Source organism: Oncorhynchus masou, chromosome 24, assembly GCF_036934945.1.
Source record: "Oncorhynchus masou masou isolate Uvic2021 chromosome 24, UVic_Omas_1.1, whole genome shotgun sequence".
Classification (NCBI taxonomy): Eukaryota; Metazoa; Chordata; class Actinopteri; order Salmoniformes; family Salmonidae; genus Oncorhynchus; species Oncorhynchus masou.
Window position 1 is genome coordinate 102,684,401 of NC_088235.1, and position 213,392 is coordinate 102,897,792.

At 46.1% G+C, this 213,392-nt stretch overlaps 2 protein-coding genes across 2 annotated transcripts in view; both read right to left on the reverse strand.

Annotated features, from left to right (window-relative positions):
• Positions 1-8,601: 8,601 nt before the first annotated feature.
• On the reverse strand, positions 8,602-162,737 carry raver2 (ribonucleoprotein, PTB-binding 2). Its single transcript, XM_064932990.1, has 15 exons — positions 162,435-162,737; positions 132,185-132,251; positions 104,196-104,665; positions 84,377-84,568; positions 57,128-57,248; positions 56,318-56,403; positions 53,234-53,332; positions 52,286-52,397; positions 47,924-48,216; positions 45,247-45,355; positions 44,895-45,052; positions 41,471-41,569; positions 35,126-35,257; positions 30,675-30,815; positions 8,602-17,184 (listed from the first exon to the last, which is right to left on the reverse strand). The coding sequence occupies exons 1-15, from the start codon at positions 162,681-162,683 to the stop codon at positions 17,044-17,046; spliced, it is 2,469 nt and encodes an 822-aa protein (XP_064789062.1). The 5' UTR covers positions 162,684-162,737; the 3' UTR covers positions 8,602-17,043.
• A 9,680-nt stretch (positions 162,738-172,417) lies between these two features.
• cachd1 (cache domain containing 1) overlaps positions 172,418-213,392 on the reverse strand; it is a 75,941-nt gene continuing 34,966 nt past the window's right edge. The window contains 23 exon segments of the mRNA XM_064935936.1: positions 172,418-172,589; positions 172,591-172,753; positions 174,231-174,332; positions 174,438-174,506; positions 174,987-175,148; positions 179,105-179,256; positions 180,851-180,967; positions 181,590-181,676; positions 181,912-182,072; positions 183,310-183,526; positions 184,515-184,637; positions 185,481-185,591; positions 185,948-186,129; positions 189,101-189,243; positions 189,360-189,528; positions 190,105-190,222; positions 191,986-192,109; positions 194,794-194,943; positions 195,336-195,569; positions 201,568-201,717; positions 202,019-202,235; positions 202,474-202,618; positions 210,876-211,002. Coding sequence (XP_064792008.1) covers positions 172,517-172,589; positions 172,591-172,753; positions 174,231-174,332; positions 174,438-174,506; positions 174,987-175,148; positions 179,105-179,256; positions 180,851-180,967; positions 181,590-181,676; positions 181,912-182,072; positions 183,310-183,526; positions 184,515-184,637; positions 185,481-185,591; positions 185,948-186,129; positions 189,101-189,243; positions 189,360-189,528; positions 190,105-190,222; positions 191,986-192,109; positions 194,794-194,943; positions 195,336-195,569; positions 201,568-201,717; positions 202,019-202,235; positions 202,474-202,618; positions 210,876-211,002 — 3,296 coding nt within the window. The 3' untranslated portion in view covers positions 172,418-172,516.

Below are 213,392 nucleotides of genomic sequence, written 5' to 3' on the forward strand. Positions count from 1 at the left end.
TTCTCATGCATGTAAACATGGTAGCTGTTCAATGGACAACTTTCCAAGTGAAATTTGCTCTCATTCAGTGCTGTATTGTCACGCCTTAGAAAAATGTATACAGTTACAAGTTTTTTGATGTTGTGACTATAATCGGCTCTAAGGCAAGTGGGCTCAGACACCAAAAACTGTCATTTTTTTTGTATCAAAGGTTTGTCTGTAGATTTTATATGTTTAGCCCCTACTCTTGCAATTACATTACCCCCCCAGATTTGACTCCAAATCCAATATGGCTGCCAAATTACAATTAAACGGTGGTTTAATCAGCTATATAAGTACACTACCGGTCAAAAGTTTTAGAACACCTACTCATTCAAGGGTTTTTCTTTAGTTGTACTATTTTCTACATTGTAGAATGATAGTGAAGACATCAAAGCTATGAAATAACACATATGGAATCATGTAGTAACCAAAAAAGCTTTGACTGCTTTGCACACTCTTGGCATTCTCTCAACCAGCTTCATGAGGTAGTCACCTGGGATGCATTTCAATTAACAGGTGTGCCTTGTTCATTTGTGGAATTTCTTTCCTTCTTAATGTGTTTGAGCCAATCAGTTGTGTTGTGACAAGGTAGTGGTGGTATACAGAAAATAGCCCTATTTGGTAAAAGACCAAGTCCATATTATGGCAAGAACAGCTCAATTAAGCAAAGAGAAACAACAGTCCATCATTACTTTAAGACAATTCCGAAAATGTCAAGAACTTTGAAAGTTTCTTCAAATGCAGTCGGAAAAACCATCAAGCGCTATGATGAAACTGGCTCTCATGAGGACCGCCACAGGAAAGGAAGACCCAGAGTTACATCTGCTGCAGAGGATAAGTTCAGGTAACAGACACATTTCAACATCAACTTGTCAGAGGGGACTGCGTGAAATCAGGCCTTCGTGGTCGAATTGTTGCAAAGAAACCACTACTAAAGGACACCAATAAGAAGAAGAGACTTGCTTGGGCCAAGAAACATGAGCGATGGGCTTTAGACTGGTGGAAATTTGTCCTTTGGTCTGGAGTCTAAATAGGAGATTTTTGGTTCCAACCGCCGTGTCTTTGTGAGATGCGATGTGGGTGAACATGTGTATTCCCCACCGTAAAGCATGGAGGAGGAGGTGTTATTGTGTTGGGGTGCTTTGCTGGTGACACTGTCTGATTTATTTAGAATTCAAGGCGCACTTAACCAGCATGGCTACTGCAGCGTTATGCCATCCCATCTGGTTTGGATTTAGTGGGACTATGATTTGTTTTTCAACAGGACATTGACCCAACACACCTCTAGGCTGTGTAAGGGCTATTTTACCAAGAAGGAGAGTGATGGAGTGCTGCATCAGATGACCTAGCCTCCACAATCCCCCGACCTTAACCAAATTGAGATGGTTTGGGATGAGTCGGACCACAGAGTGTAGGAAAAGCAGCAAACAAGTGCTCAGCATATGTGGGAACTCCTTCAAGACTGTTGGAAAAGCATTCCAGGTGAAGCTGGTTGAGAGCATGCCAAGAGTGTGCAAAGCTGTTCTCAAGGCAAAGGCTGGCTATTTTGAAGAATGTCAAATTATAAAATATATTGTGTAACACTTTTTGGTTACTACATGATTCCATGTGTTATTTCATAGTTTTGATGTCTTCACTGTTATTCTACAACTTTTTACCGGTAGTGTACATTTTTTAAATAAAACATTTCTGATACCCACCATATACACTCAAACACCTTTGTCTGGATATAGAAAAGGCAGCAGACTGCGTTTACACCGGCAGCCCAATTCTGATCTTTTTTTTCACTATATGGTGTTTTGACTAATCAGATCAGCTCTAAAAAAAATCTGATATGATTGGTCAAAAGACCAATTAGTGAAAAAAATATACGTTTTGGGCGGCCTGTGTAAACGCAGCCTTAGAGGATCAATGAGTCAACTGGTACGCTCCAACGAAAGGAAAACTAATTCAACCATGGACTTTGACACCCTCTTACTAGCTTTATAACTTTCCCCCACTGTGCTATAACTTGCACCTCCAGGATTGGGCTCTTAAGTCACCTCCTAATCATCTAGATGTGAGCTTTGATTCATTGCTAGTCCAATATGTCTGCCTGAATCCAACAAGACCTGGTGCTTCACTACATTGGTGATGCACATTGGGATGTTCTGGTGCACATTTATCTTGTTTGGGTTGAGATGGCACATTGCTTCTTCCAGACAATAATGTCCACCTTCCTGGCTGTCTGCCCTGGAGTTGCTGTACATGTTAACTTGGGGACATTATGGTGCATGGGGTGGATGCAACCACACATGATGACAAGCTAAAATAAACCAACTCAACCTGACACTCATTGACAAGAAATTCCATCAACTTCACATCATAGGAGGAATTGCATCTCTCCAATGTCAATGCCATCTTTAATGTGGAGGCTGCTGAGGGGTGGATGGCTCATAATAATGGCTGGAACGGAGCGAAATCAAACACATGGGAACCGCTTCCAGCCATTATTATGAGCCTGTTCTCCCCAATTAAGGTACCAACCTCCTGTACTTGAATCTCCCAGAACTGTTTTTGATAGGCCCACTCCACCATCAGTCCTCCCCTCAGGCAGATACTAGAGACAGAGACACCATGGAACTGGACTGCCACATATCAGGAGGCCATTCAACAGCCAAAATGCCGTCTGGAAATTGATGGCTTGCATTTTCCTCATTATGTACCTATTTGGCTACCAACCATGCCTGGCCAGCCCATGTGACACCTGAACTGGACTTATGTGAAGAATGTGCTTTTGTGATGTGGTGACTAATGCATTGGCCTGGGAAACTGCAGTAACACCAACATGGCTGTATATAATAATTTATGGCTGTATATGATCATTTATGGTGGCTGGGAATTGACATGGTGATCTTTGTTCACCATGCTTGATCAGCTCTACCTCCTAAACCCTTTTACTGTCCATCAAACCCCACAACCAACTCTTCTTAGTCATAGTCTATGACCTAGCTACACTCTAACCAACCTCTGAGAAACCGGAGGTCCCCCTCGCAGGTTCTGTCACTCTCCACATATCCTGCTGGGCGGGCCCCAATCCGGAATCAATGCCAACCACCCAAAGTTAATATCGTCCAAATTATAATCCTACCTGACCTGTGGAATATAAAGAAATATGACTTTGACACATTCAACCCACAGGCCAATTAGGCGTTGGAAGGAACTCAAGACTGTTTGTGATAGCCCTTTCTTCACAAGCAGACAACCAACCATTCCACTACTGGTGTATCCCCAGCATCATTCAGCCTGGGATAACATTACAGTTTGGTATACAAGCTGCATCTTTTGACTGCCTATAGCAAACTGTAGAAATGGAAACTGATCCCCACAGCCCCAATACCCCGCCAGTCATACAGGAAGGATACTACCATTATCACTGCAGCTTGCCCAGAATGACCAGTTAGCTGTGCCACAGAACTACAACCACTACTGGCTACTGGTCAGGCAACAGAACTACAACCGCTACTGGCTACTGGTCAGGCCACAGAACTACAACCGCTACTGGTCAGGCCCCAGAACTACAACCGCTACTGGCTACTGGTCAGGCCCCAGAACTACAACCGCTACTGGCTACTGGTCAGGCCCCAGAACTACAACCGCTACTGGCTACTGGTCAGGCCCCAGAACTACAACTGCTACTGGTCAGGCCACAGAACTACAACTGCTACTGGTCAGGCCACAGAACTACAACCGCTACTGGTCAGGCCACAGAACTACAATCGCTACTGGTCAGGCCACAGAACTACAACCGCTACTGGTCAGGCACCAGAACTACAGCCGCTACTGGTCAGGCACCAGAACTACAGCCGCTACTGGTCAGGCCACAGAACTACAACCGCTACTGGTCAGGCCACAGAACTACAGCCGCTACTGGTCAGGCCACAGAACTACAACCGCTACTGGTCAGGCCACAGAACTACAGCCGCTACTGGTCAGGCCACAGAACTACAACCGCTACTGGTCAGGCCACAGAACTACAACTGCTACTGGTCAGGCACCAGAACTACAACCGCTACTGGTCAGGCACCAGAACTACAACGCTACTGGCTACTTTGTCTCCTCACCCTGTTAGGACACAATGATGTCCTGGTCACCTTCAAAAGACTTTGAATCAACCTTCAACACTTAGTTTTAGTGGGGAAAAGAGGGCTGTACATATACACTACTAGAGTAGCTGACTGTTGTATTATGGTTGCTCTCCTATAACTTGGTTACGCTACTGTGTGCTTGTGTCGTGAAAACCTCATTATATTTAGTGGAATTGCCCATTATTGATATGCTGTCAGTGTGTGAATGAGATTTGAACACAATTTGAAAAACTAGTTGGCTTCGACTATTCAAACACAACAGAGGCATGGCAATGCCACTCATAGTGCTAGAAATATGAAACAATTTTAAAGACAGAATAACACAATCAAAATGAACTAGGGTTACTTATATGCAGGCTAAGGTGTTTGAGTGTAATCATGTTGGCCATATTGGATTCAGAACACAGGAGGTTGGTGGCACCTTAATTGGGGAGGACGGGCTCAGGGTATTGGCTGGAACGGAATAAGTGGAAAGGTATCAAACACATGGTTTCCATGTGTTTGATGCAATTCCATTTGCGCCGTTCCGGACATTATTATGAGCCCGTCCTCCCATCAGCAGCCTCCACTGATTCCGAATAAAATGTATACACACCAACATTCTTTAGGCATGACTATTGTACACAATAAAAATATATACTAAAATACTAAATTCATATTTACAGGTGATTTTAACCTCCATCAAATGTTATTATGGCAGCCATATTTGATTTTGGATGCCATATTGGATTTGAGACTAAATATAATAAGTGTTGAGACTAATAAGTGATTGCCCCTTTGACTTAATTGCAAGACTTGGGGCTAAAGATACAAAATCTTTTAAGTTATCTTGGACCCCAATTTTTTTTCGATGTCTGAGCCCACTTGTTTTCCTTCGAGCCAATTACAATAGCCACAACATTTAAAAAGGCAGGACCATACAGCCCTGAATGAGAGCAATATTTTAAACAGTTACCAAAAAGTGAAGTTTACATTATATTCATAGTTGATATTTCCACCTATTGTATCTGTGTGTTTCCAGGTATAGATTTCCAAGACTAATACATATTGTAATGCTGATTGTTTATGAACAGTACATTCGGAAAGTATTCAGACCTCTTCATTTTTTCCACATTTTCTTACATTACATCCTTAATCTAAAATGGATTCAATAACATTTCAAGGGTACCAAAAAATGTCTGCAGCATTGAAGGTCCCCAAGAACACAGTTGGCTCCATCATTCTTAAATGGAAGAAGTTTGGAACCACCAAGACTCTTCATTGAGCTGTCCGCCTAGCCAAACTGAGCAATCGGGGGGAAAAGGGCCTTGGTCAAGGAGGTGACCAAAACCCAATGGTGACTCTGACAGATCTCTCGAGTTCCTCTGTGGAGATGGGAGAACCTTCCAGAAGGACAGCCATCTCTGCAGCACTTCACCAATCAGGCCTTTATGGTAGAGTGGCTAGACGGAAGCTACTCCTCAGTAAAAGGCACGTGACAGGCCGCTTGGAGTTTACAAAAAGGCACCAAAAGACTCTCAGACCATGAGTAACAAGATTCTCTGGTCTGATGAAACCAAGATTGTACTCTTTGGCCTGAATGCCGAGTGATGTTGTTTATTGGCAGGGAGTGGGAGACTAGTCAGGATCGAGGCAAAGATGAACAGAGAAAAGTACAGAGAGATCCTTGATGAAAACCTGCTCCAGAGCGCTCAGGACCTCAGACTGGACAGCGACCCTAAGCACACAGCCTAGACAACGCAGGAATGGTTTCGGGACAAGTCCTTGAGTGGCCCAGCCAGAGCCCGGGCTTGAATCCGATTGAACATCCATGGAGAGACGTGAAATTAGCTGTCCAACCTGACAGCACTTTAGAGGATCTGCAGAGAAGAATGGGAGAAATTCCCCAAATACAGGTGTGCCAAGCTTTTAGCGTCATACCCAAGAAGACTTGCGGCTGTAATTGCTGCTTAAGGTGCATAAACATAGTATTGAGTAATGCTTACAGTTAAAGTCGGAAGTTTACATGCACTTAGGTTGGAGTCATTAAAACTTGTTTTTCAACAAACTATAGTTTTGGCAAGTCGGTTAGGACATCTACTTTGTGCATGACACAAGTATTTTCTCCAACAATTGTTTACAGGCAGATTATTTGACTTATAATTCACTGTATCGCAATTCCAGTGGGTCAGAAGTAAGTTGACTTGTGCCTTTAAACAGCTTGGAAAATTCCAGAAAGTGATGTCATGGATTTGGAAGCTTCTGATAGGCTAATTGACATATTTTGAGTCAATTGGAGGTGAACCTGTGGATGTATTTCAAGGCCTACCTTCAAACTCAGTGCCTCTTTGCTTGACATGGGAAAATCAAAAGAAATCAGTCAAGACTTCAGAAAAAAAATTGTAGACCTCCACAAGTCTGGTTCATCCTTGGGAGCAATTTCCAAATGCCAGAAGGTACCACGTTCATCTGTACAAACAATAGTATGCGAGTATAAACACCATGGGACCACACAGCCGTCATACCGCTCAGAAAGGAGATGCATTTTGTCTCCTAGAGATGAACATACTTTGGTGCGAAAAGTACAAATCAATCCCAGAACAACAGCAAGGACTTGTGAAGATGCTGGATGAAACGGGTACAAAAGTATCTACGGTTGAAGTCGGAAGTTTACATACACCTTATCCAAATACATTTAAACTCAGTTTTTCAGAATTCCTGACATTTATTCCTAGGAAAAATGAAAACAAGTCCTATATCGACATAACCTGAAAGGCCGCTCAGCAAGAAAGAAGCCACTGCTCCAAAACCGCCATAAAAAAGCCAGACTACGTTTTCCAACTGCACATGGGGACAAAGATCGTACTTTTTGGAGAAATGTCCTCTGGTCTGATGAAACAAAAATCTAACTATTTGGCCATAATGATCATCGTTATGTTTGGAGGGAAAAGGGGGAGGCTTGCAAGTCGAAGAACACCGTCCCAACCGTGAAGCACAGGGGTGGCAGCATCATGTTGTGGGGGTGGCAGCATCATGTTGTGGGGGTGCATTGCTGCAGGAGGGACTGGTGCACATCAAAATATAGGTAATTCCCCCCTCATGATTCTATGTGGATATATTGAGGCAACATCTCAAGACATCAGTCAGGAAGCTAAAGCTTGGTCGCAAATGGGTCTTCCAAATGGACAATGACCTCAAGCATACTTCCAAAGTTGTGGCAAAATGGCTTCAGGAAAACAAAGTCAAGGTATTGGAGTGGCCATCACAAAGCCATAACCTCAATCTCATAGAAAATGTGTTGGCAGAACTGAAAAAGCATGTGCGAGCAAGGAGGCCTACAAACCTGACTCAGTTACACCAGCTCTGTCAGGTGGAATGTGCCAAAATTCACCCAACTTATTATGGGAAGCTTGTAGAAGGCTACCTGAAACGTTTTACCCAAGTTAACAATTTAAAGGCAATGCTACCAAATACTAATTGAGTGTATGTAAACTTCTGACCCACTGGGAATGTGATGAAAGAAATAAAAGCTTAAATAAATCATTCTCTCTACTATTATTCTGACATTTCACATTCTTAAAATAAAGTGGTGATCCTAACTGACCTAAGACAGGGAATTGTTACTCGGATGAAATGTCAGGAATTGTGAAAAACTCAGTTTAAATGCATTTGGCGAAGGTGTATGTAAACTTCCCACTTCAACTGTATGTAAATGTTATAGTTCAGTTTTACATTTTTTATAAATGTGAAACAAATTCTAAAAACGTGTTTTTGCTTTGTGATTATGGAGTATTGTGTGTAGTTTGAAGAGGCTGTCAAGTAACAAAATGTGGAAAGAGTGAAGGGGTCAGAATACTTTCTAAATGCACTGACTACTTGTATTCTGAATTTGAGCAATACCAAAGCTTGCAATATTGGGTTACATGAGCTTAGGTGCTCCTGTCCCCCAGGCATTCTTCTGCACTGTTCAAGTTAAGGGTGTGTGTCACAATATCTACCAATTTAACCACTTTTGCATAAAAACATTTTCACACAACCATCCATTTCATATATGGAAGACATGTTTGTGTTTTGTTATACCTCGGGTAGGGGTTTCTAGCCTAGTTTTCTAGCAGGTGTTAAAATAGTTTCTGTAACTCACGTTAGTTATGATCATGTTGTCTTGCAGGTGTATGAGCTGATGAGGAAGTGTTGGGAGAGCACCCCCGACAGAAGGATCACCTTCAAGAGCCTCATCGACGAGTTCACCCGCATGCTTGCCAACAACAGCTTGTAACCACAGCAACCACCCTCTACGCAAAGCCTTACCTACCACTGATACAATCCCAGGGGTCAAGGGTGAAAGGTTAAGGGTCACAGACTATGGTGACCTGGACCAAAAAAAACAACAAAATCAGTGCTGCTGCAAGACACTTTCTTTCACGCAGTTTTTGACATCCTCTATATTTACACTTCTGTTTTTTTCCCTGAGAGATATTATACTAGAGATAAACTATAAGGATGAATATCATCAAATGAAATGTATTTATACAGCCCTTCTTACATCAGCTGATATCTCAAAGTGCTGTACAGAAACCCAGCCTAAAACCCCAAACAGCAAGCAATGCAGATGTAGAAGCATGAATACATACATAGCATATGGAATGAAACATGTGCTAACACGGAGCTTTGACCCCTTGCTGAATGTGACACTGAGCTGTGTACACCTCTGTCACCTGGGGCCCACCACTCAGTCTGACCTTTTCAACTTTTATCAAAATGGATCAGCTCTGCCTTGTATGTGTGGACCTGTATCCTTATAATCAGTTCTAAAATGGAGAAAAGGGTCGAAGAAAAAGCGGGAGAGAGGCCCTTGATTGGACCTGTGCAAGATGGACTCTGGAAAAGGATTGCTACGGCCACTGTGAAGATGTCACAGTGACAAAGCCAACGACATGTTAGTGAACAGGATTCTAACCATGGATTGACTGCATGAGGCCACCTCCCTGTGAGTGGTGACAGATGTGTAGGATATAGGATACTGGTGAAATATCAAATCACATTTTATTCTACACATTGTTCATAAACAACAGGTGTGGACTAACAGTGAAATGCTTTCATTTGGGCCCTTCCCAACAATGCAGCGAGTAAAATAATAGAAGGTAAAACAAGTAAAATAAATACACAATGAGCAACGATGTATGGGATATAGTATACTGTTGGATTGGGATGAGTAGTACCTGTGATGGACAATGGAGGGCAGTATAGCTTTACATAAACTTTACTGTAAACCGCTTGTATTTCAAATCAGCTTCTTAAGTACAGCCATAATGTGTATGTCCAATATTTCATGTCTTTATTTGAATATACAATATTGGGGGTGTGAGGACAGAAGGAAGGAGATGAAGAACAGAGCCTTAAAAAGGTGTTGAGACCATCTAAAAGGGTAAACCACAGAAAAATAATTAGCAGAACAGACATTGTTGTATAGCTCATGAAATGCATATGCCAGTAAGGTCTACAGCAGTGGAGGCTGGTGGGAGGAGCTATAGGAGGACGGGCTGGAATGGAGTAAATGGAACGGTATCAAACACAAAGATATGGAAACCACGTTTGACTCCGTTCCATTAATTCCATTGCGGCCATTACAATGAGCCCATCCTCCTATAGCTCCTCCCACCAGCCTCCACTGACTTACAGGTATCTTTACCGTAGGCAAACACAGTTGAAAAGGGAAAATGTGATATTGAGAACATATGTAAAGAAGGTGCTGGACAGACAATGTGTGGATGAGATAGTCAATGCAAGAAGAAGACAACACAGAATAGTTTTTCAGTTTACAGTCCATGTTTATTCTGGAATGTAAAAGACCATTCTTTCTGCTCATAAAGAAGAGAAAACAAATACATTTTTCAGAGGAATAAGACAAAGAAATAATGACTCTCGGAAACATTTACATAAATACACAATTAAAATAAATAAAATCTAAAATGTATTTTTTTGCCTTCTGTGTCAAATTCCAAAGTGTCAAACGCAATATTAATTGTTGAAAACATATTTGTATATTACAGCAGTAAATATGCATGCTAAAATTTGATTGCATCTAGAAATAGCTTATTCACAGTAAAGCAATATCAACGTAGTTGTATTATAAAATATTGCAAAATCTACGGTAGAGATTTCATGTCAGAAATAGTCCACATACTTTAAAAAACAAACAGTAGAAAGCAAATAGCACACCCAATCTGGGTCTACAGTCGTGGCCAAAAGTTTTGAATGACACATTAATTTTCACAAAGTCTGCTGCCTCAGTTTGTATGATGGAAATTTGCATATACTCCTGAATGTTATGAAGAGTGATCAGATGAATTGCAAAGTCCCTCTTTGCCATGCAAATGAACTGAATCCCCCAAAAACATTTCCACTGCATTTCAACCCTGCCACAAAAGGACCAGCTGACATCATGTCAGTGATTCTCTTGTTAACACAGGTGTGAGTGTTGACGACGACAAGGCTGAAGATCACTCTGTCATGCTGATCGAGTTCGAATAACAGCCTGGAAGCTTCAAAAGGAGGGTGGTGATTGGAATCATTGTTCTTCCTCTGTCGACCATGGTTACCTGCAAGGAAACACCTGCCGTCATCATTGCTTTGCACAAAAAGGGCTTCACAGGCAAGGATATTGCTGCCAGTAAGATTGCACCTAAATCAACCATTTATCGGATCATCAAGAACTTCAAGGAGAGTGGTTCAATTGTTGTGAAGAAGGCTTCAGGGCGCCCAAGAAAGTCCAGCAAGCGCCAGGACCATATCCTAAAGTTGATTCAGCTGCGGGATCGGGGCACCACCAGTACAGAGCTTGCTCAGGAAGGGCAGCAGGCAGGTGTGAGTGCATTTGCACGCACAGTGAGGCGAAGACTTTTGGAGGATGCCCTGGTGTCAAGAAGGGCAGCAAAGAAGCCACTTCTCTCCAGGAAAAACATCAGGGACAGACTGATATTCTGCAAAAGGTACAGGGATTGGACCGCTGAGGACTGGGGTAAAGTCATTTTCTCTGAATCCCCTTTCTAATTGTTTGGGGCATCCGGAAAAAAGCTTGTCCGGAGAAGACAAGGTGAGCGCTTACCATCAGTTCTGTGTCATGCCAACAGTAAAGCATCCTGAGACCATTCATGTTTGGGGTTGCTGCTCAGCCAAGGGAGTGGGATCACTCACAGTTTTGCTTAAGAACACAGCCAGAATGGAACACATCCTCCGAGAGCAACTTCTCCCAACCATCCAGGAACAATTTGGTGACGAACAATGCCTTTTCCAGCATGATGGAGCACCTTGCCATAAGGCAAAAGCGATAACTAAGTGGCTCGGGGAACAAAACATCGATATTTTGGGTCCATGGCCAGGAAACTCCCCAGAACTTAATCCCATTGAGAACTTGTGGTCAATCCTCAAGAGGTGGGTGGACAAACAAAACCCCACAAATTCTGACAAACTCCAAGCATTGATTATGCAAGAATGGGCTGCCACCAGTCAGGATGTGGCCCAGAAGTTAATTGACAGCATGCCAGGGCGGAATGCAGAGGTCTTGAAAAAGAAGGGTCAACACTGCAAATATTGACTCTTTGCGTCAACTTAATGTAATTGTCAAGAAAAGGCTTTGACACACTGTAATTATACTTCAGTATTCCATAGTAACATCTGACACATATCTAAAGACACTGAAGCAGCAAACTTTGTGGAAATTAATTTGTGTCATTCTCAAAACTTTTGGCCATGACTGTAAAGCCTTTAAAATATTCTGTTCAGTCGTAAACACTTCAGTATTGCAAAGCTCTCACACACACACACACACACACACACACACGGTTCAGTACCCTAGGCACAGGCTCACTCTTTGTGCTCACCCAGTGTAGTACCAACATTGTTGTGTCAACGCAGCCTACAGACACATCAAACTAGCTGATTCTCCTACAACACTGACCGTGTACCTTGTTTCCAATGAATATAACAATACACCTAGATGTCAACATGCAAAGATGGGCACAACCGATATACAGTACCAGTCGAAAGTTTGGACACACCTACTCAGTTTAATTATTTTTTTTATACTGTTTTCTACATTGTAGAATAATTATCAAATAACGCATAAGGAATCATGTAGTAATCAAAATACAGTGGGGCAAAAAAGTATTTAGTCAGCCACCAATTGTGCAAGTTCTTCCACTTAAAAAGATGAGAGGCCTGTAATTTTCATCATAGGTACACTTCAACTATGACAGACAAAATTAGAAATCTATATATGTATATATTTAGATTCTTCAAAGTAGCCACCTTTTGCCTTGATAACAGTTTTGCACACTCTTGGCATTCTCTCAACCAGCTTCACCTGGAATGATTTTCCAACAGTCTTGAAGGAGTTCCCACATATACTGAGCACTTGTTGGCTGCTTTTCCTTCACTCTGCGGTCCAACTCATCCCAAACCATCCCAATTGGATTGAGGTCAGGTGATTGTGGAGGCCAGGTCAACTGATGCAGCACTCCATCACTCTCCTTCTTGGTCAAATATCCTGTACACAGCCTGGAGGTGTGTTGGCTTATTGTCCTGTTGAAAAACAAATGATAGTCCCACTAAGAGCAAACCAGATGGGATGGCATATCGCTGCAGAATGCTGTGGTTGCCATGCTGGTTAAGTGTGCCTTGAATTTTAAATAAATCAGTGACACCAGCAAAGCAACACCCACACCATCACATCTCCTCCATGCTTCACTGTGGGAACCACACTTGCGGAGATCATCCGTTCACCTATTCTGCGCCTCACAAAGACACAGCGGTTGAAAATAAAATTCTCAAATTTGGACTAATGAACTTATCTGCTGCAGCAGATGTAACTCTGGGTCTTCCTTTCCTGTGGTGGTCCTCATGAGAGCCAGTTTACTCATAGCGCTTGATGGTTTTTGCGACTGCACTTGAAGACACTTTCAAAGTTCTTGTAATTTTCTGGATTGACTGACCTTCATGTCTTTAATGTAATGATGGACTATCGTTTCTCTTTGCTTATTTGAGCTATTCTTACCATAATATGGACTTGGTATTTTACCAAATAGGGCTATCCTCTGTATACCACCTCTACCTTGTCACAGCACAACTGATTGTCTCAAATGCATTAATTTGTGGAATTTATTTCCTTCTTAACTTTTAACAAGGCACACCTGTTAATTGAAATGCATTCCAGGTGACTACCTCATGAAGCTAGTTGAGAGTGCCAATAATGTGCAAAGCTGTTATTAAAGGCAAAGGGTGGCTACAGTATAGAATCTCAAATATAAATATTGATTTGTTTAACACTTTTTTTGGTTACTACATGATACCATATGTGTTATTTCAAAGTTGTGATGTCGTCACTATTATAAAAAATAAAGAAAAACCCTTGAATGAGTAGGTGTGTCTAAACTTTTGATTGTTACTGTAGATGGGAAATCCCTTAACCCTTCAATCTCTGGTCAGGTCACTGGTTCTAGCAAAACTAAAAGCACTCTGGCCCTTGAGGCTGATTCTCATTCTCCCCTTTAACCAGGGCTTGCTTTAAAACCTGTAACATCATCAACGCTATACACCGAGTGTACAAAACACTGCTCTTTCAATCAGTGTAGATGAAGGGGAGGAGACAGGAGTTTTAAGCTTTGCTACAGTGTATGTGTGCCATTCAGAGGGTGAATGGGCAAAACATTTAAGTGTCTTTGAACTGATTATGGTTGTAGGTGCCAGGCACACAAGTTTTATTGTGTCAAAAAAACATGTGTATCAAGAATGGTCCACTACCCAAAACATCCAGCCAATTTGACACAACTGTGGGAAGCATTGGAGTCAACATGGGCCATTATCCCTGTGGAACGCTTTCAACACCGTGTAGAGTCCTGTTCTGAGGGGGGGTGCAAGTCATTATTAGGAAGGTGTTCCTAATGTCTGGTATACTCAGTGTACATGCAATACTAAAGGGAACACTTCTAAGAGGAGTCAGAGAGATGTCATGCAGAGGTAATGAGGTATCTGTGCTGACTATCATCACAATATTATATGGTAACAGACCTGGAGCATACCATAAGAGACCTCCGCTAAATGCACGCACGCACATGTGCACACAGACAGGGAAAAAAAGACTCATCAAAATGGAACGCCAAATGAATAAACACAGACTGTGCTAGCAGCTGGAGCTGTTTTTCTCTGTCCCTCTCTTTCTCGCTCTCCCACTCTCCTCTCTTTCTCTCTCCCACTCCTCTCTCTCCCACTCTCCTCTCTCCCACTCTCCTCTCTTTCTCTCCCACTCTCCTCTCTCTCTCTCCCACTCTCCTCTTTCTCTACTCTCTCTCCTCTTTCTCTCTCACTCTCCTCTTTCTCTACTCTCTCTCCTCTTTCTCTCCCACTCTCCTCTCTTTCTCTCTCCCACTCCTTTTCTTTCTCTCTCTCTCCCACTCTCCTTTCTTTCTCTCTCTCTCTCCCACTCTCCTCTCTCTCTCCCACTCCTCTCTTTCTCTACTCTCTCTCCTCTTTCTCTCCCACTCTCCTCTCTCTCTCTCTCTCCCACTCTCCTTTCTTTCTCTCTCTCCCACTCTCCTCTTTCTTTCCTTTCTCTCTCCCACTCCTCTCTTTCTCCCTCTCTGCTGTCTGTTCCCCTCATACCTGCCAAAAGCAGGTTATTAAACGCACACAACTTATTCACACACAAACTCAGACTACATACAGTACACTGAAATCCTATAAAAGCATATGGACCTGCTATTAGGCAAAGAAGGAATATGAGCAGGTCAGAAAACACACAGGCACAGCTCTGCATAGCACTATGGCACACCCGGTAATGGCTTAGAGAAAAAAGGCTAATTAAATCACCGGAGGGCCATTAAAACAACACAGACTGGCTTAAAGTGCCTGACTACAGACAGACATTATGACCTGCCTTTTACAGACACTGACTGAGACAGCTTCCTACAGTCTCTCTCACACACACACACACACACACACTTCTAAGCATTGCCTTTTAAAGATGTGGTTGAAGCTAGCAATCAACTGGCTGGAAAAGCCAAGTCCAACATACACACACAGTACAAGTAAAAGTATGGCTCTAAGCCAGTGTAACACAGCACTGAAAGGGTTTAAAATATGTTACAGCTTTGCCCGTTAAGAGCATGATATAGGACACCACTAAAAACATCAGTACTTCAAGTCACGTGACACAGGAGAATGCCGCTTTTTCAACTCAGAGTGAAGGATGAAAACAGATAGATTAGAGAGAGATTAGGGATCAGATAGAGAGAAAAGGAGAGGAAGAAAGATGAAGAGAGAAAGAAACTGACAGTTTGATTGTAGCACACTACACATTGAGCGGCAATGCCCTTGTATGCCCTCATGTTGGCATTGTGATATTAATTGGTACAGTAGCTGTTGTTATTGCCTGGGTCTAAGGCTGAAGACCTGTGCCAGTACTTAACATGGTACTAAGTCCCTCATCCCATGCCCTTCGTACCTCTAAAACCCCCCGTCAGTCCACAAGGGTTGGGTTTCAGTGCTTTGTCACTGTACCACAGGGGTAGTAGGCAAGCCTGGTCCTGAAGTGCCGCAAGCACGTTTTTGATGTAAACGACCTGCAAGACCAGGTGTGTTTAATTTAGTCAATCACTGAACTGATCAATTAGCCCAGCTGGTCAGGTGTGGTGCCGGAATAAAATCCTACACTGCCTTTAGCACTCCAGGAACAGGGTTGCCTACCCCTGCTGTACCACGTGAATCTCAAGGTGATTCATTTCAATTCGATTCATGGCTTGATGAAAGTTGACGGTCATCTTTTACTTTCTGAATTGACGGAATCAAAATGGAAATTACTCTGAGATAATTCAACATGGCTACTCTCCTGAATTTTTCTGTTTCCTGTTTCATTTCTAATGGCAGTTTATGAAGCAGTATTAAAGTTGGTTGGTTTGTGTCTCCACAGCGCTTCCCGTCCAGAAAGGTCATTTAAAAGAACAGCAGAAAAAGAAGAGGGGAGCCTGGGAACCTCTTCTGTTCCTCGACTGAGCCACTGTTCAATGGCCCCTACAGAAAACGACAGCCATTATAAACAGTAAAAAGGTTTCCACCCTGTAGCTATCATACACAGAGCCATAAGAAGAAGGCCTAGGTCTTGGAAATGTCCATCCACTAGCTAGTTATAATACATGGCTATATCGACCCAAAGAGGTGTCCACTCAGTGACTATTGTCATGTCTATAAGGTACCAAGTTATGTGTCCATTCATTTCCTAGTACACCACACCAATAGGAGTCTATAAGTGTCCATTGTTCAAGGTTAAAAGCAGTGATGAGACATCCCTCTCCCTGTGTCTCTGAGTTTCCAGGGTAGCCCTGCCTTCTTCTACCCTGCAAATGGCTGCTCACTCCTACACTTACGACACAACACACACACACTACATCAAGGTCTCCACAAAGAGAGATAAAAGGAGAGCTTAGGCAATCAGAAAAAGAGAAAGACACTGAAGAGAAAAACATGTCAGTTAAAGTGAGCCATCAAATCAACTCTGTCTGCAACACTGGCCAGTTTCCCCCGTTTGTAGAAAAGCGATTAGAAACAGAGTGATAGAAACAGAGAGAGGGAAACCTGACTACACACTGACTGGCCTTCAACAAGGCAGACTGACTGACCCTAAAATACAGAAGCAGCTCACATACATTAGAAACAATGTACATTATTAGTCAAGAAACATTTACACCAACTGAGTTAAGAGTTAAGGCTTGCACAGGACAAAAGCAACATAGTGTGTGTGTGTGTGTGTGTGTCAGTCTGCCTTGTGTGTGTCTGTGTGTATACCAACATCATACAACACTAAAGCTGAGACTGTGTATGTACTGTATGGTTTAGGAGATAGGGTGCAGAGGTTCAGAGGTCATCTCTAGATTCTCTTCTTCTTGAAGTAGTCAGCGTACTGACCCCCCAGCCCCTGGGAGTGCTGACCCACGTACGCCCCCTCTGATGTCATATTGTGCACGGCCAAGTGAGGGTACTCCCGCTTCTGCCCCCGAGTCGTCTGATTCTGAGAGAGAGAGAAAGAGAGAGAGAGAGATCAAAGATTTCATTCACCCGAGCCACAGCCTTTTCACCCCGCTACCATCAAGAAGGCGGAGAAAGTACAGGTGCATCAAAGCTGGGACTGAGAGACTGAAAAACAGCTTAATCACTACCGGCTACCACCCGGTACTCTGGCCTGCACCTCAGAGACTGCTTCCCTATGTACATAGTCATTGAGCACTGGTCACTTTAATAATGTTAACTGTTTTATCCACTTGATATGTATATACTGTATTCTAGTCATGGCTCATCTTAAAAAGCTACTGCTGTACATAACTTTTCTATTCATATACTGTCTATACACACCATTTATACATGTTTACTTCCATTCCAGACTCTGACATTGCTCGTTCTGATATTTCTTCTTTATATAAATGTTTGGAAGGGGTATTGCTAGATATTACATGTTTGGAAGGGCTATTGCTAGATATTACATGTTTGGAAGGGCTATTGCTTGATATTAAATGTTTGGAAGGGGTATTGCTAGATATTAAATGTTTGGAAGGGGTATTACTAGATATTAAATGTTTGGAAGGGGTATTACTTGATATTAAATGTTTGGAAGGGGTATTGCTAGATATTACATGTTTGGAAGGGGTATTGCTAGATATTACTGCACTGTTGGAGCTGGAAACACAAGCATTTCACTGCACCTGAGATAACATCTGCAAATCTGTGTACAGGACCAATACACTTTGGTTGTTTTGATTTGAGAGAGAGGGTAATGGAGAGAGAAAGAAAGAGAGATATGAGAGAGAGGAAAAAGATGATGAGAGTGAAGGAGGAAGAGAGATTGAGTATAGTGTCGCAGAAGTTCAACGCTATAGCACTATTTATATTTACTTAAAGCAATGTTCCCCCCAATTGATTCACAGATAATGCCACCCCAATATATTCAGACGATACCGCCCCAATATATGCAGACCATACCGCCCCAATAGATCCACAGATGATACCGCCCCAATATATCCAGACCATACCGCCCCAATAGATCCACAGATGATACCGCCCCAATATATCCAGACCATACCGCCCCAATAGATCCACAGATGATACCGCCCCAATATATCCAGACCATACCGCCCAATAGATCCACAGATGATACCAATAGATCCAGACCATACCGCCCCAATATATCCAGACCATACCGCCCTAATAGATCCACATATGACACCGCCCTAATAGATCCACATATGATACCGCCCCAATATATCCAGACCATACCGCCCCAATAGATCCACAGATGATACCGCCCCAATATATCCAGACGATACCGCCCCAGTAGATCCACAGACGATACTGCCCCAATATATCCAGACGATACCACCCCAGTAGATCCACTGACGATACCGCACCAAATTATTCAGACCATACCTCCTCAATATATCAAGACGATACCGCCCCAGTAGATCCACAGACGATACCGCCCAATATATCCAGACGATACCGCCCCAGTAGATCCACAGACGATACCGCCCCAATATATCCAGACGATACCGTCCCAGTAGATCCACAGACGATACCGCCCCAAAATATCCAGACGATAACCGCCCAAAATATCCAGACGATACCGCCCAAAATATCCAGTCCATACCGCCCAATATATCCAGACGATACCTTCCCAGTAGATCCACAGACCATACCGCCCAAAATATCCAGACGATACCGCCCCAAAATATCCAGACCATACCGCCCCAATATGTCCAGACGATACCATCCCAGAAGATCCACAGACGATACCGTCCCAGTAAATCCACAGACCATACCGCCCCAATATATCCAGACGATACCTTCCCAGTAGATCCACAGACCATACCGCCCCAATATATCCAGACGATACCTTCCCAGTAGATCCACAGACCATACCGCCCCAAAATATCCAGACCATACCGTCCCAATATATCCAGACCATACCGTCCCAAAATATCCAGACCATACCGTCCCAAAATATCCAGACCATACCGACCATACCCAAAATATCCAGACCATACCAGACCCCAAAATATCCAGACCATACCGTCCCAAAATATCCAGACCATACCGCCCCAATATATCCAGACCATACCGTCCCAAAATATCCAGACCATACCGCCCCAAAATATCCAGACCATACCGCCCCAAAATATCCAGACCATACCACCCCAATATATCCAGATGATACCGCCCCCAGACGATACCGCCCCAATATATCCAGACGATACCGCCCCAAAATATCCAGACGATAACACCCCAATATATCCAGACCATACCGTCCCAAAATATCCAGACGATACCGCCCCAATATATCCAGACGATACCAATATATCCAGACGATATCCAGACGATACCGCCCCAATATATCCAGACCATACCGCCCCAAAATATCCAGACGATACCGCCCCAATATATCCAGACGATACCGCCCCAATATATCCAGACCATACCGCCCCAATATATCCAGACCATACCGCCCCAAAATATCCAGACCATATCCAGACGATACCGCCCCAAAATATCCAGACCATACCGCCCCAAAATATCCAGACGATACCGCCCCAATATATCCAGACGATACCGCCCAATATATCCAGACCATACCGCCCCAATATATCCAGACGATATCCAATATATCCAGACGATACCGCCCCAATATATCCAGACGATACCGCCCCAATATATCCAGACCATACCGCCCCAATAGATCCACAGATGATACCGCCCCAATATATCCAGACCATACCGCCCCAATAGATCCACAGATGATACCGCCCCAATAGATCCAGACCATACCGCCCCAATATATCCAGACCATACCGCCCTAATAGATCCACAGACCAATAGATCCACATATGATACCCCAATATATCCAGACCATACCGCCCCAATAGATCCACAGATGATACCGCCCCAATATATCCAGACGAGCCCCAGTAGATCCACAGACGATACTGCCCCAATATATCCAGACGATACCACCCCAGTAGATCCATCCCGCAGACCATACCTCCTCAATATATCAAGACGATACCGCCCCAGTAGATCCACAGACGATACCGCCCCAATATATCCAGACGATACCGCCCCAGTAGATCCACAGACGATACCGCCCCAATATATCCAGACGATACCGTCCCAGTAGATCCACAGACGATACCGCCCCAAAATATCCAGACGATAACCGCCCCAAAATATCCAGACGATACCGCCCCAAAATATCCAGTCCATACCGCCCCAATATATCCAGACGATACCTTCCCAGTAGATCCACAGACCATACCGCCCCAAAATATCCAGACGATACCGCCCCAAAATATCCAGACCATACCGCCCCAATATGTCCAGACGATACCATCCCAGAAGATCCACAGACGATACCGTCCCAAAATATCCAGACCATACCGTCCCAATATATCCAGACCATACCGTCCCAAAATATCCAGACCATACCGTCCCAAAATATCCAGACCATACCGCCCCAATATATCCAGACCATACCGTCCCAAAATATCCAGACCATACCGTCCCAAAATATCCAGACCATACCGCCCCAATATATCCAGACCATACCGTCCCAAAATATCCAGACCATACCGCCCCAATATATCCAGACCATACCGCCCCAAAATATCCAGACCATACCGCCCCAAAATATCCAGACCATACCACCCCAATATATCCAGATGATACCGCCCCAAAATATCCAGACGATACCGCCCCAATATATCCAGACGATACCGCCCCAAAATATCCAGACGATAACACCCCAATATATCCAGACCATACCGTCCCAAAATATCCAGACCATACCGCCCCAATATATCCAGACGATACCGCCCCAATATATCCAGACGATACCGCCCCAAAATATCCAGACGATACCGCCCCAATATATCCAGACCATACCGTCCCAAAATATCCAGACGATACCGCCCCAATATATCCAGACGATACCGCCCCAATATATCCAGACGATACCGCCCCAAAATATCCAGACCATACCGCCCCAAAATATCCAGACCATACCGCCCCAATATATCCAGACGATACCGCCCAAAATATCCAGACCATACCGCCCAAAATATCCAGACGATACCGCCCAATATATCCAGACGATACCGCCCCAATATATCCAGACCATACCGCCCCAATATATCCAGACGATACCGCCTAATATATCCAGACGATACAATATATCCAGACGATACCGCCCAATATATCCAGACCATACCGCCCCAATATATCCAGACGATACCGCCCCAATATATCCAGACGATACCGCCCCAAAATATCCAGACCATACCGCCCCAATATATCCAGTATATATATCCAATATATTCTAAAGACCAATCCATTCTGAATAATAGCGGGGCGATGTCATTGGAAGACACTGTCTTGCCTAAATAGCCCTCTGGAATAACGTATTGGGAATGGAGTCGTATTCAAAATGCTGAATCACAGAAGAGAAAGTTACCTAAATCTAATGGATTCTAAATAATAACCAAGAGATAATTACGATAGAGTTGTGCCCATCGAAATGTTTTTATTCTTATGGATTGACTGACATACACTATACATTTAGTGAAGTACATGGTACTTTAAATTTTGGAGTAGAGTTTGATTTTACTTTTACGGTAGAATTCAAGTAGAACTCAATCCGAGTAAGGGGTATATCTTTGCCGAGAGGCAGGTTGAATTGTTGCGAGATAACGTAAAACTGTGTCATTACGTTGAATACACAGTAAAGTTACTCAGATTGATTTGACCGTTGTTCAGGTACACTCTTTTCTGTACTTCTGGAAGTAAAATTTTGATTAAGAGATGTTGAAAGTTCTATTCAACATCCAACATTTGTGATAAATTGGATTTGGCTTATCGAACCCATACTACTGTTGCTGCTATCAGCCAACAATGATTTGCAATTGGCTGAAGTTACTGCTGCCTAGGCACGGGCTGAGCGCCTGTTGCTGACCTCACACACAATGCACGTTTGCAGCCAGGCAATGAGGTTGTGACTGAGGGTGACAGAGAAAATTGTTTGTGTCATTTAGATGGAAAATGCATGCATTATAGCTTTGAGTCACTTTTCAAAAGTTTCTAAAAGTTCCCAAAACATTTTTAAAAGTAGCTGAATATTGTCAGGGTAGTCTGAATAGATGCTAAAACTAGCAACACAATTGCTAGGTGGCCATCACTGATTGGTGGCGTTCACTGGGCTATATTTGGCTATAAGAAAGGGAGATCTGAATAGTTGTATCGTAAAAGTTTTGTAATAGTTCCCGGTTATTGATTTTTGGTTTGATTGTTTAGGTAACAGTGAATTTGGACGAGAAGTTAACGTATTCTAAACATTATCCGTTTCCATTACGGGGAACCATGTCCGGCTGGTAAAGGGGATTGCAGGTTAGTTCATTTTATTTTAAAGGGACAGTGCATGCTAATCACAGTTGTGGGTATCTAATGACAGGATATTCCTATAAAGAATTTTGGGGGACTGACCGCAGACGGACTGTAATCTTGAAGGGAGCGATTGAGTGAGATAGAGGCATTCAGACAAATTATAGGGAGCAAGGAAATAGACTAGTGAGGAAGATGAAGAGGTTCAGGATTCTGTTTTAAAACACTGACTGTGCGGGTTTCGAATTGGCTATTATTGATTTGGTAGATACAACAGGAACAAAAATCCTATTTATCATCAATAGTAAATAGGGGAAGATATGGTACATTGAGGTTTGGACAGGAAATATTTTAAGCAAATAGGGCAGGAAAATACATTGAGATAGATAAATAGTGATTAGTAGTGATTCAGGATTATTGATAGGTTGATTAAGGTTATTGCCACCATAAACATGTTTTTCTCTCTATAATACATGAGTTCAGATAAGGCCAAACAGTGAGACACTTAGGTAATATTTGGAAACAACACCTATTTGTTACTGACTGTTATGAGAAAGAGCTACAGACAGATAGGGAAAAAGGGCAGACAGAGGAGCCCTCCCCGCACTGCTGAGACCTTGAAGGTTTGAGAGCAGAGAGGAGAAGGGGCCAGGAAATAAGCAAGATAGGGGTGACACCGAAATAGTAGCATTGACTAGTGTCTGTGAAATAAGAAAGGAGAGAAAAGGGTTACTGTTTAAATAGATACATATATTTACACTGCTCAAAAAAATAAAGGGAACACTTAAACAACACAATGTCAATCCATGTCAATCACACTTCTGTGAAATCAAACTGTCCACTTCGGGAAGCAACACTGATTGACAATAAATTTCACATGCTGTTGTGCAAATGGAATAGACAATAGGTGGAAATTATAGGCAATTAGCAAGACACCCCCAATAAAGGAGTGGTTCTGCAGGTGGTGACCACAGACCACTTCTCAGTTCCTATGCTTCCTGGCTGATGTTTTGGTCACTTTTGAATGCTAGCAGTGCTTTCACTCTAGTGGTAGCATGAGACAGAGTCTACAACCCACACAAGTGGCTCAGGTAGTGCAGCTCATCCAGGATGGCACATCAATGCATGCTGTGGCAAGAAGGTTTGCTGTGTCTGTCAGCGTAGTGTCCAGAGCATGGAGGCGCTACCAGGAGACAAGCCAGTACATCAGGAGATGTGGAGGAGGCCGTAGGAGGGCAACAACCCAGCAGCAGGACCGCTACATCCACCTGTGTGCAAGGAGGAGCAGGAGGAGCACTGCCAGAGCCCTGCAAAATGACCTCCAGCAGGCCACAAATGTGCATGTGTCTGCTCAAACGGTCAGAAACAGACTCCATGAGGGTGGTATGAGGGCCCGACATCCACAGGTGGGGGTTGTGCTTACAGCCCAACACCGTGCAGGACGTTTGGCATTTGCCAGAGAACACCAAGATTGGCAAATTCGCCACAGGCGCCCTGTGCTCTTCACAGATGAAAGCAGGTTCACACTGAGCACATGTGACAGACGTGACAGTCTGGAGATGCCGTGGAAAACATTCTGTTGCCTGCAACATCCTCCAGCATGACCGGTTTGGCGGTGGGTCAGTCATGGTGTGGGGTGGCATTTCTTTGGGTGGCTGCACAGCCCTCCATGTGCTCGCCAGAGTTAGCCTGACTGCCATTAGGTACCGAGATGAGACCCTCAGACCCCCTGTGAGACCATATGTTGGTGCGTTTGGCCCTGGGTTCCTCCTAATGCAAGACAATGGTAGACCTCATGTGGCTGGAGTGTGTCAGCAGTTCCTGCAAGAGGAAGGCATTGATGCTATGGACTGGCCCGCCCGTTCCCCAGACCTGAATCCAATTGAGCACATCTGGGACATCATGTCTCGCTCCATCCACCAACGCCACGTTGCACCACAGACTGTCCAGGAGTTGGCGGATGCTTTAGTCCAGGTCTGGGAGGAGATCCCTCAGGAGACCATCCGCCACCTCACCAGTAGCATGCCCAGGCGTTGTAGGGAGGTCATACAGGCATGTGGAGGCCACACACACTACTGAGCCTCATTTGGACTTGTTTTAAGGACTTTACATCAAAGTTGGATCAGCCTGTAGTGTGGTTTTCCACTTTAATTTTGAGTGTGACTCCAAATCATGACCTCCATGGGTTGATAAATTTGATTTCCATTGATCATTTTTGTGTGATTTTGTTGTCAGCACATTCAACTATGTAAAGAAAAAAGTATTCAATAAGGATATTCCATTAATTCAGATCTAGGATGTGTTATTTTAGCTTTCCCTTTATTTTTTTGAGCAGTGTATATTTAAGAACATACAAAGCAGCACAGATAACTCTTAAAGTAGATAAGACACTTGACAGTGAATTGATACAGGATAGACATGAATGGACGCCCAAGGGAGAATTGGACATGTGGAGAATGAAAGGGGCACTCCTACATGATAATGACAGAACATAAGGATAATTTACTAATCTTACCTAAGTCATTGTTTAGAATAGGCAAGGTTGTTACCTGGGCAGAGCCAGCAATCAAAGGGGGGATGGGTAAGTTGTGGTCTAGGATAGGACGGGGCCTAGGGGGGCCTAGGATAGGACACTTTGTGGCCTATTGGATAATAAACTAATAAAACCAATTTCGCTAACAAGTAGGCATAGAAGTTAAAGATAGAACAAATGAGAAACTGTTTGTTAACCAAACCTGTATGTCCAAGATTTTATGCACTACAGGTGAATTACAGGAGAAGGTGATTCACTGAATCCAGTCCCTGAGGAGAATAGACGGTATTTCAGCCCCGTTGGGAAGGGCCATGTCCAAGTACTCCTGGTGACAGCTTATTTAAGAATAGCTGAAAGAGCTATTGGGTTTATATCACACACTGCAAAAGGGTAAAACACACTGACACTGTCGAACAATCACAGTGTTAGAGGGAGAACCGTAACCAACAGGGTTCGGGGTCATCTCTCTAATGAAGATTCCCTGATCCAGTCTTGTCATCCCTGTGGGTGTTCATAGAGGATATGTTCTCCGGGAAAGGGTGGGGCTTTACATGAGTGCTGATTGGTCTTAGCGGTCTTATTGTGGGAGCAATATTTCTAAATACACCATGACCAATCTGAGAATTCAGAAGGTGGTAACTTGACACATAGTTAGACGATGAGGATTTTGTATTAACCAAGCATAAGAGATCAAGCATTAACCAAGCATACGTGATCACTTGATCTGGATAAACAGGAAGTGAGAGTGAGATTGGGAAGGATGTCTCAGTGGAGTTCTATGTAGACCAAATGGGGTCTCTGACTCCTTGGCAGTCTAGGACTATGAGCCATTATGGTAGATATCTGTGCAAGTCCCTGTGTAGTTCATGGAAACAGGTTATAGCTCACACAGAGAGAGAGGGCAACATAAATCCACATACCCTGTATGGAAGGAGATGGAGTATAGTGAAAGTAAGGGTATCAGTTGATAACCTAGTGCCATTCCGGATAGAAGAAGTTAGGACAGATGATAGCTCTATAGTCAGCCAGAAAACAAGCAGATCCCCTGACAAAGCAGATACTGACCGTGGAGATGTCCAGAGCCAAGGGCCGGTGTGGATAGTTCAGATGAAAGATCTTAAGGAAGTGATTGAGGTAGAAACAGGTTATGGGGATTCTAACTTATGGTTAGAATGGATTCGGTATGAAGCCAGATCAGTTGTGAAAGAAGAATTTTAGGCCTGCGCCACAGCAAAACATCAGTTGATAACCATTCCCTTTCCATTTGATGGAATTGATTCAAAATCGTGGTCAGATGCTAATCTACAAGACTGTTTTGCTATCACAGACTGGAACATGTTCTGGGATTCTTCCGATGGCATTGAGGAGTACACCACATCAGTTACGGGCTTCATAAAGAAGTGCAATGGAGGATGTTGTCCCCACAGTGGTTGTACGTACATACCCCAACCAGAAGCCATGGATTACAGGCAACATTCACACTGAGCTAAAGGGTAGAGCTGCCGCTTTCAAGGTGCAGGACTCTAACCCGGAAGCTTACAAGAAATCCTGCTATGCCCTGCGACTAACCATCAAACAGGCAAAGCGGCAATATAGGCTAAGATTGAATCATACTACACTGGCTCCGATGCTCGTCTTATGTGGCAGGGCTTGCAAACTCTAGCAGACTACAAAGGGAAGCACAGCCGCGAGCTGCGCAGTGACACAAGCCTACCAGACGACTAAATCACTTCTATGCTCGCTGAGGCAAGCAAAACTGAGGCATGCATGAGAGCATCAGCTGTTCTGGATGACTGTGTGATCATCTACACGTGATTAAGACCTTTAGACAGGTCAACATACACAAGGCTGCGGGGCCAGATGGATTACCAGGCGTGTACTCTGGGCATGTGCTGACCAACTGGCAGGTGTCTTCACTGACATTTTCAACATGTCCCTGATTGACTGTAATACCAACATGTTTCAAGCAGACCACCATAGTCCCTGTGCCCAAGAACACAAAGGCAACCTGCCTAAATGACTACAGACAAGTATCACTCACGTCCGTATGCATGAAGTGCTTTGAAAGGCTGGTAATGGCTCACATCAACACCATTATCCCAGAAACACTAGACCCACTCTGATTTGCATACCGCCCAAACAGATCCACAGATGATGCAATCTCTATTGCACTCCACACTGCCCTTTCCCACCTGGACAAAAGGAACACTTATGTGAGAATGCTATTCATTGACTACAGCTCAGAGTTCAACACCATAGTACCCTCAAAGCTCATCACTAAACTAAGGATCCTGGGACTCCCTCTGCAACTGGATTTTGAACATCTGACGGACCACCCCAGGTGGTGAGGGTAGGTAGCAACACATATCTGCCATGCTGATCCTCAACACTGGAGCTCCCCAGGGGTGTGTGCTCAGCCCCTCCTGTACTCCCTGTTCTGCACCAGGCACGACTCCAATACCATCATTAAGTTTGAAGATGACACAGTGGTAGGCTTGATCACCGACAACAACAAGACAGCCTATAGGGAGGAGGTCAGAGACCTGGCCGGGTGGTGTTAGAATAACACTATCCCTCAACGTAACCAAGACTAAGGAGATGATTGTGGACTACAGGAAAAGTAGGACTGGCACGCCCCCATTCTCATCGACAGGGCTGTAGTGGAGCAGGTGAGAGCTCTAGCTCCTTGGTGTCCACATCAACAATGAACTAGAATGGTCCAAACACACCAAGAGAGTCTGGGGGCACGACAAAGCCTATTCCCCCTCAGGAAACTAAAAAGTTGGCATGGGTCCTGAGATCCTCAAAAGGTTCTACAGCTGCAACATCGGAGCATCACTGCCTGGTACGGCAATGGCTCGGCCTCCGACACACTACAGAGGGTAGTGTGTATGGCCCAGTACATCACTGGGGCTCTACCTGCCATCCAGGACCTCTACACCAGGCGGTGTCAGAGGAAGGCCCTAAAAATTGTCAAAGACCCCAGCCACCCCAGTCATAGACTGTTCTCTCTACTACCGCATGGCAAGCTACCGGAGTGCCAAGTCTAGGACAAAAGGCTTCTCAACAGTTTTTACCCCCAAGCCATAAGATTCCTGAACAGGTAATCAGATGGCTACCCGGACTATTTGCTTTGTGTGCCCCCAACGCCTCTTTTACACTAGCTGCTTATCATGTATGCATAGTCACTTTAACTATACATTCATGTACATACTATCTCAATTGGGCCGACTAGTGCTCCCAAACATTGGCTAACCGGGCTATCTGCATTGTGTCCCGCCACCCACCAACCCTTCTTTTACCCTACTGATACTCTCTGTTCATCATATATGTATAGTCACTTTAACCATATCTTCATGTACATACTACCTCAATCAGCATGACTAACCGGTGTCTGTATGTTACCTCACTACTTTTATAGCCTCGCTACTGTATATAGCCTGTCTTTTTACTGTTTTATTTCTTTACCTACCTGTTGTTCACCTAATACCTTTTTTGCACTATTGGTTAGAGCCTGTAAGTAAGCATTTCACTGTAAGGTCTACACCTGTTGTATTGGCTCTAAACTTTGATTTGATTTGCCTGCCTTGACCTGTCATTTACCTGCCCCGGTGGTTATAATAAACAGTGTTACTTCACACAGTCTGCACCTGCGTCTTACCTTGATTCCTGACAATTAAGAAGAAAATTCCACAAAATAACTTTTAACAAGGCACACCTGTTAATTGTAATGCATTCCAGGACTATTTCATGAAGCTGGTTGAGAGAATGGCAAAAGTGTGCAAAGCTGTCAAGGCAAAGGGTTCCTACATGATATATTTTAATTTGTTTAAAATGTTTTTGGGCTACTACATGATTCTATGTGTTATTTCATCGTGTTGATGTCTTCACAATTATTTAACAATGAAGAAAATAGTAAAAAATAAAGAAAAACCCTTGAATGAGTAGGTGACTAAACTCTTGACTGGTACTGTAGATGTAAATCTTTAAGAGACATGAGTTCAACTCAAGTCTCTGAGCTCCTCCCACTAGGCTGTCTGCTCATCTCAGCTCATTCTCCTACTCTCCCTCGCTCAAACGACACACTGCTCTACAGCCGTCAGGATAATGCATCTAGTAACACTACAAATCTCTTGTCGACAAATGCAGGTAACATAAATGGTAGTAGCATCTGTCGACACTGTGGGATGGACAACTTATGTCACTGATTATTTGGACAAATCACAATTTCACAGGTGCTTGCATCTTTCTAGTAGGGGACATTTGGCCTCTAGACTTTCCAGATCCTGGGAGAGTCTATATTTAGAGGGATGGAGACTTTGCTAGTCTCATTAGTATATTTTCTGGGACGTAGAACTTAATCGAGCATCTGGCTTACTATTTTAGTTCTGGGTGTCCGAGATTAAGAAACTACTAATAGTACTAATAATATGATAGTAGTGGCTCTACACTGGGACTACTCCTAGTAGTGGCTCTACACTGGGACTACTCCTAGTAGTGGCTCTACACTGGGACTACTCCTAGTAGTGGCTCTACACTGGGACTACTCCTAGTAGTGGCTCTACACTGGGACTACTCCTAGTAGTGGCTCTACACTGGGACTACTCCTAGTAGTGGCTCTACACTGGGACTACTCCTAGTAGTGGCTCTACACTGGGACTACTCCTAGTACTGGCTCTACACTGGGACTACTCCTAGTAGTGGCTCTACACTGGGACTACTCCTAGTACTGGCTCTACACTGGGAACACTGGGACTACTCCTAGTAGTGGCTCTACACTGTGACTACTCCTAGTAGTGGCTCTACACTGGGACTACTCCTAGTAGTGGCTCTACACTGTGACTACTCCTAGTAGTGGCTCTACACTGGGACTACTCCTAGTAGTGGCTCTACACTGGGACTACTCCTAGTAGTGGCTCTACACTGGGACTACTCCTAGTAGTGGCTCTACACTGGGACTACTCCTAGTAGTGGCTCTACACTGGGACTACTCCTAGTAGTGGCTCTACACTGGGACTACTCCTAGTAGTGGCTCTACACTGGGACTACTCCTAGTAGTGGCTCTACACTGGGACTACTCCTAGTAGTGGCTCTACACTGGGACTACTCCTAGTAGTGGCTCTACACTGGGACTACTCCTAGTAGTGGCTCTACACTGGGACTACTCTAGTAGTGGCTCTACACTGGGACTACTCCTAGTACTGGCTCTACACTGGGACTACTCCTAGTAGTGGCTCTACACTGGGACTACTCCTAGTACTGGCTCTATACTGGGACTACTCCTAGTAGTGGCTCTACACTGGGACTACTCCTAGTAGTGGCTCTACACTGGACTACTCCTAGTAGTGGCTCTACACTGGGACTACTCCTAGTAGTGGCTCTAGACTGGGACTACTCCTCTGTATCTACACTGGGACTACTCCTGCAGGCATGTCACTGTAGAACGTTTAAATATAGCAGTTGCATTGGTTCTCAACTTCCATGGTGTTCCTGGGTTTGGCCATAAACTGGTGTCTCTAATTCATCACCATCAACATCATGTGACTTACGTCTAGTCTGGTTCCATTCATTGGTGCCGTGATCCTGGATTTGGAGCTGGGTGGGTGTGCGTTGTTGTTGAAGCCTGACATCATAGGCATGGTGCTGTAGGCTGGCAGGACCATATTCACACCACTGATTCCACATCCTGACTGCATGGAGAGACACACCCATTATGACTTTCACACACATCAGCCTCCTTGCAGACAGAGAGAAAGAAAGTTAATGTATGCATGGAGAAGCTCACTGGCTTACTCACCTCCAACTCCTATTATTACAACCACACACCCTCAGCTTCCTTAGTCTTATGACCTATCACCTGCTCTGGTGTGGACAGACAATCTCTCCCAGCAGGATATCTGTGTCCTGGGTTGGGGTGAGGAGGTCATGCTCCCCAAATAAACACACCAGAATCTAAATACCACAGGCCTTCCACACCGGGGGCCACTGACATACTACTACGATAGATTACACCCCAGGAGGGAGCATAAGGGACAGGGAGGGGTTATAGGAAGGGGCTTGGGTAGACTGGGACTAAAGTCAACCAGAGAGTGATGTGACAAGAATGGGATATAGTGTGAGCTGGGGTATGAGGTTACAGCCAGGGATTAGACAGTGTTGGATGACTGGGACATGGGAATCTCCTAAGTGATGATGTTAATGCATCTAGAGAAAGAAGGGGGACTAGGGAGTGTTTCACATTGTTGTACCCTTATGTGTGGCTCTAGACTGGTGACTAATAGTGTACCTAATAGTGGCCCTAATAGTGTACCCTTATGGTGTACCCTTACTCCATAGAGAAGATAGATTGGCTCTAGTCTGGGACATTGGGTTGGAGGTGTTGACAAACTAGGGTTTGGACATCTGGGGTGTGGCTTTTGAGGCTTGGATTCTCTCAAGACCCGGTTCCGATATTAGTGGCTTGATATGTGACTGTGTGTCTTAACAGTGACATTGTGGCTCTTAATTAACAGTGACATTGTGCGCTGTCTTAATTAACAGTGACATTGTGCGCTGTGTCTTAAATAACAGTGACATTGTAGCTGAGTCTTAAATAACAGTGACATTGTGGACTACTCTTAGTAGTGGCTCATTGTACACTGTCTTAATTAACAGTGACCTTGTAGTGTCTTAATAACACATTGTGGCTACTCTTAGTGACATTGTGCGCTCGTCTTAACAGTGACATTGTGTGACTGCGTCTTAACAGTGACATTGTGCTCTGGGACTTAACAGTGACACTGTAGTGGCTCTAACAGTGACATTGTGCACTACTTAATTAACAGTGACATTGTGGCTGTCTTAATTACAGTGACATTGTCCTGTGTCTTAAATAACAGTGACATTGGGAGTCTTAAATAACAGTGACATTGTGGCTCGTCTTAACAGTGACATTGGCTGTCTTAATTAACAGTGACATTGTCGCTGTAGTCTTAAATAACAGTGACATTGTGACTGCGTCTTAACAGTGACATTGTAGCTGTTTAATTAACAGTGTTCTCCAATTAACAGTGACATTGTTCCTGAGTCTTAACAGTGACATTGGCCTGTCTTAATTAACAGTGACATTGTGTGTCTTAATTAACAGTGACATTGTGCGCTCATCAACAGTGACATTGTGACTGCGTCTTAACAGTGACATTGTGCTGGTTTAACAGTGACATTGGTGCTTAACGTGACATTGGCTCTCTGTGACATTGTGTGCGCGTCTTAACAGTGACATTGTGCTGGGTCTTAACAGTGACATTGTGCGCTGCGTCTTAACAGTGACATTGTGCGCTGCGTCTTAACAGTGACATTGTGCGCTGCGTCTTAACAGTGACATTGTGTGCTGCGTCTTAACAGTGACATTGTGCTGGCTTAACAGTGACATTGTGCTCTGGCTTAACAGTGACACTGTGTGCACCGCCTTAACAGTGACATTGTGCACTGTCTTAATTAACACACATTGTGCGCTGTCTTAATTAACAGTGACATTGTGCCTCGTCTTAACAGTGACATTGTGCACTGTCTTAATTAACAGTGACATTGTGCGCTGTCTTAATTAACAGTGACATTGTGCACTGAGTCTTAACAGTGACATTATGCATGGAACAGTGACACTGTGTGGCGTCTTAACAGTGACATTGTGTGCTGCGTCTTAACAGTGACATTGTGCACTGTCTTAATTAACAGTGACATTGTGCGCTGTCTTAATTAACAGTGACATTGTGCACTGTGTCTTAAATAACAGTGACATTGTGCCTGAGTCTTAAATAACAGTGACATTGTGCGCTGCGTCTTAACAGTGACATTGTACGCTGTCTTAATTAACAGTGACATTGTGCGCTGTGTCTTAAATAACAGTGACATTGTCTGTCTTAACAGTGACATTGTACGTGTCTTAATTAACAGTGACATTGTACGCTGTCTTAATTAACAGTGACATTGTGCGCTGAGTCTTAACAGTGACATTGTGAATCTTAATTAACAGTGACATTGGCCTTCTTAATTAACAGTGACATTGGGGGCCTTAACAGTGACATTGTGTGCTACTTAACAGTGACATTGTGCTCTGCGTCTTAACAGTGACATTGTGCGCTGAGTCTTAACAGTGACATTGTGCTCTGCGTCTTAACAGTGACATTGTGTGGCGTCTACATTGTGCTCTGCGTCTTAACAGTGACATTGTGCTCTGACAAGAACAGTGACATTGTGCGCTGAGTCTTAACAGTGACATTGTGCGCTGCGTCTTAACAGTGACATTGTGTGCTGCGTCTTAACAGTGACATTGTGCTCTGCGTCTTAACAGTGACATTGTGCTCTGCGTCTTAACAGTGACACTGTGTGCTTCTTAACAGTGACATTGTGCACTGTCTTAATTAACAGTGACATTGTGGCTGTCTTAATTAACAGTGACATTGTGCGCTTCGTGGTGACATTGTGCACTGTCTTAATTAACAGTGACATTGTGCGCTGAGTCTTAACAGTGACATTGTGCGCTGCGTTTAACAGTGACATTGTGCCTGCGTCTTAACAGTGACATTGTGGTGTCTTAACAGTGACATTGTGTAGTCTTAACAGTGATATTGTGCGCTGTCTTAATTAACAGTGACATTGTACCTGTCTTAATTAACAGTGACATTGTGCGCTGTCTTAATTAACAGTGACATTGTACCTGTCTTAATTAACAGTGACATTGTGCCTGTCTTAATTAACAGTGACATTGTGCGCTGAGTCTTAAATAACAGTGACACTGTGTGCTGCGTCTTAACAGTGACATTGTGCGCTGCGTCTTAACAGTGACATTGTGTGCTGGTTAACAGTGACACTGTTGACAAACTAGTGACATTTGGTGACATTGTGCGCTGAGTCTGGTGACATTGTGGAGGTCTTAACAGTGACATTGTGCGCTCTTAACAGTGACATTGTTCCGATATTAACAGTGACATTGATAGTCTTAACAGTGATATTGTGCGCTGTCTTAATTAACAGTGACATTGTGCGCTGTCTTAATTAACAGTGACATTGTGCGCTGTCTTAATTAACAGTGACATTGTGCGCTGTCTTAATTAACAGTGACATTGTGCGCTGTCTTAATTAACAGTGATATTGTGCGCTGTGTCTTAACAGTGATATTGTGCGCTTCTTAACAGTGACATTGTGCGCTGTCTTAATTAACAGTGACATTGTGCGCTGTCTTAACAGTGACATTGTGCGCTGTGTCTTAACAGTGACATTGTGCGCTGTCTTAATTGACATTGTGAACAGTGACATTGTGCGCTGAGTCTTAACAGTGACATTGTGCACTGTAACAGTGACATTGTGCGCTGTCTTAACAGTGACATTGTGACTGAGTCTTAACAGTGACATTGTGCGCTGAGTCTAACAGTGACATTGTGCGCTGTCTTAATGACATTGTGCGCTGTGTCTTAACAGTGACATTGTGCGCTGTCTTAATGACATTGTGCGCTGCGTCTTAACAGTGACATTGTGCGCTGTCTTAACAGTGACATTGTGCGCGCTTAATTAACAGTGACATTGTGCGCTGTCTTAATGACATTGTGCGCTGCGTCTTAACAGTGACATTGTGCGCTGTGTCTTAACAGTGACATAACAGTGACATTGTGCGCTGCGTCTTAACAGTGACATTGTGCGCTGCGTCTTAACAGTGACATTGTGCGCTGTGTCTTAACAGTGACATTGTGCGCTGAGTCTTAATGACATTGTGCGCTGAGTCTTAACAGTGACATTGTGCGCTGAGTCTTAACAGTGACATTGTGCGCTGCGTCTTAACAGTGACATTGTGCGCTGCGTCTTAACAGTGACATTGTGCGCTGTGTCTTAACAGTGACATTGTGCGCTGCGTCTTAACAGTGACATTGTGCGCTGCGTCTTAACAGTGACATTGTGCGCTGTGTCTTAACAGTGACATTGTGCGCTGAGTCTTAACAGTGACATTGTGTACTGTGCTGTAGTGTACCTTGGTAGGGTCTCTGTGCTGGTAGACCTGGGGAGGTGGCTGGGTCATCGGAGGCTGACAATAGTATTGACTGACAGCATGCATGTAGGAGCTGTAATCCCCATAGGATGGCACCGCCGCTGCCACAGCCTGCTGGAACACAACATGGATATGTTGCTGTTACGTTCCCCAGTTTCTGTGTTGTAGATTGTGTATTTGAGTGTGTTTCAGGTGATGGCTTCCTGAAATCCCCCAGCAGCTGATTGGTCGACTCCACGATTAATTGGAGAGCTGACCCGGCCCCCTCGTCAGGACGCAGCTGTCTCCAATTTCCAATGCCTTCTGAAGATACAGTATATAAAAGCCAGTGTTCTGTTCAGAAGAGAGATCATTGCTGGGAGGTCCTTGCAGAGAGATTGATTGTGATATAGATCATTGCTGAGAGAGGAGGTTGATGGCTGAGGGGTATAGCATGTTGGTCATTGGTATCTACTATGTTAGTTGTTGTTGGTAGCAGCTTTGGTATGTTCTGTGTTTGTTGCTTTGTCAGAGCTTCTTTAATGACCTGAGTTAGTTTTTTCAGTTTTGTTGTGAAGTGGATTGTTTAATATTCTGTTTCATTTGTTCCCAGGGGGAAGGGGAAGGCACCTAGGGAGTGCTTAGGCAAGAGGCCCGCGGGCATACATATACCCGTAGTATATTAAATGTCTAGGCACACTAGGTAAGACCTGGGCGGACCACCCCCTGTATTTTGGTTAGGGCACCGGGTGGTGCTAAATTAGTTAAGCAGGGGTTAGGCAGGTTAGATAGGAGAGGGGGGGCTTTGATATTTACTTTCTCTGCTTTGGTTCCGTCCAGCCCCTTTTCCCCATATTACCGTGTGAAGGAATAAATTCCTAGTAAACGGTAAATTCTCTGCCTTTTGTCATCCTTACTCGCACCTACAGTCCCATACCTCTTTCACTTCACGGAGAGTTGAGTTGTAGCAGGGTGTTGCGTTCCCTCTTCCTAGAGGCGTAACATAATGGGATCCTTCCATTAAACCCACCAGACCCTGCTGCTCTCTGTGGTTAGAGATTGAGGTGTGACGGTAGGTTGTGAGTTTGGGTGACTTGTTTAGTTTGTGTGTTCAGTAGACTGCTGTGTACAAGATGGCTGCCTCAGCCACACACATTTCCCTACGCAGGCAGGTGGATAATTGGGAGTCAGTGGGCATGAGGCAGTCATATGCAGACACACACATTTCCCTACGCAGGCAGGTGGATAATTGGGAGTCAGTGGGCATGAGGCAGTCATATGCAGACACACACATTTCCCTAAGCAGGCAGGTGATAATTGGGAGTCAGTGGGCATGAGGCAGTCATATGCAGACACACACATTTCCCTACGCAGGCAGGTGATAATTGGGAGTCAGTGGGCATGAGGCAGTCATATGCAGACACACACATTTCCCTACGCAGGCAGGTGGATAATTGGGAGTCAGTGGGCATGAGGCAGTCATATGCAGACACACACATTTCCCTACGCAGGCAGGTGATAATTGGGAGTCAGTGGGCATGAGGCAGTCATATGCAGACACACACATTTCCCTACGCAGGCAGGTGGATAATTGGGAGTCAGTGGGCATGAGGCAGTCATATGCAGACACACACATTTCCCTACGCAGGCAGGTGGATAATTGGGAGTCAGTGGGCATGAGGCAGTCATATGCAGACACACACATTTCCCTACGCAGGCAGGTGGATAATTGGGAGTCAGTGGGCATGAGGCAGTCATATGCAGACACACACATTTCCCTACGCAGGCAGGTGATAATTGGGAGTCAGTGGGCATGAGGCAGTCATATGCAGACACACACATTTCCCTATGCAGGCAGGTGATAATTGGGAGTCAGTGGGCATGAGGCAGTCATATGCAGACACACACATTTCCCTACGCAGGCAGGTGATAATTGGGAGTCAGTGGGCATGAGGCAGTCATATGCAGACACACACAAGCTTCTAAGACTGAACTCCGTGAAGGTGATAGTTCTGCTTCAGGGTAACGTTTTATGTCGGATGACAGCATATGTGAGATGTGCATGCAGTTATTGTATCACCTGTGTGTCAGTCCCTACGTGCCAGGGACCAGTGTCGCGACCCTGACGTGCCAGGTACCGCGTGTGTCGCGACCCTGACGTGCCAGGTACCGCGTGTGTCGCGACCCTGACGTGCCAGGTAAGGCGTGTGTCGTGACCCTGACGTGCCAGGTAACTGAGAACACTACACTGACCTGTGTTATGATTCTGATCAGTGTTCCCCTGGGGGATAAAACAGTAACTGAGAACACTACACTGACCTGTGTTATGATTCTGATCAGTGTTCCCCTGGGGGATAAAACAGTAACTGAGAACACACTACACTGACCTGTGTTATGATTCTGATCAGTGTTCCTCTGGGGGATAATACAGTAACTGAGAACACACTACACTGACCTGTGTTATGATTCTGATCAGTGTTCCCCTGGGGGATAATACAGTAACTGAGAACACACTACACTGACCTGTGTTATGATTCTGATCAGTGTTCCTCTGGGGGATAATACAGTAACTGAGAACACGACACTGACCTGTGTTATGATTCTGATCAGTGTTCCTCTGGGGGATAATACAGTAACTGAGAACACACTACACTGACCTGTGTTATGATTCTGATCAGTGTTCCCCTGGGGGATAATACAGTAACTGAGAACACACTACACTGACCTGTGTTATGATTCTGATCAGTGTTCCCCTGGGGGATAATACAGTAACTGAGAACACACTACACTGACCTGTGTTATGATTCTGATCAGTGTTCCTCTGGGGGATAAAACAGTAACTGAGAACACTACACTGACCTGTGTTATGATTCTGATCAGTGTTCCCCTGGGGGATAATACAGTAACTGAGAACACACTACACTGACCTGTGTTATGATTCTGATCAGTGTTCCTCTGGGGGATAATACAGTAACTGAGAACACTACACTGACCTGTGTTATGATTCTGATCAGTGTTCCTCTGGGGGATAATACAGTAACTGAGAACACACTACACTGACCTGTGTTATGATTCTGATCAGTGTTCCCCTGGGGGATAATACAGTAACTGAGAACACACTACACTGACCTGTGTTATGATTCTGATCAGTGTTCCTCTGGGGGATAATACAGTAAATGAGAACACTACACTGACCTGTGTTATGATTCTGATCAGTGTTCCCCTGGGGGATAATACAGTAACTGAGAACACACTACACTGACCTGTGTTATGATTCTGATCAGTGTTCCTCTGGGGGATAATACAGTAACTGAGAACACACTACACTGACCTGTGTTATGATTCTGATCAGTGTTCCCCTGGGGGATAATACAGTAACTGAGAACACTACACTGACCTGTGTTATGATTCTGATCAGTGTTCCCCTGGGGGATAATACAGTAACTGAGAACACACTACACTGACCTGTGTTATGATTCTGATCAGTGTTCCTCTGGGGGATAATACAGTAACTGAGAACACTACACTGACCTGTGTTATGATTCTGATCAGTGTTCCCCTGGGGGATAATACAGTAACTGAGAACACTACACTGACCTGTGTTATGATTCTGATCAGTGTTCCTCTGGGGGATAATACAGTAACTGAGAACACACTACACTGACCTGTGTTATGATTCTGATCAGTGTTCCCCTGGGGGATAATACAGTAACTGAGAACACACTACACTGACCTGTGTTATGATTCTGATCAGTGTTCCCCTGGGGGATAATACAGTAACTGAGAACACACTACACTGACCTGTGTTATGATTCTGATCAGTGTTCCCCTGGGGGATAATACAGTAACTGAGAACACACTACACTGACCTGTGTTATGATTCTGATCAGTGTTCCCCTGGGGGATAATACAGTAACTGAGAACACTACACTGACCTGTGTTATGATTCTGATCAGTGTTCCTCTGGGGGATAATACAGTAACTGAGAACACTACACTGACCTGTGTTATGATTCTGATCAGTGTTCCCCTGGGGGATAATACAGTAACTGAGAACACTACACTGACCTGTGTTATGATTCTGATCAGTGTTCCTCTGGGGGATAATACAGTAACTGAGAACACACTACACTGACCTGTGTTATGATTCTGAACAGTGTTCCTCTGGGGGATAATACAGTAACTGAGAACACTACACTGACCTGTGTTATGATTCTGATCAGTGTTCCTCTGGGGGATAATACAGTAACTGAGAACACACTACACTGACCTGTGTTGTGATTCTGATCAGTGTTCCCTGGGGGATAATACAGTAACTGAGAACACTACACTGACCTGTGTTATGATTCTGATCAGTGTTCCCCTGGGGGATAATACAGTAACTGAGAACACTACACTGACCTGTGTTATGATTCTGATCAGTGTTCCCCTGGGGGATAAAACAGTAACTGAGAACACACTACACTGACCTGTGTTATGATTCTGATCAGTGTTCCCCTGGGGGATAATACAGTAACTGAGAACACTACACTGACCTGTGTTATGATTCTGATCAGTGTTCCTCTGGGGGATAATACAGTAACTGAGAACACACTACACTGACCTGTGTTATGATTCTGATCAGTGTTCCCCTGGGGGATAATACAGTAACTGAGAACACACTACACTGACCTGTGTTATGATTCTGATCAGTGTTCCCCTGGGGGATAATACAGTAACTGAGAACACACTACACTGACCTGTGTTATGATTCTGATCAGTGTTCCTCTGGGGGATAATACAGTAAATGAGAACACTACACTGACCTGTGTTATGATTCTGATCAGTGTTCCCCTGGGGGATAATACAGTAACTGAGAACACTACACTGACCTGTGTTATGATTCTGATCAGTGTTCCCCTGGGGGATAATACAGTAACTGAGAACACACTACACTGACCTGTGTTATGATTCTGATCAGTGTTCCTCTGGGGGATAATACAGTAAATGAGAACACTACACTGACCTGTGTTATGATTCTGATCAGTGTTCCCCTGGGGGATAATACAGTAACTGAGAACACTACACTGACCTGTGTTATGATTCTGATCAGTGTTCCCCTGGGGGATAATACAGTAACTGAGAACACTACACTGACCTGTGTTATGATTCTGATCAGTGTTCCCCTGGGGGATAATACAGTAACTGAGAACACACTACACTGACCTGTGTTATGATTCTGATCAGTGTTCCCCTGGGGGATAATACAGTAACTGAGAACACACTACACTGACCTGTGTTATGATTCTGATCAGTGTTCCTCTGGGGGATAATACAGTAACTGAGAACACTACACTGACCTGTGTTATGATTCTGATCAGTGTTCCTCTGGGGGATAATACAGTAACTGAGAACACACTACACTGACCTGTGTTATGATTCTGATCAGTGTTCCTCTGGGGGATAATACAGTAACTGAGAACACTACACTGACCTGTGTTATGATTCTGATCAGTGTTCCCCTGGGGGATAATACAGTAACTGAGAACACTACACTGACCTGTGTTATGATTCTGATCAGTGTTCCCCTGGGGGATAAAACAGTAACTGAGAACACAACACTGACCTGTGTTATGATTCTGATCAGTGTTCCCCTGGGGGATAATACAGTAACTGAGAACACACTACACTGACCTGTGTTATGATTCTGATCAGTGTTCCTCTGGGGGATAATACAGTAACTGAGAACACACTACACTGACCTGTGTTATGATTCTGATCAGTGTTCCCCTGGGGGATAATACAGTAACTGAGAACACTACACTGACCTGTGTTATGATTCTGATCAGTGTTCCCCTGGGGGATAATACAGTAACTGAGAACACACTACACTGACCTGTGTTATGATTCTGATCAGTGTTCCTCTGGGGGATAATACAGTAACTGAGAACACACTACACTGACCTGTGTTATGATTCTGATCAGTGTTCCCCTGGGGGATAATACAGTAACTGAGAACACACTACACTGACCTGTGTTATGATTCTGATCAGTGTTCCCCTGGGGGATAATACAGTAACTGAGAACACACTACACTGACCTGTGTTATGATTCTGATCAGTGTTCCCCTGGGGGATAATACAGTAACTGAGAACACACTACACTGACCTGTGTTATGATTCTGATCAGTGTTCCCCTGGGGGATAATACAGTAACTGAGAACACTACACTGACCTGTGTTATGATTCTGATCAGTGTTCCCCTGGGGGATAATACAGTAACTGAGAACACACTACACTGACCTGTGTTATGATTCTGATCAGTGTTCCCCTGGGGGATAATACAGTAACTGAGAACACACGACACTGACCTGTGTGTGCTCCTTGCTATAGTCCTTAGCTTGGCTCTCCTGTGGGGCGGTGCTGTAGCTCTGGGCTTGGTAGTGCTGGTACCACTGCTGCATAGCCTCCTACAATACAATCACGCCCACATTACATTACAATCATTACAATCATATTACGTTAATCACATTATGTTACAATCACATTATGTTACAATGACATTACAATCGCATTACGCTACAATCACATTATGTTACAATGACATTACAATCACATTACAATACCATTACAATCACATTAAGTTACAATCACATCACTTTACACTACAATCACATGACGTTATAATCACATTACGCTACAATAACATTTCATTACAATCACAGTTCGTTACAATGACATGACTTTACAACGACGTTACAACGACATTACTTTACAGAAAGATGGAAACTGATGGTACTGTAGAAGTAGTTGTGTAGTATGGTGGTTTGGAGAGAGAGAGAGTGAGATACTGTTCTATTGTTTTATATGGTCTAGCAGTGTGTGGGAGTGAAGCACCAGATGGAACAAAATACACACTCTCTCTCCTCTAACCCATCTCTCTCTCTCCTTTAACCCATCTCTCTCTCTCTCCTTTAACCCATCTCTCTCTCATTTAACCCATCTCTCTCTCTCTCCTCTCTACCCATCTCTCTCTCTCTCCTCTCTACCCATCTCTCTCTCCTCATCTCTCTCTCCTCTCTACCATCTCTCTCCTCTCTACCCATCTCTCTCTCCTCTCTACCCATCTCTCTCTCCTCTCTACCCATCTCTCTCTCCTCTCTACCCATCACTCTCTCCTCTCTACCCAATCTCTCTCTCTCCTTTAACCCATCTCTCTCTCTCCTTTAACCCATCTCTCTCTCTCCTTTAACCCATCTCTCTCTCTCTCCTTTAACCCATCTCTCTCTCTCTCTCCTTTAACCCATCTATCTCTCTCTCTCTCCTTAACCCATCTCTCTCTCTCTCTCCGTTAACCCATCTCTCTCTCTTTAACCCATCTCTCTCTCTCTCTCTTAACCCATCTCTCTCTCTCTCCTTTAACCCATCTCTCTCTCTCTCTCTCTCTCCTTTAACCCATCTCTCTCTCTCTCTCTCTCTCTCCTTTAACCCATCTCTCTCTCTCCTTTAACCCATCTCTCTCTCTCTCTCCTTTAACCCATCTCTCTCTCTCCTTTAACCCATCTCTCTCTCTCTCCTTTAACCCATCTCTCTCTCTCTCTCCTTTAACCCATATCTCACTCTCTCTAACCCATCTCTCTCTCTCTCTTCCCTTACCCATCTCTCTTCCTCTCCCCCTCTTCCCTAACCCATCTCTTCCTCTCCCTCTTCCCTTACCCATCTCTTCTCTCTCTCCTCTTCCTTTAACCCATCTCTCCTCTCCCCCTCTTCCTCTCCCATCTCGTTCCTCTCCCCCTCTTCCCTTACCCATCTCGCTCTCTCCTCTCCTCTCTCCCTCCCCTCTTCCCTTACCCATCTCGTTCCTCGCCCCTCTCTCCCTTACCCATCTCGTTCCTTCCCTTACCCATCTCGTCTCATCTCCCCCTCTTCCCTTACCCATCTCGTTCATCTCCCCCTCTTCCCTTACCCATCTCGTTCCTCGCTCTCTCTTCCCTTACCCATCTCGTTCCTCTCCCCCTCTTCCCTTACCCATCTCGTTCTCGCCCTCTTCCCCCCATCTTCCATCTTACCCATCTCGTTCATCTCCCCCTCTTCCCTTACCCATTACCCATCTTCCCTTCATCTCCCCCTCTTCCCCCCTTTCCCTTACCCATCTCGTTCATCTCCCCCTTCCCTTACCCATCTCGTTCCTCTCCCTTCCCCCTTACCCATCTCGCTCATCTCCCTCTTCCTTACCCATCTCGTTCATCTCCCCCTCTTCCCTTACCCATCTTCCCATCTCCCCCTCTTCCCTTACCCATCTCTTCATCTCCCCCTCTTCCCTTACCCATCTCGTTCATCTCCCCCTCTTCCCTTACCCATCTCGTTCCTCTTCCCTTACCCATCTCGCTCTCTCCCCCCCCTTTCCCATCTTGTTCCCTTATCCATCTCTTCATCTCCCCCTCTTCCCTTACCCATCTCGTTCATCTCCCCCTCCTCTCTTCCCTTACCCATCTCGTTCCTCGCTCCTCTCTTCCCTTACCCATCTCGTTCATCTCCCTCTCTTCCCTTACCCATCTCGTTCCTCTCCCCCTCTTCCCTTACCCATCTCGTTCATCTCCCCCTCTTCCCTTACCCATCTCGTTCCTCTCCCCCTCTTCCCTTACCCATCTCATTCATCTCCCCCTCTTCCCTTACCCATCTCGTTCATCTCCCCCTCTTCCTCTTCCCGTTCACTCCATCTTCCCTTCCCATCTCGCTCATCTCCCCCTCTTCCCTTACCCATCTCGTTCCTCTCCCCCTCTTCCCTTACCCATCTCGTTCATCTCCCCTCCCTTACTTCCCTCTCCCCCTTCCCTTACCCATCTCGTTCATTCCCCCCTCTTCCCTTACCCATCTTCCCTTCCCCCATCTTCCCTTACCCATCTCGCTCATCTCCCCTCTTCCCTTACCCATCTCGTTCATCTCCCCCTCTTCCCTTACCCATCTCGTTCATCTCCCCCTCTTCCCTTACCCATCTCGTTCATCTCTCTCTCTTCCCTTACCCATCTCGTTCATCTCCCCCTCTTCCCTTACCCATCTCGTTCATCTCCCCCTCTTCCCTTACCCATCTCGTTCATCTCCCTCTTCTCTCTCGTTCCCCCCTTACCCATCTCGTTCCCCTCTCCCCCTCTTCCCTTACCCATCTCGTTCCTCTCCCCCTCTTCCCTTACCCATCTCGTTCATCTCCCCCTCTTCCCTTACCCATCTCTTTCATCTCCCTCTCTTCCCTTACCCATCTCGTTCATCTCCCCCTCTTCCCCCATCTACCCATCTCGTTCATCTCCCCTCCCCTCTTCCCTTACCCATCTCGTTCATCTCCCCTCTTCCCTTACCCATCTCGTTCATCTCCCTCTCTTCCCTTACCCATCTCGTTCATCTCCCCCTCTTCCCTTACCCATCTTTCTCTTACTCAATTCAATTCAAGGGGCTTTATTGGCATGGGAAACGTGTTAACATTGCCGAAGCAAGTGAGGTAGATAATTTACAAAAGTGAAAAACAATCAAAATGACCAATAAACATTACACATACATACTCTCTCACTCATACATCTCCTATTGTTCCTTTCTCTCGTTAACTCTCCCCACTCACTCTTTTCACTACCCTATCTAGCTCAACACACTCTTTCTCCAACACATGACACCATTGTGAGTAATTGCAAGAACAACCTGTGTCTATAAGGAAGCACGGAAGACATAATGACTTACTGTGCAGAGCTCAACAGTTTGGGTGTGTGCTCACTCCTGTGTAAACACACTTGTCTGTGTGTGTGTTACCTGTGAGTATGCCTGGCTGTAGTGACTGTAGTCTGCAGAGGTATCGGTGCTGTAGGGTGCTGGGGTTTGGGAAGTGGAGGGTTGGGAGACAGGGGGCATAGCACTGCTGTACACCCCAACTAGAGGCTGCCCTGTCTGCATTTTACAGGCCGTCGGGGCTGCATGACAGACCAAACAACCACACAGAGAATACAGTCAAATCCACACAGAAAAAGAGGACATCATCTGTAATAGTTAATGTGAGTCATTTTTTAATAACAAGCCCCAACAAGTTATAAGACACATCTTAAAACGAGCAACATGTCCTTTATACTGGGTTATAACAATGAATGTGTGTGTGTGTGTGCTTTACCTTGCAGCACCATGCCAGGTAACACACTAGCTAGATTCAGGTATGGATTGGAAGGTAGCTTCATCTCTTTAGGGGGTTCACCAAGGAGAGAGAACTGACTGATGGGAGCCTGGAGACAGACAGAGATAACATTGGACTTTACCACACTGTTCCCTAAGTAAATAACCAAGTCATGAACAACCCATCGTACTAACGTATCATTAATGCATTCAACAATGCTGTAAATGTTCAAGTCAAAATGCTGTACACCCTTTAAGACTGTGTTGCCACCAGCCCTCTAGCTTGCCTCACAATCAGCCCTCTATATAACTACCTAGCCACCCCATGCAGCCGTGTGTATCCCTATATCCCGGCTTGCCTCACAATCAGCCCTCTATATAACTACCTAGCCACCCCATACAGCCGTGTGTATCCCGGCTTGCCTCACAATCAGCCCTCTATATAACTACCTAGCCACCCCATGCAGCCGTGTGTATCCCGGCTTGCCTCACAATCAGCCCTCTATATAACTAATGCAGCCGTGTGTATCCCGGCTCTCAGCCCTCTATATAACTACCTAGCCACCCCATGTAGCCGTGTGTATCCCGGCTTGCCTCACAATCAGCCCTCTACATAACTACCTAGCCACCCCATACAGCCGTATCCCGGCTTGCCTCACAATCCCCTCTATGCACCCCATGCAGCCGTGTGTATCCCGGCTTGCCTCACAATCAGCCCTCTATATAACTACCTAGCCACCCCATACAGCCGTGTTGCCTCATCAGCCCTCTATATAACTACCTAGGCAGCCGTTGTATCCCGGCTTGCCTCACAATCAGCCCTCTATAACTACCTAGCCACCAGCCGTGTGTATCCCGGCTTGCCTCACAATCCCATATATAACTAGCCACCCCATGCAGCCGTGTGTATCCCGGCTTGCCTCACAATCAGCCCTCTATATAACTACCTAGCCACCCCATGCAGCCGTGTGTATCCCGGCTTGCCTCACAATCAGCCCTCTATATAACTACCTAGCCACCCCATGCAGCCGTGTGTATCCCGTTGCCTCACAATCAGCCCTCTATATAACTACCTAGGCCCCATTGCCCGGCTTGCCTCACAATCAGCCCCCTCTATATAACTACCTAGCCACCCCATACAGCCGTGTGTATCCCGGCTTGCCTCACAATCAGCCCTCTATATAACTACCTAGCCACCCCATGCAGCCCTCTATATAACTACCTAGCCACCCCATGCAGCCGTGTGTATCCCGGCTTGCCTCACAATCAGCCCTCTATATAACTACCTAGCCACCCCATGCAGCCGTGTGTATCCCGGCTGTGCAGCCGTATCCCGGCTTGCCTCACAATCAGCCCTCTATATAACTACCTGCAGCCACCCCATATAACAGCCGTGTGTATCCCGGCTTGCCTCACAATCAGCCCTCTATATAACTACCTAGCCACCCCATACAGCCGTGTGTATCCCAGCTTGTTATTCTATCATGTGACTTAAGGTCCGTTCTATCCTCCCCATAAACTCCACTCAGGTCAGATGTCAGTGCCTGGTTGCATGGTGGACACACACATGGTGTTATGTGGGCTCTTTTAAGGTGACCCTGTGGCTTCTGTAAGAGTCTCTCCAGAGTGGGAGAAAACTAATGATGAAACACAGGTCATGTTATCACACACAGAGACAGACAGAGAGAGACAGAGAGAAAGAGACAGACAGAGAGAAAGAGACAGACAGAGAGAAAGAGACAGACAGAGAGAAATAGACAGAGAGAACGAGACAGACAGAGAGAAAGAGACACAGAGAGAAAGAGACAGACAGAGAGAAAGAGACAGACAGAGAGAGAGACAGACAAAGAGACAGACAGAGAGAACGAGACAGACAGAGAGAAAGAGACACAGAGAGAAAGAGACAGACAGAGAGAGAACGAAGAGACAGACAGAGAGAGAGAGAGCGAAGAGACAGACAGAGAGAGAGAGTGAAGAGAAAGAGAGCGACAGACAGAGAGGGATAAAGAGAGAGAGAGAGCGAAGAGCCAGAGAGAAAGAGAGCAACCGACAGATGAAGAGAGAGGGAGCGAAGAGCCAGAGAGAGAATTAACGAGTGAGTGTGTGGGGGGTGCATTTAAGTTCAATACTGAGGCAACAGACCCTTCAGTGTGTGTGTGTGTGTGTGTGTGAAAGAAGCCAGAGTTTCTGAGGGCTCAGTCCAGCGAATAGGCCCTAGGCCACAGAACACCGACTCATAAACAAATCAGATCTGTCAGAGACAGAGAGGAGGAGGAGGACATAGACAGAAAGGAAAAGAGAGAGGGAGAGACTGACTGACTGACAGACAGACAGACAGACAGACAGACAGACGACAGTCTAAAACCAGCGAACCCTAGGGCCATCTCTCTCTCTAGAGTGCTCCCTCAAAGTGAAGGGGTGAAGGAAAGACAGGAGGAGATGAGGTGGACAGACAAAAAGACAGATACAGTAGATGGGTAGAGACAGACTGGTGAAAGAGAGAGAGACAGGAACCAACAGCCAAGGAAACGAAAGGCAGGGCAGGAGAGCTAGTGCAGGCTGGCAGGAAAGAGAGCTACCGGTGTCTCAGTCAATGCCATTGTGTTGTTGTTGTTGTATTGTTGTGCTCTTGTGTTGTTGTGCTGTTACATTGTGTTGTGTCTGTGCTCTATACTCACTCCACTAGCTGGGCTACTCTCAGTGCTGCTGTAGCTGTGTCGGCCGGGCTGGTGGCCCCCTGGAGCTTTGGGTGGTGGTGGACCCAGGTAGTAGCTCTGTCCCTGGGGCTGAGCATTCGCCATGGTCCCAGGAGGGGCTGGTTGCCTGTCAGAGGCTGTGGTGTAGATACAGGCCCCGTTCTGTTCCCCTCCCACGGCTGTTCCCAGGTGTGACTGCGCCTGCAGGTAGGGCATCATGCCCGCTGCCGACACTGAGGCCTGACTGGACATTGGCAGGGACTCCTGACCTAACTCTGTGGAGGGGGAGAGAGGCAAGAGATAGGGGGGCAAGAATGGATAGAGGAAAGACACAAGACCTAGTATCATTCAGACTGGTCCCCCACTTACTGCTAGCCTACAGTGAACTACAGTCACAGACTGGTCCCCTCACTTACTGCTAGCTACAGTAAACTACAGTCAGACTGGTCCCCTCACTTACTGCTAGCCTCACAGTAAACTACAGTCAGACTGGTCCCCCCACTTACTGCTAGCCTACAGTAAACTACAGTCACAGACTGGTCCCCTCACTTACTGCTAGCCTACAGTAAACTACAGTCAGACTGGTCCCCCCACTTACTGCTAGCCTACAGTAAACTTACAGTCACTGGTCCCCTCACTTACTGCTAGACTACAGTACAGTAAACTACAGTCAGACTGGTCCCCTCACTTACTGCTAGCCTACAGTAAACTGGTCCCCTCACAGTCACAGACTGGTCCCCCACTTACTGCTAGACTACAGTCAAGACTGGTCCCCTCACAGTCACAGACAGACTGGTCCCCTCACTTACTGCTAGACTACAGTCACAGACTGGTCCCCTCACTTACTGCTAGCCTACAGTAAACTACAGTCACAGACTGGTCCCCTCACTTACTGCTAGCCTACAGTAAACTACAGTCAGACTGGTCCCCCACTTACTGCTAGCCTACAGTAAACTACAGTCACAGACTGGTCCCCTCACTTACTGCTAGTCTACAGTCACAGACTGGTCCCCTCACTTACTGCTAGACTACAGTCACAGACTGGTCCCCCCACTTACTGCTAGACTACAGTAAACTACAGTCAGACTGGTCCCCACTTACTGCTAGACTACTCACAGACTGGCCCCTACAGTAAACTACAGTCACAGACTGGTCCCCTCACTTACTGCTAGTCTACAGTCACAGACTGGTCCCCTCACTTACTGCTAGGCTACAGTCACAGACTGGTCCCCTCACTTACTGCTAGACTACAGTCACAGACTGGTCCCCTCACTTACTGCTAGTCTACAGTCACAGACTGGTCCCCTCACTTACTGCTAGGCTACAGTCACAGACTGGTCCCCTCACTTACTGCTAGACTACAGTCACAGACTGGTCCCCTCACTTACTGCTAGACTTCAGTAAACTACAGTCAGACTGGTCCCCTCACTTACTGCTAGCCTACAGTAAACTACAGTCAGACTGGTCCCCTACTTACTGCTAGTCTACAGTCACAGACTGGTCCCCTCACTTACTGCTAGACTACAGTAAACTAGTCAGACTGGTCCCCTACTTACTGCTAGTCTACAGTAAACTACAGTCACAGACTGGTCCCTTCACTTAGTGCTAACCTACAGTAAACTATTGTCACAGACTGGTCCCCTCACTTACTGCTAGTCTACAGTCACAGACTGGTCCCCTCACTTACTGCTAGACTACAGTAAACTACAGTCAGACTGGTCCCCTCACTTACTGCTAGACTACAGTCACAGACTGGTCCCCTTACTTACTGCTAGAGTACAGTAAACTACAGTCACAGACTGGTCCCCTCACTTACTGCTAGACTTCAGTAAACTACAGTCAGACTGGTCCCCTACTTACTGCTAGTCTACAGTCACAGACTGGTCCCCTCACTTACTGCTAGACTTCAGTAAACTACAGTCAGACTGGTCCCCTCACTTACTGCTAGACTACAGTCACAGACTGGTCCCCTCACTTACTGCTAGACTTCAGTAAACTACAGTCAGACTGGTCCCCTACGTACTGCTAGTCTACAGTCACAGACTGGTCCCCTCACTTACTGCTAGACTTCAGTAAACTACAGTCAGACTGGTCCCCTACTTACTGCTAGTCTACAGTCACAGACTGGTCCCCTCACTTACTGCTAGACTTCAGTAAACTACAGTCAGACTGGTCCCCTCACTTACTGCTAGACTACAGTCACAGACTGGTCCCCTCACTTACTGCTAGACTTCAGTAAACTACAGTCACAGACTGGTCCCTTCACTTAGTGCTAACCTACAGTAAACTATTGTCACAGACTGGTCCCCTCACTTACTGCTAGTCTACAGTCACAGACTGGTCCCCTCACTTACTGCTAGACTACAGTAAACTACAGTCAGACTGGTCCCCTCACTTACTGCTAGACTACAGTCACAGACTGGTCCCCTTACTTACTGCTAGAGTACAGTAAACTACAGTCACAGACTGGTCCCCTCACTTACTGCTAGACTTCAGTAAACTACAGTCAGACTGGTCCCCTCACTTACTGCTAGACTACAGTCACAGACTGGTCCCCTCACTTACTGCTAGACTTCAGTAAACTACAGTCAGACTGGTCCCCTACTTACTGCTAGTCTACAGTCACAGACTGGTCCCCTCACTTACTGCTAGACTTCAGTAAACTATTGTCAGACTGGTCCCCACTTACTGCTAGTCTACAGTCACAGACTGGTCCCCTCACTTACTGCTAGACTTCAGTAAACTACAGTCAGACTGGTCCCCTCACTTACTGCTAGACTACAGTCACAGACTGGTCCCCTCACTTACTGCTAGACTTCAGTAAACTACAGTCAGACTGGTCCCCTACTTACTGCTAGTCTACAGTCACAGACTGGTCCCCTCACTTACTGCTAGACTTCAGTAAACTACAGTCAGACTGGTCCCACAGACTGGTCCCCTTACTTACTGCTAGAGTACAGTAAACTACAGTCACAGACTGGTCCCCTCACTTACTGCTAGACTTCAGTAAACTACAGTCAGACTGGTCCCCTCACTTACTGCTAGACTGATTTGCAAGGAGGAATGGGAGAAAATTTCAGTCTCTCGATGTGCAAAACTGATAGAGACATACCCCAAGCGACTTACAGCTGTAATCGCAGCAAAACGTGGCGCTACAAAGTATTAACTTAAGGGGGCTGAATAATTTTGCACGCCCAATTTTTCAGTTTTTGATTTGTTAAAAAGTTTGAAATATCCAATAAATGTCATCCTCTTCATGATTGTGTCCCACTTGTTGTTGATTCTTCACAAAAAAATACAGTTTTATATCTTTATGTTTGAAGCCTGAAATGTGGCAAAAGGTCGCAAAGTTCAAGGGGGCCGAATACTTTCGCAAAGCACTGTATATGGCCAATATACCATGGGTAAGGGCTGTTCTGGATACAGTACTATATTGACCATATACCACAAACTCCCGAGGTGCCTCACTGCTGTTATAAACTGGTTACCAACGTAATTAGAAGAGTTTGCGGTCATACACACATCCTTTAAAACTTAGGTGCTGGGCTAATAAAGAATACTAGTCAAGATCTATTGGGAGTTTTAACAGTGTGACGGCCTCCTTTTTCTTTACTACCAACGTAATTAGAAGAGTTTGCGGTCATACACACATCCTTTAAAACTTAGGTGCTGGGCTAATAAAGAATACTAGTCAAGAACTATTGGGAGTTTTAACAGTGTGACGGCCTCCTTTTTCTTTACTACCAACGGAATTAGAAGAGTAAAAAGTAACTTTTTGTCAAACCCGTGGTCTTTCATACCATGTCTTTCAGCCAATCATCATTCAGGGCTCAAACCACCTGGTTTATAATACAGTATACAGCGCCATATACGCAAAACTAAAATACCATTATCTATCCAGGAGAAAGATTACATTAACTCAGGTTATGACATTCCTGAACGGAACACCTCATACGTCATCTATTTACCAGCAGCACTGCAGCACAGCACAGAACACTACTCTGTTTTTTGTTTTCATCCAGGAAAACCCAGATTACATTCATTCTAACTGTTAATATCCCTGTGATGAATGACCTGCATCGCCCAGAGCAGCCTCAGCCCTTACGGGCCCGCAGCAAACAAAACAATGCTAACAAACAAACACTAGCAAACATAGATAAATGGATCACAACCACAGAGATTTCAATACATTTGCATAAATAGTGATATTCTCATTTGGAAGATTTGAATTGCAAACATGGTTGGTCTCTTTTAGAAGAACAGTTACAGAGAGAGGCCGAACGTCCAGGCTAGGTGGTGCTAAGGGGGCTGTAGGGCTATGCGTAGCGAGCCCAGGGCACTCACCAGTGGGGGAGTCACCCAGCAGACCCTTTCCCAGGGCCATGGGGGCTGGAGGCCTGAGACCAAGGACTTTCTGGAGAAGTAGACGAGAGGGGTCACCCAACAGACTAGATACCTATGGGGGGGAAGAAAGAGAGGAGGAAGAGGAGAGGAAATACAAAGAGAGAGGAAGAGGGGAGGAGAATGGAGGTGAAAAACAGGTGAATGATAGTGAGAGGAGAGGCAAAAGGTGATATATTGAGAGTGAAGAGAGCATGAGAGAAAGGGATTGTGGGAGGAGAGAAGTAGAGCAAAAGCTAAGAAAAGGGTTGTCAGACTAATGCAGAAATGGAAAATGATCTCACAACTCAACTTAGCGTGTCTCCACTCCACATACACTGAGAGCAGTACTACATGTACAGCAGGATAGATGGAGCTAACAGAGCACGCACACACACGCAAACACACACACTATCTCTCTTCTCTCTCTCAAGTCTGTCCTTTTAAAATGACATATAATACACAGACACCCAGAGTAATGTAATACATTTGTATATTGCTATACCTCACATGACCATTCGGGAACAGAAGTTTCAATATTGTGAGAATCATTTTTTACCCCTATAATTTCTGCACAGAACCCATTAGCTGTGCAGAGTAGAGCTTTCCTAATGTTGTTACACTTCATTAGGAATGAGTGACAGAAACAGCCAACCGAAAACCCAACACACACAGGCTCAAGCACACACACATTACTATCCTTGTGGGGATCAAACAATTGACTCCCATTCAAAATCCTATTTTCCCGAACGCCTAACCCAAATCTTAACTCTTATTAATCCTAACCCTAACTGAAATTCTAACCCCAACTCTAAACCTAGCCCCTAAGCCTAAAAAAAGCATCTTTCCTTGTGGGACGCACGCGCACACACACACACACACACACACACACACACAGTTGGCATGCCTCACATTGCTCATGTGCTTGTCTTTGATGTGCAGGAGCTGCTGCTGGGCCAGCTGCATGTGCAATAGATTCTGAAGCACCAGACCGTTCCCCAACATGGAACTCTGGGAAAGACACAGTACACACATATTTAGAAGACGCTGTAACAGTACACAGACATTTAGAAGACGCTGTAACAGTACACAGACATTTAGAACACGCTGTAAAAGGACACACAGATTTAGAACACGCTATAACAGTACACACATTTAGAACACACAGTAACAGTACACACATATTTAGAAGACGCTGTAACAGTACACACATTTAGAACACGCTGTAACAGTACACACATTTAGAACACGCTGTAACAGTACACACATTTAGAACACGCTGTAACAGTACACACATTTAGAACACGCTGTAACAGTACACACATTTAGAACACGCTGTAACAGTACACACATTTAGAACACGATGTAACAGTACACACATTTAGAACACGATGTAACAGTACACACATTTAGAACACGATGTAACACTACACACATTTAGAACACGATGTAACATTTAGAACACGCTGTAACAGTACACACATTTAGAACACGCTGTAACAGTACACACATTTAGAACACGCTGTAGCAGTACACACATTTAGAACACAATGTAACAGTACACACATTTAGAACAGGATGTAACAGTACACACATTTAGAACACGCTGTAACAGTACACACATTTAGAACACGATGTAACAGTACACACATTTAGAACACGATGTAACAGTACACACATTTAGAACACGCTGTAACAGTACACACATGTAGAACACGATGTAACAGTACACACACATTTAGAACACACAGTAACAGTACACACATATTTAGAAGACACTGTAATAGTACACACATTTAGAACACGCTGTAACAGTACACACATTTAGAACACGCTGTAACAGTACACACATTTAGAACACGCTGTAACAGTACACACATTTAGAACACGATGTAACAGTACACACATTTAGAACACGATGTAACAGTACACACATTTAGAACACGCTGTAGCAGTACACACATTTAGAACACGCTGTAGCAGTACACACATTTAGAACACAATGTAACAGTACACACATTTAGAACACGATGTAACAGTACACACATTTAAAACATGATGTAACAGTACACACATTTAGAACACAATGTAACAGTACACACATTTAGAACACGATGTAACAGTACACACATTTAGAACACGCTGTAACAGTACACACATTTAGAACACGCTGTAACAGTACACACATTTAGAACACGATGTAACAGTACACACATTTAGAACACGATGTAACAGTACACACATTTAGAACACGATGTAACAGTACACACATTTAGAACACGATGTAACAGTACACACATTTAGAACACGATGTAACATTTAGAACACGCTGTAACAGTACACACATTTAGAACACGCTGTAATAGTACACACATTTAGAACATGCTGTAACAGTACACACATTTAGAACACGCTGTAACAGTACACACATTTAGAACACGCTGTAACAGTACACACATTTAGAACACGCTGTAGCAGTACACACATTTAGAACACAATGTAACAGTACACACATTTAGAACACGATGTAACAGTACACACATTTAGAACATGATGTAACAGTACACACATTTAGAACACAATGTAACAGTACACACATTTAGAACACGATGTAACAGTACACACATTTAGAACACACTGTAACAGTACACACATTTAGAACACGCTGTAGCAGTACACACATTTAGAACACGATGTAACAGTACACACATTTAGAACACGATGTAACAGTACACACATTTAGAACACGATGTAACAGTACACACATTTAGAACACGATGTAACACTACACACATTTAGAACACGATGTAACATTTAGAACACGCTGTAACAGTACACACATTTAGAACACGCTGTAACAGTACACACATTTAGAACATGCTGTAACAGTACACACATTTAGAACACGCTGTAACAGTACACACATTTAGAACACGCTGTAACAGTACACACATTTAGAACACGATGTAACAGTACACACATTTAGAACAGGATGTAACAGTACACACATTTAGAACACGCTGTAACAGTACACACATTTAGAACATGATGTAACAGTACACACATTTAGAACACGATGTAACAGTACACACATTTAGAACACGATGTAACAGTACACACATTTAGAACAATTTAGAACACTGTAATAGTACACGCTGTAAAAGTACACACATTTAGAACATGATGTAACAGTACACACATTTAGAACACGATGTAACAGTACACACATTTAGAACACGATGTAACAGTACACACATTTAGAACACGATGTAACAGTACACACATTTAGAACACGATGTAACAGTACACACACATTTAGAACACACAGTAACAGTACACACATATTTAGAAGACGCTGTAACAGTACACAGACATTTAGAACACGCTGTAACAGTACACACATTTAGAACACGCTGTAACAGTACACACATTTAGAACACGATGTAACAGTACACACATTTAGAACACGATGTAACACTACACACATTTAGAACACGCTGTAACAGAACACACATTTAGAACAGGCTGTAGCAGTACACACATTTAGAACACAATGTAACAGTACACACATTTAGAACAGGATGTAACAGTACACACATTTAGAACACGCTGTAACAGTACACACATTTAGAACACGCTGTAACAGTACACACATTTAGAACATGATGTAACAGTACACACATTTAGAACACGCTGTAACAGTACACACATTTACAACACGCTATAACAGTACACACATTTAGAACACGATGTAACAGTACACACATTTAGAACATGCTATAACAGTACACACATTTAGAAGATGATGTAACAGTACACACATTTAGAACACGCTATAACAGTACACACATTTAGAACATGCTGTAATAGTATACACATTTAGAACATGCTGCAACACACGTCATCAAACAGATACACACACACACTCATCTCTCCATTCCCTGTGAACCAGTCATGTACACACACCCACTCCCACACACTGCACAGTATTCTTACCTGCTGTACCTTCCCCAGTTGGAACAGGGCTGCTGTGAGGGGGGGTCTGAGGAATGGAGACAGGCTGAGAGGCCGCCCAAACTTCCCTGGAGACAGAGAGAGAAAGCAGGCATGGTCAGTGTATTGTATAACAGGGGTATCAAACTGTGGTGTCCTCACAGACCAACCAACCAAGGTGCATGAATGAATGAACAAACGGAATGTGGGAAAAATATTCAGCCATTCTTAGGAGACAATGGAAGTAAGTTAGATAGATTGAAAATATCTCTTTACTTTGTGTTGGCATTTCGACTTCCCCAGGCTGTATGCGACCGAGCATAGCACACAGCAGCCAGATAATAATCTCAGTCATAGCTCCAGACATCCACAACCTACTCATAATAAATGTATGCGTCAAGGCTAATGGTAGCTTCCTCCAGAATAGGTAGAAAGTTTAACATTTAATCAGGGGCTAATTTTAGACTTTGTCTAATTGTGTGTGCTCCTCTTTTAAGAGCCAGCCCTCAGCCTTCACTCCTTCCTGCCTGCCTGCCTGCCTGTTCTCCTCTGTTCTGATGTAGACTGAGAACAAGTTCATTATAATAAATGATTAAGCATTCATCAAAAAGCAACGTGCTTCGAATTGATAAGACAGGATACGCTAATCGAAAGCCATTTCTATCATTCTAGGGGCACAGAGAGGATGAGACGGATAAAAATGAAACAATCTAATCTGTACAACCCAATAAACTTTAGAAAGTAAGTTGTTTCTCTATTTAATTTACAATAGTCCTGTAAATAGGGAGTCCAGTCTGTGTGTGTGTGTCTGACCTCCTCGTTTGCCAGTGTGGTAAGGCCTCATGAGGACCTGTAGGGCTGCTGGGTTGGTCATGCTGTTCAGCAGCTGGGCCAAGTTGGGCTCCGGCAGTAAGCCCTTCTTGTTACTCAATATCTGCAATACACACACACACACACAAACAAAAGGGAAAGATTAGCATAGCTTGCTATATACAGTATATACATTACCAGTCAAAAATTTTAGAACAAATCAAATCAAATTGTATTAGTCATATGCCCAGGTGTAGTAGACGTTACAGTGAAATATTTATGATGACCTATTTTATATTTGAGATTCTTCAAGTAGCCACCATTTGCCTTAATGACAGCTTTGCACACTCTTGGCATTCTCTCAACAAGCTTCATGAGGTGGTCACCTGGAATACATTTCAATTAACAAGTGTGCCTTCTTAAAAGTACATTTGTGGAATTTCTTTAATAATGTGTTTACTGAGCCAATCAGTTGTGTTGTGACAAGGGAGGGTATACAGAAGATAGCCCTATTTGGTAAAAGACCTAGTCCATTTTATGGCAAAAAGAGCTCAAATAAGCAGAGAAACGACAATCCATCATTACTTTAAGACATGAAGGTCAGTCAATCAAGTGCAGTCACAAAAACCATCAAGCGCTATGATGAAACTGACTCTCATGAGGACTGCCACAGGAAAGGAAGACCCAGAGTTACCTCTGCCGCAGAGGATAAGTTCATTAGAGTTACCAGCCTCAGAAAATGCAGCCAAATAAATGCTTCACAGAGTTCAAGTAACAGATGCATCTCAACATCAACTGTTCAGAGTAGACTGTGTGAATCAGGCCTTCATGGTCAAATTTCTGCAAAGAAACCACAACAAAAGTACACCAATCAGAATAAGAGACTTGCTTGGGTCAAGAAACACGAGCAATGGACATTAGACCAGTGGAAATCTGTCCAAATGTTTTATTTATTTTATTTATTTATTTTTATTTTTGGTTCCAACAGCCTTGTCTTTGTTAGACGCTGTGTGGGTGAACGGATGATCTCCGCATGTGTATTTCCCACCGTAAAGCATGGAGGAGGAGCTATTATTGTCACGTTGGTATAAATGGATCGGGAGATAGGCGCAGGAATGCGTAATAGGGATTTTTATTTACTCAAATTACAGCGTGCCATGTAAAGGCACGGAGACGAAGACCAAACAAACACGTATATAAAACACAGGGTTGAGACCCAAACAAAAGAGCGAGGAGTACATCGAATAAATACACAAGAGCACAATAATACCACACGGGACGAGACCCGTAGTCATCTGCGCAATACAAGCGGCACATTTATATAATTACAATCACTGAAATGGGGACCAGGTGTGCGTAATGGCACAGCTCCAGTGAGATCCATAACAATTATGGTGTGGGGGTGCTTTGCTGGTTACACTGTCTGTGATTTATTTAGAATTCAAGGCACACTTAACCAGCATGGCTACCACGGCAACCTCCAGGCTGTGTAAGGGCTATTTGACCAAGAAGGAGAGTGATGGAGTGCTGCATCAGATGACCTGGCATCCACAATCCCCAAACCTCAACAAAATTGAGATAGTTTGGGATGAATTGGACTGCAGAGTGAAGGAAAAGCAGCCAACAAGTGCTCAGCATATGTGGGAACTCCTTCAAGACTGTTGGAAAACGATTCCTCATGAAGCTGTTTGAGAGAATGACAAGAGTGTGCAAAGCTGTCATGAAGGCAAAAAGTGGCTACTTTGAAGATCTTAAAATATATTTTGATTTGTTCAACATGGTTTTGGTTACTACATGATTCCTATTTTGATTTGTTCAACATGGTTTTGGTTACTACATGATTACATGTGTGTTATTTCATAGTTTTGATGTCGTCACTATTATTCTACAATGTAAATAGTAAAAAATTAAATAAAAACCTTGAATGATTAGGTGTTCTACAACTTTTGACCGGTAGTGTATATACAGTGCCTTGCGAAAGTATTCGGCCCCCTTGAACTTTGCGACCTTTTGCCACATTTCAGGCTTCAAACATAAAGATATAAAACTGTATTTTTTTGTGAAGAATCAACAACAAGTGGGACTCAATCATGAAGTGGAACGACATTTATTGGATATTTCAAACTTTTTAACAAATCAAAAACTGAAAAATTGCGCGTGCAAAATTATTCAGCCCCCTTAAGTTAATACTTTGTAGCGCCACCTTAAAGCTGCAATTACAGCTGTAAGTCGCTTGGGGTATGTCTCTATCAGTTTTGCACATCGAGAGACTGAAATTTTTTCCCATTCCTCCTTGCAAAACAGCTCGAGCTCAGTGAGGTTGGATGGAGAGCATTTGTGAACAGCAGTTTTCAGTTCTTTCCACAGATTCTCGATTGGATTCAGGTCTGGACTTTGACTTGGCCATTCTAACACCTGGATATGTTTATTTTTGAACCATTCCATTGTATGATTTTGCTTTATGTTTTGGATCATTGTCTTGTTGGAAGACAAATCTCCGTCCCAGTCACAGGTCTTTTGCAGACTCCATCAGGTTTTCTTCCAGAATGGTCCTGTATTTGGCTCCATCCATCTTCCCATCAATTTTAACCATCTTCCCTGTCCCTGCTGGAGAAAAGCAGGCCCAAACCATGATGCTGCCACCACCATGTTTGACAGTGGGGATGGTGTGTTCAGGTTGATGAGCTGTGTTGCTTTTACGCCAAACATAACGTTTTGCATTGTTGCCAAAAAGTTCAATTTTGGTTTCATCTGACCAGAGCACCTTCTTCCACATGTTTGGTGTGTCTCCCAGGTGGCTTGTGGCAAACTTTAAACGACACTTTTTATGGATATCTTTAAGAAATGCGCTCCTCCTCCACTGGCTTTCTTCCTTGCCACTCTTCCATAAAGGCCAGATTTGTGCAATATACGACTGATTGTTGTCCTATGGACAGAGTCTCCCACCTCAGCTGTAGATCTCTGCAGTTCATCCAGAGTGATCATGGGCCTCTTGGCTGCATCTCTGATCAGTCTTCTCCTTGTATGAGCTGAAAGTTTAGAGGGACGGCCAGGTCTTGGTAGATTTGCAGTGGTCTGATACTCCTTCCATTTCAATATTATCGCTTGCACAGTGCTCCTTGGGATGTTTAAAGCTTGGGAAATCTTTTTAAATATCCAAATCCGGCTTTAAACCTCTTCACAACAGTATCTTGGACCTACCTGGTGTGTTCCTTGTTCTTCATGATGCTCTCTGCGCTTTTAACGGACCTCTGAGACTATCACAGTGCAGGTGCATTTATACGGAGACTTGATTACACACAGGTGGATTGTATTTATCATCATTAGTCATTTAGGTCAACATTGGATCATTCAGAGATCCTCACTGAACTTCTGGAGAGAGTTTGCTGCACTGAAAGTAAAGGGGCTGAATAATTTTGCACGCCCAATTTTTCAGTTTTTTTTCATGATTGTGTCCCACTTGTTGTTGATTCTTCACAAATAAATACAGTTTTATATCTTTATGTTTGAAGCCTGAAAAGTTCGAGGGGGCCGAATACTTTTGCAAGGCACTGTACACTGAGTGTAGAAAACATTAAGGACACCTGCTCTTTCCATAACATAGACTGACCAGGTGATTCCAGGTGAAAGCTATGATCCCTTATTGATGTCACTTGTTAATTGCACTTCAATCAGTGTAGATGAAGGGAGGAGACATGTTAAAGAAGGATTTTTAAGCCCTGAGACAATTGAGACATGGATTGTGTATGTGTGCCTTTCAGAGGGTGAATGGGAAAGACACAAGATTTAAGTGCCTTTGAATGGGGCATGGTAGTTGGTGGCAGGCACACCAGTTTGTGTCAAGAACTGTAAAGTTGCTGGGATTTTCATGCTCAACAGTTTCCCATGTGTACCATTAATGGTCCACCACCCAAAGGATATCCAGCGAACTTGACACAACTGTGGGAAGCATTGGAGTCAACATGGCCCAGCATCCCAGTGGAACGCTTTCAACACCTTGTGGAGTCCATGCCTCGATGGGCACACATTTGTTTACATCCCTGTTAGTGAGCATTTCTCCTTTGCCGTGATAATCCATCCACCTGAGAGGTGTGGCATATCAAGATGCTGATTAAACAGCACAATCATTACACAGGTGTCCCTTGTGCTGGGGACCATAAATGGCCAATCTAAAATGTGTAGTTTTGTCACAATAAACAAAGCCACAGATGTCTCAAGTTTTGAGGGAGCATGCAACTGGCATGCTGACTACAGGAATGTCCACAGAGCTGTTGCCTTTCTCTACCATAAGCCCCCTCCAACATCATTTTAGAGAATTTGGCAGTACGTCCAACCAGCCTCACAACTGCAGACCATGTGTAACCACGCAAGCCCAGGACCTTCTCGTCCGGCTTCTTCACCTGCTCGATCGTCTGAGACCAGCCACTCGGACAGCTGATGAAACTGTGGGCTTGCACATCTGAAGAATTTCTGCACAAACTGTCAGAAAGCTTCTCAGTAAGCTCATCTGCATGCTCGTCGTCCTCACCAAGGTCTTGACCTGATTGCAGTTTGGTGTCGTAACCGACTTCAGTGGGCAAATTGTCACCTTCGATGAACACTGGCACACTGGAGAAGTGTGCTCTTCATGGATGAATCCCGGTTTTAACAGTAACGTCCGTGTATGGCGTTGTGTGGGCGTGCAGTTTGCTGATGTTAACATTGTGAACAGAGTGCCCTATGGTGGCGGTGGATATGGTATGGGCAGGCATAAACTACGGACAACGAACACAATTACATTTTATCGATTGCAATTTCAATGCACACAGATACCGTGACGAGATCCTGAGGCCCATTGTCGTGCCATTCATCTGCCGTCATCACTTCATATTTCATCATAATAATGCACGACCCCATGCTGCAAGGATCTGTACACAATTCCTGGAAGCTATATACTCCATGGCCTGCATACTCACCAGACATATCACCCATTGAGCATGTTTGGGATGCTCTGGATCGACGTGTATGACAGCGTGTTCCAGTTCCCGCCAATATCCAGAAAATGTGTATAGCCATTGAATAGGAGTGGGTCAACATTCCACAGGCCACAATCAACAGCCTGATCAACTCTATACGAAAGAGATGTGTCACACTGCATGAGGCAAATTGTGGTCACACCTGATACTGACTGGTTTTCTGATCCACACCCCAACTTTTTAAAGGCATTTGTGACCAACAGATGCATATCTGTATTCCCAGTCATGTGAAATACATAGATTAGGGACTAATGAAATTATTTCAATTGACTGATTTTCTTATATGAACTGTAACTCCGTAAAATCTTTGAAGTTGATGCATGTTTAATTTCTATTTTTGCTCAGTGTGTAAGTGCTATCACCAGCAAGGTTGAGCTTCTCATCACAGAGCCACATACACAGGCTCACAGAGTAGACATTCACAATAGCAATAAACAGATGATATTTCCCCTAGCCTTGAGCCATGTTCAGCTGAGTAGGGTGTATTACTGCCCCTGATTGAGAGTGTGTGTGTGTGTGTGTGTTTTAGCCTGTCAGTGAGAGTGTATATTATAGAGTCTGTTAGTTGGGTATTGAGTGAGGTACAGTGTTATCTGTCACTGATCGCATCTTTCATAGAGAGGAGTGGAATTCTCTCTCTCTTTCTATATATAAATTATATATTTCTCGCTCTCTCATTCTCACTCTATATTTCTCTCTCTCCCTCTCTCTTTATATTTTTCTCTCTCCCTCTCTCCCTCTCTATTTCTCTCTGTCTCATTCTCTCTCTATATTTATCTTTCTGTCTCCCTCTCTCCCCCCTCTATATTTCTCGCTCTCTTTTCCTCCTCTCTATATGCAGACATGCTCAAAATTGTTGGTACCGTTACAGCTCATTGAAATAATGCTTCATTCCTCCTGAAAAGTGATGAAATTAAAAGCTATTTTTAGAATGTATACTTGCATGCATTTGGTACAGTGGGGCAAAAAAGTATTTAGTCAGCCACCGATTGTGCACGTTCTCACGTTACCTGTAATTTTCATCATAGGTACACTTCAACTATGACAAAATGACTATGACAAAATGAGGGAAAAAATCCAGAAAATCACATTGTAGGATTTTTTATTAATTTATTTGCAAATTATGGTGGAAAATAAGAATTTGGTCACCTACAAACAAGCAAGATTTCTGGCCTGTAACTTCTTCTTTAAGAGGCTCCTCTGTCCTCCACTCGTTACCGGTATTAATGGCACCTGTTTGAACTTGTTATCAGTATAAAAGACACCTGTCCACAACCTCAGTCACACTCCAAACTCCACTATGGCCAAGAGCAAAGAGCTGTCAAAGGACACCAGAAACAAAATTGTAGACCTGCACCAGGCTGGGAAGACTGAATCTGCAATAGGTAAGCAGCTTGGTTTGAAGAAATCAACTGGGGGGGCAATTATGAGATAAACTTTTGTTATTGACCAAATACTTATTTTCCACCATAATTTGCAAATAAATTCATAAAAAATTGTACAATGTGATTTTCTGGATTTTTTTCTTCTTCTAATGTTGTCTGTCATAGTTGAAGTGTACCTATTATGAAAATTACAGGCCTCTATCATCTTTTTAAATGGGAGAACTTGCACAATTGGTGGCTGACTAAATACTTTTTTGCCCCACTGTATGTCATAGAATAAAGCAAAGAAGCTGTGAAAAGAGAGGAATTATTGCTTTTCTACAAAGATATTCTAAAATTTGCCTGGACTGTTGGTACCCCTTAGAAAATATAATAAATACTTGGATAATAGTGATATTTCAAACTAATTTGTGTGTTTAATTAGTATCACACGTCTACAATCTTGTAATCAGTCATTCCGCCTATTTAAATGGAGTAAAGTAGTCACTGTGCTGTTTGGTATCATTGTGTTCACCACACTGAACATGGACCAGAGTAAAGTAGTCACTGTGCTGTTTGGTATCATTGTGTGCACCACACTGAACATGGACCAGAGTAAAGTAGTCACTGTGCTGTTTGGTATCATTGTGGTCACCACACTGAACATGGACCAGAGTAAAGTAGTCACTGAGCTGTTTGGTATCATTGTGGTCACCATACTGAACATGGACCAGAGTAAAGTAGTCACTGTGCTGTTTGGTATCATTGTGGTCACCACACTGAACATGGACCAGAGTAAAGTAGTCACTGAGCTGTTTGGTATCATTGTGTTCACCACACTGACCATGGACCAGAGTAAAGTAGTCACTGTGCTGTTTGGTATCATTGTGTTGCACCATACTGAACATGGACCAGAGTAAAGTAGTCACTGTGCTGTTTGGTATCATTGTGTGCACCACACTGAACATGGACCAGAGTAAAGTAGTCACTGTGCTGTTTGGTATCATTGTGTTCACCACACTGAACATGGACCAGAGTAAAGTAGTCACTGTGCTGTTTGGTATCATTGTGTGCACCACACTGACCATGGACCAGAGTAAAGTAGTCACTGTGCTGTTTGGTATCATTGTGTTCACCATACTGAACATGGACCAGAGTAAAGTAGTCACTGTGCTGTTTGGTATCATTGTGTGCACCACACTGACCATGGACCAGAGTAAAGTAGTCACTGTGCTGTTTGGTATCATTGTGTGCACCACACTGACCATGGACCAGAGTAAAGTAGTCACTGAGCTGTTTGGTATCATTGTGTTCACCACACTGAACATGGACCAGAGTAAAGTAGTCACTGAGCTGTTTGGTATCATTGTGGTCACCATACTGACCATGGACCAGAGTAAAGTAGTCACTGTGCTGTTTGGTATCATTGTGTGCACCACACTGACCATGGACCAGAGTAAAGTAGTCACTGTGCTGTTTGGTATCATTGTGTTCACCATACTGAACATGGACCAGAGTAAAGTAGTCACTGTGCTGTTTGGTATCATTGTGTTCACCATACTGAACATGGACCAGAGTAAAGTAGTCACTGTGCTGTTTGGTATCATTGTGTGCACCACACTGAACATGGACCAGAGTAAAGTAGTCACTGTGCTGTTTGGTATCATTGTGGTCACCACACTGAACATGGACCAGAGTAAAGTAGTCACTGAGCTGTTTGGTATCATTGTGGTCACCACACTGAACATGGACCAGAGTAAAGTAGTCACTGAGCTGTTTGGTATCATTGTGTGCACCACACTGAACATGGACCAGAGTAAAGTAGTCACTGAGCTGTTTGGTATCATTGTGTGCACCACACTGACCATGGACCAGAGTAAAGTAGTCACTGTGCTGTTTGGTATCATTGTGGTCACCACACTGAACATGGACCAGAGTAAAGTAGTCACTGAGCTGTTTGGTATCATTGTGGTCACCACACTGAACATGGACCAGAGTAAAGTAGTCACTGAGCTGTTTGGTATCATTGTGTGCACCACACTGAACATGGACCAGAGTAAAGTAGTCACTGAGCTGTTTGGTATCATTGTGTGCACCACACTGACCATGGACCAGAGTAAAGTAGTCACTGTGCTGTTTGGTATCATTGTGTTCACCACACTGAACATGGACCAGAGTAAAGTAGTCACTGAGCTGTTTGGTATCATTGTGTTCACCACACTGACCATGGACCAGAGTAAAGTAGTCACTGTGCTGTTTGGTATCATTGTGGTCACCACACTGAACATGGACCAGAGTAAAGTAGTCACTGAGCTGTTTGGTATCATTGTGTTCACCACACTGACCATGGACCAGAGTAAAGTAGTCACTGTGCTGTTTGGTATCATGGTGTGCACCACACTGAACATGGACCAGAGTAAAGTAGTCACTGTGCTGTTTGGTATCATTGTGTGCACCACACTGAACATGGACCAGAGAAAGCTGAGGAGAGATTTGTCTGAGGAGATCAGAAAGAAAATAATAGACAAGCATGGTAAAGGTCAAGGCTACAAGACCACCTCCAAGCAGCTTGATGTTCCTGTGACAACAGTTGCAAATATTATTAAGAAGTTTAAGGTCCATGGATCTGTAGCCAACCTCCATGGGCGCAGCAACAAGAGGAAAATCGACCCCAGCTTGAACAGAAGGATAGTGTGAATGGTAGAAAAAGAACCAAGGATAACTGCCAAAGAGATACAAGTTGAACTCCAAGCTGATCGCACCATCCAATGCTGTCTGAGCGACAGTGGTCTCCATGGAAGAAGACCCAGGAGGACACCACTTTTGAAAGAAAGCGACAGTGGGCTCCATGGAAGAAGACTCAGGAGGACGTAGTCACTGAGCTGTTTGGTATTATTGTGGTCACACTTTTGAAAGAAAGCGACAGTGGGCTCCATGGAAGACCCAGGAGGACTTTACTTTTGAAAGAAAGCTGTTTGGTACAGTGGGCTCCATGGAAGAAGACCCAGGGGGACGCCACTTTTGAAAGAAAGTACAGTGGGCTCCATGGAAGAAGACCCAGGAGGACGCCACTTTTGAAAGAAAGTGACAGTGGGCTCCATGGAAGAAGACCAGGGGGACGTAGTCACTTTGAAAGAAAGCGACAGTGGGCTCCATGGAAGAAGACCAGGGGGACGCCACTTTGAAAGAAAGCGACAGTGGGCTCCATGGAAGAAGACCCAGGAGGACTTTACTTTTGAAAGAAAGCTGTTTGGTACAGTGGGCTCCATGGAAGAAGACCCAGGGGGACGCCACTTTTGAAAGAAAGCTGACAGTGGGCTCCATGGAAGAAGACCCAGGAGGACGCCACTTTTGAAAGAAAGCGACAGTGGGCTCCATGGAAGAAGACCCAGGGGGACTCCACTTTTGAAAGAAAGCGACAGTGGTCTCCATGGAAGACCCAGGAGGACTTTACTTTTGAAAGAAAGCGACAGTGGTCTCCATGGAAGAAGACCCAGGGGGACGCCACTTTTGAAAGAAAGCGACAGTGGGCTCCATGGAAGAAGACCCAGGAGGACTCCACTTTTGAAAGAAAGCGACAGTGGGCTCCATGGAAGAAGACCCAGGGGAGACGCCACTTTTGAAAGAAAGCGACAGTGGGCTCCATGGAAGACCCAGGAGGACTTTACTTTGAAAGAAAGCACAGTGGGCTCCATGGAAGAAGACCCAGGGGGACGCCACTTTTGAAAGAAAGCCATGACAGTGGGCTCCATGGAAGAAGACCCAGGGGGACTTTACTTTTGAAAGAAAGCGACAGTGGGCTCCATGGAAGAAGACCCAGGAGGACTTTTGAAAGAAAGCGACAGTGGGCTCCATGGAAGAAGACCCAGGAGGACTCCACTTTTGAAAGAAAGCGACAGTGGGCTCCATGGAAGAAGACCCAGGAGGACTCCACTTTTGAAAGAAAGCGACAGTGGTCTCCATGGAAGACCCAGGAGGACTTTACTTTTGAAAGAAAGCGACAGTGGTCTCCATGGAAGAAGACCCAGGAGGACGCCACTTTTGAAAGAAAGCGACAGTGGGCTCCATGGAAGAAGACCCAGGGGGACGCCACTTTTGAAAGAAAGCGACAGTGGTCTCCATGGAAGACCCAGGAGGACTTTACTTTTGAAAGAAAGCGACAGTGGTCTCCATGGAAGAAGACCCAGGAGGACACCACTTTTGAAAGAAAGCGACAGTGGGCTCCATGGAAGAAGACCCAGGAGGACTTTACTTTTGAAAGAAAGCGACAGTGGTCTCCATGGAAGACCCAGGAGGACTTTACTTTTGAAAGAAAGCAACAGTGGGCTCCATGGAAGAAGACCCAGGGGACGCCACATTTGAAAGAAAGCGACAGTGGGCTCCATGGAAGAAGACTCAGGGGGACGCCACTTTTGAAAGAAAGCGACAGTGGTCTCCATGGAAGAAGACCCAGGAGGACTCCACTTTTGAAAGAAAGCGACAGTGGGCTCCATGGAAGAAGACCCAGGGGGACGCCACTTTTGAAAGAAAGCGACAGTGGGCTCCATGGAAGAAGACCCAGGAGGACTCCACTTTTGAAAGAAAGCGACAGTGGTCTCCATGGAAGACCCAGGAGGACTTTACTTTGAAAGAAAGCGACAGTGGTCTCCATGGAAGAAGACCCAGGAGGACGCCACTTTTGAAAGAAAGCGACAGTGGGCTCCATGGAAGAAGACCCAGGAGGACTCCACTTTTGAAAGAAAGCGACAGTGGGCTCCATGGAAGAAGACCCAGGAGGACTCCACTTTTGAAAGAAAGCGACAGTGGGCTCCATGGAAGAAGACCCAGGAGGACGCCACTTTTGAAAGAAAAACATAAAAAAGCCAGACTGGAATTTGCTAAAAGGCACATTGTCAAGCCACAATCCTCTGGGAGAATGTCATTTGGACAGATGAGTCAAAACTGGAGCTTTTTGGCAAGTCACATCGGCTCTATGTTCAGAGGTAAAAATTAAGCTTTCAAATAAAAGAACACCGTACCTACAGTGAAATATGGAGGTTTGGTTGTGTTTTGGGGCTGCTCTGCTGTGCCAAATACATTTTAAACTCAGTTTTTTACAAATCCTGACATTTAATCCTAGTAAAAATTCCCTGTCTTAGGTCAGTTAGGATCACCACTTTATTTTAAGAATGTGAAATGTCAGAATAATAGTAGAGTGATTTATTTAAGCTTTTATTGTTACGTGTAGAGAACACAGGGAACCCAAGAGCGGACTCAGGTGCGGAAGAGGGGATGAATGAACCAAAATGTTTATTGTACACAGAAAGATATGGAGTGCAGAACTGGGGTAGCTCAGATGAGTTGCAGAAAACGGCGAAGTTGTAGAGTGAGGTTGAAGTTGACTGAGTGAACATGGTAAACAGGTCCTGAGGGGAATCCAAGGTGGTGGTGGTGAGTGAAGTCCAGAGCAAGGTGGTTAGGTGGTGAGATGTGGTACAGGAGCCATAGACAGAGCGGTAACTGCAACGAGAGGACAAAGAGGTGTAAGGCAGGGAAACAAGCACAGCAGGGCAATAAGATCTTGAGAACTGACATAAGGCTAGGATAACGACTGACTGAGCAGAGTTTACGATCTGGCAGAGTGGAGGTGGCAGGGATGAGTATATGTAGAGGTCTTGATTGTGGGACGATTTGCAGCTGGTAGGGATCTGCTCTGACTCCAGTACACCTGTCTCCAACCACACAATCACACCAAGAGAGAGAGAGAGACTGTATACAGGCGGAGAACTGCAGGTCAGGACAACACCGGATGAACACCAGGGGGCGTAGTGGGAGCAGATGTGACTACGGACGCCACCTGGCGCACGATCCAGCTTGTCTGTGTGAGAGGTGTAAAAATACTGTAAGAGGGAGGGATCCAGAATGTGATGATGGGGCACCCAGCTACACTCCTCAGGCCCGTATCCTTCCCAGTCCACCAGATACTGCCAACCATGGCCCCAATGGCGCACTTCCAAAAGCCGCCCGACCGTATAGGCAGGATGGTCGTCGATGAGATGAGGGGGGGGAGCTTCAGGAGGGGACAAGGAACTGGAGCAGACTGGTTTGATCAATGATACATGGAAGGTGGGTTGAATTTTGAGCGAGTCAGGGAGGTTTAGATGAACAGCAGAGGGGTTTATGAAACGATCAATCTCGAAGGAACCAATGAATCGGGGACCGAGTTTTTCGAAACCACTTTCAGAGGCAAGTCCTTCGAAGAAAGCCATGGAGTGTAAACTGGAGCTGCAGCACGATGACGGTTAGCCTTGGATTGGGTCCTGGCGGAGGCACGAAGAAGGGCAGCCCGGGCTCTTCTCCAGGTGCGATGACAACGGCGCATGTGGTCCTGGAGTGAGGGCACCGCTACTTCAACCTCTTGGGCAGGGAACAAGGGAAGTTGGCAACCCAGAGCACACTCAAAGGGAGACATACCTAATAAGGCGTTGATGAGGGTGTTGTGGGTGCATTCCACCCTTGGATAGCTGGGCACTCCAGGAGGAAGGGTGAGCTGAAGTAACACAGAGTATAGCAGTTTCCAACTCAAAAAAGCTCACATTTGAGTTCCTTGCTCAGAACATGAGAACATATGAAAGTTGGTGGTTCCTTTTAACATGAGACTTCAATATTCCAAGGTAATAGGTTTTAGGTTGTAGTTAATATAGTATTTATAGGACTATTTCTCTCTATACCATTTGTATTTCATGTAACTTTGACTATTGGATGTTCTTATAGGCACTATAGTATTGCCAGTGTAACAGTATAGCTTCCGTCCCTCTCCTTGCCCCTACCTGGGCTCGAACCAGGAACACATCGACAACAGCCACACTTGAAGCAGCGTTACCCATTGCTCCACAAAAGCTTCGGCCCTTCAGAGCAAGGGGAATATCTACTCCAAGTCTCAGAGCGAGTGACGTTTGAAACGCTATTAGCGCACACCCAGCTAACTAGCTAGCCATTTCACATCGGTTACACCAGCCATTAGGTTGATAGTCTTGAAGTCATAAACAGCGCTGTGCTTGCTGCTGGCAAAACGCACGAAAGTGCTGTTTGAATGAATGCTTACGAGCCTGCTGCTGCCTACCATCGCTCAGTCAGACTGCTCTATCAAATCATAGACTTAATTATAACATAACACACAGAAATACGAGCCTTTGGTCATTAATATGGTCGAATCCGGAAACTATCCTTTCGTAAACTAAGCGTTTATTATTTCAGTGAAATACGGAACCGTTTGGTATTTTATCTAACGTGTGGCATCCCTAAGTCTAAATATACTTGTTACATTGCACAACCTTCAATATTATGTCATAATTACGTAAAATTCTGGCAAATTAGTACGCAATGAGCCAGGCTGCCCAAACTGTTGCATATTCCCTGACTCTGTGTGCAATGAACGCAAGAGAAATGACACAATTTCACCTGGTTAATATTTCCTGCTAACCTGGATTTCTTTTAGCTAAATTTGCACATTGAAAAATATATACTTCTGTGTATTGATTTTAAGAAAGGCATTGGTGTGTATGGTTAGGTACAGTCGTCCAACGATTGTGCTTTTTTTCGCAAATGCGCTTTTGTTAAATCATCCCCCAGCGTTGCATCGATTATATGCAACGCAGGACACGCTAGATAAATGAGTAATATCATCAACCATGTGTAGTTAACTAGTGATTATGATTGATTGATTGTTTTTTATAAGTTAAGTTTAAAGCTAGCTAGCAACTTACCTTGGATTCTACTGCATTCGCGTAACAGGCAGTCTCCTCGTGGAGTGCAATGAGAGGCAGGTGGTTAGAGCGTTGGACTAGTTAACTGTAAGGTTGCAAGATTGGATCCCCCGAAATGACAAGGTGAAAATCTGTCGTTCTGCCCCTGAACAAGGCAGTTAACCCACCGTTCCTAAGCTGTCATTGAAAATAAGAATGTGTTCTTAACTAACTTGCCTAGTTAAATAAAGGTATAAAAAAAAATATATATAAAAAAAATCGGCGCCCAAAATTTCCGATTGTCATGAAAACTAGAAATCGTCCCTAATTAAATCGGCCATTCGGATTAATCGGTCGACCTCTAGACCAGAGGCGACTAGGTATGGGAAGAGGACAAAGCAGACCAGGTGTAGTTTTGGTGGAGGTTTTATTCCAGGCACAGACTGAGCAGGCTGATATGAATTCCTGAGTGTCTCTCTCCATGGTGGGCCACCAAAATCGCTGACGCAGGAAGTTCATGCCAGGGTGACAGGTGAGGTGAGTAGAATGGGCCCATTGAAGAACATCAGAACGAACTGAACGAGAGAGGGCATCAGGCTTGGTATTCTTAGATCCGGGGCAATAAGTGAGTGTGAAGTTGAATCTTCCAAAAAACAATGCCCACCTGGCCTGCCGAGAGTTGAGACATTGGCGGTCTGGATGTAGGCTAGATTTTTATGATCCGTCCACACAATGAAGGGAAGTACTGAACCCTCTAACCAGTGACGCCACTCCTCAAGAGCCAGCTTAACAGGCAAGAGCTCCCGGTTGCCTACTTCAAAATGTCTCTCTGCAGGTGAGAGCTTGCGGGACAAGAAGGCACAAGGATGGAGCTTCTGATCCGTGGGAGAACGTTGAGACCAGCAGTGTCGGAAGCATCCACCAGTGTCGGAAGCATCCACCTCCAGGATGAACTGGAGTTCTGGGTCTGGCTGGGTAAGGATAAGAGCAGAAGTGTGGTGGTGCGTGAGTTCTGCCTCTGCCTCAGGGGACCAGTGGAATGTTGTGGAGGTTGAGGTGACTGTAGTCAAACGACTGTAGTCACGGATGAATCGCTTATAAAAATTGGCAAACCCCAGAAAATGCTGTAACTGCTTCAGATTCGTGGGCACAGGCCACTCTATGACTGACATTACCTTGACTGGGTCCATTCGTAGCTGTCCTTGAGCAATAATGTAACCCAACAAGGACACAGTGGAAACATGAAACTCACATTTCTCAGCCTTGACAAATAGCTTATTCTCCAATAGCCTTTGGAGAACTTGGTGGACGTGATGCTTGTGAGCCTCAATGTCCTTTGGAAAAAAAAATTATGTCATCCTCATAGACAAAAACAAAACGCCCAATGACATCCCTCAGGACATCATTCACCAGGCCCTGAAAAACAGCCAGGGCGTTAGTGAGGCCAAAAGGCATAACGAGGTACTCATAATGTCCAAGTGGTGTGTTGAATGCCCTTTTCCACTCGTCTCCCTCTCTGATGCGGACAAGGTGGTAGGCATTCCGGAGGTCCAGTTTAGTAAATACTGTGGCACCATGGAGGGCCAAAAAGCAGAACTGATCAGTGGCAAGGGATACTTATTCCTGACAGTAATACTATTCAACCCACGGAAGTCTATGTATGGCCTCAGTGACCCGTTCTTCTTCTTGACAAAGAAAAATCCAGCTCCCACCAGAAAGAAAGAAGGCCTGACATGTCCGACAGCCAGTGAGTCCTGGATGTATTCCTCCATGGCCTCTTGCTCGGGGTGAGAGAGGTTATACAACCTGCTACTACGGAGAGGAGCTCCAGGCTGAAGCCCGATAGCACAGTCGTAAGGCCAATGAGGCGGCAGAGATGGGGTGTGGTGCTTGCTGAATACAGGAGCTAGACCATGATATTCTGGAGGAACAGAAGACAGGACTGGGGGTTCTGGAATGGACTGGGGTGCAGACAAGGCAGGAGGAAGGGCAGAATGTAGACAATTAGAATGGCAAAATGTACTCCAAGTAACCCTTCCGGTAGACGAGTCAATCTGTGGGTTGTGTAGCTTTAACCATGGATGGCCCAGAACCAGAGGTGAGTGAGAACAGAAACTGATATTTTCCTGGTGATTACCAGAGAGACACAGAATAACAGGAACAGTTCTCTCCGAAACACAGAAGAGTAGTTTTCCATTGAGAGCGTTGGCTTCCAGAGGTGAATGAAGCAAAACAGTGTCCAGGCTCAACTGCTTAACAACCACTCTGTCCAGAAAACTCTCGTTGACGCCTGAATCGATGAGAGCAGACAGAGGAAAAGCCTCACTCTGCCACACAAGGTTGGCCTTGAGTAGGGTTCTGGGAGACGATGGGCAGGCGATTTGGAACCTGCCTGGTGATGTGATGCAGTCTGAGAAATTGAGCAAGGCACAGAAGCAGACGTTATGGGACATGCAACTGTCATGACGTTGCCCTCTTTGGGTACAGCAAGCCCCATCCCCCTCTCCCTGCCTCCTACAACTAGGCTGCTGTGGTCAGAGACGTCGTACATTCCTGGAAGAGATTGTCTCATGGACACAGTATAGAGATAGAGTGAAGTTTCATAGAGAACAAAGGAATTTCTTCCACCTCACACAACTTGAGGTCCGAACAACATTTATGTTCCGGAGAAGGTATAAAAGATCGGTGAAGAATCCAGCTACAACTTGGTCAAACTCATGGGAGACGGTGTGGCCACATTACCATAACACTGTTTATATAATAGCCTCAAATATGAGGTTTACATCTAATTGTTGTATAAGATGAATGAGTAAGGATGATACTGTTTGTAAAATTGTGTAATGAAGGAAACTCCAATTCCCTTTTGAGTTGAACTAAATCAGAGGACCGCCCATGAGCCCAGTTAGGGTCAGGCATCCTGGACCGCCCATGAGCCCAGTTAGGGTCGGGCATCCTGGACCGCCCATGAGCCCAGTTAGGGTCGGGCATCCTGGACCGCCCATGAGCCCAGTTAGGGTCGGGCATCCTGGACCGCCCATGAGCCCAGTTAGGGTCGGGCATCCTGGACCGCCCATGAGCCCAGTTAGGGTCGGGCATCCTGGACCGCCCATGAGCTCAGTTAGGGTCGGGCATCCTGGACCGCCCATGAGCCCAGTTAGGGTCGGGCATCCTGGACCGCCCATGAGCCCAGTTAGGGTCGGGCATCCTGGACCGCCCATGAGCCCAGTTAGGGTCGGGCATCCTGGACCGCCCATGAGCCCAGTTAGGGTCGGGCATCCTGGACCGCCCATGAGCCCAGTTAGGGTCGGGCATCCTGGACCGCCCATGAGCCCAGTTAGGGTCGGGCATCCTGGACCGCCCATGAGCCCAGTTAGGGTCGGGCATCCTGGACCGCCCATGAGCCCAGTTAGGGTCGGGCATCCTGGACCGCCCATGAGCCCAGTTAGGGTCGGGCATCCTGGACCGCCCATGAGCCCAGTTAGGGTCGGGCATCCTGGACCGCCCATGAGCCCAGTTAGGGTCGGGCATCCTGGACCGCCCATGAGCCCAGTTAGGGTCGGGCATCCTGGACCGCCCATGAGCCCAGTTAGGGTCGGGCATCCTGGACCGCCCATGAGCCCAGTTAGGGTCGGGCATCCTGGACCGCCCATGAGGCCAGTTAGGGTCGGGCATCCTGGACCGCCAATGAGCCCAGTTAGGGTCGGGCATCCTGGACCGCCCATGAGCCCAGTTAGGGTCGGGCATCCTGGACCGCCCATGAGCCCAGTTAGGGTCGGGCATCCTGGACCGCCAATGAGCCCAGTTAGGGTCGGGCATCCTGGACCGCCCATGAGGCCAGTTAGGGTCGGGCATCCTGGACCGCCCATGAGCCCAGTTAGGGTCGGGCATCCTGGACCGCCCATGAGCCCAGTTAGGGTTGGGCATCCTGGACCGCCCATGAGCCCAGTTAGGGTTGGGCATCCTGGACCGCCCATGAGCCCAGTTAGGGTTGGGCATCCTGGACCGCCCATGAGCCCAGTTAGGGTCGGGCATCCTGGACCGCCCATGAGCCCAGTTAGGGTTGGGCATCCTGGGACAGGCCCTTTTCTGCAATTCCAAATAAAACCCCAACTTTGAGAAGTTCTCACTAGACCATGTTTTTCTCCATTACGAGAAGACAAAGGTTGCAGACCATTGCTGAATGTTTCAACCATACCATGTGGTTAAACTCTTAGACTATCGATACCGACTGAATAAGATCAAGTCTTTGATATTAATTACTCATCTGCAGCTAGGAATTCGGTATCATTGAACGCGAAGAACGACAACCACAGAAACATCCATTCTACAACAACATGAATGAATGTCGCTCTGAACTACCCGAGAGAGAGAGAGAGAGAGAGAGAGAGAGAGAGAGAGAGAGGACAGAAACTAACTTTTCAACAACGATCAAGATGACACACTGAGCATAAATATAAATATTGATTGCAATTGTTCCCAAATGAGTGAGCGTTCATGTGCAAAGGATTAGCATTTCAATTGTTATAATTATCAAATCTGTAGTGACTTCTCAGTCAACCCCCACTTCCTTTTTTGTCTAGCAAGCCGCCATGCCGGTTTAGCCCACTAGGGCACATTCCCCTATCATTTCTTGGAACCATTTTTACTTTGTTTGTTTCTTTATGCATTTCTGTGAAATACTTAGTTAGTAAATAAATGAATTAAGACAATTGATGTCTGGATGACTCATAGTGAAGACTGGGTTCGTGCAGATAACCAATAATTTACGACGTTTGGAATGAGACTAACGTGAGGTAAAGTGAATAAATGATTAATTCGAAGACAGATAAAATATCTGAAAAGTTATATTAGGAAATTATAACTTTGTAATCTGAATATTTTCCTTGGTGCCCTGACTTTCTAGTTAATTACAGTTGCATGATTAATCAGTTTAATTTGCGTAATACTAATTATAGAACATTTGATAAAAACTAAAAGTCTTCATTTAATGATAGTAAAGACACGACACAACCCTACCTCCCCTCCCCCACCGACGCTCACGGAGACGGTAACCAATCAAAAAATACATTTTTGCGCGATCATTAGCATAAGAGTAGGGCTGTTGCTCAAACACTAGTGAACATTGTACAAGAAAGGTATCTCCAACCACACAATCACACCAAGAGAGAGAGAAAGAGACTGTATACAGGGGGAGAACTGCAGGTCAGGACGACACCGGATGAACACCAGGGGGCGTGGTGGGAGCAGATGTGACATTTATTTATTTCATCACATTCCCAGTGGGTCAGAAGTTTACATACACTCAACTACTATTTGGTAGCATTGACTTTACATTGTTTAACTTGGGTCAAATGTTTCTGGTAGCCTTCCACAAGCTTCCCACAATAACTTGGGTAAATTTGGGTGAATTTAACTTGGGTGAAATTTGGCCCATTCATCCTGACAGAGTGGGTGTAACTGAGTCAGGTTCATAGGCCTCCTTGCTCGCACATGCTTTTTCAGTTCTGCATAAGAGTAAAAATTTCTATCAGATTGAGGTCAGAGCTTTATGATGGCCACTCCAATACCTTGCCTTTGTTATCCTTAACCTCTCTGGGATCGTTTGGGAGGCTAGCGTCCCACCTCGCCAACAGCCAGTGAAATTGCAGGGCGCCAAATTAAACACAACAGAAATCTCATAATTAAAATTCCTAAACTGTACAAGTATTTTACACCATTTTAAAGATACACTTCTCGTTAATCCAAACACAGTGTCCGATTTCAAAAAGGCTTTTTGGCGAAAGCAGAACATATCACTATGTTAGGTCAGCAACTAGTCACAGAAAGCATTCAGCCATTTTCCAACCAAAGAGAGGTGTCACAAAAAGCAGAAATATAGATAAAATTAATCACTAACCTTTGACGATCTTCATCAGATGACACTCCCAGGACTCAATGTTACACAATACATGTATGTTTTGTTCGATCAAGTTCATGTTAATATCCAAAAACCTCAGTTTACATTGGCACCATGTTCAGAAATGCCTCCAAAACATCAGAGAAATTGCAGAGAGCGACATCGAATAACAGAAATACTCATCATAAACTTTGATGAAAGATACATGTTTTACATAGAATTAAAGATAAACTTGTTCTTAATGCAACCGCTGTGTCAGATTTCAAAAAAGTTTTACGGCATAAGCACAATATTCAATCATCTGAGAACAGCGTTCAGCCACAAAAGCAAGCCATAGTGTTACCCGCCAAATTGTGGAGTCAACAAAAGTCATAAATAGCTTCATGAATCTTTACTTACCTTTGCTGATCTTTGTCGGAATGCACTCCCAGGACTCCCACAAGAAATGTTCGTATTGTTCGATTACATCCATATTTATGTCCTCTGTTTTGTTCGCGCGTTTAGTTCACTATTCCAAAGGCATGATGCGTGAGCGCAAAATCCAGACGAAAAGTCAAAAGAGTTCCATTACAGTTTGTATAAACATGTCAAACGATGTTTACAATCAATCCTTAGGGTCTTTTTATAATTCATCTTCAATAATATTCCAACAGGGCAATAGCGTATTCATTACAGAGGAAAAAGAAGGAACGGAGCACCAGTTTACTCTGGGCACCTTAATCATCCAAGCTACTCAATACTGCCCCCCTGTCACCAAGAAGTTAAGCCATTTTGTCACAACTTTGGAAGTATGCTTGGGGTCATTGTCCATTTGGAAGATCCATTTGTGACCAAGCTTTAACTTCCTGACTGATGTCTTGAGAAGTTGCTTCAATATATTCACAGAATTTTTTTTATCACTGCCCATGATGCCATCTATTTTCATGATGCCATCTAAGCACCCCCACAACATGATGCTGCCACCCCGTGCTTCAGGGTTGGGATGGTGTTCTTCGGCTTACCTCCACCTTTTTAATCAAAACATAACGTTGGTCATTATGGCCAAACAGTTCAATTTTTGTTTCATCAGACCAGAGGACATTTCTCCAAAAAGTATGATTTTTGCCCCCATGTGCAGTTGCAAACTGTAGTCTGGCCTTTTTTATGCAGTTTTGGAGCAGTTGTTTCTTCCTTGCTGAGTGGCCTTTCAGGTTATGTCGATATAGGACTCCTTTTACAGTGGATATAGATACTTTTGTACCTGTTTCCTCCAGCAACTTCACAAGGTCCTTCGCTGTTATTCTGGGATTGATTTGCACTTTTCGCCCTAAAGTACGTTCATCTCTAGGATACAGAACACGTCTCCTTCCTAAGCAGTATGACAGCTGTGTGGTCCCATTGTGTTGATACTTGCTTACTATTGTTTGCACAGATGAACTTGGTACCTTCAGGCATTTAGAAATTGCTCCCAAGGATGAACCAGACTTGTGGAGGTCTACAATGTTTTTCTGATGTCTTGGCTGATTTCTGTTGATTTTCCCATAATGTCAAGCAAAAAAGCACTGAGTTTGAAGGTAGGCCTTGAAATACATCCACAGGTACACCTACAATTGACTCAAATTATGTCAATTAGGCTATCAGAAGCTTCTAAAGCCATGACATAATATTCTGGAATTTTCCAAGCTGTTTAAAGGCACAGTCAACTTAGTGTATGTAAACTTCTGACCCACTGGATAAGTGAAATAATCTGTCTGTAAACAATTGTTGGAAAATTTACTTGTGTCATGCACAAAGTAGACTTGCCAAACATATAGTTTGTTAACAAGACATTTGTGGAGTGGTTGAAAAACAACATATATATATTTCTCACTCTCTTCCGCTCTCTCTCTTCCTCCCTCTCTCTATATATATTTCTCTCTCTCTCTCTGTATATATGTATGTATCTCCTTCTCTCTGTCTGTATTATTCTCTCCCTCTCCTTGAGAAAATGTCAGTATGCATCAGTCTGTTTGGTTGGTTGCTGGTTGGTTCCCTCAAGCACGAGAAAACCAGGCTCCCACATCATCACACCAGGGAGAAAGGGAGGGAGGGTGGAGAGAAGAAAATAGGAGGGGGGAGTTCCATCTGCGACTGTGTTCACACTGTTTCACAAACTGAAGAAATGACAGGAGTAGTCCTCTGCTGAGCACAGTGGCTATCCTCCTCATCCTCTCCTCTCCTTCCAGGGTTCTTATGTTGCTTTTGTTTCTGTCTGAATCTCATTTTGTAATGTACTCAACAGAAAGAGCCTGGTGCATGCTCCTCTACAGAATTAAATAGGATCTCCATGTGCTCTTCACTTTCTAGGAAATACTTGCTTTTCTAAGAACTACTCAACCTATTCACTGAGTATTTAAAGTATTCCGTCTCTAAGTGCACTATTAAGACTATCTCTGAGACACAGGGGTCCTCTGATAATATACCTGGGATGTACCAGAGTACTATCTCTGAGACACAGGGGTCGTCTGATAATATACCTGGAATGTACCAGAGTACTATCTCTGAGACACAGGGTCGTCTGATAATATACCTGGGATGTACCAGAGTACTATCTCTGAGACACAGGGGTCGTCTGATAATATACCTGGGATGTACCAGAGTACTATCTCTGAGACACAGGGGTCCTCTGATAATATACCTGGGATGTACCAGAGTACTATCTCTGAGACACAGGGGTCGTCTGATAATATACCTGGAATGTACCAGAGTACTATCTCTGAGACACAGGGGTCGTCTGATAATATACCTGGGATGTACCAGAGTACTATCTCTGAGACACAGGGGTCCTCTGATAATATACCTGGAATGTACCAGAGTACTATCTCTGAGACACAGGGGTCCTCTGATAATATACCTGGAATGTACCAGAGTACTATCTCTGAGACACAGGGGTCCTCTGATAATATACCTGGGATGTACCAGAGTACTATCTCTGAGACACAGGGGTCCTCTGATAATATACCTGGGATGTACCAGAGTACTATCTCTGAGACACAGGGGTCCTCTGATAATATACCTGGGATGTACCAGAGTACTATCTCTGAGACACAGGGGTCCTCTGATAATATACCTGGGATGTACCAGAGTACTATCTCTGAGACACAGGGGTCGTCTGATAATATACCTGGAATGTACCAGAGTACTATCTCTGAGACACAGGGGTCCTCTGATAATATACCTGGGATGTACCAGAGTACTATCTCTGAGACACAGGGGTCGTCTGATAATATACCTGGAATGTACCAGAGTACTATCTCTGAGACACGGGTCGTCTGATAATATACCTGGGATGTACCAGAGTACTATCTCTGAGACACAGGGGTCCTCTGATAATATACCTGGAATGTACCAGAGTAATATCTCTGAGACACAGGGGTCGTCTGATAATATACCTGGGATGTACCAGAGTACTATCTCTGAGACACAGGGGTCGTCTGATAATATACCTGGGATGTACCAGAGTACTATCTCTGAGACACAGGGGTCGTCTGATAATATACCTGGGATGTACCAGAGTACTATCTCTGAGACACAGGGGTTGTCTGATAATATACCTGGGATGTACCAGAGTACTATCTCTGAGACACAGGGGTCCTCTGATAATATACCTGGGATGTACCAGAGTACTATCTCTGAGACACAGGGGTCCTCTGATAATATACCTGGGATGTACCAGAGTACTATCTCTGAGACACAGGGGTTGTCTGATAATATACCTGGGATGTACCAGAGTACTATCTCTGAGACACAGGGGTCCTCTGATAATATACCTGGGATGTACCAGAGTACTATCTCTGAGACACAGGGGTCCTCTGATAATATACCTGGGATGTACCAGAGTACTATCTCTGAGACACAGGGGTCGTCTGATAATATACCTGGGATGTACCAGAGTACTATCTCTGAGACACAGGGGTTGTCTGATAATATACCTGGGATGTACCAGAGTACTATCTCTGAGACACAGGGGTCCTCTGATAATATACCTGGGATGTACCAGAGTACTATCTCTGAGACACAGGGGTCCTCTGATAATATACCTGGAATGTACCAGAGTACTATCTCTGAGACACAGGGGTCGTCTGATAATATACCTGGGATGTACCAGAGTACTATCTCTGAGACACAGGGGTTGTCTGATAATATACCTGGGATGTACCAGAGTACTATCTCTGAGACACAGGGGTCCTCTGATAATATACCTGGGATGTACCAGAGTACTATCTCTGAGACACAGGGGTCCTCTGATAATATACCTGGGATGTACCAGAGTACTATCTCTGAGACACAGGAGTCGTCTGATAATATACCTGGGATGTACCAGAGTACTATCTCTGAGACACAGGGGTCCTCTGATAATATACCTGGAATGTACCAGAGTACTATCTCTGAGACACAGGGGTTGTCTGATAATATACCTGGGATGTACCAGAGTACTATCTCTGAGACACAGGTGTCCTCTGATAATATACCTGGGATGTACCAGAGTACTATCTCTGAGACACAGGGGTCCTCTGATAATATACCTGGAATGTACCAGAGTACTATCTCTGAGACACAGGGGTCGTCTGATAATATACCTGGGATGTACCAGAGTACTATCTCTGAGACACAGGGGTCCTCTGATAATATACCTGGGATGTACCAGAGTACTATCTCTGAGACACAGGGGTCGTCTGATAATATACCTGGGATGTACCAGAGTACTATCTCTGAGACACAGGGGTCCTCTGATAATATACCTAGGATGTACCAGAGTACTATCTCTGAGAGACAGGGGTCGTCTGATAATATACCTGGAATGTACCAGAGTACTATCTCTGAGACACAGGGGTTGTCTGATAATATACCTGGGATGTACCAGAGTACTATCTCTGAGACACAGGGGTCGTCTGATAATATACCTGGGATGTACCAGAGTACTATCTCTGAGACACAGGGGTCCTCTGATAATATACCTGGGATGACCATACATTATACTGTCCACAGTCACCTGGTATGACCAAGTTGATGCTGAGGTGTTGACAGATTGACAGTTCCTTCTACCATCTTTTCGTCTCAAAAGTTAGAAATTAGAGAGTGAGTGGGGTAGAGGTGAGGTGCTCAAAGTACTGTGTGTGCACGTATTTAAGTGTGCGTGTAGACTTCAATGGTTGTATGTGTGTGTGTGGATGACTTTGACTGTGCATGTGTTTGAGTACATTCCAGTAGTGTGTGTGTCTGTTTGTGTGCATGTCAGTTTTTGTATGTGTGTAGGCATGTGTGTGTCAGGGGCAGTGAGCACAGCAGGGTTGATTTCTGTCAGAAGCGAACAGAGGAGTGGGCTCATTGTGAGGCAGGGCTACATTAGGACAACTCTTAAAATAACTTCCACTGTTATTGTTTCTGCCAGACAGCACCACAGTACTAGAGAAAGAAGGAACGGGAGGTGATATGTATGCATGTATACAGTATACAGATTTATGTTTAAATTTTCAGAATACCATGGCATTGTTGAATACTCGTTTCTGATTGGTTTGAAGGGCATTCTAGAGCGTGCATTATTTCCCTTTATAAACTGGGTGGTTCAAGTCCTGAATGCTGATTGGCTGAAAGCCGTGATGTATGAGGCTGTGTACCATGGGTATGACAAAACATTTATTTTTACTGTTCTAATTACATTTGTACCCCGTTTATAACAACAGTAAGTCACCTCGGGGGTTTGTGGTATAGGCCCTATATACCACGACGAAGGGCTGTATACAGGTACTCCGTGTTGCGTCTGGCAAAGAACAGCCCTTAGCCATGGTATATTGGCCATATTCCACACCCCCTTGGGCCTTATTGCTTTAATAATACACTGATTGTACAAAACATTAGGAACACCTGCTCTTTCCATGACATAGACTGACCAGGTGAATCCAGGTGAAAGATATGTCACTTGTTAAATCCACTTCAATCAGTGAAGATGAAGGGTAGGAGGCAGGTTAAAGAAGGATTTTTAAGCCTTGAGGCAACTTAGACATGGATTGTGTATGTGTGCCATTCAGAGGGTGAATGGGCAAGACAAAAGATTTAAGTGCCTTTGAAGGTATGGTAGTAGGTGCCTGGCGCACAGGTTTGAGTGTGTCAAGAACTGCAATGCTGCTGTGTTTTCAAGCTCAACAGTTTCCCGTGTGTATCAAGAATGGTCCACCACCCAAAGGAAATGCAGCCAACTTGACACAACTGTGGTAAGCATTGGAGTCAACATGGGCCAGCATCCCTGTGGAATGCTTTCAACACATTGTGGAGTCCCTGTGGAATGCTTTCAACACATTGTGGAGTCCATGCTACAAACAATTGAAGACATTCTAAGGGAAAAAGGGGTACAACTCAATATCAGGAAGGTGTATATACAGTACATGTATGAATACTGTATAAGCAAAGCAGAGTGACTGATGATTTTTCTATGCATTCATTTGTATATCATTGGACTTTGTAAATCTGTCAGTTTATTAACGCTGAGTGATTAGTGTTTTTTGAGGTTGGTTTGGTTTCAGGTTTGATCATGTAAACATTAAATGCACTATCCATTATGTGGGTTGAATGCTGTAACAACACAGAATAAAACTATTAATACAAGTCCATGATGGTAGTGACTTATTAACCATCATTTATTCACATTACTTTAATGAAATATTGTTGTGTATTTTACATTTGATGACTTTATTTCATATCTCCTCTCTATAGAGACTGTTGATGACTGCTGAATACCAACCATCACTTAGATCATGTATTTTCAGGTAGAGATACCTCGCGAAGCAACTGCTCTCTATCCCTCGATTGTGTCTTCTTCTCTCTCTTTCATGTAGCAGGTGTACAAGAAACACAAACCGGACAAGTAATCGTGCAATGGATTATGGTCATTGTAGTTAATTACCACATTTTCTGCGCTAAACTATGTAGAATATTGTCCTGTTGGAAACTACAACACTCTACTACATTGCACAGTTCAGCCTTGATCTGACATCTCTACAGAAACTGCATAATGTGCACATTGAGTTTGCAGAAAAAAAACGAACAAAACGGAATTAAAATAATTGAAACAACATTGGTCAATGAGTTGTTTAAATAACTTTTGGTTAATCACTCAGCACTATTGTTTATCCAGATTTGCATTAAACATACAGTATTGTGTGTGCACAAGTGGCCATGCTTGTGTATGTGCGTGTGTGTGTATGTATGCGATTTGTCCTTCTAGACAAGTTACTTACCACACCCTGAGCAGCGATGAGCGCTGCCAATGTGCTCCTGCCTGAGGTTCCGGGGGTGCAGAGAGAGAGACGGATCTCCTGTCCTCCCACCAGTGTTCTGTCCATCTCTATCAGTATGGCCTCCGCCTGATCTGCACTCTCATACTCCACCACCCCGAACCCTCGCACTGGGCTGCCCTCATCCTGGGCTAGCTGAAACACAGAAAACACACATACGTTAAACACACACATCTCCCTCTCAACAGCACAGGGCTACAACAGTAAAAACAAGTACATACCAACATATAAACCTTGCATTTCCAATACTCTCCTATTCCCCTCACAATCAGCGCAGTAAAGAAACGACCTTGTCTAGCCTTCACAGTGACTGGCAGTATACAATCACAAGATGAGCTCTAACTCACATCAACTCTGACACATTCCCAATACTATCTCTCAGGTGGAGTAGTAGTACCGTACTGTATTACATCTATCATAGCTCAGGTGGAGTAGTAGTACTGTATTACATCTATCATAGCTCAGGTGGAGTAGCAGTACCGTAATGTATTACATCTATCATAGCTCAGGTGGAGTAGTAGTACTGTATTACATCTATCATAGCTCAGGTGGAGTAGCAGTACCGTACTGTATTACATCTATCATAGCTCAGGTGGAGTAGTAGTACCGTACTGTATTACATCTATCATAGCTCAGGTGGAGTAGCAGTACAGTACTGTATTACATCTATCATAGCTCAGGTGGAGTAGCAGTACAGTACTGTATTACACCTATCATAGCTCAGGTGGAGTAGTAGTACCGTACTGTATTACATCTATCATAGCTCAGGTGGAGTAGCAGTACAGTACTGTATTACATCTATCATAGCTCAGGTGGAGTAGCAGTACCGTACTGTATTACATCTATCATAGCTCAGGTGGAGTAGTAGTACCGTACTGTATTACACCTATCATAGCTCAGGTGGAGTAGTAGTACTGTATTACATCTATCATAGCTCAGGTGGAGTAGCAGTACTGTACTGTATTACATCTATCATAGCTCAGGTGGAGTAGCAGTACAGTACTGTATTACACCTATCATAGCTCAGGTGGAGTAGTAGTACCGTACTGTATTACATCTATCATAGCTCAGGTGGAGTAGCAGTACCGTACTGTATTACATCTATCATAGCTCAGGTGGAGTAGCAGTACCGTACTGTATTACATCTATCATAGCTCAGGTGGAGTAGCAGTACCGTAATGTATTACACCTATCATAGCTCAGGTGGAGTAGTAGTACAGTACTGTATTACATCTATCATAGCTCAGGTGGAGTAGTAGTACTGTATTACATCTATCATAGCTCAGGTGGAGTAGCAGTACTGTACTGTATTACATCTATCATAGCTCAGGTGGAGTAGCAGTACCGTACTGTATTACATCTATCATAGCTCAGGTGGAGTAGCAGTACTGTATTACATCTATCATAGCTCAGGTGGAGTAGCAGTACTGTATTACATCTATCATAGCTCAGGTGGAGTAGCAGTACCGTACTGTATTACACCTATCATAGCTCAGGTGGAGTAGCAGTACTGTATTACATCTATCATAGCTCAGGTGGAGTAGCAGTACCGTACTGTATTACACCTATCATAGCTCAGGTGGAGTAGCAGTACTGTATTACATCTATCATAGCTCAGGTGGAGTAGCAGTACTGTATTACATCTATCATAGCTCAGGTGGAGTAGCAGTACCGTACTGTATTACACCTATCATAGCTCAGGTGGAGTAGCAGTACTGTATTACATCTATCATAGCTCAGGTGGAGTAGCAGTACTGTATTACATCTATCATAGCTCAGGTGGAGTAGCAGTACTGTATTACATCTATCATAGCTCAGGTGGAGTAGCAGTACTGTATTACATCTATCATAGCTCAGGTGGAGTAGCAGTACTGTATTACATCTATTATAGCTCAGGTGGAGTAGCAGTACTGTATTACATCTATCATAGCTCAGGTGGAGTAGCAGTACTGTATTACATCTATCATAGCTCAGGTGGAGTAGCAGTAATGTACTGTATTACATCTATCATAGCTCAGGTGGAGTAGTAGTACCGTACTGTATTACATCTATCATAGCTCAGGTGGAGTAGCAGTACCGTACTGTATTACATCTATCATAGCTCAGGTGGAGTAGCAGTACCGTACTGTATTACATCTATCATAGCTCAGGTGGAGTAGCAGTACCGTACTGTATTACATCTATCATAGCTCAGGTGGAGTAGCAGTACCGTACTGTATTACATCTATCATAGCTCAGGTGGAGTAGTAGTACCATACTGTATTACATCTATCATAGCTCAGGTGGAGTAGCAGTACCATACTGTATTACATCTATCATAGCTCAGGCGGAGTAGTAGTACCGTACTGTGTTACATCTATCATAGCTCAGGTGGAGTAGCAGTACCGTACTGTATTACATCTATCATAGCTCAGGTGGAGTAGCAGTACCGTACTGTATCTGTATTACATCTATCATAGCTCAGGTGGAGTAGTAGTACCGTACTGTATTACACCTATCATAGCTCAGGTGGAGTAGTACAGTACTGTATTACATCTATCATAGCTCAGGTGGAGTAGCAGTACCGTACTGTATTACATCTATCATAGCTCAGGTGGAGTAGTAGTACCGTACTGTATTACATCTATCATAGCTCAGGTGGAGTAGTAGTACCATACTGTATTACATCTATCATAGCTCAGGTGGAGTAGCAGTACCATACTGTATTACATCTATCATAGCTCAGGTGGAGTAGCAGTACCATACTGTATTACATCTATCATAGCTCAGGTGGAGTAGCAGTACAGTATTACATCTATCATAGCTCAGGTGGAGTAGCAGTACAGTATTACATCTATCATAGCTCAGGTGGAGTAGCAGTACCGTACTGTATTACATCTATCATAGCTCAGCTGGTGTTGCAGTATCTCTCTCTCTCTCTCTGAACTCCAAAGACGGAGAGAATATGAGAAAGAGAGAGCGATCAGCAGATTCTGAAAGAGCTCTTTTCAGACCATTATCAAAGTGGCTGGCTTTCACAGAATCCACCTAAGCCATGATAGATGTAATACAGTACAGTACTGCTACTCCTACTCCACCAGGCTCTCTCTCTCAGACTCAGACAAATAAACACACACACAAACAAACAGAAAAAAAGCACTAGTCTTCTCAGTACTGAAGCAGTGACAGAACAGTTTCTTCCTCATGAAGTGCAGGCTGGTTTCCAGTGACAGAACAGTTTCTTCCTCATGAAGTGCAGGCTGGTTTCCAGTGACAGAGCAGTTTCTTCCTCATGAAGTGCAGGCTGGTTTCCAGTGACAGAGCAGTTTCTTCCTCATGAAGTGCAGGCTGGTTTCCAGTGACATAACAGTTTCTTCCTCATGAAGTGCAGGCTGGTTTCCAGTGACATAACAGTTTCTTCCTCATGAAGTGCAGGCTGGTTTCCAGTGACATAACAGTTTCTTCCTCATGAAGTGCAGGCTGGTTTCCAGTGACAGAGCAGTTTCTTCCTCATGAAGGGCAGGCTGGTTTCCAGTGACAGAACAGTTTCTTCCTCATGAAGTGCAGGCTGGTTTCCAGTGACAGAGCAGTTTCTTCCTCATGAAGTGCAGGCTGGTTTCCAGTGACAGAGCAGTTTCTTCCTCATGAAGTGCAGGCTGGTTTCCAGTGACAGAGCAGTTTCTTCCTCATGAAGTGCAGGCTGGTTTCCAGTGACAGAACAGTTTCTTCCTCATGAAGTGCAGGCTGGTTTCCAGTGACAGAACAGTTTCTTCCTCATGAAGTGCAGGCTGGTTTCCAGTGACAGAGCAGTTTCTTCCTCATGAAGTGCAGGCTGGTTTCCAGTGACAGAACAGTTTCTTCCTCATGAAGTGCTGGCTGGTTTCCAGTGACAGAGCAGTTTCTTATTAGTTTCTTATTACTTTACAGTTACTGTCCATCAATACAACTAACAGGGACAGAGGGAGGGAGAGGAGGAAAGAGAGAAGGATGGAGGAAGGAAGGAAATTAGGGAGGGAGGGAAATAAGATTGGGAGGGAGGGAGGATTGGTGAAAAGTGAGATGGATAGATGGATGGAGTGAAGGAGGGAGTTAGTTATGCCCCTGTCTGGAAATGAGTCCATTTAAGCCCACTGTAATAGGACAAGGAGCCATACATCCTGGTACTTACTGTATGTCAGCCAATCAGCAGAAGGGATGAGTTAAATAATGCATCAGACCTTCTCACCCTTGTAGGGCCCTGAGTCCTGTCATACAACATTTAGATGCCAGCCTAGTGGCTAATGCAGACCAACGGGCATAACATACTTCCAGATCACCACCAGTCACTGTTCAGCTGGATGGAACGGTAAGACAAGGCAGGACACAACTGGACTGAATCGCATATAGCAGAGATTCTCCACACAATAACACAGCTGCTCTCATAAGAGTTCAGTCATGACTCATGAGTCAGTTGTTGCTTATCCCCCATCCTCTCACCCCACATTTCCTCTCCTCCACTCCCACTCGTCTGTCAGTCCCCCCAGTCTGAGGAGCAGAGCTGTGGAGGAGGAGGTCGATAGGCCATCAGAATACATTAGCCACACTCTATGGAAATAAATGACCTTCCTCTCCTCCTTACCAGTCTACCAAATCAACACCCTGAGGAAGGGAATGAGGGAGGGACATAGAACACACATGTCACTCCAGTGAGTGATGTTTCCAAAGCAAGAGAGAGAGAATGAGTGACAAAGAGAGAGAGAAGAGAGAGAGAGAGAGAGAGATGCACACACATATACACATCAAGCTGGTATGTTCATTCACCTTCTGCTCAATCGTGTGTGTGTGTGTGTGTGTGTGTGTGTGTGTGTGTGTGTGTGTGTGTGTGTGTGTGTGTGTGTGTGTGTGTGTGTGTGTAATGCACTGGTCTGACTCTGAGAGCTTTATTTATAGTACAGAAAGTAGGGACTGTCATTTAGCTGGGTGTCAAGCAGCTGAGAGGGAAACCAAACCCTCACAACTGACACCAGCACCATCCCCAGCAGGGTGCACAGTCACACACACAAACATACACAGAGACATCTACATAAGTTAATTATGGTTTAACAGGTAAAAACTCTTTCTCCCACTCTGTTGCACTCGTCCAATGATAAACTCTTAAAGGGGAATAGGTAAATAAAACACATACAGCTGGCCAATGTGCAATAGCTTTCCCTGTGTCACCTGCTAATATGAATTTATAGTGAGAGGGTCCAAAGAGCCTTTGGTTGAAGTGACCTCTCCCTCCCTCCCTCCCTGGTCCATTGTCCATGTCCAGTGTTGACATAAAGACTAACCTATTTGCAGAGAGACCCATCACCCCCACCATGCCCTCTATGATATAATTGAGACTCTGGATTTTATCTCCTCCTTGGGTTAAGGTTACTTCTGCCTCTTCAACATCATAATCACATAAAAGGCAAGCTACTGTGGACATGTGTGTAAAGTGCATGTGTGTGTGTGTGTAGTGTTTATTATCCACATCTTTCTGTGTCTATCATGGTCTGTCAGCTCTGCTACTCGACGGCACGGAACCCCTCTGTGATGTCATCAGCACAGCTCTTTCCACTGTTTATGAAGCTGGCCAAAAAACTTTCCTAAGCAGTCATTATGTGTGTGTGTGTGTGTGTGTGTACCAGGAACAGATATGTCATAGTGAATCAGTCTTGTTACATAAACAAAGATCAGTGCACACACACACACACACACACACACACACACACACACACACACACACACACACACACACACACACACACACACACACACACACACATACATAAAGACAAACACACACACAGCAAGAAAGAGAAAGCGGGATATGTGCTCAGACCTTCACAGCCGTGCCACATGGTCCTCTATAGACTATCTGCAGTACACACACCCTCATGCACACTGTCATATGCTCCATGTCTCTGGCAAGTCATTTACCTCAGTCTTACTGAGCTAACATCACCAATGTCTGGGAATGGACACATACAGGTGTAGGATCTTCATTTGATGACCCTGTTGTTGCACCAAGTTAACATACAAAAATGTTTTAAGATGGTCATGCCAAGGATCATGTACAGTTGAAGTCGGAAGTTTACATAAACCTTAGCCAAATATATTTAAACTCAGTTTTTCACAATTCCTGACATTTAATCCAAGTACAAATTCCCTGCCTTAGGTCAGTTAGGATCACCACTTTATTTTAATAGTAAAGAGTGATTTATTTCAGCTTTTATTCCTTTCATCACATTCCCAGTGGGTCAGAAGTTTACACACACTCAATTAGTATTTGGTAACATTGCCTTTAAATTGTTTAACTTGGGTCAAATGTTTCTGGTAGCCTTCCACAAGCTTTCCACAATAACTAGGGTACATTTCGGCCCATTCCTCCTGACAGAGCTGGTGTAACTGAGTCAGGTGTGTAGGCCTCCTTGCTGGCACACACTTTTTCAGTTCTGCTCACACAAATTTTCTATAGGTTTGAGGTCAGGGCTTTGTGATGGCCACTCCAATACCTTGACTTTGTTGTCCTTAAAAACGTCTTGGTGAAAAGGGGGGGCAGCATTGACCAGCATTGAGCAGCTTGGATGAATAAGGTTCCCAGAGTAAACTGCCTGCTACTCAGTCTCAGATGCTAATATATGCATATTATTAGTATTGGATAGAAAACACTGAGGTTTCTAAAACTGCTTGAATGATGTCTGTGAGTATAACAGAACTCATATGGCAGGCAAATCACTGAGAAAAATCCAACCAGGAAGTGGGACATTGAGGTGAGGAGTTTGAAGGTAGGATTTGAAATACAGGTACACCTCCAATTGACTCAAAACATGTCAATTAGCCTATCAGAAGCTTCTAAAGCCATGACATTTTCTGGAATTTTCTAAGCTGTTTAAAGGCACAGTCAACTTGTATGTAAACTTCTGACCGACTGGAATTGTGATACAGTGAATTATAAGTGAAATAATCTGTCTGTAAACAATTGTTAGAAAAATTACTTGTGTCATGCACAAAGTAGATGTCCTAACCAACTTGCATAAACTATAGTTTGTTAACAAGAAATTGGTGGTTGAAAAACGAGTTTTAATGACTCCAACCAAAGTGTATGTAAACTTCTGACTTCAACTGGAGCTATTTGATTTGGGATTTTAGGACCCCCTGAAGATATATAACAAAATCTAACAATGATTTGCTTTACTGCTATTAGCCCATAGAAATGTTTTAAATAACAGCATAATACATGGATAAAGAGATAGGCAAGAAAATAATAATAAAGCTTGTTCTGAAGTGTCTGTCCTATATCTGAGAGATGCATTATATGTATTACAGAACAAAAATATAAACGCAACATGTAAAGTGTTGCTCCCATGTTTCATGAGCTGAAATAAAAGCAACATTTGTTTACATCCTTGTTAGTGAACATTTCTCCTTTACCAAGATAATCCATCCACCTGAAAGGTGTGGAATATCAAGAAGCTGATTAAACAGCATGATCCTTACAATGGTTCACCTTGTGCTGGGGACAATAAAAAGCCACTCTAAAATATGCAGTTTTGCCACATAACACAATGTGTCACGTTGCTCGTAATAATGATGTTTGGACCAAGGCATGTTGAGTTCCACATATCTTAATGAAAGTGAAACTAAGCAATGACAAAAACAAATAAACAATGCACTAACAGCGAACCGTGACTACAGAGATGCTATGTGCACTAACTCAAAACACATACATACAAACAATATCCCATAACCCACAGGTGGAAAAAATGCTACTGAAGTATGATTCCCAAATAGAGACAACGATAACCAGCTGCCTCTAATTGGGAATCATACAAATCACCAACATAGAAAATCAAACCTAGAACCCCACATAGAAAATATAAACTAGAACAAAAAACCCTAGTCACGCCCTGACCTACTCTACCATAGAAAATACAGGTTTTCTATGGTCAGGACGTGACACAATGCCACAGAAGTTTTGAGGGAGCAAGCAATTGGCATGCTGACAGCAGGAATATCCACCAGAGCTGTTGCCAGAGAATTGAATGTTCATTTTTCTACCATAAGTCGCCTCATCATTTTAGAGAATTTGGCAGTACATCCAACCGGCCTGACAACTGCAGACCACGTGCAACCACGCCAGCCCAGGACCTCCAAATCCCACATCGCCACCCGGACAGCTGATGAAACTGAGTATTTCTGAGTATTTCTGTCTGTAATAAAGCCCTTTCGTGGGGAAAAAAATAATTCTGATTGGCTGGGCCTGGCTCCCAAGTGGTTGGGCCTATGCCCTCAGACTGGGGAGAAGGTTCACCTTCCAACAGGACAATGACCCTTTGCACACAGCAAAGACAACGCATGAGTGGCTTCGGGACTCTGAATGTTCTTGAGTGGCCAAACCAGAGCCCGGACTTGAACCTGATCGAACATCTCTAGAGAGACCTGAAAATAGGTGTGCAGTGACGCTTCCCATCCAACCTGACAGAGCCTGAGAGGATCTGCAGAGAAGAATGGGAGAAACTCCCCAAACACAGGTGTGCCAAGCTTGTAGTGTCATAACTAAGAAGACTAGAGGCTGGAATCACTGCTTCAACAAAGTACTGAGTAAAGAGTCTGAATACTTATGTACATGTGATATTATTATTATTTATTTAAAACATTTCTAAAAATCAGTTTTTGCTTTTTCATTATGCGTTATTGTGTGTAGATTGATGAGGGAATAAGGCAGTAAAGTAATGTCATGTGTGCTCCCTCTCCGGCCTCTCGGTCACCAGGCTGCTCGTGATGGCGCACACCTGTCACCGTCATCACACACCTGGACTCTATCACTCCCCTGATTACCTTCCCTATATCTGTCACTCCCTTCGGTTCCTCCCCTATATATGTCACTCCCTTAGGTTCCTTCCCCAGGCGTTATTGTTTCTGTTTCTGTTTCTGTGTCAGTTCTGTGCGTTGTCCGTGTTTATTAGTTTGTATTATGTGTTTATTTAAAACACTCGCTCTCTGAACTTGACTCTCAGAGCACATCGTTACAGAATAACGGCTCAGCTACGGGAAGCATCAGGGAGAGTTTTTAGTTTTTTGTGTCAGGTGGAATGACGTTGGGTCCTGGAGCCACTACAGGTTTACATGCCTCAGCCAGATTGCCAGGCTCCCCTGCCTCCGCCGGCTCGTCAGTCTCTCAAGCTTCCGCCGGATCTCCAGGCTCCCCTGCCTACGCCGGCTCGTCAGTCTCTCAAGCCTTCGCCAGATTGCCAGGCTCCCCTGCCTCCGCCGGCTCGTCAGTCTCTCAAGCCTTCGCCAGATTGCCAGGCTCCCCTGCCTCCGCCGGCTCGTCAGTCTCTCAAGCCATCGCCGGATCTCCAGGCTCCCCTGCCTCCGCCGGCTCGTCAGTCTCTCAAGCCTTCGCCAGATTGCCAGGCTCCCCTGCCTCCGCCGGCTCGTCAGTCTCTCAAGCCTACGCCAGATCGCCAGGCTCCCCTGCCTCCGCCGGCTCGTCAGTCTCTCAAGCCTTCGCCAGATCGCCAGGCTCCCCTGCCTCCGCCGGCTCGTCAGTCTCTCAAGCCTTCGCCGGATCTCCAGGCTCCCCTGCCTCCGCCGGCTCGTCAGTCTCTCAAGCCTTCGCCAGATTGCCAGGCTCCCCTGCCTCCGCCGGCTCGTCAGTCTCTCAAGCCTTCGCCGGATCTCCAGGCTTCCCTGCCTTCGCTGGATCTCCAGGCTCCCTGTCTCCGCCGACTCGTCAGTCTCTCAAGCCTTCGCCAGATTGCCAGGCTCCCCTGCCTCCGCCGGCTCGTCAGTCTCTCAAGCCTTCGCCAGATCGCCAGGCTCCCCTGCCTCCGCCGGCTCGTCAGTCTCTCAAGCCATCGCCGGATCTCCAGGCTCCCCTGCCTCCGCCGGCTCGTCAGTCTCTCAAGCCTTCGCCGGATCTCCAGGCTTCCCTGCCTTCGCTGGATCTCCAGGCTCCCCTGCCTCCGCCGGATCTCCAGGCTCCCCTGCCTCCGCCGGATCTCCAGGCTCCCCTGCCTCCGCCGGATCTCCAGGCTCCCCTGCCTCCGCCGGATCTCCAGGCTCCCCTGCCTCCGCCGGATCTCCAGGCTCCCCTGCCTCCGCCGGCTCGTCAGTCTCTCAAGCCTTCGCCGGATCTCCAGGCTCCCCTGCCTTCGCCGGATCTCCAGGCTCCCCTGCCTCCGCCGGCTCGTCAGTCTCTCAAGCCTTCGCCAGATTGCCAGGCTCCCCTGCCTCCGCCGGCTCGTCAGTCTCTCAAGCCTTCGCCAGATTGCCAGGCTCCCCTGCCTCCGCCGGCTCGTCAGTCTCTCAAGCCTTCGCCGGATCATCAGGCTCCCCTGCCTCCTCGCCGGCTCGTCAGTCTCTCAAGCCTTCGCCAGATTGCCAGGCTCCCCTGCCTCCGCCGGCTCGTCAGTCTCTCAAGCCTTCGCCTGATCGCCAGGCTCCCCTGCCTCCGGCGGCTCGTCAGTCTCTCAAGCCTTCGCCGGATCTCCAGGCTCCCCTGCCTCCGCCGGCTCGTCAGTCTCTCAAGCCTTCGCCAGATTGCCAGGCTCCCCTGCCTCCGCCGGCTCCTTAGGCTCTCAAGCCTTCGCCGGATCATCAGGCTCCCTGCCTCCGCCGGCTTGTCAGTCTCTCAAGCCTTCGCCAGATTGCCAGGCTCCCCTGCCTCCGCCGGCTTGTCAGTCTCTCAAGCCTTCGCCTGATCGCCAGGCTCCCCTGCCTCCGGCGGCTCGTCAGTCTCTCAAGCCTTCGCCGGATCTCCAGGCTCCCATGCCTCCGCCGGCTCGTCAGTCTCTCAAGCCTTCGCCAGATTGCCAAGCTCCCCTGCCTCCGCCGGCTCGTCCGCCGTCCTCTCAAGGCCATCTCAAGTCTTCGCCAGATTGCCAGGCTCCCCTGCCTCCGCCGGCTCGTCAGTCTCTCAAGCCTTCGCCAGATTGCCAGGCTCCCCTGCCTCCGCCGGCTCGTCAGTCTCTCAAGCCTTCGCCAGATTGCCAGGCTCCCCTGCCTCCGCCGGCTCGTTAGTCTCTCAAGCCTTCGCCAGATTGCCAGGCTCCCCTGACTTCGCCGGATCTCCAGGCTCCCCTGCCTCCGCCGGCTCGTCAGTCTCTCAAGCCTTCGCCGGATCTCCAGGCTCCCCTGCCTTCGCCGGATCTCCAGGCTCCCCTGTCTCCGCCGGATCGTCCGTCAGTGTCTCAAGCCTTCGCCAGATTGCCAGGCTCCCCTGCCTCCGCCGGCTCGTCAGTCTCTCAAGCCTTCGCCAGATTGCCAGGCTCCCCTGCCTCCGCCGGCTCGTCAGTCTCTCAAGCCTTCGCCAGATTGCCAGGCTCCCCTGCCTCCGCCTTCGCCAGATTGCCAGGCTCGTCCGCCGGCTCAGTCTCTCAAGCCTTCGCCAGATTGCCAGGCTCCCCTACCTCCACCGGCTCGTCAGTCTCTCAAGCCTTCGCCAGATCTCCAGGCTCCCCTGTGTGGCTGAGAGTGTGTGGGTAACAAAGTGTTGTGGATGTGTTTCTGGCTTGTTATGAGTGGGACTTAGCAAACAGGCCATCTCCACTCTATCTTGCTTAACACTACAAGAGACTCAATTCAAAGCAAATCAAATGTTATTGGTCACATACATATGGCTAGTAGATGTTAATGCGAGTGTAGCGAAATGCTTGTGCTTCTAGTTCCGACCATGCTGTAATATCTAACAAGTAATCTAACAATTTCACAACAACTAACTTATACACACAAGTGGAAAGGAATGATTAAGAATATGTACATATAAATATATGGATGAGCGATGGCCGTGCGGCATAGGTAAGATAAAGTAGATGGTATAGAGAACAGTATATACATTTGAGATGAGTAATGTAGGGTATGTAAACATTATATAAAGTGCCATTGTTTAGGGTGACTAGTGATACATTTATTACATCCAATTTTGTTATTATTAAAGTGGCTAGAGATTGAGTCAGTATGTTGGCAGCAGTCACGCAATGTTAGTGATGGCTGTTTAACAGTCTGATGGCCTTGAGATAGAAGCTGTTTTTCAGTCTCTTGGTGCCAGCTTTGATGCACCTGTACTGACCTCGCCTTCTGGATGATAGCGGGGTGAACAGGCAGTGGCTCGGGTGGTTGTTGTCCTTGATGATCTTTTTGGCCTTCCTGTGACATCGGGTGCTGTAGGTGTCCTGGAGGGCAGGTAGTTTGCCCCCGGTGATGTGTTGTACAGACCTCTCTACCCTCTGGAGAGCCTTACGTTTGTGGGCGGAGCAGTTGCCATATCAGGCGGTGATACAGCCCGACAAGATGCTCTTGATTGTGCATCTGTAAAAGTTTGTGATTGTTTTCGGTGACAAGCCAAAATTCTTCAGCCTCCTGAGGTTGAAGAGGCGCTGTTGTGCCTTCTTCACCACGCTGCCTGTGTGGGTGGACCATTTAGGTTTGTCTGTGATGTGTACGCTGAGGAACTTTCCACCTTCTCCACTACTGTCCTGTCGATGTGGATAAGGGGTGCTCCCTCTGCTGTTTCCTGAAGTCCACGATCATCTCCTTTGTTTTGTTGACGTTGAGTGTGAGGTTATTTTCCTGACACCACACCATCGTTACGTGTGTGTGTGTGTGTGTGTGTGTGTGTGTGTGTGTGTGTGTGTGTGTGCAGTATATGCGTGTGTGTGTGCAGTATATGCCTGTACAGTCTTTTCAAAAAGGGCATAAATCTCTTCCAAATAAATCATCTTCACCCTCCACGGCCCACACCGGTCATCCATCACATCCACAACACTTTGTCACCCACACACTCTCATTGACACCCTGTTCTCTCACAGACTGCTACTCTGACACAGTTCTCCTCCTTGTCTCCTCTGTCCCAGCCTGTCAATCAGGCAGGTGTGGCGTCTCTTCTCCTCTCACTGACAGCTGTGACAGGGCAACCATGTCCCCGGTCACGGAACAGTCACTCTGTGGTCTTCAACGTCTCTCCTCTATAAGGCCCTGGAAGTCTACTGCGTTCACACAGACTGACAACCAGGGCATTGGGTTTATGTCAGCTTGATGAACACACACATACACACATCCTAACCCCTCCTAACAACTCCTCCTAACCCCTCCTAACTCCTCTAACCCCTCCTAACTTCTCCTAACCCCTCCTAACCCATCCTAACTCCTCCTAACCCCTCCTAACTTCTCCTAACTCCTCCTAATCCCTCCTAACTCCTCGTAACCCCTCCTAACCCCTCCTAACCCCTCCTAACTTCTCCTAACCCCTCCTAACTTCTCCTAACCCCTCCTAACCCCTCCTAACTCCTCTTAAATCCTCTTAACTTCTCCTAACTCCTCTTACCTCCTCTTAACTTCTCCTAACTTCTCCTAACTCCTCCTAACCCCTCCTAACTTCTCCTAACCCCTCCTAACCCCTCCTAACTCCTCTTAACTCCTCTTAACTTCTTGCGGATCAGTGGGACGCGGATAACTTCCGGTGAAATTGCAGAGCGCCAAATTCAAATGAAATTACTATAAATATTACACTTTCATGAAATCACAAGTGCAATACATCACAATAAAGGTTAACTCGTTGTCAATACAGCCGCTGTGTCAGATTTCAAAAAGGCTTTCTGGCGAAAGCAAACCATTTGATTATCTGAGGACAGCGCCCAGCACACAAATGCATAACAAATCATTTTCAACCAGGGAGTTGCGACACAAAAGACAGAAATAGCTTTAGTTTTCTATCCAAATCTACCAATTATATGCATGTCCTAGCTTCTGGGCCTGAGTAGCAGGCAGTTTACTTTGGGCACGCTTTTCATCCGGACGTCAAAATACCGCCCCCTATCCCAAAGAAGTTAACTCCTCCTAACTACCTGCCCTTCTTTTGGCACTCCAAAGGGTCCCAGTTACATTACAAACGGTCCTTTTGTTCAATAAAGTCCTTCTTTACATCCATAAAAACTCAGTTTAGCTGGAGTGCTTCAGTCAATAATCCACTCGGTTTCCCTCCTTCAAAATGCATACAAAATGAATCCCAAACGTTACCAATAAACTTATCCAAACAAGTCAAACAACGTTTATAATCAAACTTTAGGTACTCTAACATGCAAATAAATTATACAATTTAAGACGGAGAATCGTTATTGTCTTTACCGGAGAAAAATACCAAAGAACGCACTCTCATTCACGCACTTGGTAACACTACAGCCAAAATGGGAGCATCCTAGAAAAACTACAACTTCTGGCTAATTTTTCCAAAAAACTGTTGACATCTAGTGGAAGCCCTAGGAACTGCAATTGGGCACAATTTCACCATATTATTAAGTGCCAGCCATTGAAATCAGTGGTAGGAGGAAATTTTGTTGGGGGGAATGGTTTGTCCTTGGGGTTTCGCCTGCCATTTCAGTTCTGTAATAATCACTCAGACATTATTTTAACAGTTTTAGAAACTTTACAGTGTTTTCTATCCAAATCTACCAATTATATGCATATTATAGCTTCTGGGCCTGAGTAGCAGGCAGTTTACTTTGGGCACGTTTTTCATCCGGATGTCAAAATACCGCCCCCTATCCCAAAGAAGTTAACTCCTGCTAACTCCACCAAATGTAACTCCACTCTTCTCCTCTTACAGGTACACTGCTTCGTCACTGATGACTCATGTAGTATACCATTTTTTCCCAGAGATCTGTCCAGTCCCTAGCCACAGAAAAAGAGAAGGGGGGGTGGCACACAGAGAGAGAAAGAGACAGACAGAGAGAGAGACTTCTCTCTACTGTCATTTACCTGCTAATAACACATAGCTTTCTAATGGGCCTGGCATTCCTAGATTGCCTCCAGCTTATTTTTTTATTGAACGTTTATTTAACTATGCAAGCCAGTTAAGAACAAATTGTTATTTACAATGACGGCCTACACTGGCCAAACCCGGACGACGCTGGGCCAATTGTGCACCACCCTATTGGACTCCAAATCAGTTGTGATACAGCCTGGATTCGAACCAGGGTGTCTGTAGTGACACCTCTGTCACTAAGGTACAGTGCCTTAGACCGCTGCGCCACTCAGGAACACTTTATTTGTTAGAGGGTGACCCGAAGCACCCTGAGCGGGCTTTGACAATCACTGTAAGGATGGAGACTTTAATTAATCTAGCACTACAGTACTAGATGAGTCACTCTCAAGCTGCCGGAGGATAGAACGTTTTTAAACAACTTAGAATGGAACTGAAATGGAGAAGAACCATGGAAACTAAACGAGGAGGGGTGAACAATGGGAAGTTCTTACCTTTTGATATATATACAGTATGGGCAGGAGGGTGTGCCAATAGTGTTTGGGGCTTACAGCTGTCAACAAGGCAAAGGGTGGCAACTCTGACAAATCTCAAATATAAAATATGTTTTGATTTGTTTAACACTTTTTTGGGCTTAGTTGAGGAAATGATTCCACATGTGTCATTTCATAGTGTTGATGTCACTATTATTCTACACTGTAGAAAATAGTACAAATAAAGAAAACCCTGGAATTCGTAGGTGTTCAATATTTTGATTGGTACTGTATATAATGTAAATGTGATCTAACTTAAAATGTATGATATTAATCTAGTTTAAAAAATGATAAAGATGATAAAGAACCTAATCTTTTTAAAGCAAAAAAGGGTACAAAACAAGCAATGATGCAAACACCTCATGAAAGCTGATCTTGTTGAAAATAATAATTTAAAAAATAAAATAAAAAAAAGGCTCTTGAGGCAGCAGACTAGTGGTGATCATAGGGCTTAAGGAGGAGGAGAGCCCTTAGTGCACTGCAGAGGGATGATGGTGGGGGTGGGGGCTTAGGAGGAGAGCCCTTAGTGCACTGCAGAGGGATGATGGTGGGGGGCTTAGGGAGGAGGAGCCCTTAGTGCACTGCAGAGGGATGATGGTGGGGGGGAGGAGGGGCCCTTAGTGCACTGCAGAGGGATGATGGTGGGGGGCTTAGGGAGGAGCCCTTAGTGCACTGCAGAGGGATGATGGTGGGGGGCTTAGGGAGGAGGAGGAGAGCCCTTAGTGCACTGCAGAGGGATGATGGTGGGGGGGGGGCTTAGGGAGGAGGAGAGCCCTTAGTGCACTGCAGAGGGATGATGGTGGGGGGCTTAGGGAGGAGGAGAGCCCTTAGGGCAGAGGGATGATGGTGGGGGGCTTAGGGAGCCCTTAGTGCACTGCAGAGGGATGATGGTGGGGGGCTTAGGGGGAGGAGAGCCCTTAGGGAGGGATGATGGTGGGGGGCTTAGGGAGGAGAGCCCTTAGTGCACTGCAGAGGGATGATGGGGAGGAGGAGAGCCCTGGGGGGGATGATGGTGGGGGGCTTAGGGAGGAGGAGAGCCCCTTAGTGCACTGCAGAGGGATGATGGTGGGGGGCTTAGGGAGGAGGAGAGCCCTTAGTGCACTGCAGAGGGATGATGATGGGGGGCTGGGGGGCTTAGGGGGGGATGGAGAGCCCTTAGTGCACTGCAGAGGGATGATGGTGGGGGGCTTAGGGAGGAGGAGAGCCCTTAGTGCACTGCAGAGGGATGATGGTGGGGGGCTTAGGGAGGAGGAGAGCCCTTAGTGCACTGCAGAGGGATGATGGTGGGGGGCTTAGGGAGGAGGAGAGCCCTTAGTGCACTGCAGAGGGATGATGGTGGGGGGGCTTAGGGAGGAGAGCCCTTAGTGCACTGCAGAGGGATGATGGTGGGGGGCTTAGGGGAGGAGAGCCCTTAGTGCACTGCAGAGGGATGATGGTGGGGGGCTTAGGGAGGAGGAGAGCCCTTAGTGCACTGCAGAGGGATGATGGTGGGGGGCTTAGGGAGGAGGAGAGCCCTTAGTGCACTGCAGAGGGATGATGGTGGGGGGCTTAGGGAGGAGGAGAGCCCTTAGTGCACTGCAGAGGGATGATGGTGGGGGGCTTAAGGAGGAGGAGAGCCCTTAGTGCACTGCAGAGGGATGATGGTGGGGGGCTTAGGGAGGAGGAGAGCCCTTAGTGCACTGCAGAGGGATGATGGTGGGGGGCTTAGGGGAGGAGAGCCCTAGGGAGCAGAGGGATGATGGTGGGGGGCTTAGGGAGGAGGAGAGCCCTTAGTGCACTGCAGAGGGATGATGGTGGGGGGCTTAGGGAGGAGGAGAGCCCTTAGTGCACTGCAGAGGGATGATGGTGGGGGGCTTAGGGAGGAGGAGAGCCCTTAGTGCACTGCAGAGGGATGATGGTGGGGGGCTTAGGGAGGAGGAGCCCTTAGCACTGCAGAGGGATGATGGTGGGGGGCTTAGGGAGGAGGACCCCAGTGCACTGCAGAGGATGATGGTGGGGGGCTTAGGGAGGAGGAGAGCCCTTAGTGCACTGCAGAGGGATGATGGTGGGGGGCTTAGGGAGGAGGAGAGCCCTTAGTGCACTGCAGAGGGATGATGGTGGGGGGTTGGGAGGACGGAGAGCCCTTAGTGCACTGCAGAGGGATGGTGGGGGCTTAGGAGGAGGAGAGCCCTTAGTGCACTGCAGAGGGATGATGGTGGGGGGCTTAGGGAGGAGGAGAGCCCTTAGTGCACTGCAGAGGGATGATGGTGGGGGGGATGGTGATGGGCTTAGGGAGGAGGGCAGAGCCCTTAGTGCACTGCATGGGGGGGGCTGGTGGGGGGGTGGGGGCTTAGGGAGGAGGAGAGCCCTTAGTGCACTGCAGAGGGATGATGGTGGGGGGCTTAGGGAGGAGGAGAGCCCTTAGTGCACTGCAGAGGGATGATGGTGGGGGGCTTAGGGAGGAGGAGAGCCCTTAGTGCACTGCAGAGGGATGATGGTGGGGGGCTTAGGGAGGAGGAGAGCCCTTAGTGCACTGCAGAGGGATGATGGTGGGGGGCTTAGGGAGGAGGAGAGCCCTTAGTGCACTGCAGAGGGATGATGGTGGGGGCTTAGGGAGGAGGAGAGCCCTTAGTGCACTGCAGAGGGATGATGGTGGGGGGCTTAGGGAGGAGGAGAGCCCTTAGTGCACTGCAGAGGGATGATGGTGGGGGCCAACTAAACATGGCTTAGGGAGGAGGAGAGCCCTTAGTGCACTGCAGAGGGATGATGGTGGGGGGCTTAGGAGGAGGAGAGCCCTTAGTGCACTGCAGAGGGATGATGGTTGGGGGCTTAGGGAGGAGGAGAGCCCTTAGTGCACTGCAGAGGGATGATGGTGGGGGGCTTAGGGAGGAGGAGAGCCCTTAGTGCACTGCAGAGGGATGATGGTGGGGGGGGAGAGGGATGATGGTTGGGGGCTAGGGAGGAGGAGAGCCCTTAGTGCACTGCAGAGGGATGGTGGTGGGGGTGGGGGGCTTATGGAGGAGGAGAGCCCTTAGTGCACTGCAGAGGGATGGTGGTGGGGGGCTTAGGGAGGAGGAGAGCCCTTAGTGAGGAGGAGAGCACCTTAGTGCACTGCAGAGGGATGGTGGTGGGGGTGGGGGGCTTATGGAGGAGGAGAGCCCTTAGTGCACTGCAGAGGGATGGTGGTGGTGGGGGGCTTAGGGAGGAGGAGAGCCCTTAGTGCACTGCAGAGGGATGATGGTGGGGGGCTTAGGGAGGAGGAGAGCCCTTAGTGCACTGCAGAGGGATGATGGTGGGGGGCTTAGGGAGGAGGAGAGCCCTTAGTGCACTGCAGAGGGATGATGGTGGGGGGCTTAGGGAGGAGGAGAGCCCTTAGTGCACTGCAGAGGGATGATGGTGGGGGCTTAGGGAGGAGGAGCCCTTAGTGCACTACAGAGGGATGATGGTGGGGAGCTTAGGGAGGAGGAGAGCCCTTAGTGCACTGCAGAGGGATGATGGTGGGGGGCTTAGGGAAGAGGAGAGCCCTTAGTGCACTGCAGAGGGATGATGGTGGGGGGCTTAGGGAGGAGGAGAGCCCTTAGTGCACTGCAGAGGGATGGTGGTGGGGGGGGGGCTTAGGGAGGAGGAGAGCCCTTAGTGCACTGCAGAGGGATGGTGGTGGGGGCTTAGGGAGGAGGGAGCTTAGGGAGGGAGGAGAGCCCTTAGTGCACTGCAGAGTGATGATGGTGGGGGGCTAAGGGGGAGGAGAGCCCTTAGTGCACTGCAGAGGGATGATGGTGGGAGGCTTAGGGAGGAGGGCAGAGCCCTTAGTGCACTGCAGAGGGATGATGGTGGGGGTGCACTGCTTGCTTAGTGGGAGGAGGAGAGCCCTTAGTGCACTGCAGAGGGATGATGGTGGGAGGCTTAGGGAGGAGGAGAGCCCTTAGTGCACTGCAGAGGGATGATGGTGGGGGAGCTTAGTGAGGAGGAGAGCCCTTAGTGCACTGCAGAGGGAGGATGGTGGGGGGCTTAGGGAGGAGGAGAGCCCTTAGTGCACTGCAGAGGGATGATGGTGGGGGAGCTTAGTGAGGAGGAGAGCCCTTAGTGCACTGCAGAGGGATGATGGTGGGGGAGCTTAGTGAGGAGGAGAGCCCTTAGTGCACTGCAGAGGGAGGATGGTGGGGGGCTTAGGGAGGAGGAGAGCCCTTAGTGCACTGCAGAGGGATGATGGTGGGGGCGGAGGGCTTAGGGTGGAGGATTTAAGAGCCTTCTGCATGTGTATTTTATATTGGGTTGAACAGAGAGGGTAGACAGAGAGGTGAGTAAGACTGTATGTGGTAACAGAAAGGAGCCTCAGGTCAAGGGACCTCTGAGGTATGGGATATGTGACGTGGAGGACGGGTGGATGAGAGGGGGTGGAGGGATGTAAGTTAGGAGGGGTGGAACACGCACATGCATACGCACGCGCACACACACAACCCCGCACCCCACGCACACACCAAGTACTCCACCTCAGACTCACCTGGCAGAAGACAGGTTTGTATCTGTCTGAGAACAGGAGGGTCAGCTCTTCTGAGTCGTACTCCTGGGGCAGCCGGTCCACACAGAGGCACTTAGAGTGGAGGTGGTGACCCGCAGTCAACTGGTTCACATCTGTCCATTGGACCATGACCGCACGGTCCCCCTCTGGTCGCCCCAGCAGCTCCGACCGCGCCCGCGACGCTGAGTCCTTCTTCATGTATTCCACAAAGCCGTAGCCCTTGGAGTGTCCGGTGAGCTCGCTGTAGACCAGGAAGCAGCGCTCGATGTTTCCGTAGGAACGGACCAGCTCCTCCAGCTGCTGGGCAGTAAAGGTGTGGGGCAGGTTGGTGAGGCAGAGCAGACTGTCTGTGGGCTGGAGCTGCACTGTGATGTCCCGGCTGCGCACAATGCTCTGGTGGAGGGAGCGGATGGCATGCTGAGCCTGGTCACCGTTCAGCAGGGTCACAAATGCTGGAGGGACACGGATAGGGGCGCACAGAGACAGGGACGGAGGCAGGGACGCACAGAGACAGGGACGGAGACAGGGGGACACAGAGAAAAGGACGGAGATAGGGTACATGGATGCACAGAGACAGGGACGGAGACAAGGACATGGACACACAGAGACAGGGACAGAGACAGGGACACGGACAGGGATGCACCGAGACAGGGACGGAGACAAGGACACAGAGACATGGGACATGGACAGGGAGACAGACATGGACAAGGAGACACAGAGACATGCATAGAGACGCATAGAGACGCACAGAGATACACAGAGAGAAAGTCCCACATTAGCTGGGAGCAACCTGGAAATAATCCACTCACTGACAGACATATTTAACCTGCTTCTAAACACACATTGACAAAACAGCATGCTAGATCACTATGACAGGGGATGCGTTTACAACATCACAGGCCAATAAACATGGCTAATCAAACCTGAACCCTTTCAAACTAATGCTAACAGCCCGAAACGATGCCCCCCCCCCTCCAACATGCCCCCTCTCGCTCCTCGCCGACACTCCAGTGCAGTGTTTCATGGGCCGTGAAATGAGGCGGTAATGAATTGATATGGAATGTGTAGCGTAGCTAAAATATCTCTCAGTCGAGCGAGGGCTGTAGTGATAGCAGCTTCTGTCTGACAGACTGACTAGCTGGCCAAAACACGTGACTGCTGATTTAAAAATACATCTAAATAAACTTCATTTGAGAGTGCTGGTCATCTTCTTCATAAGTGACTAAATGATTGTTAAACCTGCTAAACATTTAGTGTCTGTGGTAGCTCTGTGTTGAATATTCAGTTGAATTTAGTTGAATTTATTTGCACCAAAGAAAACAAGTGATAAACACCAATACAGGTACAAAAAATGTATAAAAAAAGTGGTGTGCAGGTGTGGATGGAGGACGGTGAAAACAGATGACAAAACCTACTGATTATAAATGAACTGATCAGTAAAATAGTCACTGAGTAGAAGTACTATATTTAATCAAAACAAATGTATTTATATAGCCCTTCCTACATCAGCTGATATCTCAAAGTGCTGTACAGAAACTCAGCCTAAAACCGCAAACAGCAAGCAATGCAGGTGTAGAAGCACGGTGGCTAGGAAAAACTATCTAAATCGAAATATCTAAATCTTTTAATTTTTTTAATTGAACCTTTATTTAACGAGACAAGTCAGTTAAGAACAAATGTTTATTTACAATGATGGCCTAGGAACTGCCTTGTTCAGGGGCAGAACGACGGAACCTTTCATGGCTATCAGCCTCTTGCAGGTGATATCTTTTAAAGCAGAGCCGAGACAACACTATCAAGGCCTGTTGCATTTATCCTAATGCCCTTCCAGGGTTCTGAGAGCGCTGTGCTAAGTGCAGCAGGATACTGGCATTACCAGGAGAGGGATTTGGGTGTTGTCGAGTTATCGAAGGATTTGAGAGACACCGGCACAGTTTAGCAGTGATCCCACTGATGTCTGATGAAACTGATGGTGGAGCTGAACCCAGAGCACTAATGTGATTCCAGGATTGTCCTGTCAGATAACACCAGAGAGGACCTCTCTCCCACGTCCCACCTGTCGGCTGCTACAACTCCCAGCTCCATGAAAACGGTAATACACTCCGTCCGCCATCCTGCCCTACAACCGCCCGCACAGAAATCAATTAACTCAACACTCTAATACTCAAAGTGCATAATGGATCTATTTCTCTGAGCTGAGATGGTATTCTGGGCATACTGCAGTAAGCACAGTAACATCCCACTGAGAGTAGCCTGTTTGCTGTCTTAGGCACACTTTATGTCCCCTCTGAAGCCTTCACTCTCTTTCTGTGTTTCTCTTTCTCTCTTTATTTCTCTCTCTCATTCTTTCTCTTTCTCTCCCTTCATAAAACAATACACTCCAAGAAGGAGTGGAGGAGGGGAGGAATGGAGGGAGGAGGGGAGGAATGGAGAGAGGAGGGGAGGAATGGAGGGAGGAGGGGAGGAATGGAGATAGGAGGGGAGGAATGGAGGGAGGAGGGGAGGAATGGAGAGAGGAGGGGAGGAATGGAGGGAGGGGGGAGGAATGGAGGGAGGAGGGGAGGAATGGAGGGAGGAGGGGAGGAATGGAGGGAGGAGGGGAGGAATGGAGGGAGAAGGGGAGGAATGGAGGGAGGAGGGGAGGAATGGAGGGAGGAGGGGAGTAGGGAGGGAGGAGGGGAGGAATGGAGGGAGGAGGGGAGGAATGGAGGGAGGAGGGGAGGAATGGAGAGAGGTGGGGAGGAATGGAGGGAGGGGGAGGAATGGAGGGAGGAGGGGAGGAATGGAGGGAGGAGGGGAGGAATGGAGGGAGGAGGGGAGGAATGGAGGGAGGAGGGGAGGAATGGAGGGAGGAGGGGAGGAATGGAGAGAGGAGGGGAGGAATGGAGGGAGGAGGGGAGTAGTGGAGGGAGGAGGGGAGGAATGGAGAGAGGAGGGGAGGAATGGAGGGAGGAGGGGAGTAATGGAGGGAGGAGGGGAGGAATGGAGAGAGGAGGGGAGGAATGGAGAGAGGAGGGGTGGAATGGAGGGAGGAGGGGAGGAATGGAGAGAGGAGGGGAGGAATGGAGGGAGGAGGGGAGGAATGGAGGGAGGAGGGGAGGAATGGAGGGAGGAGGGGAGGAATGGAGGGAGGAGTGGTGGAATGGAGGGAGGAGGGGAGGAATGGAGGGAGGAGTGGTGGAATGGAGGGAGGAGGGGAGGAATGGAGGGAGGAGGGGAGGAATGGAGGGAGGAGGGGAGGAATGGAGGGAGGAGGGGAGGAATGGAGGGAGGAGGGTGGAATGGAGGGAGGAGGGGAGGATTGGAGGGAGTGGAGGGGAGGAATGGAGAGAGGGGAGGGGAGGAATGGAGGGAGGAGGGGAGGAATGGAGGGAGGAGGGGAGGAATGGAGGGAGGAGGGGAGTAATGGAGGGAGGAGGGGAGGAGGAGGGAGGAGAGGAGGAATGGAGAGAGGAGGGGAGGATTGGAGGGAGGAGAGGAGGAATGGAGGGAGGAGGGGAGGAATGGAGAGAGGAGGGGAGGAATGGAGGGAGGAGAGGAGGAATGGAGGGAGGAGGGGAGGAATGGAGAGAGGAGGGGAGGAATGGAGGGAGGAGGGGAGGAATGGCTCTCCAGAGGGTAATGATGCACAACGCATCACCGGGGGCAAACTACCTGCCCTCCAGGACACCTACACCACCCGATGTCACAGGAAGGCCAAAAAGATCATCAAGGACAACAACCACCCGAGCCACTGCCTGTTCACCCCGTTATCACCCCTAAGGCGAGGTCAGTACAGGTGCATCAAAGCTGGGACCGAGAGACTGAAAAACAGCTTCTATCTCAAGGCCATCAGACTGTTAAACAGCCATCACTAACATTGAGTGACTGCTGCCAACATACTGACTTAACTCTCTAGCTACTTTAATAATTAAAAATTGGATGTAATAAATGTATCACTAGTCACTTTAAACAATGCCACTTTATATAATGTTTACATACCCTACATTACTCATCTCATATGTATATACTGTACTCTATACCATCTACTGTATCTGGCCTATGCCGCACAGCCATCGCTCATCCATATATTTATTTGTACATATTCTAATTAATTCCTTTACACTTGTGTGTATAAGGTAGTTGTTGTGAAATAGTTAGATTACATGTTAGATATTACTGCACGGTCGGAACTAGAAGTACAAGCACTTCGCTACACTCGCATTAACATCTGCTAACCATGTGTATGTGACCAATAAACATTTGATTTGATTTTGACTATAAATTGTGCCTTCCTGTATTGTGCCTTCCTGTATTATACTTATGTATAATACAGTGTTTATTATATATAATACATAATACAATGTTTATTATATTCTATTGAGGCATTTACTTTATGTTGGTATTCTTATCTTGTGTTATTTCTTATTGTTGTTGCATTGTGGAGAAGGAACCAGCAAGTAAGCATTTTGCTGGCCAGTATATACCATGTGTACACTGTACATATGACTAACAAACAGGCAAGGCCCAGCTAGAAGGACAGTCCCAGAGTTCATGGCTGTAACAACACAGATGATTTGTTTTTCCGACATCCTTTTGTTGCCGTTGGAAGCTCAAACTAGGCCCCGCCTACTGATTTACAGCACGTCAGTCAGGACCATCCACTATAGGCAAAGCCATGGTTCTTGTCTCTCTCTGCAAACACACACAATCTGGATGTAAACACACAGAGACACAACAGACACGTGTCAACAGAACAAGGTCAACTCGAGTCGAACTCTTTCACAGCAAGAATGAATGTTTTCTCTCCACAAACGTAGACCTGGCGTCTCTTTCACTCCCTCCCTGACAGCTAAGCTCAGAGAGAGAGAGAAATGTAATTGAATTGAGAGAGCGAGTGAACACGTTTCACTGTTATCACAAACTGTTTATCAGAGCAGCACTTTAATTTGCATCTCTCCTCAGCGACCCTGGTCTAAAGTAATGTGTTCTGCATAGGAACCAGCCACTCACACTCTTCACTCCATCACTTACTGCTGCCCATCACTTACTGCTGACCCCCAGTTCCAGGCCCTCTAGCCCTCAGCCTCTCTCAGCCCCCACTCCCCAGCTCCAGCCCCTCTAGCCCATCCTCTCTCAGCCTCTCCTCCCCCCAGCTCCAGCCCCTCGAGCCCCCATCCTCTCCTCCCCCCAGCTCCAGCCCCTCTAGCCCTCAGCCTCTCTCAGCCCCCACTCCCCCAGCTCCAGGCCCTCTAGCCCTCAGCCTCTCATCCCCCCACTCCCCAGCTCCAGCCCCTCTAGCCCATCCTCTCTCAGCCTCTCCTCCCCCCAGCTCCAGCCCCTCGAGGCCCCATCCTCTCCTCCCCACCAGCTCCAGGCCCTCTAGCCCTCAGCCTCTCTCAGCCCCCACCCCCAGCTCCAGCCCCTCTAGCCCATCCTCTCTCAGCCTCTCCTCCCCCAGCTCCAGCCCCTCGAGGCCCCATCCTCTCCTCCCCCCCAGCTCCAGGCCCTCTAGCCCTCAGCCTCTCTCAGCCCCCACTCCCCAGCTCCAGCCCCTCTAGCCCATCCTCTCTCAGCCTCTCCTCCCCCCAGCTCCAGCCCCTCGAGGCCCCATCCTCTCCTCCCCCCCCAGCTCCAGGCCCTCTAGCCCTCAGCCTCTCTCCCCCCACTCCCCAGCTCCAGCCCCTCTAGCCCATCCTCTCTCAGCCTCTCCTCCCCCCAGCTCCAGCCCCTCGAGGCCCCATCCTCTCCTCCCCCCAGCTCCAGGCCCTCTAGCCCTCAGCCTCTCTCAGCCCCCACTCCCCAGCTCCAGCCCCTCTAGCCCATCCTCTCTCAGCCTCTCCCCCCCCAGCTCCAGCCCCTCGAGGCCCCATCCTCTCCTCCCCCCCAGCTCCAGGCCCTCTAGCCCTCAGCCTCTCTCAGCCCCCACTCCCCAGCTCCAGCCCCTCTAGCCCATCCTCTCTCAGCCTCTCCTCCCCCCAGCTCCAGCCCCTCGAGGCCCCATCCTCTCCTCCCCCCAGCTCCAGGCCTTCTAGCCCTCAGCCTCTCTCAGCCTCTCCTCCCCCCAGCTCCAGCCCCTCGAGGCCCCATCCTCTCCTCCCCCCAGCTCCAGGCCCTCTAGCCCTCAGCCTCTCTCAGCCCCCACTCCCCAGCTCCAGCCCCTCTAGCCCATCCTCTCTCAGCCTCTCCTCCCCCAGCTCCAGCCCCTCGAGCCCCCATCCTCTCCTCCCCCCAGCTCCAGGCCCTCTAGCCCTCAGCCTCTCTCAGCCCCCACTCCCCAGCTCCAGCCCCTCTAGCCCATCCTCTCTCAGCCTCTCCTCCCCCCAGCTCCAGCCCCTCGAGCCCCCATCCTCTCCTCCCCCCCCCAGCTCCAGGCCTTCTAGCCCTCAGCCTCTCTCAGCCTTTCCTCCCCCAGCTCCAGGCCTTCTGGCCCTCAGCCTCTCTCAACCTTTCATCCCCCCAGCTCCAGGCCTTCTAGCCCTCAGCCTCTCTCAACCTTTCATCCCCCCAGCTCCAGGCCTTCTAGCCCTCAGCCTCTCTCAACCTTTCATCCCCCCAGCTCCAGGCCTTCTGGCCCTCAGCCTCTCTCAACCTTTCATCCCCCCAGCTCCAGGCCTTCTAGCCCTCAGCCTCTCTCACCCTTTCATCCCCCCCAGCTCCAGGCCTTCTAGCCCTCAGCCTCTCTCAGCCTTTCATCCCCAGCGAGCTACAGGCCTTCCAGCCCTCAGTCTCTCTCAACCTTTCACCCCCCAGCTCCAGGCCTTCTAGCCCTCAGTCTCTCTCATCCTCTCCTCCCCCCCAGCTCCAGCCCCTCTAGCCCTCAGCCTCTCTCAGCCTCTCCTTCCCCCCAGCTCCAGGCCTTCTAGCCCTCAGCCTCTCTCAGCCTTTCATCCCCAGCGAGCTACAGGCCTTCTAGCCCTCAGTCTCTCTCAACCTTTCACCCCCCAGCTCCAGGCCTTCTAGCCCTCAGTCTCTCTCAACCTTTCACCCCCCAGCTCCAGGCCTTCTAGCCCTCAGTCTCTCTCAACCTTTCACCCCCCAGCTCCAGGCCTTCTAGCCCTCAGTCTCTCTCAACCTTTCACCCCCCAGCTCCAGGCCTTCTAGCCCTCAGCCTCTCTCATCTTCTCCTCCCCCCAGCTCCAGCCCCTCTAGCCCTCAGCCTCTCTCAGCCTCTCCCCCCCCAGCTCCAGCCCCTCTAGCCCTCAGCCTCTCTCAGCCTCTCCTTCCCCCCAGCTCCAGCCTCACTAGCACCAATCCTCTCTCAGTCTTTCCTCCCCCCAGCTCCAGGCCTTCTGGCCCTCAGCCTCTCTCAACCTTTCATCCCCCCAGCTCCAGGCCTTCTAGCCCTCAGCCTCTCTCAGTCTTTCCTCCCCCCAGCTCCAGGCCTTCTGGCCCTCAGCCTCTCTCAACCTTTCATCCCCCCCAGCTCCAGGCCTTCTAGCCCTCAGCCTCTCTCAACCTTTCATCCCCCCCCAGCTCCAGGCCTTCTAGCCCTCAGCCTCTCTCAGCCTTTCATCCCCCCAGCTCCAGGCCTTCTAGCCCTCAGCCTCTCAGCCTTTCCTCCCCCCAGCTCCAGGCCTTCTAGCCCTCAGCCTCTCTCAGCCTTTCATCCCCCCAGCTCCAGGCCTTCTAGCCCTCAGCCTCTCTCAGGCTTTCCCACCCCCAGCTCCAGGCCTTCTAGCCCTCAGTCTCTCTCAACCTTTCACCCCCCAGCTCCAGGCCTTCTAGCCCTCAGCCTCTCTCAGACTTTCATCCCCCCAGCTCCAGGCCTTCTAGCCCTCAGCCTCTCTCAGGCTTTCACCACCCCCAGCTCCAGGCCTTCTAGCCCTCAGCCTCTCTCAGCCTTTCATCCCCCCCAGCTCCAGGCCTTCTAGCCCTCAGCCTCTCTCAGCCTTTCATCCCCCCCAGCTCCAGGCCTTCTAGCCCTCAGCCTCTCTCAGCCTTTCATCCCCAGCGAGCTACAGGCCTTCCAGCCCTCAGTCTCTCTCAACCTTTCATCGCCCCAGCTCCAGGCCTTCTAGCCCTCAGCCTCTCTCAGACTTTCATCCCCCCAGCTCCAGGCCTTCTAGCCCTCAGTCTCTCTCAACCTTTCACCGCCCCAGCTCCAGGCCTTCTAGCCCTCAGTCTCTCTCAACCTTTCACCACCCCCAGCTCCAGGCCTTCTAGCCCTCAGCCTCTCTCAACCTTTCATCCCCCCCAGCTCCAGGCCTTCTAGCCCTCAGCCTCTCTCAACCTTTCACCCCCCAGCAGCTCCAGGCCTTCTAGCCCTCAATCTCTCTCAGCCTTTCATCCCCCCCCAGCTCCAGGCCTTCTAGCCCTCAGCCTCTCTCAGCCTTTCACCCTCCCAGCTCCAGGCCTTCTAGCCCTCAGCCTCTATCAACCTTTCACCCCCCCCAGCTACAGGCCTTCTAGCCCTCAGCCTCTCTCAGCCTTTCACCCTCCCAGCTCCAGGCCTTCTAGCCCTCAATCTCTCTCAGCCTTCATCCCCCCCAGCTCCAGGCCTTCTAGCCCTCAGCCTCTCTCAGCCTTTCACCCTCCCAGCTCCAGGCCTTCTAGCCCTCAGCCTCTATCAACCTTTCACCCCCCCAGCTCCAGGCCTTCTAGCCCTCAGCCTCTCTCAGCCTTTCACCCTCCCAGCTCCAGGCCTTCTAGCCCTCAGCCTCTCTCAGCCTTTCACCCCCCAGCTCCAGGCCTTCTAGCCCTCAGCCTCTCTCAACCTTTCATCCCCCCAGCTCCAGGCCTTCTAGCCCTCAGCCTCTCTCAACCTTTCACCCTCCCAGCTCCAGGCCTTCTAGCCCTCAGCCTCTATCAACCTTTCACCCCCAGCTCCAGGCCTTCTAGCCCTCAGCCTCTCTCAACCTTTAACCCTCCCAGCTCCAGGCCTTCTAGCCCTCAGCCTCTCTCAACCTTTCACCCCCCAGCTCCAGGCCTTCTAGCCCTCAGCCTCTCTCAACCTTTCACCCCCCAGCTCCAGGCCTTCTAGCCCTCAGCCTCTCTAAACCTTTCACCCTCCCAGCTCCAGGCCTTCTAGCCCTCAGCCTTTCATCCCCCCCAGCTCCAGGCCTTCTAGCCCTCAGTCTCTCTCAACCTTTCACCCTCCCAGCTCCAGGCCTTCTAGCCCTCAGCCTCCCTCAGCTCCTTCAGCCCCTATTCATGAGTGGCGTACTCATTCCACAGCTCGTTCCACAGCTTCCCTACCTCCCTGCCACATAATTTCCACTCACTTTCTCTCCCTGCATGTAACACTAACTCAATCCTTCTCCTCCTCTTCAGGACCTCCTCATCTATGCTAGTCTGATGTCATTAGAGTTTAAAAGTCCCTGAATAGCCCTCTGAACCATATCATAGAATCTGACGCCCATGCCACCACAACCTGAAAATATCACTCCCCCATCGCACCAGAGACCCCTTCCCCTCCGTGTAAGACTGAAACTAGCCTGTCTATATGATCTGTTAACCACAATAACACTAGATAAGTAGAGGACACATATGCCATCTGCTCTCTAATTTAGACTGTCAACAGTGTTAAGGCCATTGATGGGAAACCCATAGCTCAGGTCAGGGGGACAGTAAACTGTTGATGCTACAGCAGAGACATGAGTCCTGAGGAAAATGTAGTCTGTTCAGGACCCCTGGGCTATGATAAACCTGGTAGTGTACGGGCAGAGTCCTGAAGGGAGAATCTCTCTGTTCAGGACCCCTGGGCTATGATAAACCTGGTAGTGTACGGGCAGAGTCCTGAAGGGAGAATCTCTCTGTTCAGGACCCCTGGGCTATGATAAACCTGGTAGTGTACGGGCAGAGTCCTGAAGGGAGAATCTCTCTGTTCAGGACCCCTGGGCTATGATAAACCTGGTAGTGTACGGGCAGAGTCCTGAAGGGAGAATCTCTCTGTTCAGGACCCCTGGGCTATGATAAACCTGGTAGTGTACGGGCAGAGTCCTGAAGGGAGAATCTCTCTGTTCAGGACCCCTGGGCTATGATAAACCTGGTAGTGTACGGGCAGAGTCCTGAAGGGAGAATCTCTCTGTTCAGGACCCCTGGGCTATGATAAACCTGGTAGTGTACGGGCAGAGTCCTGAAGGGAGAATCTCTCTGTTCAGGACCCCTGGGCTATGATAAACCTTGTAGTGTACGGGCAGAGTCCTGAAGGGAGAATCTCTCTGTTCAGGACCCCTGGGCTATGATAAACCTGGTAGTGTACGGGCAGAGTCCTGAAGGGAGAATCTCTCTGTTCAGGACCCCTGGGCTATGATAAACCTGGTAGTGTACGGGCAGAGTCCTGAAGGGAGAATCTCTCTGTTCAGGACCCCTGGGCTATGATAAACCTGGTAGTGTACGGGCAGAGTCCTGAAGGGAGAATCTCTCTGTTCAGGACCCCTGGGCTATGATAAACCTGGTAGTGTACGGGCAGAGTCCTGAAGGGAGAATCTCTCTGTTCAGGACCCCTGGGCTATGATAAACCTGGTAGTGTACGGGCAGAGTCCTGAAGGGAGAATCTCTCTGTTCAGGACCCCTGGGCTATGATAAACCTGGTAGTGTACGGGCAGAGTCCTGAAGGGAGAATCTCTCTGTTCAGGACCCCTGGGCTATGATAAACCTGGTAGTGTACGGGCAGAGTCCTGAAGGGAGAATCTCTCTGTTCAGGACCCCTGGGCTATGATAAACCTGGTAGTGTACGGGCAGAGTCCTGAAGGGAGAATCTCTCTGTTCAGGACCCCTGGGCTATGATAAACCTGGTAGTGTACGGGCAGAGTCCTGAAGGGAGAATCTCTGTTCAGGACCCCCCCTGGGCTATGATAAACCTGGTAGTGTACGGGCAGAGTCCTGAAGGGAGAATCTCTCTGTTCAGGACCCCTGGGCTATGATAAACCTGGTAGTGTACGGGCAGAGTCCTGAAGGGAGAATCTCTCTGTTCAGGACCCCTGGGCTATGATAAACCTGGTAGTGTACGGGCAGAGTCCTGAAGGGAGAATCTCTCTGTTCAGGACCCCTGGGCTATGATAAACCTGGTAGTGTACGGGCAGAGTCCTGAAGGGAGAATCTCTCTGTTCAGGACCCCTGGGCTATGATAAACCTGGTAGTGTACGGGCAGAGTCCTGAAGGGAGAATCTCTCTGTTCAGGACCCCTGGGCTATGATAAACCTGGTAGTGTACGGGCAGAGTCCTGAAGGGAGAATCTCTCTGTTCAGGACCCCTGGGCTATGATAAACCTGGTAGTGTACGGGCAGAGTCCTGAAGGGAGAATCTCTCTGTTCAGGACCCCTGGGCTATGATAAACCTGGTAGTGTACGGGCAGAGTCCTGAAGGGAGAATCTCTCTGTTCAGGACCCCTGGGCTATGATAAACCTGGTAGTGTACGGGCAGAGTCCTGAAGGGAGAATCTCTCTGTTCAGGACCCCTGGGCTATGATAAACCTGGTAGTGTACGGGCAGAGTCCTGAAGGGAGAATCTCTCTGTTCAGGACCCCTGGGCTATGATAAACCTGGTAGTGTACGGGCAGAGTCCTGAAGGGAGAATCTCTCTGTTCAGGACCCCTGGGCTATGATAAACCTGGTAGTGTACGGGCAGAGTCCTGAAGGGAGAATCTCTGTTCAGGACCCTGGGCTATGATAAACCTGGTAGTGTACGGGCAGAGTCCTGAAGGGAGAATCTCTCTGTTCAGGACCCCTGGGCTATGATAAACCTGGTAGTGTACGGGCAGAGTCCTGAAGGGAGAATCTCTCTGTTCAGGACCCCTGGGCTATGATAAACCTGGTAGTGTACGGGCAGAGTCCTGAAGGGAGAATCTCTCTTCAGGACCCCTGGGCTATGATCATCATCATCGGGCAGAGTCCTGAAGGGAGAATCTCTCTCTGTTCAGGATCCCTGGGCTATGATAAACCTGGTAGTGTACGGGCAGAGTCCTGAAGGGAGAATCTCTCTGTTCAGGACCCTGGGCTATGATAAACCTGGTAGTGTACGGGCAGAGTCCTGAAGGGAGAATCTCTCTGTTCAGGACCCCTGGGCTATGATAAACCTGGTAGTGTACGGGCAGAGTCCTGAAGGGAGAATCTCTCTGTTCAGGACCCCTGGGCTATGATAAACCTGGTAGTGTACGGGCAGAGTCCTGAAGGGAGAATCTCTCTGTTCAGGACCCCTGGGCTATGATAAACCTGGTAGTGTACGGGCAGAGTCCTGAAGGGAGAATCTCTCTGTTCAGGACCCCTGGGCTATGATAAACCTGGTAGTGTACGGGCAGAGTCCTGAAGGGAGTATCTCTCTGTTCAGGACCCTGGGCTATGATAAACCTGGTAGTGTACGGGCAGAGTCCTGAAGGGAGAATCTCTCTGTTCAGGACCCCTGGGCTATGATAAACCTGGTAGTGTACGGGCAGAGTCCTGAAGGGAGAATCTCTCTGTTCAGGACCCCTGGGCTATGATAAACCTGGTAGTGTACGGGCAGAGTCCTGAAGGGAGAATCTCTCTGTTCAGGACCCTGGGCTATGATAAACCTGGTAGTGTACGGGCAGAGTCCTGAAGGGAGAATCTCTCTGTTCAGGACCCCTGGGCTATGATAAACCTGGTAGTGTACGGGCAGAGTCCTGAAGGGAGAATCTAAACCTGGTAGTGTTCAGGACCCCTGGGCTATGATAAACCTGGTAGTGTACGGGCAGAGTCCTGAAGGGAGAATCTCTCTGTTCAGGACCCCTGGGCTATGATAAACCTGGTAGTGTACGGGCAGAGTCCTGAAGGGAGAATCTCTCTGTTCAGGACCCCTGGGCTATGATAAACCTGGTAGTGTACGGGCAGAGTCCTGAAGGGAGAATCTCTCTGTTCAGGACCCCTGGGCTATGATAAACCTGGTAGTGTACGGGCAGAGTCCTGAAGGGAGAATCTCTCTGTTCAGGACCCCTGGGCTATGATAAACCTGGTAGTGTACGGGCAGAGTCCTGAAGGGTAGAGAATCTCTCTGTTCAGGACCCCTGGGCTATGATAAACCTGGTAGTGTACGGGCAGAGTCCTGAAGGGAGTATCTCTCTGTTCAGGACCCCTGGGCTATGATAAACCTGGTAGTGTACGGGCAGAGTCCTGAAGGGAGAATCTCTGTTCAGGACCCCTGGGCTATGATAAACCTGGTAGTGTACGGGCAGAGTCCTGAAGGGAGAATCTCTCTGTTCAGGACCCCCTGGGCTATGATAAACCTGGTAGTGTACGGGCAGAGTCCTGAAGGGAGTATCTCTCTGTTCAGGACCCCTGGGCTATGATAAACCTGGTAGTGTACGGGCAGAGTCCTGAGTCTCTGTTCAGGACCCCTGGGCTATGATAAACCTGGTAGTGTACTTGCAGAGTCCTGAAGGGAGAATCTCTCTGTTCAGGACCCCTGGGCTATGATAAACCTGGTAGTGTACGGGCAGAGTCCTGAAGGGAGAATCTCTTCTGTTCAGGACCCCTGGGCTATGATAAACCTGGTAGTGTACGGGCAGAGTCCTGAAGGGAGAATCTCTCTGTTCAGGACCCCCTGGGCTATGATAAACCTGGTAGTGTACGGGCAGAGTCCTGAAGGGAGAATCTCTCTGGAAGTGTTATTTATGAAGTGAAACTTAAGTATTCCCTATGCTAGTAATGTAAACACCAGGATTCAGAAGTGGGTCTGATATAATGATGGGTCATATGAACTAAAGAGATCCCACAGATATTGCCTGTATGGCAGGTTAGCAACATAATAATTTGGTCTCAGGGGTCTTTGTGCACATCAGACCTGTTGACTCTGATAACCCACTGCAAACAGTCAGCACAGTGTGTGGCTGGATAGATGGGGATGTTGTGTGTGACTCAGTGGTGCAAGTCAGACTCAACACACACACACCTGCTGTTTGTAGAGATAACACCAGAGAGGATGATAGGGCTGGGTGTGAGACTGCCAAGTGTTCCTGTGACAACTGTTGTTTTGTCACTATCATTACCAAAACTGGCTTCATCACCATCATCCTCATCATTACCAATGCTGGCTCCATCGTCATCATCATCATCATCATTACCGATTCTCTCTTCATGATCCTCATCATCATCAGCATCATCATTACTAATACTGCCTTCATCCTCATCATCATTACCAATACTGGCTTCATCATCATCATCATTACCGATACTGGATTCATCATCATCATCATCTTCATCATCATTACAGATACTGTCTACATCATCCTCATCATCATTACCAACACTGCCTTCATCATCATCATTATCATCATCATTACCGATACTGTCTTCATCACCCTCCTCATCATTATCATCATCATCGATACTGCCTTCATAATCATCATCATCAATACTGCCTTCATATTCATCATCATCATCATCATCATCATCATTATCAATACTGCCTTCATCATCATCATTATTATCAATACTACCTTCATTCTCATCATCATCATTACCAATACTGTCTTCATCTTCATCATTACCAATACTGCCTTGATTTTCAGCATCATCATTACCAATACTGCCTTCATCTTCATCATCATTATCAATACTACCTTCATTCTAATCATCATCGTTCTTTACTGTCTTCATCATTATCATCGATACTGTCTTCATAATCATCATCGTAATTATCAATACTGCCTTCTTCATCATCATCATTACCAATACAGGCCTTCATTTTCACCATCATCATTACCAATACTGCCTTCATCATCATCATGACCTTCTAAACTTTCAGTTGAAACACAGACAGGCTCTTTAGTTTATCAAGGAGAGGTGTTGTGAAGAGGTCGAATAGCTTAATTAACGACCTGCACAGCACTGAGGCTATTGTTACCTATTTAAATGGGACTGTCTCAGGAAGATGACCTCTCAGGTTTGATTTCCTGGGTCCAAACAGAGCTCCATCAAATACTATGAAACTAGGAGCAGTGTCATGGAGAAGCAAATCAATTAGACAGTGGAGTGTGACACACGCAGTAAAACACAAATCCAATTGTTTTGTCCAGGTTGAGATAATAGGGACTTAACAGGGAACACCTGGCAAACTATGAGTTGGCTTCTGAATGGGATCAATCTAAACAGAACATATCTATCACATAGCACACACGGCCTGGCTTGGGCACAGCCTGGCATGGGCACGGCCTGGCATGGGCACGGCCTGGCATGGGCACTGCTGCCCTCAATTACAGCTACTGACTCACACAGAACAGATGGACAGATGACGATGGAGACAGAGAGAGGGAAAGAGAGACAGAAATAACAAGAGGGAGAGATGGGGAGAAAGCGAGAGAAAGATCTGCCTGCAGTTGTCCTCCAGGGCAATTACAGGGCTGAGAGGTCTCAAGTGGTATTGTCACTGAGCTGAGCTATAGACAAGTAGACCCATAATGGCTCTATCTGTTCAGGAGAAAACTCACCAGACCGATTGTCAGTGTGCACATTACGGGCCATTCGTTGGCTGTTTGTTGACTAGCTTTCGGTGCTTTGTGCTTGGGGACCACCCACCCGTTTCTTCTATATCTACATTACATACTTTTAGATTTGTGTTGTGAATTGTTAGATATTATTGCACTGTTGGAGCTAGAAACACAAACATTTCACTACACCTGCAATAACATCTGCTAAATATGTGTATGTGACCAATACAACTTGATTTGATACATGTCGAATCAGTTTGCTAAGTACTCTTCCTGTCTCTTTACAGACGCTTGACAATCCCACCGGTTTGTCTGTGCCTTTAGTTTGTGGCAAATTTCCAGGAGTCAAAAGAGACGACAATTTACATCTAAAGGCTTTAACACATTTAGATAAAGCGTCTATGTTGATATTATACAATAACAGGGGAAAGGGCTAGTCAGAACATTGCCCTCTCAGAAACAGATGTGGTTCTATAAACATGTAGCATCTTTAGGTCATTGACTAGTAGAAACCGCATGGATGTGGAGCTTCAGTACATTGGGTTATATAACAGGATGTTGCAGGCTGCCAGATACATGGCCTCTTCCTGCTCATTATGCAGCCGCTTCCTGGTGGTAGATTGTCGAGGGTGGCAATTTCTGAGCAAAACTCACATTGTTCTGCCCTAAAACAAAAACAATTTCTCTTAACCAGTGGCATAGGGGCTTTTAGGTGAGCGCTGATGCCATCCTTCGATAAGCAGTGCCCACTTTGTCAAAAGCAGGGCGCAAAATATTTTGTCTTGAATGCCAAAGATCGGCCCTGGCCAGATAGGATACCAGCTCTCCTTCTTCAAGCAATGTACTTGACTTTCATAGCACACTGTTCATCATCCTGTCTCTTGACAGTGCCTCTTCCTGTCTCTTTACAGTGCCTCTTCCTGTCTCTTTACAGTGCCTCTTCCTGTTTCTTTACAGTTCCTCTTCCTGTTTCTTGACAGTGCATCTTCCTGTTTCTTGACAGTGCCTCTTCCTGTCTCTTTACAGTGCCTCTTCCTGTTTCTTTACAGTTCCTCTTCCTGTTTCTTGACAGTGCATCTTCCTGTTTCTTTACAGTTCCTCTTCCTGTTTCTTGACAGTGCATCTTCCTGTTTCTTTACAGTTCCCCTTCCTGTCTCTTTACAGTGCCTCTTCCTGTCTCTTTACAGTTCCTCTTCCTGTCTCTTTACAGTGCCTCTTTCTGTCTCTTTACAGTTCCTCTTCCTGTCTCTTTACAGTGCATCTTCCTGTTTCTTTACAGTGCCTCTTTCTGTCTCTTTACAGTTCCTCTTCCTGTCTCTTTACAGTGCATCTTCCTGTCTCTTTACAGTGCCTCTTCCTGTCTCTTTACAGTGCCTCTTCCTGTTTCTTTACAGTTCCTCTTCCTGTCTCTTTACAGTGCCTCTTCCTGTCAGTTCCTCTTCCTGTCTTTTACAGTGTCTGTCTCTTTACAGTGCATCTTCCTGTTTCTTTACAGTTCCTCTTCCTGTCTCTTTACAGTGCCTCTTCCTGTCTCTTTACAGTGCATCTTCCTGTTTCTTTACAGTTCCTCTTCCTGTTTCTTGACAGTGCCTCTTCCTGTCTCTTGACAGTGCCTCTTCCTGTCTCTTGACAGTGCCTCTTCCTGTCTCTTGACAGTGCCTCTTCCTGTCTCTTTACAGATCCTCTTCCTGTCTCTTTACAGTGCATCTTCCTGTTTCTTTACAGTTCCTCTTCCTGTTTCTTGACAGTGCCTCTTCCTGTCTCTTGACAGTGCCTCTTCCTGTCTCTTGACAGTGCCTCTTCCTGTCTCTTGACAGTGCCTCTTCCTGTCTCTTTACAGTTCCTCTTCCTGTCTCTTTACAGTGCCTCTTCCTGTTTCTTTACAGTTACTCTTCCTGTCTCTTTACAGTTCCTCTTCCTGTCTCTTTACAGTTCCTCTTCCTGTCTCTTTACAGTTCCTCTTCCTGTCTCTTTACTGTCTCTTTACAGTTCCTCTTCCTGTCTCTTTACAGTTCCTCTTCCTGTCTTTTTACAGTTCCTCTTCCTGTCTCTTTACAGTTCCTCTTCCTGTCTCTTTACAGTTCCTCTTCCTGTCTCTTTACAGTTCCTCTTTCTGTCTCTTTACAGTTCCTCTTTCTGTCTCTTTACAGTTCCTCTTCCTGTCTCTTTACAGTGCCTCTTCCTGTCTCTTTACAGTTACTCTTCCTGTCTCTTTACAGTTCCTCTTCCTGTCTCTTTACAGTGCCTCTTCCTGTCTCTTTACAGTTCCTCTTCCTGTCTCTTTACAGTTCCCCTTCCTGTCTCTTTACAGTGCCTCTTCCTGTCTCTTTACAGTTCTCTTTCTGTCTCTTTACAGTTCCTCTTCCTGTCTCTTTACAGTGCCTCTTCCTGTCTCTTTACAGTTCCCCTTCCTGTCTCTTTACAGTGCCTCTTCCTGTCTCTTTACAGTTCCTCTTCCTGTCTCTTTACAGTTCCCCCTTCCTGTCTCTTTACAGTGCCTCTTCCTGACTCTTTACAGTTCCTCTTTCTGTCTCTTTACAGTTCCTCTTCCTGTCTCTTTACAGTTCCTCTTCCTCTCTCTTTACAGTTCCTCTTCCTGTCTCTTTACAGTTCCCCTTCCTGTCTCTTTACAGTGCCTCTTCCTGTCTCTTTACAGTTCCTCTTCCTGTCTCTTTACAGTTCCTCTTCCTGACTCTTTACAGTTCCTCTTCCTGTCTCTTTACAGTTCCTCTTCCTGTCTCTTTACAGTTCCTCTTCCTGTCTCTTTACAGTGCCTCTTCCTGTCTCTTTACAGTGCCTCTTCCTGTCTCTTTACAGTGCCTCTTCCTGTCTCTTTACAGTTCCTCTTCCTGTCTCTTTACAGTTCCTCTTCCTGTCTCTTTACAGTGCCTCTTCCTGTCTCTTTACAGTTCCTCTTTCTGTCTCTTTACAGTTCCTCTTCCTGTCTCTTTACAGTTCCTCTTCCTGTCTCCTTACAGTGCCTCTTCCTGTCTCTTTACAGTGCCTCTTCCTGTCTCTTTACAGTTCCTCTTCCTGTCTCTTTACAGTGCCTCTTCCTGTCTCTTTACAGTGCCTCTTCCTGTCTCTTTACAGTTCCTCTTCCTGTCTCTTTACAGTTCCTCTTCCTGTCTCTTTACAGTTCCTCTTCCTGTCTCTTTACAGTTCCTCTTTCTGTCTCTTTACAGTTCCTCTTCCTGTCTCTTTACAGTTCCTCTTCCTGTCTCTTTACAGTGCCTCTTCCTGTCTCTTTACAGTTCCTCTTCCTGTCTCTTTACAGTGCCTCTTCCTGTCTCTTTACAGTGCCTCTTCCTGTCTCTTTACAGTGCCTCTTTCTGTCTCTTTACAGTGCCTCTTCCTGTCTCTTTACAGTTCCTCTTCCTGTCTCTTTACAGTGCCTCTTCCTGTCTGTCCTCTTCCTTCTCTTTACAGTGCCTCTTCCTGTCTCTTTACAGTTCCTCTTCCTGTCTCTTTACAGTTCCTCTTCCTGTCTCTTTACAGTTCCTCTTCCTGTCTCTTTACAGTTCCTCTTTCTGTCTCTTTACAGTTCCTCTTCCTGTCTCTTTACAGTTCCTCTTCCTGTCTCTTTACAGTTCCTCTTCCTGCCTCTTCCTGTCTCTTTACAGTTCCTCTTCCTGTCTCTTTACAGTTCCTCTTTCTGTCTCTTTACAGTTCCTCTTCCTGTCTCTTTACAGTGCCTCTTCCTGTCTCTTTACAGTTCCTCTTTCTGCCTCTTTACAGTTCCTCTTCCTGTCTCTTTACAGTTCCCCTTCCTGTCTCTTTACAGTGCCTCTTTCTGTCTCTTTACAGCTGAACATGACTCCTAAACATCCTATACAAATAGAGTGATCATAATCAGCTTGCAATTTAAAGGAACCTATTGAACAGTAGAGAAATACTGAAATTGTCAAATAATGAAATCTGTGAATCTTTGAAAACACAGGATGAAGGTAGAAAGATGTCTCCCTAGGGAATCCTTAGACAACAACTCACCATAACAAAACATAAAGAGCATCCTAACAGGGAAACCAGACCGGCCATGTTGTATGTGCGAGCGTTGCAAAATAAATGTACACGTACATGTTATTCAATCATTTTTTCCACACCGCTCGCGTGCGTCAACGGGTGTCTGCTTTGCCCGAAGGCTAAGAAAAAACTTGGTTCAATTCAAGAAGCTTGACTTGCTTAAAGTCCTGCCTCTCCCATACACTCATTGGTTTTCACGAACATACAAACCCAGATGTTTGAAGGACGAACAAGGAGAAACTAATCAAAGACAACAACTACAAACTAACTCACATTCCCTTTTCATCTGTGGATTCATCGTCGGAGTAAAGAAACACTACATTTTGCACAACTCCAGGTCAAAATTCTACAAATATCTATTAAAAAAAAGCACCGCATGCATTTCAGCTGAAATAACAACCCAATGTTTATCTCCCAGGACGAACTAGTTAGCAACAGCAATCTAGCTAAATGACCATGAATGTCTGTGTGTTTCCACCTGTCCCCAAATTAATTAAGTTGGTTCACAGTTGGTTTTGGTATTTAAACTTGCATTTCAAGACCACATCTGGTGGGGATAGACAAAATCAACATGTGCGCAATGGCGCACGTGGATGGAAGGCCAGTGTAGCTAAGGTATAATGATGGTTCAACCCCAGATTTCAAAAGAAAATGACTGCACAGCACATACGTCATATGCACCACAGAGGCTTAGTGTACATCAGAGACAAACATTCATGAAGTCGCTGATGGGACTGTGTGGGCTGAAGTCCATTTTGTGTCAAGTACAACTCGCTCTGGGCAGTTAGCTTTGAACCGTGCAGGGCTCCTCTATTACTCAGTGTCTTCCTTATATGGACAGTACGGCTCACACAAAAGGCCCATTGTGTGGCCAGGATTCCCCTGCTGACCTCTTCCATTGTCATCTCAGCGGACAGTTCCGGAACGCCTCACATACCTTCGGAATTCCGAATTCCACTCCGGAGCACTCTATGGAAGCTCTATGGCTGGCCTGGCTGAGGTTTTATCCAATGCCAGTGGGATGGGAGGCCAGGTAATGACCAATGATGTATATAAACCCTGGGTTGCTGTTTTAAGGACAAAATTACATGTATTTTAAGTATTTTTATTGTTGTGGAGACAGTAACATTAGTACGTTCTAAAAATACAGTGGGGCAAAAAAGTATTTTGGCAGCCACCAATTGTGTAAGTTCTCCCACTTAAAAAGACGAGAGAGGCCTGTAATTTTCATCATAGGTACACTTCAACTATGAAAGTCAAAATGAGAGAAAAAAATCCAGAAAATCACATTGTAGGATTTTTTATGAATTTATTTGCAAATTATGGTGGAAAATAAGTATTTGGTCAATAACAAAAGTTTATCTCAATACTTTGTTAACTACCCTTTGTTGGCAATGACAGAGGTCAAACTTTTTCTGTAAGTCTTCACAAGGTTTTCACACACTGTTGCTGGTGTTTTGGCCCATTCCTCCATGCAGATCTCCTCTAGAGCAGTGATGTTTTGGGGCTGTTGCTGGGCAACACGGACTTTCAACTCCTTCCAAAGATTTTCTATTGGGTTGAGATCTGGAGACTGGCTAGGCCACTCCAGGACCCTGAAATGCTTCTTACGAAGCCACTCCTTCGTTGCCTGGGCGGTGTGTTTGGGATCATTGTCATGCTGAAAGACCCAGCCACGTTTCATCTTCAATGCCCTTGCTGATGGAAGGAGGTTTTCACTCAAAATCTCACAATACATGGCCACATTCATTATTTCCTTTACACGTATCAGTCGTCCTGGTCCCTTTGCAGAAAAACAGCCCCAAAGCATGATGTTTCCACCTCCATGCTTCACAGTAGGTATGGTGTTCTTTGGATGCAACTCAGCATTCTTTGTCCTCCAAACACAACGAGTTGAGTTTTTACCAAAAAGTTACATTTTGGTTTCATCTGACCATATCATCCAAATACTCTCTAGGAAACTTCAGACGGGTCTGGACATGTACTGGCTTAAGCAGGGGGACACGTCTGGCACTGCAGGATTTGAGTCCCTGGCGGCGTAGTGTGTTACTGATGGTAGGCTTTGTTACTTTGGTCCCAGCTCTCTGCAGGTCATTCACTAGGTCCCCCCGTGTGGTTCTGGGATTTTTGCTCACCGTTGTTGTGATCATTTTGACCCCACGGGGTGAGATCTTGCATGGAGCCCCAGATCGAGGGAGATTATCAGTGGTCTTGTATGTCTTCCATTTCCTAATAATTGATTTCTTCAAACCAAGCTGCTTACCTATTGCAAATTCAGTCTTCCCAGCCTGGTGCAGGTCTACAATTTTGTTTCTGGTGTCCTTTGACAGCTCTTTGGTCTTGGCCATAGTGGAGTTTGGAGTGTGACTGTTTGAGGTTGTGGACAGGTGTCTTTTATACTGATAACAAGTTCAAACAGGTGCCATTAATACAGGTAACGAGTGGAGGACAGAGGAGCCTCTTAAAGAAGAAGTTACAGGTGTGTGAGAGACAGAAATCTTGCTTGTTTGTAGGCGACCAAATACTTATTTTCCACCATAATTTGCAAATAAATTAATTAAAAATCCTACAATGTGATTTTCTGGATTTTCCCCTCATTTTGTCTGTCATAGTTGAAGTGTACCTATGATGAAAATTACAGGCTTCTCTCATCTTTTTAAGTGGGAGAACTTGCACAATTGGTGGCTGAATAAATATTTTTTTGCCCCACTGTATATGTTTAGCTCACATATTAAAATGTAAAAGTATGCATTGACGCTTCTGTAATAGAATACATTTCTATAGCTTCCAAAATATATTTTACAACGGTGGAGGAGTTCAAAGATGGAGGTACGGTGGCTTCAAAACCACGCCCCCTGTCAGTCGTCTAGTACATATATAATAGATTGGTAATGATAGATGGTAACTGTTAGATCAACACCGAAACACTCCGTAACGAGGTGGTCTTGTAGGGATAATCCGCCCCCCAGAAATAAAAATCATGAAACTCCTAGCAATTTGATGAAAGTCTATTTTCTATCAGTGGGTAAAATTAAAATGATCCCCATGATTTAACTTCTAAGTGGTTCATCTTTGAAATCAGGAAATCGTGTCGTAATGCTTCATAGCTACATAGTTCTCGTCACTGGAGCTAGAGGACAACACACTATCACCAACTCCATATTCATGCCCATCATTTTGGAATGAGATGTTCCACGAGCAGGTGTACACATACTTTTGGTCTTGTAGTGTAGCCAGAGAGAGAGCTTTGCATTGTGGGTTTTGTAGTCCATTTGAGCTGCAACAGATGCCTGGCTCTAATTTGCACTGAGGCGAGAGCAGAGTAAAGTTAACGTAGGGGATAAAGAGGGAGAAATACTCTCATTCCCAAAAGAAACTACTGAGAAAGAGAAATCCTTACAGAGAGAGAGAGAGAGAGAGTGACACACACACGCATGCAGAGAGTCATTGCCAAACACATTTTCAGACACACACTACGGGCAGACAGTCAAACACTCTTACAGAGAGCTACACGCACACACACGCATGGATGCAGGCACGCACGCACACACTAATATGCCCTAAATTACTTGAAGTTTCTATATGGTTGCAGATCTGATGTCAGAGATGGAGCAGCCATACATGTCAATTAGTGTTAATAGGAACCTAATAACTGACATACACATGCTTACATTGATGTTTGATAAAACACACCAGCAGTCCTCTCTCTCTACTGTAGCTAGCCTCCTCCAGGCAAGAGACAGGTTGAAAACCTAGAGTTTCCTTTGGATTTACTCTCTGTTGTTTTGTTCAAAGGAATCATCACACGACACGTGTTGCCAGCCAATTGTCATTCCCAGGAATTCTCAGAAACGCCCCACTTATTTGACACGTGGGGCAAACCAAGCCTTCTGTGATACAGTCAGCACACAATATATTATATGACCGTGTTTCTTTCCCATGAATTAAAAACACGGCCCAGTAAAATCACCTTAAAAATCTGTATCTAAATTCCCCCAAGAGGGTGATGAAATGTACATCCCATACAATAGATACTACATCCAAATGAAACATGGTGTTGAGATAATTCAGCATTAAGCGGGCAGACTGTACACATACTGTATATACATGCAGAGGTGTGGACTTGAGTCACATGACTCGAGTCTGACTCAAGTAACGAATTTGTTGCCTTGAGACTCGACTTGATAGAAAATCAACTAACTTGAGACTCGACTTGGACTCTAAATGATCTGCCTATGTTTTGTAACAAATGTGCAAAAAATCAAATCACATTTTATTGGTCACATACACATGGTTAGCAGATGTTAATACTAGTGTAGCGAAATGCTTATGCTTCTAGTTCTGACAGTGCAGTAATATCTAACATGTAATCTAACAATTTCACAGCAACTACCTTGTACACACAAATTAAAGTAAAGGAGTGGAATAAGAATATGTACATATAAATATACGGATGAGCAATAACAGAGCGGCATAGGCAAGATGCAATAGATGGTATAAAATACAGTATATACAGTTGAAGTCGGAAGTTTACATACACTTTAGTCAAATACATTTCATTCCTGACATTTAATCCTAGTAAAAATTCCCTGTAAAAATTCCCGGTAAATTTGGATCACCACTTTATTTTAAGAATGTGAAATATCAGAATAATAGTAGAGAGAATGATTTATTGCAGCTTTTATTTCTTTCATCACATTCCCTGTGGGTCAGAAGTTTACATACACTCAATTAGTATTTGGTAGTATGGCCTTTAAATTGTTTAAATTGGGTCAAAAGTTTTGGGTAGCCTTCCACAAGCTTCCCACAATAAGTTGGGTGAAGTTTGGCCCATTCCTCCTGACAGAGCTGGTGTAACTGAGTAAGGTTTGTAGGCCTCCTTGCTCGCACATGCTTTTTCAGTTCTGCCCACAAATGTTATATGGGATTGAGGTCAGGGCTTTGTGAAGGCCACTCCAATACCTTGACTTTGTTGACCTTTTTGCCACAACTTTGGAAGTATGCTTGGGGTCATTGTCAATTTGGAAGACCCATTTGCTACCAAGCTTTAACTTCCTGACTGATGTCTTGAGATGTTGCTTCAATATATCCACATAATATCCCTCCTAATGATGCCATCTATTTTGTGAAGTGGACCAGTCCCTCCTGCAGCAAAGCACCCCCACAACATGATACTGCCACTCCCGTGCTTCACGGTTGGGATGGTGTTCTTCGGCTTGGCTCCACCTTTTTAATCAAAACATAACAATGGTCATTATGGCCAAACAGTTCAATTTTTGTTTCATCAGACCAGAGGACATTTTTCCAAAAAGTATGATCTTTGTCCCCATGTGCAGTTGCAAACTGTAGTCTGGCTTTTTTATGGCGGTTTTGGAGCAGTGACTTCTTCCTTGCTTGGCCTTTCAGGTTATGTCGATAAAGGACTTGTTTTACTGTGGATATAGATAGTTTTGTACCTGTTTCATCCAGCATCTTCACAAGGTCATTTGCTGTTGTTCTGGGATTGATTTGCACTTTTCGCACCAAAGTACGTTCATTTCTAGGAGACAGAATGCGTCTCCTTCCTGAGCGGTATGATGGCTGCGTGGTCCCATGGTGTTTATATTAGCATACTATTGTTTGTATAGATGAACGTGGTACCTTCAGGCATTTGGAAATTGCTCCCAAGTATGACCCAGAATTGTGGAGGTCTACAATGGCTGATTTATTTTGACTTTCCCATGATGTCAAGCAAAGAGGCACTGAGTTTGAAGGTAGGCCTTGAAATACATCCACAGGTACACCTCCAATTGACTCAAATTATGTCAATTAGCCTATCAGAAGCTTCTAGTCATGACATCATTTTCTGGAATTGTCCAAGCTGTTTAAAGGCACAGTCAACTTGTATGTAAACGTCTGACCCACTGGAATTGTGATACAGTGAATTATAAGTGAAATCATCTGTCTGTACATTTTGGGGGAAAAATGACTTGTACAATGAAGATGTCCTAACCAACTTGCCGAAATCTAAATTGTGCCTGGGCTAGAATAATACATTATGGCCTTTCTCTTGCATTTCAAATATGTTTTTTAATTAAAAAAATATATTTACCAGTTCTAATGTGTTATATTCTACTTCATTAATTTCACATTTCCACAAACTTCAAAGTGTTTCGTTTCAAATTGTATCAAGAATATGCATATCCTTGCCTCAGGTGCTTAGCTACAGGCAGTTAGATCTGGGTATGTCATTTTTGGTGAAAATTGAAAAAAAAAAGGTTGGATCCTGTTGGTTGTAATGACAGGCTACATTGCGCAGCGATTGTGCATGCATGCATAGGTGGGGGGAGGGGGGTCACAGGCTTTGAACCACTGCTTTTTGGGGACCAAGTCCGGGTCATTTGAGAACCACTGAGCTAGCAGACAGATTGCTGATTTGCTGTAGATCGGGTGCAGCGCAAACGTCAATTTGTAGGGAGAGAATATTGCCATAAATACTGTGTGGCGGCTTTTAGATTTTTTTTATTCTGTAAACTAATTTTCTAATTCCATTGAGAGAAAAAGACCAACATTCAGCTTCAATGTTTCAGAAGAGATTGTCACTATATATATGTTTAAAGCAACTGCTGGGATTGTTTGCATTAAATAATCATTACTAAAATGAATTATTATACTGTACAATAATATACAGTACCAGTCAAAAGTTTGGACACACCTACTCATTCAAGGGTTTTTCTTTATTTTTACTATTTTCTAAATTGTAGAATAATAGAGAAGACATCACGACTATGAAATAACACATATGGAATCGTGGTAACCAAAAAAGTGTGAATTCTTTTTTATATTTAAGATTCTTCAAAGCAGCCACCCTTTGCCTTGATGACAGCTTTGCACACTCTTGGCATTCTCTCAACCAGGTTCATGAAAAATGGAATGCATTTCAATTAAAAGTTAATTTGTGAAATTGTTGTGAGGTAGGGGTGGTATACAGAAGATAGCTCTATTTGGTAAAAGACCAAGTCCATGTTATGGCAAGAACAGATCAAATAAGCAAAGAGAAACAACAGTTAATCATTGCGGGAAGATAAGAAGGTCAGTCAATCCGGAAAATTGGTCAAGAACTTTGAAAGTTTCTTCAAGAGCAGTTGCAAAAACCATCAAGCGCTATGATCAAACTGTCTCTCATGAGGACTGCCACAGGAAAAGAAGACCCAGAGTTACCTCTGCTGCAGAGGATAAGTTCATTAGAGCTAGCTATCTTAACATACCTAAAGCATTGTGTACTTAACTAGCTAGCTAGCTTAACATACCTTGCTAGCTCCTCGTTGAAGATGCTCTCATCTCTCCATCTATGATCTGAGGTGACAGACAATCTTTGGGACCACTCGTAAAATAATAATTGACTATCGGTAATTCAGAGCATAATGGCAGCTGAGGTCAGTGGCAGGTTTGCTGTGTGGTGGTGGTTGGGGAGACGGTTATTGACAAGGGGAAAGATTACAGTGTAACACCTGCTAATCAGGCTTGGAGTAACACGCCTCCCTCTCACATGCCCTGTGGTGTGCCTACTGCTCAGTCAGCTAGCCTGGGATACTTAGAACACACACAATCATCCTGACTTCTGTGATAGACAAAAGTGTGTGTGGTACAAACATGAGCATGTGTGTGCGCTAGACAGCCTACATGTGCGTAAGAGGGGGGAAAATATCTAAAAGATTAATAACAGAGTTAAAATGCTGTCAGATCTTCTCTGTGATCGACTCGCTGTGTCTGAAGTCAAAGATTACTGATCTTAACAATACTGGTCCTGGCCTCAGAGACGACACCAGATAATAGATATGCTACTGTGCTGCTGTGGTATGGTATTTGATAGAAAACCCACTCTCTCTCTCTCTCTCTTCCCTCCTCTTACTGGCAATCTCTTTGAAACTCCCCCAATTTAAATGAGATTTGATTCAAAATAGTTCTTACTCTGTCTTTTAATTCAAAACGGCGATCATTACAATTCCACTGACGCATTAAGTTCTGCAACTAGCTACCTTCTCTAAAAGAGCTAGGCTATTCAAAGCATGTACCTCTATTGATGAGAGAGAGAGAGAGAGAGACAGAGAGAGAGAGAGAGAGAGAGAGAGAGAAGCGGAGCTCTCAAAATATCACCAAGGGATCCGTATTAAGACAATTAAATACAGTTTAAAAAATGTTTTATAGAGTCTCCGACATTCTTCATATACTTCTACTGGTATGTCAGAACCCATCCTACCTTGACACAATGGTCTGTTGGACTAATTAACAGTGTGACATGAGCTGTGGATAAGGCTGTTTCTCATCACATACACTGTGGATAAGGCCGTTTCTCATTAAGCTCTCATCAGCAATTAAACAGCATTAACCTTTAGTGCCCCCCGCCTCAGCCACAACATCTCAGCTGTTTGCAGATCTGTGTTTCAAAAGGTTTTCGAGTTTGGCTCTCCCTCTCGCTCTACTCTAAATACAGCCATTCCCTCTAACCAGGAAAAGAGAAAAGGACTGGACAGACATGGTGGGTTGTTCTGTGAACTGAAGAGAATGGTGATGGTTTGGAGAAGTGGGGGGTGGTTTGGTTTACCTGTCCCTTTGGTGCGGTCCACAAAGCAGTACTTGAGCTCGTATTCTCTCAGAATCTCATGGACCTCCTGCAGAGAGAGAGAGGGAGGGGGAAAGAGTGAGAAGGAAGGGAGGGAGTTCGAGAGAGAGAGAGAGAGTGAGAGAGAGGGGGGGAGAGGGGGGGAGAGAGTGAAGGGGAGAGAGAGAGAGAGAGAGAGAGAGAGAGAGAGAGAGAGAGGGAGAGAGAGAGAGAGAGAAAGAGAGAGCGAGAAAATGAAAGAGAGAGAGAGGGGGAAAGAGTGAGAAGGAATCGAGGGAGTGAGAGAGAGAGAGAGAGAGAGAGAGAGAGAGAGAGAGAGGGAGGGGAAAAGAGTGAGAAGAAAGGGAGGGAGTGAGAGAGAGAGAGATATGGAGAGAGTGAAGGGGGGAGAGAGCGAGAGAGAGAGAGAGAGAGAGAGAAAGAGAGCGAGAAAGAGAGAAGGGAGGGAGTGAGAGAGAGAGAGAGAGAGAGAGAGAGAGAGGGGGGGGGAGAGAGAAGGAAGGGAGGGAGAGAGAGAGCGAGAGAAAGAGAGAGAGGGAGAGAGATGTAGAGAGTGAAGGGGTGAGAGAGAGAGAGAGAGAGAGAGAGAGAGAGAGGGGGGGAGAGAGATGGAGAAGGAAGGGGGAGAGAGAGCGAGAGAGAGAGAGAGAGAGAGAGAGGATGAGAGGGAGGGGGAGGGGTGAGAGAAAGAGAGAGAGAGAGAGAGAGAGAGAGAGAGAGAGAGAGAGAGAGAGAGAGAGTGTTTAGACAGCAGGAATCTTTGAAACACAGAACACACTAACGTCACTGTTGTCCAATGAGCTAAATCTTTCATTCTTTTACATGTATTTTCTTCTCCAGATATACTTTCAGAAGTCTTTGATGGAAGGTCTCCCTGTTGTAATTATTGAATGATTGGGAAATTAGATCAAGCATATCCTGTAGAAGAGCTGAATAGCTTTTTCGGCTCTAACCCTAACCCTAACCATAACCCTCTTTTTACAGCCAAATGTCACCCGGCCCTCTGATTCGTCCACACATTTCATTGATTTGGACTATTTAGTCATTTAGCAGAGGCTCTTATCCAAAGTTACTTACAGTCAGTGCATACTACCAACCAACCCAACAGCCCATACAACATGGATCATCCGCTAGATTCAGCCGCGGGACGATTTATTTTTGTTCAGCACGTTGTTGGGGGGCCGGAAAATAATTTAAAACAATGTTTAGACTGCAAGAAGCCAAAACTGATATATTTGACTAAAACATAATCTGTTCAAACCCTGCTTACATTTGTATATGATCACGTCTCCCTATTATGTGTGGGAATACTTGTGAACAGATTTTCTAAATCTGGTTGGGTTGGTATACAGAAGACAGCTCTATTTGGTAAAAGACCACGTCCATATTATGGCAAGAACAGATTAAATAAACAAAATGAAACAACAGTCCATCTTTACTTTAAGATAAGAAGGTCAGGCAATCCAGAAAATGTCAAGAACTTTGAAAGTTTCTTCAAGTGCAGTCGCAAAAACTGTCAAGCGCTATGATAAAACTGGCTCTCATGAGGACCGCCACAGGAAAGGAAGACCCAGAGTTACCTCTGCTGCAGAGGATAAGTTCATTAGAGTTACCAGCCTCAGACCGCAGCCCAAATAAATGCTTCACAGAGTTCAAGTAACAGAAACATCTCAACATCAACTGTTCATAGGCGACTGTGTGAATCAGGCCAAAGAAACCACTACTAAAGGACACCAACAAGAAGAAGAGACTTGCATGAGCCAAGAAACAAGCAGTGGACATTAGACTGGTGGAAATCTGTCCTTTCATCTTGATGAGTTCAAATTGGAGATTTTTGGTTCCAACCGCTGTGTCTTTGTGAGACTCAGAGTAGGTGAACGGATGATATCTGCATGTGTGGTTCCCACAGTGAAGCATGGAGGAGGAGGTGAGATGATGCTTTGCTGGTGACACTGTCAGTGATTTATTTAGAATTCAAGGCAAACTTAACCAGCATGGCTACCACAGCATTCTGCAGCGATACGCCATCCCATCTGTTTTGCGCTTAGTGGGACTATCATCTGTTTTTCAACAAGACAATGGCCCAACACACCTCCAGGCTGTGTAAGGGCTATTTGACCAAGAAGGAGAGTTACGGCGTGCTGCATCAGATGACCTGGCCTCCACAATCACCTGACCTCAACCCAAACTTTTGACTGGTACTGTGTACGAAACAAAAATATAAACGCAACATGTAAAGTGTTGGTCCCATGTTTCATGAGCTGAAATAAAAGATACCAGAAATGTCCCACACGAACAAAAAGCTTATTTCTCTCAAATTTTGTGCACAAATTTGTTTACATCCCTCTTAGTGAGCATTTCTCCTTTGCCAAGATAATTTATCCACCTGACAGTTGTAGCATATCAAGAAGCTGATTAAACAGCATGACCATTACACAGGTGAACCTTGTCCTGGGGACCATAAAAGGCCACACTAAAATGTGCAGTTTTGTCACATAACACAATGCCACAGATCCAAATCAAATGTTATTTGTCACTTGCGCTGAATACAACAGCTGTAGACCTTACCATTAAATGCTTACTTACAAGCCCTTAACCCAAAATGCAGTTCAAGAAATAGAGTTGAGAAAAAATATACTAAATAAATTGTCGTGAAGTGACTATCATTAATGTGATGGCGGCTATTAATCAAATAATTACCTACCACGTTTAACTATTACTCAATTAAATTAATCATGTAACAATTAACTCATTAGGAATTTGGGGCACCACGGGAATAGTTCTTGAACGAGTTACTGTCTCCCAACTTAAACTCTAAAGATATTATAAATACTGTATCTCTTACATCAGTAACAGTCAATTATTAATTATTACCTCATCAATCTCATTCTGAACGTCGTTTACTTTGTTAATCTGCAAGATTCCAAATCAAAGTGATGAATCAGCGATGCACAAATTGGTTTAATTATTTAGTTAGAAAATAAATAATGACACAGAAATACATAAACACATGCACACGGTATAGGTTATTGATTACTGACATAACGCAATGAAAACAGTCCCTAGAGGACTAACCCGATATGATGGCTTGTTACACAATGGAAAAAGGATGAGGAAAGATAAAGAGCAGGTAAGATAAAGTGAGTGGACTTATCCTACATACAATTGGAAACTACGCTCACCATAAACATGAATATTTAGCACCCTAACAACCTCTCATTCGGATTAGATATGCAACATATATTTACACGTAGATGTCTTTCTCTGTCATCTCTCTGTTGAAACCACTCGATCCGTCTATGGCGAGTAGTTCAATGTAAGTCTCTGGCTGTCCACCAGGAGTTACAATGTCCTTCTTAGTTGTATGCTTCTTTGTCTTAGAGTGCTCGTTAGAATGGATACATCAGAGGTGTACCACCTGGTGGTGAGAGGGATCTGTTCTTCCCTCCTGTCTTTGGTCTACTGTCCGAGACTGCTTTACATGCAGAGCTGCAGACATGGCATGTTTTGGTCTATTTTTCACCTTCTTCACTCGTCGAGAGTTTCAGAGGGTCTTACCATTTTCGTATCTTGTAGTTTTAACCATTTCAACGTGTGGACCACGTCCTCATGTTCTCTGGTCTGTGTTTAAATTCTCAGGGAGTCCTTTTCAGCACTCTGGCCTTGGGGGGCGTTCCATCCTGTTGACACGTTTGTGCTCACGTGGGCGTGGTTACTGACTGGGCCCAGGATTATATGAAAAGCCATTATCCCGTTTAGAAGGCTAAAATCACATTTCTATCCTCACAAAAGTATTGTTATATTTTTGTTTGTTATACTTGAATCATTTATTTTATACAACACTTAGATGCAAACCTGATAACTGGGACTGCACGCACAGTGAGGCAAAGACTTTTGGAGGATGGCCTGGTGTCAAGAAGGGCAGCAAAGAAGCCACTTCTCTCCAGGAAAAACATCAGGGACAGACTGATATTCTGCAAAAGGTACAGGGATTGGACTGCTGAGGACTGGGGTAAAGTCATTTTCTCTGATGAATCCCCTTTCTGATTGTTTGGAGCATCTGGAAAACATCTTGTCCGGAGAAGACAAGGTAGGCGCTACCAACAGTCCTGTGTCATGCCAACAGTAAAGCATCCTGAGACCATTCATGTGTGGGGTTGCTTCTCAGCCAAGGGTGTGTGCTCACTCACAATTTTGCCTAAGAACACAGCCATGAATAAAGAATGGTACCAACACATCCTCCGAGAGCATCTTCTCTCAACCATCCAGGAACAGTTTGGTGACGAACAATGACTTCTCCAGCATGATGGAGCACCTTGCCATAAGGCAAAAGTGATAACTAAGTGGCTCGGGGAACAAAACATTGACATTTTGGCTTACTTGTTGTGTGTATGTACTGACATGTGACCTACTTGTTGTGTGTATGTACTGACATGTGACCTACTGGTTGTGTGTATGTACTGACATGTGACCTACTTTTTGTGTGTGTATGTACTGACATGTGACCTACTTGTTGTGTGTGTATGTACTGACATGTGACCTACTGGTTGTGTGTATGTACTGACATGTGACCTACTGGTTGTATGTATGTACTGACATGTGACCTACTTGTTGTGTGTGTATGTACTGACATGTGACCTACTGGTTGTGTGTATGTACTGACATGTGACCTACTTGTTGTGTGTATGTACTGACATGTGACTTACTTGTTGTGTGTATGTACTGTTGTGTGTAATGTGACCTACTTGTTGTGTGTGTATGTACTGGTTGTGTGTATGTAACATGTGACCTACTTGTTGTGTGTATGTACTGACATGTGACCTACTGGTTGTTGTGTGACCTACTTGTTGTACTGACATGTGACTTACTTGTTGTGTGTATGTACTGACATGTGACCTACTTGTTGTGTGTATGTACTGACATGTGACCTACTTGTTGTGTGTATGTACTGACATGTGACTTACTTGTTGTGTGTATGTACTGACATGTGACCTACTTGTTGTGTGTATGTACTGACATGTGACCTACTTGTTGTGTGTATGTACTGACATGTGACTTACTTGTGTGTAGGTACTGACATGTATGTGTAACTGATAGATGCGCACACACACACTTACATACACTAACACACACACCCATTATTATTCTTTAGTTGCATTGTTTTTTTGTGTCTGTAAATTAATCTGTATTTAGTTGTAGTTTTTTTATATAGACTGAACAAAAATATAAATGCAACATGCTACAACTTCAAAGATTTTACTGAGTTACAGTTCATATAATGAAATCAGTCAATTTAATCTATAGAGACATGACTGGGAATACAGATATGCATCTTCTGGTCACCGATACCTTAAAAAAGAATTATGGGTGTGCTTCAGAAAACCAGTCAGTATCTGGTGTGACCACCAACTACCCTACCTCATGCAGAGCAACACATCTCCTTCTCATAGAGTTGATCAGGCTGTTGATTGTGGCTATAGAATGTTGTCCCCCACTCCTCTTCAATGGCTGAGTGAAGTTACTGGATATTGGAACTGGAAATCGCTGTTGTACATGTCAATCCAGAGCATCCCAAACATACTCAACGGGTGACATGTCTGGTGAGTAAGCAGGCCATGGATGAACAGAGAGTTTTCAGCTTACAGAAATTGTGTACAGATTCTTTCCACATAGGGCTGTGCATTATTATGCTGAAATACAGTTGAAGTGGGAAGATTACATACACCTCAGCCAAATACATTTCAACTCAGTTTTTCACAATTCCTGACATTTAATCCTAGTAAAAAATTACCTGTCTTGGGTCAGTTAGGATCACCACTTTATTTTAAGAATGTGAAATGTCAGAATAATAGTAGAGAGAACTGTAGTCTGACTTTTTTATGGTGGTTTTGGATCAGTGGCTTCTTCCTTGCTGAGCGGCCTTTCAGGTTATGTCGATACAGGACTTTTGTACCCGTTTCCTCCAGAATCTTCACAAGGTCCTTTGATGTTGTTCTGGGATTGATTTGCACTTTTCGCACCAAAGTACGTTCATCTCTAGGAGACAGAAACGCGTCTCCTTCCTGAGCGGTATGATGGCTGCGTGTTCCCATGGTGTTTATACTTGCGTACTACTATTGTTTGTACAGGTGAACTTGGTACCAGGCATTTGGAAATTGCTCCCAAGGATGAACCAGACTTGTGGAGGTCTACCATTTTTATTCTGAGGTCTTGGCTGATTTCTTTTGATTTTCCCATGATGTCAAGCAAAGAGGCACTGAGTTTTAAGGTAGGCCTTGAAATACATCCACAGCTACACCTCCAATTTTTATTTTATTTTATTTTTTATTTGACCTTTATTTAACCAGCTAGGCTAAATAAAGGTAAACTATAATAAAAAAGGCTAGTTGAGAACAAGTTCTCATTTGCAACTGCGACCTGGCCAAGATAAAGCAGAGCAGTTTGACACATACAACAACATGGAGATACATACATACAGCAGAAAAAAAAGTCTATATACAGTGAGTGCAAATGAGGTAAGATAAGGGAGTTAAGGCAATAAATAGGCCATGGTGGCGAAGTAATTACAATATAGCAATTAAACACTGGAATGGTAGATGTGCAGAAGATGAATGTGCAAGTAGAGATACTGGGGTGCAAAGGAGCAAGATAAATAAATAAATACAGTATGGGGATGAGGTAGTTGGGTGATGTTTTCAGTTCGTTCCAGTCATTGGCAGCAGAGAACTGGAAAGAAAGGCGGCCAAAGGAGGAATTGGTTTTGGGGTTGACCAGTGAGATATACCTGCTGGAGCGAGTGCTACGAGTGGGTGCTGCTATAGTGACCAGTGAGCTGAGATAAGGCGGGGCTTTACCTAGCAGAGACTTGTAGATGACCTGGAGCCAATGGGTTTGGCGACGAGTATGAAGCGAGGGCCAGCCAATGAGGGCGTACAGGTCGCGTGGGTAGTATATGGGGCTTTGGTGACAAAACAGATGGCATTGTGATAGACTGCATCCAATTTGTTGAGAAGAGTGATGGAGGCTATTTTATAAATGACATCGCCGAAGTCGAGGATCAGTAGGATGGTCAGTTTTACGAGGGTATGTTTGGCAGCATGCTGTTTGGCAGGATGCTTTGTCGCGAAATAGGAAGCCGATTCTAGATTTAATTTTGGATTGCATATGCTTAATGTGAGCCTGGCAGGAGAGTTTACAGTCAAACCAGACACCTAGGTATTTGTAGTTATCCACAATTGACACAAATTATGTCAATTACCCTACAGAAGCTTCTAAAGCCATCACATCATTTTCTGGGTTTTTCCAAGCTGTTTAAAGGCACAGTCAACTTAGTGTATTTAAACTTCTGACCCACTGAAATTGTGATACAGTGAATTATAAGTGAAATAATCTATCTGTAAGCAATTATTGGAAAACTTACTTGTGTCGTGCACAAGGTAGATGTCCTAACCGACTTGCCAATACTGTAGTTTGTTAACAAGAAATTTGTGGAGTTTTAATTCTCCAACCTAAGTGTATGTAAACTTCTGACTTCAACTGTATGAGGTGAAGGAAGAATGGCAAGACAATGGGCCTCGGGATCTCAGGTATGGTATCTCTGCATTCAAATGGCCATTGATTAAATGCATTTGTGTTAGTTGTCCAAAGTTTATACATGCCCATACCCTAACCTCACCGGCACCATTACGCACCAGCCGTATGTCGGGATTCATCTGTGAAGGGCACCCTTCTCCAGCATATCAGTGGTCATCAAAGGTGAGCATTTGCCCACTGAAGTCGGTTACAACACCGAACTGCAGTCAGGTCAAGAACCTGGTGAGCACGACGATCACGCAGATGAGCTTTCCAGAGATGGTTTCTGACAGTTCGTGCAGAAATTCTTCAGTTGTGCAAACCATCGGTTTGGTCAGCTGTCTGGGTGACTGGTTTCAAACGATCCCGCAGGTGATGAAGCCGGATGTGGAGGTCCTGGGCTGGCGTGGTTACACGTGGTCTGCGGTTGTGATGCCGGTTGGATGTACTGCCGTATTCTCCAAAATGATGTTGGAGGCGGCTTATGGTAGAGAAATTAACATTTCTAGAAACAGCTCTGGTGAATATTCCTGCAGTCAGCATGTCAATTGCACTCTCCCTTAAAACTTGAGACATCCTACCAGATGGGCTAAATGCTTTTTGTGCTCACTACGAGGCAAGCAACACTGAAGCATGTATGAGAGCATCAGCTGTTCCGGACGACTGTGTGATCACGCTTTCCTTAGCCGATGTGAGCAAGACCTTGGAACAGGTCAATATTCACAAGGCCACGCGCGGGGCCAGACGGATTACCAGGACGTGTACTCAGAGCATGCACGGACCAACTGGTAAGTGTCTTCACTGACATTTTATTTTCTCCCCAATTTCATGATATCCAATTGGTAGTTACAGTCTTGTCCCATCACTGCAACTCCCGTACAGACTCGGGAGAGGCGAAGGTCGAGATCCATGCATCCTCCGAAACACAACCCTGCTTCTTGACACACTGCTCGCTTAACCCGGAAGCCAGCCTCACCAATGTGTCAGAGGACATGCGCCCGGCCCACCAAAAGGAATCGCTAGTGCGCGATGGGACAAGGACATCCTGGGAATTCCTCCCCTAACCCAGGTGACGCTGGGCCAATTGTACACTGCCTCAACGGTCTCCTGGTCATGGCCGGCTGCGACACAGCCTGGGATTGAACCCGAGTCGGTAGTGATGCCTCTAGGCTTAGACCACTGCGCCACTCGGGAGGCCCTTTCACGGACATTTTCAAACTCTCCCTGACCGAGTCTGTAACACCTACAGTGCCTTGCGAAAGTATTCGGCCCCCTTGAACTTTGCGACCTTTTGCCACATTTCAGGCTTCAAACATAAAGATATAAAACTGTATTTTTTTGTGAAGAATCAACAACAAGTGGGACACAATCATGAAGTGGAACGACATTTATTGGATATTTCAAACTTTTTTAACAAATCAAAAACTGAAAAATTGGGCGTGCAAAATTATTCAGCCCCTTTACTTTCAGTGCAGCAAACTCTCTCCAGAAGTTCAGTGAGGATCTCTGAATGATCCAATGTTGACCTAAATGACTAATGATGATAAATACAATCCACCTGTGTGTAATCAAGTCTCCATATAAATGCACCTGCACTGTGATAGTCTCAGAGGTCCGTTAAAAGCGCAGAGAGCATCATGAAGAACAAGGAACACACCAGGCAGGTCCGAGATACTGTTGTGAAGAGGTTTAAAGCCGGATTTGGATACAAAATAGATTTCCCAAGCTTTAAACATCCCAAGGAGCACTGTGCAAGCGATAATATTGAAATGGAAGGAGTATCAGACCACTGCAAATCTGCCAAGACCTGGCCGTCCCTCTAAACTTTCAGCTCATACAAGGAGAAGACTGATCAGAGATGCAGCCAAGAGGCCCATGATCACTCAGGATGAACTGCAGAGATCTACAGCTGAGGTGGGAGACTCTGTCCATAGGACAACAATCAGTCATATATTGCACAAATCTGGCCTTTATGGAAGAGTGGCAAGAAGAAAGCCATTTCTTAAAGATATCCATAAAAAGTGTCGTTTAAAGTTTGCCACAAGCCACCTGGGAGACACACCAAACATGTGGAAGAAGGTGCTCTGGTCAGATGAAACCAAAATTGAACTTTTTGGCAACAATGCAAAACGTTATGTTTGGCGTAAAAGCAACACAGCTCATCAACCACAACACACCATCCCCACTGTCAAACATGGTGGTGGCAGCATCATGGTTTGGGCCTGCTTTTCTTCAGCAGGGACAGGGAAGATGGTGAAAATTGATGGGAAGATGGATGGAGCCAAATACAGGACCATTCTGGAAGAAAACCTGATGGAGTCTGCAAAAGACCTGAGACTGGGACAGAGATTTGTCTTCCAACAAGACAATGATCCAAAACATAAAGCAGAATCTACAATGGAATGGTTCAAAAATAAACATATCCAGGTGTTAGAATGGCCAAGTCAAAGTCCAGACCTGAATCCAATCGAGAATCTGTGGAAAGAACTGAAAACTGCTGTTCACAAATGCTCTCCATCGAACCTCACTGAGCTCAAGCTGTTTTGCAAGGAGGAATGGGAAAAATATTCAGTCTCTCGATGTGGAAAACTGATAGAGACATACCCCAAGCGACTTACAGCTGTAATCGCAGCAAAAGGTGGCGCTACAAAGTATTAACTTAAGGGGACTGAATAATTTTGCACGCCCAATTTTTCAGTTTTTGATTTGTTAAAAAAGTTTGAAATATCCAATAAATGTCGTTCCACTTCATGATTGTGTCCCACTTGTTGTTGATTCTTCACAAAAAAATACAGTTTTATATCTTTATGTTTGAAGCCTGAAATGTGGCAAAAGTTCACAAAGTTCAAGGGGGCCGAATACTTTCGCCACTCACTATACATGTTTCAAGCAGACCAGCATACTCCCTGTGCCCAAGAAAGCGAAGGTAACCTGCCTGACTGACGACCGCACCATAGAACGGGTTCACATGAGAGGTATCTCTCATTCCATTGCTTTTCTACAGACAATGGAATTCTCCGGTTGGAACATTATTGAACATTTATGATAAAAATATCCTAAAGATTGATTCTATACTTAGTTTGGCAAGTTTCTTCGACCTGTAATATAACTTTTTGAACTTTTCGTCCGACTGGACCTGAACGCACGTTTGGATTTGTTTAAACTATTTGGACATAAATTATGGACATTATCGAACGAAACAAATATTTATTGTGGAACTGCGATTCCTGGGAGTGCATTCTGATGAAGATCATCAAAGGTAAGTGAATATTTATAATGCTATTTTTGACTAATGTTGACTGCGCCACATGGCAGATATATCTTTTGGCTGGTTTGGGCTCTGAATGCAGTACTCAGATTATGCTTTTTCCGTAAAGTTTTTTCGAAATCTGACACAGCGGTTGCATTAAGGAGAAGTGTATGTAAAGTTCCATGCATAACACATGAATTTTCATCAACATTCATAATGAGTATTTCTGTGAATTCATGTGGCTCTCTGCACAATCACCGCATGTTTTAGAACTACTGAACGTAATGCTCCAATGTCAAATTAGATTATTTGATATAAATATGCACTTTATCGAACAAGACATACATGTATTGGTTAACATGAAGTCCTATGAGTGTCATCTGATGACGATCATCAGAGGTTAGTGATTAATGTTATCTCTATTTGTGCTTTTTGTGACTCCTCTCTTTGGCTGGAAAAATGGCTGGGTTTTTCTGTGGCTTGGTGGTGACCTAACATAATCGTTTGTGGAGCTTTCCCTGTAAAGCATTTTTGAAATCAGACACTGTGGCTGGATTAACAGGAATTTTATCTTTAAAATGGTGCCTAATACTTGTATGTTTGAGAAATTTGATTTATGAGATTTCTGTTGATTTGTATTTGGTGCCCTGCAATTTCATTGGCTGTTGGCGAGGGAACCCCAGTCCTCGACAGGTTAACGAGAATCACTGACATGATGTAAGCTGGTCCTTTTGTGGCAGGACTTCGCAATTAATTGCAATTCATCTGATCACTCTTCATAACATTCTGGAGTGTTTGTAAATTGCCATCATACAGCAGACTTTGTGAAAGTGTATATTTGTGTCATTCTCAAAAGGTTTGGTCACAACTGTATATTTTCTTGAATTTGTTCTTGACCTGGAGACCCCTGGTGGCATGTTTGGTGGGGTAAGTAAGTACTGTCAGAGCTATATGTAAGTTGATTATACAGAAAATGTGGAATTTTCAACACATTCATATTTCTCACAAAAACAAGAATTAGTGCAGTCAATCTCTCTACTTTGAGCCAAGAGAGACCGACATGCATACTGTACCCTCTGTGTTCATTGAAGGGCAAGACGATATAGTTTATAGTATACCTCCATTTGAACCGTGGAGGTAGTGGTGCCTGCCTGCTGCCTGAGGGAAGATGTGCGGCTGGTCTCTGGGGAACTGCTGCCTGACAGAAGATGTATGGCTGGTCTCTGGGGAACTGCTGCCTGACAGAAGATTTGTGGCTGGTCTCTGGGGAACTGCTGCCTGACAGAAGATGTATGGCTGCTCTCTGGGGAACTGCTGCCTGACAGAAGATGTATGGCTGCTCTCTGGGGAACTGCTGCCTGACAGAAGATGTATGGCTGCTCTCTGGGGAACTGCTGCCTGACAGAAGATGTATGGCTGGTCTCTGGGGAACTGCTGCCTGAGAGAAGATGTATGGCTGGTCTCTGGGGAACTGCTGCCTGACAGAAGATGTATGGCTGGTCTCTGTGGAACTGCTGCCTGAGAGAAGATGTGCGGCTGGTCTCTGGGGAACTGCTGCCTGACAGAAGATGTATGGCTGGTCTCTGGGGAACTGCTGCCTGACAGTAGATGTATGGCTGGTCTCTGGGGAACTGCTGCCTGACAGTAGATGTATGGCTGGTCTCTGGGGAACTGCTGCCTGACAGAAGATGTATGGCTGGTCTCTGTGGAACTGCTGCCTGAGAGAAGATGTGCGGCTGGTCTCTGGGGAACTGCTGCCTGACAGAAGATGTATGGCTGCTCTCTGGGGAACTGCTGCCTGACAGTAGATGTATGGCTGGTCTCTGGGGAACTGCTGCCTGACAGAAGATGTATGGCTGGTCTCTGGGGAACTGCTGCCTAACAGAAGATGTATGGCTGGTCTCTGGGGAACTGCTGCCTAACAGAAGATTTGTGGCTGGTCTCTGGGGAACTGCTGCCTGACAGAAGATGTATGGCTGGTCTCTGGGGAACTGCTGCCTGACAGAAGATGTATGGCTGGTCTCTGGGGAACTGCCGCCTGACAGAAGATGTATGGCTGGTCTCTGGGGAACTGCTGCCTAACAGAAGATTTGTGGCTGGTCTCTGGGGAACTGCTGCCTGACAGAAGATGTATGGCTGCTCTCTGGGGAACTGCTGCCTGACAGAAGATGTATGGCTGGTCTCTGGGGAACTGCTGCCTGACAGAAGATTTGTGGCTGCTCTCAGGGGAACTGCTGCCTGACAGAAGATGTGCGGCTGGTCTCTGGGGAACTTCTGCCTGACAGAAGATGTATGGCTGCTCTCTGGGGAACTGCTGCCTGACAGAAGATGTATGGCTGCTCTCTGGGGAACTGCTGCCTGACAGAAGATGTATGGCTGCTCTCTGGGGAACTGCTGCCTGACAGAAAATGTATGGCTGGTCTCTGGGGAACTGCTGCCTGAGAGAAGATGTATGGCTGCTCTCTGGGGAACTGCTGCCTGACAGAAGATGTATGGCTGGTCTCTGGGGAACTGCTGCCTGACAGAAGATGTATGGCTGCTCTCTGGGGAACTGCTGCCTGACAGAAGATGTGTGGCTGGTCTCAGGGGAACTGCTGCCTGACAGAAGATTTGTGGCTGCTCTCAGGGGAACTGCTGCCTGACAGAAGATTTGTGGCTGGTCTCTGGGGAACTGCTGCCTGACAGAAGATGTATGGCTGCTCTCTGGGGAACTGCTGCCTGACAGAAGATGTGTGGCTGGTCTCAGGGGAACTGCTGCCTGACAGAAGATTTGTGGCTGCTCTCAGGGGAACTGCTGCCTGACAGAAGATTTGTGGCTGGTCTCTGGGGAACTGCTGCCTGACAGAAGATGTATGGCTGCTCTCTGGGGAACTGCTGCCTGACAGAAGATGTGTGGCTGGTCTCAGGGGAACTGCTGCCTGACAGAAGATTTGTGGCTGCTCTCAGGGGAACTGCTGCCTGACAGAAGATTTGTGGCTGGTCTCTGGGGAACTGCTGCCTGACAGAAGATGTATGGCTGGTCTCTGGGGAACTGCTGCCTGACAGAAGATGTGTGGCTGGTCTCTGGGGAACTGCTGCCTGACAGAAGATGTATGGCTGGTCTCTGGGGAACTGCTGCCTGACAGAAGATGTGTGGCTGGTCTCTGGGGAACTGCTGCCTGACAGAAGATGTATGGCTGGTCTCTGGGGAACTGCTGCCTGAGAGTAGATTTATGGCTGGTCTCTGGGGAACTGCTGCCTGACAGTAGATGTATGGCTGCTCTCTAGGGAACTGCTGCCTGAGAGAAGATGTATGGACTGTATTTAACAGAGAGAGGCATGCGTTGTTTCACCTCAGCAGCAGGCCACACACACCCACGCTGGGTCACTGGTAGCTAAAAACAGAGCAGCTTTTATGGGATGTTAGAGGAAATCAAAGCACTTCAAGCGAGAGAAAGAGAGAAAGAGAGAGAGCGAGAGATAGAGGGCGAGAGCGCGAGAGAGAGAGAGAAAGAGAGAGAGAGAGAGAGAGACAGAGCGAGAGAGACAGAGCGAGAGATGGGGAGGGTAGAACTGTACATCCAGCACAGAAACCCCTTCCTCTTCTCTCTCCTCCTCCTCCTCCTTCCCTCTCTCTCTTACTGGCACTCTCCTTTTAAGGCCATGCACAGTGGTATGCTTCCCTGTCTGTCTGGAGTGAGATTAAACAGTGTTGTTGTATTTACTCAAACTTGTTAGTCTCTGTGCTCACAGATGGGTGGAGGGAGGGTAAAGACAGAGAGGGTCCCTCCTGCAGCAGAACTAGGCTGCGGACAAACCTCCATTAAGCCACTCTGAAGCCCCATGTCCACATCCTGTAAAGCACATCGCTGCCTGAGACAGTTCAGACCGCATGACACACTTTAAACATGCGTGCAGTGTCAGACCAAGTCATGCTGTGCTGAGCCGTCGCGTGCTGTGCTATTTCTACACTGCTCCGTCGTCACATTATGAGGAAAGACAGTGGTCCCAAAGCATCAGCCCACCAGCTCCAGTCCCTGCAGTATGTGTCTCTGCTTGGTTGTGAGTGACTCCTATCTGTGTCCTGCTGTGTCGGCAGGGGTCTGACATTAAACAGCACAGCCCTGAGAGCTAGTCTTAACTTAGTTAGCAGTAAACAGAGTCGGAATACTTCTATTCTGTCTGTTCCTCTTTCTGAGAGAAAACACTCTCTGGCACAATTCCAAATGGCACCCTATTCCCTACAAAGTGCACTTCTTGTTTTAACCAGAGCCCTACTGTACAGTATATGAGCCCTGGTCAAAAGTAGTGCACTACATAGGGAATAAGATGCCATTCGGGACAAATTGATGGAGAGCAGCCATCTAAACTCATCTCCGCTCAGAGAGAGATACACTCGACATTGTTATTTTTCCTGTCTTTCTTTCTTTCTCTCTATATATCTATCACTCTTTTTCTCTTTCTACCTCTCTCTCTCCTTCTCCCTCTCATCTTGATGCATCTCGGTCCACAGACGATAATGGGTCTTAAATGAGGAGAAAGCCCTTCCCACACAATAACCAGAGATATCGATTAAGACATCCGTCACGATTTCTAGTCTCTCCTCACACAATCCTAGTCATAAACATTTGATCTGCCTAGAAAAAACATCTGGGCAGGCTGTGTCCCAAATGGAACCCAATTCCCTCTACAGCGCACTACTTTTCATCAGTGCCCATAGGTCTCGGGTCAAAGGTAGTGCACCATATAGGGAATAATGTGCCATTTGGAGCACACCCAGCACAGGCAGGCAGCCAGTCAGGCAGGCAGGAGCACACCCAGCACAGGCAGCCAGCCAGCCAGGCAGGCAGGAGCACACCCAGCACAGGCAGCCAGCCAGTCAGGCAGGCAGGAGCACACCCAGCACAGGCAGGCAGCCAGCCAGCCAGGAGCACACACAGCACAGGCAGCCAGCCAGCCAGCCAGGCAGGAGCACACCCAGCACAGGCAGCCAGCCAGCCAGCCAGGCAGGCAGGAGCACACCCAGCACAGGCAGCCAGCCAGTCAGGCAGGCAGGAGCACACCCAGCACATGCAGGCAGCCAGTCAGGAGCACACACACAGCACAGGCAGCCAGCCAGGCAGGAGCACACCCAGCACAGGCAGCCAGCCAGCCAGCCAGGCAGGCAGGAGCACACCCAGCACAGGCAGCCAGCCAGCCAGGCAGGCAGGAGCACACACAGCACAGGCAGGCAGCCAGCCAGGCAGGCAGGAGCACACACGGCACAGGCAGCCAGCCAGCCAGGCAGGTAGGAGCACACACAGCACAGGCAGCCAGCCAGGCGAGGTGACCAGGCCAGAGCAAAGTAGAGCAGAACTGGGCAGGATACAGAGAGATGATGAGCTAATGGATTACACAGGAAGATATGTTCATACATTTACACTTCAGCTCTTAACTTGTTCTCTATTGTAGCCTAAACACACACACACACACGCACGCGCACACACACACACACACCTTCTGCCCCCTTCACTCACTTTACAAGCACACACAGATGACAGTGGTTTAAGGGGATTTGGAGTAAAAGTCTACGCTGTGAGAGGGAGAGTGACCATGTGAGTCAAAGAGACGGAGTGACTGAGGGATTCAAAGTAGGTGATTGGTAGGTGACTGGTTGAGAGAGAGTCTCTCCAGCACACCTCCAGCCAGCCAGTCTGTAAGTTTCAGCTCTGGGTAGAGTAGAAACACACAAGACAGTGTAGGGCACTGTACAGCAGCGTTTCCCACACTCAGTCCTTGGGACCACAAGGGGTGCCAGTTCAGGTTTTTTCCCAAGCTCTACACAGCTGATTAAAATAATTAAAGCTTGATGATTAGTTGATTATTTGAATCTCTTATGTAGCGCTAGGCCAAAAACCAAAACGTGCCCCGCTTGGGGTCACAAGGACCGAGTTTAGGGAAACGCGGCTGGGAAACTTCCTCAACAGAGTGTAAGACAGGGGACTTCCTCAACAGATGTAAGACAGGTGACTTCCTCAACAGAGTGTAAGACATGGGACTTCCTCAACCGTGTAAGACAGGTGACTTCCTCAACAGAGTGTAAGACAGGGGACTTCCTCAACAGAGTGTAAGACAGGTGACTTCCTCAACAGTGTGTAAGACAGGGGACTTCCTCAACCGTGTACCTCAACAGAGTGTAAACAGGGACTTCCTCAACAGAGTGTAAGACAGGTGACTTCCTCAACAGAGTGTAAGACAGGGGACTTCCTCAACAGTGTAAGACAGGGGACTTCCTCAACATAGTGTAAGACAGGGGACTTCCTCAACAGAGTGTAAAACAGGGGACTTCCTCAACAGTGTAAGACAGGGGACTTCCTCAACATAGTGTAAGACAGGTGACTTCCTCAACAGAGTGTAAAACAGGGGACTTCCTCAACAGTGTAAGACAGGGGACTTCCTCAACAGTGTAAGACAGGTGCCTTCCTCAACAGAGTGTAAGACAGGTGACTTCCTCAACAGAGTGTAAAACAGGGGACTTCCTCAACAGTGTAAGACAGGGGACTTCCTCAACAGAGTGTAAGACAGGTGACTTCCTCAACAAAGTGTAAAACAGGGGACTTCCTCAACAGTGTAAGACAGGGGACTTCCTCAACAGAGTGTAAAACAGGGGACTTCCTCAACAGTGTAAGACAGGGGACTTCCTCAACAGAGTGTAAGACAGGGGACTTCCTCAACAGACTGTAAGACAGGGGACTTCCTCAACAAAGTGTAAGACAGGTGACTTCCTCAACAGAGTGTAAGACAGGGGACTTCCTCAACAGAGTGTAAGACAGGGGACTTCCTCAACAGAGTGTAAGACAGGTGACTTCCTCAACAGAGTGTAAGACAGGGGACTTCCTCAACAGTGTAAGACAGGGGACTTCCTCAACAGATTGTAAGACAGGGCACTTCCTCAACAGTGTAAGACAGGGGACTTCCTCAACAGAGTGTAAGACAGGGGACTTCCTCAACAGATTGTAAGACAGGGGACTTCCTCAACAGTGTAAGACAGGGGACTTCCTCAACAGTGTAAGACAGGGGACTTCCTCAACAGATTGTAAGACAGGGCACTTCCTCAACAGTGTAAGACAGGGGACTTCCTCAACAGTGTAAGACAGGGGACTTCCTCAACAGTGTAAAACAGGGGACTTCCTCAACAGTGTAAGACAGGGGACTTCCTCAACAGAGTGTAAAACAGGGGACTTCCTCAACAGTGTAAGACAGGGGACTTCCTCAACAGAGTGTAAGACAGGGCACTTCCTCAACAGATTGTAAGACAGGGGACTTCCTCAACAGACTGTAAGACAGGGGACTTCCTCAACAAAGTGTAAGACAGGTGACTTCCTCAACAGAGTGTAAGACAGGGGACTTCCTCAACAGAGTGTAAGACAGGGGACTTCCTCAACAGAGTGTAAGACAGGTGACTTCCTCAACAGAGTGTAAGACAGGGGACTTCCTCAACAGAGTGTAAGACAGGGACTTCCTCAACAGAGTGTAAGACAGGTGACTTCCTCAACAGAGTGTAAGACAGGGGACTTCCTCAACAGACTGTAAGACAGGGGACTTCCTCAACAAAGTGTAAGACAGGTGACTTCCTCAACAGAGTGTAAGACAGGGGACTTCCTCAACAGAGTGTAAGACAGGGGACTTCCTCAACAGAGTGTAAGACAGGTGACTTCCTCAACAGAGTGTAAGACAGGGGACTTCCTCAACAGAGTGTAAGACAGTGGACTTCCTCAACAGAGTGTAAGACAGGTGACTTCCTCAACAAAGTGTAAAACAGGGGACTTCCTCAACAGTGTAAGACAGGTGACTTCCTCAACAGAGTGTAAGACAGGTGACTTCCTCAACAGAGTGTAAAACAGGGGACTTCCTCAACAGTGTAAGACAGGGGACTTCCTCAACAGAGTGTAAGACAGGGGACTTCCTCAACAGACTGTAAGACAGGGGACTTCCTCAACAAAGTGTAAGACAGGGGAATTCCTCAACAGATTGTAAGACAGGATACTTCCTCAACAGAGTGTAAGACAGGTGACTTCCTCAACAGAGTGTAAGACAGGGGAATTCCTCAACAGATGTAAGACAGGTGACTTCCTCAACAGAGTGTAAGACAGGGGACTTCCTCAACAGATTGTAAGACAGGTGACTTCCTCAACAGAGTGTAAGACAGGGGAAGTCCTCAACAGATTGTAAGACAGGGGACTTCCTCAACAGAGTGTAAGACAGGTGACTTCCTCAACAGAGTGTAAGACAGGGGACTTCCTCAACAGATGTAAGACAGGTGACTTCCTCAACAGAGTGTAAGACATGGGACTTCCTCAACCGTGTAAGACAGGTGACTTCCTCAACAGAGTGTAAGACAGGGGACTTCCTCAACAGAGTGTAAGACAGGGGACTTCCTCAACAGATTGTAAGACAGGGGACTTCCTCAACAGAGTGTAAGACATGGGACTTCCTCAACCGTGTAAGACAGGTGACTTCCTCAACAGAGTGTAAGACAGGGGAATTCCTCAACAGATTGTAAGACAGGGGACTTCCTCAACAGAGTGTAAGACAGGTGACTTCCTCAACAGAGTGTAAGACAGGGGACTTCCTCAACAGTGTAAGACAGGGGACTTCCTCAACAGAGTGTAAAACAGGGGACTTCCTCAACAGTGTGTAAGACAGGTGACTTCCTCAACAGAGTGTAAGACAGGGGACTTCCTCAACAGATTGTAAGACAGGGCACTTCCTCAACAGATTGTAAGACAGGGCACTTCCTCAACAGTGTAAGACAGGGGACTTCCTCAACAGAGTGTAAGACAGGGGACTTCCTCAACAGATTGTAAGACAGGGCACTTCCTCAACAGAGTGTAAGACAGGGGACTTCCTCAACAGTGTAAGACAAGGGACTTCCTCAACAGAGTGTAAGACAGGTGACTTCCTCAACAGAGTGTAAGACAGGTGACTTCCTCAACAGAGTGTAAGACAGGGGACTTCCTCAACAGAGTGTAAGACAGGTGCCTTCCTCAACAGAGTGTAAGACAGGTGGCCCACTGGAGCACGGCACAGATCACACACAAGGCTAAATAGTCTCACTTCATAGGACACCTCACAGAAAGGTTGGGCTCAAAGGCTTTTCTACTGTGGCATCAATGAGGGTTTAACAACTCTTGTCTCCTCACCTCATGCCCCTCTGCTCTGCTACTAGTCTGTCTAATGAAATGTTCATGCAGTGTTCTATTACCCAGAGAGAACAAGAACATGCTCATGTACATACAATCTCTCTCTCTCCCTCTCTCTCTCTCTCTCTCTCTCTAGCTCTCTCCCTCTCTCTCTGACCCCCTTTTTCACAGTTGCATCTCTCTTTGTTTCTCTCTGTCCTTGACTTTAGTCAAATTCTAACCAAAGGTCTAACCACTAACTCCTCTCCTTAGCACTCTCTCTCTCTCTCTCTCTCTAGCTCCCTCTCTAGCTCTCTCCTCTCTCTCTCTCTAGCTCTCTCCTCTCTCTCGCCAGCTCTCTCCTCTCTCTCTCTCTCTCTCTCTCTCTCTCTCTCTCTCTCTCTCTCTCTCTCTCTCTCTCTCTCTCTCTCTCTCTCTCCTCTCTCTCTCTCTAGCTCTCTCCTCTCTCTCGCCAGCTCTCTCCTCTCTCTCTCTAGCTCTCTCCTCTCTAGCTCTCTTCTCTCTCTCTCTCTCTCTCTCCTCTCTCTCGCTAGCTCTCTCCTCTCTCTCGCTAGCTCTCTCCTCTCTCTCGCTAGCTCTCTCCTCTCTCTCGCTAGCTCTCTCCTCTCCCTCGCTAGCTCTCTCCTCTCCCTCGCTAGCTCTCTCTCTCTCTCTCTCCTCTCTCTCCAGTCATGGTTCTGTGAGAGGAGAAGCATCAGCGGCAGGTGGCGTGCCCAAGGACAGGTCTCGTTTTCCGGTCAATTCGTCTGATCTTTCCCCATCTCTGTTTGTCCCTGGAGCTCAGGGCTCAGGTGGGCACAGCGGCACACTGCCACCTCAGCAGCACACCACACAAGCAGCAAGGCAGAGGCTCCTCACATATCATGGCACCAGCTGAAACCACCACACTGACTGAGCTATACAGAGATCTGCCACAAGCAAATCCCCTTTACAGCCACAAAGGTTACAATGGGCTTTCAAAGGCAAAGCTATCTACATGTTAGAACCTTGCAATTTAGTGCATTTACTCTACAACTCATAACAGCCACCAAATGTACACTGATATTAGATACAGAATGAAAGGGTTTGTGTTACATAACTACAAATACTTTTCAAATGTGCAGCTTTAGTACCATGTCATTTCATTCCTCAACTGCTCTGTGAATGATTGGAATTACAGTTTTCTGATCTTTACAAAGTCTACGGATATCTGTGGGAAGATGGGTCACAATATGTCATGTGTACCCCATGTGTTTCAGTCAGAATGTACATGAACTATACTGATATCAACGGTCAGTCCCAGCTTCCGAAAAATACAATTGTAAAAGAGGATGAACACAGAATCGGACTACAATGATATAAAGAACTACTGATCCCACCAGGGAGGGAGTCTCAATAGCAGCTTCTGAGCCAGTGCCAGAGACAGACAGGCACCGGATAACAGCAGGCCAGCAGCAGGCAGCAAACTCATGCCTCGCTTTCCACTCTGTCTCTCCCTCCACTCCACAGGCCAGGCTGCTACAGATCAGTAGGCAGCAGTAGGCAACTCAAAAAAAAATCTGCATTGAAAAGTCTTGGGCGGAAAGATAATGGACCAATAATTGTTTTTAATAAGATCATCTTTGAAAACCAACAATCACCAATATAAAAGCTGGGGTTTCACACCACCTAAACCCCATTTTGATCCAGAAAAAAACTCTGCAGCAGACTTCTGTCGCTCTCTCTACTCCCTCCTTCCTCTCTCTCTTTCTCTCACCCTACTATCTCTGTCTCCCCTCTCTCACTCCCTCCTTTCTCTCTCTCTTTCTCTCACCCTACTATCTCTGTCTCCCCTCTCTCTACTCCCTCCTTCCTCTGTCTCTTTCTCTCACCCTACTATCTCTGTCTCCCCCTCTCTCTACTCCCTCCTTCCTCTCTCTCTTTCTCTCACCCTACTATCTCTGTCTCCCCTCTCTCTACTCCCTCCTTTCTCTCTCTCTTTCTCTCTCCCCTACTATCTCTGTCTCCCCTCTCTCTACTCCCTCCTTCCTCTGTCTCTTTCTCTCACCCTACTATCTCTGACTCCCCTCCTCTCTACTCCCTCCTTCCTCTCTCTCTTTCTCTCACCCTACTATCTCTGTCTCCCCCCTCTCTCTACTCCCTCCTTCCTCTCTCTCTTTCTCTCACCCTACTATCTCTGTCTCCCCTCTCTCACTCCCTCCACTCTTTCGCTCTCTCTGTCTCCCTCCTTCCTCTCTCTCTTTCTCTCACCCTACTATCTCTGTCTCCCCTCTCTCACTCCCTCCACTCTTTCGCTCTCTCTGTCTCCCTCCTTCCTCTCTCTCTTTCTCTCACCCTACTATCTCTGTCTCCCCTCTCTCACTCCCTCCACTCTTTCGCTCTCTCTGTCTCCCTCCACTCTACCTTCTCACCCCCTCCTTCCTTTCTCTCACCCTACTATCTCTGTCTCCCCTCTCTCTCACCCCCTCCACTCTGTCTCTCTCCATTCTGTCCCTCTCTCTGTCTCCCTCCACTCCTCTCGCTCTCTTCCCCCACTCCTCCATCCTCTCTCTCTGTCTCTCCCCCTCTCTCTCTCGCTCTTTCTCTCCCCCTCTCTCTCTCGCTCTTTCCTCCCCCCCTTCCTTTCTCTCTCTCTTTCTCTCCCCCTCTCTCTCTCGCTCTTTCCTCCCCCTTCCTTCCTTTCTCTCTCTCTCTTTCCCTACTATCTCTGTCTGCCCTCTCTCTCACTCCCGCCACTCTGTCTCCCTCCATTCTGTCTCTCTCTGTCTCCCTCCACTCCTCTCGCTCTCTTCCCCCACTCCTCCATCCTTTCTCTCTCTCTCTCTCTTTCCTCCCCCCTCCTTCCTTTCTCTCTCTCTTTCCCTACTATCTCTGTCTCCCCTCTCTCTCACTCCCGCCACTCCGTGTCTCTCTCTGTCTCCCGCCACTCCGTGTCTCTCTATGTCTCTCTCCACTCCGTGTCTCCCTCCACTCCGTGTCTCTCTCTGTCTCCCTCCACTCCGTGTCTCTCTCTGTCTCCCTCCACTCCGTGTCTCTCTCTGTCTCCCTCCACTCCGTGTCTCTCTCTGTCTCCCTCCACTCCGTGTCTCTCTCTGTCTCCCTCCAACTCCGTGTCTCTCTCTGTCTCCTTCCACTCCGTGTCTCTCTCTGTCTCCCTCCACTCCGTGTCCATCTCTGTCTCCCTCCACTCCGTGTCTCTCTCTGTCTCCCTCCACTGAAGCGTGTCTCATGCTCTGTCTCCCTCCACTGCCCTGTCTCTCTCTGTCTCCCATCCACTCCGTGTCTCTCTGTCTCCCTCCACTGCCGTGTCTCCATCTGTCTCCCTCCACTCCGTGTCTCTCTCTGTCTCCCTCCACTCCGTGTCCATCTCTGTCTCCATGCTCCACCATGCTCTGTCTCCATCTCTGTCTCCCTCCACCCGTGTCTCTCTCTGTCTCCCTCCAACTCCGTGTCTCCATCTCTGTCTCCCTCCACCGTGTCTCTGTAGCACTGTCTCCCTCCCATGCTCCGTGTCTCTCTCTGTCTCCATCCACACCGTGTCTCTCTCTGTCTCCCTCCACTCCGTGTCTCTGTCTGTCTCCCTCCCATGCCGTGTCTCTCTCTGTCTCCCTCCACTCCGTGTCTCTCTCTGTCTCCCTCCACTCTGCGTCTCTCTGTCTCCCTCCACTCTGTGTCTCTCGGTCTCCCTCCACTCTGTGTCTCTCGGTCTCCCTCCACTCTGTGTCTCCCTCCACTCTGTGTCTCTCTCGGTCTCCCTCCACTCTGTGTCTCTCTCGGTCTCCCTCCACTCTGTGTCTCCACTATACTCTGTAGCGCCATGCTCTGTAGCGCCATGCTCTGTAGCGCCATGCTCTGTAGCGCCATGCTCTGTAGCGCCATGCTCTGTAGCGCCATGCCCTGTAGCGCCATGCCCTGAAGCGCCATGCCCTGAAGCGCCATGCCCTGTAGCGCCATGCTCTGTAGCGCCATGCCCTGTAGCGCCATGCCCTGAAGCGCCATGCCCTGTAGCGCCATGCCCTGAAGCGCCATGCCCTGTAGCGCCATGCCCTGTAGCGCCATGCCCTGTAGCGCCATGCCCTGTAGCGCCATGCCCTGTAGCGCCATGCCCTGTAGCGCCATGCCCTGTAGCGCCATGCTCTGAAGCACCATGCTCTGTAGCACCATGCTCTGTAGCACCATGCTCTGTAGCACCATGCTCTGTAGCACCATGTTCTGTAGCACCATGTTCTGTAGCACCATGTTCTGTAGCACCATGCTCTGTAGCACCATGTTCTGTAGCACCATGCTCTGTAGCACCATGCTCTGTAGCACCATGCTCTGTAGCACCATGCTCTGTAGCACCATGCTCTGTAGCACCATGCTCTGTAGCACCATGCTCTGAAGCACCATGCTCTGTAGCACCATGCTCTGTAGCACCATGCTCTGTAGCACCATGCTCTGTAGCACCATGTTCTGTAGCACCATGCTCTGTAGCACCATGCTCTGTAGCACCATGCTCTGTAGCACCATGTTCTGTAGCACCATGCTCTGTAGCACCATGTTCTGTAGCACCATGCTCTGTAGCACCATGCTCTGTAGCACCATGCTCTGTAGCACCATGCTCTGTAGCACCATGCTCTGTAGCACCATGCTCTGTAGCACCATGCCCTGTAGCACCATGCTCTGAAGCACCATGCTCTGTAGCACCATGCTCTGTAGCACCATGCTCTGTAGCACCATGCCCTGTAGCACCATGCTCTGAAGCACCATGCCCTGTAGCACCATGCCCTGTAGCACCATGCTCTGTAGCACTATGCTCTGTAGCACCATGCTCTGTAGCACCATGCTCTGTAGCACCATGCTCTGTAGCACCATGCTCTGTAGCACCATGCTCTGTAGCACCATGCTCTGTAGCACCATGCTCTGTAGCACCATGCTCTGTCAGCCAGGCAGCTAGCTCTACAATAGTCAGCTAGGCAGCTAGCTCTACAACAGTCAGCCAGGCAGCTAGCTCTACAACAGACAGCCAGGCAGCTAGCTCTACAACAGACAGCCATGCAGCTAGCTCTACAACAGACAGACAGGCAGCTAGCTCTACAACAGACAGACAGGCAGCTAGCTCTACAATAGTCAGCTAGGCAGCTAGCTCTACAAGAGTCAGCCAGGCAGCTAGCTCTACAAGAGTCAGCCAGGCAGCTAGCTCTACAACAGCCAACCAGGCAGCTAGCTCTACAACAGTCAGCCAGGCAGCTAGCTCTACAACAGTCAGCCAGGCAGTTAGCTCTACAACAGTCAGCCAGGCAGCTAGCTAGGCAGCTAGCTCTACAACAGTAAGCCAGGCAGCTAGCCAGGCAGCTAGCTCTACAACAGCCAGCCAGGCAGCTAGCTCTACAACAGTCAGCCAGGCAGCAGCTCTAGCCCAGGCAGCTATCTCTACAACAGCCAGCCAGGCAGCTATCTCTACAACAGCCAGCCAGCCAGGCAGCTATCTACAACAGTCAGCCAGGCAGCTAGCCAGGCAGCTATCTCTACAACAGCCAGCCAGGCAGCTATCTCTACAACAGCCAGCCAGGCAGCTATCTCTACAACAGCCAGCCAGGCAGCTATCTCTACAACAGTCAGCCAGGCAGCTATCTCTACAACAGTCAGCCAGGCAGCTAGCTCTACAACAGTCAGCCAGGCAGCTAGCTCTACAAGAGTCAGCCAGGCAGCTAGCTCTACAACAGTCAGCCAGGCAGCTAGCTCTACAACAGTCAGCCAGGCAGCTAGCTCTACAACAGTCAGCCAGGCAGTTAGCTCTACAACAGGCAGCCAGGCAGCTAGCACAACAGTCAGCCAGGCAGCTAGCTCTACAACAGCCAGCCAGGCAGCTAGCTCTACAACAGTAAGCCAGGCAGCTAGCCAGGCAGCTAGCTCTACAACAGCCAGCCAGGCAGCTAGCTCTACAACAGTCAGCCAGGCAGCTAGCTCTACAACAGTAAGCCAGGCAGCTAGCCAGGCAGCTATCTCTACAACAGCCAGCCAGGCAGCTATCTCTACAACAGCCAGCCAGGCAGCTATCTCTACAACAGCCAGCCAGGCAGCTATCTCTACAACAGCCAGCCAGGCAGCTATCTCTACAACAGCCAGCCAGGCAGCTATCTCTACAACAGCCAGCCAGGCAGCTATCTCTACAACAGCCAGCCAGGCAGCTATCTCTACAACAGTCAGCCAGGCAGCTATCTCTACAACAGTCAGCCAGGCAGCTATCTCTACAACAGTCAGCCAGGCAGCTATCTCTACAACAGTCAGCCAGGCAGCTAGCTCTACAACAGCCAGCCAGGCAGCTAGCCAGGCAGCTAGCTCTACAACAGCCAGCCAGGCAGCTACCCAGGCAGCTAGCTCTACAACAGTCAGCCAGGCAGCTAGCTCTACAACAGCCAGCCAGGCATCTAGCTCTACAACAGCCAGCCAGGCAGCTACCCAGGCAGCTAGCTCTACAACAGTCAGCCAGGCAGCTAGCTAGGCAGCTAGCTCTACAACAGTAAGCCAGGCAGCTAGCCAGGCAGCTAGCTCTACAACAGCCAGCCAGGCAGCTACCTCTACAACAGACAGCCAGGCAGCTAGCCAGGCAGCTAGCTCTACAACAGACAGCCAGGCAGCTAGCCAGGCAGCTAGCTCTACAACAGTCAGCCAGGCAGCTAGCTCTACAACAGTCAGCCAGGCAGCTAGCTCTACAACAGTCAGCCAGGCAGCTAGCTCTACAACAGCCAGCCAGGCAGCTCTCTCTACAACAGCCAGCCAGGCAGCTAGCTCTACAATAGTCAGCCAGGCAGCTAGCTTTACAATAGTCAGCCAGGCAGCTAGCTCTACAACAGTCAGCTAGGCAGCTAGCCAGGCAGCTAGTTCTACAACAGCCAGCCAGGCAGCTAGCCAGGCAGCTAGCTCTACAACAGCCAGCCAGGCAGCTACCCAGGCAGCTAGCTCTACAACAGTCAGCCAGGCAGCTAGCCAGGCAGCTAGCTCTACAACAGTCAGCCAGGCAGCTAGCCAGGCAGCTAGCTCTACAACAGTCAGCCAGGCAGCTAGCCAGGCAGCTCGTTTTACAACAGTCAGCCAGGCAGCTAGCTCTACAACAGTCAGCCAGGCAGCTAGCCAGGCAGCTAGCTCTACAACAGCCAGCCAGGCGGCGAGCTCTACAATAGTCAGCCAGGCAGATAGCTCTACAACAGTCAGCCAGGCAGCTAGCTCTACAACAGTCAGCCAGGCAGCTAGCTCTACAACAGCCAGCCAGGCAGCTACCCAGGCAGCTAGCTCTACAACAGTCAGCCAGGCAGCTAGCCAGGCAGCTAGCTCTACAACAGTCAGCCAGGCAGCTAGCCAGGCAGCTCGTTCTACAACAGTCAGCCAGGCAGCTAGCTCTACAACAGTCAGCTAGCCAGGCAGCTAGCACTACAACAGCCAGCCAGGCAGCTAGCCAGGCAGCTCATTCTACAACAGTCAATAAGGCAGAGAGCTCTACAACAGTCAGCCAGGCCGCAAGCTCTACAACAGTCATTCAGGCAGCTAGCTCTACAACAGTCAGCCAGGCAGCAAGCTCTACAACAGTCAGCCAGGCAGCTAGCTCTACAACAGCCATTCAGCTCTACAACAGATAGCTAGCTTCTACACCCAGGCAGCTAGCTCTACAACAGTCAGCCAGGCAGCTAGCTCTACAACAGTCAGTCAGCTCTACAACAGTCAGTCAGCTCTACAACAGACAGCTAGCTTCTACACCCAGGCTCAGAGTCAGGCATGCTGCACCACTCAGCTCCCTGTCAGCTATTTCAGTCCTCTTAGGGAGCTACTCAGGGAGTAGGATACCCATTATATCAATACAATAATGACCTCTTCAAAATAATGGATTTGTATGCAGGCTTGCGTTTGTGTATGTTTGTGCATGTGATATTGAGTGTGTGTTGTGTGTGCAAGGTGGTGATGAAGAGTGTGTCTTGTTCTTTGAGGGGCAGATTTGACAACATCTGCTATTGACACATGCAGCAGTGCTATCCAGGAGAGGGTTGGGTAAGGAAGGTGACATACACACCACCTGCATGAGTCTCACCTGTTCCAGAAGCTCTAAATAATTTAACAGCGTAGCTGACAGGAGGTGAGTGGGTAGTTTGATGCCTCATCCTCCCCATCCCTTCCACCTCACCCCTTAACCACCCCACCCCCACCCTGTATTCTGCCCCACTCTCATTTGTTTCTACTTAACCTTTATTTATCCAGGTTAGTCTCACAGAGATGAAATCTCTTTTCTGGACTGGTTGATTGAACAGAAACCATCTATACATTGCATTCGGAAAGTATTCAGACCCCTTCCCTTTTTCCACATTTTGGTACGTTACGACCTTATTCTAAAAATGATTTAATAAAATCATTTCCTTATCAATCTGCACATAATACCCCATATAATAACAAAGTGAAAACAGGTACAGATTTTTTTGCAAATGTATAAAAAATAAAAAACAAATACTTTATTTACAGTATTCAGACCCTTTCCTATGAGACTCGAAATTGAGCTCAGGTGCATCCTGTTTCCAATGATCATCCTTGTGATGTTTCTACAACTTGATTGGAGTCCACCTGTGGTAAATTCAATTAATTGGACATGATATGGAAAGGCAAACACCTGTCTATTTAAGGTCCCACAGTACATGTCAGAGTAAAAACCAAGTCATGAGGTTGAAGGGGAATTGTCCGTAGAGCTCCGAGACAGGATTGTGTCGAGGCACAGATCTGGGGAAGGGTACTAAAAAATGTCTGCAACAATGAAGGTCTCCAAGAACACAGTGGCCACCATTCTTAAATGTAAGAAGTTTGGAACCACCAAGACTCTTCCTAAAGCTGGCCAACCAGCCAAACTGAGCAATTGGCTGAGAAGGGCCTTGGTCAGAGAGGTGACCATGAACCCGATGGTCACTGACAGAGCTCCAGAGTTCCTCTGTGGGGATGGGAGAAACTTCTAGAAGAACAACCATCTCTGCAGCACTCCACCAATCAGGCCTTTATGGTAGAGTGGCTAGACGGAAGCACCTAGAGGACTCTCAGACCATGAGAAACAAGATTCTCTGATCTGATGAATCCAAAATTGAACACTTTGGCCTGAATTGCCGAGCTTCAGGTCTGGAGGAATCCTGGCTCCACCCCTGTGGAGATGTTTTTCTGCGGCAGGGACTGGGAGACTAGTCAGGATTGAGGGAATGATGAATGGAGCAAAGGACCGAAAGATCCTTGGTGAAAACCTACTCAATAGCGCGCAGGACCTCAGACTGGGGCGAAGGTTTACCTTCCAACAGGACAACGACCCTAAGCCATCAGCCAAGACAACGCAGGAGTGGCTTCGGGACAAGTCTCTGAATGTTGTTGAGTGGCCCAGCCAGAGCCCAGACTTGAACCCAATCGAACATCTCTGGAGAGACGTGAAAATAGCTGTGCAGCAACGCTCCCCATCCAATCTGACAGAGCTTGAGAGGATCTGCAGAGAAGACTGAGAGAAACTCCCCAAATACGGGTGTGCCAAGCTTGTAGCTTCATACCCTACGAAGACTCCAGGCTGTAATCGCTGCCAACGGTGCTTCAACATAGTACTGAGTAAAGTGTCTGAAAACTTGTGTAAATGTGATATTTCCATTTTTTTAAAATTTGTAATACATTTGCAAAATAAAAAGTATTTGCTTTGTCATTATGGGTTATTGTGTGTAGACTGATTAGGTGAAAAAATAGCCCATATCAGACAAACTAAAAAGTTTAATGTGAAGTGGATGTCTACTGGCTTCGCTTCTATTTGCTAAATTGTAAGCTACTGGCAAATATTTGTTGTACATTGGTCACATTGTAGAAATGATTAACAAACTCGAGGCCACTGTCTGATATCTTTCCTTGCTACATTGTAACAACAAAATATAAGAAGCCCAGTGCGCGTCCATAGTTAAATGCCTTTCAGCATTTACATTGTATAACTGTCTTTGTAGGAATTCGACTGATGCATTACAAACTTCTACTATTTAACAGTAATATGGATATCGAATGAGAGTGGCAAGGTCGCAGAGCCTCGACAATACACGCAGCAAAATTAATGGATTTCTCAAACCGTTTAAGTTAATTAGGCCCAATATTCATTTTGATACAAATTTAACTACACATAAGTATAGCAAAGTATTGCATATTAGCACCCCTGAAATTATGTTAAACTTCCAGAGAGCCGCACGAGGAGCGCAACAAAACAACTTTCACTCCATCTGTCAGAATACAGAAAAGTGTAGGCTACCTGGTTGGTTGTATCTTGTGGAAGGTTTTTAATGAGGATTTTCCTCCTGTTGCTCAGCTCGCGGCGAGTTTTCTCAAGCCTCTTCTCAATTTCCTCCGGTTCCAAATCGGGTAAGTCTCGGAGACTGGTCCCCTCGGATGCTGCGTCCTCATCCTGCCGGCTCTCCGGGCTGTCAGAATCCGGGATATTTGCACTTTCCTGGTTCAAAGAGTGAACGGTCGGCGGCTGGATGGAGGAAGCTGCCGCCATCTTGAGTAGCTGTGATAGAAAGTGAGTGGAGGCAGTGATAGGTGGGCGTCTGTGTTTTTGTCGCTCCCATCTGAGTGAGAGAGAGCAGACGGGAAAGGTACGCACATGAAACAAGGCACCGGCGCGCTACTGTAGGCTACCCCGGACGATTGGCGACCCCCACCGTTTACAAAATGTATAAGTGGGCACTATGAAACAATAGCGAGTATTGTATCGCCATCCTGTGGTAGACTATACCCCATGGCTAATGAACTAATGCTACCTGTGAATAAGCACGTTATAGAGAGGCTATATCCAATACTGAGAAGAGGACAATCAACTAGCCTACAGGTTGCATAATTCGTTTTATGATAAAGCATAATGCATACATACTTTTTTCAAAGAAACATTGCTCTCCAACAGTATGTGGACAAACCATTCACATTAGTGGATTTAGCTACTTCCCCCGCATCTGTTGCTGACAGGTGTATACAATCGAGTACAAAAGCCATGCAATCTCCATAGACAAACACTGGCAGTAGAATGGCCTTACTGAAGAGCTCAGAGACGTTCAATGTGGCACTGTCATAGGATGCCAACTTTCCAACAAGTCAGTTCATCAAATTTCTGCCCTACGAAAGCTGCCCTGGTCAACTGTAAGTGCTGTTATTGTCTAAGTCATAGGCCACACAAGCTCACAAAACAGGGCCACCGGGTGCTGAAGCGAGTAGTCTGTCCTTGGTTGCAACACTCACTACAGAGTTCCAAACTGCCTCTGGAAGCAACATCAGCACAAGAACGGTTCATCAGCAGCTTCATGAAATGGGTTTCTATGGCCGAACAGCTGTATACAAGCCTAAGATCACCATACGCAATGCCAAGCATCGGCTGGAGTGGCATAAAGCTCGCCACCATTGGACACTGGAGCAGTGGAAACCCGTTCTATGGAGTGATGAATCACTCCACCACCTGGCAGTCTGACGAAAGAATCTGGGTTTGGCGGATGCCAGGGGAACGCTACCAATTCCAATGCCAACTGTACAGTTTGTGGAGGAAGAATAATGGACTGGGACTGTTTTTCATGATACGGGCTAGGCCCCTTAGTTCCAGTGAAGGGAAATTTTAATGGCTACAGCATCTAGACAATTATGGAAAGACATATTTTCTGTTTTAAAGCTAATGTTGAGATGAAATCTGAGTGAGAATGACCTGCTCTGCATGCACATTCGGTATTTGGCCATGATTACTACAAGATAGCTGGCTAGACTAACTACCAATCTAAATATTGACATGGGTAATTGTCAGCTAATTGAGGGACTGACATAAGAGAAAAACTGCTGATGCACAACCAAATGTAGACATCGCACCTGGTGTATTCTACTATTCTTACTCTCGATAGTGAGGCGAGACCCCAACTGAGTAAAAAACAAAAAAAATAAAAATAAAAATAAATATTGTTCAAATATACATTGCTCTCCAACAGACACTCCTTGCAATGTAGGATACAGGCCCTACTTTATTTAGCCTATAAATAAGAAATATACCCTAACATACAAAGAGTGGAAAATGGAGAAACATTCCCCTGCTGTGCAGATTATAAACCTGAATGGTCAGGTCTTCTCTAAGCCACCCAGTCAGTCAAATCCTTTTCCAGTGGCTGGAGGGTGCCAGTCAGTCAACCCTTTTCCAGTGGCTGGAGGGTGCCAGTCAGTCAACCCTTTTCCAGTGGCTGGAGGGTGCCAGCCAGTCAGTCAATCCTTTTCCAGTGGCTGGAGGGTGCCACCCAGTCAGTCAATCCTTTTCCAGTGGCTGGAGGGTGCCACCCAGTCAGTCAACCCTTTTCCAGTGGCTGGAGGGTGCCACCCAGTCAGTCAATCCTTTTCCAGTGGCTGGAGGGTGCCAGTCAGTCAAGCCTTTTCCAGTGGCTGGAGGGTGCCAGCCAGTCAGTCAAACCTTTTCCAGTGGCTGGAGGGTGCCAGCCAGTCAGTCAAGCCTTTTCCAGTGGCTGGAGGGTGCCAGCCAGTCAGTCAAACCTTTTCCAGTGGCTGGAGGGTGCCAGCCAGTCAGTCAAGCCTTTTCCAGTGGCTGGAGGGTGCCAGCCAGTCAGTCAATCATTTTCCAGTGGCTGGAGCCTTTTTTTCCAGTGGCTGGAGGGTGCCACCCAGTCAATCATTTTCCAGTGGCTGGAGTAGTCAATCCAGTGGCAGTCAATCATTTTTCCAATCCAAGTTTTTTTCCAGTGGCTGGAGGGTGCCAGCCAGTCAGTCAATCAGTCAATCATTTTCCAGTGGCTGGAGGGTTCCAGTGGCTGGAGGGTGCCAGCCAGTCAGTCAAATATTTCCTATGTTTATAAAAAGGGGAGAAAATTAACCAATCATCATGCAAAATAGATATGATGCTCCGTTTACCCTAAAGATTTTTGGCAGCTCTACAAATAGTGCTACACTATCACAACGAAGGGATGGAAACATCCTGCTCTCAACTGGCAAATGAAATTACAGTCTTCAGACTAAAGCAGAACTATACCTCGTTTATGCGTAATTACAGCAATCAAACTAACCCACTTCATGTATGACGGGAGGTTGAATAAAATAGTTATTCAATGGATATAGGCTATAACAAAGATGGGCTTGAATGAGAGTGTTCTCAAAACCGTACTGTATGTGAGCCTACTAGCAAAATGTCTCAATATCCATACAGATTGGAAGACATGAATCAATCAACTGTGTTTTCTCTGAAATGATGGTCAGTGATGCTGGTCAGTAACAAGATGTTGAAGAGACTATTCATCCCAATCAGAGATAAACAGAAACACTCCTCAAGAGAACAATCTCTCTCATTCACACACCATTGTATTCCCCTCATGCCATAAAAATTCCTCATCAAAGTTCGTCATATTTTTCATCCATGCAAATCAGAGAAGTCTTTCACATGTAAAAGGAAAGGCAGGCTATCCAACCAGATACCAACGGGGATGGTGTGTTGGTCTGCACTTCTGTGAGAATGATTGACAGCTCCACCGAGTGGGAGTATGAGAAGAAACAAGGAAACGTCAGGGCTCGATTGTAGGGACCTGTGAGTGGGTGTCAGCAAGTGGCTGAATGGGGCAACACAGGAACCTGGGACACATGTTAATGTTATGTAGGCGGACTGAACCTTGAACCCTGAATGACTGTGAGTGAGGTGCTCTGTGTGTGTAGGAGTAAAAATGATCAATTCATGGATGGTGATAAAATCATCTTCATTGTAGATCTATTTCACCCATTTACATTGTCATTCCATGCGTTAATCCAGGACACTGGATGGTTGTCCTCACCATTCAGGTACATATTTAAATGGGATTGAAGAACAGAAAATGACAGAATGGATTAAGCATGAGCAGGACCCCTACCCTCTCTCAACCTACCCAATTTCCCTTCAACATAACCGTCCCCATGTTCCCTGATGTTAATGGTACATCAGCCTCAGCCAGTGGTCCCCCTGAGATGCATAGATGACGAGGAGATGCAAATAAGTACATGCCTACTTCAGAATAAGCTAGCCTGTTAGTTAATGTGTATGCTTACTCCTCAGTTGTCAGTGAATGCCTTGGGTACACCCTGAATGGCCTGAGGAAAGTCAGTGCTCTAATTCAGAGCAGATCCATGGCAGAGAGAGGGAGAACGAGTGAGAGGAGCCTAGTCTCTTTTAGAGGTGGTGAATGTGACAAGGAAACTCATAGAATCTAGATTGTTTGGTACAAAACTCTATATGCCAATTAAGATGTACAGAAAGGCTTATCAATAAATCAAATGTATTTAGAAAGCCCTTTTTACATAAGCAGATGTCAAAGTGTATATACCGAAACCCAGCCTAAAACCCCAAACAGCGAGCAATGCAGATGTAGAAGCACTATATAAAGCATAGCTCTTCCCCTACCTTCCCCACAATTAACTACTGCTACAGTAGCTGGAACACTGAAAACAGTGGGCAGTTAGCCTGTGGGATTGAAAGGCCATTGTCTAGTACCGTTCAGTTGCTCTAAAATACCTTTCCACCCCAGTCTAATCCAACAATAAATATGGGTTGGTGGCTAACAGGAATATGGGCCTGACATGGCAAGGTAAAGGATCAGGTAATCCCTCCCTATCAGTTTATCCTACTGTATCTGTACTGGCAGATGGGACATGGTGCCCTACAGACTGACCTAGGAACATCAGATTATGAAATTATCATTCTAGGAGTTGAATGCCTACTAAATTGTTGCATTGTGATTGTGTCTACCATGGGTGGTACTTAAGGTGGCGTGTTATTTCTGAACTAAGATGTGATTAATGCTGTCTAAAGGGTACATGATGGTACACCGTGAATGAAATATTGAGGCAGTACAGTACATGGTACACATTGAACTGTAACCTAGTAAATGGGAAATACAGTGGGGCAAAAAAATATTTAGTCAGCCACCAAGTGTGCAAGTTCTCCCACTTAAAAAGATGAGGCCTGTAATTTATCATCATAGGTAGTACACGTCAACTATGACAGACAAAACGAGAAAAATAATCCAGAAAATCACATTGTAGGATTTTTTATTTATTTATTTGCAAATTATGGTGGAAAATAAGTGTTTGGTCACCTACAAACAAGCAAGATTTCTGGCTCTCACAGACCTGTAACTTCTTCTTTAAGAGGCTCCTCTGTCCTCCACTCGTTACCTGTATTAATGGCACCTGTTTGAACTTGTTATCAGTATAAAAGACACCTGTCCACAACTTCAAACAGTCACACTCCAAACTCCACTATGGCCTAGACCAAAGAGCTGTCAAAGGACACCAGAAACAAAATTGTAGACCTGCACCAGGCTGGGAAGACTGAATCTGCAATAGGTAAGCAGCTTGGTTTGAAGAAATCAACTGTGGGAGCAATTATTAGGAAATGGAAGACATACAAGACCACTGATACTCTCCCTCCATCTGGGGCTCCACGCAAGATCTCACCCCGTGGGTTCAAAATGATCACAAGAACGGTGAGCAAAAATCTCAGAAACACACGGGGGGACCTAGTGAATGACCTGCAGACCAAAGTAACAAAGCCTACCATCAGTAACATACTACGCTGCCAGGGACTCAAATCCTGCAGTGCCAGACGTGTCCCCCTGCTTAAGCCAGTACATGTCCAGGCCCGTCTGAAGTTTGCTAGAGAGTATTTGGATGATCCAGAAGAAGATTGGGAGAATGTCATATGGTCAGATGAAACCAAAATATAACTTTTTGGTAAAAACTCAACTCGTCGTGTTTGGAGGACAAAGAATGATGAGTTGCATCCAAAGAACACCATACCTACTGTGAAGCATGGGGGTGGAAACATCATGCTTTGGGGCTGTTTTTCTGCAAAGGGACCAGGATGACTGATCCGTGGAAAGGAAAGAATGAATGGGGCCATGTATCGTGAGAATTTGAGTGAAAACCTCCTTCCATCAGCAAGGGCATTGAAGATAAAACGTGGCTGGGTCTTTCAGCATGACAATGATCCCAAACACACCGCCCGGACAACAAAGGAGTGGCTTCGTAAGAAGCATTTCAAGGTCCTGGAGTGGCCTAGCCAGTCTCCAGATCTCAACCCCATAGAAAATCTTTGGAGGGAGTTGAAAGTCCGTGTTGCCCAGCAACAGCCCCAAAACATCACTGCTCTAGAGGTGATCTACATGGAGGATTGGGCCAAAATACCAGCAACAGTGTGTGAAAACCTTGTGAAGACTTACAGAAAACGTTTGACCTCTGTCATTGCCAACAAAGGGTATATAACAAAAGTATTGAGATAAACTTGTGTTATTGACCAAATACTTATTTTCCACCATAATTTTCAAACAAATTCATTAAAAAACCTACAATGTGATTTTCTGGATTATTTTTTCTAATTTTGTCTGTCATAGTTGAAGTGTACCTATGATGAAAATTACAGGCTTCTCTCATCTTTTTAAGTGGGACAACTTGCACAATTGGTGGCTGACTAAATACTTTTTTGCCCCACTGTACATACAAAGGCAAGTGGTTTTAAGTGTAACATGGATTTATTTTTATCACATTCACATTTTATAACTGTATATGTTACACTGGAAGTTCTTTCAGTACATTAATTAAATTCATAGTGTTCGGTATACACAAGATTATACTTTCTTACAACAGCTGGTAAATACTGTTCATGCTCTCTCGTGTCAAAAACGTAATTACAATATAGTCTCAGTAAATGTAGCACTTGTTTATCAGATTCAAACAAAAAATCTAAACATCAGACCCACTGACAGTACCAGTCAAAAAATTGACACACCTACGCATTCAAGAGTTTTTCTTTACTTTTACTATTTTCCACATACTACATTCCCATATTGAGACATCAAAACTATGAAATAACATATATGGAATCAAGTAGTGACCAAAAAAAGTGTTAAACATATCAAAATATATTTGAGATTCTTCAAAGTAGCCAACCTTTGCCTTGATCACAGCTTTGCACACTGTTGGCATTCTCTCAACCAGCTTCATGAGGTAGTCACCTGGATGCACATCAGGTGCCTTGTTAAAAGTTAATTTGTGGAATTTCTTTCCTTATTAATACATTTGAGCCAATCAGTTGTGTTGTGACAAGGTAGGGGTGGTATACAGAAGATAGCCCTATTTAGTAAAAGACCAAGTCCATATTATGGCAAGGACAGCTCAAATAAGTAAGGAGAAACGACAGTCCATTACAAAAACCATCAAGCGTTATGATGAAACTGGCTCTCGTGAGGATCGCCACAGGAAAGGAAGACCCAGAGTTACGTCTATTGCAGGGGATAAGTTCATTAGAGTTACCAGCCTCAGAAATTTCAGCCAAATAAATGCTTCACAGAGTTCAAGTAACAGACACATCTCAGCATCAACTGTTCAGAGGAGACTGCGTGAATCAGGCCTTCATGGTCTCATTGATGCAGAGAAACGACTACTAAAGAACACCAATAAGAAGAAGAGACTTGCTTGGGCCAAGAAACATGAGCAATGGACATTAGACCGGTGGAAATCTGTACTTCGATCAGATTTTTTATATTTTTGGTTCCAACTGCTGTGTTTTTGTGAGACGTAGAGTAGGTGAACACATGATTTCCGCATGTGTGGTTCCCACGTGAAGCATGGAGGAGGTGGTGTGATGGTATGGGATGTGCTTTGCTTGTGACACTGTCAGTGATTTATTTAGAATTCAAGGCACACCTAAACAGCATGGCTACCACAGCATTCTGCAGTGATATGCCATCCCATCTGGTTTGCACTTAGTGGGACTATCATTTGTTTTACAACAGGACAATGACCCAACACACATCCAGGCTGTGTATGGGCTATTTGACCAAAGAGAGTGATGGAATGCTGCATCAGATGACCTGGCCTACACAATCACCGACCTCAACCCAATTGAGATGGTTTGGGATAAGTTGGACTGCAGAGTGAAGGGAAAGTAGCCAACAAGTGCTCAGCATATACATGGAAACTCCTTCAAGACTGTTGGTAAAGCATTCCAGGTGAAGCTGGTTGAGAGAATGCCAAGTGTGCAAAGCTGTCATCGAGGCAAATGGTGGCTACTTTGAAGAATCTAAAATCTCAAATATATTTTGGTTTGTTTAACACTTTTTTGGTTACTAAATGATTCCATATGTGTTATTTCATAGTTTTGACATCTTCACTATTATTCTACAGTGTAGAAAATAGTTTTAAAAATCTAATAAAAAAAACCCTTGAATGAGTAGGTGTGTCCAATCTTTTGGTACTGTATGTTTTGGTGCCGTACCGTTGGAAATATGTACCAACCGACATGACAAAATCGGGGTGTATATTCCCAGAGCTGTGTAGTGTTATGAGTAATGTCCAGTGCTATAATTTCAGTGGTGGTGGTTATGAACAGGACAGTAGGAGATAACTGTGACTAAAACTAATTACTGCTTTTAACGACCTACAGTGAGAGTAGAGTACCACAAAATCCCATAATATGAGCTATAGGGTCAGGTGACATGGCATTATTATTCAATGAAAAGGTATTCTAGAACGACAGTTGGGGTCAATTATATTTCAATTCAGGAAGTAACACGATATTCAATTTCTAAGAATTGAAATGAAATTGATCCATATCCTGTCCAGAACTAATCCAACTCAACGAACAGGGAGAAAGTTCCACTGCAGTCTAAAATCACATCTCTTCTTGACAATTGATGTTGTCTTTTGTGACATTTTGACCATACGTGGTTAAACAAAAATGAGATTTTTAAAGACTAAGATCTTCAGCTTTAAGTGTCTAAAATACAACTATGTCAGTCTGTCTTCCATCCAATATGGACCTTAAGAAAGATAGACCTAATAACATCCAAGGTGTCGCATACCATGAACTGAAAAATATCACAATAAACCCAAATATCTCAGCATCATTTTGAGTACACAATATTTCATTTCCAACATAAAAATATGGAGTGCAACACATGAATAGCTATTTGTGACTTTTAAAAAGTTATGTACACTTCATACTGTATAGATCGGGGGTAAAAAATACGAGACATTCTTCACCCGAACTAAATGAATACAATAATGACTTGATTTGGAGAAGTTCATCCATGAATCACATGACAAAAAAAACAATGATAACGGAAATTACTCGTCAGATAATCAGGCGGACTGCTGAAACAAAAATAAGTTGATCTCTATTCACTAATTACACTTTCAAAACAATTAAACCATGTAATAATGCTTTCAATTGAGATGCTCTGACCACTTCCATACAATCAGACCAAACACACACACCCCATTACCGTTGCACAAGCTGTGTACACACACACACACACCTCTCTTCAACAGTGATAGGTCCCACTCAGGCATAGAGACAGAGCGCATCATAGCTTGGCCCACCAGGTCCAGATGTTAGTGAGGGGGTCAGATAAGACAGACCAACCAATCCCTCTCACCAGCTCTATGCCTTAATGTTCAGGCAGATAACAGGCCACCAACGTGTGGGATTGGGTCTTCCTGTGTGTCTGAGTCATTCTGCCAGGGTCCTGGCATGACCCTTCCATATTCAGTCATACAGCATCCTGTTGACACAAACCAGCCCTAGACTGGTGGTTGCCGGTAGGGTGGATTAGTGAATACAATGGATTGTATTCAGCTTGTTCAGTCAGAACAAAGAATTCAACTAATTTCACCTTCAAAACAATAACAAATGATTTTCTGATTCTCTACTGAAAATAATCCAAAGGATAACCTGTGTCAGATATGTGTTGAATAACCACTTCCTCTCCATGATGCGTCCTTTATAGGAAGTGAAGGGCATGTGCAGCAGGGACACTCTGTGGTCCATGATCATCCACTGTGGTTAACTTGGCAACCAGAGTTCATTCAGTTCAGTTCCAGCCACTGTCAGGCGCTCATCTGATCACTCTCAAATCCAGTTCAATAAATAGTAGAAAAATAATCCTTTATTTCTTATTTGTTATCTTCTTCTTAAAAATCTGAGATGCTTTGTTTACACTTTTAAACAAGTTCAGACCCCTTTTGAATAAAAAAGGCCTCCACCACACCCCTCGTGTTTCTGAGCAGGGCTATACTGGGCTACAGAAGCTAGTGTTCCTCAACAGAGGTGGAGTGTGTGAACTTTAAGGAGTCCTCCAGGAGGGGGACTGCTCTGTTCTCCCCAGCCCAACTCCTCTCACCCTGGCTTGGCACAGTGGGAGCACACATGGGTGGTGGAGTCTGGAGTTGGTAGTGGTAGTGTTGGATGAATAGCTAGTAGTGATGTAGCCAGGCTTGGGAGAGGGCTGGTGGGGTTGGAGGAGAGCTGAGGCCTGTGTAGGGATCGGGTACAGAGGATCAGCACTCTGCGTCCACACTGTGCACGGTGACTGCTGCCTGCAGGTGGTGTGTGGAGCTGGTGGTGGGGCGGGTGGCGGTACGGGTGGAACTTGTGGCTGAGCAGCGCCGCCGTCTGAGGGGGCGTGTCCAGATCCAGGTCGTCATCGTGGTTCCCCACGTCAACGCCGGCCGACAAGGGGTCGTTGTTGCAGGGAGGATTTTCGCTGTCCTCCTGAGGACTCATGGTGCTGTAACCTGTTGCGACACACAGGAACACAGACGTTAATACACATTCAATCCACATCTATGTAAAAAAACACAGGCATTCATAAAAGGAGATAAGTATAATACAAGCACTTTGTGATGGACCAATAGAGACGTTGTGATACGCCCATCGATCTATAATTACAGTTTAGGGAATAACATTCTCAGCCATAAATTACGTATGTGAAATCTCTATCATTGTAGAAACGTCTGGAGAAGGAGAGCTGTATGTGCAGTGAGTGGTGTGTGTGTACGTTGCACGTGAGCTGGTATGAAGGGACGAGTTAAGGAAAGTTTGTGCCCCTGCAGTGGAGAGAAAGAGTGATAGCAATCAGAGGGGGATTGCCAATTTGAATCAATAACTCCATCTCCAATACCTCTCCAACCTCCCTCCCTCCTCCACCGACTCCCCGCAGATCACTGACATTAAAGCGTCATACATATCTGCCACATTCCAACATTTAGCATCCCTCAGGCTTGAGTTCTAGAAGGCGAAGCATCAACTTTTATAAAACAGTCCAACTGTGGAAAGAGGAGAAATGTCACTGCTGTGCTGATTGTAATGGAAGGTAGGTATGAGTGGAAGATGGGAGAAGGAATGGGCATCTATTGGTATATATCTAAGCGAAACAAAGAGGTACTGATATAACCTGGCTAGTAGAGCTTCTGAAGGTCACTTAGGCTTTTGACATGTTCTCTTAATTCTGTCAGAGAGAACTATGAGGAGGACTTCAATGGGATCCGGAGGAGAGGAAAGATGCCAACTTCAGAAGCACTGAGTGCGTAGCTCCGCACTCCTGTCCTCTGCTCAACTCCTTCCATCTATTGATGAAAAATCATTTCAAACAGTGCTACCGCCATTTGTCATCAGTTTTCAGAGTAGCAAAAGAGGTGAGAAAAGTAAATCACAGTTAAAAGGGTCATGAACAACCGTGGAGACGGGGCCTGAAACAGGGGGTGTGAAAGGTCAGGACTTAGGTAATAATACAGAGAAAGGTTGTATTAATAAAGTCTATACCTGGATGTCTGTTAGCCTGCAGGCTGTTAGACAACATCCTTGACTCAGTGACCTTGTAGCTAGAGAGTACAGAGACCTTCAGCAGCTGTGTGAGTGAGTGGACTGGGAAAACGTCACTGACTGAGCTGAGGAAGAGCCAATGTGTTTTTAACGCTTTGCTGTTTGCCCTGAATCTCTTCCACCCTCTTTCTTCCACTCTCTCTGTATTTCTCCACTGCATCAATTTCCTCCTCTCCTTCACGTTCCTCTCTGATCAGTAGCTATACAACCAGTGTTAGCTAGAGAGACTTATCACCGGGCAGAAGAGAGGGAACACAAGGGCAGGGTGTCCTATCTGTTGTGTGGTTTTACAGAGAGTTATGCTACTCTCCTCCTTCTCAACCAGAAAATGTGTGGTTTTAAGAGCAGAACAATAGTGGCCTGTTTCCTCTGGGGGTCATACTGCCTTACCGTGGTCACTCTCTGTCCCTGACCGTCCCCAGTACCTCCTCCTGCGCTCGGGGCTGTGGGTGTGTCTCTCAATCACCGCAGCAATAAACCGTGTGTTGCTGACTGCAGGACGGGACAGGAAAACATCTAGGTTTAATACAGGGAATAAAGACAAGGTCAAGTCAAGGTCTTACAGTACACTAATACTAATCCTCCTGCAGTACTTACTGATTCCCCTGTCTTCATGACTGTCCTCATCTCGCTCATTATCCAGATTCGACATCCGCACTGACATCTCTGCAGAAAGGAGAAAGGGAAAGAAAGTATTATTTTAAGAGAATACTTTCATGCATATCTTTAGCCAGAGTCAATAACAAGTGTTTATGGTCTTATTAGGGAAAGACAATAGTGCTGTCTGTAGTGCAGGTCAGCCGTTGAGTTCAGGGCATTAGTTCATTCAATCATCCCCACAGCTCTAGCAGCAGCTTTCATTATCAAAACTAAGACGTGATGCTCAGACAACAGAGGCAATTTTAGGGGCAATTACTGTCTGAATTTGAATACTTTCATAACAGACGAAGACAATAACAAAGTGGTTTTAAAATAAATAAATAAAATGTCCTATTCATTGCACTGAGATTTCTCTGAGGTCAACCTAAATCAGAGGCTACCCATGTCACCACTACCGGTGTTTCCACTTGCATTCACTAACGAGCTGTATTTCCATAGTCAGTTGTTCTAGGTAACATTCATCTCCAGTATGTCGAAGTGTCTTACCCTGCGCGGCCAGAGGGGACATGTGTTGATGTGAGCGCCGGTGGAGCTGGTGTCTGTAGGCGTATACAGCCAACACCAGCACCATGATACAGCCCATAATCCCCCCGGCAACCGGCCCTACCGGTGCACTCCGAATCATGTTCAGAGACGCTACCTCCTCATCTGGAAGGAGGGAAGGGAGAGGGAGAGAGTGGAGGAAGGGTTAAACACATTAGATCTATTATGCTAACCAAATTCTTCTAGGAGGACTATGACATAGCCAGAGCTATGTATTTAGAGAGATCGGAAAACTTGTAGAATTTTTTATATAGTTCTAATTTTAAACAATCAGTTATACACCACTGTATAAATATCCCCCATGTAATGTTAATGGTGAGCTATGACATAGCTGCCATAGAATGTTGGAGTGTCAAGTAAATGCATCATAATGCAGAAACCTCAATGACCCAACCATAGAATTAGGAATTGGAATACACAAGTCATTTAACAGGATGTCTATGGTCCTAACCAGAGCCATGTATTTAGAGAGTTGGGAAAAATAAGATTTCTGCATTATTTACATAACACTTCTACATTCTATGGCAGCCATGTTAGCTCACCGTTAACATTACGGGAGGATATCTATACAAAGCTGTGTAACTGAATGTCTAGAACTAGAACAATATTACACATTCTGGAATCGAAATAAATTGTTCTGGTCCTAACTCGTTAAAAAAAAAATTCTAGACCCAACTCGTTAACTAATTGTTCTAGTCCCAACTCGTTAAATAAATTGTTCTAGTCCCAACTCGTTAAATAAATTGTTCTGGTCCCAACTCGTTAAATAAGTTGTTCTAGTCCCAACTCGTTAAATAAGTTGTTCTGGTCCCAACTCGTTAAATAAGTTGTTCTGGTCCCAACTCGTTAAATAAATTGTTCAGGTCCCAACTCGTTAAATAAATTGTTCAGGTCCCAACTCGTTAAATAAATTGTTCAGGTCCCAACTCGTTAAATAAATTGTTCAGGTCCCAACTCGTTAAATAAGTTGTTCAGGTCCCAACTCGTTAAATAAATTGGTCAGGTCCTAACTCGTTAAATAAATTGTTCTAGTCCCAAATCGTTAAATAAATTGCTCAGGTCCTAACTCGTTAAATAAGTTGCTCAGGTCCTAACACGTTAAATAAATTGCTTTGGTCCTAACTCGTTAAATAAATTGTTCTGGTCCCAACTCGTTAAATAAGTTGTTCTGGTCCTAACTCGTTCAATAAATTGTTCTGGTCCTAACTCGTTCAATAAATTGTTCTGGTCCTAACTCGTTAAATAAATTGTTCTGAGCCTAACTCGTTAAATAAATTGTTCTGGTCCTAACTCGTTAAATAAGTTGCTCAGGTCCTAACTCGTTAAATAAGTTGCTCAGGTCCTAACACGTTAAATAAATTGCTTTGGTCCTAACTCGTTAAATAAATTGTTCTGGTCCCAACTCGTTAAATAAGTTGTTCTGGTCCTAACTCGTTCAATAAATTGTTCTGGTCCTAACTCGTTCAATAAATTGTTCTGGTCCTAACTCGTTCAATAAATTGCTCTGGTCCTAACTCGTTAAATAAATTGCTCTGGTCCTAACTCGTTAAATAAATTGTTCTGGTCCTAACTCGTTAAATAAATTGTTCTGGTCCTAACTCGTTAAATAAATTGTTCTGGTCCTAACTCGTTAAATAAATTGTTCTGAGCCTAACTCGTTAAATAAATTGTTCTGGTCCTAACTCGTTAAATAAGTTGCTCAGGTCCTAACTCGTTAAATAAGTTGCTCAGGTCCTAACTCGTTAAATAAATTGCTCTGGTCCTAACTCGTTAAATAAATTGCTCTGGTCCTAACTCGTTAAATAAATTGCTCAGGTCCTAACTCGTTAACCTGTTGAAACTCTAGGGGCGCAATTTCATTTTTGGATGAAAAACGTTCCCGTTTTAAACAAGATATTTTGTCACAAAAAGATGCTCGACTATGCATATAATTGCTACGATTCGAAAGAAAACACTCTGACGTGTCCAGAAATACAAAGATATTTTCTATGCGTGCCCTAGAACGTGAGCTTCAGGCAAAACCAAGATGAGACGGCATCCAGGAAATGAACAGGATTTTTGAGGCTCTGTTTTCCCTTGTCTCCTTATATGACTGTGAATGCGAGAGGAATGAGAATGCCCTTTCTGTCGTTTCCCCAAGGTGTCTGCAGCATTGTGACGTATTTGTAGGCAGATCATTGGAAGATTGACCATAAGAGACCACATTTACCACGTGTCCGCCCGGTGTCCTGCGCCGAAATTGGTGCGCAAAAGTCACCTGCCACTATTTTTCGAAGGGATACAGAGAGTAAAGCAAGCTTCCACGAACTGCATGTCAATGAAGAGATATGTGAAAAAACACCTTGAGGACTGATTCCAAACAACGTTTGCCATGTTTCGGTCGATATTATGTAGTTAATCCGGAAAAAGTTTTACGTTGTAGGTGACTGAATTTTCGGTTCGTTTCGGTAGCCAGACGCAATGTGGAAAACGGAACGATTTCTCCTACACACAGACGCTTTCAGGAAACACTGCGCATTTGGTATGTAACTGAGAGTCTCCTCATTGAAAACATCAGAAGCTCTTCAAAGGTAAATGATTTTATTTATTTGGTTATCTGGTTTTTGTGAAAATGTTGCGTGCTACATGTTATTCAAAATGCATTGCTAGCTTTGCATACTCTTACACAAATTAGTCAATTTCTATGGTTCAAAAGCATATTTTGAAAATCTGAGATGACAGTGTTGTTAAGAAAAGGCTAAGCTTGACAGTAGGCGCATTATTTTCATTTTATTTGCGATTTTCAGAAATCGTTAACGTTACATTATGCTAATGAGCTTCAGGCTATAACTGTATACAGGTTTTTTTCATAGCCAAACGTGAACAAAACGGAGCGATTTGTCCTCCACAAATAATATTTTTTTGAAAAACTGCACATTTGCTATGTAACTGAGAGTCTCCTCATTGAAAACATCCGAAGCTCTTCAAAGTGAAATGATTTTATTTATTTGGTTATCTGGTTTTTGTGAAAATGTTGCGTGCTAAATGCTACTCAAAATGCTAAGCTAGCTTAGCATACTCTTACACAAATTAGTGAATTGCTATGGTTCAAAAGCATATTTTGAAAATCTGAGATGACAGTGTTGTTAAGAAAAGGCTAAGCTTGAGAGTAGGCGCATTATTTTCATTTTATTTGCGATTTTCAGAAATCGTTAACGTTGCGTTATACTAATGAGCCTGAGGCTTTAGTCACGATCCCGGATCCGGGATGGGGAGTTTCAAGAAGTTAAACAAATTGTTCTGGTCCTAACTCGTTAAATAAGTTGCTCAGGTCCTAACTCGTTAAACAAATTGTTCTGGTCCTAACTCGTTAAATAAATTGCTCAGGTCCTAACTCGTTAAATAAATTGTTCTGGTCCTAACTCGTTAAATAAGTTGCTCAGGTCCTAACTCGTTAAATAAGTTGCTCTGGTCCCAACTCGTTAAATAAATTGCTCTGGTCCTAACTCGTTAAACAAATTGTTCTGGTCCTAACTCGTTAAATAAGTTGCTCAGGTCCTAACTCGTTAAACAAATTGTTCTGGTCCTAACTCGTTAAATAAGTTGCTCAGGTCCTAACTCGTTAAATAAATTGCTCAGGTCCTAACTCGTTAAATAAGTTGCTCAGGTCCTAACTCGTTAAATAAATTGCTCTGGTCCTAACTCGTTAAACAAATTGCTCAGGCCCTAACTCGTTAAATAAATTGTTCTGGTCCTAACTCGTTAAATAAATTGCTCAGGCCCTAACTCGTTAAATAAATTGTTCTGGTCCTAACTCGTTAAACAAATTGCTCAGGCCCTAACTCGTTAAATAAATTGTTCTGGTCCTAACTCGTTAAATAAATTGCTCAGGCCCTAACTCGTTAAACAAATTGTTCTGGTCCTAACTCGTTAAATAAATTGTTCTGGTCCTAACTCGTTAAATAAATTGTTCTGGTCCTAACTCGTTAAACAAATTGCTCTGGACATACTGCGGGGAAATCAAGCCCACTAGCCCATTATGTTTGCATGACCTCGTGACAGTATGGAATGAGTAGACTCACCCAAAATCCCCATGCCGTCCATGTAAGGGCTCTTGGCCCCGAGGATACCCCCGAAGCATTCCTTCTGCAGGGCACAATATGGTTTGTCCAGGTGGGTCTTCCCATCATTGTCCACCATACACCATTCACAGTCCAACACGCCAAAGCAGTCACTGGAGATCACAGAGTAAAGGTATGAGGTAAAGTCATGTTGAAGACTCAGACAACGTAATGGATTTTCTTTACATTAAATCTCAGCAAATGGGAAGCTGGTCAGAATTTAAGGAATGATGGATGTGCGAAATACAGAGATTTGAGACTGGTATGGAGGTTCACCTTCCAGCAGGACAATGACCGTAAGCATACTGCTAAAGCAACACTCGAGTGGTTTAAGGGGAAACATTTTAATGTCTTGGAATGGCCTAGTCAAAGCCCAGACCTCAATCCAATTGAGAATCTGTGGTATGACTTAAATATTGCTGTGCACCAGTGGAACCCATCCAACTTGAAGGAGCTTGAGCAGTTTTGCCTTGAAGAATGGGCAAAAATCCCACTGGTTAGATGTGCCAAGCTTATAGAGACATACCCCAAGAGACTTGCAGCTGTAATTACTGCAAAAGGTGTCTCTACAAAGTATTGACGTTGGGGGGGGGGGGGTGAATAGTTATGTACGCTCAAGTTCAGTTCTTCTGTATTGTTTCTTGTTTGTTTCACAATAAAATATTTTTCATCTTCAAAGTGGTAGACATGTTGTTTAAATCAAATGATACAAACCCCAATATTTTGTATTTTAATTCCAGGTTGTAATGCAACAAAATAGGAAAAATGCCAAGTGTCGATGAATACTTTTGCAAGTGGGCTGTAGCTGTATCTGTGGGCTGTAGCTGTGGGCTGTAGCTGTGGGCTGTAGCGGTAGCCTGTAGCTGTGGGCTGTAGTGGTAGCCTGTGGGCTGTAGTGGTAGCCTGTGGGCTGTAGCTGTGGGCTGTAGCCGTAGCCTGTGGGCTGTAGCGGTAGCCTGCGGGCTGTAGCTGTGGCCTGTAGCCGTAGCCTGTGGGCTGTAGCTGTGGGCTGTAGCGGTAGCCTGTGGGCTGTAGCTGTGGGCTGTAGCGGTAGCCTGTGGGCTGTAGCTGTGGGCTGTAGTCGTAGCCTGTGGGCTGTAGCCTTAGCCTGTGGGCTGTAGCCTGTGGGCTGTAGCTGTGGGCTGTAGCGGTAGCCTGTGGGCTGTAGCGGTAGCCTGTGGGCTGTAGCGGTAGCCTGTGGGCTGTAGCGGTAGCCTGTAGCTGTGGGCTGTAGCGGTAGCCTGTGGACTGTAGCCTGTGGGCGGGGGGGGTGAATAGTTATGTACGCTCAAGTTCAGTTCTTCTGTCTTGTTTCTTGTTTGTTTCACAATAAAATAGTTTTCATCTTCAAAGTGGTAGACATGTTGTTTAAATCAAATGATACAAACCCCAATATTTTTTATTTTAATTCCAGGTTGTAATGCAACAAAATAGGAAAAATGCCAAGGGGGATGAATACTTTTGCAAGTGGGCTGTAGCTGTGGGCTGTATCTGTGGGCTGTAGCCTGTGGGCTGTAGCGGTAGCCTGTGGGCTGTAGCGGTAGCCTGTGGGCTGTAGCGGTAGCCTGTGGGCTGTAGCAGTAGCCTGTGGGCTGTAGCTGTGGGCGATGGTTGTGGGCTGTAGCTATGGGCGATGGTTGTGGGCTGTAGCTGTGGGCGATGGTTGTGTGCTGTAGCTGTGGGCGATGGTTGTGGGCTGTACTCAACCTGCTAGTGAAGCGTTGGCTGCAGCGGGTGTTGATACACTGGGGCAGGGTGTCCTGCAGACTGGAGTCAATCACCGTCAGAGACAGGGGCTCCTGGTGCACCTCACAGCTGGGATTTCTGTTGAACCACACGGTCAGACCATAGTGATGAACATGACCACACGGTCAAACCCCAATACACATGACCACACAGTCAGACTACAACAATGACAAACACAGTTCAAATGAGAGAACTGGCACCACACTGAATCAAGGAGGTAATGACTAACCAATGATAATGTCACAGTTTCAAATTAGGCAGTAATTAGCATTTTGTGAAAAGACCTCAATCAACCACAACAGAGGGAACACAACATGAATGCATGACTGCAGTCTGACAGCAGCTTTGTGGGCGATCTTTTCTCTAGCATCCTCTATCCTCTCACAAAGAGCCTTAGCCAGACAGACAGTTGTTGTCAATGCTAGTCACAGTTTAATGGCTAACTGAGGACACAGGTGTTTCTGAGGAATGATCACAGCCATCTGATTATCATGACAGACAGCCCGATGACACAGTGACAGAGTCAATCACTACCTGTGGGCACGATAGAAAAGGCTTCATTCAGTACAGACACGAGTACACACATTCAAACACACATACATCTACATTACAGTAGAGCAATACACATCTAAACATACAAACACAACAGAAATGTGGGCTTTTTTAACATGCAGGACGGTTCTTGTGATTCTTGACTCACCTGTTCTCAGTGTAGGTGAGGTTGCCAGTACACTCGTTGACCTCCAGGGGGCACTCACATGGACACTCACACTCATTCTGCTCCATCCTGTACAACACAGGGACAACAGTTTCAGCCATGTTCTAAGAATATAGATCCATGAAAGGTATGACTGAAAACCAACAAAATTGCAATGAATTAACATTGTGATGCAAATATTCACCCCTTTTAATACAACAAGTAAAACAGATACCTCATAGAATTCATTGGTTTCATGAATAGAAATGTGAAAACAACATGTTATTTCCTCTGTAACTCTAACTCCTGTGACTGTATATCTGACCTGTGACAGTTGAGACAGAGGCGGTCCACTGTGCTACAGGCACAGAAAGCCAGCGAATCACAAGTCTCGTTGACGATGCCAGCGAAAGCGTTGGTGCCAGGGATACGGGTCAGGCGGTACTTGGAGCAGTGGCTCCCGTGGACCAGGTTAGTCAAGTCACCCTGTGAAGGAAGAGCGAGAGGGAGAGGGGGAACATAGTGAAATATGGTACGAGACAAGGATTTATCCAATGGTTTATATATATACACACTAGATGACGGACAGGGGGCGCTGTTTTGAAGCCACTGTGCCTCCATCTTGGTACTCCTACACCATTGTAGAAAATGTTTTGGAAGCAAAATAAATGCATTTATTAATGTTTAATGTGGTACTAACTAGACTGTGGTTTGTCAATGGCTCTACAAAGGAAGGAAGCACTTGGGTTTTTGAGTAAAACTCATTGAGGATGCTATACAATTTCTCACCATGTGGTGGGGTTATAATGCTGATGGATAAAATAAAAGCTGTCCTGGGAAAATGTTTTTCAGAGACCAAAACAACTTGCCTCTCACACTTTACTCAGTTCGTTTCAAACAATCCAATATGGCAGATGTTGTGACACAGGGGGGTCAGACTTCGGACCGCAGGGCCATATTGGGGCCGAGAGAGAGCGAGAGCGCGAGACAGAGCGCGAGAGAGACAGAACGCGAGAGAGACAGAGCGCGAGAGAGACAGAGCGCGAGAGAGACAGAACGCGAGAGAGACAGAGCGCGAGAGAGACAGAGCGCGAGAGAGACAGAGCGCGAGAGAGACAGAGCGCGAGAGAGACAGAGCGCGAGAGAGACAGAGCGAGCGAGAGAGAGACAGAGCGAGAGAGAGAGACAGAGCGAGAGAGAGACAGAGCGAGAGAGAGAGCGAGAGCGAGAGAGAGAGAGCGAGAGAGCGACAGAGCGAGACAGAGAGACAGAGCGAGACAGAGCGAGACAGAGCGAGAGAGAGAGACAGAGCGAGAGAGAGAGACAGAGCGAGAGAGAGAGAGAGAGCGAGAGAGAGCGAGACAGAGCGAGAGAGATACAGAGCGAGAGACAGAGCGAGAGAGAGAGACAGAGCGAGAGCGAGAGAGCGAGAGAGACAGAGCGAGAGAGCGACAGAGCGTGAGAGAGACAGAAAGACAGAAAATGTCTTATCAATTCAATTTAAGGGGGCTTTATTGGCATGTGAAACATATGTTTACATTATCTAATTCACTTGCTTTGGCAAACAAAAAGTGAAATAAACAATACAAAATGAACAGGAAACACTGTGGTGCTGATGTTTAGGCCGAGGTATATATATATATATATATATATATATATATATATATGCTCACGGGCAACGGTGTCTAGGTGGAGTTTGTATTTTCTCTGAGCCCCTACTCACAATGATGCTGGTGTTGAACTTGTAGAAACGTTGGACTGTGCGGTCGCTGAAGCTGTTGCACAAATTCTTCTTGACAAAGTTAGGATGGTTCAGGATGTCGTTGGCCACCAGAGGTTCCTTGTGTGTGATGTGCTGCCGCTCGGCTGGAGCGTGACCTTTAGGATCGATGAGGGTGGGGTGGGCCACCAAATAACCCCTGTCCTCCATGATAAAACACCTAGAGAGAGAGAGCGAAATAGACAGCGAGAAAGCGACAGAGATAGCGAGAGAGAGAGAGAGAGAGAGAGAGAGACAGAGAGACAGAGAGACAGAGAGACAGAGAGACAGAGAGACAGAGAGAGAAAATACAGTTGACATATTATTCATTTTATGGAACAGTACAATCACTTTAACTTAATACACTTATATCAAATACACATGTCCAGTGAAAACTATCAGATTTAAACACAATAGAACCCGAACTTCAGACTTGCTGTGGAAAGGGGAGAGGGAGAGAGCCAGAGCGATTACAGTGGACGTGGAGGGCAAAGAGAGCAGTGTTAAGTCAGGAGAGACAAGGGGTGGTGTTACAGAGAGCAAATTCTGAGTGTTAAGAACACCACATGGGCCAGGCTCCAGATCAGCTCTGTGTATTGTCAAACCGGAGCCCCATATTACCCCAAACTGCAGGACAGAAAAGCATTCAACCCCAACCCTTCCTCTTGTTAAACATGAACTCATGAACACTGAAGACTCTCGGACAGAGATAGAGAGGGAGACAGGGTAAAGAGTGAGAGAAAGAAAGGGGTAGAGGACTGGAGAGAGAAGGGGGAGAGAGAGGGAGGCAGGGGGAGAGAGAGAGAAACTAGAGGGAGGGAAGAGTAGGGGTGGAAAGGCAGACAGAAAAGAGAAAGAGAGAATGTAGCAGCAGAATCGAGCATAACAGGATCTTTCTGGAATGTAATTATTATCAAGCTTCTCCCTCTCTCACCCTCTTTGTAACCAGCATAAAGGTAATTTGTGGCCCACAACAGATACCAAAGAGAGAGACTCAGGGAAGTTTTCTCCCAATTAGCAGAGGGCATGCTGGGATGTTGGAGGACCAGGTGAATGTGCCATTCAAATTAGATTCAGAGAGTCTTAAAATCCTGATTGGGTCAGGATCCCTATGAGGAACCGTCAAAAGGTCTGTATCAAGAGAGAAGGAGCCTCAATGAAAGACATACCGGATCTTGTTGCCCTTGTCCTGATTGCAGACGGGTAGCAGGTCCAGCAGAACCTTGTAGAAGTAACGCAGTGTGAAGTCTATCCCCATTACTGCTACTGCATACCCTGAGGCCATCTGAGAACTACACACAGAGGAGAGAACATTATTCAACAGTACACATCTTATATTCTCTAGCTACCTTCCCTGCTTGTGCATGCAAACCTATTCCCGAAAACCATGTGCTTGCAGCTCTTGGGAGCTTTATTTGAGAGCAGAGTCTCGGTATACTACAGACGCCACATGACATGCTCACCGGGGCAGAACCAACATCACCAGACTGAGCCTGCCTTATCAGAGCTGTGTGTGTGTGTGTGTGTGTTATATCTTAATCCACGGCCTGTGTGTTCCAGTTGTTGGTGATTGCCTCCCGTCTACAGCCTCTTCTGAGATGAACCAGTAATGTTGTAACTGTAGTCAGCAGGCACAAACAGCAGACTGCAAGGCCACGACACATTCAGATCACAGACTAAACAAGAACATTAGTCTGCCTATTTCCCACTACTTCTTCCTGTTTTGCTCTATGTATTGCTTGAGAAAATGGTATTATGTGGCTCAGGGTCGGGTTTGATTCCTGCTGCGGACACCCATAGGATGAATGTCTGCACGCATGACTAAGTCGTTTTGGATAAAAGTGCCTGCTAAACAGACAGTTATGAAGAAAATAGAAGAGCAGATTATCATATCATTAAAAATACTAAAGAAACAGAACGTTTCAAATTCATCAACAGTCCCAAATGGAAATCTCTAAGTGTTTATCAGGTTGCCCTGGTAACTAGACTGGTGTATCACCATCACTCGGAGTGACATAGATACAGTCCAGTCCAACTGGGTTTCTTCCAATCAGAGCCTGGGACTGTGGTTGACCCTTGACCCCTCCTACCTGGAGGTGTGGATGGTGAGGAAGATGGTGTGTTTGTCCTCCTACCTGGAGGTGTGGATGGTGTGGCTGATGGTGACCACGTATCCGGCTCCGCCCACATCCAGGTAAGGCCCGGTGAAGGTGATGAGGCCAGGGTTCGCCACTGCATGTTGGTACCTGTTTGGGTCAGGGGTTTGAGGTTAAAGATCATGGTCAGTGTGATCGGAAACAAAAACAAACACCTTGAGTCAACATGCTAATTCCACAACAATACACGTGGATACTGTCTACTAACGAAAGGCTGGGAAAAACATTTAACAGACATTGACACTAAAATATATCTGACGACTCCAGACTGTAGTTCAAAATGAAAAGTGCCATAAAGGATTCAGTAGAACTGAGAAAGTGAATAATTCCAGCCGTAAAGAGAAAGCTATGAGAACCGGGCCAGAACACTGTGGAGCAGGACTCAACTTCCCATCCCTCTCTAGGAGTTTGGAACTACCCCCCCACAACTCTTAAATAAACCTCACCATTGTCTCCGGGACGGATCGAAGGCTTTGTCCATGAGTGAGCCGGGGTAAATCCGAAGCACTCCATTGGGCGTTGCTATGTAACGGCGCACAATGTAGCAGTTGAGGCTACTCATCTCCATGAGTGTCATCCATTCATCTGTGACGTGACTGGTCGCCATCACCTCATTCCTGACCGACGACTAGAGGGAGAGAACGATATAGACAAAGAAGCTGAGCTCTCGCTTTAATGTAAGGTAGGCCCAGATCGGGATCTCTCACCACGTACAGAGAGTCTCTCAGTCTCTCCCCCACTCTCTCACCACATACAGTCTCTCAGTCTCTCCCCCACTCTCTCACCACGTACAGAGAGTCTCTCAGTCTCTCCCCCACTCTCTCACCACATACAGTCTCTCAGTCTTTCCACCACTCTCTCACCACATACAGAGAGTCTCTCAGTCTCTCCACCACTCTCTCACCACATACAGAGAGTCTCTCCACATACAGAGTCTCTCAGTCTCACCACATACAGAGAGTCTCTCAGTCTCTCCACATACAGAGAGTCTCTCAGTCGCTCTACCACATACAGAGAGTCTCTCCACCACATACAGAGAGTCTCAGTCCCTCCCCCACTCTCTCACCACATACAGAGTATCTCAGTCTCTCCACCACATAGAGTATCTCAGTCCCTCCACCACATACAGAGAGTATCTCAGTCTCTCCACCACATACAGTCTCTCAGTCTCTCCACCACATAGAGTATCTCAGTCCCTCCACCACATACAGAGAGTCTCTCAGTCCCTCCACCACATACAGAGAGTCTCTCAGTCTCTCCCCCACTCTCTCACCACATACAGAGTATCTCAGTCTCTCCACCACATAGAGTATCTCAGTCCCTCCACCACATACAGAGAGTCTCTCAGTCTCTCCACCACATACAGAGAGTATCTCAGTCTCTCCACCACATACAGAGAGTATCTCAGTCTCTCCACCACATAGAGTATCTCAGTCTCTCCACCACATAGAGTATCTCAGTCCTCCACCACATACAGAGAGTTTCTCAGTCTCTCCACCACATAGAGTATCTCAGTCTCTCCACCACATACAGAGTCTCTCAGTCTCTCCACCACATACAGAGAGTATCTCAGTCCCTCCACCACATACAGAGAGTCTCTCAGTCTCTCCACCACATAGAGTCTCTCAGTCTCTCCACCACATAGAGTATCTCAGTCCCTCCACCACATACAGAGAGTCTCTCAGTCTCTCCACCACATAGAGTATCTCAGTCTCTCCACCACATAGAGTATCTCAGTCCCTCCACCACATACAGAGAGTCTCTCAGTCTCTCCACCACATACAGAGTATCTCAGTCCCTCCACCACATACAGAGAGTCTCTCAGTCCCTCCACCACATACAGAGTATCTCAGTCCCTCCACCACATACAGAGAGTCTCTCAGTCTCTCCACCACATACAGAGTATCTCAGTCTCTCCACCACATACAGAGAGTATCTCAGTCTCTCCACCACATAGAGTATCTCAGTCTCTCCACCACATAGAGTATCTCAGTCTCTCCACCACATACAGAGTATCCCAGTCTCTCCACCACATACAGAGAGTATCTCAGTCTCTCCACCACATACAGAGTGTATCTCAGTCTCTCAACCACATACAGAGAGTATCTCAGTCTCTCCACCACATACAGTATCTCAGTCTCTCCACCACACAGAGTATCTCAGTCTCTCCACCACATACAGTATCTCAGTCTCTCCACCACACAGAGTATCTCAGTCTCTCCACCACATACAGAGTATCTCAGTCTCTCCACCACATACAGAGTATCTCAGTCTCTCCACCACATAGAGTATCTCAGTCTCTCCACCACATAGAGTATCTCAGTCTCTCCACCACATAGAGTATCTCAGTCTCTCCACCACATAGAGTATCTCAGTCTCTCCACCACACAGAGTATCTCAGTCTCTCCACCACATACAGAGAGTATCTCAGTCTCTCCACCACATACAGAGTATCTCAGTCTCTCCACCACATACAGAGAGTATCTCAGTCTCTCCACCACATACAGAGTGTATCTCAGTCTCTCAACCATATACAGAGAGTATCTCAGTCTCTCCACCACATACAGAGAGTATCTCAGTCTCTCCACCACATACATAGAGTATCTCAGTCTCTCCACCACATACATAGAGTATCTCAGTCTCTCCACCACATAGAGTATCTCAGTCTCTCCACCACATACAGAGAGTATCTCAGTCTCTCCACCACACAGAGTATCTCAGTCTCTCCACCACATACAGAGAGTATCTCAGTCTCTCCACCACATACAGAGAGTATCTCAGTCTCTCCACCACATACAGAGAGTATCTCAGTCTCTCCACCACATACAGAGAGTATCTCAGTCTCTCCACCACATACAGAGAGTATCTCAGTCTCTCCACCACATACAGAGAGTATCTCAGTCTCTCCACCACATACAGAGAGTATCTCAGTCTCTCCACCACATACAGAGAGTATCTCAGTCTCTCCACCACATACAGAGAGTATCTCAGTCTCTCCACCACATAGAGTATCTCAGTCTCTCCACCACATAGAGTATCTCAGTCTCTCCACCACATAGAGTATCTCAGTCTCTCCACCACATACAGAGTATCTCAGTCTCTCCACCACATACAGAGAGTCTCAGTCTCTCCACCACATACAGAGTATCTCAGTCTCTCCACCACATACAGAGTATCTCAGTCTCTCCACCACATACAGAGTATCTCAGTCTCTCCACCACATAGAGTATCTCAGTCTCTCCACCACATAGAGTATCTCAGTCTCTCCACCACATAGAGTATCTCAGTCTCTCCACCACATAGAGTATCTCAGTCTCTCCACCACATAGAGTATATCAGTCTCTCCACCACTCCCTCACTACATACAGAAAGGGGCTAAAAATGCTGTGCACACAAGCTGCAAAAAACATGGAGCTTTTCTCAAGCTTCACCTAAAAGACAAAGAAGGCAGTCGAGCTAAGAGACTTGAGTGGCAGTTCGTTGTCTTTCTTTTGGTGGTGTTAGCTAGTGTGGTTTGGCTCACAAGTCTTTCTAGAAGATACGTGTTTGATATTGGTTTGGCTTCTCTGTGTTAATGACTGCCAACTGTGTGTGAGTACCTTGAGTCCAGGGTTGGCTATGAGGCGTGTGTTATCACTGAGGTAGGCAGTGTAGTGTTCCACCATGCGTTTGGTCTCTGGTTGGCTGAGGTGTTCGTAGGGTGAGGAGAAGCTCCCTGCAGACAGCATCACTGTAGGACTCTCTGACAGAGAGACAGAGAGAGAGAGGAAAATAGAGACTAAATGTAAAGCTCTAAAATCTCTGCCTCAAGCCTAGTTCCTCTCTCACAGTCATTGCCTTCGTGGCCTCAGGTCTTACCGACAGTGGCCAGCTGTTTGAAGTGCAGACAGGAGCTGGGCTGGCCCAGCAGGTCCAGGCGGTGATAGAGCAGCTTGGAGCTTGGAGCAGTGTTCAGGTTCTTCAGGTGTTTCACAGGGATCTCTGGCTGGACGTTCACTATGCACAGGATGAACGACTTGTCCTGGACCTGGGGAGGGATTGAGGGAGAAGATAATGGATGTTTTTGTGTAGGAGCTTCTACTTAGAATAGAGTGATACAGAGCAGCGACACAGCTAGAGACATTTGACTAGTTTTTCCACAATCCATTGATAAGTCATGACTGATCCTAACTTGTAAGGGGAGTTGAGGTTTAGGGCTACCTCTGGAACTACCTCTGGAACTACCTCTGGAACTACCTCTGGAACTACCTCTGGAACTACCTCTGGAACTACCTCTGGAACTACCTCTGGAACTACCTCTGGAACTACCTCTGGAACTACCTCTGAAAGAGAAAGTGTTTTGGGTGTGGTGGTGGGAGCACTGGGTTTTTCTAAAGGTGACAGATTGGAGATGACTGAGGAAGACGGAGTGAGAGAAGAAGTAGGAGAGAGGGACAAAGAAGAGGAAGATGCAGTTCTGCATTACTGGAGGGACAGAGGGGAAGGAAGGGAGGGACAGAGGGGAAGGAAGGGAGGGAAAAAAGGGATATAGATCAAGAGAGGATAAAGACAGACAGACAGACAATCAGTGTGTGACAGACTGACAATCAGCAGTGCATCGTACCAGTTTCCATGTGTAGCTGACGTTGTAGGCATCCTTGCTGGGGTCTCGGAGACGGTTGGTGTGCCAGGACAGAGAGGAGTTGGTGGGCACAGCTATCACCTGACTACCCAGGGGCAGACTGGAGGGAGGAACAGGAAGTAGGAGGGTTAATATTTGCAACACAAGATTGTGCAATGCAGTCCGATCACCAAAACACCTCAGACGACAGTATATAAACAAAGATTGCTACTGTTATGACGTTGCCCTCTTTGGACACCGCGAGCACCATCCCCCTACCTTGGCACCATCTCTCTCTGTCTCCTACAACCAGGCTGCTGTGGTCAGAGAGGTCGTAAATTCCTGGAGGAGATTATCTCCTCATGGCCACAGTATAGAGAGAGAGTGAGTTTCATAGAGAGAACAAAGGAATTTCTTCCACCTCACAGAACCGAACGACATTTATGCTCTGGAGAAAGTTTTCGGTAAAGAATCCAGCTACAAACTGGTCTGTTTGGTACAATTTTGTGAAACTCATGGGAGACAATACGGCCACATTACCATAACGCTGTTTATACAACAGCCTCAGTTACGGGGATAACATCGAATTGTTGTATAAGATGAATAAGTGAGGATGATACTGTTTGTGAAATTGTGTAATGTGATTTTGGACTGTTTAATAAAGGAAACTCCAATTCCATTTGGAGTTTAACTAAATCAGAGGACCGCCCATGAGCACAGTTATGGTCTGGCGTCATGGGATAGGGCCCTTTCTGCTATTCCAAATAAAAACCCCACCCGGTGTTCTATCACCAGACCAGCTTACCTCGATAACGAGAGGGCCAAGGTTTGAGAGGAGACCGAGCTTACCTCAATTACAAGATGGCTCAAGCTTGCAGACCAGCTTACCATGAGAGGGCCAAGGTTTGAGTAGAGACCATAAACCTGAGTATAAGCTAAGGTTTGAGTAGATAGTTGAATCTTTTAACCATACCACGTGGTTAAACTCTTAGACTATCGATACCGACAGAATAAGAACAAGAACTTGATATTAATTACCAGTCTGCAGCTAGGAATTCGGTATCATTGAACACGAAGACCGACAACTGCCGAAACACCTATTATATTACATGAATGAATGTCACTCTGAACTATCCATTCTAACCACGACAGAGAGAGAAAGAGGGCGGACAGACTCTCCAACAGAAACTAACTTTTCAACAGAGATCCCGACGACACACTGAGCGTAAATATATATATTGATTGCAATTGTTCCCGAATGAGTGAGCGTTCATTTGCAAAGGATTAGCATTTAAATTGTTATATTATTCAACTCTGTAGTGTCTCCTTAGCTGACCCCCCCTCCCCTTTTGTCTAACAAGCCGCCATGCCGGTTTAGCCCACTAGGGCACATTCTCCTATAATTTCCCTGTAACCATATCTACTGTTTGTTATGTATTTCTGTGAATTACTTAGTAATTAAATTATTTAAAAAAAAATTGATGTATGGATGACGCATAGTGAAGACTGGGTTCGTGCAGATAACCAACAATTTACGACGTTTGGAATGAGACGGGAGGTAAATAATAATTCATTCAATATTATTATTAAAATATCTGAAAGTTATATTAGGAAAATTCTTACTTTATAATCTGAATATTTTCCTTGGTGCCCCGACTTCCTAGTTAATTACAGTTCATGATTAATCAGTTTAATCACATAATAATAATAATTACAGAGAGTTATTTGACAAATAAGTCTTCAGTTTTTATGATGCAAAAGACATGACACTATGAACACTATAAACATCTTACTACATTACTAGTCTGCCTTGAGTTTCCAGAATCTATACATACTGGTGAAACCCCACCTCTCATTGCCCCCTGACCCTTGACCCTAACTCACCGGAGAATGTTGTCCCGTACTACGGGGAACCCAGGGATGTTCTCATAGTGGATGATGTCAGTGTGGAGGGGAGGCTCTGCCATCAGGTAGGGCCGCGTGAGGGACGGGTGCATCAGGGTGTAACCTGGGAAACCAAAAACAACTACATCATCAGAACTGAAAAAGCATCATCAATCAATGCCATCAGGGGCTCTTCACGGGAGCAGCCCTTCATGCAGCCCCCAGCACCTTGACCCCACCTCACCCCAGGGACGGGCTACTGCTCCTTGGGCAGGGTGAGGCCAGATCACCCCTAGACCCCTAGTACTGTGGTCCTGTATCCAGGCAGGCACCAGAGCAGCACTAATAGTAATCTATGGGAGATTGAAAGCCCTTACGAGGGAGGGAAGGAGGGAGAGAATGGGGGGGTGTATTTTAAGTAGAGCAAAGCGAGAGAGAGCTAGGAAGACCGAGCAAGCAAGAGCGATGAGAATCCCTTCTCTCTAACGACAAGGTATCTCTGACCATATCACCAACCATTCGGATTGTTTACCAAAATCCCTCTAGGGAGTAGAGAGGATATACTGCTAGGCTGACCAAGTTTCATAATAACCCAGTCAATACACATGTCTGAGCATGGCCTTTCCAAACCACCCCAGCAAACCACCTTAGCAAACCACCCTAGCACTTAAATATAGCTAGCCTGTGTTAAAGGAAAGCCTAAAATTACTGGCAGTGAAGCACTGAGACAAACCCTAGCTCTGGCCCAGTCCCTGCCTCTCGGTGCGCCCCTGGCCCAGTCCCTGCCTCTCGGTGGGCCCCTGGCCCAGTCCCTGCCTCTCGGTGGGCCCCTGTATAATTATGTGCACCAAATAACGTACACGCCAATCACCAAATAATTCTGGGGAACAGTCAAGGGAACTGTAGCCTGTTCAGATGGGTTAAATGGAAAGTGAAATCTGGACACTGACTGCAGAATTAAACATTTCTTGCAGTGAAATGATGCACCAAATGTAGGCTAAATGTGGACTTGGGAACAGGAGTGGAGAAATATGCTTTCTTTCTGCATCTTGAGATAGAAAGCTGTGAAAACGACCCAACTATTTCCTTACTGGTCCAACTGATGTCATTTGGACATTTTGCACAGAAAATACATATATATTTTTTTGGCATGATTGCATTTTTTTCCCAGTCCCTAAACGTCTTTGCTCCACGAAAGAAAATGACACAGAAAAAAAACTTTACCGATGTCAAAAAAACTGAAGCAGTCTATAGATCTATGACATTATTCTGGTGAGCAGGGGTTTATTTAGTCTTCTAGGGCAACATATAATGACAGGAGAAAAGCTGCATGTATCTATTTATAGACCAGTTGACTAACAAATAGCCTACAAAAAGGTCGGAAATTACGAAGAAGCATATCTAAATCAGGCCAAACACATCCTGCATCCGCTAATGGGGTGCGAACTGGTCTTATGCACGCCTAATGACCGGACTCAGTCAGACTGGCACTCCCCCTCTGAGTCAGAGCTAACTCTGGCTCCACTATGCCAGACACTGGGTCCAATAGCAGCAGTGCTAATGTAGCACTGTGGACTGGAGAGGAGAGCACTAATGTGCCTGGACTGGAGAGGAGAGCACTAATGTGCCTGGACTGGAGAGGAGAGCACTAATGTGCCTGGACTGGAGAGGAGAGCACTAATGTGCCTGGACTGGAGAGGAGAGCACTAATGTGCCTGGACTGGAGAGGAGAGCACTAATGTGCCTGGACTGGAGAGGAGAGCACTAATGTGCCTGGACTGGAGAGGAGAGCACTAATGTGCCTGGCCTGGAGAGGAGAGCACTAATGTGCCTGGACTGGAGAGGAGAGCACTAATGTGCCTGGACTGGAGAGGAGAGCACTAATGTGCCTGGACTGGAGAGGAGAGCACTAATGCGCCTGGACTGGAGAGGAGAGCACTAATGCGCCTGGACTGGAGAGGAGAGCACTAATGTGCCTGGACTGGAGAGGAGAGCACTAATGTGCCTGGACTGGAGAGGAGAGCACTAATGTGCCTGGACTGGAGAGGAGAGCACTAATGCGCCTGGACTGGAGAGGAGAGCACTAATGCGCCTGGACTGGAGAGGAGAGCACTAATGTGCCTGGACTGGAGAGGAGAGCACTAATGTGCCTGGACTGGAGAGGAGAGCACTAATGTGCCTGGACTGGAGAGGAGAGCACTAATGTGCCTGGACTGGAGAGGAGAGCACTAATGTGCCTGGACTGGAGAGGAGAGCACTAATGTGCCTGGACTGGAGAGGAGAGCACTAATGTGCCTGGACTGGAGAGGAGAGCACTAATGTGCCTGGACTGGAGAGGAGAGCACTAATGTGCCTGGACTGGAGAGGAGAACCCTGGCTGGGTTCGGGTACGTGTGGAGGTGGAGGTATAGGACACACCTTTGTTGTCTATGAGGAAGGTGTAGGAGACCAGCGTTAGGGTTAGTGTGTAGGGTTTAGGGTTAGTATAAGGTGTACCTTTGTTGTCTATGAGGAAGGTGTAGGAGACCAGCGTTAGGGTTAGTGTGTAGGGTTTAGGGTTAGTATAAGGTGTACCTTTGTTGTCTATGAGGAAGGTGTAGGAGACCAGCGTTAGGGTTAGTGTGTAGGGTTTAGGGTTAGTATAAGGTGTACCTTTGATGTCTATGAGGAAGGTGTAGGAGACCAGCGTTAGGGTTAGTGTGTAGGGTTTAGGGTTAGTATAAGGTGTACCTTTGTTGACTATGAGGAAGGTGTAGGAGACCAGCGTTAGGGTTAGTGTGTAGGGTTTAGGGTTAGTATAAGGTGTACCTTTGTTGTCTATGAGGAAGGTGTAGGAGGCCAAGGAATCCTGGTAGTAGGTGACGTCCTCTAGAATGTAGGCTAGGTTCACGTCCACCCCAACCACACCCAGCAACAGGTTGCCAAAGTAACAGGGCCGGCTCACCGTCATGATGAAACCTGCAGGGAGAGGACAGATAGTTTTACATGACACTGATTGATCACCAAGAGCCCAAATCAATCTGATCCAGTTAATAACATTGTCTTTACCACTGATTTCGGTTTTGCAGCTTAGTGTACATTAGTTCTAACCTTAAACGTGATGTGGACATAAGAGCAGAACTGGTCCCAGACCAGTTGTTAGGTCCCAACTATAATCTCCCTCAAATTTTAACGGCCATGATCTAGGACCAATTGTTAGGAACTGGTCCTGGTAGGGCATGTTGAAGCTGGACAGATCTATCATCTATTCGTTACCACTGATTTAGGATCAGATCACTGTACCTCAGCTCTAACCTTAACCATAATGACTAGAACAGACCAACTGGTCCTAGATCTGTGTCTAAACCCACCGTCTCCCATGGGGTCCTGGTAGGGCAGGCTGAAGCAGGACAGGTCTATCATGCGGTTGGGCAGGTTGATGTAGAAGCGTCCCACGGTGGTCTCCAGGTTACTGAGCTGATTCAGGACCATCATGCTCCCCTTCACCACTGGTAGCGCCGAGCGGTCCGGGACGCCGTACTTCAAAGAGTTCTGCTCCGCTAGGTCACGCAGGAACGCTAGCTCCTTCAGACCCGTCACACCCTCTGTTGAGGAAGAAGAGAGCAATACAGATGTTTTACAAATGTATTGCAAATGCGTTCAAATATATTCAAATAACCATTGAACGATTCACTATTTCTTGTAAAATAAGTTGACAATTTCAAAAACTGTGTTCACGCATGTATTTGTTTGATGCACAGGACACAGGACACCCAAAAATACAAAATAAAAACGTACACATTGAGATTTTTAGTTTCAAAGTGGAAAAATGGCCTGGTTAAATTAATCTAAATGTAATTTGGATGTAAGTAGGGCTGTTGTGGTGACCGTATTACCACCGCACCGGTGGTCACGACATTCAACGTAACCTAGGTTCACGTCCACGTTTAGTCACAGTAATTAGGCTTCTCCAAGTTGATGCTGCTGCTGCTGCTCATTAGTAGCCTACCAAACTTGCTAAATGCCTGGTATTCAGCACTCTATTTCCCTCTAATCACTCTGACATCAATGCAAATGTATCTAATCAAAACACTTCATGAAAGCACATGAGCTCATGTTGCGCAACATTTCAATAGGCTATGCAATTGCGCGAGAGAACAGAGTGATGGTCTCTACTAAAAAGAGGAGGTTCAGCTTTCTATAGGGTAGGCATACTATATTTATTTCTCAACTTTCCTAATATTAAGCACATTGCTTATATTTACATAGCCTACCTGGCTGACATGAAAATAAACCATGGGAATAGCATACTCCATTCGCTATTTAAGTGTATAGATGACATGTATTTTTCCCCTGGCCCTGTTTCAATACAGGTGCATGATAATGGGCGTTTCTAAATCAAAATAAATGTCACACATATATTATTTAGTATATGTAAAGACAAGATCAAATTTAAGAATAGTCTGATGGGTGACAATATTAGCCTATCACTGAATGATGCCCAGCATATGAACCAAATCGTTTTTTGTGTGACTTTTTTTGCGAATCATAGTCACACTCCTCATGTAGCCTAGCCCATGGGCCTATGTTTTAATAAGGTCTGTATCGCCACTAAAGTGGCCAAATAACTTCTTAAAATGATGCACATTAATCCGCTTTACAAGGGATATAGAGCCTAACTGACATGCATAAGCAGCGCTTGAGTTTCATGTGTGGGGAAGATCATTTTCTGCATAAAAATGCACCATTATAATAAAAGCATCACATGCATAATCACATTTGCGGTAACTTTTGATAATGGTGTTTTCCAGCTAATGGAACATTCACGCTTATTGCCTACTACCATGTGCACATTGCTGCATTTATAATGTGAAGAAATAGCCTAATAGTTTATCAACGTTTTAAGCCAAATGTTCTGATCTGTTGCGTCAGCCACATTGCGTAAAAACATTTTCGCTGGTGCTGGTATTGATTTGGGATCTATCGCATTCCACAACTGTCCCAGAATATGTTTGGAAAATGTATTTCTCACACAGAATAGAATATGTCGACCTTTGTACTATGGGGTATAGTAGATTGACATAGACTCGTGCTTTTGCTGTTCGTTGGTTCTACTCATCTTGTTGGCTGACGAAAAGTAAATGTGGACAGTTCTTCAAATATCTTCAATATGCACCTCGGGTTTGGATAAGGACGCGCGCAGTTGCGTCCCCGATGTGTCTGTCTTCACTTATAGCCTGTGAGAAAGACCCGATCACATGATTGAGTGTGCAGCACCGCAAACGGCCTGGATTTTTTTAGGTTGCATTACAGCCACACAAAGGGGATGCCGCCGTGAAATTCTAGGCATTATCAAGTGCTTGTCAAATTGTGAATGAGAGACTAATGAAGTGTTTACAGCCTGCGCAAAAAAACAAAGCACCATGCAGCCTTACAATGTATAAAAAATGGAAACATTTAGCCCAATGTTTTTAGAACAACTAAAGTTACAATAATAACTCAAAATTAAAAACATTTAGGAATGCCTATTTCTTTGTTAACCGCTCAGCACAGAATAGCCCCATGTTTGGAGAAAATATCCTTTCTATTTTATTCAGCTTTGTTCAATTGTATTCTTCATATTATAAAATAAAGCCACGGAATTTGAACTAGTGTAGCCCACAGCCATTTGGCATAGACAGATCAGGACCTAAGAAAAGGACAACTCAAATTATGCTATTCTGTTCTTCTGAAATAGACTACATTTTCTTCATATCATTCATATCATGCTTCTATAGACCTGGCCATGTTAATTAATGTCAATTACCATGAGACCAACAGTTATTTGCGTATTTGCTTGACAATCACCGGCTGACAAAATGTTGTGACCGCCACAGCCCTAGTTGGAAGCAAGTGATTCTCGGCAAGTGTAATATATCCCACCTGTGGTAAGTTGCAGGTGCCTATAGAAAAATAGCAATTGAGACAGTTTTTAAAAGAGAAACCAGAACATTCTGCACCATTAGTAGTGCAAGAGTGATAATATATTTGACGGCATCATGTAGGTTTGTTGTTTATTGACACGACACAATATAGGTAATGACACTCCCCATCATGGTGCACAGAGAAGCGTAGAGTAGAGCAGCATAGAGCAATGTCAAGCATCGTCGAGCAGCATAGAGAACCGCAGGGCTGCATAGAGCAGCGCTGAGAACCGCAGAGCTGCATAGAGCAGCGTTGAGAACCGCAGCGGCACAGGGGCACAAAGCAGAGGGGCACAGGGGCACAAAGCAGAGGGGCACGAAGCAGAGGGGCACAGGGGCACAAAGCACAGGGGCACAAAGCAGAGGGGCACAGGGGGGCAAAGCAGAGGGGCACAAAGCAGAGGGGCACAAAGCAGAGGGGCACAGGGGCACAAAGCAGAGGGGCACAAAGCAGAGGGGCACAGGGGCACAAAGCAGAGGGGCACAGGGGCACAAAGCAGAGGGGCACAGGGGCACAAAGCAGAGGGGCACATGGGCACAAAGCAGAGGGGCACATGGGCACAAAGCAGAGGGGCACAAAGCAGAGGGGCACAAAGCAGAGGGGCACAGGGGGGCAAAGCAGAGGGGCACAAAGCAGAGGGGCACAAAGCAGAGGGGCACAGGGGCACAAAGCAGAGGGGCACAAAGCAGAGGGGCACAGTGGCACAAAGCAGAGGGGCACAGGGGCACAAAGCAGAGGGGCACAAAGCAGAGGGGCACATGGGCACAAAGCAGAGGGGCACAAAGCAGAGGGGCACAAAGCAGAGGGGCACAGGGGCACAAAGCATAGGGGCACAGGGGCACAAAGCAGAGGGGCACAAAGCAGAGGGGCACAGGGGCACAATGCAGAGGGGCACAAAGCAGAGGGGCACAAAGCGGGGCAGAGCGGCACGGGGCAGGGCGGCACAAAGCAGAGCGGCACAAAGCAGAGGGGCACAGGGGCACAAAGCAGAGGGGCACAAAGCAGAGGGGCACAGGGGCACAAAGCAGAGGGGCACGAAAGAGGGGCAGGGGCACAAAGCACAGGGGCACAAAGCAGAGGGGCACAGGGGCACAAAGCAGAGGGGCACAAAGCAGAGGGGCACATGGGCACAAAGCAGAGGGGCACAAAGCAGAGGGGCACAAAGCAGAGGGGCACAGGGGCACAAAGCATAGGGGCACAGGGGCACAAAGCAGAGGGGCACAAAGCAGAGGGGCACAGGGGCACAATGCAGAGGGGCACAAAGCAGAGGGGCACAAAGCGGGGCAGAGCGGCACGGGGCAGGGCGGCACAAAGCAGAGCGGCACGGGGCAGAGAGGCACGGGGCAGAGCGGCACGGGGCAGAGCAGAGCGGCACAAAGCATTGGGGCACAAAGCAGGGCAGAGCGGCACAAAGCATGTCAGAGCGGCACAAAGCAGGGCAGAGCAGCACAAAGCAGGGCAGAGCGGCACAAAGCAGGGCAGAGCGGCACGGGGCAGCACAAAGCAGGGAGGCACGGGGCAGAGCAGAGCGGCACAAAGCAGAGGGGAAAAAGCAGAGGGGCACAGGGCAGAGCGGCACAAAGCAGAGGGGAAAAAGCAGAGGGGCACAGGGCAGAGCGGCACAAAGCAGAGGGGCACAGGGCAGAGCGGCACAAAGCAGAGGGGCACAGGGCAGAGCGGCACAAAGCAGAGGGGCACAGGGCAGAGGGGCACAGGGCAGAGGGGCACAGGGCAGAGCGGCACAAGGCAGAGGGGCACAAGGCAGAGCGGCACAAAGCAGAGGGGCACAGGGCAGAGCGGCACAAAGCAGAGGGGCACAGGGCAGAGCGGCACAAAGCAGAGGGGCACAGGGCAGAGCGGCACAAAGCAGAGGGGCACAGGGCAGAGCGGCACAAAGCAGAGTGGAAAAAGCAGAGGGGCACAGGGCAGAGCGGCACAAAGCAGAGGGGCACAAAGCAGAGCGGCACAAAGCAGAGCAGAGGGGCACAAAGCAGAGGGGCACAAAGCAGAGTGGCACGAAGCAGAGCAGAGAGGCACGAAGCAGAGCAGAGAGGCACGAAGCAGAGCAGAGAGGCACGAAGCAGAGCAGAGAGGCACGAAGCAGAGCGCCACAAAGCAGAGCAGAGCGGCACAAAGCAGGGCAGAGCAGCATAAAGTACCGTCGTAGTGCAGAGCGGCATAAAGTAGAGCAGAGCAGCATAGAACAGCCACATAGATGTGAGGTCCTTCGATGTACATTGATATCAATGTAAGTAAATGTCCTCTAGAATATTCATTGACTTTATAACAGAGGACACCCTAGAAAGATCTCTCCAACATTGCTGCCCAGACAGCTGTCACTGGGCACATTTGGCATTAAGACAGGGCTTAATATGGAATACATGACAGTCATATCACTGATTGGATTAATGGGGATCAAGTCAAGCCTTAATACTAAGGGCCTTGTCTGATAATAATAGGATGCTGCACACATGAGAATGTTGCACTATTGACAGGAGTGAGTCAACAGGAGGTGAAAGAAGTCCATACAGCCTGGTATGTGTGGATACAGCTCTGCTCAAACTGGACAGCAGAGGTCATAGTTGGAATGGCCATAGATGAACGTTTGGCCGATATATTCTCTGTCAAATCCATGATTCTGTGGGTGATTTACAGGTTACTGTTAAAGCATATCTTTAAATCATTCTCCTGTTTTTCATGTCTGATAAGGTATTTTAGATGGATTGAGTTTGTTCGTGGTTCACAAATCAGGCAGGTGGAAGTCTAGAGGGTTTGGCAATACAGTCCATAGCTGAAGATTTCACTCTCCAACCATTTGGCCCTTCTCGTTCTAGCATTTCATCAAAAAACAGACACAGACAAACATGCTTAGTTCAAACATCAGAGTTGATGTGGGAGAAAAGACCACTGGTCACCTTTAACAATCATCTGCTTACACCTGGCACACACACAGCTCTGTGCATTTCTCACAATGTGCTACACAACAAAAGCTTTCTGGGTGCTATGCTAATCAACTCAAGATGATTACATATTTCTGAATCCTTTTCATCATGGCCCCTTTTAAGCAAGCGGCCCCCGGCTGTCTTTGTCACGCACTGCCCTTTGAAGTCTTTAGACTAAGGCGCTCTCAGTTGTCCCTCATTTTAATCTCCAAATGAACATGATTTGTGCTAATTCCAGGCTAAGGCATGTACTGTGAAGGGGTCTCTGTGTAGGACACGGAGCGAAGGATGAGGAGAAGGGGAGGAGGGAGGGGAGACAGGTGAAGAGGGCCAATAGAGAGGTGGAGGTGGAGACATAACAGACACACAGGAGAAAACAAAAAGCCTTTGAGGTTCCTGAGCACCTCTCCTGTCTGCACTGCCCCCATTCACCCACCCCTCCCCCATCCCGGTGGCTGGGTAGGTCCAGCATCAGTACCCATAACACACACATTCCACAACTAATCAGGATCGATACACCATCAATCACATTACAAAACATATTGGATTTGTATTGACATTATAAACATACTAATGCCACTTCCAAGGCATTTCATTTTCTCTTGATGGAGTGACTCTCAATGTGATTTCTGAACAATGTGTGTGGTGGAGGGTGATTACGATCATAAACAAACTGTGTGTGGTGGAGGGTTCCTACCATTCATGAGGGCGTAGGTGAGGATCATGACGGAGTTGTTGAGGTGGCGGTTCTCCTCTTTGACCACACGGAGGGTGTCTCTCTTCTCATGCTCCGATGCGTCTCGGGACGTGATGCCAGACGACAGGTAGACGATCACCATGTCTGTGTCTGACAGGAACACACAAGCACAGAGAGATCAGAAACTAATTTTGGTCATAAATCCTTCATTTCACAAATCCTTCACCTCGAGTCACTGATTTAGACCTGGGACTCCAGGTGGGCGATTCCCCTCTAATCAGGGACTGATTTAGACCTGGGACTCCAGGTGGATGCAATTAAAGATCAGGTAGAACAGAAACCAGCAGGCTCCGGACCTTGTAGGGTCAGAGTTGAATACCCTGCTTATAGAACAAGCCTGTAGCATCAGTGGCCCGTAAGGACTGCATTTCCCATAGTTTCCTGTTCTTACTGGTAAGTTTCCGGGTGACGTTGCTGGTGTTCCTGAGGAGCTGGAAGGCCTTCTGGAAGCCCAGTGCATGCTGGGTAGGGCTGTCGGAGGCCTTGAGGTTGGTGATGAAGGCGCTCATCTTCCTCTTGGTCTCGCTGGTGGCAGGAGACAGGTAGCTCTTATAGCACGGGTCCAGAGAACAGGATCGCACAGCCTCCGCTGAGGACAGGATCGAGACCTGGTGAAGAGGACATGCACAGACAAGTGGGCATTACATACAAACACAACATAAACAACCACTTTGGGATTGTAATCACGGGGCATATGCACAATCTGTTTTAGCTTCAGAGGGAGAGAAAGGGTGGTTATATCTAGAACGTAGATGGTGTGTCAGGGGTCATCAGTTTCAGAAAGGCTGGGGAATTGGGCTACAAGGAGGGGAGTAAGGGCTGGGTAATCAGAGCAGAGCTCCTCACCTTGTCATGTTCATCTATAGAGTTGAGGACGACGAGGGCAGCATCTCTGGCAATCTGGAGCTGTGTTTCTGTAATGGTCACTCCGTGGTCGATTATCACCACGATGTGTTTGGACTGGGGCCGCACCGCCGTCACGTACACTGGCCTGCGAGGACCCACACGCAGACACGTGATGAGGACACAATGGCTGTCCCAGACTAAAAAACATCTTGGTCGACCAAGAGTCGTCTGTTCTTTCAACCAATCGATTGAACAAAAATGTTAAACGTGTATTTTTCCATATATTGACAGATCCTATGTGTTTTAATCAAATCAACTATTTTCACTGAGCTTGTCTGACGCTTTAAGCACACTGTTTGATTAAATAATTAAGACACACAAATTATTAGAGGGAATACGACCAGCAATTGATTTGATTGTGCCGGGCCGTGCTCAGACTTGCTGTGCTGTGTAAAAACAAAAAGACAGTGGATGTGTGACAAGCACCCGTTGTCTCTCTCTCCTCCCTACTGTAGCAACCACCACAGAACATCAACAGTGTTTATCTGTCTGTCCATGTTGCTGAAGCTGCAACAAAATCACAGCCATTTCTGACTGAAAAGTTCTGTTTCCAAAATCCCTCACTTGTTTCGGAAAAACATTCCCTATTCCCTTAACCCTTGCTCTCTTAACGTGGCACGTATGCATCGCATGCATGAGACCAAAGACCTATTCGCACGGGACCAGTATTACTAGAGAACGTTGATTAGTTCATTAGAACTCTAGAATGTCCGCTAATCCAGAGGACGATTCGGTCAGGATTAGTTTTTTCCAAACTGCCCCCTGTAATTCTTTGGCAGTTACGACAGAAGCCTGGATGTTTTCATTCTCGGCGTGAAGATACAGTATTTCAACATGTATCATGGCGACACTAGACCAAAACATCTTTGGTATAGTGTGGCCATAATATTTGAATTGAGGAAGTGTGATCATATTCATTATGATGTTTTATCGACCCTCAGTATGTCCTAAATGCCCCCCAGCATTCAGATGTGAGCTAAACAGCGGAATGACACTTGAGATGCATTTAAGGGCATGAGAAAAGACTTGTTATTTCCAAACATGTCGGTCAGTTGCTGCTTTGCGATCTATTAACAGCAAGGGTTGCATTAAATAGGCTCAATATGTTTTACTGATGCATTTGGCAATATTCAATTAATAACTACAAAATATATAAACAAAAGCATTCACTGTGGAAGTTGATGGGCTACATGAAGGCCATTCATATATAGCTTATGCACTTCAAATTTCAATGTATCCAATCAGTTATTGTTTTTTTGCGCAAACCACGAGCAACACCTATTTCTCTCAAAACACAGGGAAGTCAATTCGCACGGGAATAGTATTATCAGAGGACAGTGGGTTATTCTGTCTGGAATTGTTGTTCTCCTGCCATGTAGAAATGACTGACAAGGCAGCAGTGGCGACCCGCCATTCAGGGTAGGTGGGGCAGACCACCCACTCAGCAAAAACTATATATTTCATAATTGTTTTGCATGTTATTTTAGCATTAATACATGTCACATATCAGTTTACAAACAATGTATTAAAAAAAACGACAAAGAAAACGAGTTAATAAAGCTGCATTCAAACAAGGTCTCTTTCTTTGCTTTCTTGAGTAAGGCAGCTCCAAAATGCAGTTGTTTCAGCTGAGCTCAGTGCTCTCTGTGGTGGTGAGGCACCCAGTGGAAAATACAGAGAGTAGGGGTTTGGCAATGTTCTCTAGTTGCGCCGTGATAGGCTCAGTGTTCTGTCACTCATGGGGACACTACATCACCACAAAATCTACAGGTAGAGCTTGAAAATTCTAGCCCCTTGTGTGCTGCCATAGAGTTACAATAGAAGTGCTCTTCCAAGAAGACTCAAGGGCATTGGCCACAGACAAAATGACATCAAATCACGTTATACCTACAGCAGATTTGATTGGACTGATCATGTCAACATTATACTTTCAAAATCTTAGCTAGCAGTCATCATCACCATGAATCAAGTTGACAATCAACTGGCAAATCCTTGTCATATGAAGAGAAATTATAGATAAAACGTATCGGTGCTCATTGGTCATTACACAACAAATTGGAAATCTCAAATTCAACAATTTGTGGTTTGGAAGTAATCAGTGGCTAACTGCAAGCATTGCAAAGCAATCACTAGCCTGCTATTCAGTGGAGTGAATGTGTGGTCCAAGTCTCTTTTCCAAGCTTAAAAGGATAAACATTCAACATTGGCCCTGCTGTCAATCCAGCATGACTTCTTCCACTTTCAAAACAACTGTAAACTCAGACCTGGGAAATCTCAGACTTCAGTTCAATACAACTGGGAACTTGGGGGGGGGGGGGGGGAGACAAGCAACGACTGGAAAAATTTGTATTGAACGGTTATCCACTCGGAATTCCAAGTCGGGAACTCGGGCCTCTTTCTAGAGCTCCGACCTTAAGATCACTGATGACATCATGATTTGACCTTGTTTTTTTCCGAGTTGTCTTGCAAGCACCATAAATCCAGAGAATGCCAGACTTCGATAACAAACTCTGCCCATGAAGGACCGCCGCGCCACCTTCCTGTTCAAGTGAGCTGCACAACAAGGTGATTACAAACATGTCTTATATGCCGTTGTATAATTGATGTAATATGCCTGGTAGATAAACGCAGCAAAATATAAACGGCAATTCGTAAAAATCCAAATAACTTCACAGATATTCATTGTAAAGGGTTTAAACACTGTTTCCCATGCTTGTTCAATGAACCATAAACAATTAATGAACATGCATCTGTGGAACGGTCATTAAGACACTAACAGCTTACAGACGGTAGGCAAATAAGGTCACAGTTATAAAAACTTAGGACACTAAAGAGGCGTTTCTACTGACTCTGAAAAACACCAAAAGAAAGATGCCCAGGGTCCCTGCTCATCTGCGTGAACGTGCCTTAGGCATGCTGTAAGGAGGCATGAGGACTGCAGATGTGGCCAGGGCAAAAAATTGCAATGTCTGTACTGTGAGACACCTAAGACAGCGCCACAGGAAGACAGGACGGACAGCTGATCGTCCTCGCAGTGGCAGACCACGCATAACAACACCTGCACAGGATCGGTACATTCAAACATCACACCTGCAGGACAGGTACAGGATGGCAACAACAACTGCCAGAGTTACACCAGGAACACACAATCCCTCCATCAGTGCTTAGACTGTCCGCAATAGGCTGAGAGAGGCTGAACTGAGGGCGTGTTGTAAGGCAGGTCCTCACCAGACATCACGTCGCATATGGGCACAAACCCACCGCCGCTGGACCAGACAGGACTGGCAAAAGGTGCTCTTCTGTGATGAGTCGTGGTTTTGTCTCTGTAATATTTGTGTTGTGGAGAAATGACCAGGCAGGAGACGGGAGTACAGTTAGTTTTCGTTTAGTCAAAACCCCTTGTGCTGCAGTACTTAATGCAGCTGGTGGCCACACCAGATACTGACTATTTTGTTTTGGGGGACCTCCCTCATGGGTATTTTGCCACCCCATTTTTCTCCCCAAGACAGGAATGTTGTTCTGCCATGTGGTATCCAATTGTTGTAGTAGCTACTATCTTGTCTCATCGCTACAACTCCCGACTACGGGCTCGGGAGAGACGAAGGTTGAAAGTGATGCGTCCTCCGATACACAACTCAGCCAGCCACACTGCTTCTTAACACAGCGCACATCCAACCCGGAAGCCAGCCGCACCAATGTGCCGGAGGAAACACCGTGTACCTGGCAACCTTGGTTTGGCGCGCACTGCGCCAGTCTGGCCACAGGAGTTGTAGGTGCGCGATGAGACAAGGACATCCCTACCGACCAAGCCCTCCCTAACCCGGACGACGCTAGGCCAATTGTGCACGACCGGTTACGACAGAGCCTGGGCGCGAACCCAGAGTCTCTGATGGCGCTGCAGTACAGCGCCCTTAACCACTGCGTCACCCGGGAGGCCCTAGATACTGACTATTACTTTTGATTTTGACCTCCCCTTTGTTCAGGGACACATTATTCAATTTCTGATAGTCACATGTCTGTGGAACATGTTCAGTTTATGTCTCAGTTGTGAATCTTGTTATGTTCATACAAATATTTACACATGTTAAGTTTGCTGAAAATAAACGCAGTTGACAGTGTGAGGACGTTATTTTTTGCTAAGTTTATGTATACAGTAGCTAAGAAAGTAATACTAGGTGTATGTTGTGTAGTAAGCTGCCTCACCCGGATACATTTGGTCCCTTTTCCCCCTCATAATTTAGCCTACTGTTCTGACTTGGTGTTGCAATTCTAGCCTATAGACTGTTTTAGAAAAATGTAATCACTGAATTTTGTAAGAGCTTTCATTTTCTGCTTATATGCCCCCTTCATTTATCCTACGGTTCTGACTTGGTGTACAGGGAGAATACTGTAAAACCGGTCCATGTTCTGAATTAAGTCTCAGTACATTTCAAAAGTGCTGAACAAATAGTTATATCGACTACGTGTCCAAGCTCGCTCATTACTGTCTTAATCAAAAAATTACAGATTGCCTCAGAAGCTTGTCGTCCCGTTACGCCATAGTTTGTACATCTCAATTGACCGTGTATGACTTGTTTAAGCAAGTCATCCATATCAGCTATGTCTTTTTAAAGGCAGTAAATGAGGCTGAATAGCCCGGTGGAGCAGTGGTGAGGTTTGGGACTGCTGTTGGGACTCTGCTGTTGTGACATCTTTATGAAGGTCCTAACATTTTGTGGGCACCATTTGTTACTGTTATAATCTAATTATAACCCAAAATAATTTGAGGTTTGCCCCAAAGAGATTTACATGCTAAAATCACCAATGCATGGCAGATTCGGACGGGACTAAAATTACAGATGTGATGTTTTGTTCTCATGGACATAATTACATTACCCGACCTCCCCAAGAAAAATAATTTGAAGTTATAAGCGCAGGTCTTATTTTTATTTCACCTTTATTTACCCAGGTAGGCCAGTTGAGAACAAGTTCTCATTTACAACTGCGACCTGGACAAGATAAAGCAAAACGACAAAAACAACAACACAGAGTTACACATGGAATAAACAAATGTACAGTCAATAACACAATAGAAAAGGTCTATGTACAGTGTGTGTAAATGTAGTAAGATTAGGGAGGTAAGGTAATAAATAGACCATAGAGGCGAAAAAATTACAATTTCGCATTAACACTGGAGTGATAGTTGTGCAGAAGATGAATGTGCAAGTAGAGATACTGGGGTGCAAAAAAGCTACCAAAAAAATAACATTATGGGGATAAGGTGGGCTATTTTCAGATGGGCTATGTACAGCTGCAGTGATCGGTGAGCTGCTCAGATAGCAGATGTTTAAAGTTGGTGAGGGAAATAAAAGTCTCCAACTTCAGCGATTTTTGCAATTCGTTCCAGTCACAGGCAGCAGAGAACTGGAAGGAAATGCGGCCGAATGAGGTGTTGGCTTTGGGGATGATCGGTGAGATATACCTGCTGGAGCACATGCTATGGGTGGGTGTTGTTATCGTGACCAGTGAACTGAGATAAGGCAGAGTTTTACCTAGCATGGACTTATAGATGACCTGGAGCCAGTGGGTCTGGCGACGAATATGTAGCAAGGGCCAGCCGACTACAGCATACAGGTCGCAGTGGTGGGTGGTATAAGGTGTTTTAGTAACAAAATGGATGGCACTATGATAAACTGCATCTTGTTTGCGGAGTAGAGTATTGGAAGCTATTTTGTAGATGACATCGCCAAAGTCGAGGATCGCTAGGATAGTGAGTTTTACGAGGGCAAGTTTGGCGGCGTGAGTGAAGGAGGCTTTGTTGCGAAATAGAAAGCCGATTCTAGATTTGATATTGGATTGGAGATTTTTATTTAATTTTTTTATTTTACCTTTATTTTACTAGGCAAGTCAGTTAAGAACAAATTCTTATTTTCAATGACGGCCTAGGAACAGTGGGTTAACTGCCTGTTCAGGGGTAGAACGACAGATTTGTACCTTGTCAGCTCGGGGATTCGAACTTGCAACCTTTCGATTACTGGTCCAACGCTCTAACCACTAGGCTACCCTGCCGCTCCATGTTTAATATGAGTCTGGAAGGAGAGTTTACAGTCTCACCAGACACCAAGGTATTTATAGATGTCCACATATCGGAAGTCCACATACCACAAGTCGGAACCGTCCAGGGTGGTGATGCTAGTCGGGTGGGCGGGTGCGGGCAGCGAATGGTTGAAAAGCATGCATTTGGTTTTACTAGCGTTTAAGAGCAGTTGGAGGCCACGGAAGGAATGTTGTATGGCATTGAAGCTCATTTGGAGGTTAGATAGCACAGTGTCCAAGGAAGGGCCAGAAGTATACAGAATGGTGTCGTCTGCGTAGAGGTGGATCAGGTAATCGCCTGCAGCAAGAGCAACATCATTGATATATACTGAGAAAAGAGTCGGCACAAGAATTGAACCATATGGTACCCCCATAGAGACTGCCAGAGGACCGGACAACATGCACTCCGAATTGACACACTGAACTCGATCTGCAAAGTAGTTGGTGAACCAGGCAAGGCAGTCATTAGAAAAAACCGAGGCTACTGAGACTGACGATAAGAATACGGTGCTTGACAAAGTCGAAAGCCTTGGCCAGGTCGATGAAAACGGCTGCACAGTACTGTCTTTTATCAATGGCGGTTATGATATCGTTTAGTACCTTGAGCGTGGCTGAGGTGCACCCGTGTCCGGCTCGGAAACCGGATTGCACAGTGGAGAAGGTAGATAATATAGATAAGTCTCCAGCTTAAGCAATTTTTGCAATTCGTTCCAGTCATTGGCAGCAGAGATCTGGAAGAAAAGGCGGCCAAAGGTTGGCTTTGGGTATCACCAGTGAAATATACGTGCTGGAGCACGTGCTACGGTGACCAGTGAGCTGAGAATGTGGGGCTTTACCTAGCAAAGACTTATAGATGACCTGGAGCCAGTGGGTTTGGTCGACGAATATGTAGTGAAGGCCAGCCAACAAGAGCATACAGGTCGCAGTGGCGGGTTGTATATGGGACTTTGGTGACAAAATGGATGGCACTGTGATAGACTACATCCAATTTGCTGAGTAGTGTTGGAGGCTATTTTGTAAATGACATCGCCGAAGACGAGTATCGGTAGGATTCTAGATTTAATTTTGGATTGGAGATGCTTAATGTGAGTCTGGAAAGAGAGTTTACAGTCTAACCAGACACCTAGGTATTTATAGTTACATATTCTAAGTCAGAACCGTCCAGAGTAGTGATGCTAGTAGGGCATACAGAGGGGCAAAAAGTATTTAGTCAGCCACCAATTGTGCAAGTTCTCCCGCTTAAAAAGATGAGGGGCCTGTAATTTTCATCATAGGTACACTTCAACTATGACAGAAAAAATGAGAAAAAAAATCCAGAAAATCACATTGTAGGATTTTTAATGAATTCATTTGCAAATTATGGTGGAAAATAAGTATTTGGTCACCTACAAACAAGCAAGATTTCTGGCTCTCACAGACCTGTAACTTCTTCTTTAAGAGGCTCCTCTGTCCTCCACTTGTTACCTGTATTAATGGCACCTGTTTGAACTTGTTATCAGTATAAAAGACACCTGTCCACAACCTCAAACAGTCACACTCCAAACTCCACTATGGCCAAGACCAAAGAGCTGTCAAAGGACACCAGAAACAAAATGGAAGACCTGCACCAGGCTGGGAAGACTGAATCTGCAATAGGTAAGCAGCTTGGTTTGAAGAAATCAACTGTGGGAGCAATTATTAGGAAATGGAAGACATACAAAACCACTGATACTCTCCCTCGATCTGGGGCTCCATGCAAGATCTCACCCCGTGGGGTCAAACTGATCACAAGAACGGTGAGCAAAAATCCCAGAACCACACGGGGGGGGATCTAGTGAATGACCTGCAGAGAGCTGGGACCAAAGTAACAAAGCCTACCATCAGTAACACACTACGACGCCAGGGACTCAAATCCTGCAGTGCCAGACGTGTCCCCCTGCTTAAGCCAGTACATGTCCAGGCCCGTCTGAAGTTTGCTAGAGAGCATTTGGATGATCCAGAAGAAGATTGGGAGAATGTCATATGGTCATATGGTCAAATTGGTAAAAACTCAACTCGTCGTGTTTATTATTATTTGACCCTGCTGTCATCTATGAACATTTGAACATATTGGCCATGTTCTGTTATAATAGCCTGGTTCCTCTCTAGGTTTCTTCCTAGGTTCTGGCCTTGCTTGGGAGTTTTTCCTAGCCACCGTGCTTCTACACCTGCATTGCTTGCTGTTTGCAGTTTTAGGTTGGGTTTCTGTACAGCACAGTGTAACATTTTAGTCATTTATTGTACTGTACCTGCTGCGATGCTCGTAGTTGCCCTTGCAGTGGAACTTGTGGGCGGGGAACACAGTGAAGATGCCCTCCTCTGAGCTGAAGTACTGCCACTTGATGCCCGGGTTGGACTTCAGGTTATCTGCCAACACTACAGAGGAGAGGATGAGACATGTCAGTATTACAAACCGTAGGTAGGATTAATATTAGAGAGAGAGGGCGAGTAAGCAAGAGCAACAGAGCGAGAGAGACAAAGAGCGAGAGCGGTAGGGTTGATGCCGTTTAAATTCTGAGGGATTCTGTGTGATGAAGTATTATGAAACACAGAGAGTGTTCTGTGCTCTGACACCTGTCAGACACCTGTCAGACACCTGTCAGACACCTGTCAGACACCTGTCAGACACCTGTCAGACACCTGTCAGACACCTGTCATCTGTCAGACACCTGTCACCTGTCAGACACCTGTCAGGCACCTGTCATCTGTCAGACACCTGTCACCTGTCAGACACCTGTCAGGCACCTGTCATCTGTCAGACACCCGTCACCTGTCAGACACCTGTCATCTGTCAGACACCTGTCACCTGTCAGACACCTGTCAGAGCGAGACTTTAAAAGGGTTAACCTAGTCTCCTCTAGTCTGTGTGTGAAGAGTGAGAGTGAGCTTACATGAGAATAATACTACTAATACTAATGTAAAATCCCATGACCTATATGACTGTGTCAGACTGGATGTCAGATTAAACTGTTCATTCTGCTGTATTACTAACATGGTTCTAATCGTTTCACTTAAGTGTAACTGTGGGCTCTTAGTTGGCCTAATGTTGTCAACGGCACACTGTACATCTACACTACATGACCAAAAGTATGTGGACACCTGCTTGTTGAACATCTCATTCCAGAATCATAGGCATTAACATGGAGTTGGTCCATACTTTGCTGATTTAACAGCCTCCATTCTTCTGGGAAGGCTTTCCACTAGATGTTGGAACATTGCTTGCTTCAATTAGTGAGGTCGGGTACTGATGTAGGCCGATTGACAAACAATTTCTGTATGCACCTCGCTTTGTGCACGGGGGCATTGTCATACTGAAACAGGAAAGGGCCTTCCCCAAACTGTTGCCACAACGTTGGAAGCACAGAATCGTCTAGAATGTCATTGTATACTGTAGTGTTAAGATTTTCCTTCCCTGGAACTAAGGGGCCTGACCATGAAAAACAGTCCAAGACAATTATTCCTTCTCCACCAACCTTTACAGTCGGTACTATGCATTGGGGCAGGTAGCGTTCTCTGGGCATCCGCTAAACCAAAATGTATCCGTCAGACTGCCAGATGGTGAAGCGTGATTCATCACTCCAGAGAACATGTTTCCACTTCTTCATAGTCCAATGGCGGCGAGCTTTCCACCACTGCAGTCAACGCTTGGCATCGCACATGATCTCAGGCTTGTGTGCGGCTTCTCAGCCATGGAAACCCATTTCATGAAGCTCCTGTTTTATCTATGGAGATTGCCTGTCTGTGTGCTCAATTTGTTTTATACCTGTCAGCAACAGGTGTGGCTGAAATAGCCACATCCACTCATTTGAAGTGGTGTACACATACTTTTGTATAAATAGTGTATTTTAATAAGTCTCAACTTAAGCCAAACTTTCTCAGAGTATCAACAAAAATGTGACTTTCAAGAGAAGTTTCTTGTTTACTGGTTTGTTATATTACTACATTGCAGGCTGATCAAGCAGCAGCATCTGCCAGGGAACAGGATCAAATTAGCTGCCTAAACAAACAGACTTTTATTGGGTCAGAGAAGTCAAGAGAATCTTCAGAGAGATCAGATCACAAACCCTGCAGCTTCCTGTCTTGTGGAGCACAACAACAGAGGAACACAAACAGCCATTCACATGAAACACTCAAAAGAGAGGGGGAGGGACACACAAATAGAGCCAGATTCCTCAACCAGTGCCAAAAAGTGTTACTGTGTCTTGGTATGTGTGTGTCTTGCTCCTCTATAACAAAGTAGGGCCCTGAAGATGGATAACAGCACACATGATGACAGCATTTAAAGTGCCACTCCAGTCTCTTTTTACCTCATTTAACACCCGATTTCCTGAAAAAAATGGCACATCTCAATAGGTGGTCCAGGTGGGTCATGACAGAGCACAAGTGTGTGTGTGGGGGGCTTTCCAAGTTTGTTCTCCGTTGCTCCTGTATATAACATCACAGATTCCCATCAGACAAACTCCTAGAATGACCTATTCCTTGAAGTTTGTCTAAAAAAACACTGTTTGCTCAAAAAGTATTTGTTTACCCGTCAGTCCGTGTTGTCTACTGTATTTATACTAGACTTTATTACCCCCACTGCCCACATGCTGCCCCAATCTCCTCATTATTTCCAAACACAATACCCAACATTGAACTACAAACCAGCAGCCCTCTAGAACACAATGCCCTATATAGACCAACACTACAACATGAACACAGTACCCTATATAGATCAACACTACAACAACACGAACAAAATACCCTATATAGATCAACACTACAAC

Excerpts from the sequence above, each read along its gene's own strand:
- raver2 (XM_064932990.1), bottom strand. The coding sequence starts at position 162,683 with ATGGCGGCAGCTTCCTCCATCCAGCCGCCGACCGTTCACTCTTTGAAC. Across the intron at positions 132,252-162,434 it reads CACAAGATACAACCAACCAG|GAGGTCCATGAGATTCTGAG; the intron begins GTAGCCTACACT and ends CTCTCTCTGCAG. Across the intron at positions 52,398-53,233 it reads AAGACAAGCACATGAGCAAT|GTATCTAGTCTGTTGGGTGA; the intron begins GTGAGGCATGCC and ends TCCCCCCCATAG.